Source organism: Electrona antarctica, assembly GCF_951216825.1.
Source record: "Electrona antarctica genome assembly, chromosome: 10".
Lineage (NCBI taxonomy): Eukaryota > Metazoa > Chordata > Actinopteri > Myctophiformes > Myctophidae > Electrona > Electrona antarctica.
In genome coordinates, this window is record NC_136791.1 from 14,594,057 (window position 1) to 14,882,414 (window position 288,358).

The 288,358-nt window shown below is 42.1% G+C and overlaps 9 protein-coding genes and 1 long non-coding RNA gene across 15 annotated transcripts; 9 read left to right on the forward strand and 1 right to left on the reverse strand.

Moving 5' to 3' along the window:
• Positions 1-4,210: 4,210 nt before the first annotated feature.
• Positions 4,211-45,712, reverse strand: col9a1b (collagen, type IX, alpha 1b; the record flags this gene model as incomplete). Its single annotated transcript, XM_079511808.1, has 37 exons — positions 4,211-5,911; positions 6,462-6,539; positions 6,685-6,873; positions 8,738-8,792; positions 9,094-9,240; positions 9,389-9,421; positions 10,886-10,930; positions 11,077-11,112; positions 11,845-11,916; positions 14,635-14,688; positions 14,797-14,850; positions 15,088-15,141; positions 15,658-15,702; positions 17,355-17,408; positions 18,030-18,083; positions 18,181-18,234; positions 20,997-21,050; positions 21,165-21,218; positions 23,055-23,108; positions 23,237-23,290; positions 26,198-26,251; positions 28,085-28,141; positions 28,835-28,867; positions 31,044-31,097; positions 33,650-33,703; positions 33,811-33,834; positions 34,213-34,248; positions 34,828-34,881; positions 37,773-37,835; positions 37,956-37,991; positions 39,129-39,191; positions 39,731-39,829; positions 40,516-40,599; positions 42,237-42,633; positions 43,615-43,747; positions 44,558-44,641; positions 45,658-45,712. 37 exons carry the CDS (start codon positions 45,710-45,712, stop codon positions 5,715-5,717), a joined length of 2,817 nt encoding a protein of 938 aa, XP_079367934.1. The 3' UTR covers positions 4,211-5,714.
• A 19,519-nt stretch (positions 45,713-65,231) lies between these two features.
• fam135a (family with sequence similarity 135 member A) lies at positions 65,232-102,893 on the forward strand. Of its 2 annotated transcripts, XM_079511723.1 has the most exons (24): positions 65,232-65,552; positions 69,446-69,575; positions 73,902-73,981; positions 78,218-78,357; positions 79,176-79,246; positions 80,527-80,700; positions 82,668-82,794; positions 87,181-87,334; positions 88,827-88,904; positions 90,095-90,144; positions 90,606-90,761; positions 91,057-91,130; positions 91,806-91,960; positions 92,683-93,004; positions 93,700-94,248; positions 94,611-95,215; positions 95,569-96,160; positions 96,795-96,958; positions 97,509-97,600; positions 97,723-97,820; positions 98,364-98,515; positions 99,278-99,388; positions 99,486-99,599; positions 100,888-102,893. In XM_079511723.1, exons 2-24 carry the CDS (start codon positions 69,499-69,501, stop codon positions 101,091-101,093), a joined length of 4,341 nt encoding a protein of 1,446 aa, XP_079367849.1. In that variant the 5' UTR covers positions 65,232-65,552; positions 69,446-69,498; the 3' UTR covers positions 101,094-102,893. The 2 variants fall into 2 exon arrangements, with proteins under 2 accessions (XP_079367849.1, XP_079367850.1); XM_079511724.1 differs by lacking the exons at positions 65,232-65,552; positions 69,446-69,575; positions 73,902-73,981; positions 78,218-78,357 and adding an exon at positions 78,534-78,569.
• Positions 102,894-105,521: 2,628 nt separating this feature from the next.
• On the forward strand, positions 105,522-121,772 carry LOC306931766 (uncharacterized protein). 2 transcript variants are annotated; one of them, XM_079513375.1, is made up of 8 exons: positions 105,665-105,686; positions 106,518-107,054; positions 113,474-113,536; positions 113,946-114,036; positions 114,350-114,497; positions 116,689-116,845; positions 119,535-119,655; positions 119,948-121,772. In XM_079513375.1, the coding sequence occupies exons 2-8, from the start codon at positions 106,764-106,766 to the stop codon at positions 120,943-120,945; spliced, it is 1,869 nt and encodes a 622-aa protein (XP_079369501.1). In that variant the 5' UTR covers positions 105,665-105,686; positions 106,518-106,763; the 3' UTR covers positions 120,946-121,772. The 2 variants fall into 2 exon arrangements, with proteins under 2 accessions (XP_079369502.1, XP_079369501.1); XM_079513376.1 differs by lacking the exons at positions 105,665-105,686; positions 106,518-107,054 and adding an exon at positions 105,522-105,546.
• Positions 121,773-124,886: 3,114 nt separating this feature from the next.
• On the forward strand, positions 124,887-128,211 carry LOC306931767 (uncharacterized protein). The gene is made up of 5 exons (XM_079513377.1): positions 124,887-124,967; positions 125,600-125,747; positions 125,891-126,047; positions 126,795-126,921; positions 127,267-128,211. Exons 1-5 carry the CDS (start codon positions 124,958-124,960, stop codon positions 128,160-128,162), a joined length of 1,338 nt encoding a protein of 445 aa, XP_079369503.1. The 5' UTR covers positions 124,887-124,957; the 3' UTR covers positions 128,163-128,211.
• A 186-nt stretch (positions 128,212-128,397) lies between these two features.
• On the forward strand, positions 128,398-141,704 carry LOC306931768. The gene is made up of 2 exons (XR_013791060.1): positions 128,398-128,492; positions 141,378-141,704. It is a non-coding gene; the product is annotated as an uncharacterized lncRNA (long non-coding RNA).
• On the forward strand, positions 131,410-141,143 carry LOC306931765 (uncharacterized protein). Its single transcript, XM_079513374.1, has 7 exons — positions 131,410-131,745; positions 133,437-134,006; positions 135,050-135,332; positions 135,935-136,082; positions 137,618-137,774; positions 139,617-139,746; positions 140,231-141,143. The coding sequence occupies exons 1-7, from the start codon at positions 131,449-131,451 to the stop codon at positions 141,106-141,108; spliced, it is 2,463 nt and encodes an 820-aa protein (XP_079369500.1). The 5' UTR covers positions 131,410-131,448; the 3' UTR covers positions 141,109-141,143.
• A 7,641-nt stretch (positions 141,705-149,345) lies between the features above and the next one.
• Positions 149,346-165,391, forward strand: LOC306931294 (FERM domain-containing protein 6). Its single transcript, XM_079512613.1, is given in 15 exon segments — positions 149,346-149,550; positions 150,915-151,005; positions 154,564-154,643; positions 155,658-155,734; positions 156,385-156,574; positions 157,627-157,782; positions 158,742-158,807; positions 159,735-159,803; positions 159,959-159,962; positions 159,965-160,132; positions 161,049-161,230; positions 161,724-161,853; positions 162,721-162,846; positions 163,324-163,394; positions 163,687-165,391. Coding segments are annotated over 15 exon segments (1,773 nt in total). The 5' UTR covers positions 149,346-149,472; the 3' UTR covers positions 163,972-165,391.
• A 3,142-nt stretch (positions 165,392-168,533) lies between these two features.
• On the forward strand, positions 168,534-222,706 carry tarbp1 (TAR (HIV-1) RNA binding protein 1). 4 transcript variants are annotated; one of them, XR_013790914.1, is made up of 33 exons: positions 168,534-169,028; positions 171,351-171,886; positions 173,946-174,135; positions 174,309-174,406; positions 174,678-174,747; positions 176,489-176,643; positions 177,982-178,034; positions 178,139-178,236; positions 179,591-179,726; positions 180,203-180,299; positions 180,757-180,846; positions 181,059-181,155; positions 182,022-182,273; positions 182,584-182,681; positions 183,285-183,443; positions 183,740-183,972; positions 184,449-184,580; positions 185,246-185,357; positions 207,062-207,244; positions 208,244-208,458; positions 208,970-209,041; positions 209,224-209,344; positions 210,804-210,914; positions 211,297-211,446; positions 212,022-212,108; positions 212,619-212,842; positions 213,243-213,324; positions 213,448-213,619; positions 213,896-214,132; positions 216,225-216,349; positions 217,594-217,730; positions 219,877-221,310; positions 221,387-222,706. XR_013790914.1 is itself a non-coding variant. In XM_079511720.1 (32 exons), exons 1-32 carry the CDS (start codon positions 168,647-168,649, stop codon positions 220,028-220,030), a joined length of 5,058 nt encoding a protein of 1,685 aa, XP_079367846.1. In that variant the 5' UTR covers positions 168,534-168,646; the 3' UTR covers positions 220,031-222,706. The 4 variants fall into 4 exon arrangements, 3 of the variants coding, with proteins under 3 accessions (XP_079367846.1, XP_079367848.1, XP_079367847.1); XM_079511720.1 differs by having other exon boundaries at positions 219,877-222,706; XM_079511722.1 differs by having other exon boundaries at positions 213,935-214,132; positions 219,877-222,706.
• On the forward strand, positions 200,064-201,551 carry LOC306931426 (E3 ubiquitin-protein ligase TRIM35-like; the record flags this gene model as incomplete). Its single annotated transcript, XM_079512828.1, has 1 exon — positions 200,064-201,551. One exon carries the CDS (start codon positions 200,064-200,066, stop codon positions 201,549-201,551), a length of 1,488 nt encoding a protein of 495 aa, XP_079368954.1.
• Positions 222,707-224,294: 1,588 nt separating the features above from the next.
• LOC306930715 (5-hydroxytryptamine receptor 1E) lies at positions 224,295-232,933 on the forward strand (the record flags this gene model as incomplete). Its single annotated transcript, XM_079511809.1, has 9 exons — positions 224,295-224,397; positions 224,828-224,988; positions 226,578-226,828; positions 227,673-227,919; positions 229,180-229,290; positions 230,004-230,110; positions 230,495-230,688; positions 232,063-232,174; positions 232,663-232,933. The coding sequence occupies 9 exons, from the start codon at positions 224,295-224,297 to the stop codon at positions 232,931-232,933; spliced, it is 1,557 nt and encodes a 518-aa protein (XP_079367935.1).
• Between the last annotated feature and the right edge of the window lie 55,425 nt (positions 232,934-288,358).

The following is a 288,358-nucleotide window of genomic DNA, read 5'->3' on the forward strand; positions in this document are numbered from 1 at the left end:
ACTTGAAGATGTTTGAGAGCCACTGTGTTGGTGTTAGACAAGCGACACTGTCGTATTATGGAACGTACTGTATAAATGAGGCTTTGGAATGTGATGATTATGCGATAGTGTGTCTTTTTTTTGTCTCATGGAGCTTCTAATGGGATCTGATGGTGTTTTTACAAAAGCATGTTAGCAATAAGCTTCTGGTTTATACTGTATCTTCAGTCACACTTCATTTTATTTTTTTGTCATCATGTGAATGATTTTGTATTGCTGTTTTTAATTAGTTGCTGTCGTCGGGCAACAATCTCTTATTTCCATATTTTAACTTTTCAAGGTTTTTTCGTAAAGCCCTACAGTATGCCGGGTACTTTGTCACCAGAAATAGACGGATCCAGAAGCTTGTAGATCTGCTATTTCTTGCTATGTTTAAATTCGAATCCTGAAAAGTTCCAGTTTTGGACATAATGAGGTGTCCACCCCGGCAGCGACGATTTACTGTTTACATTGTGTTGTGTATGATGATTCCTCCTCTGGTTTTATTTATCTGTATATGTTTGATTTTTCAGCCACAAAAAGGATATCGGAATACTACACTTTTAAACCACACACCTTTTCTTTTTGGTGGAAAATGTACTTGAAACGTTTTTCTTTTCTCTTTTTTCTCTTTTTTTTGTACAATACTGCTCATACAGCCTTGCTGACCAGCACTGTGTCATTGTATGCATTTATTTTGGGGTGTCTTAAGACTGGATTTTGAGTTATTTATTATTATTATTATTATTATTATTATTATTAATAGTCTCTCCGGATGTTGATGTTGAGATAATGTCCTCAATCAAGTCATAGCTATAATTAAATAAATGTGTATAACATATTGGGTAAACCTTATAGCTAGAAGAACTCCTTATATGGACAATAAGCCGTAACAATTTTTTGGCTCCACTTTAAATTCATTTAAGTTAATTATTGAATGTTTTATTCTTTTTACTTAGTAACCAAAATCATGGTACCTAAACGTGGGAGGATGAAAATAACATTGTAGGATGTCCTGTATACTAAAGGGTTAACCACTTCAACCCCATTGAGCTTTTGCTGAAAATAGCAGATCTAGCGTTCTAGCGTTTGAGCTTGTAGATCTGCTATGTTCAGCAAAAGCTTTCCCCCACAATACGGATGCTGGGGTTTAAGTGGATAAAAGTATCAATAGTGCAATGTAGAAATACTCTGTTACAAGGAAAAGTCCGGAATTAAAAATGTACTTGAGTAAAAGTACAAAAGTATTGGCATCAAAATGTACTTACTGTAAAGTTCCAAACGTACCGGTAAAAGGGCTCATTGTGCAGAATGTCCCGTTTCAAGTTTTCAAAATGTTCAAAATGTTGTAAATACTCCAGTAAAGTGGAAGTACCTATCATAATGTTACTTAAGTACAGAGTACTTGAGTTAGAGTAAATGTACTTTTACTTTGCACCACTGTTAAGAGACCTATTGCCATCGTCCAGGGTTCAATCAGAATGCTGTTTTCAGAGGGTTAGAGACTACATTGCTTTCAGAGACGACATTAAGATACTTTTATTTTCTGTTCTGCTGTGATTAAAGTTTGAAAAGGTTACGTGGGTGTTTCTGTACATTTATGTTAAGAATCTAGCAAAAGAAAAATCATCCTTTAGGCTATATGTATCTTTTTTCTGGCTATCTCTATCCTACACAAACACATTTTCACTTCAACTTTCTAATTATTTTAAATTTCCGAGCATGCTATAGGGTGGTTTTATATGTAATACATGTTAGGTGTTACCACATGTTAGGTGTTACCACATGTTATATGGTGTTAAGTGTACGTGGGTGGAATTGAAAATGAAAGTAATGTACCTACAATAATGGTCCACCACTGGCTCCATTTGTGGGTCGAAAGAGCCCCCTACTGGACGAGATTATTCTTGAAGGTCATTTCTTGTAACTCAAAGTATAGACCTACAACTTCTACAAGCCCTGGCTTCATGAATCATGCAGTAGTATATAGGCTACATAAAAGATATGTGCCATCCATTGACATGTGAATATTCTTCTTTGAAACTATACTATAACTATAATATCGTTCATTCAAACATTGACACTGAGCTAGCTTGACCAAATGAATGAGATTGGACAAGCAAGGTTTTGATTTTGGTTATATCCTCTCTAGATTTGTATGATTAGAGCAACCATTTTATTATTGACAAATTCATTGTTGATCACTTCCTCCTTTAGACAAATTAAACTAATTAGGGTGCTGTTTAAGAGGCCCCTGTAATGTCGCTGATGGAATAATGTGGCTGATGCAATAAATGGAAGTCACACACCATTTCAGGTGACACTGAATTAAGCCACTACTGAACACTTGTATGTTCCACTATCTACTGCAAGTAATGTCTGTTATCAGAATGTTTTAAGAGGAAACAGGGAAAAGCCAAGAAAGCCAAGATAAAAAAAAAAAATCCCACATTTAGCCTAATTATTTTACATTAACACAAGTTCAGTGCTGTTCGGTGTAATGAAATCTAAGCTGTGCTTAATGGTCCTTGGAAATACGTCTGCAATGAGGAGTAGCCTAACATGGATCACTATCTCAGCATGGCGCCCACTCTCAATTATTTTATAAGAATGTGTGCAACTCAATTCCTGTGTTGCTATAGTGGTGGTGGATCATAGCATTTATATTAACTCGAAGATAATTGCGTATATAGGCCTAATTATCTGAAAGTGTTTCTTTTGTTAAATAACTACCTCAATCTTTGGTTACCACATCATGTCTACGTGATTCTTTAGACCAGGGGTTCTCAACGTTTTTGGCCGGGGACCCCCGGAAATGCTTTGGCAATGTCTCGGGACCCCCGCCCCGCCCCCTCCCGACCCCCAATATAAATTGACTGCTACAATAACCTTAAACCATTTTGGGCGGGAACCCCTTTTGGTGTTTTAAGCATTGTTATAATTTAGCTATTGAAAAATAGCAGATCTACAAGCTCATAGCGCGCCACCGAGTGGCGCGCTACGAGCTTGTAGGTCTGCTATTTTTGAAAAAAAGTAATAATTTGGGGACCCCCTAAAATAATTTGGCGACCCGCCGAGGGGTCGCGACCCACGGGTTGAGAACCCCTGCTTTAGACTATACATTTTGTTTCATGACACTTAACCTTCCACTGCAAAAGCTAAACATGTAAACCTCAATCTCTGCAACAAAAAGAAAGATTGACACATTGTCATATTCTTATCATAAGGTCTGAATTGCTGATCTAGGGTAAAAACAACAAGGCTCATTTTTGCCGAAAGCAACCATTTGCAATGTGACATAAATGAGCCATTCTAAATGAGGATCCTCCCCCAGTGTTCTGTGGTTACCAGGAGGCCAGGGGTTATATTAAAAAAAAACTTTAAAACACTTTCTTCACAACATCCTTTATTTTGCACTGATTAATGGAACCTGCCTTTACACCTGTGCAATAAAGTGTTTCATTAATGGCATTCCTGTGGTATGTTCACCTATCTTACTATACAATATATCACTAATTATTGTGTTGATTGCAGTTCTAAGTTGCTAACATCTTTGGAAAATGTACTGTAAAATTACATATGTTACGTGTCTGTGCATAGCCAATTGCTTTAAAGGAGCATTCAGTGATTTGAGTGATTTGGAAAAAACCCCGGTCCGCCCCGATGGCCAGACGTGCACATGCACACGCTCTACAGTGGGGGGAAGTGCAACAGGCCAACAGCACGCACACCAAGGTCCGCCTCTGCTCGATCATGATTGGCGGAAGGCCCCTCTCATCCTGATTGGATGAAGACTTGGCCACCTAGCCAAAAACGAAACCTAAGGTTTTTTTTACCCCAGGGGCTCACTGGGGACAGGGAGGAACTACTTATATGGTCAGCACACTCTATAGTAGGGAGGATTATCACAACAAAACAAAAAAATAAGTGATATTTGAATTAAGTGAAATCACTGAATATACCTTTAACTTGAACACTAGAAACTAACTGACACACTTGACTATAAGGTTACATACTGTAACTTCTTTTAGGGATTTACATTACTGTATTAAGATTCTGAGATGCTCAGCCATTTACAGTAATATGTGAGAATGGATGAATAAACGCCATTCCCTTATAGGAAATGCATTCTAAAAGAACTGTTAAAATCCACATTGACTCTTTATTTTAGGTAAACAAATCAGTTGCGCAAAGGAGAAAACTTCATTTCTACAAAGACATCATAGCGCTAAAATGATACAGAATAAATAAATAAAATACTTGCATTTTATAGGTATTGTATTGGAAGGAGTGTTTGGAAGTATGTTACCGTGATATTCAAAACTAACATGTTAATTCTATGTCTGTACAATGAGGCAAAAATCTCACATTAATGGTGTTTTGTAGGAAATATAATTAACCACAATTCAAACAATTTACAGAGATTTACAGCATACGTTGAAGTCAGTGTGACTTGATGTACAATTTCATCCTCTCTCCTTTTTATTTTGGCCTAGCGAAGCTTAAAAAATAAAAAAGGCAGGCAGGCTCTTTATCGAAATGTGAACATTGAGGTTTCAGGTGGTTTATCTTTGGCACACACAGTATAGCACACACAGTATAGCGCATACAGTACATCACAGAGAAGAATTCAACGGGCACTTAAAGCTAAAGCTATTCGGATCCTGAAGCATTTGTAAATCTATACAGCAAAACTGGAGCAGGTATTATTGATGTTAAGAACGTGGACGGAGAAAGCGAAGCAGAATGTACAAGGAGAGTGGAATAAAAAAAATACCATTAAAAACAAAGCTTTTTTTTCTCCATAACCGTTTCAAAATGTGCGGCGGCGACCACTTTTGAAATGACCAGAACGGTCGCTCTGGCGGTGAACACAGAAGAGAGAATTTTACAACTTTTTTTTGCAACTTTTCGAACCCTTTTTTTCCCGCAGTTGGACTCCTTCCAGGGGAGATTTGCTTGGAGTCAGAAGTCAGAACAAGACATTCTCACAAGACTTACGGGTTTAAACGGAGTTGAAGGTACCTCAAGAGCACAAAGCCCAGAAATAAACTACATTGTATTCTCATGGGCAGTTCTCAAACTTAATTTTTTTATTTCAAGGACCCTCATAACTCTAAGAGCGTACAAAGTTATCCATTTGTACTCTGTCAGAGTTAAGGGCTGTTCACGACAAGCACTATAACTACAACAACTATATCGTTCACCATTGTCTTTGCTATATGTGTAGGGTAACCGCCTCAAAACACCCTCGCCCTGATTTTATTCTGACCGCACACCGACCGCTCGTTGGGACGGTTTTTGTGTTCTTGTTTTACTGAGGATAAGTTTAGGAATACCATGTAGAGACAGTTCAGAGTTTCAGGAATTTCACTCATGGCGACCGTGTTTTGATGCGAGCGTTCTGGTATTCCCAGTTGAGTTTCAATGACCTTTAAAACGATATCTTTATGGTTATGGTTATTATAGTTATTGTTCTTGGTGTGAATGGCCCTTTACAGACCTGTAAGAATCCATTTGGACCCCCCCCCCTCCAAGGAACCCTCTTCAGACCCCACTTTGGAGAACCACTGCTCTCGGGTCAGTCTCTCTGTCTCTTGTCTCAGGTTCCTCAGTGTGTGTGTGTGTGTGTGTGTGTGTGTGTGTGTGTGTGTGTGTGTGTGTGTGTGTGTGTGTGTGTGTGTGTGTGTGGGCCCTCAGTTCCCAGCAGGGCCCTTCGTATCCAGAGACTGGTGGGCAGCGCCCGCTTGGAGGTTGCACGCCGAGGGGTCACAGTAGCCGGTAGGACCGGCGTTGCCGGGAGACCCGGGAACACCCAGCTGTCCCGAGGAGCCTGGAGGTCCCCTCTCGCCGTCCCGCCCATCCGTGCCGTAACCGGGTTTCCCTGGCTCACCTGTGTTTGTGCAGAAATATTATTAGATATTTAGAGCCTGACCGAGGTCCGATGTTTCGTTGGGTTTGGTTGCCGATCCCGATTTAGGAGAGTCCCAGACCACCAATTAGTGATGGCTTTGAGTGAGCAGAATCTTGAAAACCATTTGAAAAACGTATACGCAAACTAATATATAGAAGAAAAAACTTTTTTAAATGCAAACTTTAAATTAAAGTATAGTACATATATTTCTTAACTCCAATATAATTGAAAAGAACATTTGATATAAATCATACAATGAACAAGAAAACAACATATACCTACCTTTATTTTTTTATTTAACCACTTCAAAAATAGCTGATCTACAACCTCACAATGTGAGCTTGTAGATCTGCTATTTTTGAAAGAATCTAAAATGTAAACAATTGTAATTTGGGACACCTCGGCTGCATAATTGCTGATACCAATATTGTCAAGGAATTTAAATAAAAGTAAAATAATGGTTTAGCTGCATAGTGGCTCTATTGGATATGATCCATTGCTATAACAGATTGATATATGAATTACTCACCGGGCAGACCAGGTGGTCCGGGCTGACCCTTTGCACCCCGCGCAGTAGGTCCTCTGCTACCTCTGTCACCCATCTCACCTGTGACAATCACATAGCACAATTTACACGCCATGATGAGGACAAACAAAGATGCCTAACTAACAGAAGCTCATCCAAATTCGCCGGTTTCATTTCATCCGTCATATTTTGTATTTCAGTAAGAATTGACGTGTATATTATTTACCTTTGGGTCCTTTTATACCCAAGAGTCCAGGTGGGCCTTTGAGTCCTGGAAGTCCTCTGGTGCCTGCCTGTCCAGGGAAGCCATTGTCTCCGATAATTCCCTGCGGACCTGGAGGGCCAGGTTTTCCAGGCAGGCCGGCGGCGCCCGACTCTGGCCTCCTCAGACTAGCAGCTAACTGGGCCAGTTGTTCTGTTGGATCACAAGGAAATAGAGCAGTGGTTTTCAAACGTTTTCATTTCAAGGACCCCCAGTTTGTTTCCCCAAACAGTGGGTCGGGACCGTGGGCTATGTGTCGCGGACCCCCGCGGGTCCCCACTTTGAGAACCATGGCCCTACGTGCATTACTACAGCATCACACGAAAGTATCAACAATATAGCACATCTATCTAGCGAACGTGTAGATCTGTTACGTTTGACATTTGAATCCTGATTTTGAATTTGAATCCTGAAAAGTAACAGTTGGACATTTGGACAGGTTTCCACCCGACACAGACGATATCACGTCCAGTGAGTGCCCACTCACTCCATGTTTATTGACGCCCGCAAAGTTTAAACCTATCAGCCTTTTGCTGTGCTCAGATGTCATCTGCACTATTACCACAAATAGACAAGTTGAAACAATGCTATCAACATCAGGCCGTATATATATGAGTGGGTTGTTGTCAGACACAGCCAAGATGGATCGAACGTGAGATTGATGAGCGGCGCTCCTCTCCAAAAGTTAAAATATCAAAGTTCCCAGGGCGGGCGCTCTCGAGACTGGAGAGAGCTGAAGCACGATGCTCGGCCGATGGGAAGAGAAGCACTCCAGCGTGTCTTTACCATAGATATGCATGGCAGAAAGACACTGTCTGGCAGCTGCGGTGGATACGACCCACGTAATAATAACATTAGGTCACCGTCCATCAAGAAAGGAGTGTTGTTTATTTCAATTGATGAGAGGCAGAAAAAATATCGAGAGGATTTTGTAACTCTTTTTTGGCGTTTTATTTGTCACTCTGTATTCCAGTTTTTATCATCCTGATTCATGCAGCAGCTGCTGTTTTTTTTATTTATTATTTTTTTAAATCCTGGCAGACTCTTTGCTTGGAGCAAAGAAGAACAGGTCTTCTGGAGGTGAAATTAATTTTTCAACACTTCGGATATGAAAAAATCATGAGTTTGGGAGATGATTTGCGGAGAAGTAAGGAGAAAGGATTGAGAGAACAGATGGGGATGTGACTTAAATGAAACCATTATAAGGTGTTGAATGGAAATCACGCTATCTTTCATCATGTATCAAGATTTAGATGTTCCTTCTGAACTCGGGATTATGTTGAATTTTGTCAGAACAATGCTACATTTGACGTGTTAATACAGCGGCTGTCAAACATGTATTAGGACGCAGACCACTGCCTGAAAAGATTTTGTGCCAGGGATCCCGAGAAGATGTTTTGAGGGGCGCTAGCCCCTCCTATACACAGGTTTAATGTCTGTTTTTAGTTCAAAGTTTGTTTTCTAAACGCATTGACAATGAAGGGAAAACTTAAGTCATATTGTGTCGTTTTCGTCATATTGTCTCTTTATTGTTAATGGTGTTTAATGTTTGTGTTGGCACCGTTTGTTTTACATCACCATCACATCACCTAATCAACATGAGTTAATCACACAGGTGTGATCTTTTTTTTTTTTTTGCATCAGGTGCAAACAAATCAGTCAACTCCATATGTGAGCACCAAATGTGCATGTCCATATATGGGCATGACATCAGCGATCTCCATATACAGTATGGGCACAGAAATCTCCATATGGGCATATTGGTTGGGTCAGCGGTGGGACATACAGTAGGTGTAAGGGGCCGCTATAAAAATAAATGGCGATCTTCGTAAAAGCTCATTACTTTAAAGCATAAAATAGGGTAAAGTAAACAGATTTTAAAGCTATATTAACCTGGAACCTTCAAGGACCCCTGGGGGTCCCCGGACCCCACTGTGAGAACCACTGGGTTCTATGCAGACTGTGTAACAGAGGTCAGAGGTACAGTACAAGGGATCAAAGCATGATCAGTCCTTACCTTGCATCACTCTCATGCACACTTGTCTGACGTGCGTGTCACTTGGTTCTTTACCCTGGAAACAAAGATAGTAGGATCCTCGTCATCGGCATCATCATCATCACCATCATTATTGTCATCATCTTTGATGTCATCATCATCTTTATAATGCATTGCAACACATACAGTAATATATAGCAATGTGCCGTTACTTTTACATCATGGACCAATTGGGCAGAATCATTGGTTGAATTATGAAATGGATCTTGCTTCAAGTACTGATTCAATTATCCACTATAACCCTGGCTTCCTACCTCAGACATGCGAAAATGTTCACAAATGTTTATATATTTATTAAATCCTTTAGCGCCACCTACCGCCGGACCCTGAGACCCCCTCACTCCAGGGGCCCCTCTGTTTCCTTGCATGCCACGGGGGCCAGCTGAGCCAGGAGGGCCCTCGATACCGGGCTGACCTCGAGGGCCTTCGCCGCCTCTGTTGCCAGGCTCACCGGGGTTGCCAACCTTAACGGAGGGGAAATAAAGCCTCGATTAGTGAGGATTTTCGTATTACTGCTACAGAACTGGCTGTGCAGTAAAGGCAAATCATGCTGTAGGAAATATTATTGAGATGGGAATGAAATGGTAAAAAGGTAAATGAGTTATAACTCACTGCTCCTTTTGGTCCAGATTCTCCCGTGTCACCCTATACGACCAGACAAGAACACATCAGTGTGGTTATTTAGGGAAACATGTTAACGCGTCCGACGTCTGTGGACTACTAGTGGTCCATGGCATAATTACTAGTCTCGTGTGGCCAGACTATTGCCTCTCGCAATTTTCAAATGCGTCCGTCATACAGTCTGGAGAAGCTCTCATGAGTAGGCGATAAAGCGGATGTGACGCACCGTCTCACTTGGTGCAGCGGCAAAAACAAGTCCTACTCAAAGCAAAACAGCATGTAGATTGTTGAAGCTAAGATGGCTATTTCGTTTCCGGCGTTATTTCTTCTTTCATTAGTTTTGTCGTTGTTAACGCTTAGGCCGCCAGCATTTATTGATAAAATGTGTTATAATTCACGCCAGCATTTTTCCCTGTTCAGCTCTTATTTTGAAGAGCCAAAGATCCAGACCGGATGTTACTGCATGAGCTTATGTTGGGGTGTGTGACGATGTTTTAAAAACAGGGAGTGATGATGCATCATGGAGGGCAGCACAGCGTCGGCTCTGGGCCGTGGAATAAACCTTGTCTTGACCAAAAATGCCATCTGGGACAAGAAATAGGAGATACAGGCGATTGAAAGAAACAGATAGATAGGGTATTTATGGGCACGGCGATCAATATGGAGCGATCCAGTGTTATTGACAACACCAGCTAGCAACCCGATGCTAACGTGAGTAGCATTATGACTTGATCAATCAAAAGCACTATAAAAGACCTGTGTTAAACTATCCGCACACAAATAATTTGAATCTCCCAATTGTATGACTATATGATTCCGTCTCGCTTGTGTTTCCAATGGGACTACAGTTCCGTGAGCACTGCATCGTGATTGGTCGAACATCTTTCTGGTCTGAGCAGCAGAGACAGTTTCCGTTACTCGGCTCTTGGTTCCAGACTCTATTATATATATATATATATATATAATAGCATTCAGAGATTGTGGAATTGTTGTCTACATAATTACAGGTGGTACTGTACATGGGACAATCAATCTATCTATCTAAATTCCCTGAATCTGTGCGTGTGTCTGTCACGTGTCTGTCCTGAGCATAACTCAGGTGCCATCCGACCAATTAGCTTCAAAGATTGCCGTGTGTCCCAGTCAGATGACTGAGGGTGTGCAGGGCCAAGTGGCAACTCGGTCGGACCAACGGTTTCCGAGAACCGGAACCCCCTCAACCCCAAATCTGTCTGTCTGTCACAGATTCTATGACTGCACTGTCACAGAATGAATTGTGCACCTTCGTGTGCACCGTCAAATTCCTTTACACCCAAAATATGGGTGTAAACAGCTTAGCTCAAAATGGTGGAAGGACCACCGACAGACAGACTTATAGACCGACAGACAGTCTGTCTGACACACAGGCTGAGAGACAGACAGATAGCGTGCGTGCGTGCGTGCGTGCGTTCATTTGTGTGTGCGTGCGTGGGTATGTGCACAACTTACAACAACTCCTTTGTCTCCAGGAGTCCCCTCATCACCTGGTACTCCCTATAAGTAAAGAATTGTGTAAATTATTGATGTATTCTTGGTACCTGTGATATGTAAGATAATACAAACAAGGCCAGTGATGTTTTTTCTTTTTTTTAATTGCAGTGTGTTTGTTTTTCCAGACAATACGGATTAGCATTTCATACCTGATCTCCTATTGGTCCCGCATCGCCACCCTCTCCCTGGAATATTCAAAAAACAAACTTATCTCAGTTGGAATTAAACAGTAAGTGGATATCATTCATGCAATGTAATTCATCAATTACACCAGGCACCAGCAGAGGCACCAGCAGTGCTCTCTCAAAGGACCCAATAATGTTTTTAATTTACCACACTAGAGGGCACCGAAGAGCTGCTTCTTTCACTGTCAAATGCATTGAATTGCATTTGCAAACAATGCTCATTAGCGAACAGAATCACAATACTTTTTAATCAAGTTTCCTCTACTCATTTAAAACACACCTCAGGGCTGCTTTTGATCCAATAATAGCCTGAGCAGCATCTACAGAATGATGTATTCCCAGTGATGGTACATTTTCTCTACTTTACTTGAGTTGTGTTTCCATTTTTCAATACTTTATACTTCTATTCCACTACATCTCAGAGGCAAATGTAGTTTTGTAAAATGTAAAACACATTTTAGTCGGCCGTTGATTAAGTAGTAAAGTAAGTAAGTAAAATCTTATGGTGTTTCGTCAACTAGACTAAAACTAAAACATTTCAGATGACTAAAACTAATTGGAATTTTATTCAAAAGCCTATATGACTTGACTAAATCTAAATGTGCTGTCAAAGTCAACACCACACACCACTGTGTCTTTGTCATTCCAGTGTTGCATTGTTCCACAGGCAGCACATGTTAACTGGTTTGTGTCGACTTGAGGAGATGAGTGAGACATGCAATGTTTGCTTACCCTCTCTCCCTTCATCCCGGGTAAACCTGAAGGTCCTGGGAGACCTGGGAGCCCCAGATCACCTTTGGGTCCCTGAAATAACACAAACAAACAAACAAAAAGAAAGAAATATTTCATTTACACGACAACTCAAACAAATCTAGCCATCAAAGCAGCAACACCACTTGGAGGAAACCCATAGTCACTTAAAAAAAGGTTTGTCTCAAATCTGTCAACAGTAAACTGTTAGTGAAGTAGCTTTGAAAGGCTCTCATCATGTTGCAAGGAAGACTTTCATATATAGCCTATATATATATATAGCCTATATATATAGCCTATATAAAACGGATTTGTAATGTCTCCCGCAATCTTATTTTAATTCACCCGAAACATACATTTTGTAACCGTGAACATCAATGCTTTAGTTATGGGCGGTGAATAAAGCTTGTTTTGATCAAAAACGCAATCTGGAAAAAGTATCAGAGATTTTAAAAGATCTGTTCTGCTGGATATTAGCTATTTCCACTATTAGAAAATAAAAAAAATAATATAAAGTGGTTAAGTTGGGGAAACATTGCTAGTAGCTACATGTGTTTTTTATTAGATTTTTATTTTTTGTCATGGGTGTGTTTGTGTGTGTTCTTCCTCTTTGATCATTGTCTGTATGCCTGAGGAATGCAGGAAGAACAGAGAGCTCATTCAGTGTGCTGGTCAGTAGACCACAGATTCTACCTACAGTACAGTAGGCTAGGCCTGTTCTCTGGAACGTTAACTTCTAACACAACAGCCAGGTCAGTTTTTTTTTAAATTAAATAATGCAAATCCTGATATCCTGTTACAGTCAGAATCAAGGGTCTATACTATATCCCCTGCTGCCCCTGGTAAGCGTCAAAGCGTCCTTGAACAAGACACTGAGCCCCTGGCTGTCTGCTCCCGATGAACAGGCCTTGCACAGTCTCCTCCGCTGTCATAGGTATATGCGTGAATGTAATGCACATTGTAAAGCACTTTGGATAAAGGCGCTGTGACCATTTACCATTTTTAAGTTAAGGTCTGTTGTACTTGTCATACAGTACCAAAGACTATAACAATGGGACCCAATGCCTCCCTGTTTGGCACTAGGCATCAAGGGTGTGATGGGGGGTAAGTCCCTGCGACATACTAGCGTCATGTCCAGGGGGTGTACTGTACTTGTACATCAAGCTACCTCACACTAAGTAAGCATGAGATAGGCTCCTGCCCTGTGGGCCTCGTGACTCTTTTCCACCGGGACACGCCTCGCTCATCTAGGCTGAGTGGCCCGCAAGCACGGGAGCAGCGAATGTCTAATGCTGCGTCGGAATAACATGCGGATCCCGTTGGAAATCACTCACCGGTCCTGCAGGTGGTACCCTGTTTCTGAAGCGTTATTCATAGTATGGATTTTCGGTGGTGAGGTGACCACCGAACTACTACATGACGTCACAAGCCGCGGTGAAGAGCAAACCACCGCCACCGCCCCAGCCCTTCTCTCTGTTTTTACTCACCACCGCTCAACGTTATTTCAGCTCCGGTGGTCACCTCACCACCGGAGCGGTGGTCACCTCACCACCGAAAATTCTGACTATGAATAGGCCTTAAATGTCACATAATGCAGGAGGCATCAGGACGCAGTGTTCAATGAACGATCGTTCATGAACTCGTTCATATTTTGGGTGAAAGTGAACTGAACGTACTGCATTTCTGCTTGATGAACGTTATTGTGAACTCGTTCATTTCTGGTGTGTGTGAACACGCCTCGCTCATCTAGGCTGAGTAGCCCGCAAGCACGGGAGCAGCGAATGTCTAATGCTGGGTCGGAATAACGTGCGGATCCCGTTGGACGTGTCGCGTCAACACGTTGTGAGCTCTTAGATCGGCTGTTTTCAGCACACGGAAATATGCAGGATGTGAGTCTATCTATAGCTCGCAGCAACATATTGAAAAATAAATAAAATAACTAAACTACCGTTAGTTCATTTTTGGAACCATGAACTTTAGTTCAACATTTTGAATTATGAACTATGAACTAGTTCATTTTGTAATTTGTGAACTGAACTTTGAACTAGTTATTTAATGTAGAAAGTGAACTTTCGGGCACGGTGGCACAGTTGGTAGTGCTGTCGCCTCACAGCTAGAAGGTCCTGGGTTCGATTCCCGCTGGGGACGCTGGGGGCGTGTTCCCTCCTCCGCGTCATCAGTGCCCATACCCGAGGTGGGGTTGGCGAAAGGGCCTTTCTGTGTGGAGCTTGCATGTTCTCGGAGTAAGTGTAGCGCCCAGGATTACATTAGATAATTGGCACTGGGTGAAAATAACTGGGTTGCAAAATCGTGGGATAAAGAAGAAAAAAAAAGAAAGTGAACATTCCCAACACTGTCAGGACGTTGCGTTTTTGAATACGAGCGCTTCCAAACTCCAACAACACAAATCATCACCTGCACAGAATTTTGCTCATAAGGTGGATATGGTGGGTTTTTATGAAACAAAAACTTTGCGGATAGAAAGAGGATAATCAAGCTTTCTGAGTGGTGAGTTTAACGTTGTGTAATACAATCAGATAAGACTTTTTCTGTTTGGATGTACGGGACGTCAAGGCCAGAAAGTTTTGTTTTGTTTTGTTTTTGCTACTCAGTAGGCGTTCCCTCATACGTTCCGGATACGATGATGTTACGCGCATAGCCTCGATAGAGAAAATAAGACGATCTACATTCTACAAGCTCACATTGTGATTTGTTGTGCACTTGTTGCTATTTTCCCTATTTTGGAGATGGCCAGGTTGGAAAACAACTTACCCTGCCACCTAGCTTCCCGGCAGGCCCACCGGGGCCTTGCTGTCCTAAATCGCCCTGTGAAACACAAACGCAAGAACAATTAGACAATATTAGAAGGTTAATTAAAAACAACGAAACCGTTAAAATTAAATGAAAACAAAGACATTCATGAGTGATACTTACGGGCAAACCGATAGGTCCAACGGATCCCAGTTCACCTTGTGCTCCTCGCTCTCCCTAATGTGTGACAATGAAAAAAAAGAAAAATGGCAATGACATCACGTCACGCACAGGACCGAAATGTCACTATAATAAGCCTGATTTATACTGTGTTGCCTGCGGTAAATAGCAGATATACAAGCTTACAACACGTCACATTCGTGACGTGTTGTGAGCTTGTAGATCTGCTATTTACTGAGCACGACAGCGCAACTAAGTATAAAATAGTGCAATTTGTGTGCTGTTCAGACTCACCGATTTGCCTGCAGACCCCATTGTTCCCAGAAAGCCTGCAACACCTGCGTCTCCCTGTGTACAAACAACCACATCTGATGTTAGCCTTTTTTTTTTTTACTAATAAGTAACTTTTATACAGCGTAGGGGTGTCAGAATTACTACAAAATTGTCTAATCACAATTATTTGTGATAATCACAATTATTTTGTCATAATCGTCCTGATCGTTTCCAGGTTGAAAGATGTTCATACAAAGAAAAAATAGCTGATCTACAAGCTTAAGCTTTTTCCTGCGGTTCGGGTTATTTTCATTGTTTAATCCAGATAATATAAACTGACAACTAGTCACAATGTGACGGTGTGACACATTGTGTTTGCTATTTGTATGATGAAGAAGCATTCATTTACAGAAAAGCATAAAAACTTGCGATACTGTATGTACAAATTGTACATAGTACAGCAACGATATGCAAATTGCTTCACATCACTTTGCACTTGAAAAATCGGTTATTTTCATTGAGAGACACTGTCACACACATACAACAAAGTTTAAACAAAGTAAAGAAACAAAAACTAAAATATCGTCCAACCTTAGATCCACCTCCTCCTTTTGGGCCAGGCACACCAGTCAAACCCTACAAAAAACAACAAAGAAAACATATTTAACGATAACAACAGCAACTGTCTGCCCCTGCTGAAACCTTGATCATGTTTTTATTTTGTTATTTCACTGTTCATTTAATTCGGCCTTCAGTTGATTCCTGTCTCCATGCATTGTTTTGTATACACCCGTGGTTCTCAAACTTTTGAATTTGAAGGACCGGCAGGTAGGTAGAGGTACTAGGTATGCATTAGGCCACGGACCGCCATAACTCTGTGAGTTACAGACGTGGCTGTAAGGGGTCCATTTGGTTCCAAACTACTCAATTTTAGCTGTGTTCAGCGACCCTTGGGGGTCCCCAGACACCACTTTGAGAACCACCGGTTTACACCATTGTTGCTCAGTTTCAGGTTTTCTCCCTCCCTCCACAGGGAGTGGCAGTGGCTCAGGGGGTAGAATGGCCGTCTTGAAACCTGGAGGTTTCTGGTTCAGTCCTCCTGTGGCTTGTCTCGAAGTGTCCTTGAGCAAAGCACTGAACCCCTAACTGCTCCCGAGGAGCATGCAGGTTGGTGCCTTGGCTTGCATGATTACATGCCGCCGCTGTCTATGTGTGTGAATAGGTGAAAGTCCTTTCTCAGGACCAAAGCACATTGTAAAGTGTTTTAAACCATTTAATCACCATTTAATCTATGAAATCCAGGAAAGCGTCTGTGTCGTTTTATTACATTTTAGCTATATATCGTCTCTGTCGAGTGGAAACCTCACGTCCAAAACTGTTCAAATTCAAAGGCATCAAAAGTAGCAGATTGGCCTGGGCCGTGGCCTGGGCGGCGCCGTGGCCTGGGCCGTGGCCTGGGCCGTGGTCCAGCGGTCTAGGCACCTAGGCACATAAGCAGCCTGGCAGGCATTGCAGGTTTGAGTCCCGTTCCCGGCGATCTTTCCTGCGTGTCTCTCCCCGTCTCTCTACCCCTGTTTTCCTGTCAGATCAACAAGTTCAAAACGCATCGCTTCATGCTTTTAGAGCTTGCAAATCTGCTACTTTTGATGCTTTTGTGTGATGCTGTGGTATGATCAAGTAGGGCAATAATTTACAAAAAGTTCAAATATGGAGATAAGAGGTTTATGCCCGACAGAAACGATATGTAGCCTAGTAAGCCTACTATAGCAACATACTGTAGGTTTTTCATGAAACTGTTAGGATGTAGAATTGGCCTCAGGACAGTTCTACAGTATATCGGCTCTTTGTTTACACCATGTGACATCCTATCTTGGTCTGCCCCTCTCCTCTATAGCATGTGTTACACCTGCGTTTATTGTGAGGGGGAGAAAACAACTCCAAGTAAGAATTCTATTCTATTCTAGTCATTTTATATGACTAGATTTGAGTGAATGCAAAGCCACATCAACTGGAAAATCCTCCTTCCAAATGCACATCTTTTCTGTAGACAGTAGACAGTAGAGGATGAAAAATGATTTCTTGAACTTTTAACCCAGATGATTTTTATAAAGAAGCAGATTTCTCAGAAGTAAAAAACAATAATAGCAGATCCGCTATCTGCTATTTTCAAGATAGAACATATCATACAGGGCTTAGGTGGTTATATAAATGTATTCAAACGCTTTAATGTACTGCATGTGGTCAGAATATATATGCATTCAGTGTCAGAGGTCAAAGGGCATACTTACAGGAAGTCCCTGAAGCCCCACCTCCCCAGGAGCGCCTGCCTTCCCTGTGGTCCCCTGCAGAGGAAAACATTGGATTGATTGACATCTTTACTGCCAAAAAGCACAACATTCTGCATACACACATATTTATTATTAGGGATGTCCCGATCATGTTTTTTTGCAACCAATCCGATTCCGATCATTTGATTTTGAGCATCTGCCGATACCGATTTTTCCCGATCCGATATTTATATTTATAGAACACGTTGCCATATCATATGGCAACATGTTATGCACGTTTACGTTGTGATATACCATATCACAACAGTAAAATATCCCAAATCACAGACAATATCCAGTCTAATATCATGATATGGATATAATATTGATACTATGTCCCGATCATGTTTTTTGGCTCCCGATCCGTTTCCGATCATTTGAAAATAACGTGATCGGCCCCGATTTCCGATCAACCGATCCGATCGGGACAACCCTATTTATTATACTTCCCGCGTGAGGTCCACTGCAGGGAAAGAGACATGAGAACCCTAACAAGTATAAGAGCAATGTTCTATAACGAACATACACCATCCTTGACAGTGACATCTTTATTTTACAAACTGTAAAACGATGAAAGAAAACAGATGTTTTTTGTTTTGTTTGTTCAAATATTCTTGTGACATATAGCTGTCCTACCTTTCCCCCAGGCATCCCAGGAATGCCCTCACGGGCCTCCACTCCTGGCAAACCCTGTTTGGAACAAGAAGGGTAACAGATGAATAATGGAAGACATACAGTATGTACAGTACATAAAAACAATGTGTGTTATTACTGATAGGACACTTACACCCTCTCCCTTGGGACCTGGAACTCCTGTGATCCCTCTTATTCCTTTAGGACCCTTTGTTAAGAAAAGAGAAAAAATAAACTCAGTTTATTGTATTTCTAGTAAGTATCCTTAATTACTAATTAAATTGACCAAACTGTGCTTTCTGATCCGTTGTTGGGTTAACCACATGATATTAAATTGCACATGCACATAACAGGGAGCAGTGCCGGCCCAGCCATCAGGCTTATATTTTGATATAATTAATTGGAAAAGCTCCTTCAAATTTGAAAGTTTTGACAAATCTAAGTTTGGGGCATCACAAGTTCACAACACCCCTCTGACTTGCACTGCTTTTTTGATTAGCCCAGTAACACTTTCACTTTCACCAGCCACTGATCCTCTTTTTGGCCACAAAAGGGATCCACTCAATACATCTTTATTTGAATCTAATGTTTGTTGTGAAATAAAAATAAAACATCTAGGGTGGTGTAGGGTTGGGATCCTTTTTTTCCCCATTTGAACGATTCCGGCTCCTAAACGATTCCCTCTTAAAGGTCCGATTCCTCAACAGTTTAATTTAATGATTCCTTCCTATACTACAACTCACTGTTTATAAAGTGAGGTACAGGGACCCTCTGTGTTTGAGAGTGAACAAATGGAATCAAATGGACCTATGAGTTATGGTGGTCCTTGAAATGAAAACGTTTGGGACAGGGGCACAGACCTTTACTTGGTCGCACTTTGCCAGTCATGCATGCCTTTTGGTACGAGCAGAAGGCAGTGGGCCCATTCAAAGCATTATCTCATTTATGTCAGGGTGCTACAATGTCTATCTACGTCCTGTATTAAAGTAGACTTAGAAATAAAACTAGTGTTGACTAATCATTACAAGTAGCTCTTATTTTGAAGAGGAAGAGGAAGTCCGTTTCGGTTGTAGCCAAGCTGCCATGACAAGTTATTATGATGCAAGCATCCAAGTAGTAAACACAAACTAAACACAAGCTTTTAGACAAAGTTCATATATTTACGATATGAAAACCATGCATCTGTGACTTAAACAATGTACATACTTTGGAGTCTGGACTATGTTAACCATGGAACCTCCGCAGCATTAGGTGAGTAGTTAATAGTATAAGTCTTCAATGCTGGCTCACACTGGTAAAATCATCATCAACAACAGCTGCCCAAAAAAATCATTAACAGGTAGGCTACAGTACTGTTACTGTCACTGCCTGCAAGAATGTGATGTGAGGTTATTAAATTGAAGTTAACTTAGTCTGCTTATATTACGGCCCTTAAATAGTGCTTGAACTGTTTGGCCGCCGTGCCAATTCTTAAAACATTTTAGTTAATCTCACTACCGGGGGGGGGGGGGGATTCGGGGGGTCCAATCATGCACGCTGCCCCCCCAGCCCGGTATTGACTTGTTCCGCCAGTGGTCTGAGAACCACTGGTATTGTAATTGCATAGCAGACGTGTCCACATAATGCCAGCTCGTGACAGTGTGTTCTAGAAACGGTTCCAAATGTGATGGAACCGATTCTCGTTCCTCAATGTTGGCTCCGGTTTCTCCAATAGAGGGTATGCGCATGTGAATGGGAAATCGAGTGGCAAAGTGACAGGCAAAGTGAGTTTAACATTGTTTAAAGGGTAAGACCACTTTTGTAGAGGTTTGGGTTGTACTTTACCTTGCCATGATGTAACTCCAAATGTGGACAAGAAATTAAAAATAATTTCTCCAGTGATTAGAAATTGATAATTCAAAATATGCTCCTCATTGACTTACATTGTATGCTGAAACAGCTCTCAAAGTCACTCTTTTAGTACGTAAACAAACACAAACAAAGTTGTTTCAGACAATATAGAGCAACACCAAAACTCATGTGGTTTTATTTCTTCATAAAAATGGTAACTTCCTGTTGATTTTACTATATGAAGATCTGGATCCGGATCCATGGATCCAGTCCGGGTTTTCTTCTGAATAAAAATGGACAAATCAACAGGAAGTTAACATTTTTATGAAGAAATAAAACCACATGAGTTTTGGTGTTGCTCTATATTGTCTGAAACAACTTTGTTTGTGTTTGTTTACGTACTAAAAGAGTGACTTTGAGAGCTGTTTCAGCATACAATGTAAGTCAATGAGGAGCATATTTTGAATTATCAATTTCTAATCACTGGAGAAATTATTTTTAATTTCTTGTCCACATTTGGAGTTACATCATGGCAAGGTAAAGTACAACCCAAACCTCTACAAAAGTGGTCTTACCCTTTAATGTCGTTTAATGCAATTAGATATGACTTTTCTGTTTGGATGCATGGGCTGTCAAGGCCAGAAAGTAGTTTTTAGCCACTCAGTAGGCATTCCTGTATAACTTCCTGGTTTGATGATGATGTCACACGCATACCCTCTATTCCTCTGGTTTCCGGTCGGACCACAACCCTTCTTTGGTTTTATACTTTTTTTTCTCTTCTTTTTTTTTAATGGCACAAAGGGCAATGCCAGGGCAGGATGGCCATCAAATAAAATAAATTAAGAGTGGGGTTAATAATGAATTTAATTTTAATTTGTTTAATACACAGTATAACTATCAGTTAAATAAATTAATAATTAAAAACCTTTTCATTTAAGAAGAAAATCAGTAGTAAGTAAAAGTAAAAAATGAGAACCGCCGAGCCAATCAACTTCACACTGGGCACCGCACTCTCTCAGTCCTCTGCAATAATACAGTCGACTAGTTTGAAGTCGATAGGTCAGACAGGCTTCTCCAGATACAGTAAATGAAGGACACAGATTTTTGCGCATTTATAGAAAGATGTTTTATGATACTGACCAGTTCCCCTGTAGGCCCAAATTCGCCCATCACTCCCCTCTGTCCTTGGTCTCCCTGAAAACAGACAGCGGGACATTAGGAATGACCTCCACACGGTGACCTCTCATTGATGATGTCACTGGGGAACAAAGCTAATTACAGCACAGCGGTAATAAAACGGTGGCTTACGGTGGCCCCAGACACGCCTTGCGACCCATACTCTCCATCGTGACCTCTGGCACCCTGCAATGACAAGCATATTTACAGTGTTAACCACAATAACCATTATTTTAGCTATTTAGCTATTAACAAGAATTGATGACAGACAGTCATAATTACCAGCTGTTATTATATCTGCAGAATTGTGGGTGAAATTACTGAAATAACTAGTGGGTTGTTGTTGCAACTTGCTGGCTGCAATGCAATGCTATCCCATTGGCTGAGAAGTCGGCTATAGGCAAAAAGTGTCTGGTTGCCTAGATAGTAGAGACGGCTGTGTTTCGGCTGCCAATCAGAAAGATAGGTGACTATGGCAGCCAATGAAATGATTAGTTGCCACTAGGTGACTAGGGCAGCCAATGAAATGATTGACACTACCAACCTGATAGAAAGTACAGTAGACCAGCCTGCTTTGCACACCTGTGTGAAAATTGCTCCTCACTTTTGTCTTCAATGTTTGTGTTTACACACTTTTGTCTTCAATGTTGGTGTTTACACAGACCCTCAAAGCTGGACATAGGAGGGGCTAGCGCCCAAAAAAATAAAAAGCAAGGCTTTTGCACACCTACAGGCAACAGGTACGTAGGAGAAGGACATCCAAGTGCCTGACATACTGAAAAAGGAAGGATATCCCGCACACTGTCTTCAAATGCAGTGAAATTGTTTATTAAGGAAACAGCAACATACTCTAGCTATTGAAAAATAGCAGATATATGTGCAGATATGATTGATTTTCTTTTTTTTTTCAAATGTGGCGCAAATCTTTCACAATCACATGCACGACACATTCACACTTTGTCCTCTTTTTGGGAATTCAGAATATGGTCACCCTATTGTTTACGGGCCGACAAAAGTGGCTCATAATTCTGAATCTACGGCCCTCTCTCCATGGTTTTGATCAAAGCGCTGATGTTCTGTGATAATTTCTGACTTCAGCGTGCATCTCGTTCGGAATATAAACGCTTCTAGAGAGACTTTAGTTTTGACAGCGTGACGTAATAATGGAAGATTATGTCTCCCGGTTTTGGGGGTAAATGGAAGGCGGGGCATTTCATTTTCATCTGCTTGGCACTCTAGCACCTTTATTATGAAAGACTCTGGCGGCAAAAGAAGTGTTAGCTGTTATTATCTGGCCATATTCTTCTACTTGGCGTCTTTTCATCAACTAATCAAATGATTCCCAAGTGCGGCACTGCTGCGGCTCACCGCCAGGGGTGGACTGGCCACAGGACGTACCGGGCATATTCCCGGTGGGCCACGACCGTAGGGGGCCGGTCAAGTTATGATATGATTAAAAGAAAAAAGAAAAAAAAGGCCCCCATATTAGAATTGTTACGGTAATCATTTCGGCCTACGCTGGGCGCTCGCCACGGCCCACGGGGTGGGGGGGCCTATCACAGCGTTCCAAACGGCCCAGGAGTACCACCCACATGTTTCTACCTCCACCCTCCCGGCCCCCGTTTCTTTGAGGAGAGGAGAATTGCTGCAGGAAGGTGTGTGAGGAGAAGAGTAGAGAAAGAATTCAGAGGAAAACAAAACAAAACAACGGACCGAACGAAAAAATCACTACAACGTACACAACTTCAAAATTGGAGAAGGACAGGTTGTGTAGGTGTCTGTTGGTTTGTATAATTTATGTTGTTCTGTACAAGTGGTGGTATTAGGGCTTGTGTGTTTGTGTGTGCCTCGACGGAGCGGGTGGTAGAGTTTCTGCTATGTCTGCTAACATCTGGGTCAAATACGGTGAACAAATTTCACTGCGGTAACGTGTGTGACAAATCGTACGACTTTGACTTTGACTTTCTGCCATCTTGAATAGCTCATCTTTTTTATCTTGCTTTTAATCACAGAGTCGCTTACCATCTCTCCCTTGGTGCCCATCATCCCCATGGCTCCTCTGATTCCTTGAGTACCCTGAAATCACATGAATTGAGTTACACCCTGAGTTCCAGTGACTATGAGAAAGGACATGCTATCCTTAGACAGGAGAAACTACTAGAACATCATGATGAGGCTTGAATTAATATCTAAAAACAACTCACTCTTGGTCCTTGAGATCCAAGGTCTCCCAGACCTCCCTGCTCTCCCTCCTCACCCTGAAGAGAGAAATAGGACAATGTCACACAAAAAACATGTTCAGGGTGCCCGCTTGTCTAGCGGTCCAGGCGCATACTACACTTCCTGGGACAAGGATAGCTCATACAAGCTCAAAATGAAATGCGAATTTTTGAAAAATCTTGAAAAAGTATGAATATATTTTATTTATTTTCTTCTTTTTTAAAGGTTTTGTCTATAATAGGGACATTAGGTTGATGTTTTTTTTTTAAAACCCTGCAAAATAAGAAATTGGCATGAGATTCATTTGGTTAAAAATTAAAACCCTGCATCACAATCACATTCAAAAGGCCTTTTGTCTGCCTTGATGCTCCTAGAGTCATCACAAAATTAACGACTCAGGGAAAGTTTGTCATCATCGCCCCATCACCACCGCATCCATTACATCAGTGGTGTGTACAGTACGTGAAAAATGGAGACGCAAAAATGCCAGCGTCAGCACGGTACATTATGTTGTGATGTAGCGTACACGCAGGTCGGAGCACCGGAGCGGAGGTGGTGTGTTCCGTTATGTAAATCAACGTGTACGGCTGCGCGCAGCTGTTCATTTCTGACCTCCCTCACATGTATCATATCAGTGCTGTTGGGCAGAAACCTCTTATCTCCATATTTTTTACTTTTTTTGTTGTAAATTTGTGCCCTCCTTGATCATACAACAGCGTCACACAAGGGGAAAAATAATCAAAAGAAGCAATTCCACAAGTTTGTAGATCTGCTGCTTTTGCTACTTTTGAATTTGAGTCCAGAAAAGTAAACCGTTTTGGAAAGGTTTCCACCCCACACACACACACACACACACACACACACACACACACACACACACACACGGTATCCTATACAGTAGTTTCAAATCTACAGCATGTTAATAAATAGCATGTTGTTTAGACAGATGTGAGGTTCATTGATTACCTGGTGTCCTAGTTTTCTTGAAGTACTATACTTTTCTCTCTGCGGTCTACTTGTGTGACGATTTACCTTGTTTATTGTAAGTCGCTCTGTATACAGTAAGTTATTTTCTCTTGCAATTTGCCTTCTGATGTGCCCATGTGTGTTGTGTATGTATGTGTGTATATATATGTGTATATATTTGTAAAACAGTAAAACGTGAGCGCGCGAGCGAGTGCAACAAGGTCCATCGAGGTGTGAGACTTCATTGAAGGGAGGAAATGATTCCCGGGACTGGCAGTAAATCAGCAGGCCAGGCAGGAGGTGATGAAGGCAGATAGGCCCTGGCTCATTTACATTTATATGGTGCATGCATGGGCACATTAGGGATGATTTATACTTCAAGTCACGTGCCGGGGTCGCGCGCACTACACGCTGTGAAAATAGACCACCTGCAAGCTCACAACATGTCACAACAATCTGCGTTCATTTGGTCATGCTATGACAAAAAATGTCCAGTTGAAAAAAAGTCCAATCTTTTTCCACTGATGAAGCCTAATTAAAAACTAAATCGACTAAAACTGAGGCTCCATGTAGAACTAGAAGACAAGACATTTTATGTTTGGTTGTGCACTCTGAAAATAGAAGATCTACAAGCTCAGAACGCGCTGCCTTGTAGATCGTCTATTTTCAGAATGCAACCAAGTGGAAAATCAGCCATCAAGGCCCGCCAAAATATTTTTGTCAACAAAATCATTAAATCAATTGTACATTTAGTCGACTAAAATCTTAAGATATTCATTGGACTAAAACTAGGCTAAAACATTTCAGATGACTAAAATATGACTCAAAAGACGACTAAAACTAAATAAAGATTCGTTGTCAAAATCAACACTGGTCACAATGCAACGTGTTGTGAGCTTGCAGGTCGGCTATTTTCGGTACGCGACACCAGCCGCGCGACCGAATATAACGCGACCCCCCCCCCCCCACACACACACACACACACACACCTTTACGGAGAATGTGTGCTTGTGTTTGAACGCCACTACTTCATATAAATCATATTCCATGCATTACACGCGTACAGGGTCATTACTCATAGGTACTGTACATTCCCCCTCATTGAAATATAGTGGCACAGATATAGTGGCATAAATAAACATGGTTGCATAAATAAATATAGGCCCATAAATAATAATAAGGACAGAGTGCCGTGAATCCCTTGTTTGCATTTAAGTTGTATTATGTCACTGCTGTTGGGTAGAAACCTTGTATGTCCAAAACCTTTTTTATATTATTTTCTTTTGTAAAGAATTTAAAATAGTGAAAATAGCTGATCTGCAAGATCACAACGAGTCACATCCACCGTTGTGTATAGCTTGTAGATCTGCTATTTTCACTACTTTTGGACAACAACACTCTTGTATGGTGAAGAGGGCATCAATTCACACAAAAAACAAGAAAAGATGGAGATAAAAGGTTTCTGACTGTGTGTGTGTGTGTGTGTGTGTGCGCGCGCGTGCGTGTGCGTGCGTGTGTGCGTGCGTGCGAAGGCGAGGCCCTGTTTTTGTTGATTGTTTTTTGGTGGTCATATATTCAATGGCAATTATGTAAATTGAATCCGCTTAAATATCTGCTGTATGAGAATCCACGTTTTCCACACTGGCTATAGAGGTCTCTCTCTCTCTCTCTCTCTCTCTCTCTCTCTCTCTCTCTATCTCTCTCTTTCCAAAGGAAAGTGTTTGGCGACACGATGGATTGACCACTTAAACCGCCTTGTTTTACATGCTTCTTTGTATGGTGGTGTCACATGCACATAACTGATCTACAAGCTCACAACCCATCGTGATGCAGCGCCATTGTGAATTGTAGATTGGCTATTTTCACAATTTCAAGAAAAACCTTGAAAGTTGATGATGTGTATTTAAACATTTCAATTCATTTCATTATATATACAATCAATCAGTCAATCAATCAATCAATCAATCAATGATTCATACCTTGTGCCCTTGTTTCCCTGGCTCGCCAGATTCTCCTTTCACACCTTTGTGGCCCTAGAAGAGTATACAAACACATTGAAGGAGGTTTCATTTGAAGGATCATTTTGTCCATGGCAAACCAATTACTGAATGCCAAGTCCCCAGGTTTTCTTCAGAACATGTACATGACACTGATTTACCCTACTACGACACTATGGCACATTAGGAGTCCATTAGAGGTCCATAGAGGTCCATTAGACTAGAGGTCTGAGAGTGTACAAATGAAGGGTCCATTTGGTTCCAATTGAACAATCACTGAGATACAGACCTGTTATGGTCATTCAGGGCTATAGCTCTTTATGTGCTTCTGGTTATTGTCCATTCATTTTGTATGACAAAAATGTCCACAAGACAGCATGGCGCCCCCTGCTGCACTGTTAGCATAATGCAGTGATTTTCAACCATTATGATAACAAGCACCCCCAGTTTTATATGCATTAGACCAGAGGTTCCCAACCACTGGTACGTGTACCTGTGCTAGTACGCGGGACAAGTCCCGCCACTGGTACGTGTACCTGTGCTAGTACACGGGACAAGTCCCGCCACTGGTACGTGTACCTGTGCTAGTACACGGGACAAGTCCCGCCACTGGTACGTGTACCTGTGCTAGTACGCGGGACAAGTCCCGCCACTGGTACGTGTACCTGTGCTAGTACGCGGGACAAGTCCCGCCACTGGTACATGAGAAGGGAATCCCAAGTTTTCCCGACTGTGAATCTATAACTGTGCGTCAATGACAATGATATAACATTATGTTGTGATATTATAATATAGCAGCGGGTACGCTACTTGTGGCCAGTCAACTGTCTTCCGTGTTTTGGTACGATGATGCGCGACCACTCCGCACCCCCGCCCCCCCACCCTGAACTGTCAGCCGGTCCATGGTAATAGAAAGGTTGGGAACTCCTGCATTAGGCCACAGTCCCCCATTTTATACTATCTGGGACCCCCCAAACTTCACTGTGAAATTCCCTGTTGGAAATGGAACCATTACCAATTACAGAACTGTAAGGGTCTATACTCTATTTGGTTTCAATCATTTAGACTGGGGACACCCTGGAAGCCCCTCAAGGACCCCTGGCGGTCCCCCAAACCCCAGGTTGAGAACCTCTAGCACAGTAGTAGGGGACCCCCAATATAATCATAATTGAAGTGGGGACCCCCAATATAATCATAAGGACCCCCCACCCTGACAAGCACTTGGAATTGTAGGAGTTGATGCATTACATTGTTGTTATAGAATAATTTGTTTTCATGCAATAATGCTCTTTTTCAATTTCATTTATTTTCATTCCCCCTGTGAAAAAGGTCTTAAAAGTCCTTAAATTGTCACTTTACTGTAATCTGGGGACCTCCCCCAAAATCATGTGGGGGACCCCGACCAATAGGTTGAGAACAACTGCTCTAGCATAATAGAGCACAGAAGGCCTGACGTCACTCGTTCATCCCCTGGTTTGCCAACGTTTTTCTCTATGGAGAATAACATCTTAAAATCGTCTCATACAGTATAAGTGTAAGGTCCAAAAATAGACAAGCGGTCTAGGCGATATTGTCGGTGGGGCTGGGCTCTGTATCGTTTATGACAGTCAGTCAGTCTGTTTCTAGCGAAACTTGTAACTAATTCGGCGGCGTTAACATTGGCATGTTCTCGCCGTCAGTTGATTCTTCATATCCACATGAGTCAAACCACCGGGATCATTTGTTAATTTTTAGAGCACAGTTCTTATTTGACGCAATATAAAAAAGGGGTATTCTGAATGGGGGAAAAAAAACGTGAACCAACCAGGTAGGATGTGTAAATTGCATCAGACTTGGGTGATTGTGATTGTGTTTCACCATCCTACTCACCTTCATGCCTGGAAGGCCTGGATGACCTGAGGTCCCCGGAGGACAGGAGCCTGGGCACTATAGAGCACAAGGTCAAAGCATACAGTCAGTTACAGAACAGTGGCGATTTCCTAGACTAAATCTAGGACGAAAAAATGTTTGTCGACTAGCTTTTTTCACTGACGAAAACTAAATAAAAGCTAAGCTATGATGCCTACAACTAAGACTACATATACTGACAATTTTCTCAACAAATAAAAACTTTCCCAGATCAGGACACCAATATTATCCATTCAGGAGAGAGACAGTATACAGGACACACAGGATACACAGGTGCATTTGGAAGTGACGACACAAAGAAATGAGCAGACAAACAGGATCACTGTAAAACTGAAGCTCATAAATCTCTCTGATTGGTTGAAATTGGTGATCAAAATGTATTTTATTATTATTATTATGGAGTGCTGTGATTTTTTTAACTTTTTCTGTTTTGTATGCGTTTATGGAGTTAACATTACTCTAATAGACCCCCAGGTGTGGTTATAATATTAAAATATGAAAGCCAAAACCGGAATGTCTTTAAATAAAAAATAAGGCCCTCATTCATCAACACGGTGTACACCCAAATGTGGGTGTACACCCGGTGTACACCGTGTTGATAAATGAGGGCCTACATCTTTAAAGAGGTGGAGAGATGAGGAGACACCTGTTACTGAACAAGCGCTCTAAATACAGCAATTAAATTACATTTCAGAATGAATTGAGCCTTACCAGTTCAGCACTGCCTTGCATTCCGGCTGCACCCTAAAATTGACACAAAACCCCCAAAAAAGAAGACATTTTTGATTAAAATATCAAAGGTTACATACGGAAATAATGATCTGGTAAAAAAAAACATTTGCACGCAGGTGCTTTCTTTTCTCTGCCGAATATCAGAGCGAAAAAGGACGTACAAAAATAAATCAACCTCACTTCATGTCAATCACGTTTGCACACTGCCGCCGAATATTTCGCCCGTATAAAAAAATCGGACTGGGGTCGATTTTATCAGTTTTCCACAGCTGTCTAGTAGTGAGTTACCAACTAGTGGGGTGTTGTTGGTGACAGGCTGACAGCTAGTGATAGCCTACTACTTTCTACTGTCTAGTGGGGTTTAGTGGGGTGTTGGTGACAGGCTGACAGCTAGTGAAAGCCTTCTACTTTCTACTGTCTAGTGGGGTTTAGTGGGGTGTTGGTGACAGGCTGACAGCTAGTGATAGGCTCCTACTTTCTACTGTCTAGTGGGGTTTAGTGGGGTGTTGGTGACAGGCTGACAGCTAGTGATAGCCTCCTATGTTCTACTGTCTAGTGGGGTTTAGTGGGGTGTTGGTGACAGGCTGACAGCTAGTGAAAGCCTCCTACTTTCTACTGTCTAGTGGGGTTTAGTGGGGTGTTGGTGACAGGCTGACAGCTAGTGAAAGCCTCCTACTTTCTACTGTCTAGTGGGGTTTAGTGGGTTGTTGGTGACAGGCTGACAGCTAGTGATAGCATCCTACTTTCTACTGTCTAGTGGGGTTTAGTGGGGTGTTGGTGACAGGCTGACAGCTAGTGATAGCATCCTACTTTCTACTGTCTAGTGGGGTTTAGTGGGTGTTGGTGACAGGCTGACGGCTAGTGATAGCATCCTACTTTCTACTGTCTAGTGGGGTTTAGTGGGTGTTGGTGACAGGCTGACAGCTAGTGATAGCCAACTACTTTCTACTGTCTAGTAAGGCTGTCCCCAAACATTCAAGGTTCGAATGTTCGCTCGTTAGGGTTGGCACTCGAATCTTAATTAATGGGCTTGAACCATTCGTTTTTTTTATTTTTATTTTTTTATTAAATAAAAAATATTATTATTTTTTCCCTTTTTTTATTAACTCGAAAATATATCTCGGCGAGAATGCGATATGAGCATGTAAAAAAAAAAGTACGTTTCTAGTGCATTCCTGTCAGAAGTTATGATTTTTTAAAGAAATATCTCCTAGTTCTGCTGTCCCATCTCCCGTGCTTGTAATTTGGTGATTGGCCTGCAGCTGAGGTGAATTGAATGGAATGTCTGACGCGTCTCTCTCACACACACACACACACACACACACACACACACACCAGCATGATCGCTGACAGGGGCCATGATATATTAGCATCACAAAAAGCAGGGAACTCTGATCATTGTTAAGCAAAACGGTCACGGAGGATCTGCTTTTGCCCTGTGCCCACTTCACTTCAATGCGCCTCCCAGAATACACAGGTGGAACAAATAACGAGCAATATACGCTGTTTTAGCTGCCTGCCAGCAAGCTCACGTGAGCTTGCAGATCAGCTGTTTTCGCGGACTTGACGGTGTGTGTGTGTGTGTGTGTGTGTGTTGGGAGAGACGAGAGAGATTGATAAAGAGCAGGGGAGACGCGCTGCGCTCTGATCGAGACGGATATCTCAAAGGTTATTTTTTAAATTAATTGGAAACAAATGGTCCGGATGTTCGCTCGGGAATTCCTGCCGAAGTTCGAGTCCAAAAAAAAGGGCTAAGGTACAGCCTTACTGTCTAGTGGGGTTTAGTGGGGTGTTGGTGACAGGCTGACAGCTAGTGATAGGCTCCTACTTTCTACTGTCTAGTGGGGTTTAGTGGGGTGTTGGTGACAGGCTGACAGCTAGTGATAGCCTCATCATTTTGGATCCGCAAAACGCTGCGAAAACAACGCACCAGTGTTCAACCACTTTAAGTCTTAATTGTGAGTAAGCATGTGCATTGGAATCATCACTGTCAGTGTTCATCACCGTTCTGTGTGGATGGTAAACAAAGCAACACATGAATTTGATTGGCTATCGCTGGACGATAGCCAATCAATATTTTCATGTTTTACTACACGGTTCCCCCTGTAGTAACTCTGAGGACCCCCTAGAGCTCCCGGACCCCCTGTTGAAGACCCCTGGTTTAAGAGATAAACCTTGTGATGCTTACTCTGACGCCAGCTGCTCCCCGAGGCCCCTGTGGTCCTCGCACGCCCATGGCACCCTGTAGGAAGAGACATCATATTAGGGCTGGCCAAACCAGGGTAATAATATGTCCACTCCCTTATGTAGAACCAGCAACCGACGCTGTGGTTAATCAAATAACCAAGATGCTTTTTTTCTTCTTCTTAATTTTTTTGTGTGCTATTAAAACCCTGTTAACCCATTCTGGACGGGAACCCCTTTTGGTGTTTTAACTAAGCATTATGTTATGCTTTAGCTATTGAAAAATAGCAGATCTACAAGCTCATAGCGCGCCACCGAGTGGCGCGCTACGAGCTTGAAGGTCTGCTATTTCTAATTTCTGCTATTTCTAAATCATGAAAATGCGGCACAAAGCTTTGAATATATATTCTTTCAGAAGACTTTTTTAAAATGGGTTAATAAATTCAATTTAATTATCCAATAGTCCTATACTGTTTACCATTCTCAGTTTCTGTCAATTCCGCCAATGCTGGGTACGATTCCACCGCTATACAGCAAAGGTGCTTTCATACAGCACCAAACAGAGCATTATCTAGTCTAGTACTATACTTTGTTGTACAATGGTGGCCTACGGAAATTGTGTAAATAGCAGATGTACAAGCTCATAACGTGTTACGATGTGGCATGTGAGCTTGCAGATCTATTTTCACCTTGTAATAACCATTAATCATAATTGAGGCCAAGGTTTGAAAAAAATCTTATTTATTTGAATCACTAAGCCCTACATCTAAAACAAATTAAATGTATTCATTCCTTCGTCATTGTATTGGACACTGCATCTTGGACTTTAATTCCATTATGATTTTATAGATTCGATATTAGACTCAGTATTGAGACATTGAACATTTTGGGCTTGTTTTATACTTCATTGCGAGACGCTGTCACATGCCAAAGAGAGCAGATCTACAAGCTCTGCATCGTGTTGTAGATCAGCTACTTTTGTGCATGACGCTGGCGCACAACTAAGCATCAATCAGGCCTTCCAGTGATGTGGATTAATGTGCACTGTCTCTAGAACGATACAGTCACACATCTGTTGAATCTAATTGGTTGTTGCTGCATCTCAGTGGCTCTCAGGTTTGACTCTACGTTCCTCTGCTGTAGGTTGATGTATATGGTCGTATAAAAAAATGCATCCTTCTGCACTGGTATGCACAGCCGAATTAAACCAGTTATGGGATGTGATGTGACACACCATCAGAGCTACAATGCCCATTTTGGGCGGGAACCCCTTTTGGTGTTTTAAACATTATGTTATAATTTAGCTATTGAAAAATAGCAGATCTACAAGCTCATAGTGCGCCACCGAGTGGCGCGCTACGATCTTGTAGGTCTGCTATTTTTGAAAAATCGTGAAAATATGGCACACATCTTTGAATGTATATTCTTTCAGAGCAAACGTTTTTAACTCAAATCTTTGCTTCGGAGGAACAACATATTTTCAGATGGGAGTCGGTGGCCAATTACATATCATTTTTGGGGTTCTTGACATGAAATATTGAGCACCACTGATACAGAAACATCTTTCAGAAAACTGTCAGAATTTAGAGGACATTTTTAAAATGTCGACGTCAGGCCTAAATGGGTCAACATGTCAGAAACAAATGGACCCCTCCGGAAATAGATCTTTAAGCAACCTTTAAAGATCTACTCAAATGGTGCTGTCACAAAGGCTGAACTGCCCATTTAGACCGGGACCTTTTCGTTGTTATTCCTTATTTCAATACAGGAACCCCTTTTTGTAACATTTAGCTGTTTGCTATCGGCCTATACTGTATTGCAAACATATTTTATTATGAATTGTTTTAATTAAAATCTAAAGTTCTTCGGAAAACTTTTTAGGATTTAGAAGGCATTTTTAGAATACATTACACATTTAACAAACAACAGACGTGGGATAATTTGTATTTGTTTTGCAGCTTTAAAGAGGACAAACGAATATGTTCCATAAAGGTCACTCATGATCAAATGAAATACTAGATCCACTACATCTAGATCTAGTGGATCTAGATCTAGATGTAGCTTCCTATCCTGTATCCGTGAACAGAGACTGAAAACGTATGTTGTTAAAGATGGAGTGCCACAATTTTTGTATTTTTCCAGTTTTTCATGTGTCTATGAGGTGACAGTACTTCATTAGACACCCTGGAGTCGTTTTTATGTGCAATGGAGTATTAACTTTGTATTACCCTGTAGTACCCTTGACAGTCAAACGGGCCAATGAAATAAACAGTAATATAGTGACATCACACTATCAGCCCCTCCCCTAACCCCTCCCCCTTTATAATACAACTACAGCTGTGGGTGCGGCTTCAGTTCAGGTGAATCACCACCCATCACCACCCACCAGGCAAACCAGGCATACTTAATGAACTGGTGGGCGAGTCCACATAAAAGCATGATTTTAACAAATACTGTACACTTTTTGGAAAAAGTTCTTCCTCCTTATATTATAATAATACCTGATGATCATGTTTTAGGGTGGGAAAAAATCGTGGCACTCCATCTTTAAACATACGATTACGGTAATTGAAATCATTGTCTGTCTACGCTATCTGGCAGTATACTCACAGGCGGTCCACCTTTGCCCAATTCCCCTGGAAGTCCGCCCGGCCCTGGTGGTCCCTGTGCAAAGAGACACATTGTTGGTTTGTGTTTTGACACCACAATTATGGTCACATCAAATGTAACACATACTGTATAGCAGCAAGTATCATTGATCATTTACTTACAGGGGGTCCATCGTCCCCAACACCCTGTAGAGGGAGACAAACACAATAAGTCAGTACCACATCGTTGCAGCCTGTTGGGGAGAAACCTCCATATTCTCCATATTAAATGAATGACCTACTGTTTATCACGTACGAAAGCATCAAAAGTAGCAGATCCACAAGCTCAAGACAGGACGCTAAGCGACGTGTTTTGAGCTTGTAGATCTGCTACTTTTGCTGTTTCCACCCAACAGAGACAATATAGAATGTGGTAGACAAATGATGATGAACTCTGTACAAATTGGAACCCAATAATGAACATAACATATCTTTATGTGGCAGGTGCATTCTGTGTATAGTGAATATTATTATTTTGTGTTTTAGGGGTTCCTACTTCAGTGAGAGGATAACAGTGTAACTTACAGTTAATCCACGAGGTCCAACTTTCCCAGGTTCACCCTACAGAGCAAAATGAAAAATGTTTAACAATAATATATGATATATTAAAGTAATTTAATAGTCAAGCCTACTCATTTGAGCATAGTTTAATAGTGAGAAGTTGAAGAAAGAGAAGAAAACAATTATTTATGTGGAATGGTTATTGTGGAAAACTATACCAAATAACTTTTGTTTAATTGAAAAACAGTTATGACTTTAATCCAATTAAGTGTCTCCTCAATAATACATTAAGATACTGTATAACTTCTACGCTGACCCACATATTCATTCAAAAAGAAGCAGACTCGAGACCTCAAAACAGGAGACTTTGCGTTGACATTCCTCTGGTCTTATCGCATGACTGGGCCGGGGCACACTTGACCCGGCAATGTTTAGTTTAATGAGGACCGATGTTCTGACTTCCATTCCCCACAGAGATTACACCAGAACACTTGCAGGATTAAGAGCCATTCATCACGAGGAATCTCTTCACGCCACGGTGACTACCGTCATGGCAGCGGAGTGGACGGCACTTTGGCACGGCTCTCTCCCTGGGAGACGAGCGGAGCTGAAAAGATGAAAGGCCCATTAGTCACTCACCTTCTGTCCGAGGGGACCGTCAGTCCCGGCGTCTCCCACAGGGCCGGTCAAACCCTGCACACACAAAGGTAGATTTGACTTAACTCGCACGTCAGAACAAAGTGAACATCGGCCATGTGTCAAATGGGGCTGAGTAAGTGCTCTTTGACGCTGATACAATCATGGGCTAAAGTCATAGTTTACTTACATTACACATTACATACGACGCTATACTATAGCACTTTGAGATTTGCTTCAAATGTAAAGTGCGTTATAAATAAAATGTATTATTATTATTATTATTATTGCCAAAATGTCACAGTATCTTATATCGTTAACTTGTCTGTCCATATTTGGGAGGAGCAATTTGATGTTAATATTCATGAGTGAGAAACTGCTAGATATAGCTATTGCCCCTCCCCTAACGTGTATATAGTATACTGTAGAACGTCTTAAGTCATACTTAATGCAAAGATGAATTGAAGCCTCATTGTGTCGGTCAGTGCTTATATTTCAATAACAACACAATCAAAGTGGAACTCAAAGTGGAAGTTCTCCATTGTATAATGATGATAGCCCCCTATGCTAGGTTTTGGTTAGCAAGATAACTTTTTGGTTACATTTTTGGTCAAACGTACTGCTAATTATACCGTATGTGACAGGCTGTGTATATAAGACTAAAGAAGCTGTAGCCTTATATAATCACAATACAGTATATCTTGCCCCTCATGTATTTATTTCTTAATTGCTGCATCAGACATCTGACAACTCTAAACTAATGTTTTCTTCTGCAAAATATATGTGGCAGTAATAGTGTAATGAATAGGAAATATTATACATAAATGTGTGTTTATTCACAGTGATTCAGTGTTTTAACCGATTTAAAACCGGGAAAGCATATATCAATTGTGACTTTAGCTATACAGCAACATATGTTTTTCACAAAGCTCTTGTTTGTCATCTGCTTTTTAAAAAAAAATGTGTTTTGAAAAATGTTGAACAATTTGGATGTTTTTTGTTGTTTTTGTTTGTTTGTTTTTGTTTTTACACAAATCTTTTCTTCTGGGGGGGTCCCTGGCACAAAACATTTTCAGATGGTGGTCTGCGGCAGTCAAATACATATGATTTTAGGGATCCTTGGCATGAAAAAGTTTGAAAACTGCCACAAAACTGCTTATTAACACAGTGGTTCTCAACTGTCTTTACTTGGAGTTCCCCCCTTCTTACATCTGACAAAGATTACCTATACACGCATGTACGCGCACGCACACACACACACACACACACACACACACACACACACACACACACAAACAAAGACACACACTTGTGATTTTCAGACATATTAACCACTTATGCCCTATACTCGTGTACAACGAATAGCAGAAATAGCCAATCTACAAGCTGTTTTCACTATTCCTTTGTCCTTTTTGAAAAATGTAGAACATTTTGGACTATTTTGGACAATATGATGACCTAAAAAGGCAGGTTGCTGTATGATTTTGTTGCAACAAGGTCTCACACCCCCCTGTGATCTTTGGCACACCCCAGGGTGCACTGGATTAGCAGAAAGTCAGCAATGTTAGCAGAAGGGGTGCGAAGAGCAGTGTGCCATGTCTGCTTATACTAAGCGACTTTGGGCTTCTTTTTCTGCTAAGTTGCTTATAAATTTCGGTAGTTGCGGGTTGCGTTTTTGTGTGCTTTTGGCTTGTTTCTAATCTAAAGTGTAGTTGCATGTTGTTTAAACCAGTGATTCTCACACATTTCCATGTCAAGGACCCCCAGATGAATGTATTTTGTCCAAGGACCCTGCATCTAAAAATATTTTGTTCCAGGGACCCCATACTAGATTTTAGTTGTCCAATCTACAAGCCCACAGTGAGCTTGTAGATCGGGGTGTGCATGCTTATCCGACACACCAAAAGTCTGGCATGCGCAAATCACCCGTTGCTCCCGACATGCGTTGGTCTGACATGCGTTGTGTCATGCTTGCGGTTAGGGGTATAGGGTGTCGGTCTAATGACTGTCGGATTGTTAGTAAGTCGGAACTAAAGCCTGTACCCTGTAGATCGACTATTTTCAAATAGCCTATAATCACTTATTTTGCGCTTGTTTTCATTGACCTGGCTGCTTATTTCTCTGACACAATCTGGCAACAGTGGCGAGGAGGTGAGAGCTATCCCACACTGCTGGACACCAACATTCCTCGGTCTGTCCTCAAACAAGACCCATTGACAAGACACCATTCCACACCGGGCTGAGGATTCTAGACCCCACACTCCAACAACAAGCAAACCCACACAATACCACTATTGTTTCCTAAATACTGTGTCACGGTAGTGCGGTACACACTTTTAAGTCAGTGATTCTCAACCTTTTTTTTATCGTTTTCAAGGAGTGCCCCGGTTTAATATGTATTATTAGGCCCACAGACTACCCAGAACTATCATTGAGAACCGGTGACTGAATCAAAATGTCATGATTTGATACGAATGCATTAAAGATCAATACTGTTACCTCACATAACTTCAGGATAAAAATAATGAATTACATTCCCTCTTTGTCAGGCTATATCATTTCATCTCACATTAACATCACACAATGTCTGTTTTCTTGACTTTCCCAGAAACTCCGGAGGCATCATACATTAATTACATTCAGGCCTGGGTTGCACAGAATGACCGCAATACCCTCTCACAAAGGAAATTCGAATTTTGTTCACCCTGATTATTAAATTCCTCTCTTTTTGTATACTTTGCAACAAGAGCTCGGGGGCTAACACGGACCTTTCACGGGCCTGGCTGTAGCAAGCCGATAAGACATGCCTGGCAAGGTTCCACCTCCCCCGCGGCCACGAGAGAGTCCTGAATACAGACCTTATTATTCTTGCCAATTTAATATCAACAACAATACAGGGCCCAAAACACAAATTAGTTTCAAATGTTTTGTGTAAAAATACCACTCACATCAGCTCCAGGTATGCCTGGCAATCCAGAAGAGCCTGGTCTACCACCATCGCCGTCGGGTCCCTAAGAATGATTCAAAAGACCCACATAATAATAATATTACAAACGTTTGAAATTATAATAAAGGATAGACCAAAAACAAAGTACTTATAAAAACATCATTAATTTAGAATTCATAATTACAGAAAGGCCGTCCACGCCACCGTCTCCCCTTTCTCCCTGTAACGAGACAAATTGTATTGGTTAAAGTTACAGTCATTGATGTGTTTTGTTAAATGGTTCTATATCCTGATAGTAATCACTGAGTGTTTGTTGAGTATAGGCTGACAGGACACTGACTGACTGAGAGACTGGAAAGTCTCTCCGAAAATGCATTTTCAGGTTAAGATACCAATTCTCAGGAGAGAGAACTCAGGCAGGATATAAGATATAAGGAACATCATATAAGTGACATAAGTGATGACACAAAGAAGTAAGCTGTCGTAACTGGATCAATATCAAATCAAAGCCTAAATGGGAAGCCTGATTGGCTGTAGATCAGTTGATCAATTAATGAATTGAATACACAGGACCACAATGGAAACGAGCCCTATAGGGCTTTTTATGTTACCGGTATCCTTTTAACAACCTTGGGAAACCGAATTCCTCTGTACTGTACTGTACTGTACTGTACTGTACTGTACTGTACTGTACTGTACTGTACTGTACTGTACTGTACTGTACTGTACTGTACTGTACTGTACTGTACTGTAATCAATCAATCAATCAGTTGTTTTTAGGCAAGCAACACTGTGGTAGGCCTACTATGGATCATAAATAGTCTTACTATAACCAGTGGTGGAAAAAGTATCAATACTGCAATGTAACAGTAAATACTGTGTTAAAAGTCCGGAATTCCAACTTTACTTGAGTAAAAGTACAAAAGTATTGGTATCAAAATGTACTGAAAGTACCAAAAGTAAAAGTACTCAATATTCAGAATTTCCCATTTCAAGTTTTCAAATGTATATAAAATGATTTTGAAAAATTGAAAAAAGCAAAAAAAGCTCACAATGCGTGGCATCGCAACACATTGTGAGCTTGTAGATCTTGTAGTACAGCTAGTTCAAATGTTTTGTAATAATATTGAAAATCTACAAAGTAACTATAGTATAGGCTCACCTATAGTTTTAGTGGTGGATTAAAAGTAGGCCTTTTTGCCTCTGAAATGTAGTGGAGTAGAAACGTATAGGCTATATACTGAAAATTGGAAATACTCCAGTAAAGTAAAAGTACCTCGAAATTGTACTTAAGTACATTACTTAAGTAAATGTAATTAGTTACTTTCCACCACTGACTATAACTATGAACACTTACAGCAACGCCATCAATTCCTGGAACACCTGCAGGTCCCGGGGGACCAGCTGCTCCTTGCCCAATCTGAGTAAACAACAATACAAGATTACAAATATATATATGAATTTCACTTTAATTTGCTGACAATTATCCTCACTTTTTCCCCATCTTATAGCTCCTCTAGACCTAAGAAGTATAGGTCTATAGAAAAGGTGGAGCAGGTGCATATTGGTGTAAAATGTATTTGTGTAAGTATAATGAAACAAAACAACGATGTCGCTGAACAAACATGCTCTTATGTAGGCTACATTGATATTCATAATTGATATAATTACCTAATCACTAATGACCGATATAATCAATTCAAAAGCAATAGAACACGCGGACGGGAAGTCGGGAACGACTAGGGCCTATATTATATTAGACTCAAGTCGTTTACCCATTTCTCACACGTTATGCCAAATATATAAATCGCGATGATGGTGAGCCACCTGTCCAAAACCACAGAAATACAAATCGTAGCGGCTCCTCCAATTGCCATTGGAATCATCATACTCACCGGCGGAAACTCCGCTTCGTCGATCTGTAAAGGAGAGAGAAATTGTATTATAGTAAAGTCTTACTTGAGCGGAGCAAAGCAGGACAATCTGAAGCAGGGCCAAGAGAGGTCCCCGAAAGCCCGGGGCCCGAGCCATGGTCTCCCCGGTGTCAGGGAAAAGGGGCTAGATTAGTCCTTGATTCTGGGTCTCAGCTGGGTGGTTGACAGACAGACGGACCCCCTGACACATAAAAACCACCCGACTGAAGCCGCTTCAACTAACCTAATACCGTCCGAGGTACAGTGGCCATCAAAGGTTCATGAATATCCATGATGTCATTTGCTTTTAGGGTAGTGATTGGATGATGGCAAGAGGCGCACGTGTGGCAGGGGAGGAGTTACTTGGACAGATTGCGAGTTGCGGGACTTTTAAAGGGCCTAATTTTTGGGGGGTGGAAGAAGTAGATGTAGGCTAGAAATACTAGGCCCTACAAGTAGCCTACATTTTTAATTCAGGCTCAGGTTTATTTGTCATATGTATAAATACAGAGTATAAATACAATGAAATTCATTGTGCTCAGAGGAGCACTCTCAGTCTTAAAGACATACACCAATACAGGACACAATAGTGCAATTGTAACTAGTAAGTAAACAAACAAGCAAACAAACAAATAAATACAGAGAGAGAGAGAGAGAGAGAGAGAGTTAATTATACCACTGCTATTTTTGACCAACTATCTTTTGCTGCTTTTCAAGTTTTTTTGCATTACATGCATGCACAAATCCCCAATTCATTTAATGTGACTGCATGAGACTGTCAGAGTCAGTCAGCATTAACATGTGGTTGGATTTAGTTTTGTTTGTCCTTACCGATGTGGTGCTTGGGAGATAATTGCACAGTTCTTCCTGGGGTCGCATCACATCACAGTGAACCAACATCGTTTGGAGCTCAAACTGTGAGGGAAAGAAATAAGTTAAATAAGTTAAATAAGTTGAAGTCTATATTCAAGGTTTATCATCCATGTGTCAAATAAAACAAATGTTGATCTCAAAGAATTACACAATTAGTCTACAAGAAAATTAAACTATTTCATATCTCACCTATAGGGATAAGCAAATATTTGTTGTTTGAATGTATTAAGCAATAGCAATGCTTGCTGTTGTGGAGATATAGGCCTACCGTGTGTCTCTGTTTTCCCTGAGTAAATACATTGTGTTAAAATGTAAGCTGTATGTGTTGTAAAATGTAGGGTAGGCCTACCACGAATAGGCTAATGAGCCATTCAGTGAATTTCAGTCAGGGCATACAATATAATATAGTGACTTCCACTGCTTGCTCTGCAGATTGACTTTGATGAGTTTGTGCAGCTATAGTGTCATGTATCCAAGGAGCTGGCATATTAGTAGCCTACCTTATTAATATGTCGCAACTTGCAAGCTGTTGGTAGAAATGGAATGTGAATCTGTGTGTACTCGCTCGTAAATTGCGCAATAATAATAGAAAACATGCCTTGATGTGTGCTCTGAACTGTGGTAAAGGCCTAATGTATTTGATGTGGCCTGTGCTGTGTGTGCAGTGCACAGGGCTGCGTTTCTTCACTGCCACTTGCTACAATTTTCACATATTTGTAGAAATTGTTTGTTAATGCAGGGGTAACAACAGAGATTAGGATTCTGTTAGGGACAAGATAGCCAGGAGCCAGCAGCCCTCTTATGCAAATGTATATCTGTTCAAACACAAGTGCAATCTGAACAATTTAAATTCGTTTTTTATATAATAACAGTAGGCTCATAATACAAAGTTTTTTTTAATAAGTTAAGTAAATAGTTTTGGCATCAAAATATACTTAAAGTACCAAATGTCCCATTTTACAAAGTATTTATGAATATATAAAATGTATTAAAGTATTCAATAGCAGATCTACAAGCTCACAACACTTCACTGATCTGCTATTTTCAAGTTTTAAATAGTTTAAATAGGGATGAAGTGGTATAGTATACTGTATGCTTTGTAATAATAATCCAAATCTACAAAGTTTTCAAGTAATTGTAGTAAAAAGTAGGCTATAAAATATTTGCCTCTGAGATGTAGTTGGGTAGAAGTAGGCCTAAAAGTATTGTAAATTGGGAAACAAGTATAAAGTGTAGCCTTGAAATTGTATCTACAGTAGCCTATACTTGAGTTAATGTAATTACTAATTAGTTAAATTCCCATCCATCCATCCATCCATCCATCCATCCATCCATCCATCCATCCATCCATCCATCCATCCATCCATCCATCTTCAACCGCTTATCCGTAGTCGGGTCACAGCTCCACCAGAGAGCTCCAGACTTCCTTCTCCAGAGCAACATCATAGTAACTTCATTCTGGGGGATCCCGAGACGTTCCAAGACGATTTTGGAGATATAATCCCTCCAACTCATCCTTGGTCTGCCCCGGGGTCTCCTTCCAGTGGGACGTGCATCGAGGACCTCCCTAGGGAGACGCTTGAGAGGCATACTTACCAGATGCCCGAACCACCTATAAGCTAAGTAACATTCCCACCACGGATAATATATAAATAGGCTAGGTCTAAAAAATTGCTTACCGGAACTGCTACCACAGGTCTATCTGCCAGTTTCCCAATGGAAGTGAAGCCGTCCACATTGACCGTATCTCGGGGTGATATCTTCTGAGATTCGATCATGACACAATCCACGAAAAGAGTCACGGAACCCTTATTGACGTTCAGGATGATGTCATGCCACAGAGAATTGAAAAGGAACGTGAGTGAAGCGAAAACAACGCTCTGCCTTTTCTTATCGAGTCCAATGAAGGCGAATTCTAGAGACTGGGATTCTCCATTGAGTCTGACAGCAAGTTGCACCTCGCCTTTGCTATCTTGTATTTGCCAGATATTCCAGTTTTTAGTCACGGTTCTGCCACTCATGCGAAACATTGACACGAATGCAAACTCTTCTGGTAGTCCCCGAGGATATAATGACCTGAAACAAAACAAAACAAAAAACGTGTTAATTCAGTTTGTTTGGCAAGGCCTGAACATCAGCGTGGACTCATGGAAATAGATTTGTATTTAGCCTACATGTTAAAGGTATATTCAGTGATTTGACTTAATTCAAATATCACTTATTTTTCCTTTTTTCTGGATAATCCTCCCTACTATAGAGTGTGCTGACCATATAAGGAGTTCCTCCCTGTCCCCAGTGAGCCCCTGGGGTAAAAAAACCCCTAGTTTCAGTTTTGGTGGCGGGTGGCAAAACCTTCATCCAATCAGGATGAGAGGGGCCTTCCTCCCATCATGATCTAGTGGGGGCGGGCCTTGGTGCACATGCTGTTGGCCTGTTGCACTTCCCCCCACTGTAGAGCGTGCATGTGCACATTTTGTTACCGGGGCGGACTGGGTGGTTTTCCAAATCACCCAAATCACTGAATGCTCCTTTAAGTAAAAGTATCAATACCACAAATACTATATAGGCTTGACTTGAGTGAAAGTACAACATTGGCATCACAATATGCTTACAGTAGGCTACCAAAGTTAAAGTACTAAACCTTTTTGAAAATAGAAAATCTTCAAGCCTACACGCTTGTAGATCGTAGAAGTGTTTTGTAGGCTGTTAATATTCAAACCTTTAAAAATAAAACTAGTAGTAACTAAAGCTGTCACATAATCTGTGGTGTGAAAAGTAGAATATAAGCATCTGCAGATGTAGTGAAGTACAAGTATGAAGTATTTTAAAAATGGAATACTCAAGTAAAGTAAAATTAGGTAGTATCTCATGATTGTACAGAAGTAGCCCACAGTTCTTGAGTAAATGTACTTTGCACCAGTGCTGAATTTTGCTGGTGTCTAGGTCTAGCTTTCATTTTCAGCACCATGGACAACGTAAACTACAGACATTGACCACTAGGTGTCAGTATTCACTTACAAGAATTCAAGCTCGTCTCCACCGATAGCAGCTACTTACTTTGTGTTGATTCTGAAGTTGAATGTCGACCCTATTCTATAAGCTACGTTCTGTGGAGCTGAGCCAACAATCTTCTTTACGATTCCCCTTCTTGCCAGCTCGGCAATGTGGAACTGAGACATGATATAAAATCCTGTCGGAAGGTAGTTTAAAAGTTTAAACGAGTGGAAATCTATTGATTGATTGATTGATTGAAATATTTATTAACAGTTTGCAGAATTACAGTACATTTCAAGCACAAACTCAATACAAAAGACTGTTAACTGTGAGTGGACGACCCAATTAAGCATTACACTTGTTTACAATAGGGTCCACCATGTTCAATTCATCAAAACATTTAGAGACGTACAAATAGACACTTCTATATAGTCAAAGAACAGAACAGGAATTCATCATAGAGGTAAAAAGGGAAAAGAGACATATACAGTGAGGGGAGAAAAAAAAGGGGGGGGGATTCAGATTTTTACGGGGCCCAGTTTCGAATTGCAGCCATCCGTAGGTGCCCTTTGAGAGCGGTTTTGAAGGAGTCAAGGGATTTGCATGTCTTAATGACTGTTGGTAGGGCGTTCCACATTTTGGTGGCATAGGAGCGAAAATAATTTTGTCCCTTGTTTGTGCCGAATCTGGGTTGTACATGGTTCGTTGCACTCCCTCTGGTGTTGTGGGTGTGGACTTCGTTAACATTAAGGAAGTATCTAGACAGGTACATGGGTATCTTGGTGGAGTATCGAATCTTGTGGACCAGACCCATTGCAAGATGCTGTACTCTGTCGTCGACCCTAAGCCATTCCAGTCTGTCAAAGTGGGCAGGGGTGAGGTGGGTTCGGGGGGTGAGGCCAAGTAGGAGCCTGACCAGTTTGTTTTGGGAAGTCTGGAGTCTAGTTTTAAGCCTATAGCCTAGTCTATACAGAAAATGTGTCAAATTTGCTGTCTTATAACTTACCAGGAAAACGATCTTCTCCGACGCTGACCTGAGGGCACACGGATTGCTCGATTTGAAGGCCAAGGCCAGATGAAAATGGCACCCCTGTAAAACGATGATGCGTGAAGATGATATATTAGCAAGTGGTGGAAAGTACATTTACTTGAGTACTGTACTTAAGTATTAGCTCTGATCCATAGCTCTAATGCGTTATGGACCAGAGCTACTTAAGTATATACAATTTTGAGGTAGCCTACTTTAACTTTAGTGGAGTATTTCACATTGTCAGTACTTCTACTCCACTACATTTCAGAGGCAAATATTTTAGGCTACTTTTACTCAACTACAATTATTTTTTAAACTTTAGTTAAGTTACTTTATAGATTTTGATTATTATGAACCACTAGAGTAAGTAAGTAAATTTTATTTATAGAGCACTTTTCAAAACAGTGTTACAAAGTGCTGTACAACAAGGTAAAACAATCATGTTAACAATAGAAGATAAAACAATGAAATGCAAATAAAACAAGTAGAGATACATCAACAATAAGAGGTAAAACATTGAAAAGCAAATAAATCAAGTAAAAATACATCATAAAATAAAGTGCTGACGAAATAAAAACGTTTTTAGTTCTTAAAACCGTCGACAGACTGTGCATTTTTTAGTACAAAGGGCAGGGCATTCCACAAAGTGGGGGCAACCACTGCAAATGCACGGTCACCCTTTGTTTTGAGCCTAGTTGCTGGAATGGACAGAAGGCCTTTATCAGAGGACCTGAGGGAACGTGTATTTGGCTTTGAATGCAGTAGTTCAGAGATGTATAGTGGAGCCAGTCCGTGTAATGCCTTATAAGTTATTAAGAGAATTTTGTAATTGATCCTGGATTTGACTGGCAACCAATGGAGTGCAGCAAGGACGGGAGTGATGTGAGATCTGCGGTGTGTGTTTGTGAGGATCCTGGCAGCTGTATTCTGTACTAGTTGAAGTTTATGGATGGAGGAGGAACTGAGGGTGGTGTAGAGACCGTTACAATAGTCGAGGCGGGAGGAGATGAAAGCATGGATGATTTTTTCTAAGTCTTGCAGGGGAGTGAGGACTGGTTTGATTTTTGAGATATTACGGAGGTGAAAGAAACAGGACTGGGTGACCTTTTTAACATGGGATTCCAGGTTCATGCGGTTGTCGAAGAGGACACCCAGATTTCTAGCGGAATCGCTTATGTTGGATGCCAGAGGGCCTAGGGAGAGCCGTACGGCATTGGAGATGCTTTCAGGGCCTATGATTAAGATCTCGGTTTTATTGGAATTTAGCTGGAGGAAGTTTTGGGCCATCCAATTATTGATTGCTGAGAGACAATCACGTAAGGTAGATAGTTTATCAATGTCTTTTTGCTTGAAAGAAAAATAAAGCTGGGTGTCATCGGCGTAGCAATGATAAGCAACGCCTTCGAAGCTATTTATCAGAGCACCAAGGGGTAGCATATAAAGGGAAAAAATAACTGGACCCAGAATAGAACCCTGGGGTACCCCACATGTCAAGGGGGTGGAGGACGAGACATAACTGTCAACGGCGACAGCGACGCTTCTCCCAGCTAGATAGGAGGAGAACCAGTTTAAGGCCAGACCACTTAACCCCACCCACTGATGGAGCCTCTGGAGGAGGATGGAGTGGTCTATCGTATCGAACGCCGCAGTTAAATCCAGCAATAGTAGTACTGTGCATTCACCGACATCAGACTTCATAATAATGTCATTCGAGACTCTAATCAGTGCAGTTTCAGTACTGTGTTTCTGGCGGAAACCAGACTGAAATTTATCGAAAATGTTATTATGGTTGAGATGATGAACTAGTTGGTTGCAGACAACCTTTTCCATAGAGCCCTATGTAGCCTACATTTCAGCCATTTGAAAATAGACGATCTACAAGCTCACAATTTGATAGATATTTGAAAACTTGTGGAATGGGACATTGTCACAATGAGTACTTTTACTTTTGGTACTTTAAGTACATTTTTAAGCCAATACTTTTGTACTTTTACTGAAGTATAGGCCTACATTTAGAATTCTGGACTTTTACTTGTAAAAGAGTATTTATATATATTGCAGTATAGAAATACTTAGTTTTACTACATTTTAGTAGGCCTACTTTTCCCACCACTGTATATTAGGAGATAGCAGTAGTGGAAACTGGAAAGTAACTATGTACATTTGCTAAAGTTAGACCTTTTGCATAATGAGTGCTTTTACTTTTAGTACATTTTGATGCCGATACTTTTGTACTTTTACTCGAGTACATTTTGAATACCGAACTTTTACTTGTATTTTCTGCATTGCAGTATTGATACTTTTACTTAAGTAAAACATTTGAGTACTTTTTCCACCACTGGTATGAATGTTGTAAGTGTCATGGCCGCCCCAATGCATTTCCAATGGAAGTCACATGGTTTGATACAACATTTTGGACTACAAGCTGTTGTATGGCTTTCGGCTGTGTTTCGACTGCCCCCCTCCCCCTCATACAACACAAATGTTGTGTCAAACCATGTGACTCCCATTGGAAATGCATTGAGAGCTTACAACAAGCATACATCTCATACAACAAGCATACATCAATCTGTTGCGACCGTGTGAGTCGCCCCGTAGACAGCCTGACTGACTGACTGACTGACTGGCTGGCTGGCTGGCTGGTTGCCTGGCTGCCTGCCTGACTGACTGACTGACTGACTGGCTGGCTGACTGGCTGCCTGGCTGCCTGGCTGCCTGCCTGCCTGCCTGCCTGCCTGCCTGCCTGACTGACTGACTGGCTGCCTGACTGACTGACTGACTGACTGACTGGTTGCCTGGCTGCCTGACTGACTGACTGACTGACTGGTCGGCTAGGTCAGACAGACAGACAGGTCGGCTAGGTCGGCGAGGTCGGCGGTCTGTATGTGTTAAGTGTGTGTGTGTTTGCATAGGCTACTCATTGAACTCATCATCACCCTCAAGTGAGTGAGTGATAAAATGAGTTGTTGTTTGAAAAGCTGCACTGGCTGCCTTGAATAAATATTAGGCTGCCTGTCAGGGCCGTGGGTGGTTTCCTGCTTAACACTCCAGCTCTAGACACGCTTGTATTTTTATACATCCGTGCAGAGGTCAAAAGTTATTTATCAAGTTTGAACAGTATAATGTTCCACATAGACTGCTTAGATGCTTAGATAACTCCCTAACCCCCCTATGACTTGAATTATATCTAGGAGGGTTCATTGCCATGCTGGCTTGTGTTGGACTTTTTTTTGGTCAAAATTCTATTTTTGCCATGGACACATGCATGGAGATACAAGAAACAGAGCTAGCCCTAAATGTACACTGCTACTAGTGCAAGTTGAAACCGGTGGTCTGTTACTATGAGAGTGTACATTTGTACACTCTCATAGTAACAGACCACCGGCTTCAATCAAATGGACCCGCACATGTCCATTTGGTTCCATTTGTACACACTCAGAGTTATGGCCCGGGTGTCCATAAAAAGTACCGATGGACTCCTAATGTCTCATAGTAAATCAGTGTCATACCTATTCTGAAGAAAACCTAGAGTAATTGGGTCTTATGATCAAAATAAGGACATTACAATATTATGTCAAAACGAAATCTAAAACTTGCCACTGACGAGGACAAGTCTCGCGAACAGACACTATATGTCTGTGTATGCCTGGACACATTGATAGCCCTAGGACTAATCTAGGACTAATTCCTATTCATTTTCACAGTGTATTTGGTTGATGCTATAAGCTCTTCAGTGCAACGTGCATCATGTTCTTATTATGGATGACGAGCCATTATGCAGAAACAAACCCCTAACCCTTTCATATTACGTCAGTGCTGTTTTTATCCATTTAGCTCAGTGGTTTTAATCCGGGGCAACCCCCAGTGGACCATGAGGAAGTTCCAGGGGCTCCCCAGTTAAATTATTATTTAGGAACCGTAAAGGTGTGTAACTATATACTGTAGGTGTACAACCATCAGAGTATACACTCTCAGTGTTATGCGTGTACATTTAAGACCCCTTTTCTGGTTCCGTTCTAGATTCATGGAACCTTGGTTCCAGTTCCGAATCAACTTTTAGGGTACTGAACCAATACAATTATCTGTGGAAACACTCAATTTATGCACAATATTTGGCGGTAAAAAAATAGCTGGTTCAACCCCTGTGGGAAATGGGCCTTTGAGAACCACTGATTTAGCTAAGATGCTACACACTGTACACTGTACACCATGTTGACCGGTGGTTCTCATCAAAGTGGGGTCTGGGGAACCCCAGGGGTCCTTGAGAGGGTTCCAGGGGGTCCCCAGATAAATGATGGATAGTTAGGAACCAACATAACAACACATAAGGGTCCATCCCTTATGTGTTGCTTTAACTGAGTGTGTACTAACAGGGTCCATCTGGTTCCATTTGTACACTCTCAGAGTTATGGTGGTCTGTGATCTAATGCAGGGGTTCTCAAAGTGGGTTCCCTATAGCTAAAGCCTCTCTCTAGGTCGTCCTCAGACGAGCCTTCCATCGTCGCTTCCAGTCATCCCGGGTTCTCCATACATCCTACTCCATAAATCCTACTGTACTATATTATACTGTTGACAACCCATCTAACCTAATATGGAAACATGGCAGCAGATAAGGGATGCGGGTCGGGTGCCACAGACATCAGCAGAACCTTTCCTTGCTCTTCAGAGTGGATGTAAACACAGTATAGGCCTAATATCTTAACTGTCTGAAAGAGAATACTGGTGTGGAGAACTGGGTTAGGGTCCTTGAAGGTGTTCCACGCGGTCCCCAGCAATATGGCATAAAAATCAATTAATAGCACATCTACTGTACAAGCTCAAAGCACATCATATGATGCATGCAACGCATTGTGAGCTTATGGATCTGCTATTGCAGAAAAGTCCTCTTATGGGGTCCCCTGGGACAAAATCCTTTCAGATTTGGGGTCCGCGTCCTAATACACATCAATTTGGGGGTCCTTGACATGAAAATGTTTGAGAACTTACTGTGACCAAGGAGTCCTGTGCAGAGATATCGTGGGATGACATGGCAGCAGAACAAATAGTAGAGAAGGATTCGCCTGGAATGCGATCAGATATTGCAATCGATTGGGAACACATTCTTTTCTGCAAGAACTAAACATGCATATCAATTGCAGAATATCATAAGTCACATGTCAAATTCTTCACAGATACAGTCAGCATCATGCAGAAACAGTTACCTTTTGATTCCCCCCATTGAACGGCCTGGTCTGGAAAAGGAAGAATGCCCCAGTTTTCAGCTTTTCTTCAGATGATGGGTTTCCGGTTAGAGACCGTAGCTAAGTTGCTCCTCTAACCAGAGTGCTGACCTACAGTTTACTGCACTGAGGTCTCTTTATACTCTGGACTGTTGTTACTGAGATGGGAGTGAGTCAACAGCTTTTGTGTCAACTTTGCATTCCACCGCAACTATCCAACTAATGCAGTGGTTCTCAGTCTTTTTTTTCTTTCTTTTTGTTGTTTTTGTTAACATTTGTACAATTTACAATTTACAATTTAGGCATTTAGCAGACGCTCTTAATCCAGAGCGATTTACATTAGGCAAGAACAAAAGTATGGGAATAGAGGGTATGCACGTGACATCATCATCAAACCAGGAAGTTATGCAGGAATGCCTACTGAGTGGCAAAAAACTACTTTCAGGCCTTGACAGCCCATACGTCCAAACAGAAAAGTCCTATCTGATTGCATTAAACAACATTAAACAATGTTAAACTCACTTTGCATGTTGCTTTGCCACTCGATTTGCCACTCGATGTGCCATTCACTTTAAGCATGCGCATACCCTCTATACATCACATATATAAAATGCATTTATCACTCTCAGAGTGTACAAAAATATGTAGCCTACATTTGAAACCCCCTCAAGTAGCAGGAAGGGTCCCCGCCTGGTCTCCACTTTGAGAACCTCTGAACTAAAGTAAGATGTTAATCATTCAAAGATCAGAATCAATGTAATTAGTACATCATAGAACATGAATTATGTTCACATGCATAATTGCATCATCACATGGTTCATGTTACTGAGAAGTGCCTTGTCACTTCACATACTGTATGAGAAATGATTTCTGGATTGTAGATTCCATGGCACAGCAGAAGCAGCGAACCAAAATATTTTTATTTTTTATACTGGTAATTATATTCTTCTTATAAAGCATTGGGTCTCAAAGTGGGGTCTGGGGAACCCCAGGGGTCCTTGAGAGGGTTCCAGGGGGTCCCCAGATAAATGATGGATAGTTAGGAACCAAATGGACCCTTATGTGTTGCTGTAACTGAGTGTGTACTAGCGGGGTCCATCTGGTTCCATTTGTACACTCTCAGAGTTATGGTGGTCTGTGATCTAATGCAGGGGTTCTCAAAGTGGGTTCCCTATAGCTAAAGCCTCTCTCTCTTCCATCGTCGCTTCCAGTCATCCCGGTTCTCCATACATCCTACTCCATAAATCCTACTGTACTATATTATACTGTTGACAACCCATCTAACCTAATATGGAAACATGGCAGCAGATAAGGGATGCGGGTCGGGTGCCACAGACATCAGCAGAACCTTTCCTTGCTCTTCAGAGTGGATGTAAACACAGTATAGGCCTAATATCTTAACTGTCTGAAAGAGAATACTGGTGTGGAGAACTGGGTTAGGGTCCTTGAAGGTGTTCCACACGGTCCCCAGCAATATGGCATAAAATCAATTAATAACACATCTACTGTACAAGCTCAAAGCACATCATATGATGCATGCAACGCATTGTGAGCTTATGGATCTGCTATTGCAGAAAAGTCGTCTTATGGGGTCCCCTGGGACAAAATCCTTTCAGATTTGGGGTATTTTTTATTTTTTATACTGGTAATTATATTCTTCTTATAAAGCATTGGGTCTCAAAGTGGGGTCCGGGGACCCCCAGGGGTCCTTGAGGGGGTTGCAGCGGGTCCCCAGCTATAGCATCGTTCTAACCACCTTATCCAAAAATATGTTGTCTATGCAAAAATAGCATATCTACGTAAGTAGGGAACTTGTCACACTTAATACATAATCGTCTAATTGCAAATATTTGAGATAATCACAATTGATTTGTCATGATCATCATAATTGGACTACTCCTCCGGCCCAACAATCCCTGCAGACAGGTGCCCTGCAGGATTAACTCAACTGCAGTGACCATTATCATCTTCCCCGTCCATGTTTCCTCCTCCATTTGTGTAGCTGCTCGACAAAACCAGCTGCACCACAGTGGATTCAAACCCACAACCTCCGCGGTGGTGGGCCGGTTCATAACCAGTGTTAATACTAGAAAAAGTGCCCTTCTGGGCACAGGTCTCCACCAGGAGGATAGGAGTGTGTGTGTGTGTGTGTGTGTGTGTGTGTGTGTGTGTGTGTGTGTGTGTGTGTGTGTGTGTGTGTGTGTGTGTGTGTGTGTGTGTGTGTGTGTGTGTGTGTGTGTGTGTGTGTGTGTGTGTGTGTGTGTGTGTCGCGGCTTGGCCTGTTGTAGTGCCACCATGAGGCTGATTTGAAAACTGTCAAGTGGCATTTCTTCCAAAGCCTAGTGGGAATATGCATGCACAGTTTCACCACAATCGGACGCTGCGTTGAGTAGTTGTGGCGATTTGTACAAAACGGGTACAAAGCGGGCTACTCCTGAAAAGTTTAGAAGCCAATCGTAGCCAATGAGGGTGGATTATGAGAAATCAAACAAACCCGTCTTGATCACATGACTATGAAGAGCATGTGTACCGATTTGCGTGACATTTGGATAAAATCTGAAGGAGTAATATTAGAAAATGTGTTTTACATATGTCGGCCTCCTGGTGGCGCTATAAAGAGCAGATGTGAAAAATTCCAGGCAAAGGTTTTTCCTTGGCCTCTAGGGAGTTGACATACAAAGTTATCCACAGATCCGTGCAGTTAGATGTAAAAACACTTTTCGGCCAGTTATAGCGCCACCATGAGGCTGAGTTGAAAATGTTCATTTGGCATTTCTTCCTCTGCCTAGTGGGAATGTGCGTGCACAATTTCACGGAAATCACACGATGTGTTCATGATTTGCAGCATTTTGTTTGAAACTGAGCACTCCTGCGAACTTTGGAAGCCAATCTTAGCCAATCAGGATGGAGTCTGAGAAATCTGAAAGACCCGTTTCGTTGAATGGCTCTAGAGAGACTGTGTACCAATTTGCGTGATGTTTGGACAAAATCTGTAGGTGTACTGTCCAAAAACTTGTTTTGCACAAAGCGGCCTCCTGGTGGCGCTATAACAGGCCGTTCTGGACATTTTGGGGCAGAGGTTCATCGTTGGCATCCAGGGAGTGAGAGTGCAAAATTTGGCATCGACCGGGTTAACGGTGCCAGAGATTAGCTGTTCACAGACGGAAGGACGGACGGACGGACGGACGGACACACACACACACACACACACACGGACGGACGGACGGAGTGCAAAACATACTCTCTCCCCATGCCTTCGGCCTGGTGGAGACAATAAAGGATCAAGGGAACCCTTTTTTTCCCTTTTTTTAAATATTTGTTTTATTTGGAAAAAGCATTACAATAACAGCATTTCTATGCATACATAGGACACAAGTGCAGTTCCCAGGATTTTTTTTCACCCCTCTTCCCTCCCTCCCCCCTCCAAGTGACTCCATCTCCAGTGTCTCTGTAACATTCTTGCTTTCTTCAGGACTACATATGGCATCAAGTCAACACTTAACAGGGGCAAAGGGCAATATCGCTTCAGAGTGTACATTTCAGAAGGAGAAAAAGAAGAAAGAGTGAGCAGACAAAAGAAAAAGACAACAACAACCAAGAAACGAAAGTATTTACAATATTGCTGAGGGGGACAAAAACAAAACAGCTTTGGACTTCGACCATGAGAAGAGGAAGGGTGTCTTAAACATTTTCTACAAAGATCATAAAGCAGGCTATTAGGACCAGTGAGATCACACAAAGTCAGCTCTCAGAGGGGCAATGTGTACTATCCAGTTGTTCCAAATTTGGTAGAAATCTAGTTCTTAGGATGTATGTTAATTTTTCCATTTAGAAAATATCCAGGACTATTCCGTGCCAATCGTCCATTGTGGGTGTGATTGGGGTTAGCCATCTTCTTGTTATTGACTTTTTGCTGGCTGCCAAGAGCACCTGCAGTAGCTTTGTGTACCTCGTCTGGTTAAGACATTCAATGTGGCCCAGGTACAAGGTTGTGAAGTTAAAAGGTATTGGAGTATTAAATACTGAACACAGTGATTTGTGAATATTGTTCCAAAACACCCTCAACTTGGGGCACCCCCAGAAAATGTGAAAGTGGTTGGCTTTCTTTGCCCCACACTGCCTCCAGCACAGCCTATCATCGCCTTTGTATTTTTCCTGATACAGGGTTAAGGGAACCCTTTATAATATAAACCTGGCGTTGGAGGTGAAGATTTTCTGAGATTTTGAAAACTTTTCAAAAATAGTGAAATTAGCCTATCTGCAAGCTAACAAAAGAATGTGTAGGTCAGTTTATGAACGCCCATTTTTGCTATTCGTCAACCGACAATGGAGTTGGGATTTACTGGTTAGCACCTTTCCACTGTCAATACATTCAAAATGTATGGTTTATTCATTTTTATATTTATTATTTCGTTGGTATTTTAATTATGGAAGCGATAATGATTACGGTTATGCACATTGTACAGACTGACAACACATTTAGAATTCTAGGTTTTACAGCTGGTAGAAGTCAGTTTTGCCAGAACAAATCAAAGGGGAGCAAAGATCTCTCTCTATGCCTACATACTGCTGCCTACACACCACTGTGGCAGATTTAAAACAACCCAGATATCCTGCCCAGTGGTGGAGAAAGTAAGTAAGTAGCAATACCACAATATAAAAATACTCTATAGGGCATGGTCACACCGCACTTTTATTCTACCTATATGAGGGCGGATTCTGCCAATGCAATTCAATGGGAATGGAGCGGGTTGCTGCCATTTGCAGATTTCTGCAAGCAAGCAAGCAAACAAACAAAAACATTGAAATGCATTGGCAGAATCCGCCCTCATAGATAGAAGTGTAGTGTGACCGTACCGTGCCCTTATATAAGTATAAGGCCTGTATCATTATTTTTTGAGTGGTGCCCAACTGCTTCCATTAATTGACTTGACTGTGTGTGCGTGCGTGCGTGCGTGCGTGCGTGCGTGCATGCGTGCATGCATACTCAGACAGACACACAAGCAACGCACGCACGTGTCTGTTTGAGTATGACATATATTTACCCCTGTCTGAGTAGAACTGATCCGTGTCTGAGTAGGACCTATTGACCCCTGCAGCTGCATAAGTCAATAACTGTGCTTAACACCGTCATCATCGGCGATCGCTCGAAACGGGTATGATTGCAGGTGGCTGTAGAGGCCGTTCTTTGATCCACAGTCTCTATTGCAGTGGGTGCATATGTGAATGGTTGTCATGAGGGTGGTGTTGGTGGTGTAAGGAGCCGTCTTGGTGGTACAGGTAGGTCTCTCCTTTCTCTGTTGCCTCTATGCTTCTGTGGCACAGTGGAGGTCCTTTTCTAGCTGTGCTATATAAAAAAATAAAGATGCCTCTCTGGAGGGCAGCCTCCTCCCAGGTATTGAGGTTGAAGCGACACTTTCTCAGGTGGGTTTTGATGTGATCTTTGTAGCTCTTTTTCTGCCCTCCTTGGGTGCGTTGTCCTTCCTTCTACTGGCCATACTACATTTGCTTCGGGAGGCGGTAGTTGGGCATGTGGATGACATGGCCTGTCCATCGCAGCTGGTGCCGACTCTGCCGAGTGATGATTGTGGTGATGCTAGGGATGTTGGCTTCCTTCAGAACACTGATGTTGGTTCCCCTATCTTACCAACTGATCCTGAGGTTCTTGTGGAGACATCGCTGTTGGTACTGCTCCAGAGCCTTAAGATGTCTGCTGCTGTAGGTCGTCCAGCTATCAGCCCCGTAGAACACCGTGGGCAGAACTACTAACTTGGTAGACGAGGAGTTTGGTTTTGGTCTGGATGTCCCGATTCTCAAATACTGTATTGTAGGACTAGTAGCATGCCAAAGTTTGTGCTATTGCCATTGAGAATGCATTCTACAAATCATTTCAAAGTAAAAAGTTCCAGCATTTGTCTCCACAGTAAGCTGAATTATAAAATGTGTGAATGGAGTTTCTAGGTGAAAGTGCTTTTTTGACGTGCCAATATCTGCCATTGAGCCCCATTATAAATTTCTCAAATTTGAAAGCACTATATATTTCTAAAACTATGAAACATTTCAAAGATTCCATTTCAGGCAAACATGTCCACCGTAAGATGAACCTAAATAGGTTTGAATGGGGTTTCTAGTATGTAGGACTAGTAGCATGCCAAAGTTTGTGCTATTGCCATTGAGAATGCATTGGGCGTTTAAGTTAAATACGACATATTTTGACAGCAGAAACTGCCTGTCATAATTTCTCCCCCCTCCCTATTCCAAAGCCCCCCCCCCCCCCAGGTACATTATATATTTAAACTATTTTCAGCAATGGTACACTTATTTTTTCAGTGGGTAGATCTTGTTGAAAAGATTTATTTTCAGGCAAACATGTCCACCATAAGATGAACCTAAATAGGTTTGAATGGGGTTTCTAGGTGTAAGTATGTAGTACTATAGTAGCATGCCAAAGTTTGTGCTATTGCCATTGAGAATTCATTTGGCGTTTAAGTTAAATAACTCCGAAACTACAAATCATTTCAAAGTAAAAAGTTCCAGCATGTGTCTCCACAGTAAACTGAAGCTGAATTATAAAATGTGTGAATGGAGTTTCTAGGTGAAAGTGCTTTTTTGACGTGCCAATATCTGCCATTGAGCCCCATTATAAATTTCTCAAATTTGAAAGCACTAAATATTTCTAAAACTATGAAACATTTCAAAGATTCCATTTCAGGCAAACATGTCCACCGTAAGATGAACCTAAATAGGTTTGAATGGGGTTTCTATAGGTGTAAGTATGTAGGACTAGTAGCATGCCAAAGTTTGTGCTATTGCCATTGAGAATGCATTGGGCGTTTAAGTTAAATAACTCAGAAACTACAAATCATTTCAAAGTAAAAAGTTCCAGCATGTGTCTCCACAGTAAGCTGAATTATAAAATGTGTGAATAGAGTTTCTAGGTGAAAGTAATTTTTTGACGTGCCATAGAGCTGCCATTGAGCCCCATTATACATTTATCAAATTTGAAAGCACTATATTTCTAAAACTATGAAACATTTCAAAGATTTATTTTCAGGCCACCGTAAGATGAACCTAAATAGGTTTGAATGGGGTTTCTAGGTGTAAGTATGTAGGACTAGTAGCATGCCAAAGTTTGTGCTATTGCCATTGAGAATGCATTGGGCGTTTAAGTTAAATACGGGGGGGACATATTTTGACAGCAGAAACTGCCTGTCATAATTTCTCCCCCCTCCCTATTCCAAAGCCCCCCCCCCCCCCAGGTACATTATATATTTAAACTATTTTCAGCAATGGTACACTTATTTTTTCAGTGGGTAAATCTTGTTGAGCTGGTCATTTTGAAAGTAGATCTCACGTCATAAATGTGTGGGCACCCCTGCTGTATATGAACTTGACTCCCTCAGGTAGGTTCCCACACACACACACACACACACACACACACACACACACACACACACACACACACACACACACACACACACACACACACACACACACACACACACACACACACACACACACAGTAACTATACCAATAAAAGTATAGTTGCATTGCTCAGTTTAATAGTACAAAAGTATTGGAGTCTACAAAGTATAAAAGTACTCAAATGTTCTAAAACAATCTTTCAAAAATAGCTGATCATGATCCCACAAGCTCAAAAGCTTGTAGATAAAGTATAAAGAAATGGAAATACTCAAAGCGAATTGTACTTAAGTACAGTACCTGAGTAAATGTACTTAGTTAGTTTGCACTACTGCTACTGTAAGTAGTGGGGTGAACTCAACAACAACAATTAGCTCAGTTTGATATAGCCTGTGGATCATGACACCTACGCACACTCACATTTGTGTTTATATGCAATTATGCAGGCCCACACTAATGTCAGGGATAAAAATCTAAATTTTCAAGAACATGCATATTCAAATATCTTTTGAATTCCGTAGAATTTCAATCATGAGATATTTCAGTAATGTTTACTAGCTTGTTTAAGAGGACAATGTTTACTAAAGGCATAGTTGGGCTGAAGCATATTTACAGAAAATCTTTTCAAGGAATTTAGCACAAAATGTGTATTTGCTTGCCACAACTTATACGTAAAGCTTTTCAAGGTTGTTGTGAAGATCGACCACCATATTAATGTAATTATAAAGTTTAAAATGAATAAATAACACCTATAAAAATAAATACGTGTGCCAACGTGTGCCTACTTCTTGCAGCCTAAAGGTGGAATGCAGTGGGCAACTTGTGAGTCATGTTAAGATCATTAAAGCCTTGAATCACCCTGAAGAAGGCAGTATTATCTGTCCTAAACGTTGGTGTCTCTGTGTCCTCATTAAAACTTATGCATTGGCAGCTATGAGTGGGCGGCTATACATTTTTTTCACTCAGTATTAACTTTCCCGTTGGCTGGCACCTCACAAGGACCGGTGGGCTGTGCATCCGTTTGCTTATAAAGATCATTAAAGCAGCAATAAAATTAAATTTTGTCCAATACACTATAACTTATATAATTAGTCTGGTTGTATTTTGCCACCTCGCTCTTGTAGAGACATGTAGATCGTGTCAAAGGTCATGTCCCACCTAGAAGGATCTGACACGAATGTTGACCTACGTACATCTGTATGTCTGTAATCCAGGTAACTCGCCCCAGAACCGTTCGCCCCAACGACTTCAAATCTGACACAGGCGTTCTAGACAGGTGCAATTATGGTTTGACCCTAGAAAAATTGCAACAGAAGGTTTCTCAACTGTTTTGTGTAGTATTAGGTGTCCTTAATAACATACTAAAAGTTTACCAAAGTTTGACCATGCGAAAGGTGTCATTTTCAAGATGGCCGCCGCCAGTTCTTAAAAGACCATTACTCATCCATTATTCATCCTAGACAAGTAATGTTGGTGTCTAACCCTATGTTTTAGTTATCTAGGAATCCAATTAGCTTATATAAATTAGAGTTATGATTATAATAACTAGTGTATTTGAAAAAAGTGGTTATAAGGTGGTTATAAGTGGTTTTAAAGGTATTTATGTTCAAAATGAACGCTTTCCAATATAAATTTACATTTATCCTTTTTCCACGTGCCATAATGCCCATCATTGGTGATTTGTTGGCTCTAAATTCTGAACCAGATGAGCTATAAATACAAACTCATGGTTTCTAACCACGAGAGATATATACTGTAAATATTTTAGCCATAATTTCCCTCTATTAAGTATTATTGTTCTGGGGTGTTTCTTTGCAGAAAGACATCCCTCTGGCTGTATTTTGGTTTTGTTCTACTGTTTCTGTTGGCATTTCCTCTGTTTATGTTGACAATCATCCCTGGCAGGGACGTGCATCGCCAAGCCGGACATCCCTTCACTGAGTATGGATGGTCTCTCAGTGATGGTCCCCTGTCCATCTAGAGCCAGCCTGGCCTATGCCAGAAAATCTGTTCATGTGCCAGGGACTGGAGACAAGATGCAGCAGGAGCTTCACTCCATTCCTGACTGGGGATGCATCACCATTATCTTGGACTCTGGCTGGCATCCTGTCATGAAAGGACGCGATGAGAGAGATCAATGTCCCTGGACAGCCAAACTTGCCAGGGATCTGCCACAGGCCCTCACGATTGACTGTGTGAAAGGCCTTGGTGAGGTCGACAAACACCATATAGAGACCCTTCTGCTCTCTGCACTTTTCTTGCAGCTGGCAAATGGAAAAGTCATGTTACAGGTACCTCTGCCTCCGTGGAAACCACATTGGGATCCAGGGATAACATTCTCAGCATGGCTGATTAGCCGGTTGAGGATGATTCTTGCTAAGATCTTTACTGTGATGTTCAGGACTCAGGAGGGCTATACCATGATGGTTATCGCAGTATGCCCTGTCCCCTTTCCTCTTGTAAACATGCACTATGGATGCGTCCTTGAAGTCTGGAGGGACTTCCCCCTATCCAGATTACCTGGTACAGGTGCCATGCCTCCATTCTTGTAGATGTCTGCAGGCAACCCATCACCTATGGTGCCTTTCCAGAAGTGGGTTGTTGGAGTGCTTTCACTGTCTCTGCACTGGTGGGGGGGTCAGCCAGATCAGCTTTGATTGGCAGCTGGGGTATCGTGGCAATATCCTCTTCGGAAATTGAGGACTCTCTGTTTAAGACCTCACTGAAGTGCTCTTCCCAGTGTGCTAGGATGTCACTCTTGTCAGTGAGCAGGACACTTGTCAGAGGAGCGGACTGGAGTTGAGCCAGTGGTTTTGGGCCCATAAAGAGCACACAGAATGATGCATGCATCTGAGACATTCCCAGTCAGGAATGGAGTTAAGCTCCTGCTGCATCTTGTCTCCAGTCCCTGGCACATGAACAGATTTTCTGGCAGCCTTTGATACAGCTACATGATATTGTCTTGTTCATTGACATAGGCCAGGCTGGCTCTGTAGATGGACAGGGGACTGCATTCCCGTCACTGAGAGACCATCCATACTCAGCGATGCACGATCCTGCCAGGGATGATTGTCAACATAAACAGAGGAAATTCCAACAAACAGTAGAACAAAACCAAAATACAGCCAGAGGGATGTCTTTCTGCAAAGAAACACCCCAGAACAATAATATCTTTCGTGGTTAGAAACCATGAGTTTGTATTTATAGCTCATCTGGTTCAGAAGCCAAACCTATTTTCTGGGTGCTAGTATTGTGGTGGCCATATTGGATATCATGGAAACTTCCAATACAAACCATTATGGTATTCATATCATTGATCAACCTGTGAAGTTTCGTGGAAATATCCCTCAGTTAAAAATGTTGCCCTATTCACCCGCATTATAGGCTAATGGGGGCTAATATTGTGGTGGCCATATTGCATTTCCAGCAAAGAAATTGACCGGTGTGTCCATATAGGTTGTGATTCTATTGGGTCATAGATATTTCTGGTGGTCAACCTTTGATGTTATGGCAAATGCAGGTATCCAAAAAGGGGTGGTTTGCCCCCCTGGGTAATAGGATCTGACAGGAAATGTAATGTCTCTTTTCTTTTTCATGTTTGCAGCCATTTTGACAATATGCAAGCTCAAGAAAATATGTTCCTTCTGTGCCATGAATCTTAGCCAATGGATTAATATTGCTTGTGTTTGCCAAAACAGTCAACAGTCATGGTAGAAATCATGGTAAAGCACTATTTTGGGTAGCCACTATCTTGTAAATATGCACAATAAGGGTCCAGACACACCCAATAATAAAAATAGGTATTCCATTGAGTCTCTCATGGTCAGAAACCATGAAATAGAACGGTGTAGTATGAAAAAAGCAAAAAAAAAATAGGGGTTAGCGGTACTGAGCCTTCACGTGGCGGCCCTGTTTTGACTAATTTCACAGTACCACACAGTAATAATGCATTTATTCCTTAAGTAAATTGTTGAAAGCTTCAACATAATTTGAATTACAAGTAAAATCACCAATGATGGGCATTATGGCACGTGGAAAAAGGATAAATGTAAATTTATATTGGAAAGTGTTCATTTTGAACCTTTAAAACCACTTATAACCACCTTATAACCACTTTTTCAAATACACTAGTTATTATAATCATAACTCTAATTTATATAAGCTAATTGGATTCCTACATAACTAAAACATAGGGTTAGACTTAGACACCAAAATTACTTGTCTAGGATGAATAATGGATGAGTAATGGTCTTTTAAGAACTGGCAGCGGCCATCTTGAAAATGACACCTTTCGCATGGTCAAACTTTGGTAAACTTTTAGTATGTTATTAAGGACACCTAATACTACACAAAACAGTTGAGAAACCTTCTGTTGCAATTTTTCTAGGGTAAGGTGCCTTTTTTTCATATATGCCCTCACCTATTCCACCCCACCACAGGAGTGCAGTGCCTGGTGTCGAGTCGGTCGGACCCACTGTTGTCCAGAACCGCCCCAAAAAGGCCTCTGCCCAGGGTCTGGACAGGGCCTCTGCCCGGGGTCTGGACAGGGCCTCTGCCCGGGGTCTGGACAGGGCCTCTGCCCGGGGTCTGGACAGGGCCCCTGCCCAGTGTCGATTATGGAGCTGGCCTGGTCTGACATCATTCTGACGTCTGCATAGATTCCATATTTGGACAAAGAACTTACTTCCTGGACTACATGTTGTCACAGTAAGACAGCCCTCCCCTTATCCACAAGGAGGAGCAGTGCACCAAAGCATTATGGGAATTGTAGTCCAGGAAGGAAGTGAGCCCAGTGTCCATGACATCATCGACACTTTGAAATACTAAAATATATATCTAAAAACACATATTACCCATACATCATTAAAGGTATATTCAGTGATTTTACTTAATTCAAATATCACTTATTTTTCCTTTTTTTCTGGATAATCCATACTATAGAGTGTGCTGACCATATAAGGAGTTCCTCCCTGTCCCCAGTGAGCCCCTGGGGTCAAAAAACCCTAGTTTCAGTTTTGGTGGCGGGTGGCAAAGCCTTCATCCAATCAGGATGAGAGGGGCCTTCCTCCAATCATGATCGACTGGGGGCGGGCCTTGGTGCACATGCTGTTGGCCTGTTGCACTTCCCCCCACTGTAGAGCGTGCATGTGCACATTTTGTTACCGGGCGGACTGGGTGGTTTTCCAAATCACCCAAATCACTGAATGCTCCTTTAAGTAAGATCTGGTTGCAAAAGGGGTGAAGTGTCCCTTTAAGCAAGAAACAAGGACAAGGTTCAAATCCGGGGCAGAAGAGGAAAGTTAGATAGTGATACTGTTAGATACTTGAATGTTTTTCACTTCATCTCTATTCTTGTTGCCGTCCATCATGTGCTGTACCTGTACTTTTATCTGTTTGCCTCTCTCACCCGGGAGCTAAAACACATGCAGCCACTTGGGATGACATTTAAAGGTAGGCCTACCTTGAATTTTGAAATTGTCCAAGGACATTATGGGGACATCTAATGTTTAATTTATTACTCCATGTGACGGTGTCGCTTGCTGAAAAGAACAGAATTTTGGCAAGCGAAACCAGGCTGGGCCTGAAATAACACAGTGTGGTGGTGCCCCTAGGGCAGTGGTTTTCAACCCTTTTCATATCGAGGCCCATTATTTATTCAGCATTTGAGCCTCGGCCACAGACCGCCATTTGATGAGATTTATCATCAAAATGGTGACAATGGTAGCAATTCTTCTGCATTCTCTAATTGTGTAGACTTCATGTAAATGAAGTAATGCAGATGTTTAACAATAATGCAACTCTTGAGAGTTATATTACACTGAAACACTGAAACCAAATGCCCAAATGTGCATGGGGTGCTAGGTTGACCACATTTTTAAATGCCCCCCATCTCCCACTGAGTTTTAACAATGTAAAGAATCACACCCATGTGAAGTGAGGGGCACCCTTATCATCATACATCACGTCATTCTGGCCAATCACAATTTGTGTCCTCACTTCGTCTTCAATGTTTGTGTTTACACAGACACTCAAAGATGGCCATTCATTGTCAATGGCATTATTATTATTACATGCATATGACGTAATTGTCAATTGGATTCAGAGTATACAGGGACTTAATTCAATTTACTATGTTTTTCCTTTTTAATTAATAAAAAATCACACCCGTGTGAACTGAGTGGTGCAACTCCGTGTGGGGGTCCCCGGGGGGTCCCCGGAACTTCCACATCGACAGGAAGTCGGCCTGGTTCCGGCGAGCTGGCCCGCATCCGAAAAGGTTGAGAAATGACAGAGTTACCGTGTGGGGGTCCCCTATAGCCTGGCTAATAAGCCAGACTAATATCACACTGTCTGGCTTCTTAGCCAGGCTACTGGTCCCCAGGGGGTCCCTCTACTGTACTGTACTGTCACTGTACTGTACTGTACTGTACTGTACTGTACTGTACTGTACTGTACTGTACTGTACTGTACTGTCACACCCAAAATCACGTAATGGCTGCTAAAAACTCAGCTTCCCATCATGCAGTTGTGCAGTATGAAGCTCAACAGCGCCACTTTGTCACCTGTTGCCGGTACTCTAAACATCTGGTACACACATTGCTGTCATTGCTGTCACATTGCTGTCATTGCTCTCTCACACAGATCAGTGATCATCCTCCCCTGGCCTGTGCCAAGATTGCCTACCCCAGACTTGAAATGTGTGTACTGTTACTGTACACTAGGGACAGTTATCCCTGGCTCAAAGCATTGCACATCTCTCTCTCTCTCTCTCTCTCTCTCTCTCTCTCTCTCTCTCTCTCTCTCTCTCTCTCTCTTTCTCTCGCTCTCTCTCTCTCTCTCTCTCTCTCTCTCTCTCTCTCAACCTCCCCTCCTCAAAGTGTGTATAGCCTATATGGCATTTGGCAGACAAGGCCAGACAAAGAGATCACCTCCCTCGGTGTCAGTGGCTCTGTGGCTGACATTAAACTGTGTTATATTTAATCAACCCTTATTTATCTAACATTTCTTGCATGTAGGACTCAGGAGCGAGCGATCCTTGACGGGGATTTCAACTGCGCTCCTCAAGATGCGCAACAACTGCGCAGTTAAACGTTCGTAAAGGTGTAGCAAGTAACGGGGACTGTGCCAAGTTGCCAGATTTTGCGAAAGAAATAAGCAACAAGATCGTTGAAAACAACCCCAAAGAATCTTGAAAACAGAGCTTGTAGATCTGCTATTTTCAAAAACATCAAACACAAATCTGGCACTAGGGTGTTGATGAGAGTCATAATGGCTAGGCACAAATTCCAGATGGGTGTCCACTGTCCACGGATGGAAATACAGATTACGGTAATTTGGGGAGTCCTTGACATGAAAATGGTTGAGCAAGCCCAAATAAGCAATACATTAAGCAATACATTTTTAAAAAAAAACCCACAAAAAAAATACAACCTACCAAAATTTAGCAGCAATATTTGGTAACCGCCAACCGCCGGGAGGTGGACTGTTGGCACCTCGATTTACAATTGGCAATTTTTTTGTCCAAAATGTTAAAAAATAAAATTGGAAAATGTTTTAAAAGTAAAGTAAAGTAAAACCTGTATATCCAGGTCATAATCAGTGTGGTTCCCAAACTTTATAGCTCATGAGAAATTAGACATTTGCCTGGAACACAAGCTACTGAAAATGACAGATCTACAGTGCACCACGTTATTTATAGAATTTCTTAGATTTGTTTAAAAAAAAGAAAAAGAAAAATATAAATAATTGGGAAAACTCTCTCTCTCTCTCTCTCTCTCCCTCTCTCTCTAACACACACACACTGTCACACATGACCCACACAAATGGGTTCTGACCTATACTGTTTGGAGAAACAGTGATATACAGTGTATCTTTATCCTGTTACTGTATATCCATATTTTAACCTTGGCCTTGGGATTTACAAGCAACTTTACAGAAAACAAGCCCAAAGTCGCTTATAATAAGCAGTGATGGCAACACTGGGACTGTGCTGTCAGCCCAGCCTGGCTGCCAACTGAACAGAACAGAGCAGAACAGGGCAGAACACACAATCCCCAGCTCGAGCTCGCAGACAGACAGACAGTATTTAAGACGCCTGGAGTCCCCTTTGAGATGATTTATTGACATTATACTGTCTCTTCTTCCGTAACGTCGGCGTGCCAATACAGAAGTTTATCGGTAAACAAAAGTACTAAAAGCGTTTTTCTCTCAGTGTCTTCCAAGGGAGAAGGACGAAGAGAAGAAGACTGACTGTGGGCTTTAGAAGAGCTAACGTTGGGGTTAGCTATAGCTAATGTTAGTTAGCCAAGTAGCTTCATCCAATGCAATGGTAAGTAACGTTAGCCTGTTAGCTATGTTGTGGCTGTTTCTTTGCCAGCTGTTTGTGGGTGCGCATAGAGACCCAACAGTTAGCATTATTAGCTAGTTCATAGTTTGTACGGATTTGTAATTATTTCTCATTTTCTGTTGATTTGATCTGGGCCGACCCTGGCTGACTTTTTGTGGGCCCTTAAATTAAAAATTATGTTTTGGAAGAGGTCATTCAAATTATGGTTAATTGATCTCCACTTTTATCTTTGATCTGAGAGAGCCCTCGTCTTGGGTTATTAATTACTTATTACATGGACATGAATTTAAATTAAGGGAGGCACCAGCTCAGCTGGAGTTTTTAAAAGGGAGTGTACCCGGCTTATTTCCAAATAGCAATGTTATCTTTACGCAATGGACTACTGTAGTGTACTAGTGTGTGAGTATATGCGGTCTCATGTTTGCATATGTTAAATCGAATTTGTAACCATTTCTATTTTCTGCTGATCAAGACAATAGTGAGGTGTAATGACTGAGAGGTTATTCTTTAAGCACCTTGTAGGTTATGAATAGATCTATCAACTTTCCTTTTCCGAACTGATTACTCAGCCGTGATTGCGGCTTACTTATATTATTGGCTCCCTCTTCAGCCAAATCTCTGACTTTCCACAAGTATATAAGACAGGACAATTATCAATCTCTATGATCAATCCAGACGAGGACATTATCGTGATAGCAATATCAAATATAAAACATAATTTTGGACAAATCTAAATGCAATATGTACAATGAATCCCAATAGAATAACGGTACTAGTCTTGACTCTTAAAATGCTGACAAGCAAAAATTCTGAGGCCCTGGAATTCTATCTAGTTGTTTAAGAGAAGAATACCCAAAAAATGTGCTTTCAATGATGCCTTCAAAGGGATGTTCAGTTTGCCAGTTGTGTTTCTGCAGGTTTGTTCCATACTTTAGGTTGGGGAGTCTTTTCACAATGCCATGAAGCCTGATTCAGGTATACTTCATTTTGTGCTGACCATTGCTGGTGTCTTGCCCCGAAAATAGCAGATCTAACAAGCTCACAACATGTCAAGCTGCAAGCCTGTGTGAAGCACCATTGGCTTGTAGATCGGGTTTTTTTGTGGCAGCGCAAGACTGGTGTGCAAGTACTGTATAAATGAGGCATCAATGTATTGACCTTTGTAGTTGGTCTTATCTGTAGCCTCAATCATAGATCTGGGAGATGGCTGGCTGTTGTGCCCAGCCTGGCGTGCATTTCAGTCGGTAGCTTAGTCTTTATCTCTGTTCTCTTGCTTTCTCTGCTTCTCATGTCCATTTTAAACTGAGAACTTGTGTCACTCACTGCCGGCTTAGGGCTGCAACTATCGATAATTTCCATAGATATAGATTTTTTTATTCTATCAATTACTTATTTGACTAATGAAATAATCGAGAAGCATGTTTTTGTTTTTATTTTGCAATTCTTTCTTACATGTCAACAAATCGATCAATTCATTTTGGAAATAGCAGATCTACAGGCTCAGATCGACAGCAGCTTTGCAACGGATGCATGTGAGCTTGTAGATCTGCTATTTTCAAAATGTTAGATTTTTATATAATTCTTTTGTACCTTTTTGCCTATAATTTATTGATTATTTTGTATAATCAATTATGGATTAGTTTGCTTAACTGTTGCAGCCCTACTTCTCTCAAGTTCATTTTAGACTGATAACTTGTTGCTCTGGCTGTTGCCTTGATAGTCGAAAGCCTAATCTAAATTTAAAATCAAGTCACATATTGACAGATACTGAGCAAATTCTTCTTTAAGTATTTTTTGTCGGTTGTGTGTGTTTTGAACAGAGCCAGTGGCATAACATATGTAATTTATGCTTTTTCCCTCAATGAATGTTATATTTTAATGTAGTTACCCTTTTACTCACACGTTTGTGTAAACTGTAACTAACTACCAGCTCTATCTGTCGCACGTTTGTGTAACATGTAACTAACTACCAGCTCTATCTGTCGATGTGCATTCTGCATTGTGTTGGATACATTCATGTTGACCATTGTCTCCTATGCTGCCCTGCTGGTGCCTTCAGTTCTCTCTCTGTGGATTATTTTATAATTTCTTAGATATTTGAACTTTTATGTTATATAGCCAACAATACCAATTTACCTTTTAGCTTCTGCTGGTTAGTATCTGCTTCGGTATTTAGTATTTGCTCAGTATCTGTCAATATGTGACTTGATTTACAATTTGGATTAGGCCTTCGACTATCAAGGCAACAGCCAGAGCAACAAGTTCTCAGTCTAAAATGAATTTGAGAGAAGTAGTGCTGCAACAGTTAAGCAAACTAATCCATAATTGATTATACAAAATAATCAATTAATTATAGGCAAAAAGATACAAACAAATTATAAAAATTATAAAAACATTTTGAAAATAGCAGATCTACAAGCTCACGTGCATCCGTTGCAAAGCTGTTGTAAAGCTTGTCGATCTGAGCCTGTAGATCTGCTATATGTTCAAAATGAATTGATCGATTTGTTGACATGTAAGAAAGAATTGCAAAATTGGTTGATATAGTCTGTTAATTTTCTTTTTCAATAAATTGAGGCTTTAAAATGGTTTGCATTCAAATAGATGGGATACCCACATGTAACACTCTCAAATGGTACATATTATATTTCAGCCCTATTTGTGTGTCTGGTGATTCATAGCTTTCCTGGCTCCATGCTTACTGGCTCTATAATTGGCCACCCTGCTAACCAATTAGGCCGTACACTACTAGTATTCAACAAAATAGAGAGACCTTCTCAACCCCCCCCAAAACATGTAGCCTCCAGTGTGTTTTGTGTGCGTTATGTGTTCAGACAGGTAGTGTTCAAGAAAGAGATATCGGAAAGAAGAGTGATTTGACACGGTGCAGCCAAGGTTGTTTGCCTTAGGCAAGACTGTTGACAGGAGACATCAATATGATTGCTGTCAGGGTTTGTACTCTGTAGGATGAGGAAGGTTTGTTCCAGAATGATGATGCAACATCAACATGATTGCTGTGTGTCTGTAGAGGACTCCTTCTGTCATCGCTGTGTCACCCAGGTTAAACCCTAACCTTTAGCTTCACAAAAAACGATGCTTTCCTAGCAGTTCCTAACCCCAATCTGGGAACCCATCGGCAATTTGCCTCTGGGGGGGTGCCTCCCAATTCCCCCGCGTGGCCAGACCGGATGTTGGCCCGTTCAATCTCCTTTTGCCCTTCTCTTCCGGTGGTGCTCCTTTGTTTTCATTCCTACTCTACATGTTGTAATGGGAGTTGCCGACATATTCGGAAGCTGTAGCCTGGAATCCAGCCTGATTCGCTACCTTCGTCTTTTTCTCACGTAGCGTGACTCGTATTGTCAGGAAGTGACTTGCCAATCAGAAGACTTCGTTTTCTCCCATTTGTGCAAGGAGATGCTTTCAAGACTGTAAAAAGAAAAAAAAGCTGCATGTAGCAAGCAGGCTGGATACCAGGCTACTGTAACTGTCTTGAGGGATTACCCTAACCATAACCTTGCACTCACAAACACTATGCCTAAGGCCGGGGCTCCACTGAGTGCGTAACGTTGCGACATGTTTGGACAGCGTCAAAAAATCAACCGGGGCAAATGGGTGACGCCGTCCAAACGCAACCGTCGGCAGTGGAGCGCCCTTCATTGAAGGGAACATTCCCTGCGTTGACGTTGACACGATGCTGACGGACGCCCGATGGCTGCAGTGGAGTCCTGGCGTAACCCTAACCTCATAGGAAAAACCCATCCACCTGGGACCTGGGTGAAGCACGGGGAAAAGAGTCTGGTGCATGTAGGCCCGACGACAGGTCTGTCCCAGAATGATGATGATGCAGTGTCTACATGATTGCTGTGTCTGTGTAGGCCAACAGGTCTGTCCCAGATGATGTAAGGCACCTCAGCCTCTAAAGAACAAGATGAGTGAAGTCCAGGCCACGGTGGAGTTCGCTGTGGAGCTCCACAAGTTCTACAACGTGGACCTGTTCCAAAGAGGGTGAGTAGTTGCAGCTTTTGACCCATTTCAGTTTTCTGAAAAATGTATTCTCTGTATTTGGCCGCTGACCACCATCTCATATTATTTTGTGCCAGGGACCCCCAAAAGCAAAGATTTTAGTTAAAAATGTTCACTTTAAAAAGAAAAATGTATCCAGAGATTTGCACACATCTTCAAGATTCTTCAAAAAAATCTACAAACTCTATGAGCTTGTATATCTGCCTGAAATAGCATGAAAACCAGACTAATCTGCCATTACAAAAAAATACAAATGATTATAGCCCTCGCAGATTTGGTCTGGCACTGCTCAGTTGATTGTATTTCACTCCCTCCGAAGTAGTGAGGGACCAATCGGGGCCCAGTATGCAAATATAGGGAGGCTTTTTTTTAAATTTGCCTCTTGGAAATGCAGGTTCCACAAACACAGATTCCAGACTAATATCTACGTCAGTGTCAGTGATATTAGTCTGGCCATGCCAAGCTAACATGTTGATTATGGTAAGTAGACAGACGGACAGACAGACAGACAGGCAGACAGGAAGGTAGACAGACAGTCAGAAGCACAGTGCATTTATTGCCGTGCTGAAGTTGTTGATTGAAAATAGGGTTGCTTAAATATACACCTGCGGAGCAAGTTATTCCTAGGGTGAGCAGCAGCGCGATTAGATGGGGAGCCATTCTGTTGGTGTGTCCCATTGGACCTCTGGCTAGTTCTGTGGGGTTGGAGAGACCTCATTTGAACCCTGAGAACAAGAAGAAGACCCTCCTTTGTCCAGACTGAGAGAAGAAACGCCTGACTAGCGTTGTTGCCCCATCACTGGCACTGCAAGCAATGCCAGATTATTGGTCAAGTTGATAAACACAGGATATACTGCCGTTGTGTGTACTAATTTATGCTACTTGACTTACTTGACTTAATCCTCTTTACCCTGTCGAGGGGCATAGGGCGTCCACCAGAGCTCTCCATCTCACTCTCTTCTGGGCCTGCGCTTTTGCTTCCTGCCAGCTCATTCCAATGTCCAATTTATGCTACAGTCAGTGTGAACCCCATGACAACAAAGTCTCAATTTAGGTTTACAAACCATGCAATATCAAACCTGTAGTTATGGGTTACGTTAGCAGTGGAGAGCTACTAACCATGTTTACATTGCCAGCATTTTCTCTGAAGTGGTCTGACAACTATAGATGGTACACCCATGTTTTGCTGGTGGTGTTACATGAACTTGTGCAATTAATTTAGTTTAACTGAGGTTAGTTGGAATAATATGCAAACTGATGGCTATGTGACCTAAATACGCCTCAGTACGTTTGTATATCATTTACGGACACTGTTGAAGTCATGATTTAAAAATATGGCTATAATGGAAAAGGTTCCCCTATAAAGGGGCATTTTAGGAGGATAGATACTATAGGGGAGCACTTGTTATGTATGTACTGTATATGTTATGGTCATGTTACGGTTTTGTTTGAACAGTACACACTCACTCACTCACTCACTCACTCACTCACTCACACACGCCCGCGCACACAGGCCATGGCGCAGTACAGCACCACTCACTTCAGACGGGTCTGATTTTAACTTATTGTTCTATTTAATGTGAGAGGACCTCGATGGAAATAAGTCTTTCTTTTGTAATCCTCGCATTGCTATTTTTTATAATTTCTTTTCTCAATCAATTAATCATGCCAATCAGTTAGTTGCGAACGCAGTGAGCATTTACTATGAGACCCAGCAGATCACGTCCGTGTGTCTGTGTGTGTGTGTGTCTGTGTGTCACGCTGTAACACCACCCGCCCACCACCAGAGGGCGCAGCTGTATCACACACAAAAACACACACACACACACATGCACGCACACACACGCACGCACGCACGCACGCACGCACACACGCACACACACACACACAAAAAACTTAACTTAAAAAAAAACGTAACTTAAAAAAAAACTTAACTTAAAAAGGAAAAACGCACACACACAAAAAACTTAACTTAAAAAAAAACTTAACTTAAAAAAAAACTTAAAAAGGAAAAACGCACACACAAAAAGCTTAACTTAAAAAAAAACTTAACTTAAAAAAAAACTTAACTTAAAAAAAACGTAAAAAGGAAAAACGCACACACAAAAAACTTACCTTAAAAAAAAACTTAACTTAAAAAAAAAACTTAAAAAGGAAAAACGCACACACAAAAAACTTAACTTAAAAAAAAACTTCACTTAAAAAAAAACTTAACTTAAAAAAAAAACTTAAAAAGGAAAAACGCACACACAAAAAACTTAACTTAAAAAAAAACTTAACTTAAAAAAAAACTTAAAAAAGAAACACGCACGCACGCACACATACACACACTAAAAAAAACTTGAAAAAACATTTAATTTAAAAAAACTTAACTTAAAAAAAACCTTAAAAAGTACGTAATTTATTCTAATTGTTGTTATTGCAATTTACGAGCTGCGTTCGCTTCCCGCGTTTGCGCGTCTTACTTGTTATATTTTACTTTGTATTATCCAAAATGTTAAAGCATCTATTTGGCCTATTAATGGTACATCGCTGTTAACTCCATTGATGGTAATCGCAGCCATTTTGCTCTTACTGTACATCATACTGTACTTGCAGGTTGGAGCAGACCTTGCAGAGATATCTCTAATGAAGCTGGAATCATGTGAATATTTGTACATTTTAACTTGAGCAAGTATGGTACAAACTCACATCTATGGTTGGGATCCTTTAGGAATTTAATGGTTCCCTTTAACGATTCCTACTGTATAAGGGGTTCCCAAATGGACCCTTATCAAGTCTGTAACTCTGAGAGTGTACAATTGGAACCAAATGGAACATTACGGGTCCATTTGTACTCTCAGAGTTATGGTGGTCCTTGAAATGATAAAGTTTTGAGAACCACACTGGTACTGTAATTGTATAGCAGACGTAAAGTCCACATACCAGCTCTGACAATGTGACAAACCCGCCCCAGAAACGGTTCCAAATGTGATGGAGCCGATTCCAGTTCCTCTGATTCTGGATCCTAACCCCAGTCACGTCTCTTGAATCAGTGTAGTCAGTGACTTCACTGTCTTGTGTAACATCATAGCATGCTGTTGTGTCAAATGATCTGTGCCACGGTCCACTGAGGCTCTGCAGTGTACAGTAGGCCGGGGATTCCTCCTCCCCCTTAACGCTGTCATGCTGATCATGTGTCTAAATCACCCCTTTTACAACGCTGTGAGCGCAGTCTATTTTGGCCCGTGTATGTCGGGCATGCTCCTCGCGACGAGAGCGCATGAAGAGTCGCGTCAAGGAAGCGAACACAAACGCAGGACGTACTTGGTCGGCAGCTGGGTGCGAAACAATGTGTCCAACGAGGTGTATTTATGTATTATTCACCACGTTTGAAAGGAAAGGCATGGGACTCAGGAAGTATATTTCGCGTCATTTTGAAACGGCACAGCATTAATCCTTCCTAGTAGCTACCATCGTGAACTTTTCTTCCTAAATGCTGCATAATCATACAGCTCGGTGTGCTGCTGAGCTGAGATGACTTGTCGTCTCCTTGCGCTCTTAGCTCATCAGTGCTTTAAGAGCTCAGGTTTACTACATGAGTGAGTCTGAAAGAGAATTTATCATTATTCATTCATGAGAGGTTGAGGTTCATTTTACACGAACATGAGCTTTTAGCCAACAAGACCAATTTGCACCAAGCTTTCTCTGGGAGGATATTAAAGGGCGGCCTCGTCGGTTTTCAACCTGAATCCTATGGTGACTCGTGAGGAAGGATGTGATCATCTTCAGGTCCTGCTTACAATGGACTTAGTTGGATTTTAACAAGTTCTAAGGCTTCAACGTGAAGGCGGGCGACTGTAAGGGCGACCTGTGAGCTGAGTGTGGTTAGGGCACGTACCACCTGGGCTCTAATGCCTGACTGCGAGTCCCTGGGTCGATTCCATTGGCTAGGCTGCGATTGGGGAATGGGTAGAGAGGCTGTCTGACGAATCACAAGGGTCCCTTTTCAGTTTTCACCAGAGACTGCAGGGCGGTCCGGTCCGCCCAGTCTGTGTCAACCTTTCCCAGAGCAACCCCTAGCTAACCCCTAATTAACACCTAAGTGCTCCTGGGGGCTGTATTAATAACTCTCACTGGCAGTACTGCTGCTATAATAGTTAGGAGGTAAAATGCAGAGGACACATTTCACACAATGTGCAAAATGTACAATGACACAAAATGCCCTAAAGGTGTGTGGGGACTGGAGCAACTAAATTATGTATTAGATTAATACAATTATATCCTTTGAAGTATAACTAACGGTAAGGATTTCGTGCGTTTCCACAGATTCTACCAGCTTCGTGCCAGCATGAAAGTCCCGCCCCGGGTCCCTCATAAGGTGGAAGCCAGTCTGCTCCACCCAGCAGGTGAGTTCAACTGAGGACACCTGCATTCCCCCGGAACGAACTCCCTTATCTTGTGTGTTCTGTACATCAATCTGTGTCATTTCCTAGGCATTACTGTGCACTGGTATAATGGATTGTTTTTGTTTTTGTAATTTGAATTTGTTCTACAAGTGTACATTTTACCTATCATTTTATAATGAACTATTTCCATTTTGGGCAAGTGCACATGACCTTTGGGCGAGTAGAACATGACCTGTACTTGCCTGACAGGCAAGTTCCTCTGAGACCTTAGTTTCAAGTTCAACTCCTGCACACATTTATTCAGAGTCAGACACCTGCATTCCCCCGGAACGAACTCCCTTATCTTGTGTGTTCTATACATCAATCTGTGTCATTTCCTAGGCATTACTGTGCACTGGCATAATGGATTGTTTTTGTAACCGTTAGCCCACATCATAATCACGCAGTTAATGAGTGGTTAGTGTAGCTGAAATACAGTTATGACCTACATACGTGTGTGTGTGTGTGTGTGTGTGTGTGTGTGTGTGTGTGTGTGTGTGTGTGTGTGTGTGTGTGTGTGTGTGTGTGTGTGTGTGTGTGTGTGTGTGTGTGTGTGTGTGTGTGTGTGTGTGTGTGTGTGTGTGTGTGTGTGTGTGTGTGTGTGTGTGTGTGTGTGTGTGTGTGTGTGTGTGTGTGTGTGTGTGTGTGTGTGTGTGTGTGTGTGTGTGCGTGCTCGTGTGCAGCATGAACTTTTATCAGAATGGTGTTTATTTAGGCTCCTTTGAAACTACAGCATTCATCATGACACAAACAATTATTAGGCCTAATAATAATGATAATAGATATTAAATTGTGAAAATGCAGTTAGCCTAGGCAGTTGGATATTCGGGGGAAATAAATATGATGTTGACATACATGAACCATACATGACGCCACAGGAAGTGTGTGAGAGAGAGAGAGAATGTGTGTGTGTGTGCGTGTGTGTGTGAGAGACTGTTCAACCCCATCAAATTTCCAGTGGATTCAACTAACCCAGTCGTGTTGTGGTGTCAATGTACCAAAAAGCTTCCGAGCTTCTTTCCATAAACTGTCCATAGAGATCAGCTGGAGCGCTAGACCCACTGAAAATGTTGGACAAGCTACATGATTGCACCTCCAGGCCCTGGCTGTTTTTTAGCACCTCCAGTCCCTGGCTGTGTTTTAGCACAGGGACTGAACCTCCAGTCCCTGGCTGTGTTTTAGCACAGGGACTGAAACCTCCAGTCCCTGGCTGTGTTTTAGCACAGGGACTGAACCTCCAGCCCTGGCTGTGTTTTAGCACAGGGACTGAACCTCCAGGCCCTGGCTGTGTTTTAGCACAGGGACTGAACCTCCAGGCCCTGGCTGTGTTTTAGCACAGGGACTGAACCTCCAGGCCCTGGCTGTGTTTTAGCACAGGGACTGAACCTCCAGGCCCTGGCTGTGTTTTAGCACAGGGACTGAACCTCCAGGCCCTGGCTGTGTTTTAGCACAGGGACTGAAACCTCCAGCCCCTGGCTGTGTTTTAGCACAGGGACTGAACCTCCAGTCCCTGGCTGTGTTTTAGCACAGGGACTGAAACCTCCAGGCCCTGGCTGTGTTTTAGCACAGGGACTGAACCTCCAGGCCCTGGCTGTGTTTTAGCCCAGTTGTGATTGGATTTCGCCCCCCCCCCCCCCCTAATATTAATAATAATAATTAATTTGAATTTGTTCTACAAGTGTACATTTTACCTATCATTTTATAATGAACTATTTCCATTTTGGGCAAGTGCACATGTAGCCTGGCTAATAAGCCAGACTCAAATCACACTGTTGTGTGGTATTTGAGTCTGGAGATGCTGTGTATGGATCTTGTTTCCCGGGGGGCGGGTTCAAACATTTTCTCTTTGACGCAATTGGTCAGAGCTACTGTCAGTCAAAGGTCTCAAGCATTTAACGTCACTGTACCAAAGCCCGCCCATATTGCATACCGTGTCCCGATTGGCCACACCAGTTCTCTGGTGTAGGAAATGGGCGTACAATTGAGCCTCTCCAGACCGTTTTTTTGCCAGCGGCTGATTCGGTCTGGCTTATTAGCCAGGCTAGTGCACATGACCTTTGGGCGAGTAGAACATGACCTGTACTTGCCTGACGGGCAAGTTCCTCTGAGACCTTAGTTTCAAGTTCAACTCCTGCACACATTTTCTCAGAGTCAGACATTAGGCCAAATGTTTGGCATCTAGTGTGGTGGATTTGTGTGGTGCTGCTGGCAGGGAGCTGGTAGGGCCCGCTGGCTTATCTCACAAATGCCTCCTTGTTCTCTGTGTTTCGTTGAAGGCCTGGTACATATGGCTCATACCCTTTGGTGCTGCTCCGGCCCCTCAAAGAACCCCATTCTTTATCCCCCCCACCAAGGCTGGTCACAATGGGATAAAAAAGAAAACATAAATGTTTTTTCATAAATACTGCATATTTTTGTTTCTGTGATCCTTATGTGCACTGAAATAATTGGACCAGACCTCCTTGGCTATGCAGTGTCTGCCTTTTTTTAAAGCATTTTTAAATGCAAAGATTAGCAATTTCTGTGCTACTTTTGTGCAATATTGTCATCGTGCCAAAGTAAAAATAAATAAATATATAAATTGGGCATTCATTTAAGAAAAAAATAAAAAATATGCAGAATACTGTAACAACAAGGTTTCTGCCTGAGGGCGACTACTGGCTCTCTTCAGCTCTGTACAGTTTGCCCTCATTTGTCTGCAATAGCTCTTGACCCGTTAAGACCTGAGGCCCATTCTACAAATGCCTTCTAAATCCTAACCGTTTTCTGGAAATACTTGCTATATGTTTCTATATATCTGTCGGGTGCAAACCTCATATTTCCAAAACTGTTACTTTTTCGGGATTCAAATTCCAAAATGGCATAAGTAGCAGATCTACAAGCTCAAAACGTGTTGTATCGAGCTTGTGGATCTGCTACTTTCTATGCTTTTGTGTGATGCTGTAGTTATGATCAAGTTAGAATGTAGAGGTAAAATCGGTTTCTGCACGGCAGCATCGATAGATCGCTAAAATCTAAAATGACATTTTTGTAAGATCTTGAGAGTTTGAGAGCTACTGATTGAGAGCTACTGATTTTAGAAGGCATTTGTAGAATGGGCTTTTCCATTTTAATAATACCATGTGATGATGCTAGACGTTGGCCTAGAAGTCCTTCAGTCCCAGCCAGGCATAAAACTATCAGCCATGTGTCAAAAGCAGCACCTGATGCACACACTGCCGTCTGGCCTCAGCCGGACAGAATAGTCCTTGTTCCGTAATCCGTCTTTCTCATGTCTTGTGGTTTCTCTCTAGACCAGACATTTGGGATGGGCATTTTTTGGAGAGTGTTCATTTTCGGTAAACATTTAACCCGTTTTGACCTGAGATCAGATTCTAAAAATGTCTTCTACATCCTGACAGTTTTCTGAAAAAGCTATGTTTCTATGTCAGTCGTTCTTCGATTTTTCAAAAATAGCAGACCTACAAGCTCGTAGCGCGCCACTCGGTGGCGCGCTATGAGCTTGTAGATCTGCTATTTTTCAATAGCTAAAGCATAACCTAATGCTAACACCAAAAGGGGTTCCCGCCCAAAATGGGTTAACCTTTATGACTGTGGCCGGTTTGCCGTGGTTAACAGACAGTCACATGTATTGTAACATGCATTAGGTCTATATCCCCTTTTTGAAAGGTTGTTTTCTATTGTAAAAGATTGCATGAGTAACAATTATAGATTATATTTAAGTGATTTATCTCATTAATATTCGGTTAACATTTATACATTTTAATGAAACATTCTGGTTAAACACATAACCGCTGAACTGTCCCATCCCTACTAGACACATAGGGCTGTGAGCTTGTAGATTTGGTATTTGCAAATAGCTGTTGTGTGTGTGTGTGTGTATAGGGTTAAAGTAGTTAAACATTATTTAAACCTCTATTAACTAATTTTGATGGGGACCCCCTGGAACCCCCTCAAGGCCCACGTGACTGGGGGTCCCCAGTCCTGACTTTGAGAACCACTGCTATCAATTATCTTCTTGGCGATTATTCTATAGATTATTCAAGAACCACTTTTTAAAAAATCAATAAAAAGATGAACCAGTTACAGTAAGCATCTTTGTCGTACACAGGTATCGTGGAAAAAGTAATGAGAATGGCAGATCTAACAGCTCACTGTATGATTATTATTTTTTACATGTCTTCCCTTTTTCTGTAGGTTCAGATCTGGCCTTCCCAGCTTCTGTCCAAGACGACGTCATCTGCAGCAAAACCTTCCAGATCCTGTACAAGAACGAGGAGATCGTTGTCAACGACGTCCTCATCTTCAAAGTGATGATGCTGTTGGATGAGAAGAAGGTAAGATTGTAGTCCTCATCTTCAAAGTGATGATGCTGTTGGATGAGAAGAAGGTAAGATTGTAGTCCTCATCTTCAAAGTGATGATGCTGTTGGATGAGAAGAAGGTAAGATTGTAGTCCTCATCTTCAAAGTGATGATGCTGTTGGATGAGAAGAAGGTAAGATTGTAGTCCTCATCTTCAAAGTGATGATGCTGTTGGATGAGAAGAAGGTAAGATTGTAGTCCTCATCTTCAAAGTGATGATGCTTTTGGATGTATGTATAAAATGGGTACGATTTTTCACCGGTAGAAGGTATAACTCTGTAATTCTAACCATAGCCGATCTACAACAACTTTGTGAGCTTGTAGATCTGCTATCTTTGGCGTTGTTGTTCACCCCATAATAGGCTCACTGCCTCCCTGCTTGGCACTCAGCATCAAGGGTTGGATTGGGGGTAAGTCCCTGTGACATTGCGTCATGTCCAGGGGGTGTACTTGTACATCAAGCTGCCTCACGCTACAGAAACAGGAGATAGGCTCCTGCACTATGAGTATCGAGCCTCATGGCTCAGAAATGCTTACATGCTGGGGTCCTGCACTATGAGCCTCGAGCCTCATGGGTCAGCAATGCTTACATGCTGGGGTCCAAATGGTTAACCCTGGTGTCTCTATATAGACATATATGTATAAGCTCACCATGCGTTGCGTCACAGCACGTTTGAGCTTTGTGACCCGCTATGTTTTTGCTATTTGTTGTAAGACTAATTACAGTGCTTAAGTGGTTAATTGAATGTGTCCCTTGTTGAATACATTTTTGTTGTTATCTCTCTCGCTCAGGTGGAAGACAATCTCAATGACATGGATTTCCAGCTCTTCTTAGATTTGTATTTCACGGATGGCGACTACTCGTAAGTGTTCCGCCGTCTGCATGCGCATGCAGTTGTAACCACCCAATCTGTAAGCAGGCTCACAGCCCGCTCCTTGTGGAGTCAAGGAGCGATTGAATCCTACTGTATAATCCGCGTTCATTGAACCGCATGTTTTGTTGCCACATGTTTTTTATTTATTTCAGTTCCGCATTTAACACAATTGTGCCCATCAAACTATTTGACAAACTCTTGGCTCTGGGTATCAATCTCTCTCTTTGTGTCTGGATTCTAGACTTTCTATCAAACCGGAAGCAATGGTAAAGATAGGCAACATGCTTTCTCAAACCATGACTCTCAACCCTGGGGCCCCCCAGGGTTGTGTTCTCTCAGCCCTCTTTGCCCTTTACACCAACGACTTTATTTCTCATTCTCAATTTTTCTTTTTTTTTAAGTATGCAGATGACACGACAGTCGTCGGTTACATTAAAAACGGTGACGACCGCCTACGCTGAGGTGGCAGCGGCAACTTTCGGAAAAGCGATATTGTTCCCCCGTCCCTGGTTATTAGCGACCAGCCGGTTGACGGGGTTGACAGCTTTAAATTCCTTGGCACCACTATTTGCCGCTCCCTGAAATGGGAAGTTAACACCAGTAACATCCTGAGCAAAGCCCATCAGAGGCTTCACTTTCTGCGTCTGTTGAAGAAGTTTGGTGTGACTGGGGAGGCGTTGGTTCAACTTGGTTCACTTTTATAGAGCCACTGTGGACTCTGTGGAGAGTGTCCTCGTCTTCTCAGTCACAGTGTGGTACGGAAACACCACCGTCTTAGAGAGGAAACAGCTGGTAAGGGTGGTACGCACTGCGTCAAAAATCATCGGCCACGACCTTCCAACTGTCTCCTCTATCTACACCACACGCACCAAGCGTAGGATGCAGAAGGTCATTGCCGACCCCTCCCACCCTGCCAGCTCTCTCTTTGCACCCCTGCCCTCAGGTAAGAGACTTCGGTCTCTAAAGTGCAATACCTCACGCTTCAAAAATGGCACTTCTCCCGAGGCTCCTCGCCTCCTGAACTCCGACCCTCTTTTCACTTTCAGCGTGAAGTAAAAACAAACGATGTCTGCGATGAATTCTTATTTATTCAACATGAATTGTAACGTTTTTCATTCTTATTTATTGGGCCCTCTCATATGTTTGTACTTTTGTATCTTTTTCTACTGTATGAATATGTGATGTATGTCTGGAATTTCAATCAACTCTGTTGACAACTTGACATGGCAATAAAGTATTGAATCTTGAATCTTGTTTTTTCCCCGCAGGTCGGATGACTCCAGCTCCCTCCAGAGCATCAGCAGCCGCACTCTTCGTTTGCACTTTAGCCTCCAGCGAGGCATCCACCAGCACGTCAACGTCATGTTCGACTACTTCCACCTGTCTGTCATCTCCATGGCCATCCACGCCTCCCTGGTGGCCCTGCACCAGCCCCTCATCAGGTCTGTCTGTCTGTCTGTCTGTCTGTCTGTCTGGTGGCTCTGCACCAGCCCCTCATCAGGTCTGTCTGTCTGTCTGTCTGTCTGTCTGTCTGTCTGTCTGTCTGTCTGTCTGTCTGTCTGTCTGTCTGGTGGCTCTGCACCAGCCCCTCATCAGGTCTGTCTGTCTGGTGGCTCTGCACCAGCCCCTCATCAGGTCTGTCTGTCTGTCTGTCTGTCTGTCTGGTGGCCCTGCACCAGCCCCTCATCAGGTCTGTCTGTCTGTCTGTCTGTCTGTCTGGTGGCTCTGCACCAGCCCCTCATCAGGTCTGTCTGTCTGTCTGTCTGGTGGCTCTGCACCAGCCCCTCATCAGGTCTGTCTGTCTGTCTGTCTGGTGGCTCTGCACCAGCCCCTCATCAGGTCTGTCTGTCTGTCTGTCTGTCTGGTGGCTCTGCACCAGCCCCTCATCAGGTCTGTCTGTCTGTCTGGTGGCTCTGCACCAGCCCCTCATCAGGTCTGTCTGGTGGCTCTGCACCAGCCCCTCATAAGGTCTTTCTGTCTGGTGGCTCTGCACCAGCCCCTCATAAGGTCTGTCTGTCTGGTGGCTCTGCACCAGCCCGTCTGTCTGTCTGTCTGTCTGTCTGTCTGCCTCCCTAATGTACCTACTGTACCTCCCTCCCTCTGTTATGTATTTTCTTGAAAGAAATCTTGAAGCATTTGGGAATAGGTGGGCCGCTGCCAGAGAGGCTACCACTATTTTGGGGTCCTTGGCATGGGGACATTTGGGAAGCATTAACTTGGGTTGTATTTTGTTGGAATACAAAAAATGGCAATACATAGTTGAGTCGTTGTTGTTTCAGTTTGAATTCAATGCAGAATCACCATAACACCAAAATATAGAGTAAGTGTACCAAAAAGTAGTACACCAGAATACACCTGTTACATCAATTACAAGTCACCTAAGACAGTTTCTTCTTTCTTTTAGCGGTCAATTAAATCTCCTATTCAATGTCCTAGGTCTAGTCGAGTTGAGTAAATGCCAGTATAGAGCTCATGGATTCTCAGTCGCCATGACTGATTTTTGGATTCCATAGAAGCCGTCTATGGAAGCATGATCTCCCAATCCCAGCAGTGAGTCAGGCAGCCGCATTCTGCACCAACAGCAGGCGCTGTGTGGATCCTGACACCCCTCGCTGAGAGTGGAGCATGGTGCGTTACAGTAGTCCAGGCCAGATTAAATACGGGCGTTGACAACTTTGTGAAGGTTGGCGGTGGAAAGGACTGGTCTGATTCTGTGGATGTTTCTAAGGTGGAAAAAACATGTACTAAACACGTTTTCTTTTTACCTGAGCCTCAAGGCAGAGGTCAGAATCCAGTAGTACACCCACATTTGTTTTGCTAAAGGGGGCTCCTTTCACACTGTTTCACAAATTGCACAATAGGACTTGACCATACAACATTTCTCAGTCGTGAGATTTTCTGTTGCTTAACGAGGAGAGCTCTACAGTGAGCATCATTGTCATGACACATTGCAGTGGTCGTAACAACAAGTCAACAGTAATCAGAGTCGGAATAACAAAGCCCCAAGGCGAGCTGTTTGTGAGCATCCTAAAGGTCATCACAAAGTACTGGTTCGCCTCTCTGGCCTTGCAAGTGTCTCCAATTAATAAGCATGTGTGGGCAGTGCAGTGCTGACCACTAACATGAAGCCATACCCCTGCACACAAATATACTTGCACCAAGGATAGGTGTGGCGGTACAGTGGTTCACAGAGGTTTTCTTGTTGAAGGTCCCCCAAATGTATTTGACTTTGAACCCCCATCTCAAGTGATTTTGTGAGAGGGACCTCCAGAAGAGAAGATTTGTGTAAATAGAAAATAATTATAGTAATTGTGAAAGAATAGTGACAAAATGCTTCTATTCCCTTTTCAAGATTTTTCATTAATTCTAATGTAATTCATGTGCATTGCATTGTGTTTGATTTGTGCAGTTTCCCTCGGCTGGTGAAGAGCACGTGGCTGAACCGCAATGCTCCTGCACAGAGCAAGGACTCGCTCATCCCCCCGCTGGAGAACGTGGTGTTTGGCAGCAGCTACGTCAAGCAGACGTCCGCAGACGTAAGTACACTTCATATCAAGGACCCCAAATTAATATGTATTTTTGGCCACGGATCCCCATCTGAAAATATGTTGTGCCAGGGAGATTTAGTTTTTTTAAATGGCAGATCAACATCGGCCTGTTGTGAGCTTGTAGATTGCCTGTTTTCAAATAGCTGATGTAGGTCTTAAGTTAGTTAAATTATTATACTATAGCATTGAAATATTGTGGAATAGTTCAGAGACGATATAATATCGTCAACTTAAATGTGTAATTGGGACAGCCCTCTAGAGACAAATAAAGCCCTCTTGATTCTCTTGCTCTAGTGGTTGATCTCGATAGAGATCCCACTGTCAGGGGAATGGTTTGTTTGGAGTGTGTGGGTGCATATAGTTGACAACAGCTCGATGAGCACTCGCAGCAAAAAAAGCACTAGCCACAGAGAGGGGGTAGCATGCAGCACTGGGAAGAGGTGGTGTACTCCTAGCATGTCTTTACCACGGAAGGCACTGGAATAAAAAATAAAAAAACGCTTTCTGAATGCCTTGGCGCAAATCAATTTACTAGCTAGGGTATGTCATCGCGGTTTAAAAAAACAATCTAAAACAAAATGTAGGAAACTAAAGGGACCCATACAAATGTGTCCACGACTTTTGGGTTTTCAACCCTTTTCATATTGAGGACCATTATTTATTCTGCATTTGAGCCACGGACCACAGCCTCACAAAACGAAAGAATATTTAGTTATCGTTGGATAAGAGGGTGTTCACAATAGGCCTATCTCACAGAATTCCCCGCCCCCTTAATACCCCCCCTTTCCGAGTTAGTGGTGATAGCGTGACGTCACTCCATAGACACTACATGTTAACAGAGGTAATTTAAGAAGTCTACAACTTTTGTTTTCTCAAGGTAAGGTTTGTTCTATCTGTTCGAGCTGATTTACCATCTTGTTTGCTTCATAATAATATTGGTCTGTCACATTTTTACATTAGGAAATGTACTTAGATTCTCCAGAGAAAGAAAACGTGTAAATGCTAATGTTAAATGACACCACTATCTACCGAAAGGGGGCTGTGAGATAGGCCTATTCCATGCTGTATTGATGCTAGGGTTCATGTGTTCACTCATACTCAGTCAGAATAGAGACGCTAGGGTGCATGTGTTCACTCATACTCAGTCAGAATAGAGACGCTAGGGTGCATGTGTTCACTCATACTCAGTCAGAATAGAGACACTAGGGTTCATGTGTTCACTCATACTCAGTCAGAATAGAGACGCTAGGGTTCATGTGTTCACTCATACTCAGTCAGAACAGAGACGCTAGGGTTCATGTGTTCACTCATACTCAGTCAGAATAGAGACGCTAGGGTGCATGTGTTCACTCATACTCAGTCAGAATAGAGACGCTAGGGTTCATGTGTTCACTCATACTCAGTCAGAACAGAGACGCTAGGGTTCATGTGTTCACTCATACTCAGTCAGAATAGAGACGCTAGGGTTCATGTGTTCACTCATACTCAGTCAGAATAGAGACGCTAGGGTGCATGTGTTCACTCGTACTCAGTCAGAATAGACGCTAGGGCACTTTCTGAAACCAGTCCCTTGACTTGAAGTGCTCTCGGGAGGTTCCCTCGTCAGGAAGTGCCCCTCCAGCTGAATCAAGTTCCCTTGATTAGGGTGCTGGGTATACAAAACTGTTTGGAAATACACTTGCCCTCCTTGTGCATAAACAGGAAACAGACACCATTCGTTGCCATGGTTACCATCATACAATTGTGTTACCTGTTATTTTGTTTGTACAGTTATATTGCATTGCATCGTGTATGTTTGTGTGACATGTGGATTTCATTAATATGGAAAAAGGAAATACAGCGTGACTGTCAAAAATGTCATGTCATATACATTCATGGTCATTGTGTTAAAAGTTGTTTTGTTTGTGTGTTTTCATTTATAGTTTTTCGCGGTGGGGTAAATAAAGAGCCCTTGTGAACATCAGTTGGAGTCTAACTCTATTCTGCATCAGATGAAGATTGTATAGGGGGAGTTTATCATTTATTTGTGGTGGTACTTACATTTGTAGGTCGCGGTTTCCATGCGGACAGAGAGCAGGGCTGCACAAGGCAATCGAGTCTAGATCGGCACAGAATCGCTCTTGAGGGCTTTATAAGCCACTTCCACTCAAGGCTGCTTGGTTTCGGACGACACTTAATATGGCGCAGCCTCGCGTGAACGCGCATATCGAGGGCAAGTGTGTAGGGCGAGTGGCGAGGAGCTGGTTTCAGAAAGGGGGTAGGGTTCATGTGTTCACTCGTGAAGCCGTCTTTGCTTGCCGTTGAACCTGGCCAGTTGCGCCCACGCATTCACCACATTGATCCATTCCAGAGATGACCTCTCGGGAACGGATCGATGGTGCAGTAATGTTGTTTGCAACGGTGCTTGTTGTGTTGGGCTGTTGAAAAAGCCAGGTGATGACTAATTGGGCAGTGGTGGAAAGATGTATTACTTGGGTAAAAGTAGCAATACTACGATGCAGAAATGATCTGTTAATGGTAGAAACACGAAATAATAATCCTGATCTGCAAAAAAGTAATACAGCTGTCTAAGTGATGAGTAAAAAAAAGGCACACTATTAGCCTGTGAGATGTAGTGGAGTAGAATACTGTATGGAGAAATGTAAAAGTGCTTTTTAATCTGCTCTGGAAGGTTGAGTGCCGAAACTTGTGAGCGCCGCTTTTTCCACTTTGGTGGTTTTATGATTTAAAGTAAAAGAACCTCAGAATTGTACAAGTACAGTACTTGAGTAAACGTACTTGGTTACTTTACACCACTGTATGCCTAATTGGTCACACAGGCTACCCCGGGGGAAGGGTTCCAACTAGAGCTGTCCACTGAGGCCTGATTTATACTCGGCTGCGCGGCTGTGTCCCGCACCGAACATAGCCGATCTTCAAGCTCACAACGTGTCGCACCGCAACACATTGTGAGCTTGTAGATCGGCTATGTTCAGTGTACACACGACACCGGCACACAACAAACGATATAAATGGCCTCGCTGAGATGGAGAGGCTGAAAAGTCCCAGAGCCAGCGAGGTGGAACGGTGGAAGTACTAATGGGCACCAAAAAAAACATCCATCGACCGCTTTCTGTTTCATAACACACACAGATAAATAAAGGTGCCTGCCGCCAACTGGAACTGAAACTGGTTCTCCAGAGTGATGCCATACAGTACAATACATTTATTTGGTTCCAGTAAGAACCTTTCAGACGATGGTTCTTTACTTTGAACCATATGCACTCCTTCATCGACCAGTGTCTCTCCCCAGGGGACAACAAATCTTTTAATTGAACATAGTTCATCTACAAGCTTCCAGCGTGGTGTTGTGAGCTTGTAGATAATCTATCTTCGGTGAACATTCACCTACAATTCGGACGCTAGGTTTTGAAGTGGTTAAAGGTGCCTAAAAGAACTTGAACAAGAGATTCTCTACTGCAGTGGTTCTCAAACTCTTTTGGCTCCGGGCACCGTTATGCATATTATGCAAGTATATGAATCTGACAATGCGATCTACAAGCTCACAACACATCACAACGGCACTTGTTTTGACCATATAAAAAAAAACCTGAAGAACCGTTAAACGGTAAACAAAATACCGGTAGTTCTTTACTAGGCGATTGTTCTTTGTGGAGCCATGATTATAGCCTTTTTAAGAACCATTATTTCTCTGTGCACACCGCGTAGCATGCTGCACAGAAGCACAGCTGCAGAGTGATGTTGTGCCAGAGATCTAGCACCAAATTGCAGTGAATAAATAGCAGGGGTTAATTAGCTGTGAGTTAAAGAGCTTATATTAGTTATCACAGTACCACAGCAGCGAGAGAGAGCCTGGCACACTGTCAGACTGTGCACTGACCGCATTTCTGTTCCTTTCCTCGCTCGCATTCGTGTTTTCATTGCCTGGTGAATGTTGCGTACATTTTGTTGCCTGTGTAGTTTAATCTGACCTAAATAGAACGATAGCCATGTGATGTGCATTTTATAAATCTGGTCCAGTATTTTTTCATGGATAAAGATCATGACGGTTATATTTTGTCATAATATTTTCAGCATAAATCTGCCCTATAATATTATCTACCCTAAAAAACACATATCCAACAGAGAGCATTACATACTGGCCTCTGAAACACTTTAATAAATAGCAAGGCTTAGGAATTAGAATTTAGGATAGAATTTGCTATCCTAAAATAAACTAACTATTACAAGGAGTGGATGTACAAATCTTGAAGGATCGTTTAAATACACTTAAATTTCCTCAAGAGTGTTTAAATATTAAACAGCCGCTTCCCGGTTAAAACAAATTATTTCCCCTTTCTTCTTTTCTGCTGCTAACCTTCCGGTGTCTTTCAGGGTAGGACCTTCCTGGTGTCCGACCACTGTCTGCAGCATGCCTTCAGCCTGCACCACAGCCTGTGTGCCAGTCTGCTGCTAGCCTACCAGGGTCTCTTCGGCTACTTCACCTCGGTCACCAGGGACCTTCCCTCCTCCCATCGAATGGAACTAGGTATTTAACTCATTAACCATTATAAGACCTGAGTCTGATTCTACAGTCTTCTAAATCAATTAATTTTTTTTAACGCTAAATGTAAGAAAATAAAATGGGATTTTCACTCTAGTCGTGACCCATACAAATTGGGCCGTGACCCACAAATAGGTCCAGACCCAGTCTTTGGGAACCAGTGTCATAGAGCTTTTCAATTTGAGGGGTAGTGTTTTATGGGTCCCGGTGGCGTATTCCATGTTTCCAATCGAATCTAATGGCTAATCTTTGTGATTAGCCGTAGCTGTATGGCAGGGGTATTCATCTAGATTAGGCTGGGGGCCACAACCGTGTGGGGGGCCGCACAGCGTGTTTTTATGTGTATATATAATACATTTGTGCACAGTAATGAGCAAGATAATATGTCTATATATATGCTACCTTAGAATAGATGTAGACCTACTGTATTTTATTGTGCATAAACATAATTGCCTCGAGTGTCAATGAGCACCATGTGGGCGCACACACGCGCGCGCCTGCCCTCTGCAGTGCTCTAGTGAGTCTAGTAAGTGACTAGAATCTGTCTAATTTCTTTCCAAAAGCCCTTGAAATATTTAAACTGAATTTGAGATATTTGGAAATTCCCATTTTCATTGTCATCCCTAGTTGAGGATGCAGCGCATTGTGAGCTTATAGATCAGCTAGCTTCACTCCACGAGTCCATGGTGGAGCATATGGCACATCACCATGTTCATAATTGTGCAGTGACTGACGGCACAGTTTGAGTCTGTGAGATGAACGTTTTATTCAGTTTGGAGATGGATAATTGACATCGTTACATCGTTAATGTTGTTGTGCACACTTTTTTCATTGGTTTTCTTACACTGAGCATTATGTAGGATCTGTTTATAGAAAACTATCTTATACTGTACTCATAATGGATTTTCTGTTAATTTTGACCATATTGTGATAACTAGTGTTGAATTATCCAGTGTTTTGTGCTTTGTGATTATTTTTTTTTATTTTTTTTGGTGTGTGTGGAAATTTGTGTTCCCATCATGTCACTGTTCCTGATCCCTACCCATGAACACCCCTACCCTCCATAAGCACAGTCATACCTCTCGTTCAGTCTATTCATTAATCAGCAGAGGTCCTCTCTAATCTCCATGATCCATTCAAATAAAATGTATAGTGGCTCTATTTGCATTAAATAGATGAATCATTTAACGAGTGACCTAAACACACCTCGCCCCTTCTTTAACTTCCCTAACATTCCACAAAACCTAATCCATATTGACTGGACAGACATAAACCTGTATTTAAACTTTGTATTTCTTTAACAACAAGGCAAGACAAATCAAGCACATATTTGCAATTGTGGCCTGGCTAAAGGCAAGGCCGTTTGAGGGAAAGGGGAACTAACTAAAGGGAATCAAATCAAGGTTAAAACCCATCCTAGTAGAGGACAGAGTAATAGGCAATGGCTTAAATGTTACTATATGTGCAATCCTACTAGCCAAGCCCAGCATGCAAGTCCTATATGAGCGAGTTCTCAGAAGACCCTATCCTCGAAGCCAAAGGCACGTCTACATAGGTATGTGCGCTACCTTTCACCACCTCCTCCTCAAATCAAACTTACACCTCTCTCTCGTCTTCGTCCTTCCTCCTCTCTCCTCTTCGGTGCGAGCTCCTCTCTTGCGCTGTAGCCGCACCGTTATCTCTGACATGCACCTTACCTTAACTCCCACATGCACGACTTTTCCTATGATGAAATATACATAAGCTGCCACACCGGCCTACACACAATACCAACACACAACCCTTTTCTTTCCGTCTTCCTCCTAGCTTTGGTCCTAGCGCTTCATGACGCAGCATGGCGTCATAGTGCTTTATGACACACAGATGGATGTCATTTGAGGGCGTTGTCTGCCCTGTTTTCTGCTTCTTATAGCATCGCCTCTCCTATTGTAGAAATGTGACTAACCAATGTCCTCTCTGTCAACGCTCTTCTCTTCAGCCTGTTGTGCAGGTTTCACGCTGACAAAAGAAAGAAAACTGTCTCGCACTCTTGGTAGACTCCAGTAAAACGCTCACAAGTAGTACTGTCACGATTACACGTTTAAGTTGACGATTAACTCTTTTTTTTGCCATCTACGTTTTCGTATATATTGCCTATGGACATTATCTGCCAGCTACGTACATATTCGTATTATATTTGCCGTTGGAAATTGGAACATTATGCATAGAAATTACATTTCTGTTTGGCTTTTAGGCTTCGTAATTAAAACGTGCACAGGGCAGTTACGACATAAATATACCAAGAAATTACTGGCATTTTTATAAATTTCGTACTTTTAAAAGGTACAAATAGCGGAAATAGCTGATCTACAAACTACAAGCTTGTAGATCTGGTATTTCTGCTTTTTTTTTTAATGCATGAACATCTTGGACATGGAAACGATTATGACTATTATGACAAAATAATTGCGATTATCTCAATTATTATGTAATAATTGTGAAACCCCTACTCACAAGTTGCACTCGTGGGTGCAATAAAGGAAACATTTTCCACTGGAGCCCAACATCGTGCGAGGTTCTTTCTTTCTTTTGTAAGTCGTCCTGTTTTTCTGCCTAGTGCCGGGCCTAATCCGTGTTTGGACTTTGGATGTGGTGTTCTTCCTCATCAGGTTTCTAGTTTCTACTGACTGACAGGCTTCTCTGCATGAGCATGAACCAAATGTTGAGCCATGGCTTCTCTTAATGCCATTCCTTCTCCCTCTACAGAACAACTGGACCTGGAGGGCCGGCTAGCTGAGCTCTGTGAACAAGTTAAGGTACTGTTGTCTGTACACTGTCCCCACACACCGTTCTATAATGTCATGATTGGTCATCTGAGGGCAGCTGAAACAAACAATTATTTTAGCCCATTAAAACATGAGGCTGATTCTACAAATGCCTTCTGAGTAGTAGTTCTCAAGATGTTAAAAAATAGCAGATGTACAAGCTTGCAGTATGGCACGAAGTGACATGCTGTGACCTTGTAGATCTGAGGACCACTGGGTGTCTCAGACCCCACTTTGAGAACCAGATGGCATAAAGATAGCCTAATGAAGGCCGCATAGGCCGAAACGTTGCTGCTTCCCTAATAAACGATTTTACTGCATTTGAAGACCGTGTGCGGGAGTCCCTTCTTTATAAGAACCAGATGGCTGAAATATTAGGACCGCCGCTGACTACAAAGTCACATGAGCACCACCTGGTGGTGGCTGACTGGAGCTGTTTTTCGTTGCAGCAGAAAGGAGAGAGCCCTGACGAGCTGGCGGAGCTGGTGAACATGAACCTGGCCCAGCTGTGCTCTCTGCTCATGGCCCTGTGGGGACAGTTCCTGGAGGTGGTGGCCCTCCAGGAGAACATCGCCATCATACTGGCTGTGGAGCACCATAGACTCAGAGTGAGCACCCCCCACCCCACCCACTCTCTATTCACTTACACACTTAGTAGTACTCGCAGGGGCGAGGCTTCCCTCCCCCATCCCCTCCCCTCCCATATTTCCCAGAGATATAGCTGAGGGGAGATTTCACCCAACACACCCGTTTCTGGTGACTGATATTGTCCTATTACGTGAGGTGCCCGTGTTTTTGTCAAACATTGATTTGGTCTGCATAACAACTCAAAGCAAAGCACGATCTTGCCGATCTGTAAATTGTACTGAATGAAGTTCTGTGTGTAACATGGTACCTTCACAGGTGAGGCGGTTCGCTGAGGCGTTCTTTTGTCTCGAACATCCACGACCCACTGCACTGGCATATCAAGAGTTACAGTGAGTTGCATTTCTTTTGATCATTGCAACTGGATCATAGAATGAGACATGGTAGAGCAACGAACATTTGAACTGGATCATAGAATGAGACGTGGTAGAGCATCTCAGTCACTGGCATTCTGTCACTGCATTGACATTATTCCCAGTATATATTGTATATATAATGGGAACGTTCTGTAAATGGTGGCCCCACATTAGCCTGGCTAATAAGCCAGACCGAATCAGCTGTTGGCAAAAAAGAATTGCCTGCCAGCGGATTACCGTCTGGAGAGGCTCAATTGTACGCCCATTTCCTACACCAGAGAACTGGTGTGGCCAATCGGGACACGGTATGCAATATGGGCGGGCTTTGGTACAGTGACGTTCAATGCTTGAGACCTTTGACTGACAGTAGCTCTGACCAATTGCGTCAAAGAGAAAATGTTTGAACAGGAAACAAGATCCATACACAGCATCTCCAGACTCAAATACCACACGACAGTGTGATTTGAGTCTGGCTTATTAGCCAGGCTAGCCCCACATACGACTATCGTCATAGTCATAGTTGTGGTGTAGACTCTTTATCATCCACTAACGTTTGGAAGCTTGGTGTGAGCTGCCCTTATCGTGGGACCACACTGGCTGCTTTTACTTGTGCTTTCATGTGGGTCACACTACGTCCATCTTTCCTCACAGCGCTCACAGCCACCAGATGATGACAAATGCTATCAAAAGCTCCAGCTACTTCCTGTCTTTGCCACCACTTCCTGTGGAATGTGCGGATTTGGACGGTGATGTCAGCTCCTTGCCGATCATCTTTGAGGACAGATACCTGGATTCCATCACTGAGGGTGAGTTGGCACAATAAGACCTGGAACACATCTGTGTCACCTTAGCTTTTAACCACTTGAAAAAAAGATCTACTAGATCACAGCGGATGTTTTTACCTCAAATATTTGCTTCTGGGTCGGGTCCCTGGAACAATAGTTTTCAGATGGGGTCCGTGGCCAACTACAGATAATTCTGTGGGTCCTTGACATGAAAAAGTTTGAGCACCACTGGTTTTAACACTGTCAGGATTTAGAAGACATTTTGTAGAATCTGGTCTCGGGTCAGGTCACACAATAAAACAAACTAATAAAATGAACAAACCATATGCTCTAGCCTTTTATTAATAATAAAAATAAAACAAATGCAGGTGTTTTTCACTTTTTCCACAATACAGTAGTTATCAAACTTTTATTCAAGAGTGTACAAATGGGACCAAGTGGTCCATTTGGCCTTTTAGAGCAGAGGCTAATGCATTTTGGCAATGGGCAATAATGAATAATACTGATACAACAAACTAGATTCAATTGAATGATTTAATTAGGCATCATTTATCAGCATTATCCATCCTACCGTAAATAAAAAGTATGATGTTATAGTATGGTTTACATAGATGTCAGTCAATTGTATTTTTCAAGCCTCCAGCCCCCCCTGGAGATCCATCCCTGTTTAGAACCCGGTCAAGGAACCCTGTCATCATAATATTATTTACATGCTGTATTTGTTTGTTGATTTTTGACCGAAGATCGCGACGGACCGTGGCTGGGTATGCCGAGGACAGCCTCCGTGTCCAGCAAGACGGATAAGCCCGGCTCCAAGGAGTGCAGCAGTGCAGCCGCTAACTTACCCAGCCCACCCCCAGACGCCCGGCAAGTGCCCGCCATGGACACCGCCTGGCCAGAAGACAGCTGTGAGCTGCCGCCCAAGTCCAAAGGAAAGGCGCTCAAGCTGAAAAAGAACTCCAAGGCCGAAAACTCCAAGAAGCTAACCAGGCAGGGCTCTAAAGACTCTGTGGTTCTGGTGGGCTACAAGCACCTGAAGGTTCCCCCCGCAGACCCTGGCACCACGTAAGCCTGTCAACAGTTATTCCATAATCGTTTCCATGTTTTTCATACAAGAATAAGCTGAAATAGCAGATCTACAATCTTACAATGTGTCACAAAGTGACGCGTTGTAAGCTTGTAGATCAGCTATTTCCGCTATTTAAAAAAATAATGACTATGCCAGTAATTTATTTATATCTCAGTTATTTGTCATATCAGCTATATGTGTCCCTGAGTACGAAAATGGCGTTATAGCGTTTGTTCACCACCAAGTGTCACTGTTGCACAGCCTAACACACAGACAGACACACACACAGGCGAGGGATGAAGGCTTGTACAGCACAAGTACAGTACAGCACCACTCACTTCAGGCGGGTCTGATTTATTTTTATTACGAAGCCTTAAGGCAATCTGAAATGCAATTTTGATTCATATCAAAGTTCCAATGTTCCAAAAACACATATTTGCATTGGAGCAGATGGGGATAATCAAATTGTTTAATATTCTGTTATTAATTATTGGTACAGTTAAACAACTTGGGAATAATCACAGAGGTACATGTGTATATTAGGAACAATAACATGTAGTTGGTATGTGATAACAATTTGTTTAGATTTTTTTTATTTGATTTGATTATGCCCTTCTTTCTGCTCCATTAAATCAATTGCAATTATTTGTGTGACAATTAATAGTCAACTAAAAATGTGAAATCATGACAGCCCTGGCACCAAGTACAAGGACGGAGAACCGCCTGCGTTGACCCAGGAAGAGGAACGAGATGCCCTGCTGGGGGACCTCGGTAGCAATTTAAGGACTAATGCCAACGTCGCCAACTCTTTATACGACGTCCCCGGTGCCACGAACGTACATGCTGCTGGACACGGTCCAACTGTAGACTTTCTCGCTGAAGACACTATAACCACGACGGCTGCTAGTCAAAAAGGTTACTACAAGAGCCTTATGAGCTTGGACGCACAGAATAGGCCTCAGGCAGGTACTGGGGCCGCAGCCACGCACAGCCAAGCAGCACATGAAGCTGAGCACCACGTCGACCACTGTAGCAAACAGCCTGCGGCGCAGCCCCCCGCAGGGCTTCGACACATCCAGGTGAAACCCAGTAACAAGGACCCGTACCAGGGCGACAAAGTCACAGTCCTCCAACCCTGTCCGAGTGACGCCGCGCCAAGCAGAGAGGTTCCTGAGATCACCCAGACGAACCTCTGTGACTCCGACCAAACTGCTGTGGACTGTGGTGGCGCGTCCAAGAGGTAGGCCTGGTCCGTCGCAATTATTACATAATCGTCTAATCGCGATTGTTTGAGATAATCGCGATTATTTTTGTCATAATCGTCATAATCGTTTCCATGTTGAAAGGTTTTCAACTTTTCATACATAAAAAAGCTGAAATAGCAGATCTACAGCGTAAGCAAGTATAAAAATAATTATGTCAGTAATATCTTTGTATATTTCAGTTATTTGTCGTATCGTCCCTGTGCATTGTTTTGACTACCAGGCGAACAGAAATGTATTCTTTATTCATATGTTCAATGCCAAAAACACAATTAAATCCTTAATCGCAATTATTTGTGTGACAATTAATCGTCGACTTTAAATTTGTAATCGTTGACAGCCCTAGCGAGAGGCCCGGCCGGCCGGCCCACGTCCCGCTGCAAGTGAAGGGAGAGTGCATCAGACTCCCCAGTGCCGCCTCCTCGCGTCTCTCTGACTCGGGGATCGAGAGCGAGCCCAGTTCCTTTGATGCACAGCTGGCCACGGGAGGACCCCACGGCTGCACGGGACTAGGTGGCGCCTGTGAACCGGACGCCGGGGGTCCTCCTGGCGTGCAGCCCGAGAAACCTGGCCAGAGCGCCTCCTCGCTGCGTCCTGTCCAGCCCAGCGCGGCGGCGGCGGCGCAGAAAACCAGCGGGGCGGCGGAGGGACTTTGTCCTGAGAGCACCAGTACGGTCAGCGAGGTACAGTCCTCGCTCACCTCCATCAACTCCCTGCCGTCGGACGACGAGGGAGGAGAGGGCTCGTCCTCGCAGGAGTCCAGCGGAGCTGAACTCCTCCTCCGCAGAAAGTCCAGCATCTTGGTCAAGGAACAGAGCGTGGTCTTCTCCGGGGATGTCCCCGTACCTCCTCCTCGATCTCACCGCTCCTCCGCCCCGTCAGACCGCCACGATCCGCTGCCTCCCAAACCCGCCGCAGACTCGGAACCCGAGCCCAAACCAACGTGTAGGCCTCACACCATTAATTATTACATAATCGTCCAATTGCAATTATTTGAGATAATTGCGATTATTTTCTCATAATCGTCATAACCGTTTCCATGTTGAAAAAGTTTCCTACATAAAACGAGCTGAAATAGCAGATCAGCTATTTATGCTATTTTTTTATGTACAGTATAATAATGATGAATAGGTCAGTAATTTCTTTGTATATTTCAGTTGTCATATCTTCCCTGTGCATTTTTTGATTACCAGGCAAACAAATGTATTCTTTATTATTCATATGTTCCGATGTTCAATGCCCAAAACACAGTTAAATTGTGTGACAATTAATCGTCAACTTATTTGTTATCGTGACAGCCCTACCAACGGGTGTCACGGAAGCCACCACCCTCGACGAGGGAGTGACAACCCGAGGAACCCGCGGCGAAGCCCCCTCCAGCAACTCTGCCACCAGCAGCAGCACGGACCTGGTGAAGCGCGGCATGGTGGAGAACTACTTTGGCTCGCGCTCCAGCACGGACGTATCGGAGATCAGCCCCTTGGAGACGACTGCTGCCGTCGCGCCGGCGACAGAAGCAGGCGGGCCGCCGCTGCCACAGGGGGAGGACGACGAGGACGACGACGAGGGGGAGCACGAGATGATCGAGAACGGCTACTACGAAGAGGGCGACGGCTACGCGTTCGTCAACGGCGTAGCTGATGACGAGGGGGCGGCCGAGGGCGACGCAGCCGCTGTCGCTGCAGTAGACGCCAGTCGCCTGCTGTTTGAACAGCTGGGTCTGGGTTTCTTCCAAGAACCGAGGGAGTTACCCAGAGCCCCCATCTCCTCCGCCCCGACCCCGGGCAGTGGCGCTGGCTACCGGCAGCATAGCAGGCCTTCCTGTGCCTCCGTCCCCATCGAATCGAGCCTGCGCTGGTACGAGAGCGTGCCCACATCGCAGATGAAAGCGTGAGTCTTTCTATAAAACATTTTTATCACACTCTGCATGCTCAACCATACTCCCATTACTTCAGGTCCCCCCATTTAAAATCATGGCACATATCCCAGTTTGCAACAAACTGCCACTGCATCTCACACAGGGATTTAGGGTAATGCACTGGGATCCATTTGGTAATATAAAGAGCCTTCAAATATGCTTGATAGGCTTTCGAACACACATTTGTCAAACATGTGATTTGATACTCGGGCATGTATGTCTAAGCCTGTTTGTCTGTAAGCCTGTAAACCCTGTAAATAATTATTTTTGCATAGCTTATACAGTGGCTTCCATATATATATATATATATACATATATCACATATATATATCACACATACACAAGTAAATGTAATTAGTTACTTTACTGAAACTGTAGTTACTGACTGTTATAAGGACAATTTCGTCCTAATAATTCCGTGGTTCAGTTTCGTCCACTGTTGGCGGACATACATGTGTTGTGACTGTGTTCCCTCCGTGGTGGTTCAGTTTCGGCCACTGTTAGCGGACCTGTGTTGTGACTGTGCTCCCTCCATGGTGTGGTTCAGTTTCGGCCACTGTTAGCGGACCTGTGTTGTGACTGTGCTCCCTCCATGGTTTGGTTCAGTTTCGTCCAGGCCAAAGAGGAGCTGAAGCAGCTGAAGCTGCCTGGCTTCCTGTACAGCGAGGTGGCTGAGCTGGCGTCCACCGTGCCCTACTTCAGCGTGGATGACGACGACGGCTGCTGCGACGAGGGCATCCACCTCATCGTCTGTGTCCACGGCCTGGACGGTAAAGAGACATGAATTTAACCCTAGAACACTAATCCCGGGTGATTTTCACCCGGACAATTATGTTTTTGTGTTCCCTTCCCTGTTCCCTGTTTTTTATTTTCTACAGGCAGGTGCTCGGGTGAATTTCACCCAGTGGGTGAAAGTGGGTGAACCTTTTTTCACTGGACCATTCTCACATGTCCCAGGAATGGGTGGACCAAAGGAGGAGTTCCCAGCTCCATTATTTATTTTAGGAATATTTCTAAAATAATATCCACATATTTCACTGATTTTTTTTTTTTTGGATCTATTTTTCGTTCTTTTGTGGAATTTCATGATGAAATATTAAAGAGGAGTACCTCAGGGTGCCATGTGCTGTTGTACTTTAATATATTTTGATGATACGTTTTTTTTTATGGAATATCGGGTAAACCCGGGTTTTGTGATGGTGTGTCAAAAGTTGGGTTTAATGTTCTAGGCGGGTTAAGTTCTCAGTTGCCATGACTGATTTCCCTCATTTGAATTCCATAAAACGTCACTCCTTGAATTACACTGTTAATTTCTTTCAGGCAACAGTGCAGACCTGAGACTGGTGAAGACATATCTGGAAATGGGACTTCCTGGAGCTCGCATAGACTTCCTCATGTCGGAGAGGAACCAGGTAATGAACTTTGGCCACAAATGACTACAGAGACTCACCACACTGGCTTTGCTAAAAGAAAGAATTTACCCAGTGGAGCAATCCAATAACCTGTATGTTATTTGTCTACATTTCTTTGACAGAACGACACTTTTGCAGACTTTGAGTCAATGACGGACCGGCTATTGGATGAAATAGTCCAGTACATCCAGATATACAACCTCACAGTGTCAAAGATCAGGTAAGATGTCCTATCCATGTGTGTGTGTGTGGTACCACCATGTGTGTAACTGTGTATAGTAATAATACTTGCACAACTAAGTGTGTTATGTGTATATACTGTTACTGTATATACCTAGTGCAAGCTTCAACCCTGAAATGCCAGTATTACAGTAAATGTCGCCCTCTAGTGGACGCCCATCTGTTTGTTCAATCAGAATCACTTGCCTCATAGTTGTTTCCCCTTCTGGCTGAGAAGGGGACTCCTCTTATAATGCCTAAAGACTAACCTCACAGAAAGTATGCCTGGCTGAACCTAACTTCCAAATCACGCCCACCTGGAGGAAACGCTCGTAAAAGAGAGAGTCTAGGCTGAAAAGAGAACCCACTGTCAGTACTGCCATACAGCAAACTTAAATGTCCTGTGGGTCTCAAAGTGCAGTCCCCTCTGTGTTCCTTGAGGCGGTTCCAGATAGACCCTTTACAGCTCTGTAACTAGTCTTTCAGAGTTATGGGGTCCTTTGAAATGAAAAACAGTTTGTACGTCTGGTATGTCCTTCTGCAGTTTTGTAGGTCACTCCTTGGGGAACCTCATAGTTCGATCGGTGCTGACCAGACCCAGATTTAAGTGTTACCTGAGTAGACTGCACACCTTCCTGTCCCTCTCTGGACCTCATCTAGGCACACTGTACAACAGCTCTGCTCTGGTCAACACTGGTAAGTGTCATGAATTATTATTATTGTTGTTATATATTTTTTGCAGTGACCAAAATCTCATGCCAGTTTTGAGTGGGCCGGTTCTGGAGAACCGCTCATCTGATCGAATTCCTTGGATGCTAGAGGCAATACACCCGCAGGGTTGATTTGACAGCAATGTTTGATTTAGTTTTTGTCATATTTTAGTCATAAAGTAGTTGTAGTAGGTTTGATTTTGACATCAAAAATGTATTTTGGCTGGCCTCGTAATGCCTGATTTATACACTTGGTTGCATGCTGAGAACAACCAATCTACAAACTCACAGCGTCGCAGCGTGACGCCGTGCATTTGTAGATCTGTTATTTTTAGAGCACAACACCTGACTGCAACCAAACATAAAATGACTTGTCTCTTACTGGATCTGTTCACCACTCGTTTCTCCCTAACATTTTTGTCTAGTTTTTTTATCTGTAGGCGAAATTGTCAATATATTTTTGTCTTAGATTTAGTCAATGTAGCTTAGTTTTTATTTAGTTTGTGTCAGTGAAAAAAGGCAGTCGACGAACATTTTTCATCATAGTTTTCATCAACAAAATCAACACTGTACAGTGTACACTGAAGTTAATCGGATGAGCGGTTAGCAAGATGCACACATTTGTCATACATGCCCACTGCGAGTGGTCCAGGCCGGTTCCATAGACCAGGAGAGACATGGATGACAGCAACGTTTAATGATTTAAATCCAACCTTGATGAATAATTGTTGTTGTTTTTTGTTCCCAGGCCTGTGGTTCATGCAGAAGTGGAAGAAATCCGGGTCACTCCTACAACTGACGTGCCGGGACCACTCTGATCCTCGCCAAACTTTCCTCTATAAACTCAGCAAGAAATCTGGTCCGTCTTTTTTCTCTCAACAAGAACAACTAATGGACACACATCATGTGCTAAAGTCGGTTGAACTGTTAATATGTATGTTTTCTGTTTTTTTAAGGTCTGCAATTTTTCAAGAACGTGGTGCTGGTGGGTTCGCTGCAGGACCGCTACGTCCCCTATCACTCAGCCCGCATCGAAATGTGCAAAACTGCATTAAAAGACAAACAGTCAGGTGAGTTGAGGCTAGAGTGGAGATTCCTCAGATGACAAACTGAATTATTTGTATTACTTGTATTCAGTGGTGTAATGGTGATTACACCACTTCCCCCGCCATTTTTCCTTTTTTCGCCCACCGCCAGTAAACCTAGACCACTGGGTACTTGGTGCGTCTTGGAAAGTCTGGTGATGCGAGTTAGGTGTGTCTTCTCTTGAATCTAGGCGCGTTCTAGCGTGCATGCACGCGCACTGTTCTGTTCTGTACCTGCGCGTGCACGTCACATTATTTTTTTTAGTACCACGCCGTGGTGCTGCGTTCTACGAGCATGACGCCACTGCTGTAATATAGCTACAAAAAGAGAACATGTGGTGTTTTCCTACTATTTTAGCCTATTAACCACCCGTAAGACGCCCTGAGGCCGAGAAGTGACCTCGCCCTAAAGGTCAAGGTCGCGTGCACGCATCCGCCTGAGTGACGGCGGACGGCAGACTGCTGGGCGAGCGCTGGCACTTTGGCATGCAGGGTCAGATCAACATGGAATGAATTATGTATATGGAGTGTGTCTTGAGTGTACAGGGTTTGATGAGGTCAGATCAAGATATGGAATGTCAGAACAGGAAGGACAGGTGGGGAAGGATAAACATATGGAATGTCAAAACAGGTCAACTCCATATATGGAGATCTAAGGGTTTGAGATTTGAGGTCAGATATAGAGTTGCTTATGCGTTGCATAATGCGACACATTGTGTCATTTTCATGTAATGAAATGGTGTAGCGTGACATATCTGATATTTTGGATATCGTGATATGGCCCAAGTGTTGTCTTTACCTAGTTTAAGGCCTAAACCACACCAATGCATCTAGTCGCAACTCCTTGCAACAAAACCATTTTAAGGACATGTCACACCAATGCAACTCCTTGCAGCTGCCATTGGGGATAATGGTTGCATGCAACTACTCGCAACCGTTTGGTTGCAAGAAGTTGCATGGCAAATTTTTGGTTGTTGTTTGGGCCTTAATTAAGCCCCATTTTATATTTTCAAAAGAAAAGGGGAAAAAAGAAGAAAATTCAAATAGCTTAATCAGCTGATCTACAAGCTGTTATTTAAAAAACAATTAAAGTATATCGCCACAATATCATCACAGTATCAATATCGAGGTATTTGCTTAACAGATATCGTGATGCCAATTTAGATTTTGTCTGTATCGCCCAGTCCTATTTTCTTGCATGACACTGACGCGACTGGTACAAAAGCAACCCCCGCTTTCTTTCTTCACGTTGCACTCATTTGTGCAACGCCAGGTCCCGTATACGCTGAGATGATCGAGAACATCCTGCTGCCCGTGCTCCAGAACAAAGACTGTAACCTGGTGCGCTACGATGTGATCCACGCCCTGCCCAACACGGCCAACTCCCTGATTGGCCGGGCGGCGCACATCGCTGTCCTCGATTCCGAGATCTTCCTGGAGAAGTTCTTTCTAGTGGTGGGCCTTAGGTTCTTTCAATAAGCAGGGCGCGTGTCAAAAAAACAAACTCAAGTAAAGCCTATTTTATGTCCGGTTGTATGATGCCACCACCTCTGCGAAAATAGCAGACCTACAAGCTCACGTTGTGAACTTGTAGGTCGGATATCTTCTACGTGCAACAAGGTATCTTAACGGCTTAAGAATGTGGAGCTATTACCTCACTGCATCTAAACCTGACTGGTTATTGTATCTGTGGGTTATCACTTGTCTATACAGTATATAATTTGCTTCCTAGTGGAAGAAACAACAAAACAGTCAGTCATTTCCTTTTTATTGGTATGTTAGTGAATATGGAGTTCTTCATTTTTATTTTTATACTGCCATTTTTTTCTAAACAATTGTTTGTTGATTTCATATGTTGTGGAAATTGTCCCCCCCCCCCCCCCTCGTCATAAAGGTATATTATTGTCAGTGTTATTTATTAATGTTGAGGGATAGTTCACCGGCAAAATGTATTTTTTTCCTATCGATTACTCACCCCATGGAGAGTTGAATTCATGGATTATCTTTTTGGGTTTTTTATCGTATTCCCGAGCCAATCATTTAATGACCAGCAGTGGTCCCCTATGGAGACACAAAGGAGACTCTTTGAGGAACAACAAAGCAGTCTCTTTGTGTCTCCATTGGGGAACGGTGCTGCTGGTCATAATGTTATTGGCGCGACAAAAACAAAAACATATCCATGAATTTAAGTCTCCATGGGATGAGTAAGTGATTTTTTTCCTTTTTTTCCCCCTTTTTTTTCTTTTGGACTATCCCTTACTTTTGTTTCTCAATCAACATATCCTTTTAAAAGAAAAATACGTTTAGATGCTGAACTGGAACTGTAGCTGCTAAAAATGGGAGATGGGGTTTTCGATGAGCTGGCCCAAGTCAAGTCTGCACATGTCATTGGAGGACAAAAAAGAAATCCACAAAATAGATTGCATTGATTTGTACCACACGACTGCATTTTACAAAGATTTTTGTACGGAGAACGTCGGTCATTTGTACAATTTTACTTTTGTATCAACAAATTTTTCCATTGTTTTTTAAAAAGGCACGGACTGCTGTCAAAACAGGGGTATATAGTATAGTTGTTCAGATTTCATCGCCTTGGCTTTCGGTCTTGATACCAAAAGCCAATGCCGTTTCCCTGCCATCGCAGTGTGTTGTGCACAACCTTTACCCCAGCCTGGTGTTGGGAGAGGAAGGCTCTGCTTCCAGCATGACATTTTATTTTCATGGGGTTTTAACTAAGTTGTGGATCAAGAAGCACATGGTGGTTACATTCTCAAAGTGGGGTGCAAGCCGGGGGCCCTTGCGGGGGTTCCAAATGGACCCCAAAAGGACCCCAAAAATAATGTTTTTGTCACATTCTAAGGCAATATTTTGATGACCAGTGGAGAATCAAAGAGTCCCCTACTGTGTCTCGTACCGACCAATGACCCGGTCATCAAACTATTGGCTCAGGAATTCGACAAAAACAAGGAGGGTGTAGGTAGGGGCTTTTTTGGGGTGAACGACTCCTTTTAACAGGCCTCTAACTCCACGGTCTAGACAAATTGACCTCTACCTATGGGTCCATTTGGTTCCACTTGCAAGCTCTGAGATATGAGGGTCCTGGAAATAACGGTTTGAGAACCACTGGGTTATATTAATATGGAAGTATTTGTTTGGTGTCTGTCATTTGGGGATTATTTATGTGTTTAAACTGGAAAGTATTATTTTGAATTAAAAAAGCTATAATTTCCTGGTCAGTGATTTATACATCATGACACTACCATTAAATATGCATTATTATTACGGTGTTTGATGTTTTTTTTAAAATCCCTTTTAGTTTGCAGCCTATAGTTTCAAAATGTATTGTCATTTATTGTACTGTTGCATTGCATTAACTTTTTTGTTATCACAGCAATGCTTCTACATTTATGCAAAGCAGTGGATGTCATATATTTTTGTTTGTTGTCGCATTCCTATAAGCCAATAATTTGATGACCAGCGGAGTCTCCTACTGACCAGCCACCCAGTCATCAAATTATTGGTTTAGGATTGTGACAAAGTAAAATAAATCCACATGAATTCAAGGCTTCATGGGGTGTGTAATTGATAGAAAATAACCATTGAGGCATCTCTGGTATGCACATTGGGCATGCTTCCCAAGTCCCACCGTAGTTCACCCAAAAAATTACTTGCTATCACACACCCCATGAAGCCTAGAATTGGTGGATTTTGTTGTATTCATGAGCCCATAATTTGATAACCAGCAGGCAGCAGTGGGTTCCCTATGGAGACACAAAGACTCTACTTTGTGTCTCCATAGGGGACCACTGCTGGTCATCAAATTATTGGCTCAGGAATGCGACCAAAACGAAAAACCCATGAATCCAAGCCTTCATGGGTTGTGTAATTGATAGAAAATAACGGTCAGAGCTTGAGGAAGAGCCTTGTTGTGGATCGAAAAACGTTACTAAAAGTAGTGCATTTGGATTTGAGCAGCAATACTGGTGTGCAGATTTTTATTCTATGCATACACTGTTTAGTGTTTAACTTTTTTTTTTTTATACAGCAGCCAGCTTGGTAGGTCTGACTCTGGACGTCTGATACTCTGGGCGTGCCTCTTCTATCTGTTTATCGGCTTCTCTCTGAGATTGATAGAAAATAAGTTAACTAAGTCACTTTTTTATAGGGACAACTTGCAAGTAGGCTATGCCCAAAGTATGTGCATATCCGAGATGCTTCAACCAACAGAAGACCAGATCAACGGTGATATTTCACAAACTGCCTTGTGGAGATCCTGCACTTCTGCGGTTGTGGCTGGCCGCTATGAACATGAACGACGTGGAGTCGCCGGCAGTGAGGAACTGCTTAATTTCACGGGATCTGCGTGTGTGTGGAGACCACTTTTCTCCCGACGACTACCGTACGATCCCGTCCAGAGGACACCGGAGATCAAAGCTTCTGAAGTCGTTCGCTGTTCCGTTGACCTTTGTCGTCCCAGGAAGTGAGCCACATCACTGCGCGGCGGTAAGTTGGAGTAGTGTTTTTCAGGATACAGACTAGGATAGGTGCATTTGGGCACTTAGATGTACAATTGGCTATTTTGTTCAAAATATTTGCCTACAAAATAAAATATTTAAATTATGCAAAGTAGCCATGAGTCAAAGAGTCAATATCACCATAAGGTACATTCGGTGTCCCCATCACATTCACTCAATTATCATGAAAATGTAACAGAATAATGAAACACTGTCTCTAAGGTCTTATTCATTATGAATGGCCAAACATTTACACACATCAGTACAATTGAATGCGTTTCCTTCATTTCATACAGATCTGTTACATTGGATGTATGTGATTTTGGCATGTCACTCCCACACCACTATTATAGATTATAGATTATTCTTTTTACATAGTTTGATTTTCCACAAGTTATTTGATAAAACGAGTCGTATATCATGATATTCTATTTTGTGTCCCTGACATTGCTGTCCACCCTGTCATTTGGGGGTAAACTGCATGGCCCTTTAACATGCCACCTGTTAAACAAGAACACTGCATGTACAGGTGCTACAGATATAGGACAAAATTAATGAAAGAATAAATAACCGTGGGCGCATCCATGTGCACATCAGATTTAAAAAAAATATATATATATTTTTTTTAAATGACGTAACTTTACGTCTTGGCACAGGTAGTACCTGCTGCTTAAAACGTAACCTGATGTTCCTGGCACAGATTGGGTTACGAAGTTTTGTTTGTCTGCTTCCTGTCTTACTTCAATGGAGGCTGAAGCTGTGGCAAGTTGCCAGTTAAAGTATTTACACTTAGGCCTATATTTTCGTAATTTTCATCATTTATGTGTAGTTGGATGTTAATGTGTGCTTCCCCTATAAGCCAGTACGTGGCGCCAGTGCCAAATAAATCTCCGCTATAAGTTACAAGACGGGTCTTGATAGCTGTCCATGTTTGAGCCACATCTTCATTCTAGCCTAGGCTATGCATCGTCACGTGATGGATTCACTTTCTTAGCGTGATCAAAGTTTACACTTTTGTCAAAGATTGCAGTTTGTCTCATTTTGAGGAGAAAAAGTACTATTAAGCGTGCACGCGGCCACGTGGTGCAAAAAATAAAATAAAAAAATGGTCTCCTTTGTGTCTCCATCGATTAGGCTATTCACCCCATGCATGGAGACTTAACTGGATTCATGGATTTTATGTTGATTTTGTCGCATTCCTAACTAAGCTAATAATTTGAAGACCAGCATGGTTCCCTAATGGAGACACAAAGACTCTCCTTTGTGTCTCTTACCGGATGTGAAGCCTGTACACACAGCCTGCCATATAATTGGCTTAGGAATGTGACAAACTAAAAACACTCCATGAATTCGAGGCTTCATGGGGTGTGTAATTGATGTAAAATAAGTCATTTTTTGGGTGCACTACTCCTTAAAGGGTAAGACCACTTTTTTAGAGGTTTGGGTTGTTTTCTTACCTTATTATGGGCAAACGAGTCCAGTCCAGGAGTTATTTCGCTCCATTGTGCCGTTTTATAGAAAATAACTTTATAAAAATACCAGCCCATTGACTTCCATTGTAATTGATTGATTGATTGATTGAAAATTGTATTAACAGTTTGCAGAATTACAGTACATTTCAAGCACAAACTCAATACAAAGGCTGTTAACTGAGTGGACGACCCAATTAAGCATTACACTTGTTTACAACAGGGTCCACCATTTCATCGTTCAATTCATCAAAACATTTAGAGACGTACAAATAGACACTTCTATATAGACAAAGAACAGTACAGGAATTCATCATAATGGAGGTAAAAAGGGAAAAGAAACATGTACAGTGAGGGGAAAAGGGGGGGGGGGGATTCAGATTTTACGGGGGCCAGTTTCGAATAGCAGCCATCCGTAGGTGCCCTTTGAGAGCGGTTTTGAAGGAGTCAAGGGATTTGCATGTCTTAATGACTGTTGGTAGGGCGTTCCACATTTTGGTGGCATAGGAGCGAAAATAATTTAGTCCCTTGTTTGTGCCGAATCTGGGTTGAACATGGTTCGTTGCACTCCCTCTGGTGTTGTGGGTGTGGACTTCGTTAACATTAAGGAAGTATCTACACAGGTACATGGGTATCTTGGTGGAGTATCGAATCTTGTGGACCAGACCCATTGCAAGATGCTGTAATCCACATGAATTCCGACCCTAAGCCATGCCAGTCTGTCAAAGTGGGCAGGGGTGAGGTGGGTTCGGGGGGTGAGGCCAAGTAGGAGCCTGACCAGTTTGTTTTGGGAGGTCTGGAGCCTAGTTTTAAGGGCCTTTGAGGTGCTGTGGTACCAGGAGGTGCATGCATAGTCAAAGAAGCCTTGTACAAGGGCTCCTGTTAAGGTCTTCAAGGTGTTTTTGTCGACCAGTGAGGAGATAACGGGGAAACAGCTCTCAAAGTCACTATTTTAGCACATAAACGAACGCAACAAAAGCTGATTCTGACTATATATCACATCAGGACAACTCATGCGGTGTTATTTTCGTCTTTTAACGTATATTTATAAAGGTACTATTTTGTTTGGAGAGACACTGAAGCTGCAACGCGGTCTTACCAACTCTCGCGGGACATATCGCGATGTTTCGTTTGTAAACAAGTAGCCACTACTTTTAGAACGGAGGATGAAGTGCGCTGTTCCAGGTTGTTGCAGTTATGATGGTGTTTATAGGGACAAATCATTTCACCGTTTTCCGTTCGAAAACAAAGAGCTGTGCGCGTTATGGCTGATAGCTATAAGGAACCCGACGCTCCAGTCCTTTACAGACGCTAGGCAAGCTTACAGCACTTATGTGTGTTCTGCTCATTTCCTGAAGACAGACTTCAAGCCTCTTCAAAAGAGGCGCGTTTTGAAGAATTCAGCTGTACCGTCTGTTTTTCCAGACAGAGAGCATATCTCTGTAACAGCTTCTCAGGTAAGGCTAACACGCTAAGCAGATACTAGTTCAGTAGTTTGAATGCTAATAAATTAACCGTAGTTCCATTGTATTGCACTTAGCTGTGTCCATGGGTGTTCACTTTGTAACCTACCCTCTGTTCATATCAGGACGTTGCCAGCAGTCCACAGGGCCCCATTCTCCTACCACTGCAGATGTTTTTGCTATACAAAGCCAAAATGTTAATTTGGTTTACATAGGCCTACCCTTTTAATGTGGCCAAGGGCCATCCATAGCACTAACTATACAGTAAAAATATAGTTGTAATATCCAAACTCATGTGAATGGCTACAACTATAACAAAATGGTGTAGGCTACAATAGTTTTATTTACAGGGGAATCAAAACAACAATCATTTGTGTAGGGCTGTAGGCTAATCTGTTGTCTTGCTCTCCCTAATTACAGTATGTTTTATAGTTCCATTATTATAGTTCCACAGCCCTCTCCAATTAGGTAAGTTATACGTTTAGACAACTTAATTAATTTGTCAGACTATAGTCTACCAAATTCAGTCAGTAGACTACACTTCAAGTATTTATGAAATTGAATACTTTATTAGCAGTTTGTAGGAAAAAAGCACATCATTTACCCACAGCACCTAGTCCCATGGAGACGGATAGCTGGAATGTAGACGGCACCCAGGCGAGCAATATGGGTTAGCGCCCCAGCCTGTGTCCTCCGTGAGGAGGAAGCCCAACAACCCTCGGTGAGGCCTTTAGGAGGGCCATGCAAGCAGCAAGCGGAGCCACAGCACCATTGCCCTGCGGAACCATTGCACACCACTCCTGAATGAAGTGTCTGCCAGTCTGGTGCTGGGACTCTGGTGCAATGCAGGAGTGGATCTGGACTGGTGAGACGTAGGAGGGGCCCGGACAGGAGACAACCCACATAGCCTAGTCCTTCCATGTGCCAGAAGTGTACCTCCCAGGCAGAGTAGTTATGGAGTAGTTCCAACGGATTGAGGGTAGCTACTGGGACGTAAGTCAGACTTGATCACCCCGGCTGGGTCGCCTGAGTGAGGCGTATGATGTTGGTAGACCCGAAACCCCGTTGACCTCAGGATACATCACTGAGGATACGTCCCAGGTGCATCCATGCAATGTATTTTTTTTTTTTAGATAAACCTTATTATCTTGGCACCTTGTGACCAAAATGTTACAAAATATTTGAAAAATGGTCTTAGACTTTTTGGCACTAGGCTATATCAAGGCCTTTGTCATCTTTTAGTATATCCTTAAATGTACAAATTATAGGCTATACCCACAGTGCATTGCACGACACACATCCACAATCACCCCTATACCCAGGAAGCAGGAAACAAACAACAGTTTTCTGTTGTAGTAGTAGTAGTGATTTTGAAACGTGTGTCGGTAGGAAACAAAATGCCAACATTGTGTGTTGTGCCTGGGTGTGACTCGAGAAAGAAGCTTAACGAAGGAGTCATCTCGGTCATGTCGCATCACCGGTTCCCTAAATTGGATCGATGGGAGCTTTGTAAGCAGTGGCTGAGAGCTATTAAAAACCCCCGGTATGGCGATTAGTACAGATCCAGCTGAACTCGAACGTCTTCGGGTGTGCGGTGAACATTTTAGAGCAGATGACTTCCACCGAAATTTAATGGCAGAATTGATGGACAAAGGCAAAGCTAGGAAAGCAAAGGCACTACTGAAGGAGGACGCTGTTCCCTCTGTATTCCGATTCCCCCAAAAGAGGGAGCCTGGGACATCAACTGTTGTTGTCAAAAGAAGCAGAACAGATGTATGTTTACGTACTGTATCCCTATAGCCTCATGTAACACTGATTGTGTTATCACCTCTTATCTTAGCCTACCGTAACCTGTTACTAGACTAGTAGGCTACTACTCATTCTTGTAATGCTGGTGTACTCTTTTGAGAGGTAAGAGTTTTGTAAGTTTTGTTTTGGAACAAGTCACTGTAACGTGACCCTATTTTGAGACCCACATGCTCTAAATGATGTGTAGAAGGACATTGGCTGATAAGACAGACATTGGCGAATGGCGATTGCATTACACTTACACATGGGTGTTATTATTGTCATTTATTTGACCCTACCAAGAGTCTGATGCTTACAGTGAGTGAGAATTGAGGATGCTAAGACTTTTTGTTTAGTTTGTAGCTGAAACACCCTCCACGAGTCCATGTACGTCTACAGCAGGCACGGCTACTGGCGGCTACATAATGATATACGTCAATCACCGTTTCCCTGTCTCAGTCTGAACTAATTTACATACAGACGCTCTGTAAATGTGGCATCATGGTAGAAGTAGCTAATTGTTTTTGCATTGTAGGCAGTTTGGTTGCATTGTACTTGGTTAAATGGTTGTTATTTTCTATATAAAGCTGCACATTTGGACTACAAGCCGTATCCGCAATGTTTTGGATCGGTCCGCATTAATGAATGTGCACATTGTGCAGAAGCACCAACCCACCACGTCCTCCACCTTCTATGACATGCAAACGTCATACCTCGGTCCTGCCAGGCTAGACTGCATTGAAGATGGAAAGCCATAGGCCTATACGCCAGTCCACCTGTCCGGAGATATTACATATTAATTTTGACTTCGCCACTTTGCAAGAATACGAGACTGGAATCTTGTCTGTATGTTTTTAGTAAAGTGCATTCATGCCAAAATGCGGCTATTTACTTTTATTGTTGCTCTGTAGGCACAGTCCACAGACGCCACACTACAACTATAACAGGAAAGGCAATGCCAAAGTTCGAAAGGACTAACCTAAAGTCAACTAACACGCAGTTCCAAGCTCCAAAATCAGAGGCACCATTTTCTCTCTCTCTCTAGTTCTTGCTTTATTTGCAACCCATGCCTTTTGCTCATCACAGCAGAGTGCAGACTGAACGGAACCTTCTCCCACTATGCCTGATTTGAACATCAAAAATATGTTGAATCATGCAAACAAAGTTGTTTTGCTGTGTATATATTCACAAACACGGTAGTAGTCACTTTACAAGAATCCAATTGAAGAAAAAAAAACTTTATTTATGCTATATGAAATGTTTATAGCCTACATTGTGTTGATAGCCTGCCCTACTGTATATTTGTTCCTAAAACATCCCAAAACTGAAATGCAAATGCCAAGGGGTTGTCTTTTTGGGTCGGAGCCAATATGGTAGAAACAATGTTATACAGTAGGTGGCGCCAGAGGGTGTAACCTTAGAGTATATAAAGAACCCGCCATACCAAAAAGAAGAAAATACGTTTGTTTACAGTAAGTACACCTTAGGTTTACACTGTGACTGGAAGAAGTGTTTCGCTCTGCGCGGGACTTATTCAATTAAATTAAACCCGCGGTCGCTACTGCATCTGCAGCCTCGGTAGGCGAATGGAGGAACTTGACAGCCTCTCAGTTCAGGAGTTTGTCAGTGTTCAGTGTTCTCCAGTCGTGGCCGGGAAATCTCGCAAGGTTGGTTTGTAAAAAGGAACCCTGTTATCATCTGTTATCAGCCCGTTTGAATGGGGCCAAAATGTCCATACTGGCATCCTCACCACATAGCCTGGTCAAGGTTTCCCCCTGGTGGACGTGTCATTTTGGTGCATGATGGAACTAGGAGCTACTAATATATACTATTCTCTGTCTATCAGGACGTAACTCGAACGGCGCTGAGTCGGGTCTGGTGGCCTTCGCAACGCTCGGCACGGCGACTCGCTCGCCTAGCGCCTCGCTCGGCGGTGCCTCACGTAGCTCATGGCCACCAGACACGGCGCGCCTCCGTCAGGACATCAGTGATAATGACAATGCTACAATCGCAGATAATGACATACTGAACGGTGAGGATGCCAGTATGGACATTTTGGCCCCATTCAAACGGGCTGATAACAGATGATTTCGCCGATTATATGGGGTGTCTGCGTTCAAGTTAGTTTGTTGTGACAAAACAAAATGCCAGGCTGTGCTGCTTTTGGTTGCGTTTACAAATTGACTTCAATGAAAATTGCGTGAGTCTTCACTGCTTTCCCAAAGATAAGATCTGGAGAAAGAAATGGGAAAATGCTTGCGGAAGAGTACAACGTCCCAAAGAGCCGCGTCTTTGTTCGAGACATTTTGCTCCAGATGCGTTCGAGTCAAGACTAAAACCAGATGCCGTGCCTACTGTTTTCCCCAACAAGGGGTCAAAACGTAACCTGACTCCGCCAGATGGGGCAGCAGTGCCCGGCCCCGGACAGCGAGCGAGAACAGCGCAAAGGAGCGTCAAATACGAGAGACACTGGATGCGCTCCTGGGTGATACTACTACTTCTAAGCCCGCGGTCGCTACTGCATTCTGCAGCCTCGGTAGACGAACAATTGGTTAATACAGCGATGATGACTAGCCTCCCAGTTCAGTCAGTTCAGGAGTTTGAGTGTTCAGTCAGTGTTCTCCAGTCATGGCCGATGCAGAAACTCAGACGGACATTTACATGTCTGATGCGGCAGTGCGGTTTCCCAATATATGTTCAATATCCAGTGTATATGGCCACTTGGCCAGTGTGAATGTATCAATGTATTTGCCCGAGTATCATGTCATAGATATGCAAATGTAAAATGGATAAAACTACTCAGTCTGAGACACAGACAGACCGAGTAGAACAAAATTGTGGTATTATTGAAAAGTGGTGAAGTCTTATCAGCCAGGGTTCCTTTAAAAAAAATACAGTCACCACGCTGCCTTGAGTGATTGGTAAATGGTGCATTTATATAGCGCCTTTATCCAAGGTGCTTTACATAGATCTGCATTGCATTCACCCATTCACACACACCTTCATTCACACACACACACACACACACACACACACACACACACACACACACACACACACACACACACACACACACACACAAGACACACACACAAGACACACACACACACATGATACACGGATGACAGAGGAAACCATTGCAAGGCACCAACCTGCACATTGGGAGCAATTGAAGGTTCAGTGTCTTGCTCAAGGACAGTTCGACACTCTTGGGGAGCCCGGTTTCAAACTGGGAACCTTGCGGCTCCCATCCGGCCACTCTACCCGAGTCACTGCTGCCGATTGAAAGATTTTATTATTATGCAGAATGGGTACATTTCAAACGCAAGTACAGGTCAATACAACTGTTACTTGAGGATATAACCAGAAAAAGCACAGACTTTTTTACATAAGGGTCCTCCATTTTATTTTTTTCCCCCTTTTTCCCTTAATCTTTATTGATAAAGACAGGGACAACAAAAAGAAAAGGGATAAAACAAAAACAAGGCTGCATTTTTCATATTACAGGATACATTAATTGAAATACTCATACATTATCGCTAGGCTGAAAGAAGAGATCCCACTTTTCCCACTTTTTATAGAACTTATCTTCTTGTAGTCTAAGTATGAATGTTAGTTTTTCCATAACATACAGTTCCTCAGTAATGTCCATCCAATCGTTGGTGGGTCCTGTTGGTGCCAGCGTCGTGTGATCGCTTTCTTACTTGTTGCTAAGAGTATCTTGATTAAATATTTATCATGCATGTATTAGAAACTCTTCAGGGATATTTCCCAGCAATAAAAAGGAACAAGTCTGAGGTATCTTAAAACACAGAATGGTATCTAAGGTGGAGTGGATATCCTGCCAGTATTTCTGAATTTTAGGACAAGTCAAGACAATATGAGCGTGGGGGTCCTCCATTTTCAATTCACCAGAACATTTAATGACGTACAAATATACACTTCTATGAAGTAAATCACACCCGTGTGAAGTGAGGGGAGCTCTTATCGTACAATGACGTAAAATAGACACTATTTGCTCAGACACTGATGTAAAATTCTCCATTCATTGTCAATGGGAATTTAATGTTTGTGTAGGACAAAGTTTGTGGACAGACACAAAAAGCTGAATATAGTGCCCCTCAAAAAAGGGGGAAAAACCACGTACAGTATGGAAAGGTGCTCTTCATCATCGTACATAATCTCATTCCGGCCAATCAGAATTTGCGTCCTCACATTCGTCTTCAATGCTTGTGTTACGCAATGTTTGTTTACACAAACCTCAAAATTGTCCATTATTGTCGATGGCATTTAATGTTTGTTAGGACAAAGTTTGTGTTTACAACACACCAAAAGCTGGACATAGGAGGGGCTATCCTCTTTTTTTTTTTACAGGGGCCAGTTTCGAATTGCAGCTGCCCATTGGTGCTCTTTGAGATTGGTTTTGAAGGAATCTAGGGGTGCACATTTCTTAATGGCGGTTGGTAGGGCGTTCTACATTTTAGTGGCATAGGAGCTAAATGTATTTAAACCCTTGTTGGCTCTGAGGCGGATGTTGCGTTGCTCAACCATAAACTATTGAAAATGTGGCTGTAATGTGACGTCATGTGAAACATTGCTAAATTTGTTTGGTATATCTTTACTAGTTGGAGGAGGATGAGCCTTGGGCTGCAGTGACTGTGAAGGAGGAGGAGATGGAGGAGTTTCAGGTATGGATGGGACAATAATCGTAATTATCGTTTATCGAGATAACAAAATGTATCGTGAAATTGTCCTCCGTCATACACCAGGATGAATTAGCTTTTGTTGAGCTTCAAATTCGGTACCAACTAAACCCCCTGTTAATTATATGTACATTTGGTATGCTCTTATTTCGCTCTACACAAATCGATTTGCCAAAAATAGCAGATATACAAGCTCACACCGTGTTGTGTTGCAATACTTTGCAAGCTTGTAGATTAGCTATCTCTTGGCAAACGTTCCCCTCAGAATAGGGATGCTGCATGGTCAAGTGGTAAACAAAAGTTCCATTTTGATTATCAAGAATAATATCATTAATCGCATTTCTTTTTGCCACAATAATCACAACATGTCATTTCCATATCGTCCCATTCCTAGTCTCATGCTGCAGTGGCGATTCCGGAGGAGGAGGAGTTTCAGGCTGGGGTGGAGCTTTCCGAGGAGGAGTTTCGGGCTGCGGTGGCGCAAGGTTATAATAGTTTTGGATTTTTCATTATAGTTTAGTTTTGTTTGTTTAGATTTTTTTCTTTTTTCTTTCTAATTCAGTTAGTTTCAATTCATTTCTAGAGTGGGTTTGCTAGTTATTTATTTATTTTTGTGACAGTGCTTTGTTTTAGTTTGTATTAGTTTTAGTTTAGTTTTATACTTTGGGTTATTTGTTAGGTTCAAGATTGAAAAGGTAAGTACTATTGTGTAATAACATCTTAACACAAGATGGCATTTGAAAATGTAAATGTTTTTTTCAATTTTAGTTGTTTTCGTTAACTATAATAACCTTGCAGTGGCGGTTCCGGAGGAGGGGGAGGAGTCTCAGGCTGCAGTGACGGTGACAGTGGAAGAAGGGCAGGATTATGTGGTGGAGAAGGTTCTGGATCGACATGAGATGAATGGAACGGTGAAGTACCTCCTCAAGTGGAGAGGTTTCTCAGAGTGAGTCCCAGCCAACTTTCTCCTCGCACGATAAACATTTTAGCGAGGTGCTAGCCCCTCCAACGTCTGGCTTTCAGTTATGACGTCATGTGGCAGCAAAGTCTATGGACTTTTAAAGTTTGTCTTAATTCATGTTCCCCCAAAAATCAGCATTCCCCCTATCTATCAAAAAACCCTAAGGATGTCCAGTTAAAAAAAACGATTTAGAAAAAATAAAATATTTAGGCAGTTGAAGTCCAAAGTAAGTAGATGGTGCCATTTAACCATGTCGATGTAAGAAATATGTGAACACAGCTCCGCTTTCACAACGCGCCTTTGCTATGGACAATGTTCAAGATTGATTGACATTTTTATTCACAAACTACTAAAAACCAGTAAAAGCACTAAGACTACATCAGGGTTCTCCATTTTCATTTTTGGATGAATTATTCTGCTCGGAATTATCTAATTCTGAGCCTACTATAATCAATCCATCCATCCATACAAACACACGTCTGCTTCTGCCTCGAAAGTGTATAAAGCTTGTTTAGGCATATAAATTGATGCGTAATGCTTTGCAAATGTTTTGTTTCTAGGCTATAATAGCTGCGGCTGTGTAGTAGAAGAAATAAAGTCTAAAGCAGGGGGAGGCACGGTCGTTTTTTTTTTTTTTTCCTTTTTTATTCCATACAGCTCCGTATGACTAATGACAGAATCACTGTCAGAACATATCACTCCATTCGCGACTCTATACACTGCATAAAAACTAAACGGTATGCACACAAAACAGGGCAAGTCGTTTCACTTTCATTCTTGACCAGTTGACCCACACCCTCTTCTGCCTCTTCCACAATGATGCGTTCGTTCAACACAACCGGCCGGCCGCGGGGGTGACAGTAGCCCACTTCACACCATCCTCCCCGTTTGGATCATGATGTCACGTCAATAAAACAGTAACAGTCTGCGATACCATTCTGTATTTTATTCTGCTTTTTGTCGAGCAGCAGACTGAAAACAAAAGTCATGTCATCATCACCATCATCCTTGTGCCCCGCTGCCCGACCGTCGCGAATCAGGCTGCCACTGCAGTCTGCGTGCTGCACGGCGTAAAGTTTTTCTTTCGCTAACTCTCATTCCATTAAAAAGGAAATTAAAAACATATATATATATATATAGGCTAATAGTCTACCTCTACCTGTCCTGTCCACTATTAATCGAATATTAGTGTCACTGTTGTTTCAGCCACACACAAACACAAGAATAGAGAGGTCAGATGCGGAGAAAAAAAACCCTCCATAAGACACAGAGCATAGACTGTAAAAGACGCCGAGTCATTTCACTAGTTACACCCAGAGAACAGCACTCATCGTGGGCAAGCTGATCCCCCGTGAGTCCGCTGGCTGGAACAGCCTGGTTGCGATGGACAAGCCAGTACAAGCTCTGTTTCCGTATCGATACGAAGAAAATGGCCGGCGTATTATTTACAAAAAATGTCGAGTGTATAGCAGACATGTCATTGGTCATGGTAATCAAAAAAGTTATTTATTTATTTAATTATGAAGACGCTAAAATAGTGCAATCCCAAGGGGCTTTTAACATGGGATCTAATGGGATGACGTAGGGGAGATACTATCGATGACACACTGTTTTGGCTCGGCCCTCTCCGATTGAAAGGTATAACAATGTATAGGTTACAACAGGTCTAAATGGGCTAATTTCCTGCAGTGCTCAACCCTGGACTAATCAGGGAGTCAGTCTCCTAATTAGGGACAACAGTGGTTAAAATCGGGACTGTATAATAGAGCGCTGAAGTCTGGCATCACTGCCACTAGAGGGCACTATCTTTTGTATTGGATTCTTAGATTAGATCATATTATAATAACTGTGTTCCAAAAACAAACGACCACCCTGGCGATTTAACTCATATGGATATGAAGCATCAACTGACAGTGGAGAAAGTACTGATTTATCCTAAGAGTACATTTCCTTCAAATGTAACTCAATGTCATAAACAACACAGTCACATACCTGACAAAAATCTCTGCGGTTGTTTATTTTTGGAACACAGTTCTTATATAACGCAGTCTACGATTTGCCTATGGGATTTTCCAATACAAAAAAGAATAGCCCAGGGGTAGTGGGGGTGACATCAGGTACATCAGGGACATTGGTACTCTATTGCAGACACCTATAACACCGCCTGTGTGTGTAGGGATGAAAGCACGTGGGAACCAGAAGACAACCTGGAGTGTCCAGACCTGATAGCTGAGTACATGCGGAAGCAGAAGGAGAAAGAAGAGAAGAGGAATGCAGCCAGCGAGACGCCTGCAGACGGAGGAGAGGAGGGAGGAAGAAAGAGGAAGCCTAAGGTAAGAGGAGGAGGAATAGGACTCATCTTATCTTATTGAGTGGCAGAGGAGAGAGAGAAATACCAGCAGTACAAAAAAATAAAATGAAAATAAAATAGTGCCAGACATACAGCTAGGATATAACGGTGGTTCTGAAACATTTTCATGTAAAACCCCCAAATTGATGATGCATTTGGTCGTGGACCCCCATCTGACAATATTTCTTGCTAAGGTCCCCCATAAAGAGAACATTTAAACATTACATTTTTTGGGAAAATAGTACAAGCTCACCTTGCCTTAATTACGATGAAGAATTATTATTTGTAATTGTGACAATTAGCTCTACATGCTCACACCTCACGCTATTTTCACTGTTTGTGTGACACCATTGTACAACAAAGTATAGCCTAATACAGGATTAAGTGGTTAATTAGACTAGAGGTTCCCAACCACTGGTACTAGTACCACTGGTGGTACTTGAGCCCCCCTCTGGTGGTACACAGAGGAGTCGCCCAAAAAAGGAGGAAAAGAAAGACAAAAGTGGAATGAAATATTTATATTACTACAGGTAATTCTTCTGACCAAGCAATTGGTTGAAATAGGCTATCCAGTAGTGCTGAAATTAGACATTAGAAATTGGTTCAGTTGTGCTGATTAGTGATTAGAGTTGTCAGAGCAGCAGCATTAGGCCAAGCAAAAAAAAACATTGGTCTCCACCAGGGCAGGTCAGGTTATGGCCTCCTGGTGGCGCTATAATAGGCCAATGTGAAAAGGGTGCCATTTCTTCATACGCCTTTGATGGCAATTGGATGATTTGAGGCATTTTGTTCCAAAAATGTGTTTTGCAAAAATCAACCTGTTGGTGGCGCTATAACAGGCCAATGTGAAAAGGGTGGGATATATTCCTCAGCCTAGTAAGAAAATGTGTGAAAGATTTCACGTAAATTGCATGCTGCGTTCATGATTTGAGGCTTTTATTCAAAACGGGGCAATCTTGCAAACTGTGAAAGCCAATTATAGCCAATTAGAATGGAATATAAAATATCGGACAGATCCGGCTTGCGGACATGACCATAGAGATACTGTGTAACGATTTGTGAGATTTTTGGACAGAATCTGGAGGAGTAATATCAAAAAATGTGTTTTACAAAAGTCGGCCTCCTGGTGGCGCTATAAAAGGCAGATGCGGAAAATGCAGGTCAAAGGTTTGTCCTTGGCCTCTAGGGAGTGTGCATGCAACGTTTCACGCAGATCGGTGCAGTTTTAGGTAAAACATGTGAAAAGCTGCCTCATGGTGGCGCTATAACAGGCCGCTCTGGAAAATGTGGGGCAGAGGTTCATCGTTGGCATCCAGGGAGTGTGTGTGCAAAGTTTGGCATCGACCGGATTAACGGTGCCGGAGATTAGCTGGTAACAGACGGACGGAAGGACACACACACACACACACACACACACACACGGACGGACGGACGGAGTGCAAAACATACTCTCTCCCCATGCCTTCGGCCTGGTGGAGACAAACATAACACTGTATGCCTACAGCATTTGAAAACTTTGAATAGAATGTCCACACACTGGTTGAATACTTAGTAATACTAAGTAATGCTGATGTTTAACAATAATTCAACTCTTGAGAGTGGAAAATGGAACCAAATGGACCCATAAGGGTCCACTTGGTTTCATTTTACACTCAAGAGTTAAAGATCTACTGGTATAGGGGTTCATTTAAACCAACTCTCCATTATTTAGCTGGGGACCACCTGGAACCCCCTCAAGGACCACTGGTGGTCCCCGGACCACTGGTTGAGAACCACTGAATGAAAGGAATGATAGACAGTATGTAGAGCACAGGCTGGGGCTGAGTCTGGTATTAGCAGAGGGGGGTGAGAGAACTCCCTCAAGGACCACCTGGGTCACTGGTTCAGAACCACTGACTTTTTAAGTTTGTAATACACTGTACAGGCGCGCGCGCGCACACACACTCACCCCCCCCCCCCCCCCCGCACGCACGTCAGTATGTTGTTAGCCTTAGCAGTCAACATTAGCATGAGTGTAGCTTCAAGCTTTCACAGAACTAACTGCTATCTTTGTCAAACAAAACTGTCGGAGCTTTTGTTTTTGACCAATGCCCACTTCAAAGATCATCTGATCTTACACGTGGAGCAAATTAATTAATAATGAGCTACTGACAGTGTTGGGTAAAAGACAACTAGCTCCGCGATGAGTAGACTCAGAGAGCAGGCAGCCCTGCCTGCTTGCTGCACTGCTGGCTGCTGCTGAATGATCTGAACGGAGAGAGAGCATGCACTCTTTCAAACTTCACCGTGCGTTGCATTAATCGCGCGTCAATGAAATTGACACCGTTAAAAAGAACTTTGACAGCCTTATACAAATGTAAAAAAAAAAATCTTCAAGTAATAAAGCTGAAACATGATAGTGTTTTGAAGCAGAGAGCTACTGACTATCTGGTTTGACTCGGTCGGATTTTGACTTTCTTTTTTTTTTTTTTTTTAACAAATGCCAATAAAATAATTTGGGTCCACCAGTTATTATGGTGGTACTTGGAGAGCCACATATTTTCTGAGGTGGTACTTCAGTATAAAAAGGTTGGGAACCAATGAATTAGACTACTTTATTTAGTGTAGTTTAACTTCTGTTATTTGATTAAACTACATGAACAAGATTACATTCTTTAATGTATCCTTTACAGGTAGTGCCTTCAGAATACACCTGGGATGAAGAAGAAAATCAGAAGGTGCCAAAGGACAATTCAGACGAAGATTTCCATCCCCAGGATCTATACGATATCGACAGCGAGTCGAGTGACTCAGGTATAGGGCTGCAACTGTACTCATCAATTATTCTATCGATTTTGTTTTTGGGGTAATTTGTTGGGTTATATTAATGGTTAATTTATATATTAACAAATTGATTTAATTAGTAATTACCACTATTGTATACAGTACTTGCCACACGTGACCTTGTAGAATTGAGTGTCTGTTTTCACTAGCTTTGATTTAATGACAAAATTTGGATTGATTATTAATTGTTTTTTTTTAAAATTAGCATGCTTTTGTATCTGTTAAATTGATTAGTTTGATTAACTGTTGTACCTCTACTCAGATACTGATGAGATTGACGAAGAGGATGGAGGAAAACTGCAGCTCTGTCCCCAATGCGGAAAGTTACTCAACAAGACTCACAGGAAGACTCACAAGTGTGATGAATACGATCCCAAGCCCTATCCTTGTAATTGCTGTAGCAAGTCTTTCGATTCCGAGTCTCGTCTCAAGATTCACGGCAGGATCCACAAGGAAGGCTACATACACAGGTGCACCTTCTGCTTCAAAACCTTCATGTTAAGGGTCGACAAGATTGAACACGAGAAGCTCCATCGGCCCGCAAAGAAACCCTACCAGTGTCCTGACTGTCCGGAGGTGTTTGCCAGGCGCGGAGAGCGCCACGACCACCTGCTGAGTCACAGAGGCACCATAAATTGTGTCTGTCACATATGTGACATGGAGTTTCCTGATCGCTTTAAACTGGAGAGGCACATGGTGGTGCACACAGGGAAAAAGCAGTTTGCGTGCGAGGTGTGTCGACGTTCCTTCGGCCAGGAAAGCCACCTCAAGTCCCACATGCGTGTCCATACGGGAGAGAAACCCTACCAGTGTCGACAGTGTGAAAAGAGCTTTAATCACAACGTTAGCCTGAAGAGTCACGTCCAACGCTACCATGGACAAGACCGTCCTGACCATGGAAAAAACGGGTGTGCGAAGACGAAAAAGAATGGCTCTGAGGCTCAAAGTACATCAGACCCAGAGTACAACCCTGAGGAGGAGATGGGAAAGGAACTAAATAAGCACACAAAGCAAGGGAATAAAAAGCTCAGCGGTAGACCCAGAGGAAGGCCAAAAAAGATTGTCTCTGAGGCTGAATTGGATGCGACACTTGGACTGGAGAACAGTGCTGTTGATGTAGAGGAGGCTGAGCAAAGAATGTCAGACCCAGAGTACAACCCTGAGAACGAGATGGAAAGGGAACTGAATAAGCGTACAAAGCAAGAGAATACAAAGCGCAGTGGTAGACCCAGAGTAAGGCCAAAAAAATATTGTCTCTGAGGCTGAATTGGATGCGACACATACAAAGCAAGGGAATACAAAGCTTAGCAGTAGACCCAGAGGAAAGCCAAAGAGAAATCCAGTGCTCACCTCAGATTAGAGCTGGCAATTAACTGAAAATACTGTATATATTGAAAAAGGGAAAAAAAAGATATTTAGAACTGCCCTAAGGTACTTCATCTCGCTGATGTAGATTCATTGAATAATAATTTTTTCATATCATTCAGTCATACCGCACAGCCCTAAGTGAGATTCAATACGGTTTTGGCACTCAAACTGGACAATGAGAGACGTCTGATTGTCCTGTAAATTACTTGGAGCTGTTGATGAAGACAGAGCGTAGAAATTTGCAGATTTGTTTATCTGTTGTTGCAAAAGAGATTGGAACATGTATTTGTTCTCCCACTGCTTATGTAGTGCTACATGAATCACTACTTGCTTAGAACCAGTTCGCCCACTAGATGGCAGTGTGTCCTTGTACTAATAATATTGGGCATCCAAATGAAACATGATTAATAACAAAGGTTACTTGTTTTAACATTACACTGTGCTCCTTTCATAAAGAGTGTGAATATGCACTACAACAGCATTGGAAGTGTATCGAGAATTTAGGTTACTTTTCATTTCATGGTTTAATTACATTTTCTCAATTGCCAAAAAACACTTGTTGTACTTGTAGCTTTGTGAGCTATTAGATTTGTTATTCTCCCCCAAAGTTTGAGAAATGTTGAAAAAAGTTGAGTACTTTTACTGTGAAACTATCCAGTATATGTTAATACTAAATACTTTTGTAATTGTGTTTTTCTCAAGTACATTTTTGAATACAGGACTTTGAGTATTGTTTTTTTTTATATATTGTGTTGTGTTATTGCTACTTATTTGATTATTATTGCAAATGTTTTACCTCTGACCCCCAATTCTTATTTTACACCTCTCCCAGCGGGCCTAAGAGTAGAAAGCGCCAATACAGGGAGAGGCACGGTGATCACATTTATTAAAGAAACGGGTTTATGGGATAGACTGTAAGAAATTGAGAGTAACAGAAGGGTGCGGTAATGCAACTATTTCGATGCCAACCGCCACAAAACCCCACGAAGAAGAAGAGTAGAAAGCGCCAATTTCCGCCAAAACAAAAACACTGCCCTCAGTGTTTACAAACCTTTACCATATCGATCTTGCGGTAGGCCTACATTACTTTTTTTTAAATCTACCTAGCTATTTCATTTTTAGCACGATGGCGGAATGTGTATATCCTGGCTGCTCAACCCGAAAGACAAAGTCTTCTCAAGCTCGTAAAAGTTTTCATAGAATACCGTTTATGGAGGAGGGAATGAGGATACTTTGGCTAGGGGTTTTACACATGGATCCCAATACTACAGCAGAGCAGACTAAAGGATACTTCGTTTGTAGTGATCATTTCGAGCCTGACGATTTTCACCCAAAAGAAGAACAAACCTCTACCCCATCACTAAAACTAAAACACAAAAAGGCAAGAATCGAACGGACTAGACTGAAGAGACAAGCAGTTCCACGGACTCCAAGAGTACAGGTAACGACAACGTTATACCTCTTGCTGCCGTTGCGACGGCATTAGAGCTATGGACCAGAGCTACGTTATACCCAGGTTATATCAACAGACACATGCGCGTGGCCGGTTAAGACACCCGATGCGTGACCATGTTAAGAAGACTCACCCGTGGTTTCCATGTGAGGTTTGGCCGTTAGGGTTTTGGGGTATTGCAGTGGTGGAAAAAGTACTAAAATATTTTACTTAAGTAAAAGTACAGTTATTCTACTGAAAGTTACTTAAGCAATAGTAACCAATAAGAAAATTACTTACGTAAAAGTATAAAGGTAGCTCACATTAAATGTACTTAAGTATCAAAAGTACATGGTTTTAAAATGTACTTAAAGGGGAAATTCTTCCTAAATGCTTATTTCACCTTTTTAAAGTACTTCTCAGGTCCCATGAAGACTCCTCCAGGTGTTTTCTTTCACATTGGTCCCTTTTTGGTGTATCCCCATGTCACTGTTAGCCCCTCTGCATCGTATCATTGCAGCCTAAGGTTCTACCTGTTTTCCGCCTTTAAAATCCGCGCAAAAGTCATATGGGTTAGCTCTGGTCCATAGCTATGGAGCTATGGTCCATAGCTATGGAGCTCAGAGCTAAATATGCGTATGTATATAGATTAGAATCCGTATGGTGTCTGTCTACTATCATATTCCACCATTTTTGTCCCTCTCACTTTCCGTAGTTATTGTTTACTTCCTATTTGTACCAAGTCCTGTTCAAAGTTTAGTCTCGCGATACTTCCGGGTTCACTGGCAGTGGCTGTAATGGTGGCTGTATCAACCTCGTCGTCCTAACTTTTTCTACGGATAGACCAGTCTTTGTTTTAGCAGTCAAAGTACTCTTGAGTTGTTTATCAACTTTTATTCCGGATCCTGTTGTTCTCCCATTCTTTTGTTGACTATTTCGAGCGTCTTTTTTAATTCCTTTTTCTTGTTGAGTTTGAAGATGAAGCAGTGCGTATTTCCAGGCTGTCTGAACAAACGCACCCCAGCGACTCTAAAACGTAAAAGCTTTCATCGGATACCATATTTGAATGTAGAAACGCGTAAATTATGGCTAACTGCGTTACAACAAGATGTCAAGTTTGTCAACATACCACATGAAACTACCAAAAATTGGACAGTGTGCAGTGATCATTTTGAACCAAAGGATTTTTTTGTCAAGGAACCAGAAACCGTTACCGTTTCGCCAAAGAAGAGAGCTGGGCTTAGACGCTTGAAAAGAAAGTCACATCACACAACAAGGTGTCATACTTCCATCCGTGAAAATGCTGTTCCAAAGAGTGTGCCTTTACAGGTATTAGTGAAGGAGTTAATGCAAAAAAATTAAGCCATGATGCAGAGGTCCAGACGAGCTGCATTACCCTAAAATACATTTCAAGACTAAAAAAAACCCGCTAAAACTAATTTTGTTTTCCCTTTGGCATGGAAGTACCTTAGGGCAATAACAAAGAGTTGCATCACCATTCATTTACGAAATATACAAGTTTTCAAAATGGCCGCCACCATTTACAGCAATACAGCAGATCCAATATCTTCTGTTATTATGCTATAATAATAAAATTGGTGTCAAAGTGTACATTTTTAGGGCCAAGTAATCCAATTCAATAGGTTTCAAGGCTAATTTCATTCAAAAACTTTCCACCCATCACGTCATGTTGTAGCCTTTAACACCTAAAACTGGAGTATATGCAGAGATTCACAACAAACTAATAATGCGTGTGGAGGGTGGAGGGTCATCGTCCGAGGCGCATGTCGAGTTCTATTGCTCAACCATAAACTATTTATAATTTGGCTGTAATGTCATGTGAAACATTGCTACAAATGTTTGGTATCTTTTTACTAGTTGAAGCAGGATGAGCCTTGGGCTGCCGTGACGGTGAAGGAGGAGGTGGAGGAGGTGAAGGAGGAGGAGGTGAAGAAGGAGGAGGAGAAGTTTCAGGTATGGATGGGACAATAATCGTTATTGTTCATCGTGATAAAAAAATGTATCGTGAAATCGTCCTCTGTCATACACCAGGATGAATTCGCTTTTGTTGAGCTTCAAATTCGGTACCACCTAAACCCTATATATACACGGTATATATTCCTTGTTAAGTATATGTACATTTGGTATGCTCTTATTTCACTCTACCACAAATCGATTTGCCAAAATAGCAGATCTACAAGCTCACACCGTGTTGCATTGCAACACGTTGCGAGCTTGTAGGTCTTTGGCGAACGTTCCCCCCAGAATAGGGATGCTGCGTGTCAAGTGGTAAACAAAAGTGCCATTTTGTTTATCAAGAATAATATACTTAATCACATTTTTTTTGACACAATAATCATAACATGTAATTTAATTTTCATATCGTCCCATCCCTAGTCTCATGCTGCAGTGGCGATTCTGGAGGAGGAGGGAAACGTTCAGGCTGAGGTGGAGCTAACGTTTCAGGCTGCTATGGCGCAAGGTGATAATAGTTTGGGATTTTTAAGCGCCTGGCCGCTCCAATACGCAGTGTCTGTCTGTCTCTCTCTCTCTCTCAGCACGGACAGCTACAGTAGCGCTCTGTGACCTGGGGTGACTGTTGGGCGGCTAGCACTGAGTGACTTGAGGTTTGCACTAGAGTTCACTACAGTAGGCTACCTATTACATTAACAACATAGTTGCACTGTTCAGTTCACACAGGTGTGATTTTTCATTATAGTTTAGATTTTGTTTCTTTTGTTTAGATTTTCTTTTAGATTTTTTTCTAATTCAGTTAGTTTCAATTCATTTCTAGAGCAGGTTTGCGGGTTATTATTTATTTATTTTTGTAAAAGTGCTTTGTTTTAGTTTAGTTTTATTAGTTTTAGTGTTAGTTTTAGTTTAGTTTTATACTTTTGGTTATTTGTCAGGTGCAAGATTGAAACGGTAATTATTTTGTAATAACATCTTAACACAAGATGGCATTTAAAAATGTATTCCGTTACAGATGAACCACCAACTGTCCACAAACTAAGGGCATTTTGTCTATGATTTCATTTCTTCACGGAAATGTTATTTTTTTTCTCCAATTTTAGTCGTTAGATTTCGTTTTCGTTAATTATATTAACCTTGCAGTGGTGGTTCCAGAGGAGGGGGAGGAGTCTCAGGCTGCAGTGACGGTGACAGTGGAAGAAGGGCAGGAGTATGTGGTGGAGAAGGTTCTGGATCGACATGAGATGAATGGAACGGTGAAGTACCTCCTCAAGTGGAGAGGTTTCTCAGAGTGAGTCCCAGCCTCCTTTCTACTCAAACTCACAGAGTACAGACAGACAAGACAGACGGACAGACAGACGGAGATGTGGTGCAATTATAGTTAGATTGCAGACATCTATAAGAGTGTGTGTGTCCTTGTCCTTGTGTGTGTAGGGAGGAAAGCACGTGGGAACCAGAAGACAGCCTGGAGTGTCCAGACCAGATCGCTGAGTACATGCAGAAGCAGAAAGAGAAAGAAGAGAAGAGGAATGCAGCCAGCGAGACGCCTGCAGACGGAGGAGAGGAGGGAGGAAGAAAGAGGAAGCCTAAGGTAAGAGGAGGAATAAAGGTCTTATCTTATAGGGTGGCAGAGGAGAGACAGAAATACCAGCAGTACAAAAAAATAAAATGAAAATAAAACTGTGCTAGAGGTACAGCTAGGATATAACAGTGGTTCTGGAACATTTTCACGTTAAAGACCCCCAAATTGATATGCATTTGGTCGTGGACCCCCATCTGACAAGATTTGTTGCTAAGTTCCCCCATAAAATCATGATTTGTTTTTTAAATGTTTGAAATAAATGTTCTCTTTATGGGGGCATAAAGAGAACATTTATTTCAAACATTTAAAATAATTTGACTGTGAGGGGCGCTCTTATCATCATGAGATCATCATGCATCTTCTCATACTGACCAATCAGAATGCCTGTTGCCTGTGATTGGTTAGCTGATTTGCTTGTTTACATATGACGTAAAATTTCCCTTCGATGTCAATGGCGTTTAATGCTTTGCTGTTTAATTGACGTCATATTTAGCAGAATTTTGACCTAATTTCTCTGTTCATTGTCAATGGCAAAACTTGAGACGTATGGGGACAAGATTTAGCGGACATTTGACCTGAATTCCCCTTTCATTGTCAATGGCAAATCTTGAGACGTGTGGGGACAAAAGCTGTATATAGGAGCCTAATACAGGACTAAGTGGTTAATTAGACTACTTGATTTAGTCTAGTTTAACTACTCGGTTATTTAATTAAACTACATGAACAAGATTACATTCTTTAATGTATCTTTTACAGGTAGTGCCTTCAGAATACACCTGGGATGAAGAAGAAAAACAGAAGGTGCCAAAGGACAATTCAGACAAAGATTTCCATCCCCAGGATCTATACGATATCGACAGCGAGTTTACAGGGAGTGACTCAGGTATAGGGCTGCAACTGTACTCTACTATTAACTATTCTATCGATTTCTTTTTGGGTAATTTGTTGGGTTTTAATTATAGGTTAGTATATATTAACAAATTGATTTAAGTAGTGATTACCACTATTGTATACTTCATCGCACAACAATTTTGTGCAAAAATAGTGAAAATAGCACATATACAAGCTCACAGCATGTTGCGATGCCACATGTGACCTGGTAGACTTGAGTGTCTGTTTTCATTAGCTTTGATTGAATGACATTTGGATTGATTATTTTATATTAGCATTTCTTTGTACAGTATATGTTAAATAGATTTTTTTGATTAACTGTTGTACCTCTACTCAGATACTATTACTGATGAGTCTGACGAAGACGATGGACGCCAGCTCTGTCCCCAATGTGGAAAGTTACTCGACGAGACTCAGAACAAGACTCACAAGTGTGATAAATACGATCCCAAGCCGTATCCTTGTAATTGGTGTGGCAAGTCTTTCGATTCCGAGTCTCGTCTCAAGATTCACGGCAGGATCCACAAGGAAGGCTACATACACAGGTGCACCTTCTGCTTCAAAACCTTCATATTAAGGGTTGACAAAATTGCACACGAGAAGCTCCATCAGCCCACAAAGAAAGTTAAGAAACCCTACCAGTGTCCCGACTGTCCGGAGGTGTTTGCCAAAAGCATAGAGCGCCGCAACCACCTGCAGAGTCACAGAGGCACAAGAAATTGCGTCTGTCACATATGTGACATGGAGTTTCCTTATCGCGATAAACTGGAGAGGCACATGGTGGTGCACACGGGGAAAAAACAGTTTGCGTGTGAGGTGTGTCAACATTCGTTTGGCCAGGAAAGTCACCTCAAGTCCCACATGCGCGTCCACACTGGAGAGAAACCCTACCAGTGTCAACAGTGTGAAAAGAGCTTTAATCACAATGTCAGCCTGAAGAGTCACGTCCAGCGCTTCCACGGACAAGACCGTCCTGACCAAGGAAAGAAAGGGCGCAGGAAGAAGACCAAAAAGAATGGATCTGAGGCTGAATTGGATGCAACACTTGGAATGGAGAACAATGCTGTTGATGCTGACTCTGAGGAGGCTGAGCAAAGTATGTCAGACCCAGAGTATAACCCAGAGGAGGAGATGGGAAAGGAACTGAATAAGTGTACAAAGCAAGGGAATAAAAAGCTCACTGGTAGACCCAGAGGAAGGCCAAAAAGAAATCCAGTGCTCACGTCAGATTAGGGTGGGGCAATTAATGAAAATTACTGTATATATCTAAACTGATATTTAGAACCTGTAATCTTAAAACTTCATCCTGCTGATGTACAGTAGATTAATCGAATTATATATCTATATATCTATATATATATCTATATATCTATATATATATATATATATATATATATATATATATATATATATATATATAATTTTTTTCTTCATATAATTCAGTCATATCACACAGCCCTAAGTGAGATCCAAGACAAAGACACTCAAACCTGTAAGGACAGAGAGACATCCATTTGTCTGATTGTCCTGTAAATGACTGAGCTGTTGCTGAAGACAGACAGAGTTTAGCAATTTGTTCTCCCACTGTGTATATATTGTACATGTAGTGCTACATGAATCACTACTTTATCCAAATGAAACGTGAGCATGTGACGATTAACAAAGGGCCAATGGCTACTTGTTTTAAAGTAAATAAGGAGTGTGAATATGCACTACAACAGCATTGTAAGTGTATCAAGAATTTAGTATAGGTTACCTTTCATGGTTTGGATTTAAAATTGCCAAAAAACATTTGGAAAGAAACTAATAGATTTACTCAAGTGTTGCATTGTGAGCTATTAGATATGTTGTTCTCCCCCAAAGTTTGAGAAATGTTGAAAAACGTTGAGTACTTTTACTGTGAAACTATCCAGTATATGTTGATACTAAATACTTTTGTAATTGTGTTTTTCTCAATTACATTTTTGAATACAGTACTTATACTTTTGAGTATTTTTTTAATATTGTTATGTTATTGTACTTACTTTATTTTTATTTTTTTCCAGCAAGTTTTTTTTATTTTTTTTTATCCACCTGCCAAAAAGCAGTTTTGCAACCAGCTGATTTGGGGAATTCAGTATCCCAGGGAAACGGCAGGGCCCCAGGGTCTGGGCACACCTAAGATTCCATGCGCGGACAGAAGAAGCTGTCTTTTGTGTAATTTCCGGGTTTTTAGACAGCTGGTGGATGGAAATGAAGCTCCACCCATGTAGCAGATTCCCGGAAAAGCTTGCCCCAGCGGCATTCTGTGGAGCTTCATTTCCATCCACCAGCTGTCTAAAAACCCAGAAATGACGCAAAAGACAGCTTCCTTTGGCCGCACGTGGAAGTTCAAGTGTGCCCAGGTTGATGGAGAGCAACCAGCCCCTCCCCCACGCCAACTCCTCATCTCAACATACTCTGCACAGGGCATTGTGGGATGACATAAGAGGAGGGACCCTCATGCACAGGGAGGGGACCCTTAATTAGGCTACTGTTTGAGAGAAGGATGAGTGAGTGCTGGTCAAAGGGCAACAAACAACCATGGCAGGGGACGGGACTCACTTGTTCCCAGGTGTTATGCCTTGATTCCATCTAAACCCTAACATTGAACCTCACAAACACTGCCTAACCCTAACACCACGGAAAGAATACCGGAAACTCGCCAGTTTACCAAGTCGCCATGGCGAAAATTCTTCATCAATGTCTTCATCGTTATGCTAAGATGCTGTCTTCATCAGTGTAGTATGTCAAACCCACATATGTTATAGTTAATTTCCAAAATTATCAAATTATTTTGTGCAATTAAATGGTCAGCTAGATGATGATGATAAAAAGGTGAGTATGTGTATACCAATGATAAGTAGGCCTACCATTTCAGGAATTGTTTAATTACATTGTTTCGGTACTTTGATGTTTAAACTTTTAGCATTTCTGCTTTCTCTAGTGTTAACTCTAAACAACTATAGGCCTACTCTCTCTCAATTCAATGCAATCTAAATTAAGGTGAAGTAAAACTAAAATGCACTAAATCGCGGCGAGTCTCCGGATACCCACAGGAATACTGTACTCAAGTACTATTCTGAGGAACTTTGACTTTACTGGAGTATTTCCAATGTAATACTTTTACTTCACTACGTCTCGGAGGCAAATATTGTACTTTTACTCCACTAAATGTATTTTAAATATTTAGTTACTACGTTACTTTGTAGATTTTGAGTTTTATTACAAAACCACCACACACACACAGTCACACACAGCCACAGGTATATATAGCCTACCCTAGGCAATTTGAAAATAGCCGATCTACAAGCTCACAATGTGTTGCAAGGTGACCCTTTGTGAGCTTGTAGATCAAAGAATTGTATACACGAGTACCTTTGTACTTTTACTTAATAAGTAATTATTTCTACAATAGGGTAGGGTATTGATACTTTTAAGTTAAAAAAATGGCAACCTGGTACACATCAGGCAGCACACGACCCACACTGCATCCTACATCCAGTACCACATGACAAAGAAACAGTTGCACCCATCTTAAATGGTTGCAACCAAGGACTACATTGCCAGACATGACTGTCTGGTGGACCTGGTCTCAGACAAGATCAGAGGAGTACAGGACAGGACAGGACAACAAGAATGTATAAACACAGCACTGTAAAACTAGACTGGTTTGATCACAATGACACACGTCAATTCACTACACGATATTCCAATTACCCCAGCTATTGTGTTCATCAATGAAATTAGAAAAAATGTCACTATCTTTGAAATAGGCTTCCCATTTGATTTGTATATGGACACTTGTTTTACATCCAAACTTATGAAATATCAGCTTTTGGTGGAATGTATTATGGCCTTGGGATATAATTGTCAACTTATTGTCCTTGTATTTGGAAGTCTGGGCCATGTCCATAAACTTGTGCTCAGTGGTCTGCAATTGGGTGGATTGCAAAAGACAAATGCAAAAAAGTTGGCTATTACTGTTCTGTCTCAGCTATTATGGGCAGTCTGTCTATATGAAGAAGGCGTTGGTTCATTTATCCTTAGGTGGCTCAAAGGAGAAAAAAAACATCCTGTCTAGTAGTGTCAAGTAATAGTATGTCATCAATGTGCTATCTTTTTTTCCTTCATGTATTTGGTTGGACCATATAATGTAACCTTCTGATCAGTATTGCGCCTCTTGTGCAGATCCAAATGTGTGTGTGTGTGTGTGTGTGTGTGTGTGTGTGTGTGTGTGTGTGTGTGTGTGTGTGTGTGTGTGTGTGTGTGTGTGTGTGTGTGTGTGTGTGTGTGTGTGCCACAGCATGGCTGGACATGGAAATTAAGAGTTTACATACTGTACTATATCATAGTACACAATAGCCTACCAGTGATCATATCGCTCTGCTTTGTATAATCCCGCCCCCTCTTCAGTCCTACATTTGCATATCCTCCTGTGAAAGGGTTTGTGTTGTGTTGACAACCGCCGCCATTACTGATTTTCATTTTCGGTACGGTCATGTCTAATAAAGCTAAGTCTAAATCGTATGTAGGACCCCCATGTGCAGTTATAGACTGTATCAACCAAAGCACTACTATGCATAGAGTCCCTGCTCAAGACGATAGGAGAGCGGAGTGGATTCATTTCATTTTTAACGGCAGGAGTGCTCCTCTAGCAATCAAAACAAACACTCTTTTTGTGTGTCGGAATCACTTTACGGTGGATTGTTATGAAAACTTGGCGATGCATATGGCTGGTTTCGCATTAAGCAGGCGTTTGAAGCGGGGAGCAATACCAACAATCCGTCAGTTAACTGTAAGTACTTCATACTGTTTTTTGTTTGCTGTATTCTAGTGAAAAGTCTGTATGCTGTGTAAATGTCAATAAGAATACAGTATGATTGTTCATCATGCAACGTGAAAGTGCAAATGAATAAATAGCCCATTTATTGTAGAAACAGTATGTGCCACATTGCTTCAAAAATCAAAGCATGACAGTAGCTAGATAGCCTGATGACCAATGGTGGAAAAAGTAGTAAAAGTATCAATAGGCCTATACTGCGCAGTGCGAGGTAGGGGTACTCGGCTGTTACAACTCAGGAATTCAACATTTACTTGAGTAAAAGTAGAAAAGTATGGCTAAGTACCAAAAGTACAATAAACTAGAAAAAGTGCTTTTCTGGTCACAGGTCTCCACCAGGAGGATAGGAGTGTGTGTGTGATGTTTGGCAAAATGTTTAGGAGCAATATGTGTGTGTGTCTCGGCTTGGCCTGTTGTAGCGCCACCATGAGGCTGATTTGAAAACTGTCAAGTGGTATTTCTTCTAAAGCCTAGTGGGAATATGCATGCACAGTTTCACCACAATCGGACGCTGCGTTGAGTAGTTGTGGCGATTTGTACAAAGCGGGCTACTCCTGAAAAGTTTAGAAGCCAATTGTAGCCAATGAGGGTGGATTATGAGAAATCAAACAAACCCGTCTTGATCACATGACTATGGAGAGCATGTGTACCGATTTGCGTGAAATTTGGATAAAATCTGAAGGAGTAATATTAGAAAATGTGTTTTACATATGTCGGCCTCCTGGTGGCGCTATGAAGAGCAGATGTGAAAAATTCCAGGCAAAGGTTGTTCTTTGGCGTCTAGGGAGTTGGCATACAAAGTTATTCACAGATCCGTGCAGTTAGAGGTAAAACACTTTTCGGCCAGTTATAGCGCCACCATGAGGCTGAGTTAAAATGTTCATGTGGCATTTCTTCCTCTGCCTAGTGGGAATGTGCGTGCACAATTTCACGGAAATCACACGATGTGTTCATGATTTGCAGCATTTTGTTTGAAACTGAGCACTCCTGCAAACTTTGGAAGCCAATCTTAGCCAATCAGGATGGAGTCTGAGAAATCTGAAAGACACGTTTCGTTGAATGGCTCTAGAGAGACTGTGTACCAATTTGCGTGATGTTTGGACAAAATATGTAGGTGTACTGTCCAAAAACTTGTTTTGCACAAAGCGGCCTCCTGGTGGCGCTCTAACAGGCCGTTCTGGAAATGTTGGGGCAGAGGTTCATCGTTGGCATCCAGGGAGTGTGTGTGCAAAATTTGGCATCGACCGGGTTAACGGTGCCGGAGATTAGCTGTTCACAGACGGAAGGATGGACGGACACACACACACACAGACGGACGGACGGACGGACGGAGTGCAAAACATACTCTCTCCCCATGTCTTCGGCCTGGTGGAGACAATTATGCAGAATCTCCAATTTCAAGTTTTCAAATGACTAAAAATCTTTAGAAAATAGCAGATCTATTATTGGAAATGTAAAATATTCAAGATAAAAAGTGAAAAGTGAGGACGCCAAAAGTGATTGGCCGAATGGCCGGAATGTGATGGTGTATAATTGATGATAAATCTTTGTATGAAGTGAGCGCCCCTCACTTCTCAAGTGTTTTCCCCCCCATAACTACAGAATTAAAATCTAATTATAGGCTGTTGTATATTTTTATACTACAGGCAACAGCATCACAGCCACAGGAATCTCAGCCAACCACATCATCAGGCCTGTTACTGAGAAGAACGGAGAACTTTGGTTCTCAGACTACAGTTTGTGATAAACGTTTTACTCAGCAGTCTACAAAAGCAGATACGCATATGAGGATTCATACAGGGGAAACTCTCCTCACTTGTGAACTTTGTGGGAAAAACTTTGCTAGTAAAGTAAACGTAAAGAGCCACATAAAGACTCATACAAGGGAAAAACCCTTCCTTTGTACAGTTTGTGACAAAAGATTCAGTCAAAGTGGTACTACCATGTCTAGGCCCCACACTTGTGCAGTTATAGACTGTATCAACCAAAGAAAATGGGACTCTACACATAGAGTCCCTGCTCAAGAAGATATAAAAGCAGAGTGGATTAATTTTATTTTTAACGGCAGTGTTCCTCTAACAATCAAGCCAAATCTTTTTGTGTGTCAGAATCACTTTATGGTGGATTGTTATGAAAACTTGGGGATGCATACAGCTGGTTTCGCAGCAACCAGGCGTTTGAAGCGGGGCGCAATACCAACAATCCGTCAGATAACTGTAAGTACTTCATACTATTTCCTGTGTTAACTTGGTGTCCTGTTTTCTAGTGAAAAGTCAAAACTGTGTTTGTTTAGTATTGACTAATTTAAGGCCTGATTTACACTGGCAGCCAAATCCAACCTGAATCAGATCTGTGCCACATCCAGATTTTGATTAAATTAGTCTAAACACAAACAAATCACGTGGAATCAGATTTTTACGAATGCGACTTCAGCCACATTCAGAGGTGGTTTCAAATCTGATTTCAAGGAGATCCGTCTCAGTCTGAATGCAGTAACCAGATCTAATCACCCAAGTCGCATTTCCTGAACGTAATCAACTAGCACCTATTTCCTGACTCCTACGTCGTTACCACTGTAATCAAAGCAGATATGTCGACGCAGGGTGGTTTAGGTTGACAACGTTAGAATCAGTGAACACTGAACACACAGATGGATCTGTGACAGATCCGATCTGGTCACTTGCAAATGTAGTGTGAACAGTCGGGCCAAAAGATCGGATATGAGAAATAAATCGGATTTGGCTGGATTTTACTTCAGTCTAAACAGGGCCCAAGTCCGCACTGAAGAGTTCAATTAAATTGTATTAAAGTGTCAAATCACAACAAGTTGTCTCAAAACACTTTACAAGTAGTACAATAACTTCAGTTTTATCCGAGTTGAGGAGTAATTCCGGGTCATCCAACTCTTTAATACATGTAATGCCTAAAGTTTTAATATAGTTGATCCGTTTCATCTGGCTTCATCGATAGACATAATCAAGTGTCATCTGCATAACAATGGAAATGTAAGACTGTTCCCTGATGATGTTACCCAAAGGTAGCATATATAAAGAAAAATTACACCCATGTGAAGTGCAAAGGCAAATGTAGTTTATTTGCCTGATGAAGACCTAAACGATCAAAACATTGCATTTTTTAGCCATTACATAAAAATAAGTCTCTTGTGTGTGGAGCCCTAGAAACAAGTGTTCGGCTGTTTCGTCTTCCTCTGTAATGTCATGTGAAACATTGCTAAACATCTTTGGTATCTCTTTACTAGTTGGAGGAAGATAAAACATGGGCTGCAGTGACTTTGAAGGAGGAGGAGTTGGAGGTGGAGATTAGGGAGGAGGAGGAGTTTCAGTCTGCAGTGGAGATTACGGAGGAGGAGGCAGAGTTTAAGTCTGCGGTGGAGGTTGCCGAGGCGGAGGCGGAGTTTCAGACTGCAGTGGAGGTTGCCGAGGCGGAGTTTCAGTCTGCAGTGGAGGTTGCCGAGGAGGAGGCGGAGTTTCAGTCTGTGGTGGAGGTTACGGAGGAGGAGTTTCGAGCTGCGGTGGTGCAAGGTTATACTAGTTTTGGATTTTACATTATAGTTTCGTTTGGACATTTGTTTTCGAATTCAGTTAGTTTTAATTGTTTTTACAGTGGTTTTGCTAAAAAAATGAAAAAAAATCTTGTGACAGCACTTAGTTTTAGATTAGTTTTTTGTGTTAGTTTTCTTTATACTTTGTTATTTGTCAGGTGCAAGATTGAAAAGGTAAGTATTGTGTAATAAAAACGTAACACAAGATAGCATTTAACCCTAGCACTGCACACCAAACGCAACTTTTGTCACAATATCGCTAAACCCAGGTATATTTGACCCGTAATATATTCCATAACAAATATTTCTCATCAAAATATATTTAAGTACAGCAATACATGGCAATTTGAGGTACTCATCTTTAATATTCCAACATGACATTTCTAAAATAAAAAAATAAATAAGTGGATATTACGTGAAAATCTTAGTTTAGTGTTCTAGCCTTCTAGGGTTAAACATTTATTCAGTTACAGATGAACCACCAACTGTCCACAAAAGAAAACTAAGGACATTTTGTCTATGATTTTAGTTCGTTTTGCAGTTCGTTTTCAATTTTAACACTTAACTATAATAACCTTGCAGTGGCGGTTCCGGAGGAGGGGGAGGAGTCTCAGGCTGCAGTGACGGTGACAGTGGAAGAAGGGCAGGAGTATGTGGTGGAGAAGGTTCTGGATCGACATGAGATGAATGGAACTGTGAAGTACCTCCTCAAGTGGAAAGGTTTCTCAGAGTGAGTCCCAGCCTCCTTAACCTTTCTCCTCACATGATACAACATCTTTGAGTGGCGATAGCCCCTACAACGTCTGGCTTTCAGACATGACAGCATGTCAGCCAAGTCTATAGACTTTTAAAGATCGAGTGCCGTGATCCCCCACCATTTTCACCGTAGTACTACCCACCTGAACTTAAGCCTTGCCCACAACTGTGTTTTGTATGATAATGTGGGAGGGGTTAGGGTTATGATGACACAAAAATGGTGTATTGTCGATTGGGCCTTTTGACTCCGCTTTCAGCTTTCAGGAAGAAACCAAAAATACACAGGGAAGACATATATTTGAATATTCTAACCACACCTGGGGTTCTATTAATTAGAGTAATGTTAATTCCATAGACACATACAAAAATCAAAATACAATTAATCTTCTTTTATATCTGCTTGAGCAGGGACTCTGTGTAGACTATAGAGTGCCATTTTCTTGTTTTAGAGTCAGATTTTCTTTGGTTGATACAGTCTATAACTGCACAAGTGTGGGGCCTAGACATGATAGTACCACTTTGACTGAATCTTTTGTCACAAACTGTACAAAGGAAGGGGTTTTCCCTTGTATGAGTCTTTATGTGGCCCTTTACGTTTACTTTACTAGCAAAGTATTTCCCACAAAGTTCACAAGTGAGGAGAGTTTTCCCTGTATGAATCCTAGTTTAGTTTGGGTGATAAGTTGACCACCGCTATCACCGAAAACTACAACATGAGGGCCGTGGTGAAGAGCAAACCATCGCTCTCCCCAGCCCTTCTCTCTTTTTGAGTGGTGCAACCACTCCAAGGAACAGCTTTGTCCCGGTGGGACTATGGGACCATAGATATATATAAGAAAGCTAGATGGCTCAACCGCGCTCTGGCCAATGGAGAGCGACGTTGCTACGTGGCGGCCATCTTACCTCGGGGCAGCATAACATTGTGTCTATGGGACATGTACTTTTAAATAACCACAACTTGCTAAATTTTCAACCGATTTTCAAACGGTTTGGTTTGTTATAAACGTCGGAGACGTCCGCATACATATATGCTTTTATATGACGTTCATATAAAAAAACAAATTTAAGCAGATAAGCGTCCTGAATCATAGTCATGTTGACAACGTTTGTAATAAACCAACCCGTTTGTAAATCCGTCAAGATTTGAGCGAGTTATGACTGTTTTTGTTTGAGCTGCCATTGAACATACTGTACTGAAGCCCCGAAGTAAGATGGCCGCCTGGTGGACTACCATAGAGATTCCGCCTTGAGCCAACTAGCCTTTATATCTATGTATGAGACTATGTTTAGAGTACCAATAGGGGGTGCTGTTGCACCACTCGCTTCAGACTGGTCTGATTTCTTTACTAACAACCGAAACAGTGGTCACCGAGACTCGCTCCGGGCAATGTGATTGGTGTAGAAGTTGTTATGCTGTGCTGGCTATAGTATACTTTATAATAGTTACAATGGTACTCTATAATACAGACACCTATAAGCCTATATGTGTGTCCCCTTGTGTGTGTGCAGGGAGGAAAGCACGTGGGAACCAGAAGACAACCTGGAGTGTCCCGGTCTGATCGTTGAGTACATGCAGAAGCAGAAAGAGAAAGAAGAGAAGAGGAATGCAGCCAGCGAGATGCCTGCAGACGGAGGAGAGGAGGGAGGAAGAAAGAGGAAGCCTAAGGTAAGAGGAGGAGGAGGAACTAGATAAAGTGCCCCTCGGTGCACAGGTCTCCACCAGGGCAGGTCAGGTTGTGGCCTTCTGGTGGCGCTATAATAGGCCAATGTGAAAAGGGTGCCATTTCTTCTGTTTTTATTCCAATTTCTTTTTTTGCAAAAATCCACCTGTTGGTGGCGCTATAACAGGCCAATGTGAAAAGGGTGGGATATATTGCTCAGCCTAGTAGGAAAGTATGTGAAAGATTTCACGTAAATTGCACGCTGCATTCATGATTTGATTTTGTTCAAAACGGGCCAATCCTGCAAACTTTGAAAGCGGGTTAACGGTCCCGGAGATTAGCTGGTAACAGACGGACGGACGGATGCATACACACACTGACGGACGGACACACACACACGGACGGAGTGCAAAACATACTCTCTACCCATGCCTTCTGCCTGGTGGAGACAATAAAGGTCTCATCTTATCTTATAGGATGGCAGCAGAGGAGAGAGAGAAATACCAGCAGTACAAAAAAAACAACAGTGCTAGAGGTACAGCTAGGATATAACAGTGGTTCTGAAACATTATCATGTAAAAGACCCCCAAATTGATGTGTATTTGGCTGTGAACCCCCATCTGACAAGATGTGCTCAGATTTCCTAGCCTGATAAGCCAACAGCCTGACTGGCTATACTGTGTTTGCTGGAGGCTACTGACACATTCTGTGATTGTACAGTTCTTGCTAGTATTACCTGGCTAAACAACTGACTTGAGACTGCTGAGCTGTCTAGTGTTCATCCTGTAGGGCTCACCTTCAGGTCGAGGATGGCCATAACTTGTGTCCAACATGCTTGGGTGTCGGTCATCTCAGGGAAGCCCTGACTGACCCATGTATGGACGTCAGGTCAAAAGTTTAAAATAAATTGTGTTTTTTGCGCTCCCCTATGTGTTTTCTATCCCCACAAATACACAATTTTGAACATTCAGGTCCTCGTCATATAGGAGCTTTTATGGAAATTGCTCTCAGGAACAGCTCAACTGATTTGGTCGTACGCGTGATGTCATCTGTATCACCCTACTTTGTATACAGTAATTCCTCCCCCTCTTCAGTCTTCAGTTCCAAATTTGCATTTCCACTTTGTTTACAATGTCCGCCATTGTTGATTTTCCAAGTTGGCATGGAATGGAATGGATAAAATGATTTGCATATCAGCACCCCCACCACCTCAGGGCATTGTGGTATACTGCAGCTAAAACTGCTTCTGAAGCCAGAAAGAAATTACATGGAATGGATAGTGCTTGTCAGGAGTGGAGATACTTCCCTACTTCGATGACTGGCAGAATAAGTCAGTCCAAGGGGGTATGGTGCTCTCGGTGGAGAGGACGCCATATCAATGTGCTAGAACTCCGGAGTGTTTACTTGGCGATGAAGGACTTCTTGCCCTTTCTCAGCGGGAAGCACGTGCTCATTCGAACAGACAGCACCTCAGTGGTGTTTCATGTCAACCATCAGGGAGGGACCAAGTCTCTGGAGTCCCTGAGGGAAGCTCAGACACTGGACGTGGGCTTATCCTCTACGTAGGCTACGTAGGCTATCACGTGCTTATGTACAGGACGCACAGCTAGCCTACACGTCACATGGCTTTGTTTATATTCATTTTAAGACTCGACCTGCGTGGAGTGCGAGAGCATTATTCACTACTGTTTACTGCCTACTACTGGCAGTCATCCAGGAATGAACAGAACCATAGTTAGATTCGTAACGTACATTAATCAGACTACTCGATTTAGTCGAGTTTAGCTTCTCGGTGATTCGATTAAACTACATGAACAAGATTACATTCTTCAATGTATCTTTTACAGGTAGTGCCCTCAGATGACTTCTGGGATGAAGAAGAAAATCTGATGGTGCCAGAGGAAAGTTCAGAGGACAGTTCAGACAAAGATTTTCATCCTCAGGATATCGTCAGCGAGTTTACAGAGACTGACTCAGGTATAAGGCTGCAACTGTTCTCATCATTTGCTTTTTGAGTATATATTAACAAATTGATTTAATTACCATTATTTTATATTCATCGCACACCGATTTTGTGCAAAAATAGCTTAGATTTTTGAATTTGCCTTTAAAACTGTTTAAGTGCCAGGGGGTGGACACCAGTTTTGGTCCTCGGTGCCACTGAAGCCCATTATAAATAAAAGAAAGAAAATGTAATTCTATTGTGCATGTCATATGCATGTCATCACCTGCACACCAGATTAGAGGAATTTTCTAAATATGGATTCAAAAAAAGAAAAGAATATAATTTGTTTTCTTTTCTTTTTTAACTCGTCTTAACGCCCCTGGCAATCAGTGCATAATTAGATTCAGCTCGTCTTAACGTCCCTGGCACTTAAACAGTTGTAACAAAATTTGGAATGATTATTAATTGATTATTTTATTAAATTGCAGTTTGATTAACTGTTCCACCTCTACTCAGATACTGATGAAGAGGATGGAGAAAAACACCAGCTCTGTCCCCAATGCGGAAAGTTACTCAACAAGACGAAGGCGAAGACTCACAAGTGTGATAAATACGATCCCAAGCCATATCCTTGTCATTTGTGTGGCAAGTCTTTCGATTCCGAGTTTCGTCTCAAAATTCACGGCAGGATCCACATGGAAGGCTACGTGCACAGGTGCACCTTCTGCCTCAAAACCTTCACATTAAGGGTCAACAAAATTGCACACGAGAAGCTCCATCCGCCCGCAGAGAAACCCTGGCAGTGTCCCGACTGTCCGGAGGTGTTTGCCAGGCACAGAGAGCGCCGCGACCATCTGCAGAGTCACAGAGGCTCCAAAAATTACATTTGTCACATATGTGACATAGAGTTTCCTCGTCGCTCTAAATTGGAGAGGCACATGGTGGTGCACACGGGGAAAAAGCGGTTTGTGTGTGAGGTGTGTCGACGTTCCTTCGGCCAGGAAAGCCACCTCAAGTCCCACATGCGTGTCCACACGGGAGAGAAACCCTACCAGTGTCGACAGTGTGAAAAGAGCTTTAATCACAATGTCAGCCTGAAGAGTCACGTCCAGCGCTTCCACGGACAAGACCGTCCTGACCAAGGAAAGAAAGGGCGCAGGAAGAAGACCAAAAAGAATGGCTCTGAGGCTGAATTGGATGCAACACTTGGAATGGAGAACAATGCTGTTGATGCTGACTCTGAGGAGGCTGAGCAAAGTATGTCAGGCATAGACTACAACCCTGAGGAGGAGCTGGGAAAGGAACTGAATAATTGTACAAAGCAAGGGAATAAAAAGCTCAGCGGTAGACCCAGAGGAAGGCCAAAAAGAAACCCAGTGCTCACCTCAGATTAGAGTGGGCAATTAACTGAAAATACTGTATATATCGATTCTCGAAACTGATATTTAGAACCTGTAATCTTAAAACTTCATCTTGCTGATGTAGATTATTCAAGTTTATTTTCTTCATATCATTCAGTCATATCGCACAGCCCTAACTGAGATACAAGACAAAGGGTGGCACTCAAACCTTTAAGGACAGAGAGAGACCATTGGTCTGATTGCCCTGTAAAGTGTAAATCGTAAATGACTTGGAGCTGTTGCTGAAGAGAGGCGGAGCTTAGCAATTTGCTGATTTGTTTGTCTGTTCTTGCAGAAGAGATTGGAACATGTATTTGTTCTCCCACTGCATACAGTATGTAGTGCTACAAGAATCACTACTTGCATAGAACCAGTTCGACCACTAGATGGCAGTGTGTCTTTGTACTAATAATATTGCTGGCCATCCAAATTAAATGAATGAATATGACAATTAATAACATCCAATTCCAAATGAAACATTCATAAAGTGTGTGAATATGCACTACAACAGCATTTTAAGTGTATTGTATTTAATTTTATGTTTTGTATTTAAAATTGCCAAAAATCACTAAAGTAACTAAATACATTTACTCAAGTTTTGTACTTGTTGCATTGTGAGCTATTAGATCTGTTATTCTCCCCCAAAGTTTGAGAAATGTTGAAAAAAGTTGAGTACTTTTACTGTGAAACAGTATCCAGTATATGTTGATACTAAATACTTTTGTAATTGTGTTTTTCTCAAGTATTTTTTTGAATACATGACTTATACTTTGAGTATTGTTTTTAAATATTGTGGTAAGTTATTGCTACTTCCCGCCTCTGCCAAAAAGCTGTTTTGCAACCAGCTGATTTGGGGAATTTTCTATCCCAGGGGGCCCCCCATTGAGACCATCCAGCCCCTCCCCCACGCCAACTCCTCATCTCAATACTCTGCACAGGGCATTGTGGAATGACATAAGAGGAGGGACCCTCATGCACAGCGAGGGGTCCCTAAATTAGTTTACTGTTTGAGAGAAGGATGAGTGAGTGCTGCACTGGTTAAAGGCCAACAAACAACCATGGCAGGGACATGTGGGGACGGGACTCACTTTTTCCCAGGTGTTTTGCTTTGATTCCATTTGATACCCTAGCATTTAACACTTCACTAAAACTATGCCTAACCCTGACCTCACAAACACTATGCCTAACCCTAACACCGCAGAAATAGTAACCTCAAAACCCTGTCTGCCAGGGCGAAACACCTGGGAGTGAGTCCCATGTGGGGACCAGTGATGGAAAGTAACATTTACCCAATTAGCCCTTCACTAAATCCCACCCCAAAAAGCGATTGTCCAATGCCAATCCAAATAGTTTAGCAACGGTTGCTATGCAGGTCAAGCTTTCTTCGCTGCCAACGTGCCTATTGGACAAGGATGGGTTGAGGAGGGACTTGGTGAAGGGCTAATTACGGTACTGAAGTACTATTCTGAAGAACTTAACAAGAAATTCTTGAACGCAAACAATAGCAGATTCACGAACTTGGTGTTTCAGGATACAGATCACGGGAGCAGGAAACATCGCCTCCAGAAATGGAACAGAATTTTGCCAATGCTTTAGCTCTTGGCTTGGGCATTCCTGCAATCTGCATGCCTCTCAACTGATTTACGGACATTACAGAGGCTTCCAAATATGAACACAAGCAGTTTACATTTGTAACCAAGCTTTAATTGGTAGGCCTAGTTTGCTTGTAAATCCATTATAAGAAAGTTAAGTAGGTACTTTATGTCTAAATAATACAGGAAACACCTTAACAACACATACTGTATAACCTTGTACCAAAACTGATAAACAACTTGGTCCGGAGGCTGGCTGATTGATTGCATTATTTTAACAGTGTAGAAAATACTAAATCTGCTACGAGGATAAAAACTGAAAAACCACTAAGACTTGTTTACGTCAGAACATTTAAAGTCATAGCCTACAAAGGCTATACTACAAATATACACTTCTATGCAAAAAAAAAAAAGAACAAAAATCATACACAGTTAAAAGACACTGGTTCATTGTTTTACATAGGCCTATTTGGCAAAAATCACTAAGTGGTCACTGGTAGTCGTCACTCGTGTGTGGTCACATCCTTCGAAACCGCTCTCAAAGGGCACCTACGGACGGCTGCAATTCGAAACTGGCACTCCAAGGAACATCTGTGTCCGACAACCAATAGTCCGACAGCCAATAGTCAGACAACCAATAGTCAGACAACAAATAGTCTGACACCCCAACAGCACCACTCAGTTCAGACAGGTCTGATTTTTTTTAGAAGTGTAGGCCTATGTACATGTAGGCTACGTGTCTCTAAATGTTCTGATGAATTGAAAATGGTGGACCCTATTGTAATCAAGTGTAATGCTTTATAGTGTCGTCCACAGTAACATTTAGTTTAGTTTTTGTATCGAGTTGTGCCTTCGTTTGAAATGTATCCATTCTGCATACTGTTAATAAATACTTAAATCAATCAATCAATCAATCAATCAATCAGTGCACTGTACATGGGTTGGTCTATTTGATGTTGAAATGGAATGTGGCGCAGTTTCTTTTAATATAAAGATCTTATCCATTTTAATTTGATAGAAAAACAATTTATGTTGTTGATGTTTTTGGTCTTGGCCCACTCCTAACCTCCCGTCCCATATAATAACAAAACATTATAAACTGTAAAGAACACAACTACAAAGCTTCTCTTTTGGGGGTGCTAAAAAATATCAATTTGGGTGTCCGACATGAAAGCGTTTGAGAACCACAAAACCTTACCACCCCTCCTCCAGCTATGAAATTGGTACGGTCCAATCCTTGCACGGTGCACCGGTGGGGAAAAAAACTTTTGGAGAATGTGTGTGTTGTGTCAGTGTGTGGGCTGCAGCTCAACAGTACGGTCATCATCATCATTATCAGCACAGTGAGCACACTGACTGTCACTGAACTGAACCAAACTGCCTGTCCAAGTGTCCATGCGCCTCTACTCTACGCAACACAACACAGCCATGACCACAGTCTGTCACAATAATGTAAAGGTGAGTTGTTGTTGACGCGTTCGTTGCCTATTATATTTTATTTATGTATATATTCACACACACACACACACACACACACACACACACACACACACACACACACACACACACACACACACACACACACACACACACACACACACACACAGTTTTAAGAGGTGGTACCTACTACCTATACAAATTAAGTGTATTATTATTATTATTATTATTATTATTATTATTATTATTATTATTATTATTATTAATAATAATAGTTTGGGAAGCCGCCTTCCCAAATATACAAAAAAGCTAAATGGGGTCCATACTACAGCTCTGATGAGGCTTATTTTTGATTGACTTCATTGATTTGGCAGTTCTAATTGCTTTGGTAATTAGTTGGCAATTACAAGTTACTTAAAATTGTATTATATATTTTTTGGAATGAAACCAAGCCGATTGCTTTTACATTGAATTCAAATAAATTTGAAATGGTCCAGATTAGAATTTAACTGTATTTCATCTGTGTATTGTTGATGAAGTGAAGAATTGTTTATTTTGCTCTGCACTCCAAACACCATGAACTGTCTTGTTCATCTCTATGTTCTATATAGTAGACTACATCTCCACCTCTCAAAGGTGGAGAGCACTGGAGACAATGATTTCAGTCTGGTCTTAATCCCAGTGTTCAATGCATTCAGTCAGTGAGCCAGAGCAGGCAGTTGTTGAGGTCTAGTAGCCTGCTACCACCACCATGCAAGCGGGAATGTTTGTATTGAGGAGGAGGGATTAAAACAGTCTTGAGGGGGAATTAAGGCATACAGATGGCTACTCATGTGATGAGTTTCCACTCTGCTAGACACCCCAAGACCTCTGTCTGACTGATTGTGGGCCAGGGGCCAGTGTTGCCATGTCCATTCATTATAAGTGACTTTGGGCTCGTTTTTTATCTGTAAAGTTGCTTGGTAGTTGCTGATTTGGGCTTCTTTCCTAATGTTGTTCAGTGGTTCTCAAATCATTTTCATGTCAACCATTTTTCCATCTAAAATATGTTGTGCCAGACCAGATTTGTCTTGTTAAAATGTTTCAAAACATGTTCAAATTGTTTCACTTTTTTCAAGATTTTATGTTCAAAATGTCACAATACAAGCTCACAATGCGTCGCTTGACTCGCTATTTTCAAATGGCCAATGCTTATGTTTAAAATGCCCATGTAGCCTATACTCGCTTCTTTTCGGCATGTTTTCATAGACCTCATTGCTTATATCACAGAATCTGGCAACAGTGATGTCTGGGCTTGTTTTGAAGATGACACAGTGTCTTGGATAAGTCTGATATGATGGAGCTTCCATCACCTTCTTGTACACGTGAATGTCACTGTAGTCTTAACTGCGTAAGCTCATTCACTTAATTGGCAGACCCATATTGTAGGCTTTTGATCAACTGTTAAATGATGTAAGGTTATGCCAGTGTCAGTACACCTATTATTTTACAGCCTGTATTGGGAAAAGTCTAGTCTACCCTTGTATCTTATTTAAAATAGCATTAGCGTTTCTCATGGAAAACAACGGATACGAACAGTACTGCCTGCCTGCAGGTTGCTGGTCTGTGACTCTTTTCCGGCTCTAAGAAATACTTGTACTTGTACAGTATTCCATCCATCCATCCATCTTCAACAGCTTATCTGTAGTCGGGTCGCAGGGGAAACGGCTCCACCAGAGAGCTCCAGACTTCCCTCTCTACAGCAACATTAGCAACTTCATTCTGGGGGATCCCGAGGCGAGCAGATTTTGGAAATATAATTCCTCCATCTCATCCTTGGTCTGCCTGGATGTATTCTGTATGTTTTATCTTCATGACCACGACCTACTTTTGTGTTCTTGATGATGTGGTTATTAGGAAGGAACGTGTTATAGTTATAAAACTGTTAATGATTTAACCACATCCACATGCTATTAGAGGGACAGTATAGCTGTCCCTACACTTTACATTGGAAGTCCGTCATTTGAAACATTTGATAGGAGGAAAAAACCAAAACAATTGAGAGATCACAAGTGGCTCTAGTCTCTCTCCAATTATATTTTGTTAAAAAACAACAACATTACAGATATATTGTCCAGAGTCAGACCTATTTAGAATTGGTAAAAACATTAACCATGAATGCCAATCCTGCCTCCAGTGTCTCAGTAATCCAAGTACTGGTGTTTTTGTTGAAACACTCCCAGCTCATTCAGACCTCATTTAGGCTGATGTCATTTCAAGACCTGAGGCTGATTCTACAAATGTTTTCTGAAAAACTCATGTTGCTATATCAGTGCTTCTCAAACCTTTTAACGTCAAGGGCCCCCACAATTATATGTAATTGACTGCGGACCCCCCCCCCATCTCAAAATATTGTGTTTCAGGCCAGGGACCCCCAGAAGCAAAGATTTGAGCTAAAAATGTTTGCTTTATCAATATAATTATATAATCAAATATTTGCACACATTTTCTTGATCTTTATTAAAAAAAATAGCAGATCTTTGAGCTTGTAAATGCTATTTTTGAATATCCAAAGTATACAATGACACAGGGATGCTTTCCCGGTTTTATGGGTTAAGAAGCAGCATGTTGTATGAAGCTGCAGCAGATGAGAAATATTGGAATTCAATATAAAATGATATAGTAAACATCAGAACCACTAAAGCTGTATGATGAAACATAGCCCTTTCTGAATTTCATTTTGGCTCTGACTGTGATGAGCTGCTAACATATTTAGGCTACTGGATTTTCAGGTCTGTCTCTTTGCTCTGTTGCATGAGCAGGTGAGAAGAGGCTGTGTTTGAACATGTTCTTCCTCCAGCATATCGTCCTGTGACTCTCTAGAAGAATCAGTCGTATAGTTCCCACACCTTAGGTATTGGGACCATGGTATAATGACAGGTGTGAAGCGGCTTACTATCATTTTTTTTTCTTTTCCTAATCCACCAGAGTGGCATGTCGCATCATGTTGCTTACGAACAAGTATGTTCACATTAGGAGTGCTTAATAGCTTCTGAAACGGCAGAGCTTCCGAGAAACAGACGTTATGCGACATACAAAACAACACTGGTGTAAAAAGTACTAAATTGTTTTACTTAAGTAAAAGTATCAATACCACAACATAGAAATGCTCAGAGTGCAACGCGACGCACTGTGAGCTTGTAGATCAGCTATTTTTGAAAGGCTGAAATGTATAAAGGGTTGAAGTAGTTAATGTATGTTTTGTAATAATAATCAATCTACAAACTAACTAGTAACTTAAGTTTTCAAATAATTGTAGTAGACTAAAAGTATAATATTTGCCTCTGAGATGTAGTGGAGTAAAACTACTGACAATTAGAAATACCCCAGTAAAGTAAAACAAAGAACCTCAAAAGTGTACTTAAGTATAGTACTGTACATAGTTACTTTCCACCACTGCAAAACAATAATCTGGTTGGTTCGCTGGTTCGTTCTTTTTATGCAACGTTTCTTTTACTGGCATCATGAGAGCACACTTCTTTGCTTCACAATCAAACGTGGAATTATTATATTTCCCTCTGCTGTTATTGTACAGGCACGATCCTGGATTTAAAATGGATCAGAGTCAGTGAGTGTGCTGTGGCCATTCATCAGATTAATTGATTTTGAGACGTAAATCAGATGAGGGTTGTACCAGCTGGGACCAGGGGTCAAAACGCTACGGACAAACTTCAGGTCTTTAACTTTGAAGCCACACAGTACAGATTCTTCCATCCTCAACTCAACCTCTCAATGTGGCATAATTCAGTTTTTACTTTTTATATTGTGTGCTGTTGTTGCTTAGCAGGTTGTAATATACAGTGTTTCCCCAAACAGTGGGCCGCAGAGCCATTTTTATGGGTCGTGATTATATATCCTCCTTTTTTACTTTTCCTAAATTATTTTCAAAAACATTATTTACGTAGTTTTGTTTCAGAAAATAAATGAAACATTTTTCCAAAGAATTTCAGATTTGTTTTGTTTTAATTTTTAAACTCATAACTTTTGCAAGTATTTTGCGAGTATTTTTGTAAGTTTGGGTCCTGGGGAGAGACTAGATTTCTCGTTTGGGTCTTGAGCTGAAAAGTTTGGGGATATGTACAGTATGTTGCAATAGTTCAGGTTTGCATAGGATTGAATCAGATAGGTTCATGGTTTCAGTTGGTAGGCATTTATTTCAGTTGGTATTTATAATGGAAGCACCGCCTTTGTATTTTATTTAGCGGTTGCTCCATTACAAAGCCAATAATGTCATCTGTCACATGTCATTTAGTTAGTGACTTTAGAATTAAGGGATTTAGTATACCGGTAGATATTTGTGAACAGGTTTTTAATGTTTTTAAATGTATCGTAGTAGATGCCAATTAATTCCGCCACACACACATTTCTGTGTTGTCACTGCTGTTTTATCCTACTGAGTACTGACTCACCTGCCAGTGAGGAGCCCCCACCGGGAGGAGGTAGGGCCTTCGTACCACCCAACACTCCCCGCTGACAGGTGTCGCCCCAGGCCGTGGGAGTATTTGCTATGACCACCATAACCGCCTGGCTTCCCTCCCTCGAACACGGCCCAATTGTGTTCGGATAGACGCCAGACAAAGCCGGACACAACACGGTGGATTCGAACCCACAACCTCCGTGGTGGTGGGCAGGGACTTTACCACTTCGCCACCCGAGTGCAGTGGCTTCTTAAATTGATACTAAAATGTCTTTAGGATGGGACAGGCCAGCTGAGAGTTAATGAAGGTGGTTGGATCATGGCAGGAATGCAGACTCTCCATGGTGTTTACTTATGTCTGGATATGGGATTTCTTTCCTTGGCTGATCGACTGCATACCAGCATCACGTCAATGCAAAAAGCTAGACTATTACTTATCAAACGTTTAGGGTGGTGAACGCAACAGCATTTCAGAGCTTAAGGGTTATCTTGAAGCTGCCCGCTGTAACATTCCTGTTCTACCCCGGATTTGAACCTGGGTCTCCTGAGTCTAATAGAGCCTGCCTGCTTGCTCAGGGGATAAATAGAATTTGGACTTTCAGGCAGTACCACTTGTCAACTAGTCCTGTCAAACGAGACGCAGGAGCAGGGAAACCAAATACATCCCCCCCGATTGTACAAGTTATGTTGTTTATTACATTTTCTAATAGTTATAGTGCTGACATATTTAACTTCTTTTCAGGACATGGAAGAGGCGCTACCCCAGGACAGATAAAACAGTGATTGCGAGGCACAACTCCAAGCAGGGGAGAGCGGAAGAGGATAATTATAGAAGCGCGACGGAGACAAAACATCTTCATCCTGGACGTCATCATGTCTGTCTCGGCCAAGCAGGAGAGAACCATCTGCGTCTTTCTCCCCAACAAGGAACAGCTGGACATCACTGTAGGGGTGTGTGTGTGTCTGTCATCTTATTTGACCTTACTAAATGTTCATGAACCCATTAAGACCTGAGGCCGATTCCACAAATGCCTTCAATTATACCACAGGTCGTTTCGAGGAAGCAATCTGATTGGTTGAAACAGCCTTCTAGCCGTGGGTTAAACCAGCACCATTCACCACCTAATCAAAACAAATAATTCAGCTGCTCTGTTCTCCCAGAGCGCTAGCAAACTCGTGGCTAGGCTAGCTAGTTTCTTGGAACATTTGTGGTCGTAGTGACTACATCTGTCATTAAAAAACATTTCTTAGTTTTAAGGGTAACTGTTGTATAATTGCAATTTTACACTCGAGGGTGTGGGTTAACGTGATTATTGCCACGACAGGGATGCGGTCAGGAACGAGACGAAGTCGAGTTCCGCAAGCATCACTGAAGTGTAATATTGCTTAAATCGAAATCAGTAGTTCTTCTTCTCACACTTCTCAAGATTTTTCTGAAATGTTCAAAAATGGGAGATGTACAAGCTACAAGTGTGCTTGTATATCTGCTATTTTTTAATAGCCACAGCTAAAATCTAAAATGCCACAGATGCTTTCCCAGTTCTCTTTCCATGCCCATGATGGTATTGACAACCTTTTTCAAAGTGTCAATTTGTGCCCTTAACGATTTCGATGAGTTTTTGACATTTTCTGGGTACAGATGACCCTTTATTATACTAACTGTAGGCAGGTGTTTCCCTAGACAATTTAATTCCGCAATGGTGGGTGATCCAAAAATGTCCCCTCCATTTGCTCCTCCATTTTCTCCACGATCTTTAGCTGCGTTTTTCTCTGAATCGCCTGTATTGGCAATTAGGCGATATTTGGACCTCATTGAAAAATCTTCAATGCCCCACGGCTAGCATATTGGCGCTTCTAGCAGCACCGAAAGAGCTCCAGACTGGCTCAAAGATGGCGGATCGGGATTCTGTTGCGAGCGCCTCGCGTTTCCATGGTGTTTCGAGTGCGCTGGGCACAGATCAGAATTATGTTGTGCGCATGCGTGACATGGAAAGAATTTTAATGTGTTTTTAAAATGTTTTAATGGCAGATCTACAAACTCGCAACGCAATGCGTTTAGAGCTTGTATGTTGGCAGCTATTTTTCTTTAATTGTACTAGTATAAAATGGGGGTTAAAGTGTTCAAACTGACTTGGATATTATCTAATTTTGCTGGGGACCCCCTGGAACCCCCTCAAGGACCTCATGGGGGTCCACGGACCCCACTTTGAGGAACCACTGCACCGTATATTAAGTGCAATTTCCTGTCTCCCTGTTCCACTTTTGATGCATACTTTTGAATTAACGATACTTCCTCTCCGCCTCTCCTGCTCCAGCTCAAGTCTACAGGCCAGGATGTGTTCGACCGCGTGCTGGAGCTGCTTGGAATGAAAGAGCTCCACTTCTTCGGCCTCACAGTAGTGAAGGGTAAGCCCACAAGTTAAAAACAAATTCAAACGTTTTAAAATAATTCCATAAAACAAACAAGGGGGGAAAGCCATTAATTAGAGGGGGGAAATAGCAGATCTGCAAGGTCACAACACGTCGTGCTAGTATTTTCTAGTATTTTCACTAGTTTCGTGTCACAGGGAGACATCAAATTTCGCTTTTGGGAACCACTGCTTTAGCACTTTGAGGTTTTTTAGCACATTGAGGTTTGTTTAAAATATAAAGTGCACTACAACTAAAATGTATTATTATTATTATATAATAGCCTATATACTCACAAGCTTGTAGATTTTCGCTATTTTTGAATATTCCTGAAAATTATGGGAAAGTTTCACTGATAATGTCATGCCCAAAATGGGGATGCCAGGTTTAAAGTTGAGGTCACACAGTAATGACTCGCTTAACATGTTCATCACATTAAAATAAAACACTATGTGCAGTGAATGGCTGCAGTGGGATTATTTTTTATTCGGTGGTTCCATTTACACAATACAATTGGGAATGGTCAGGACAAATGTCTGCGACAACTAATAGGGTAATATCCTTCATTGTTGTGTTCACGCTCTGATTCGGTTTCACTTTTTGTACGAATTAATGTCGCAATGCCTCCGTAATCTTGTATAGGCTCACCTCTTGAACAAGCAGCCTTTTGTTTTTGTGGTGTTGGTCCAGCGACCACTTGGGCCTGGATTCCAACAATATTAACTTCATTAAGCCAGGAATGCACTCCTGCATTCCACTTCTTCAGTGAAGGGAGGGACGGATTGATGACTGGACTCGGGGGTGGGGAGGGAGAGGGGCGTAAGGGATTGAAACTGGACATGACACAGACTCACTCAAAATAATAAAGCCCCAGTGTAAGAGGAGTGTAGAGGGGTAGAGTGAGTCAGAATGAGTCAGAGAGGGGCTGGGGGTGAGATCACAAATGGATGGACGGTTTGGAGGAGTGAGGTTTAAATCCATGGCGTGGTAAATTGGTTACGCAACACAACGGCAGTCTGAGAAAAAAAGGTGAAGAACGATGACGGATCTGCCAAAAATGTGACTCTTAAACTGTGGTACCAGAGGCAGGGTGGTACGCTGGGTTCTGTGAGACGTAATGTGATCCATGTTGCAATAATATGTCCGTTCTCGTGATGGTTAAAAACTGCTATATCAACCCCCCCCCCACTGAGACGGAACGTCTTATCATAGATGGCCAAGCTTTGGTATTTCATTCGATTTGTTCATCTGTTGACGTAAACCACAATGTGCGTGCGCGCGCGCGCGCGTGCGTGCGCGCGTGCGTGCGTGCGTGCGTGCGTGCGTGCGTGCGTGCGTGCGTGCGTGCGTGCGTGCGTGCGTGCGTGCGTGTGCGCACGTGTGAGCGCATTCAAACCACCTGAGCAGCCAGCCAACAGCTGATGGCTGGCTGCTCAGAGTGAAACTAAACACTGATTAACGTAATACAAATTTAAATCAATTCAACTAGGCTATATTTTCCACCAGTGTCATGGTTCTATTCGTTGGTGTGGACGCTGCCATGCACTTAGACATATGCTTGGTGTCGACTGTGGACGGCCTTCAACCCATTGACAACTGAGGCCGATTCTAAAACAGTTTTCTGATATTTGCCATATCAGTGGTTGTCAAACCTCATGTCAAGGACCCCCAAAAGTATATATATATTTAGCCCCTCCCCCCTTCTCAAAATGTAATATACCAGGGACCTCTTCATGTGACCACCGTGCTCTGACTTAAGGTGCGTTACCCGTTCAAATCAAATCATATATAAATAACGGTAATGGGTCGCACACACCAAGACTTCATGCATTTCAGTAATTTATTCTTGCATTTTGGACAGGCGACAAACGTTGCGGCTATCCAGCCTTCATCAGGACACTGATGAAGGCTATATTGAGTATATATATATATATTGGGGACCCCCACACGATTTGAGTTAAAAGAAAATTTGCTTATTTATTTTTTCAAAAATAGCAGATCTACAAGCTAATGGCCAAAGTATAAAATAATGGTTAAAGTGGTTAAAATCGAAGATCGAGATGCTTTCCCTGAATACGTTTACTAAGTATATAAGGGACCGGTAATAAGAGGGTGTACAGGAGCAGCATGCACACATTAACACTTGTACAGCTAGGCATGACTTGCTAAATCAACACTGCTCCTGCCCAAAATGTTTACTCCTGAGCTAACATGCTAACATTAGCATTACGGCCACATTTTTGGCACTACATCGCCACAAGTATGTGGACCCCCGAGCATCACACCCAATTATATGATCTTGTTGAACCATGGACGTGGACCTCCTTTTAAAAAAAACATGGTAATTTCATGTGGAGTTGCCCTCCTTTTGACGCTGTCTTTATTCTGTGAAGGCTTTCTGCAAGATCTTGAAGTGTGTCTTGTGGGTGTTTGTGTGACCATTCGGCCAAAAGAGATTTTGTGAGGTCAGGCACTAATTTTAGATGAGAAGGCTGGCTCGCATTTGGCGCTCCATTTCATTCCAAAACGTGTTGAAGGGGGTTAAGGTCCAGGCTAAGGTACAGGGCACTCGTCCTCCACAACAAATCATCCTACAGTATCTTTATGGTCCTCACTTTGTGCACACGTCTTGCCGGAACAGCAGAGGGTTATCCCCCGCAAACTACTGCCACAAAGTGCACCCAATTATTTAAAATATCTTTCTACGTTTGGGGCGATATTATATAGAAGAAAACGGTCCTTATGCACACCTACAGCGGACGGGTGCGTCGGATAACTGGAACTGGAGAAGTAGAGAAAAAAGGGATCCCACACACTGTCTTCACTTGCAGAATTAGATTTATTCAGGCATGCCCGATGAAGGTCTGAACGACCGAAACGATGCTCAATGAATCTAATTCTGCAAGTGAAGACATTGTGCGGCCGATATTATATAAAAATGAAAGAAATTGCAGAACTGACTACAAAAGTTCACGACACTTGATGATGTGACGCGGTTTATTATTTCAAGAGGTTAAAAAAAAAAAGTTTAAATAAAATGTTACATTTCATCAATTAAAAACAATTACAACATATTTCAAATGTATTTCATGAATAAAATAAAAAATCTTCTAAATTCCATGAAAGAAAAAAAACAGTAGGTCCACATGAAGCTCGCAACCAACGTGGCGCAAAGTGAGGCTTGTAGATATTTTATTTTCACTAGTTTGGGTCTCATTTCTCTTTTGGGTCTTGAGCTAAAACGTTTGGGCACCACTGCTGTAGAGGATTTAGATTAGCCCACACTGGAACTAAGGGGCCTAGTAGCCCAAACCCTGAAAAACAGCCCTCCTCCTCCAACAACTCAATAATTAGTAGGGGTGTCCACATACTTTGGCCGTATAGCATAGCTGTCATTCACCTCCCACTAGCCTCATTCACAAATCGCACAACAAGGTTTTCTTCTTTCTTTTCTTCTAATTAATTCCTTTGTTAAACAAATTTTACGCTCGGTTACATGATGTTTTGTTTGGATACTGAGGGTGGTGTTGTTTTGCTGTCTCTCTTCATCCCCAGACAATGAGCACATATTTTTAGACATGGACGAGAAACTGACCAAGTACTTTCCTAAGGATTGGAAGCAAGATTCAGGAAAGGTAAGATCATGTTTTTTTGTGTGTTTTTATTATATTATGAGGAGAACAGAAATTATCAGAAAATTGTTGTCAGAAGAAATTGGGAGCATTTTGACCCACAGTCTTCATTAGCCTATACCGCCCAGCAACAGTCCGCTGGCCTATTTAAGAGTGGCTCATTATTCTGTAGCATGACAAAAACGTATGCGCGCATCACTAGGCTTAATCCAACATGGCTTTGTTTTCAGTGGTGGAAAGTAACTAAGTACATTTACATAAGTACAATTTTGAGGTATTTGTACTTTATTATATTGTATTTCCACTACTTTTACGTATTACTCCACTACATGTCGAATCCAAATATTGACTTTACTTCGCTACAATTATTTGAAAATATTTGAAAACTTTAGTTACTTTGTAGATTTTGATTATTATTACAAAACATACATAAACCAGTAAAACCACTTCAGCGATATACCGGCTATTTGAAAATAGCCCATCTACATCTGCTATTATCATAAGATTTTTTAAAACATTAAAGGGGAAAACCACCCATTTTCAACATTTTACTATGTCATTAATGTACCTTAGAGCTGTTGTGTGGAAATAATAAAAAAGTCCCCCCATTTTGTATTTCCTAGAACTGTAATTATGAAAAAAATCATTAACATGGTGAAACACATCTTGATGACATCAAGATGTGTTTCACCATGTTAATGATTTTTTTCAGACCTCTAGTTCTAGGAAACACAGAATGGGGGAACTTTTTTATTATTTCCACACAACAGCTCTAAGGTACATTAATGACATAGTAAAATGTTGAAAATGAGTGGAATGCCCCTTTAAATGAGACATTCTGCATAACGAGTAATTTCTACTTTTGGTACTTTTTAAAAACTTTTACTCAAGTAAATTTTAAATTCGGGAATTTTACTTGTAACAGATCTAGAGTATTTCTACATTGCAGTATTGATACTTTTACCTAAGTAAAACATGTGAGTACTTTTTCCCCACCACTGTTTGTTTTCAACACAGGGCTCACTGAAGAGAGCGCTGCCTCTGGTCCTCTTTCTCAAGGTGCAGTACTACGTAGAGAACGGCAGACTCATTTGGTACGTCTCAATGTAGTTTTTCCTCATTCATCTTTTTGGAGTGTGGCAATATTATCGTTTTTTGTTTCATCACGTCCAATTTCACTTGCTTCATCTTGGGTTCTCTCTCCTGTTTGGATGAAATTGTTGTATTTTCTAGCAATGAGTACTATCAGAATATAGCGCAATGTAACACTTGAATAAAGAAAACAACACAAATCACGTAACACCTAGGGCTGTCACGATTACAAATTTAAGCTGACGGTTAATAATGGCTTATCGATTTAATTGTGTTTTTGGCGTTGGACATATGAATAAAGAGTAAAGACTACATTTCTGTAATAAAAAATGCACAGGGCAATATCTGAAATTTACATAGAAATTACTGACATATTCATTATATTTTATAAAATGCAGAAATAGCTGTTCTACAAACTTCCAAGCTCACATTATAAGCTTGTAAATCTGCTATTCCAGCTATTTTAATGTATGGACGTTTTTCAACATGGAAACGCTTATGACAAAATAATTCCGATTTTGTAACACCCCTTTAATTCTATTGCTTTGGTTGTACCGTTTCCATTTCCACATGCCTCTTGTCGCCGCCCTGTAAACTCTTGTAGTCACACATCTCCTCTCATTGCTTCCTCTCCTTCCCCGTGTGGTGCCAGTGAGCGGAAGGCGCGGCATCTGTATTATTCGGACCTGCGGGAGCGGGTGTTGCGCTCCGAATGCCGGCAGCAAGAGGAGGTGTACTTCCAGCTGGCGGGTTACGCCTTGCAGGCTGACCTGGCGGACCACCCGCTGGAGGAGAAGGGGGGAACGCCGTACTTCCAGCCAAAGGATTACTTCCCTCCATGGGTGGGTGTCGTCGTGTGGCGCAGTGGCCTCTCAAATAGACTGTCCAATTAGGGCTGCAGCCAACCGCTGATTATCTTCTTGGCGATTATTCTGTTGATTAGCTTTTTTTTTTTTTTTTACTCGTTGCCTAATTCGAGAAGCGTGTTTTGTACTGGACCGTTTTCCCTGAAGAGACACTTATTCAATCACCCAAACAAACAAGTGTCAATGTTTTTTTTAAAGGCGCTATATAAGTTGAAGTTATTATTATTATTACTTTTATTATTTTAACCACTATTTTTTACGTTGTTCAAAGGCGTCATGCAAAAATAGCCGATCTACGAGTTCGCAATGTGTCTCGATTTGATATTTTGGTATTTGGGGAAAATCTCATACCGTATGTCCAGTTTTGGACATATTATTTTAACCCGACAGAGATGATCTATAGCGAAAATCTAAAATGACATTATGCTTTCCCACTTAAACAGAGATCCCCTGGGGGTCCCCGCACCCCACTTTGAGAACCACTGTATTAAGGGTCCATCACCACCAGTGTGATGGATGTACTGTACCGGCCGAGGGAGATTTTGGGGCTTTCCGGCTTAATTAGGGCCACTCATTGCAACCCTAGACCAGTGGTTCCCAAACCTTTGTGACCCAAAAGAGAAATTAGACATTCTCCTGGGACCCAAACTAGTGAAAATAGCAGATCTACAAGCGCACAACACGTCGCTTTGTGCAGTGTTGTGAACTTGTAGATCGGCTATTTTCACTTCATCTTAAACATTTGTTTTCTAAATTATGGAATTTCTTAGACTTCTCTTTGATTTCTTCATGAAATTACGGAAAAAAATCATTGACTTTTGTTTTTAATTCATGAAATTTTTTGCTCTTTTGGGAATGTTTTTGAAAATATTTTGAAATAATAAATAAAAACAAACTGTAGGAAGCAAAAAATAAAGGGACCCATACAAATGTGTCCGCGACCCACAAATGGGTCTCGACCCAGTGTTTGGGAAACACTGCCCTAGACTATAATAATAGGTTTGTGTTTATTATTATTATTTTTGCAGATTGTGGCCAAGCGTGGTTCAAACTACCTCCTGTGCCACGGTCCCAAGGTGCACCGGGAGCTGTGGGGGATGCCGGCGCGGGACGCCGTCCTGCACTTCATCAGGGAGTCGTGTCGACTGGAGGACGTGCCCGTCACCTTCTACAAACTGCAAAAGGTCAGGGGTCAGGTGCCAGTGTTGATTTCGTTTGACTAAGGTGGCATTGACACCAGTGCGCTTCGTTTGGGCAGGTGTGAAGGCTCAATCGAATTTGGCTGCGCATCAAACAAACAAATTTGAATCCTGCAAAAATGTATGAAAAGGTATATATTACAGTACATAAAACAGACATAGTGAATGCTAATGAAAGTAATTTCAGTGAGTTCACACATCATCTCCACCCGGACTATGGAATTCCACCGTTCCCTCTATTGATCAAGGTGTTTTTAGATTTTTTTTACAGTAGGTTGACAGGAAATGGGGGGGGGGGGGGGGGGGGTGTTGACACGCAGCAAAGGTCCGGGACCGGTAGTGGAACCCGCAATGCACTCTCAGGCTGCAACAGCCTAGGTGCCCTGACGGCTACGCCTGCCGCCCGGGCCCTGATCAAGGTGTTTTCACTTCACTTGAGCTGTGCTGCTGAATAGAGGGATGGCTATGGGCCAGTTGCATAACCTTCATATCATCACATCATATCTATCCTGGTTCATTGTTCCGATATCAATACCAGCATCCGATACGGCCTAAATAAACTGCTGGATCGGGTATCACCATATGCAATACTGTATATAGCGCTCATTTTACAAACAAACAAACAACATGTGCCAATGGAGGGTGTAATGTTAGTCGGAGGAGCCAGCAAAATGGCATTGTCAAAATTGCATTCATTCTCTATGTATTTGTACTACACATGATTTACAAAGTGTAGTGGGAGGGGGGGGGGGGGGGGGAGGCGAAAAATCAAATTTTTTGTATATATTTTTCTTTTTGACCCATAATGTGATTTGAAAATGTTAATAAAGAAACTGCCTGGGAGAGTTCCAATTGAAGTGGAGGAGGGCTGCTGAGCGGTGAAAGGGTTTCTTATCAGAGAGCTCGGATGCCTGTCTTGACGTCTCATCTTTCATTCTGTCCAGGACAAGAAGGCGGAGAGAGGGACGGCGTTGCTGGGCCTGACCCTGAGAGGAATGCAAGTTTATCAGGTGCGTGAGGAGCCGAGTGTTATTAATGTGCACATGTCGGCATACATGTAAGAGTAAAAAAACAACAAAAACAAATGGTGTCTATGATCATGGAATGCTACCCTGTTAGCTATCATTTGGACTAGCAGTATGTTCAGTTCAACAATGCTTCACGATGGGACGCATTGTGAGCTTGTAGATATGCTATTTTCAAAAGATTTTTATACATTTGAAAATTGAAATCTTGAAACTGGACATTCTGCATAATGAATACTTTTGGTACTTTTAAGTTCATTTTGATTCCAAATACTTTTGTACTTTTACTCAAGTAAATTTTGAATTTCCAGACTTTCACTTGTAGTTGTATCAGGCTATTTCTATAGTGGCAGTATTGCTACTTTTACTTAAGTAAACATTGTTAGTACTTTTTTCCACCACTGACGTAGGGAATGTGTGGGGTTGCCACCAGGCAGGCAGCAGTGGTGCATCAGGAGATAGATAGATAGCTAGATGGATAGAGAAGACTGTTGTTTGATGTGCCAGGAGGCCATTTGGGTGGATTAGGCCTCCAAGCATGGCTGATTAGTTACAGCCAGGGTCAACACAGCGTGACATGGCTCAAGGACCCTGTCGGCTCATAAGAACAAAAAGATTGTAATTAATTACTGCTAGATTATTATATCAGATACAAAATCTTGACGAGGAAGATTATTTGTTAAGTCTGTTTTCAATATTTTATAGCCTGACGCTTCCAGGAACTTGAAGTGTGTGTGTGTGTGTGTGTGTGTGTGTGTGTGTGTGTGTGTGTGTGTGTGTGTGTGTGTGTGTGTGTGTGTGTGTGTGTGTGTGTGTGTGTTGTGTGTGTGTGTGTGTGTGTGTGTGTGTGTGTGTGTGTGTGTGTGTGTGTGTGTGTGTGTGTGTGTGTGTGTGTACGCACGACATTCATAGGAGGTGAACAACATACGGCAGCTGTTATACGACTTCCCGTGGTCCAACGTGGGACGTCTCACCTTCCTGGTACATGCGCGCACACACACACACAAGCACTTTCTCTTCATTGCACAGTTAAACAAAGTGGAGCCGTGCTAATTATTTAATGTGCGTGCACTGACACTACAATGGCACACGGTGTGTATTAATGCCCATGTTGTCGGTCCCATTCATTCATTCAGGGCAAGAATTTGAGATCCAGCCAGATGGCCTGCCCTCGGCCAGGAAGCTGGTGTACTACACGGGCTCTCCGTTCCGCTCGCGCCACCTCCTCCTCCACCTGAGCAGCAGCCACCGCCTCCACCTCAGCCTGCAGCCAGTGCTCCGACGCCTCCGTCAGCTGGAGGAGGTCGAAGGTCAGTGGAGAGCAGTGGATTCATGCACACACATTAAGTTCATTTAGACATTCCTCATCTTTTCCATGCCAACGTCGTCCTCCCCCCCCCCCCCCCCCCCCCCCCCCCCCCCCCCCCCTCCAACTACAACCTCAAAGTACTTTATTTTTCCTTTTGGAAACTTCTTTAGTGCAGTGGTTAAAAGACAAGAATTCACAATAAATCCCAAATAGCCATAGCATATGGTGGGCGTGGAATTTGAATGTTTTGATTATTTTCTTTGAATAATTTGTAAACCAAACTGCTAAACCATCTCGGTCATGTGAAATTCACATTATCACGTGTCGGTCTGGCCCAAGAGCTGGGTGGGTTAAACTCGTATGAATTTGAATTGAAAATCTATTTAATTATTATGTACTCATAACCCGCCAAGGACGTATTTTATGCGGTTCTTAAAATTTCTATGAATTCAGAAAGAGATATACTATTAGCGATCAGCGTCTCCATTGCTAGGAGATAAACCGGAAATGGTCGGTCCGTCAATGAAAGTGTTCCCCCTCGTCCACTTGCTTGATGACTGAAATCTCAAAACCCTTATATCTCGGGTTCTTTTCCCAGATTGCGTAAATGTTGATGTTCACGGCTCATAAGAAAAGTGTCGCTGGTCGCGATTACAAAATCCATGCCTCGGGTGGTCTTTTCGCTAACTTCCGCCGGTTTCATGACCCGGGGTAGTTTTTCCCCTTGAATAAGTACACAGTACATTATGGCAGTGACTGGACAGACTGGTATTAATTCTGGCAGTCTTAATAATAATATTACTAAAAAACATTATGAATTCCCTCCCAGTATTTATTAGAACTCGATAGTTTTTCCATTTCACTGTGATTGATTAATGCACAAATGTCGTCTGTCTGTTCCCCTCGGCCGCGTCCAGAGAAGAAGCGCTACAGGGAGTCTTACATCAGTGACGACATGGACCTGGAGCCTCCGGGCAGCGAGGGGGGCAGCCCAGGCCTGTCCAGAGGCAGCTTGGGGGGCAGCCCTGGCCTGTCCAGGCGCTCCACCAGCAGCTCGGGCATCGAGGCGGACGCCCGTCAGCACAGCATCAACATGGAGGTAGGCCTGGAACAATATAATATATTTAAACGCAATTATTTGAGATTACAATTACAATTTAGGCATTTAGCGGACACTCTTAATCCAGAGCGACTTTTCACTTTACAGTAAGCAAGAACAACACATGGTAATACAATAATCAAATACATAAAAGGTAGTGAATAATCATAAGGAAGCTAAGAACCTAGCATATGTCTAACAGTAGAAAAACTGTACAGTAAAACTATGAGTGAGTATACACTTCTTTTTGCATAATAGTCATAATTGTTTTCATGTTGAAAAATGTATTTTAAAACATTTAAAAAAAAAAAAATTGTAGAAGGTTATGTAGTAATCATTTCTGTGTGTATATTATTTATTTGCCCTGTGCAAGTTCAAAGCCTAAAAGCCAAACATGTAATTTTTGTTCCAGTCACTGTTCAGCAATTCAATCATTACTCGCAATTATATGTGTGACAATTAATCGTCATGTAAAATGTCATAATGGTGACAGACGTACATGGAGGGAGAGGAAGAAGCAGAGAAGTGCTTGAGCTCGGCGGCCAGCCACGGCAGCTCCGGCATCGACGTGATGATGGGCTGTAAGGCACGCACGGAGGAAGACGGCTGGCACCAGGAGGAAGGTCAGAAGCCATGTACACTGTAGGGTTCTCAACAGGCCTGGAAATTAAGGCCTGGGCCCCACTGGGCCGGCCCGAGGCTCAGCCTGGCACGAACAATTCCCATACTTTTAGGCCTGAAAATCGGAAAAGATGTAATTAATCAAAAGTCACACATCCAACAAGCTTTGAACTGAGCAGATTGGACAACGGCCACTTTCGCCCATTTTCGATCGCTGATTTTCGATTGAGTTTTGGCCCAAAACTTTTATAACACGGGCTTGGAAGGTCGGACGGCGACAAACTACCTGAGTAAAGTCCAGGTATCTACACTTTGCATGCATGCATCCAACACATTCACTTCCATTTCCGTCGGCCTTACCGTTAGACCGCTAGGGGCAGTTGAATTATTTTTTGGGGGAGTGCTAGATTAAAAGGTTTCCCAGTCTGACTAATTAGCATACATTTTGTAGGGTAGGGTCTAGTGCACTGTATCTAAAGTTGACTTTTAAATTAGTGGTTCTCAAACCAGATGGTACGCAATCTGCTATTTTGAAGAACCCCTGTTCTAAACCAATGTTTTAAATCCTAAGAGGTTTCTGAAAAACACATGTTGCTATACAGGCGTACATATAGCTAAAATGACACAGATGTTTTCCCAGTTTGAATGTTAGTCTGTCTGCTGAAGTGCTACTATGTTGATTGAATGGATGTGGTTGACATCAACTGTGACATGTCCCACTGTGTTGATTGAATGGACGTGGTTGACATCAACTCTGTGAAATGTCCCACTGTGTTGATTGAATGGACGTGGTTGACATCAACTCTGTGAAATGTCCCCACTTCTGTTGTTGTCTGACGCATGCAAATAAAGAAATCTCTCATCCCCAGACATCCAGGCCAGTACCAGCAGCCCGAAAACTTTTGTAGACCCTGTGGAGATGCTTCATCTGGCTGATCTTCTGGACTGTGCGTCAGTGGACTGTCCAATAGGAACTGCACACACTCACTGGCCCGGTGGGAATTACAATTTTACAATAAAATCATGTAATCTATGTTAATTTGTGTTAAATAATTCAGTTTTTTTAAAGTCCGATCTCGGAACCAAATGGAACCTCCAAATCGAAACGTTGAATGAACGCATGCATGTTTCCTTCTCAGTAGTCTGCCATTATTGTAGACAGTTCTGCTAGCAGTGGGGCTCTACGGGTGGTTCCGTTACTATACATCCACGATTAACCACTTGAACACCAGTATCCCTATTCTGGAGGGAACATTCACCAAAGATAGCAGCTCTACAAGCTCACAACACGTCACCACATGTGACATCACAACGTGACGGGTTATGAGCTTGTAAATCTGCTATTTATGGAGAAGAGATTTGGTGTAGATTGTAGTGATCTATTGATAAATTCCAAATATCCCAAGGCACCCCTGGACTTGTATGACGGCACCCTAGAAGGACTTATTTTGTCGTTTTTTTGTGTTCTACAGGAAGCAAAGAGTTTCCCCCAGACAGTGACCATGATCTAGGAGCATTGCATATCCAGGACACTCTAGGACAGGTTTGTCTTTGTTTTTCTTCAATGTTAAATTGCCCTCCCTTTCTACCTGCTGTATCATTTTCACTATCGTTGTAGTTATACGGTAGTCGCGGTGTGGACTCTTATCATCCACTTAGTTAGAACGATTGTTAAAACAATATCGTTATAGTTAAGGTGATGGTTATTGTGCTTTGTGTGAACGGCCCTTTTGGTGGACCTCCTGTAGTTACTCTGAACAACCCCTAGGGCTTCCCGGACCCCCTGTTGAAGACTCCTGGCCTAAATCGTAATCTAACCCTTTTCTTTTCTACAGTTGCAAAAGCCTACGGCTCACACCTGCGTGGATGGAAACAGCCAAAGCCTTCACGACGTGCGTCTCTTCTCCCCTCATGTGCCACTGCGGACCACCGTTCTGCCGGACGCCTCCTACATCTTCACCTTTGGCCTCCCGGACCCCCAGACAATCACCCAGGCCCCCGCTGGGGCCGGGGGGGACCACGGCTACCAGGCTAAACCTTCCTTCTACGGCCGCAGGTCCACCAACTGCCTTTCCTTGGACCTGCTAGGAGACGAACAGCTGCTGGAGTACATACTCTGAACCCCACAAAGCACTTGATTCCCCCCTTGTACATAAATCTATCCTTTTTACCGTGTGTTCCATTTACACTCCATTATAGAGAGGAGTGTCCGCATGTGGAAATTTCTTTGCATGCGTTATTATAGCACTGCTTCTCAAAACGTGTGGCCACTCCAGGGCACTTTCAGGGGGTTCCAGCAAAATGAGGAACAGTTTCAATCACTTAAAGGAATCAAAAATTACTTAATTTCTATCAATTGTACATACCTCATGAAGCCTTGAATTCATATGCCAATATGAGACGCAGTAGGTCTCACCATCAAAATGTAATTATTGGCTGAGGAATGAGACATAAACTAAAACATTTCCATGAATTCAAGGCTTCATTAGCCGATTCGACCGGAAATCAACCGATAATTCCCAGTAGCTTACTTATTACGCCGATCTTATCTAGCCGATTGGCTCGTCTGGAGCCTACTGGCTGCGATTGGCGTTGATGACACGTTAACCGGTCTTATCGGTCTATTCAGGTCTACTAAGCCTACTGAAAATGACAAGCCTCCTCATACCCTCCCCTAAACTTAACCGCAAGCATGTCGCAGCGTGGTCCTAATATTAACGCATGTTCGCCAACCTTAATCCTGTCGTTTTGGTCTACTGCCTACTAAAAACGACAAGCCTCCTCATACCCTCCCCTAAACTTAACCGCAAGCATGTCGCAGCGCGGTCCTAATATTGACGCATGTTCGCCAACCTTAGGCATGCCCATACTCGTCCGAAAAAATCGTACTGATCCTAACTGATAACTGCGGTCTTGTCCATTGATACCAGTCGAAATGGGTGGCTTCATGGGGTTTGTAATTGATACAAAATAAGTAATGGTTTGGGTGAACTACTCCTTATTAGCTCTGGGCTTGTAGATATATTGCCAGGGGGTACCTGCTGGCACTGATCTTTTAAAATGGGGGGGTCTGTCCGCAGCCAAATTCTGTGCATATCAATTTGGGGGTCCTTGACATGAAAATGTTTAGGGGCACTGCATTATAGGACTCATCTTTGTGGTGGCGGTGATGGACGGCATGCTAGTATTTCCAAGTATTGAAGAAGCTGAAAAAGATGACGAGAGGGCCTTCTTGATACCAATCTTGTTTAGTTCTGTGTTTTAATCGGAACCTATTTATTTACCTTTTTTTGAATTGTATATTATGTACATAATTGCACTTTTTTTATTACTCATTTCAAACTTTGGTGAAAAAAAACAAAAAACTGTCTAACTTTTTTTTAAGTTTTGCAAAATTGAAAAACACATTTTATGACTTTTCTGAAGCGGCGTACGCGTACTGTTGAGTGCATGATTATTTTTTGTACTGTCAGACCGTTATACTTGCCATGTGACATGCAAAGAACATAAACTTTGGTCACTAACGTGAGCCTTTCAGCAGATTGTATTTTCACTGATTGTTTTCCCCCCTTAACAACACCGACATCTCTTCACTGAAAATAGCCGACCTACCAGCTCACAACTGCATGTAGATCTATTATTTTCGCTGAATGTTCATCGCAGATTAGAGACGCTAGGGTTTGTGTTGTTCAGCAGAAAACTCATCGAATTACCTGCTTGTATTGTTCACCCTCTGTGTGTGTGTGTGTGTGTGTGTGTGTGTGTGTGTGTGTGTTTTATATCACTGGTTCTCAATGTTGGTTCTGGGGACCACAGGGGTCTAAAATGGACCCTTTCGGGTTTGTAACTCTTGAGTGTACAACTACAAATGGAACCAGATGGACCCTTACATTTTGGTTCCCTTTGTACATTCTCAGAGTTAGAACTAACACCGAGAATTTTACAGTGGTGATTGAGGTCCCATAGGTGAAACGATTGTATCAAATAGGGTTCCATGGCCAATGCCAATCTGAGAACCCATCAGCAAAAAAAAGGAGAATCGGTGCCCTTTTTAGTCAACAGTCTGTCTCGAGAGACGAGGCAAATGCATATTTTTAAAAAAAAGTTGAGAATCACTTTTTATAGTATTTCATGAAAATGAAATGTGTTTTTGTGTAGACTCTATATGGAATCATTGCATATAACTGTATAAAATTACACACATTACTACAAAGTGTGTTTTGGGTGTTTTTATGCTGCAAAAATGGTCCAAAAATATTCAACCTTGTGGAAAATGGAATGTCAAATCTATCTCTGTTTGTCCAGTGTTTAATTGTGCTGTTTCTTACGAATCCACGGCCATTCTATTTGTAAAGGAACTATTTCTGTTGCTGAGGTGTATATAATGGATCTATTTTTGTCCCCAAACAAAGCGCTTCTTTTTCTAGTTTACCCAGACATGTCAATAAGGGCTTTGTAAAAAGTAATTTGTTAAGCATTGCATTCCCTCCACCCGACAACCCAGATAAACTGAGCTTATTGGAAAGTGATTGGGGCGCAAGTGAGTGAGTTATTTCACAAACAGATTTATTTGATGCAAATCATGTTTAAGAAATCAAACAGTGTTATTGACCACTGGTTCGGGGGTCCCCAGGTGACAGTGAAGTTATATTTTAATGACCAACAAACAAAATGGTCAAACACCGATATCATAAGAAAGAGGCAAACATTGTGAAAACCACAGATCTAAAAAGCTCACGCTCAAGCTCAAGTTTGACTTCCTGACGGCAAGGAGCCTGCAGGTATAAGCAATCTTATTGCTCGCTCACACACACACACGCACGCGCACACACACACACACACACACACAGCTGAGTAGTTCAAGCTATATACATAATTTTGATTGATTGATTGAATATTTTATTAACAGTTTGCAGAATTACAGTACATTTCAAGCACAAACTCAATACAAAGGCTGTTAACTGTGAGTGGACGACCCAATTAAGCATTACACTTGTTTACAACAGGGTCCACCATGTTCAATTCATCAAAACATTTAGAGACGTACAAATAGACACTTCTATATAGACAAAGAACAGTACAGGAATTCATCATAATGGAGGTAAAAAGGGAAAAGAAACATACAGTGAGGGGAAAAAGGGGGGGGGGGGGGGTGGGGGGGATTCAGATTTTACGGGGGCCAGTTTCGAATTGCAGCCATCCGTAGGTGCCCTTTGAGAGCGGTTTTGAAGGAGTCAAGGGATTCGCATGTCTTAATGACTGTTGGTAGGGCGTTCCACATTTTGGTGGCATAGGAGCGAAAAGAATTTAGTCCCTTGTTTGTGCCGAATCTGGGTTGAACATGATTCGTTGCACTCTCTCTGGTGTTGTGGGTGTGGACTTCGTTAACATTAAGGAAGTATCTACACAGGTACATGGGTATCTTGGTGGAGTATCGAATCTTGTGGACCAGACCCATTGCAAGATGCTGTACTCTGTCGCCGACCCTAAGCCATGCCAGTCTGTCAAAGTGGGCAGGGGTGAGGTGGGTTCGGGGGGTGAGGCCAAGTAGGAGCCTGACCAGTTTGTTTTGGGAGGTCTGGAGCCTAGTTTTAAGGGCCTTTGAGGTGCTGTGGTACCAGGAGGTGCATGCATAGTCAAAGAAGCCTTGTACAAGGGCTCCTGTTAAGGTCTTCAAGGTGTTTTTGTCGACCAGTGAGGAGATCCTGTAAAGGAATCTTGTTCTTTGGTTGACTTTTTTGATTACGTTGGTGGCCATTTTATCACCGGAAAGATTAGCCTCCAGGATGGAACCTAGGTAGGTAATTTCATCTTTACGTGTGATAACATTGTCACCCACTCTAACCAAGAAGCCATTTGCCTTGCTGAGATTACTATTAGATCCAAAGAGAATGGATTCAGTTTTTCCCAGGTGTAAAGATAGTTTGTTATCAGCGAGCCAGGTGCAGATTCTACCGAGTTCAGAGCTGAGGGCATTTTCAACCTGCAGTTTGTCCCTGTCCGAGACCAGCAGTGCCGAGTCATCTGCGAACAGGAACAAGTTGCAGTCACAAGCTGAAGTCATGTCGTTAACATATATTAGGAACAGTAGAGCCCCTATGCTTCCTTGTGGAACGCCACAGCTCACTGGGAGGGGGGGGGGGACAGTGTTCCGTTCACTTCCACCATCTGTGCTCTCCCCTCCAGGTAGGATTGCATCCAGCTCACTGATGTGCTATCGAAACCAATTGCTTTTAGCTTGTTAACCAGTATGGAGTGGTTCACTGTGTCAAAAGCCTTTTGGAGGTCCAGCATGACCATGCCGCAGTATTTGCCAGCGTCCACCTCTTGTTTGATGTGGTCGCTCAAATAGAGAAGGCATGTGTCAGTGGAGTGGGATGTTCTGAAGCCAGATTGGAACTCGTACAATAATTTATTAGTGGCAAGATACTTTTTTTTTAAATTACATATTGCCTCATAATTTAATTAGTTGATTTATAATTGTCAAGATCTACAAATAAATATAGCGAGTATACAAGTAGTATACAATGATTGTAAGTACATTTGAGTTTACATTGATTTTACAGTACACTTATATTACACCGGTACACCCACAGACAGAGAGAGAGATACTATTACTGTCTCGCGAGAGTATCAGGTGACGTACGCGGAAGTTTACATTCCGCATTGGAAACGCGTGGTGGTGTCGCATCACATCACACCAGACTAGAGCGAGAGAAGAAGCTGAAGAACAACAGAGCGAAAACACCGATCAACTCGCTGCTGTGTGGCAGTTCAGTTCACTCACTGTCCAGGATGTCTTCCTCCTCCACCTCTGTGCTAATCAACGCTCTCCTGTCCAGCGGTCCCGACTACGACGTGCTGTTCGACAGTCTGTGCTGGCACAGTGACCAGTGGCCGGTGCGCACACACCAGATAGACGCACTGACAGCCTTCATAGAGGGACTACATGGACCTCTGCTGCTGTTGACCGATGATGAGACCCCAGTCGAGGAGGACACGACCCCGTGCTCCTCATCATCACCAGCGGGAGAACATGCCAAGAACGCTCGCTGTCGTCTCACGGCCGCTAAAAAACGGCTTATAATAGCAAAGATCGAGTCTGTCGTGTGGTCGCAGTGCATCGCCCTCCTCGCAAGGATCTCTGCAGATGACACAGCGTCGGCGAGCAGAGGAGGTATACTATACTTTACTATACCAGTGGACAGTTGTTGTCAAACTTTTTCATGTCAAGGACCACCAAAGTTGCACTTATTAGCCCACGGACCCCCATTTGAAAAGATATGCCAGTGAGTGACCCCCATAAGAGAAGAGGGTCCATTTGGTTCGAAACTATTATTTAGCTGGGGACCCCCTGGAGCTCCCTCAAGGACCCCTGGGGTCCCTGGACCCCACTTTGAGAACCGTGACTACTATATTATGGCATGACGAGCACTTTTTTAACCAGTGGTGGAAAGTAACTAAGTAGATACACTGTAGTAGACGTAGTACCGTTTTGATGTATTTCTTTCTTTACTGTTTCCAATTGTCAGTAGTCTACATTACTTTTACTTCTACTCCACTCCATCTCAGAGGCAATAACATATTGTACAGTACTTTTACAAATTACTCCACCACAATTATTTGAAAACTTTAGCTACTATTTACTTTGTAAAACATACGTTATTCGGTGATGTAACTAAATAGGTTTTCAATGTAATGGGTCCGTGGTCTTTTAGATGGGTCCCAGGGACATTTTATGAGTCCTACTAGTACTTCTACGATGTTAGAGTACAGTACTGAGTATTGCCGGCTCCGAGTTCCAGGTGGCAGGACCCCCAGAAGGTGACCTGATTTTGTCCTTTCTCAATTTAGTGAGTCTAAGCATGCAGGATACAGGCTATTTGCATCACTGCGTTATAATAACCACTAGGCCATGGCTATTTTCAGAGGATATTTATAAATTTGGAAAGGACATAAATATAAGTGTCCCGAAAGGGTCTATCCCATTCCACATATTATGTGGAATGGGATAGCCCCTTTCAGGACCCTTACCCTTTCTGTATTTGGGAATTTATGCAGAAAAGGTAAACAATATAAGGGGGTATAAAATGGGATATCATGCATAACAAGCACTTTTACTTTTGGTAGCTTAAGTATATTTTGATGCCAATATATTTGTGTACTTTTACTCAAGTACTTTTGCATACTCTTTAATGCTTTGTGTCTTAATTTTTGTATGTTTCATAAAAGCATGCTAATGCCTTGCATTGTGTTGAAATATGCTGCTTCACAAAATTTAAAATTTCCAATTTATTTTTGTAGTACTTCAAGTGTGCTAAGAGGAAGTGTGTGATGTTATTACATTTAATGTAGTATATAAGTTAAAAGAGTTACTGAAATAATCTAACTTAATTGCAAGAGAATCACATGAGTCCCGCACACACACGCACGTGCACACGCACACTGACGCGCGAGCGAACAATCCTGAGTGTTGAATTAACACTGAGGGACGGGTATAATAAAAATGATTTTACTGCATTGAAAGACAAAACTCCCACACTGTCTTCAAATGCAAGAAAAAGATTGAATGGGAATACAATATCCCGTGTATCCAGATTCGGGTCACGGGGGTAGCAACTTCCTCCTGGGGATATATTTAATTTTTCCCAGTGGCACGTGCAGACCTCACGGTCCTCCTAGGGAGACGCTTAGGACGCATCCGTACTAGATGCCCGAACCACTTACGTTGGCGGTTCTACTTTGAGTCCCTCATGTATGACTGATCTTCTCACCCTATCTCTAAGGGAGAGGCCGGCCAGCCGTCTGAGAAAACTCATTTCGGTCACTTTTTTGGGGGCTTTTATTGATAGATTTACAGTAGGTTGACAGGAAATGGGGAGAGAGATGGGAGGGCTGTGACACGCTAGCCTGGCTAATAAGCCAGACTCAAATCACACTGTCGTGTGGTATTTGAGTCTGGAGATGCTGTGTATGGATCTTGTTTCCCGGGGGGCGGATTCAAACATTTTCTCTTTGACGCAATAATTGGTCAGAGCTACTGTCAGTCAAAGGTCTCAAGCATTGAACGTCACTGTACCAAAGCCCGCCCATATTGCATACCGTGTCCCGATTGGCCACACCAGTTCTCTGGTGTAGGAAATGGGCGTACAATTGAGCCTCTCCAGACCGTAATCCGTCGGCAGGCAATTTTCTTTGCCAACGGCTGATTCGGTCTGGCTTATTAGCCAGGCTAGTGACACGCAGCAAAGGTCGTCGGAATCGGGACTCAAACCCGTGACACGCTGTCAGGCTGGATCACCAGCCTAGGTGCCCAGACGGCTACGCCAACCACCTGGGCCTGTATCCGCAATCACACATTTTCTTGTGCGTCCAACATGTGACAGTTTAAACATTTGTCAGATATGTATGTATTCCAGATATACCAGACTTTTCAGAAGATTCACACAATTAATTGACATTGTTCCAATTCCTATCTTTACAACTGTCCATTTCACAGGTATCACCACCGCGCAGGAAAGCACCGGCGCCGCATGCAGGCTGCTGGGTGCGTGCGCCCCCCTGTGCGACGCCTCCGTCCCAGAGAGACTGTGGCACTGCGTCCTGCCCGCCCTGCAGCCGCCAAAGTCTGACGACGAGCACGACCACCACCACTCGTCGGAAGAAGAAGCGGCTCTGGTCCGCCGAATAGCAAACGTGGACGTTGCCGTGGAAGTCATGGCCGTCCTGTTGCCTACCCTTACGTCATCGCCGGACGACAAACATGAACGCCTTGCACACGCGGTGCTGTCGTCCACCTTGTCTTTTGTCAAGCGCACGCCCGACACCGTGGCGGTCTCCAAAGTGGCCGTCAGGATTCTGTTGACCCTCCTCAACTGTTACGGCGGCGGCGGCAGGGGTTCAAAGCTGGGGAGTATGCTGCGGTTCATCGTGGAGGATCTGTGCAGGTGGCACGCCAGCGACCGCACGGCCGCGGTCACGGAACGCACCTTACTGTGTTTGACGGTCCTCTCCGATCATCTGTTTCCTCCCACGGTATAATTGCATTTTTCATTCGTTTTTCTTTATCTTTCAGCTAATAAAGGAACACATAACCCCATTTTCATACAATATAATTGTATGAAAGCCCTTCGCTAAGTCCCTCCCCAACCCGTCCTTGTCCAATAGGCACGTTAGCAGCGAGGAGACAGGACAAGCTGAAGCTGTCCTTCTCCCCCATAGAGATGCATGTTAAATGACGGGATTTATCCATATAAATAATCAATCATTTCAGTAGCAAGAGCATCAAAATGGCTTCTAAATCTAGTCAACCAGGCCTGCAGTAGGCTATGCACTGGACAAATTTGCATGACATTATTTAAATAAACTAGAAACACGAGGAAATGACAGAGGGAGAAATCAACTTTTAACGACCGACAGGATACTATACTAATGACCGGTAAGACTACGGTCATTAGTATTATTGCCATCACCTGAGTGGGTCAGTCGTGTAACTTTCTCTATGTTAAGCAGTGTATTTGTTCAACAACACACTAACACAGCCATGCAAAATAACCCCCTCTAAAACGAGATGATGCATCTCAAGGGGCTTTCCTTTAAATACATTTCAATATAACATTGACAGCTATGAGGTGGCGAAAGCTTGACCTGCATAGCAACCGTTGCTAAACTATTTGGATTGGCATTGGACAATCGCTTTTTAGGGTGGGATTTAGCGAAGGGCTAATTGGTCCTCACTAATGGCACCATTTCCGTCTACGCACTGACAGGGCCCTATTTTCGCCGGTGCCTTACCCCTTATCCCTAAACTTCTTTGAGAAAGGCTGTAGTTTTATTTCTGTGAGCTTGGAATCCCCGTCGACCATGACATCGGTAGACGGGTTTCTAAACTATCCACATTCCACCGATGAGAAAGCAAAGTTAAGCAAAGTTACTATATTTACCCAGGGTATCTGGGCTAAGCTCAAGAACTTGTTTCCAGCCAGGCCCTGCTCATAGAACATTTCATGGTAGTGGTTCAATGCCTTGCTCAAGGGCACTTCAGCGGTGGTAATTTTAACGTGTCGGACCACTGATTCGAACTGGCGACCTTCCGGTATCAAGACCGCTCCGCAATCCGTTCGGCCACTGCTGCCACGAGACAGAGTGAATCGACGGAAATGGTGCCATCTTATAATGCAATCTTAAAACTGAGGTTCCCCAAATTATTTTGGGGTGTTCCCCAGATGATTAGCTTAACCCTTTTAGGACGGGAACCCCTTTTGGGGTAGTTGTTGCTACTGTATGTACAATACTGTATATATGGAAACATAATTATTTTTTATAATTTCTTTATACATTTTTGACGTTTTTTTCAGAAAAAAAGTTACAATTTAATGACTTTTTAAGACCATTACATTTTCCAAATTGTTAAATATTCCGTAAGAAGGCAAACATTGTGAAAAAAGCCGATCTACCAGCTCACAAATTGCCCACAATTCCAAGTGCTTGTCGGGATGAGGTGTCCCCAGTTCAAATATGACTATATGATTATAGTGAGGAGGACCAATTATATGAAGATGTGGTTGAAAATAGATTGTGCTCCTTTAACAGTTGTAATGCCGTGATTAAACAATCGTGTTCCAGATCTCTCTGCCTAGTTTTCACTAAACTTTGAAGTGCCACTGTGCTGAATTGATAGTTGCTTTGTCATGAAAATCCACTTTAAAATGGTGTAATCGCTTGTCGTAGTGTTCAAAAATATTCCAAAGTGGCGATCACACCCGCCTCCATTGTAATGCATTGGGCCTCAATTTCCCAGAAATCTTTGCATGCCGGTGCGACAGATGTTTTTGCAATGACGTCATCCAAACACATCACCTATCCCACTCTGTCTGATGGAAACCCTGTATGACTTAAAACGTATTATAAACGCGGATTAAACAATGAAAACATAACTCGTGTAAGTCGTTATTGGGAGGGAAGCTGTTCTACAGTCAATTAAGTCGTGTTCAGGAGTTTGTTTTTTTGTTTGTTTTTCCCCCACAATTTCTTTCATTATTTGGTTTAGTTTTAGTTTATACTAATAATAACCCTTATTCCTCCTCCGTGTCAGAGCCAGCAGACGCCATCCGGCCACCCTGACCCGCGTCTGTCTGTCCAGTTCTGGCGGATGGTCCAGGACGGACTGACAAACGCGGACAACGTGTCACGCAAGCGCGCACTGTACCTGCTGAAGAGGGCCGTGGCCCGGTCGGAGGAGGAGGAGGAGGCGTGCCACTGTCCCCGTTCTTCATCAGACCAAGGTAAAAAGGTGCTGGTTCCCAGCAAGTAGCTCTGGTCCGTAGGCAGCGCAGTGTTGATTTTGATGGCAAAAATTGTATTTAGTCGACTAAAATGTATTTTGGCGGGCCTTGATGGTGTAGACATGATTAATCCAACGCCATGTGTTCTCAGCAACTCTTTCAATCGTTAACAGATGAGATCTTGTTCAGATGGGATCCTAGTAGAAGCAAGTTGCTCAGAGAGTTCTGGGAGGATTATGCACTGGTGATGGAGACTTTGGAGGAGAACCAGGTAGGTAATCCCGAAAAAAAGGTGATTCCAATGTAGGCTATCACAACCATGTCAGTGATGTCCCCTGTCCCCCAACGCCCCCCAGCAATACCACTTGACCTTTCTATATTGTTGAGAACCTATTATGTAAATATGTCTTTTGCGTTATTAATTTACTACAATGCAGCAACCTCATGTGTACAATGATACCAGGCAACAATACAAACCATTCAGATTCGGATGTCGTCAGCAGCTTTCATTTCTGCTTGTTATTTATTTTTTTCCTGTGCAGATTCATGTCATCCGACCAGTTCTGAACAGAATCGACATGCTGATCCAAACAACAGCATCTGACAGTGAAGGTGGAGTAAGACTTAAAGACGGAGTGCCGTCATTATTGTACTTTTTCTGTTTTGTGTGTCTATGGAGTTAACCAGGTGTGGTTATAATATCGCGACACTTCATCTTTAAGCAACGATGCAACCCAAAGCACATGCCCTTCTACTTTTTACACTTACATGTCTAGGCCTGTCACAGTTGTTACATAATCGTATGATCGCACCTGCAGCGCGTTGTGTGAGCTTGTAGATTGGCTATTTTCAGCATGCAACTAAGTGAAAAATTAACTGTAGATTTAGTCTTATGATACTTTAGTTGACTAAAACGTTGACTACACTATGACCAAAACTAAATCAAACTTTATTCAGAAGACTGACTAAATGGAAATTTGACGCTGGTGAGGTGTGCCCAACCCCAGACGCAAGCACCTGAGCACCTCCCCCCCCCCCCCCCCCCCCCCCCCCCCAACCACCCCCCCACCCCCCAGTGGTTGCACTGTTGACTCGGCACAGTCTACGAAGTTGCATAACGATAGGTTGAGCGGGGGAAGTAATTTATCTTCTTCTTTAATCTGTCAGCTAATTTCCAAAAGAAATGAGTCGCTTCCTATATTCTGGGGGAAATAATCAGTTTAGAGTACAGTAGTCTACAGTAGTACTTCTGCAATGATCCAGTCGACATGGTCAGCATCTAGAAATGTGTTCATAAAATGTATTTATTGTGCGTGAACAAATGTTTTAAAATTGATTTTTTTGTTCATGAACAAATGTTTATAAAATGTTGTTCATAAAAGTAGAGATAAAGCACCGGTGACTAAACTAGGAAAACATCCGTGTCATTTCAGATTTTAGCGTTGCCTATTCAAAGATAGCAGATCCACAAGCTCACAGCCTGTCATCTGCTATTTATTTTTTTAAATGTTTGAAAAATCTTGAAAGTGATTGATTTTTCTTTTTTTTAATAATTTACTAATTAAGGAATTGTTTGAGAGCTACTGATTCATAGAATCAGCCTCAGGTCTTAATGGGTTAATTACAGCACTGGTTCCATTGGAACTGTTAGTTTTTCATTTTCATTTCCATTGAAAAGTATTGGTCTTGGACAGACATCCACATCCAGTGTAATGTAGACCCTCCACAAAGCCATGATGGCTAAAACCTTGATTATGCAGTCTAAAATCCTTGATTATGTGGGCTAGAATCCTTTATTATGCAGGCTAAAACCCTTGATTATGTGGGCTAAAATCCTTGATTATGCAGGCTAAAATCCTTGATTATGTGGGCTAAAATCCTTGATTATGCGGGCTAAAATCCTTGATTATGTGGGCTAAAATCCTTTATTATGTGGGCTAAAATCCTTGATTATGCGGGCTAAAATCCTTTTATTATGCAGGCTAAAATCCTTGATTATGTGATGAAATAGGTGATTTTGTGCAGTGAAATTGCAGGAAGTTGTGAAATATGCGGATGAATGTTAAATGCAAAATAAAAACATGCGGAAAGTTCAAATTGTGAAATATGCAAAAAGTTGCACAATATACGTTTTATTTTGTGTTGTGAAATATGCAGGAATTTGACAAATATGAGGGAAGTTTGCGCGATTATGCAACCTTTTTGTAGAAAACTTTTCATTGAATATGAAAATTTTCGCTGAATATTATAATGGCGTTTTTCTGGAGGTTCTAGTTAATGAACCGACATGTTGTTTGTGGATGGTGGTTTTGATGTTGCTGTGCTGACCAGTGCTCTCGTCTGTGTGTTGCAGTGTCAGGCTGTGGTCTGTTCCATCCGTCGTGGCTGCTATGCGTCTACCAGCGCATGTTTCACAGTGAAAACAAGTCCCTGATGAAGGAGGGAGTGTGGCACCTCCTGGACCTGCAGGCTCTCCGGCAGCCAGCCTTCGCCTCTGCCTTCTCAAAGGTCCACACAAACTTATGTTGTACCTGGTACAAAACATTTTCAGATGGGGTCGGCGGCCAAATACACATGATATTTGGGGTCCTTGACATGAAAACGTTTGAGCACCACTGACATAGCTACAGCAAACTGTAGCTATGTAAAAACTAAATGTGTTAATTTACAATTTACAATTTAGGCATTTAGCAGACGCTCTTAATCCAGAGCGACTTACATTAAGCAATAACAAAAGCATGGCATACATCACATATATAAAAAGTAGTTATCATGAATCATGCGTAGACTAAGAACGTAACAGTGGAGTATCTATGTAAACGATACATACTATACTATATAATATATTATACATGTGTACTATAAAGTGCTATGACTACATAAAGTGCAATTCTAGAGCTGTCTACGTAACAAGCTATAAGTCTGTTTAAAATACTATCTAAGTCTACATAATGTGCTATCTAAGGGGCTAGGCTAGGGCAAGTGCTACGGGCCATGGTGGAGTCTGAAGAGGTGGGTTTTCAGACTACGGCGGAAGATTGGGAGTGAGGCTGCAGTTCTGACTGTGATGGGAAGTGCATTCCATAGTTTTGGAGCCAGAAGGGAGAAGAGTTTGGGACGTGTGGAGCGTTGTCCCGGCGTTTTTAGTGAAGGTACCTCCAGCTTCCCTGCGTTAACCCATTAAGACCCGAATTTCGGTCATTACCCACGCTTCATGAGTCTGACCATAGATGAGAGTAGGAAGGAAGATTGCTCGGTAGACTAGAGCTTTGCCTTCTGGCTCAGCTCTGTTTTTGTCACAACAGTGCGGTACAGTGACTGCAATACCGCTCCTGCCGCTCGGATTCTCCGGCTGATCTCCTTCTCCGTCCTCCCCTCACTTGTTCACTGTGAACAAGACCCCTAGATACTTGAACTATTGTCTCATTCCCTACTTGGACTCACAATCCATCGGTTTCCTGCTGAGAACCATGGCCTTAGATTTGGAGATTTTTCACCCCTGTGTCAATTATCTAATGTGATCCTGGGCTCCACACACCCACACACTATTAATAAACAAAATCCATAAATAAGCTGGTCACCCATGTTGTCAGGTCACCAATATCATTGTAACCCCGTCATGCTGAAAGATGAAGGAGGCTGGCGAAGAGACAGGGATTTGAGTATTGGGATCTGGCTATTGAGATGTGGTACAATTATGCTGCATTTGGTGTTTTCAGCACCCTCTGGTGGATAAATAATATGTGCACTGATAGCCTTATCACAACTAGTTTTGCACTCAACTGAAAATGCTGAGATTTACATCTGAGTTTACATCATTTTTTCTGCTGTACTCTTGCTCTGCAGTTCATTGTTGGCCCCTTCATGGATGTACTCTCTGAAAGCTCCCTCTTTCACAGGTAGGAATCTTAACAAACTGTACAATCATTTTACAGACTGCAAAAAACGGCAGTCTGTTGATTTACTCCCTTTCCTAATTAAACAACTCTATATCTCTTCCCAGGGCTGCTGGTCAGAGCGTTGGGGATTGTCCTGAGTTGGGGGTGAAACTCAAAGCCTTCATGGTTACTTTCTTCACTAGCCTACCGTTGGAGGACAGAGGTACAGATAATATACACAATGATACTTATTATACTGGGAATTATGGGAAAGCATCCGTGTCATTTTAGATTTTTGAGTTGGCTAATAGCACATTTACAAGCTCGCAGAGAGTCACTAACTGCTGAGCTGGCCCGTTTTGAACAAAAAGCCTCAAATCATGTACGCATCGTGCAATTTACGTGAAATCTTTCACAGACTTTCCTACTAGGTTTCACATTGGCCTGTTATAGCGCCACCAACAGGTGGAGTTTTGCAAAACACATTTTTGGAACAAAATGCCTCAAATCATCCAATTGCTATCCAAGGCGTAAGAAGAAATGACACCCTTTTCACATTGGCCTATTATAGCGCCACGCCGCCACCAGGAGGCCACAACCTAACCTGCCCTGGTGGAGACCTGTGCCCCCCAGGGGCACCTTTTCTAGTTGTTATAGTTACTGTACTGTACTGTCATCTGTACCACTTTGCTCTGTGCTGTACTCTACTGGCCACTTTATGTGGTGCAGCTTTCTGTGTTTGGACATACATACAGACACAGGGACAGACATACGGACACACAGCTCCGTAATGGAGCAGAGGCATCGCTCAAAAGTAAAAAGCTGACACGAAGTGGGGTGAGGTGGAGTCTGAAGAGCTCAGTCTTCAAACTATGGCAGAGCATTGAGGAGTGAGTCTGCAGTTCTGAGTTTATTCCACGGCTTGCGAGCCAGGAGGAAGAAGAGTGTAGATGATGTGTGGAGCGGTGTCCTCGATGTTGTAGTGGAAGGTAAAAAATAAACCTTTCTGTATTAGCTGATTATGCCATACATACGTTAATAGTGCGCACATATTTGATTACATACTCTGGTCTGGAAACTTCATATGTCCAAAACTGTTGCTTTTCAGGATTCAAATTTAAAAAAATATCAAAAGTAGCAGATCTATGAGCTCAAAACACGTTGCTTTGTGCCACGCTTTGAGCTTGCAGATCTGCAACTTTTATTTTCAAAGATTAGTTTTTGGGGCTTTTATGCCTTTTATTTATAGGACAGTAGACTTGACAGGAAATAAGGGGAGAGAGATGGGGAGTGACACAGCAAAGGTTGTCGGGACCGGGAGTGGGATTAGCAGCCCCGGTGCCTGGACGCCTACGCCAGCCGTCTGGGCCAGATCTGCTGCTTTTCATGCTTTGTGTGATCAAATAGGGTGTTAATTTATGGAAAAACGTAAATGGAAAAAGTTTAAATATGGAGATAATATCCACGTATATTGGGGTTCAATTGTTTGATGTTTAATGCTTTTAGTTGTGCAGCCCCGCCCGGTTGCAGAATGCCATGCCATCTCTGACTGGTTGTCTGCTGCTCATGCTCTGTAGGGTCGGTGTTGCTGCAGCTGATTCAGAGGCTTGGATCGCAGCACTGGTGTGCAGTACCCATCCTCTTCCTGTCGGAGGCGCTGTCCTGCCTCCCTGACAGCCCTTTGCTGGGCACCGACGGGCTCAATGCTCTCAGGTACGTGTTCAGTTGGAAGACAATAACAAATGAATAAATAAAAATATCAACAATAAAATAATCTAAGATAGTGATGGTACAAATGCTACTAGTGAGAGTAATAATACAATAAGTATAAATTGTATATAAAATGTTTACGTCTGAAAAAATAATCTGGTCTGAAATGTTTTTGAAGCTTCATGATAGTTAATTTTCTTTTGTATACTCTTGTGTTTCTATATGCTCCTGTGATATTTTATTTTTATTATATATTTTTAATGTGGGCAAAATAAGCTTCGACTTCAGCCCATACCTTTTCGGCCAAATAGTCACTTTGTTGACTAAGTTCTACTGTAAATTGCTTGTTTTTCAAAAAAAATGACAAAAATAAATAAACTAAGAATGATACCAGACCATGTCCACATACACACTGTAGGGTCCGTCGTAACTAGAATGGACCGCGTGTGGATGAACTTTGTTTCTGTGGTGTCTTTCAGGGAAGTGATGCGTTGCACTATGATTACCCATCAGGTCCTGCTGAGAGGAGCGGCCCAGTGCTTTCTCCTACGCAGCGCTCTGCGTCTCACCGACGTGGTAAGATGAAGAGATGCATGAAATCAATGGGATATCCATCTACTAAGGCTGGGCAAATATACCCAAAATGTAGAACCTCTTACTGACTAAAGGCCTATTTGTAGTCCAGTTTTCGGTGACGAGATGACCACTGAAAACTACGACATGACGGTCATGCCGCGGTGGTCACCGCTCACATAAACACTCTTCACCGAAGAGCGTCTTCTTTCGCTCTTCACCGAAAACTGGACTATGACGCATTCCTGACTGAGCCATAGATTTGATGACCGGGTCATTTACAGTACAGACCTTTTGTCACATAGCTAAGGCAGTGTAAAGAAAAAAAATAATTCATTCGTTGTAATCGAGGAGAAAGTTTGAAATAATCATGATCATCATGCTCTAATATCTACTTTACTGAAACTTTCAATGTCGCTAGATAACATGGGGATTGTGTATTTCTTTGTTTGTGCTGCAGACCGCAGTCAGCGTTGATGATGTGTTCAGTTTCCTGGTGCATTTCCGCCCAGATGAGTCACTGTGCAGGGGGACGTCACTGTGGATTCAGGTAATGGCTGAACGCAACAGAAAAGCTGACCGTTGCTACCTATACAATGTGCTTAGTACAGCAGAGAAAGTGAGTTTATTCATAGTGGTTCTCAACCTTTTCAGGCCGTGACTCTTGGGAGATCCATTGAACCCCTTGTGGTCCCCGGACCGAGAACCAAAGTTAATAGTACATAATAGATAAAGTGCAAAACCAACCTTCCTCCACTCTAGCTGTGTGCCTGGCTGTCCATCAACGAAGACACCTTCAACGTCAGAGCCTACGTCCAGTCAGAGATGCACACCTTCCTCCAGGTCCCAGCTAGTACAGGTGAGTCCCACACCTTCCTCCAGGTCCCAGCTAGTACGGGTGAGTCTGAAAAGACAGATGTCACATCCATCTGACATTCAGTGCAGATCGGTCGGACGGCGATGAACTAGATACCTGAGTATTCAGTAAGTTCAGTTTAAGCTGCATCCCACAGATCCACGTCCATTTCCGCCTGCCTTACCGGTATGCCGCATGGCACCGTTAAAATGTTTTTTTTTTTTTTCATGGCCTCTAGTCTAGAACTCTAGTCTAAAGTAGGAACATTAGTGACTAAATTTGACTGAGGGACTGCCATTGGATTTTTTTGAATTTTCGTTTTTTCACGTCATATGAAAGCAGGGAATCATAGCTTCAAACTGACATATTGGTTGTTCAGTTTGACCCACCAGTTTTGGAGATATGGCTTATAGAGTAATGTCTTGCAGAAAAATGCGAGTTGAGAAAACCGGCTTGAAAGGTTCACTGCTGTGGTCTCTAACATTACACCTAGCTACATGTTTGGGCATTTATTTCATATTTACATGTCGATTTCAGCTCTGACACTTATTTCAGACATGCTCTAGTATGTGAAGAGTCTGCCTGTGCTATTAACTCATTTTGAAAAAAAAAAGAAAAAAAAGTTTTTCTCCTCTGGTGAAAAGCGGTAATTTGCGCGATGGCAGTCTCTCAGTCAAATCTGGTCACATTAGATCGGACACCTTACCACAGAATGTAGGCCTTGGGATTTTTCTCTCTCTCAATTTTCATGGATTTATTATACTTGTAACTTAATTTAATGTTGATGCTTGTCAAATTGTCCTATGGTTTGTATATTTTATGTATGATATGTTACAAGAAGGCTATCATTTACTGTCGCCATTCTTCAGGTCAAAATGAAAGCTTACCCGATCCCAAAGAGGCCGATAAGCTAGCCAGAGCCGTTCTGCTGTGTGTGGACATGCAGGAAAACACAGACTCTGGCTTGGAAGTGCTACTGTCCCCGTTGTTGGACACGCTGAGCCGGATCAGCACCAACGTCTACCTCCCGCTACGCAAGACAGACAAGTGCCTTCAGCTGCTGCTGCGACTGCTGCAGCTCAAAGCAACACCTCACTGTCGCAAGGCGGAAGACAAGCAAGGTTTGTTTGCAGTAATCTCTCTGACAGCAAACAGTGTTGATTTTGTCTATGACACTAATTGTAGTGTAAAAAGTACAATATTTGCCTCTGAGATGTAGTGGAGTAGAAGTGAATGTATTGAAAATATGAAAATCCATTAAAGTAAAAGAAACGTGAGTTACTTTTACTTGTACAGTACGTGAGTTAATGTACACCACTGGCAAATACTGTCACGCTAAATGCCAAACACTGTTTCAGATGACACTCTGCTCTGTGTGTATCACAGGTGACAATGTTTCAGATGACACTCTCTGCTCCGTGTGTATCACAGGTGACAGAGTGGCGGTGGACATGGAGAAGATCATGCTGCAGGTCTTTGATCCCGTTCAGGAGTTTATCCTGAGACGACTGTGCGGGGAACTTGTAGAGGTACAGTCCCTGCATGCTGTCACCTCAATGCAGCCTAGCATAGATGAGTGGTTCTCAACCCCTCACAGAATCCTATTTGAACAGGGAACGCCCCCCCCCTACCCTGCCCTGACAAGCACTCGGAAGTGTTGGAGTTGTTGAGGCATTTAGGTTTATTTTGACTCTGTTCCACAGATAAACGTTGTCACTTCAGTGTCATCAGTGCCCCCCACAAAAGCATGTGGCCATCCCCCTGTGGGTCCCGACCCACAGGTTGAGAACCACTGGCATACATTACTGTTGTCCATGCAACGTTAGTTGTGCTTTGCAGCTAGGGGTGGAAATCTCTAGGTACCTAACCTGATGATTCCATTCAGATTCAGAGGGCTACAATTCGATGATAAATCAATTTCCAATGCACCACGATGCATCTCCATTCCAATAATACGATTTATTTCCCCCTCACTGTGTGACTAATGATCCATAATGAAAGCAGATGAATTCACTTCCATTATCTTTTATTACATTACAAACAAAAACATTAAGAAATGACGATTCACAATCGTCCATGTCCGCATCGTGATTAATCTATGACTGGGTTTTATTTCCCACGCCTACATGCAGGTATGTGACGTGGAGCGGGCGGAGCTATACCTCGGCGTGTTGAGGCATCTGGTGGCGATGTACGGCGGCGTTCCCCAGTATCGCTCTAAGATACAACAGACCTATTTCCCTAAAGTCATCAGAGGTTGTCTCAGGACCCTGCAGGAACCAACACCACAGGTACCATCACTGTTACCACTGGAGACTGGCAGGTTTAATGCCACTCCAGAGGAAAAGAGATGCCTGTCTGTTTTGTGAAATTGAAAATTAGGTTAACTTTTTGTTTTATTGCCCTAAATATGACGACATGAGAGAGGTACAGTATTTGTTAGTAAGATGTCTTCTGTTTGTGGTGATGTCCTTGAGTTAGATGATTATGAAAAGAACCTCAGGATTCAAATAAAAAAAATAGTAGTATCTATGCACTAGTTGCTGACTTGTATAACAAGGTTAAATCTTGTTCCGTGTGTTGCCAGATCCTCTCCGTACCAGGCCAAGTGTCCAGGGCGGTGGCCATGGCGTCACTGGCCACAGTGTGTGTCCTGGTGGAGCAGCAGCACATGTCTGACCAGCGCTCAGAGACCGCAGCCGCTCTGAGCTCTCTGAATGACTACTTGTACAGCTCGGTGCAATGCGCCTCAAACAGCCAAAGCCCTCTGGGACGGTTCAACCAGAGACTGCTGAAGCCACAGACCATAGACAGCACAAGGTTAGTGTGTTTTGCTTTTACGGAAAAGCATTATCCACTTAAGATTAAAAAAATACTTTTATCCACCACTGGGGAGCGGTGTGATGTTTCTTTCCTGTCAGTTGAGTACCACTGTCTTTCATTACAAATTATTAATTTAATGTTATTTATTTTAAGTGTAAAAATTTTTTGGCGCTTTATCTTCGGAAGCACAGATAAATAAATGAATGGCTAGACTCGGCGTGATCTCATATATATGCCATTTTCACCAATTGTTGCCCCCCTTCCTCCCGCCCAAAGTCGTTGCGATAGGGTTCAAGTGGTTAAAGGCCGTCCGATGTGATTTGAGCGTTATGCCTGATTTTATATGATGACTCGTCGTACGATGGTGTTGCAAACACCGAACACAGCAGACCCACAATGTTTGGCACGTGACAAAAAAAAAAAACGAAAAAGTATCCATTTTTGTGGGGCTTTTATTTATGTTTTGCCTACAGTGATGCAGGACTGCAGGGTCCTGTGCTGAAGAACTGGGGCCGCATGTCGGCTCACTTCATGAGGGACCAGTGGATCTGCCTGAGCTTCCTGATGAGGGCCGGTGTCATGTCTGATACTGAGGAGACTTCCAGGTAGGGCTGGGCCATATTATGGAGAAATATAATATCACGTTATTTTTCAAGCAGTATCACGAAACCACAATATTATCAAAATTATTTTTCATGTTAGTTTGTATGGTTGTTTTTCCAAGATATTTAACAGTACAACCACCTACAAGCTAACACAAACTTAAAAGAAAAAGGAGTAACATGGTTTTGACCTGTAGAACGAAACGTAAAGTATAAATTAAGGTATGGAGCTGCAAATCATACAATGTATTCACTGTGTCACGATGATTCACTGTATCATCATGTCGACGATATTTCATATCACCATATTGCCTCCATGGATTAAAGTTCACAGTCGCCACAACTGATTTCAGTCATTTGGATGCCAGCATTTCTTTCTATTTAAGAATAAGCGAATAAGCCAAAGTAGTCAAACTAATATTATGTGCAGAAGCATCTTCCATAAAACCCTATGGTCTCGGATATTTCATATAAAAGCAAACCTTAAAGCCTTGGTCTGTGATTTCTTCACCTGATTGGCAGTATGTAACGGCAGAAACAATATTACTAAAACATCATCATTTAATTTACATAATTGTATTAATTGTTTAGGAAACGGTGCCAGTAGTGTGGGGGCACACTGTTTCAGTTGTGAGATATTAATCCATATGGCCCACCCCTACCTCCAGGATCCCTGGGGGCCTGGAGGCTGCGCTGGCCTGCTGTGTGGAGGCCCTGTCTCTGCTGCCCAACGACCTGGTGCTGCCCGTACTGGCCTTCATGGAGCAAGTGATGCCAAAGGTTAGTTCTCCAAGCTGTAGCATTAAGTCTGTGTGTTTGACTAGAGTTTGACTGGATTGTTGAATTCCTACAATGACCATAATACTTTGGTGCACTTGTGGAGGGGAGACACCCCATGTGGGCTGTCTTACTGAGACAACATGTAGTCCAGGAAGGACGTGAGACCACATTTTCACGTCAGATTTCCTCCCATGAAGATGGCGTCATGACTAAAATATCTAAAAACGCATATTACACACAAAAACTAAAAAACAGTAAAGTGTTTCTTATGTCCTAAACATCATTCAGATAAGATATGGTTGCAAAATGGGTGAAGTGGCCCTTTATCCCCTGGATTTGGGAATATTGTATGTTGCAATACCGGTATATAATATATTTTTGAGTGGTGCTACTAGCCCCATCCAACGCTTGGCTTTGTGTGTGCCCCCTTGGAAGTCATGTGGAAGCCAAGTCTATGGACTTGTTATGTTTTCTTTATTCATGCCCTCCTGTGACGTCATGTGGCAGCCACAGTGGGTGCCATAACTACACACGAGTCAGTGTGACGTTTTAGGGGAGCTAGAGCTCCTCCAGTGCATGGCTTTCCGAAATTATGTCATTTTGGTACAAAGTCTATGGACTTTTGTTTGTTTAGAGCCTAATTATAAATTCCCTGTCACCACCCAAGTCTATGGACTTTAATGTTTGTTTAGGGTAAAGTATGATTTAATTCGTGCCAGCCAACTCTATGGACTTTAATGTTTGTTTAGGGTAAATTGAGTAAGAAGTCATCTTGCTGATATATTAAATACTGTAAATCTTATAATACATTTGTAATATGCACAGGGGTACCATTATGTCAATATGCACACGGGTACCATTATGTAGGGATTATTAGGCAAGATTATGATGTCAATTAGCCAGAAATCAAATGCAACCCCGACTCGCCAGCGAATCGAATACACATTTAATTCCTATCTACTTGCATCTCATTAACGTCCAATTGAAGACGTGAGTCACTTAGCCTGTCAATATACACATAGTTTCCACTCGGAATGAAGCGCTTTGAAACTATGTACATACTGTGTATCTTATCATAAAAACGTCTATCTGAAGACGTGAGTTACGAATACCTGGTATGAATAAATACTGTGTTACAGTTTCCCCCCAATATAAAACAAATCAAATACACACAGACGGAATCAAAGAATAGTCCAGAGATTTGTTTAGATTGTACCAGCAAAATGAGATATTTATTATATCGAAATACTGTTACAAAATGCTTGCACCTGGTTGTGTGCAATCATTCATTCAAAAATAATACCACATAGCAAATGAACGAGCGCGTCAACAGGTATTTAGTGGAGACATGAGCTTCAGCTAAATAAACTGTTGTGCATTGAAAATATATATTTTGCCAGGCCGGTGTGAGTCCTACCTTTGATAACTCGCGCGGTGAAGCGGAGTTAGTCAATGGTAGTACACAATTAAATTCGATCTGGTCAAAATGATATTACAATTATAGCTTCGTTCTGTTTAAAACACGTAGCAAAGAATATGGATAGTATAGTTTTAGGAAGAAGAAAGAGGAAAGAGGTTCTCGCGAGGAGGGCTCTATGGTTGGCGTCACTTTTAAGATTTAAATGACAAAACTACGTCAAAAGGGTAGCTAATCCTATCCTTAGTTCTGAACACTATTTTGTATTAAAAGAATGTCGTTCTGGGAGCTTGAATGTTATCAAATACATCCTTGACCAACCTTTGTGATGATGGAACCTCAGCGGCGCTCGGAAACTGGATACCAGGGTTAAGTTGACAAAATTAGCTTCCAGCGCGGCACGCGAGTGTAACTTTACTCGTCCTTCTTTGGTTAAAGTATAAAGTATAGAAAAGTCGATCAAATCGTTTCATATGGAAACCCACAAGTGGTTAGCAAAACGGGACTCGCTCTAAGTCCTGATGTACGTGGTTTCCGTGGCGGTGCAGTTCTAAGAGCCCACCGGCTGAGGCAGCCGGCGTCTCGGGGAGAAGAAACACCAAAACTGAGCAACGTGTCTTGGGTGACACACGTTATATTAAAAAGGGGTCTCAAACTAAATTAGGCGTTTTCCTTTGTCTAACTCCAAAACCAGTTTTAACCAGTTTTAGTTGGAGTCAACAGAATTGTTTATACAGCTTTTACGGCCCACAGGAAGAGGGGAAAGACGCTGTCCTGTGCACCTATCACTCTCTCTCCTTATCGCTGGCCTAATCGCTAAGGAATCTTCTCTTTCAGATGTGTGCGCACACACACACACACCCACACACACACACACACACACACACACACACACGTGCGCACCAACGCACACACATTTCCTCTCATTTGACGGACATGTTCACTCTGGTCTCAACGCAGTGGTTAGAACATAGGTAGAACAAAGAGGAGAAACAGTAATAATAACATTTGAGGACAGGTGTCCTACACATTCATTTATAGCGTTGCGTGGGTGTTTAAGGCAGTGTGTATGCGTGTTGTAATCCAATTCCACGCAGGTCTGTTTGCGTGTTGATTTGTGAGTCTGTTTCTTGGTTGAACGGTTTCTTGCGTGCCAGCCGATCTGCTTAAGCACTTAAAAAGGCAAAAGGGGTCGCTGGGAGGTTGAGGCGTCCTGGTTGCTTAGTCAGTGTAAACATCAAACTGGTGTGTGTGTGGTGAACCAGTGATTTAGTGCCAAGAGGGATGTCACCCTCCCCCTGTTGGTTTTGGTCCTCTAAATTATACTCACTCAAGAGGAACCGGTTTGGGGGGGGGTGTTGCATTGGTTCAACTTGCATAATTGTCAATTACAAACCCTCCCAATGTCAGGCTACATATCCCCTCTCTAGGATAAATGAAGAGACAACGTTCGTGGACCTTCGTTTGGCCTAGTTACATATCCTGACCTCCATTCGGGACAAGATGTCAAGTTGAGGCCAATGGGGTGTCTGTCTTGCCCATAGGGCCCCTTTTTCGACAGTGGGGTCGCGTTCCCCTGTAGTGGTGTCAATGTTCGTAGCACTCCCTTGGATGCCCAGGATAGCACCTGTGACACAGGGGAAAGGTAGGAAAGGCAGTGTCTGTACGGTCGTTTCAGGTAGGTGTAGAGTTCTGCTGGGTGCAGAGTAGATTCCATGAGAGAGTGCACAGGCGACAGTGTCTGAATGTCATTCAGGCTTCCCCGAGCACGACATACGCTCCCAGGGGAAACAACACAATGTCAATTCATTCAAAACACTGTCATTCAGGTGGATGCCAGGTTCCGCTAGTCACGGAGCAGCATCCATGAGAGAGAGAAACAGGAGACAGTGTCTGAAGGTCATTCAGGCTTCCCCGAGCACGACATACGCTCCCAGGGGAAACAAAACAATGTCAATTCATTCAAAACACTGTAATTCAGCTGGGTGTAATGCCCTCCAGGCATGGCGTAGCATTCATGTGGGGAAGAAAGAGCGGACAGGAGACAGTGTCTGTAGTGTCATCCAGGCGGATGCAAGGTTCCGCTAGGCGCGGGGTAACATCCATGTGAGGGAGAGAGAGGCAGGAGGCAGTGTCTGTAATGTCATTCAGGTGGGTGTAAGGCTTCCCCGAGCACGACCATACGCTCCCGGGGGAAACACAACAATGTCAAAACATGTCATTGCTGGCAGGTCAAAGTGTTATTGACCACATCATGCACCCAAAACGACATGGTTTCTCCTAAGTCATTTTACACTGAGCTCTCTACTCCTATTGATAAAGTTGTACTGGTCTAACCAGGGTGATAGAGAAGAGAAAAGTGGAACAAGGGCCAGAGTAGAAGAGAGGAAATAATACTTTCGTTTGTTAAAATAAAATTCAAACGATAACAGACTATAAGGAGCAAATGGCTCAACGTCTAGTGGAAATAATTATTTTGTCTGGTAAAAACAAACAAACGAAAAAACTAAGGAGCAATGGCTCACACTCTAATGGTAGAAAACAAAACAGTAACTACATTTTGTGACCACAGGTGGTTTAGCAGGCTAGTGCACCTACAGGTTTGAATTCATTCCGCTAGCGAGGTTGATGTTTGATCATGTCTCACACCGAGTCAGGAAACGGAACAAAAGGTCAACCCTCTATCTTAGGAAGCATTATTCTGCACAGGCACTTTGAGGTCGTTTTTATAATAATAAAACAAGAAAATGTAAACAAAAATTACTAATGGTGTGTGTGTTACACATACCAAGTGATCATCCCGTTTCGGTAGGGGAGGAGGTTTCTTACTGTTTCACGGGAAACAGGGTCCTATGTTGCTTAAACTATCTAGGCGAGAAACTCAATAGGCTAGGCACAACACAGCTAAGAGCTCTACAATGTAGAGCAGCCAACAAGGCGTGCCTGCCGGTGAGTTCTCTCGCCTTGGTTTTGGTCTCAGAGTCTGTCAGTTCGGTGATTGTCTGGGGCGTGTGTAATTTGATTTGGTTTCGGTGTACCCATTTTGTCACTGGCTTGCCTTGGCCTTTCCATTTGGGGAGGGACCTATTGTTCATCCCCTCTTGGTGAGCAAAAGTGGAACACCGAACCAAACCCCTTACTTGGAGCTGGTCCTGCGAGGGCCTTTTGCCATAGTGGGCTTTCTTGACCTCCATGCTCTTTGCCAAGTTCTTCTGAGAAGATCTGGCAAATGGTCCAATCCAATCTATCTGCAGATCTGCCCATGGGAACATAATTCCCCTCTCTTGTAAGGGTGTTCTCGGGGTTGGACTTGAAGGTTGGAACTGACAGCACGTCAAACAACCTTTCACATAATGAACCACGTCTTGGTACATTTTGGGCCAATAGGCCATCTGGCACAACTCATCGCAGGTTGCCTCGACACCTCGGTGTACAGCAGTTGGGGAGTTGTGGCCGAAGCTTAATAGTACCCCCCTGTGGTGCTGGGGTATAACTAGACGCGGAGAAGTATATGAATCAACAGCATACACCAACAGACCATTGCTCAGTGACATGTAGTCGCTTGACACCAGTAGTTGTGTTAAATACTCTGTTGAGTCCCTGTCCGTGTCAGGGATAGGTGTTGGTGTGTCCCCAGCAAGGAGCGCCATCATGTGGGCTAGGGCTGGGTCAGCCGCCTGTAATGACACTAGATCAAAGTCTCTTTTCACAGGGGCCGTCGTCCCATCAGGGGACCGTTGGTCCCGCTGCAGTAACGCAGGGATTTTGCCAATGACCGGAATGGTCAGGCTGGAATCATAGAAGTCAGTGCTTATCAACAAACCCAAGTCTGTTCCTTCGCACAAAGTGACGTCGGTATCCAGCCTGTCTGTAGACCTTCCTTCCACATCCAAAATGGGTGTGCCTTGGAAAGTCAGACTTTGCCGTAACTGGGCATCTCTCCCCCCTAAAGGAGGAGTCCCCGGTGGGGAATTAGTGCCCTGTAAGCAAGTTATTTCCAGCTGTGCCTCCACGAGGTCACTGTTGGTCTGTTGAAACTGGGTAAACTGCGCCTTGAGGTCGGCGATCTCTTGTTTAGCCCTATTCAACTTACTATCTGTGGTGGCTAGCTTGGTGACAATATCAGTCAAGCGAGCCTGTGTCTCTCGTAACTCAAGTTCATCAGTCAAGTCTTTTATCTGCTGCTGAGACCTGGCAATTGCCTCCACGTTAGCTTTGACTGCTAAGCAATCAAGCTCATGTAACCGGACTAAGTTTGCCAATACATGCCCAGTTAATTTCTCGCGTTCTGCCTCAGTGTAAAGTCTTGATTCAGCATGAGCACTAGCTAAAGTTTGGAGATTTGAAAGGACTGTGTCTGCATCTATTTGACCGACGTTAGGAATGTCAGAGTCTGTCAGACTAAGCATCTTTCTTATAGCTACGCAACAATCCATGTTCCCTGTTCGTGTAGCTGGCTAACAGCACAGTATGCTTCTAAGCCGCAACAACTCTGTCAACAGACAGCGGTAGGAAACAATGCAACAACCACGCTCCCTCGCTGCCTCTCAGGCAAAAACAGCACTGTGGTCCTCAATTTGGTTTGAGGACAATTGTGCACAAGTGAAAAGGCTATATCGTTTGTGTTATTATTCCTGCCCCTAACCCCCCTTTTTATTAACACCCTTAGTTCCTTTTGCAAGGAAGAAAGGGAGTGAATAAAAATTAAAAAGGGAATAAACACAAAAAAAAATTAAAATAATTTTGAATTAAAAATCTCAAACTGTAAATGTCCAAAATTAAAATAATTAATTAAACCCAATCAGTCAATTGCCTGATCAACAAAACCTCAAAGGCTTAATCAACCACACATTCAACCAAACGAGAATAACCAATTAAAGCTCAATTTGTAAATGGCTCAAATGAAAATAATTAATTAAACCCAATCAATCAACTGCCTGATCAACAAAACCTCAAAGGCTTAATCAACCACACATTCAACCAAACGGGAATAACCAATTAAAACTCAATTTGTATGTGGCTCAAATGGAAATAATTAATTAAACCCAATCAATCAACCGCCTGATCAACAAAACCTAAAAGGCTTAATCAACCACACATTCGACCAAACGGGAATAACCAATTAAAACTCAATTTGTATGTGGCTCAAATGAAAATAATTAATTAAACCCAATCAATCAACTGCCTGATCAACAAAACCTCAAAGGCTTAATCAACCACACATTCAACCAAACGGGAATAACCAATTAAAACAGCAAGCCAATCGCCTGGTCGATCAAAACCTCAAAAGGTTGTTAGATCCACCACTCACTTAGCCAGAAGGTTATTTCGAGCCTTAAATTTTAAATGCCACCAAGGAATGACTGAATCTCTTGAAATTCACACTCCTAATGACAAAATGGTATTAATTAAGTAAACTCAACAATTTAATTGCCTGGTCAATTAAAACATCAACCACACACTTAAACAGAGTTTATTTTAAAAATCCCAGCGTCCAACGAGAGATCGGAATGAATCATTAAAAATAATTAAGTCAATCCCCATCTCAAAATTGGAACCGTAATCTTCAAAACAAACCCATTTGAGCATAACGGGCCAATGAATCGACTGAAATCCTGAAAGATTTTAAAACGATCAGTCAACCAAAGTCCACCTTATCATTGACCAAGTCAAATGATAATGCCTGAAATAAGCTAGGGCAGGGGTGTGATTAAAACGAATAACAAAAGACCTGTATCCCTTAAACAAAACAAGCCTGAATTTGCACAGAACAAAGGCTATGCAAATTTAAAGAATGCTCCAATTCTGTCCAAGGCACAGGCCGTAAATAGCAGAAACGTTTCACTTTATGTACCACAAAATCAATTATCCACAACCGAATTTGCCTGAAATGAGCGTGAAAGAGGGTTACCACAACACCACGCTATATGTTCACAAACACAAGCAAACAACGCAAAATGTCCCCACAGCAGTGAGGTAATTAATGAGCTACCAGTATATGCGAACTTAATGAGTGTATTTTGACACGCAAAATAAGTCCCCACCAAGTGCAAAGATTAAGAGGTGTTAATCTTCGTCAAGCAGCAAGACACACGACCATGCATGTGCCCTATTACAGCTCACACAGTGAAGCTAATGTTATGACACGTGTGACACCAGCGACGGCCACTAGATGGGGCGGCACGCCTTACTTGTATCACAACAACGTGTCAGTAGGCTGGACACCAAGTGTCACGGCCTGAGATCCCCACCTCTCAGGGCGGAGTTCAGACGGGGGAAATCAAGATGGCGATTTTGCAATCTGGCTGAAGCAGCGTCCCACAAGTACAGCGGAAACGCCCCACGTCACCAATTTCCAAAATGGCGACCTCGCAAAGTCGCAAAACACAATGGCCAGAGTCCCCCGAACATTAGATGGTTTCACACTGTCTTTTGACCAACGTCACACCAAGTATAACGCTGCTTGAACCGTATGGGCCCCGTAAAAGCAATCAAGCCAACGACCAGACAGTCCACTAGATTTATTTCACTCCTGATTTAATGACCGGACACCTCAAAACGACGCACTATGGGGACACTTAAGTCTAAATTCATACTAAACCTTTTAAAATGGTTTTTCTGTAATCCCGTGAGCCGCTATGGGTTCTAGACAATTTCCAGGCTCCAAATTAGCAATAGGCATTACACAATGACCCTATACGAATTAAATCGATCTGCTAAATGGCAAAATAGATTCGTTGCTGAACTATTCACGAGCAGCTTACGCTCGGAGCAATTGGCAACAGGGCGCTAGGAAATAAAATCTGTTAAAAACGATAGCCCTTGGTTTATTAATTTCGCTCCTTATATTAAACACCACAAGCCTCTGCAGAAAGCTGCGGATAAATTGGGAGGGTATTCGAACGTAATGTTGTAGGTTCCAGCCACGGTCACAGCGTGAGACGCGGATCAAACCATTTACTCTAAAAAAGAAACAACCTCGATTCCAATTACATGTACATTAATTTCCCTCACATCGAAGGGTCTTATATAACACAGTAAACCAGTTCCGTTAACGGGACACCATTATGTAATATGCACAGGGGTACCATTATGTCAATATGCACACGGGTACCATTATGTAGGGATTATTAGGCAAGATTATGATGTCAATTAGCCAGAAATCAAATGCAACCCCGACTCGCCAGCGAATCGAATACACATTTAATTCCTATCTACTTGCATCTCATTAACGTCCAATTGAAGACGTGAGTCACTTAGCCTGTCAATATACACATAGTTTCCACTCGGAATGAAGCGCTTTGAAACTATGTACATACTGTGTATCTTATCATAAAAACGTCTATCTGAAGACGTGAGTTACGAATACCTGGTATGAATAAATACTGTGTTACAGTTTCCCCCCAATATAAAACAAATCAAATACACACAGACGGAATCAAAGAATAGTCCAGAGATTTGTTTAGATTGTACCAGCAAAATGAGATATTTATTATATCGAAATACTGTTACAAAATGCTTGCACCTGGTTGTGTGCAATCATTCATTCAAAAATAATACCACATAGCAAATGAACGAGCGCGTCAACAGGTATTTAGTGGAGACATGAGCTTCAGCTAAATAAACTGTTGTGCATTGAAAATATATATTTTGCCAGGCCGGTGTGAGTCCTACCTTTGATAACTCGCGCGGTGAAGCGGAGTTAGTCAATGGTAGTACACAATTAAATTCGATCTGGTCAAAATGATATTACAATTATAGCTTCGTTCTGTTTAAAACACGTAGCAAAGAATATGGATAGTATAGTTTTAGGAAGAAGAAAGAGGAAAGAGGTTCTCGCGAGGAGGGCTCTATGGTTGGCGTCACTTTTAAGATTTAAATGACAAAACTACGTCAAAAGGGTAGCTAATCCTATCCTTAGTTCTGAACACTATTTTGTATTAAAAGAATGTCGTTCTGGGAGCTTGAATGTTATCAAATACATCCTTGACCAACCTTTGTGATGATGGAACCTCAGCGGCGCTCGGAAACTGGATACCAGGGTTAAGTTGACAAAATTAGCTTCCAGCGCGGCACGCGAGTGTAACTTTACTCGTCCTTCTTTGGTTAAAGTATAAAGTATAGAAAAGTCGATCAAATCGTTTCATATGGAAACCCACAAGTGGTTAGCAAAACGGGACTCGCTCTAAGTCCTGATGTACGTGGTTTCCGTGGCGGTGCAGTTCTAAGAGCCCACCGGCTGAGGCAGCCGGCGTCTCGGGGAGAAGAAACACCAAAACTGAGCAACGTGTCTTGGGTGACACACGTTATATTAAAAAGGGGTCTCAAACTAAATTAGGCGTTTTCCTTTGTCTAACTCCAAAACCAGTTTTAACCAGTTTTAGTTGGAGTCAACAGAATTGTTTATACAGCTTTTACGGCCCACAGGAAGAGGGGAAAGACGCTGTCCTGTGCACCTATCACTCTCTCTCCTTATCGCTGGCCTAATCGCTAAGGAATCTTCTCTTTCAGATGTGTGCGCACACACACACACACCCACACACACACACACACACACACACACACACACACGTGCGCACCAACGCACACACATTTCCTCTCATTTGACGGACATGTTCACTCTGGTCTCAACGCAGTGGTTAGAACATAGGTAGAACAAAGAGGAGAAACAGTAATAATAACATTTGAGGACAGGTGTCCTACACATTCATTTATAGCGTTGCGTGGGTGTTTAAGGCAGTGTGTATGCGTGTTGTAATCCAATTCCACGCAGGTCTGTTTGCGTGTTGATTTGTGAGTCTGTTTCTTGGTTGAACGGTTTCTTGCGTGCCAGCCGATCTGCTTAAGCACTTAAAAAGGCAAAAGGGGTCGCTGGGAGGTTGAGGCGTCCTGGTTGCTTAGTCAGTGTAAACATCAAACTGGTGTGTGTGTGGTGAACCAGTGATTTAGTGCCAAGAGGGATGTCACCCTCCCCCTGTTGGTTTTGGTCCTCTAAATTATACTCACTCAAGAGGAACCGGTTTGGGGGGGGGTGTTGCATTGGTTCAACTTGCATAATTGTCAATTACAAACCCTCCCAATGTCAGGCTACACATTTTTCACAGAACATCAACATCCCCCCAAAAATCTTACACGCCTAGTAATTCATTTTCAATTAGAGGGCTGTGTTTTTTTGTACGCGCGGAGAAGTTGGGGGGCGACAACGCGAGCGTGTTTACGTGGGACGCGGCCCCGTGAAATTGTCACGCATGTGCTTGTTTCGTGCACACACCTGCGACTGACTAGACCCAGATGTGTTGAGCTTTTTGAGGGGCGCTAGCCGGGCCTCTCCTATGCACAGCTTTGTCTTTGTGTGTATGAGCACGGAATGTGCTCAGCTGATTGGCTGAGCAAGGAATGTGATAAATGATGTATGATAATAAGAGCGCCTCTCACTTCAGACAAGTGTTTTTTGAGGGGCGCCAGCCCCTCCTATGCCCAGCTTTCCGGGTCTGTGTGAACACAAACATTGGCTGATGACTTGATTGGCTGAGCAAAATACATATTGAAGATAAAGGTTAGGGTAGAAAAGTGAAGACGGCAAAAGTGATTGGCTGGAATGACATTTGTGAGGATTTGATTGGCTGAGCATGGAATGTGATGTATGATGATGATAAGAGCGCCCCTCACTTGACTTCACACCAAGTGTGAAGTGAGGGGTGAATTGAGGACGCAACAAGTGATTAGCCTTGAGGATTAGCCTTGAGGATAAAACGACTTGAGGATAAAATAGTGAGGACAGAAAGGTGAAGACGTAAATTGTGAATGGCCAGAATGAGATGATGTATGATGATAAGAACACCCCTCACTTCACATTGGTATGATTTTTCTAAAAAAAAAAATACGCTTGCGTTGTCACGTCGCTCATGAGCAGACCTGTCGTTGATCCAGGCGACAACGTCTGCATCACACGCTGCCCATCTGAAAGGCCTTAATAATCCTATCATGAGGACTAATGATGCATCTTTTTGAGTGGTGTAAACCACTCCAACAACTGGCTTTGTTAGTTTACGTGTCCACGTGTCCACGTGTTTGTTCGTACCAAAACAATTAGCATGGTTGCTATGGTCACTCAGTTCACACGGGTGTGATTTCATTACGTCAGACATTACGTCAGACCACAGCTGATCAGGCTATATAATACCTTACACCACTCAGTTCACATGTGGACACGTAAACTATTTTTCTTAATAACTCCCTTCCTCACCCACTCCCTCACCCACCCTAACATGATGTAAATGTTGTTCAAATATTTATATTCATTCAGTGATATTTATGTTAGTCAATATCTTTCGATTTGTGTAAGGAAATAAGTCAATGGCTTTACTTTGTTTCATTATCATTGATTGTTAGTAGAAATAATGAAAGTTGTTTATCCTCAAGTAAAGTAAAGGTACATCAAAATTGTACTTAACGCATTTTGGGCGGGAACCCGCAATGAATTCGGGAGTGTGGAGGGTTCACGAGGGGAAGCTCCATACCCTCTTCGAGAATAAGTGCTCCAAGGCCTACGCTGTGGTCGGAGCGATTCCGTCTGCGAACAACTGGATCAACGCAAACAGAGTCAATGTCCCTGATTACCTGTGGAGCGCCTACTGCTGTCTGGACAACAACGACAAGCCCACAGGGAGTGGTGCTGCTTGGGTCGAAAACCAAAAAGGTGTCAAAGTGGTAGAGGGTTCTCTGGATCAGCTGGTGCAGTTCTTAAAGTCACACAAGTTCCCTGCAGTAGGGGACATATTTGACAAAACTGCAAATAAGGAAAGTTGTATGAAAAGCAATAAAGCCCTCAAAAGGGAGCTTTCATGCAAATGTTGTACTAAGAAAATAACGGGATTAGATTTTCAATTTTCTCTTAGTTACAACTGAACAATGTAATAAGGATAGGCATAAAGCTATCAGCTTCCGCCTATACCTTTTCGATCATGTCAAATGAGTTTAAAACATGATTCTTCTTGTAATGTTCTAACGGCATAAGATTGAAATAAACCAAACCATTTATAAATGTTGTCTATGAGAATATGAAATATGTAGGCATCAGGTTTTAGAGAGAACTAGAAAAAGTGCCCTTCTGGGCACAGGTCTCCACCAGGAGGATAGGACTGTGTGAGATGTTTGGCAAAATGTTTAGGAGTAATATAAACATGTTTTTTTGTTTGTTATTTTTTTGCAACAATTTTCTTCATTTTGTTGAGGAAATGCAGAGCCAGATCACTCATAGCATGAGGATAGAATTCTGGATGAGCAGGACATGTGCAGCATTTCGTACAAAACGGGCCACTCCTGAAAACTTTGGAAGGCAATGTTAGCCAATCAGTGTAGAATCTGAGAAATCCAACAGACTCGTCTTGATCACATGACTACAGAGATCATGTGTACCGATTTGCGTGACATTTGGATGAAATCTGTGCGACTAACATAAGCAATGTGTTTTGCAGAAATCGGCCTCATGGTGGCGCTATAACCGGCAGATGTGGAGGGATGCAGGGACAATGTTTTTCCATGGCCTCTAGGGAGTGCGCATACATAAGTTGTATACAGATCGATGCAGTTATAGCTAAAAACAGGAATTGGCCTGTTATAGCGCCACCTTGAGGCTGATTTGGGGAAGAAATGAGTGGCATGTGGTCCTCGGCCTAGTGGAAATGTGCGTGTATAATTTCACGGAAATTGCACACTGTGTTTGTGATTTGTGGCATTTTGTTCGAAACGGACCAATCATGTGAGCTTTGGAAGGCAATCTTAGCCAATCAGGATGGAAGATGGGAAATGGTGCAGATCCGTGTTGATCACATGATACACTAGATAGTGTATACCGAATTGTGTGATGTATGGATAAAATGTGTACGAGTAATCTACAGAAATGTGTTTTGCCTAAATCAGCCTCATGGTGGCGCTATAACAGGCCGTTGAGGAATATTTGGGGCAGACGTTCGTCGTTGGCATCCAGGGAGTGTGTGTGCAAAGTTTGGCATGGATCGGGCCAACGGTGGCAGAGATTAGCTGGTAACAGACGGACGGAAGGAAGGACGGACGGACGCACACACACACACACACACACACGGACGGAGTGCAAAACATACTCTCTCCCCATGCCTTCGGCCTGGTGGAGACAACAATTAAGGCTTCTTTGGTATTTGTGTGTTTTTGAAAGAAAGGCATACTGTATACATTCAAATGCAAAACTACCCCAGGTGGTCTGCCATTGATGATGACATAGATAGGGAATCAACAGAGAGGGAGGCGTGGGCTAACCTGACTCCGCCAGATGGGGCAGCAGAGTGTACTCTCTGCTGCCCCATCTGGCGGAGTCAGGTTAGGCGTGGGCATGGGGTTGCTGATTCAAACTGAACAATTTAGTGAGAGTAAAATAACTGCAGCATACATTAGAAAATATTTGAATGTTATTATTTGTGAAGGGTTTAAATTTCTCCTGGCTACACCATGTTTTGACCACTACATAGTGGTCTAAAAACTGATGTAATCACTCAGTGCTGTATAAGGCATTACCAGCCCCCTTTGAATTTGTAACCTATAGAGCGCCGAAGTCCTGACGTCACTCGCTCATCCCCTCAATTCCCCTGGTTCACGGAATTAATTTCTCTCTGGAGAATAACATGGGGTGATCTTAATATCGTCTACTATAAGCATTGTGGTCCAAAAATAAACAAGCTGTCTCAGCGTTATTGTCAGGGACGTGTCTCTGTATCGTTTGCGACAGTCAAACGATACAGACAGCTCTGTTTCGCTGTAGCCTCGGTCCCAGGCTTACATTTCTGCGAAAAGAAGGGTTTCGCTGTGGTTCTCATCAGTTCGTTCATTCCCACAGCAGCGCAGCGTTGCGGTGCACCGCCTCAGTGGGTGGAGAGATGATTGTGCAACCATTTTATTGTGTCGTCAAGGCTCTGCCCCTCTGACTCACTGACAGGAATTACAGGTAACCGAAACCGTACTCCCCACACTGCAGCTCTCTCTCTCGCTCGCGCTCGCACACACACACACACACACACACACACACACACACACACACACACACACACACACACACACACACACACACAATATGGTTCACCTTCAGATCAAACGCAACTTCCAGTGAGAAAGGACAGACTGTCTTTCCGTCAACAAGTGTGGACTCTATTCTTTTCTCCTTTTTAACAACAACCACAGTGAGAGTAAACGTTGGGGTACATTGTAGAGGGTTGACTGACTTCCTGTATTGAGTGTGTGTAGTGTCACTCAGAGACTAAATGGCTTCCACGTCGTCTCTTCCAGAAGAGGATTATTCCTGTCCTGTGTGTTGTGACATCTTTAAAAATCCTGTTATACTTTTGTGTAGCCACAGCTTCTGTACCGACTGTCTACAGAGATGGTGGAGAGAGAATATTATAAAGCAATGTCCAGTTTGTAAGGAAATACATCCAACGGAGAATCCACCCCGTAACCTGGCTCTGAGGAACCTGTGTGAGGCCTTCACACAGGAGAGACAGAGAGCTTCGAAACGTAAGAGAACTCCTTCATCAGGGTCTGAGGATCTCTGCAGTCTGCACGCTGAGAGACTCAAACTGTTCTGTCTGCGATGTCAACAGCCAGTGTGTGTCGTGTGTCGAGATTCTAAAAAACACACCGACCACAGTTTCAGACCCATCGATGAAGCTGCTCTGGAGCACAAGGAGGAAGTCCAGAAATTACTGAAGACTTTACAGGAGAAACTGAAGATGTTTAATGAGGTTAAAACAAACTGTGACCAAACAGCAAAACATATCAAGGTCCAGGCCCAACACACAGAGAGGAGGATTAAGGAACAGTTTGAGAAGCTTCATCGGTTTCTACGAGAGGAAGAGGAGGCCAGCGTCGCTGCACTGAGGGAGGAAGAGCAGCAGAAGAGTCAGAAGATCGAGGCTCTGAACAGAGACATATTAACCCTTTCAAACAAAATTGAAGCCATAGAGAAGGAGCTGGGAGCCGAACACGTCTCGTTCCTGCGAAACTACAAGACCACCATGGACAGAGTCCAGCTCACACCGCCGGACCCACAGCCGGTCTCGGGACCACTGATAGACGAGGTCAAACACCTGGGCAACCTGGCCTTCAGAGTCTGGGACAAGATGAGGGACATCGTCTCCTACACTCCTGTCCTCCTGAACCCCAACACGGCCCATCTATTGTGCACCCTGTCTGATGATCTGACCAGCGTGAGACGGGGATATCGGGATGTTCTGGACAACCCAGAGAGGTTTGACCTCTTGCCCATGGTCCTGGGTTCTGAGGGCTTTAACTCAGGGACTCACAGCTGGGATGTTGAGGTCGGAGACAATACATACTGGAAAGTGGGTGTGTTAGCAGAGTCTTACCAGAGGCAGGGAAACGGAAGAGGTCCAGAATGGAGAATAGGGTTATCTGAAGGCGAATACACTGCACTCTCCTCAGTGCCGTCATTCACTGTTCTCTCATTGAAGCAGAAACCTCAGAGGATCAGAGTCCAGCTGGACTGGGATGAAGGAAAGCTGTCATTCTCTGATCCTGATACTGACACACACATACACACCTTCACACACACCTTCACCGAACCACTCTTACCATTCGTGCTCAATTTGGACGATACTGTCCCTCTGAAGATGTTACCTGGGAAGATCAGTGTAACTGTGGATAGACATGATGATGATGAATATGATTATGATGATGAGGATGTTCATGACGATGATGATGATGATGGACAGTCAGACATTGAGTCTTAAACCGGGAACCCCTTTTTGCGGCACAGAGTTGCAGTGATACGAGCCTGTAGGTCTGCTATTTTTGGCGCAAATGTTTGAACATATACTTTCAGAGCGAACGTTTTTAACTCAAATCTTTGCTTCTGGGGGTGGTCCCTGGAACAACATATTTTCAGATGAGGGTCGGCAGCCAGTTACATATAATTCTGGGGGTCCTTGACGTGTGTGTGTGTGTGTGTGTGTGTGTGTGTGTGTGTGTGTGTGTGTGTGTGTGTGTGTGTGTGTGTGTGTGTGTGTGTGTGTGTGTGTGTGTGTGTGTGTGTGTGTGTGTGTGTGTGTGTGTGTGTGTGTGTGTTTACACTTTAAATGATGTAAAAGTTATTTGGGATCCTTGTGCCTTTAAATTATGTCAGCAAATTGATGATCATCACAAGCTGTACCTCTTTTCTAATCGGACTCTGTCTATTGTGATTGGTTGATTCCTTTTTCAAATGTTTGTATACTAGAATTTCGCGGGCCTTTGGCCCGCTCATCCTAGCGCCATGCGATACGCAAATGGGAAGAAGGCAATGGCAACCCATGATGTTTTCATTTATGCATTTGCTTGGAAAGCGCAAAGTTGCCAAGCTGGCTGAGTGACCTTGTTTGGTTTTGTGTATTTGTGTATGAAAGCGAGCATGGCAAGGCGCAGGAACAGTATACTGTACTGTACTGTACTGTACTGTGCTGTACTGTAAGTCTTTGTACTGTACTGTACTCATGTGTACTGTACTGTTCTCTGTACTGTTGTTATTAGTGCTGTGTTCTTATTTTTTATTATTATGATTATTATTATTATTATTACATGGATTAATATTCTGATGTACTGTACTGTACTCTGTACTGTTGATATTATAGTTGTTATTAGTGTTGTGTTTATTTTTTAGTATTATTATTATTATTACATGGATTAATATTCTGATGTGAGCTTTCTTTCTGTACTGTAGTCATGTGTACTGTACTGTTCTCTGTACTGTTGATATTATTGTTGTTATTAGTGTAGTGTTCTTATTTTGTATTATTATTATTAGCGTTTTGTGCCATTTGCGCTGCATCGCGAGGCGATCCAAAATCCCCCCCCCCGCGCACGCACGCACGCACACACACACACACACACTGTACGTAGCTGTTTTGTGTTGCAGCGCGTTGTTGCAGCGCGCGCGTGTGTGTGCGTGTAGTGTTGGTGTTGTTGTTCTTATCCATATATGCGCCTCGGTTCGTCCCGCGTGTACCACGCCAGGTGTCGACGCGGTCGTGTTTGCATTATTTTAACTGTGTATGTATGTAATCGCAGCACTCTCCATCCAAGTTAGAATCAGTGTGTGCGGTGTGTTGTTGTTCTTCTTCTTCTACTTTTGGTATGTGTGTGTGGGTCACGTGGTGGGCTTTGAGCAAATGGGAGAGGGAATGTAGTGTTGCCAGGTCCGCGTATTGTAAGCGAGTGGTAGTGTGTGTAAGTAGCGTGTTGAATGGCATTTTTTCTGTGCTTGTTTTCATAGACGTGGCAACAAATTAGGCGGGGGTGTCGGTGCTTGTGGCGTGTTTGTGTTTATTATTGATATTGTTTGTGAGTCTGGACGGGAGCCGGCTTTAGTGGCAGTGCAATGACAAGTTTTACGCGGGTGGTGTTGAGTGTGGGCGTGCTGCGCGACATGAGGAGATAGCCGTGGATCGACGCGGAGGGTAAGTCTGTGACGTGTTAGTGTGTTTAGTGGGTTGTTGCAGTGTGTGTTGCAGTGTGTCAGTGACGTAGTAGCTGGTGCCTGTTTTTCCTGGGTTGCGTACAGCTTTTTGGGTACACCTTTTCAATTGTATAATAGATAAGTAAGGCCAAATCCTGAGTGGCAAAAACTACTTTCCTGGCCTTGACAGCCCATACATCCACACAGAAAAGTCCTATCTGATTGCATTAAACAACGTTAAACAATGTTAAACTCACTTGGCATGTTGCTTTGCCACTCGATGTGCCATTCACTTTAAGCATGAAATGAAATGAAATGAAATGAAATGAAATGAAATCTATATTTACCCAGGGTATCTGGGCTAAGCTCAAGAACTTGTTTCCAGCCAGGCCCTGCTCATAGAACACATTTCATCGTAGTGGTTCAATGCCTTGTTCAAGGGCACTTTCAGCGGTGGTAATTTTAACGTGTCGGACGGCTGATTCGAACTAGGAACCTTCCGGTATCAAGACCGCGCCGCTATCCGTTCGGCCACCGCTGCCACATGCCATGCGCATGCCATGCGCATACCCTCTATAGTGCTTTCTCACTGTTCTCAAAGGGAGACGGAATGGAAGGATAGGCTATATATTTAATAACAATAATAATAATAAGGCCAGGGAAACATGATGAGAAATGACTAATGACTCAGCAAAGTAAAATAATATGGAAATGCAATTTATAATGAATATTATTATATATGAATATTACAACCCATATCACACAGGAAAGTGTATTTATGAAACTAATAATAAAACAATCGGCTTAAATACTAAAATAGACGTGATAGACATGTATAAATAGGCCAAGCACTGTAGATAGGCACTGGCTGTGAATAAGGACAGTTTGTATAAAGTGATGCAAAGTGTCATGAATGGCGGACTCATCTCCAAAGTGCTGTCCCATTCCTTTCACAACAATGTGGAGCCCTTGCAGCCTCTCACCCTCAAGCACTTACAGCTGACGTCACTAAAGTCAATGAGGGTTCAGGGCTCAGGGCTTGAGGGAGGCAATTGGGATTGGGCCAAATGCTGTTATAGGGCCTACCTGAAGAAGGTCCGGAGGGACCGAAACGTTGCCTTTTATTAAAGTAAAACTCATGCAGCCTACCGAGCAGATATATCGGCCTACTCAATGTGCGGCATATTATGTCGTGTGCATACAGTGGCGACACTGGCGACTTATTGGCACATGGGAAACTTTTACAAGTGTGAAATAAAACTAAGACATGCATGTATAGAGCCTTGTATGCCTACAGCTCTGGTCCATAGCCTTACTGCTCTCTAAATGCATTAGAGCTATGGACCAGAGCTGCACCCGATGTAGTACGAGAGCTAACATGCATGTATGAACCCATTTTGGGCGGGAACCCCTTTTGGTGTTAGCATTATGCTATGCTTTAGCTATTGAAAAATAGCAGATCTACAAGCTCGGTGGCGCGCTACGAGCTTGTAGGTCTGCTATTTTTGAAAAGTCGAAGAACCACTGACACAGAAACATAGCTTTTTCAGAAAACTGTCAGGATGTAGAAGACATTTTTAGAATCTGATCTCAGGTCAAAATGGGTTAAGAAGAACAAGTAGAACATTTATAGCCCAGAATCAAATAGGCTTATATGTTGCATTTGCTGTTAAATAATTATATGTAGAATTAAGGAGGGATAACTTGGAAAACAAGTAGCAATTCTTCCACATTATTTAGACTGTATATGTATGTGTACACAATATGTACCAATATCAACACAGGGCAGACAGATTCATAGTTTTTAAGTGTTTTTCGAGTGGTGCAAACCACTCCAATAACCAGCTTTGTTTGTATGTTTGTGTACCTGTGTACGTGTCCGTGCACAGGTGAGCATGGTTACCATGGTCACTGACATTACGTCAGACCACAGCTGATCAGGCTATATAAGACCTTGCACCACTCAGTTCACACGGGTGTGATTTTTTAGTTAAATATTGCTGCAATGTTAATATTAACGGGATGGAATCTGTAGTGGAAAGAAGACACTCAACTCGTCTTCTAGGGTATTGCTGTTTCTAGGGTATCTGAAAGGACCTTAAGGGTGACGAGGCTATATATTCCGTCTCTTTGTTGTTCTTATTTGCCGTTCTTATGTTCTTCTGGACCTGCAGCGTGGCTCCCTCCAGAACGTGAGGTTCTTTATGCAGAGCGTGGTTCAGACTCTCCTCGTTGGAGTAGGAAACCCAACCGTACTGTCTGTGGAACCCTGTGTCCTTGTCCATGGGAAGCAGACATCTCTTCACTGGTCCAAACTGTACAAAGTACTCCCTCATCTCCTTAGTGTATATGGTCCATGGTATTTTAGACACAAACAGCTCAAACACCTTCTTGGAACGGGTCGCCGCCATGTCGAGTGTTGTTGGGGTGAACATGAACAGTTCAGACGACCTCGTAGAATCCCACAGAATCCTCGTAGAGGTATTGGAGGAAGTTAGGTTAGCGTCTTGGATTGGGGGCTCTAGTTCAGATCTTCTGTGAAGGCATCCTATTCTCTCCTAGCTTCAATGAGTTTTAGCACTGACAATTTCTATTGAATTCCATTGTCTGTCGCAGGCTCAGTCTTATATAGAGGTAAATTGGAGGTGTATTATTATACGCCAGTAATAATAATAGTAATTCACCTCACCATATAAGGACGACCGGTAGATTCCTAGTAGGGGGATGTCCATGTAGGGTCATCTCTGTAACATCACGTCTCCAATATGGAGATCTCTTTCTGCCTGTCTGTGTCCCTACTATGGCCATAATATTAAAATCTCTATATCTATATGGCCTACATGCCCTTTATATGGGCATATCGACAGCCGTAACCGTAATGGAGTTCCGAATGCAACCACGCCCAAATATGGAGTGTGTTGTCTAACCTCAATGTGTCATCATGGCAGGGGCACGGTGGCACAGTCGGTAGTGCTGTCACCTCACAGCTAGAAGGTCCTGGATTCGATTCCCACTGGGGACGCTGTGGGCGCTGGGGGAGTGTTCCCTCCTCCGCGTCATCAGTGCCCATACCCGATGTGGGGTTGGCGAAAGGGCCTTTCTGTGTTTGCATGTTCTCCCCATGTCCCCTAGGGTAGGTACCCTCACAAAAACATGTAGTAATCCTGGTCTCTAAACTACCTCCCCCTGGCCAGCCGGGGTTCCTGATGGAGGGGAAAGGAACTGGTTGGAATAACGTGTTCCTTCCACGCGCTACGTCCGGCCAGGGAAATTCCCCCCTGTCAGGTGAAAAGAAGCAGCTTGGACTCCTCAAGCATGGAAGGAGGCATGAGGTCAGTCCGCTGCCCCCCCAGGTTGGCAGAGGAAGTGTAGCGCCCAGGATTACATTAGATAATTGGCACTGGGTGAAAAAAAACTGGGTTGCAAAATCGTGGGATAAAAATTATAGAAAAAAATCAGGCACAATCACTAAGCTCCATATATGGGTACAACAATGGGCCAGGTCCATATACAGTATAGCCATATACTAACCCATTCCAAGCATTCGTTTTGCACGAAAAACATGAATGAAACCTAGTATGACATGTCACATACTACTTAAAGCATAATTCAAATTTGAAGATTTTGCCTATGTATCAACCCCTGAATGTACCATAATCCAAAATGTATATAATAATCAATTTTTAATATGATATTTGGATGACCCTAAGGATCATAAAAAACCTTGAACGATTACTATTGCAATTTATCTTGGGTCAAATGTTAGATTGACTGGCCTTACAAGTGTTACATGTTGTATCTTGCTGCCAGGTGGTGCATGTGGAGGAGGATCTGTGTGCGGAGGCGGTGAGCGTTTCGTGGGAGCTGGTGCAGGGCCTGAGCAACAACCCTCATGACTTCTGGCCCGGTCTGAGATGCTTCGTCTCCATGGCGTACCACCGCGAGCTGCTAGCACTGACGGGCGCGCCCAAGTTCACTGCCATCCTCAAACAGGTGACTAAAGCAGTGTTTCCCAACTTGGACGTAATGGCATGTAATGCTGAAAAATGAGTTTTTGCTAGAAAAAGTTCAGTTGAGAGGTGCGAGGAGGAGCAGCTGTGTTCAGTTGAGAGGAGCGAGGAGGAGCAGCGGGGCGAGGAGGTTCAGTTGAGCGGGGCGAGGAGGAGCAGCTGTGCTCAACTTGATTCATACTTCCAGCTCCACTCCTGCTTTGCCGATGGGATCGCTCAATCGGCAAATTGCCAATAATAATATGGCATTTATTTACCTAAATAAATGCTGTCTCTTGCGATATGTATACCTGGCATGGTGAAGGTAGATTTTCTTTTCACATTGTCACGCATTGTGAGCTTGTAGATTGGCATACATTTAATAAACACACAAAAAGAAAATAAGTCTCAAAATAAACATCGATGACTGCACACAACTGGAATTAAATTAGCCCATAAAGCTTTTAACCCCCATCCCTTGTACTTTATTTCTGATGTATCTTTTATTTTTTTCTTATGTCAAAAATTGAATCTGTGGAAACGGCAACTATTGTACAGTGACTGTTTTCTATATAAAATACTGTACATGCCGGAGGTAAACTTAACTGTTCTCGATAGATAGGAAGTCAATGCAATTCACAATGGTTTACTTTATGGCAGGATTCCAGTAGAACAGGAGAAAAATGAGCACTGCACTCTCCGTCTCGTGGATTAAAGTTCTCAGTCGCCACGGCTTATTTCAGTCATTTGGATGAAGCCAGCGTGTCTTCTATGAAAGCCTGCTGCGCACCGAAAATAGCAGATCTACAAGCGGCCAAATACATACAATCCTGGGGGTCCTTGACATGAAATAGCTTGAGAACCACTGTTATAGAAACATAGGCTTTTCAGAAAACTGTCGGGAATTAGAAGACATTTGTATAATCGGGTCTGAGGTCTCAATGCACGGTGGTGATAGATGTGTTGGTGTGTGTGTGCGTGCGTGCTGCTCTCTCTGCTGCAGGTGGCCAGTGACCTGGTGGAGCTGTCCCAGCTTAAGACGGGCGTGTTCAACGTGCTCATCCAGCACTGCTGTCACACGTGGCTGCCCGGTCTGTGCGCTGGCCCGGGGGGGAGCCGGCGGTGGGACGTCAACGCCACATTTTCCAGCAGCCTCGTCCACATCGACATCCTGACCGAGGCGTGCGTCTACGGCCCAGTGTTCAGGAGAGACCAGCGGTATATAAACCTTCAAAACGTGTCAACAACACCCATTTAAACCGGGAATCTGTGTCATTTTATAATAGCTATATAGTGTGGCAACCCAGGGATGGTGGAGGTAAGTTTCACCATGAAACTGGAGACTCAGAGACCGTTTGCAAAACAGAAAGGGTCTTTATTCAATAACATCGAGGGAAAGGGAGGGTGGATAAAAACAGTAACTGAAGTTCTTCCCGGCTGGGGTCTTTGTCCTTGAGCTTACTACAGGACAGCACTGTTGTGTTCAACATTCAGGAGGGTTTCTTTTGGTGTTTTGTAGTCTAATTCAGGAGGGTTTCTGATGGTGTTTTGTAGTCTAATTCAGGAGGGTTTCTGATGGTGTTTTGTAGTCTAATTCAGGAGGGTTTCTGATGGTGTTTTGTAGTCTAATTCAGGAGGGTTTCTGATGGTGTTTTGTAGTCTAATTCAGGAGGGTTTGTGTCTGTGTTCTGTAGGCTAATTCAGGAGGGTTTGTGTCTGTGTTCTGTAGGCTAATTCAGGAGGTCCAGACGTACGTGGAGCAGCTGGGAGAGCAGTGTTCTGCCAACGCAGTAGTGACTGGGTGAGTTGATCAGCCCTTCCTCTAGAGTCTAGCCAATTTCTTTTTAGCTGTGAATTTAACTTCAGCCACTAGAGGGTGCTCCTGAAGCACGGGCCATTTAGAACAGGAACCCCTTACATATTTGATTGTACTTGTAACTTAGCTGTTTCTCTGCATGTGTCTTATCCTCCTGTTGCTTCCAGTGAGGACAGGGATGAGCAGATGGCTCGTACGTGTGCGCTGGCCTTCCTCAGCCGCCTGGAGGGCTCCGATCCACTGCACGAGAAACTGATGGAGGAGCTGGTTACTCTTCTCCTGAAAAAGGTGCTTTTGACCTGTGAACCCTTCACGTGAGATTGTCAACAGCTCTCTTCCATCTGATCATGTTGATTGTTCCAGTGGGTTGTATAAAGATGTGTTTCTCTCTGTTTTCACATTTAGTCTGCGGAAGAGCAGACTCAATGTGTCACTTATGGTGCAATAAATGCATCTATCGCATTGGAGCCCCTAGCGTTTTCTTTATTACTTGCGCAAGCAGAGCGTGCAAGTAATAGTTTTCGTCCAGGTATGTCGCCGTTTGATGTGTATGCGGCGTGCCAGCGTATGACGTAATGACTACTTGTGCTTGATATGGCAGTGGTGTCAGATTACATACATGTATACATAGGGGCATTACCTTTAATCCTCCCGACACTAAAACATATCGTCATTACGTCACCATCGAAAACCAATTACACCCTGGCATTGGGTCCTTTAATCCACATCTTTATTACGTCATCATTGAGAGCTAGTTGTACCAGTTATACCCTGACGTCATATGCTGCTACGATACATACGCATCAAACGGGGCTTACGCAAAGTAACCACAGTATACCGCTAATCAACTTACAAATTACATATACATATACATAGAGGCATTTCCTTTAATCCACCCGACACTGATCGACATATAGTACTTGCGCGCTCTGCTTGCGCACTAGTAGGCCATTTATGGCCTACTAGTGCAGATCATTATACACATGCGCGCACACTTAACACACAGACGCATTAAGGGTTGCACTAGTGTCTCATATTTTGGTCACATGTTTAGACATTTTGCAAATCTTTCATTGTCTCCACCAGGCCGAAGGCATGGGGAGAGAGTATAGTTTTGCACTCCGTCCGTCCGTCCGTGTGTCCGTCAGTGTGTCCGTCCGTGTGTCCGTCCGTCCGTCTGTGAACAGCTAATCTCCGGCACCGTTAACCCGGTCGATGCCAAATTTTGCACACACACTCCCTGGATGCTAACGATGAACAGGCCGTTTTCAGAACGGCCTGTTATAGCGCCACCAGGAGGCCGCTTTGTGCAAAACAAGTTTTTGGACAGTACACCTACAGATTTTGTCCAAACATCACGCAAATTGGTACACAGTCTCTCTAGAGCCATTCAACGAAACGTGTCTTTCAGATTTCTCAGACTCCATCCTGATTGGCTAAGATTGGCTTCCAAAGTTCGCAGGAGTGCTCAGTTTCAAACAAAATGCTGCAAATCATGAACACATTGTGTGATTTCCGTGAAATTGCGCATGCACATTCCCACTAGGCCGAGGAAGAAATGCCACGTGAACATTTTCACATACAGCCAGCCAACGTTGTTGCGATCTGACACGTTGTGAGCTTGTAGATCTGCTATATGCGCCACCAGGCGTGTTAAGTAAAGTACTTGAGTAAATGTACTTAGTTACTTTACACCACTGGGACCACGTGTAACATCTTGACAATGATCTCTCCCCATTCCCTCCAGGACAAGGAGATATCAAGGTCAAAAGTGCGTTACTATAGCAACTCCTTGCATCATCGTGTGAAGAACCGGGTGTGGCAGACACTGCTGCTGTTGCTGCCCAAACTGAAGGAGGTGATTATTCTGTCTATAGATTACTTATTCAAAAACAAAACAAGAAGCGTGTTTTATATTAATTTCTTAATCAATGAATCAATGAACCTTAAGCGTTATTTTAACTTTGTTTATACTTCATATTATGCAGTGTCATGTTATAATGATCTGCAAAGCGCTGCGACACATTCTGAGCTTGTTTTTCTTGCTAGTCTATTTGAACTATTTGTATTGTTTTAAGCTTTTCAATGATTATTTTGGTGAAATTAATGATTAGCCTGATTAAGTGTTGCACCCCTAAAACTAACAATGAGAAAGTAACTGTGTGCGTGTGTGTGTGCGTGTGTACGTGTGTGCGTGCGTGTGTGCATGCGACTGCGTGTGTGTGTGTGTGTGTGCGCAGGAGTTTGTGGAAACTGTGCTGAACCAGGTATTTGAGGCAGGGTTTTGCAGTAACCAGGCCTCAGTAAAGTACCTGATGGAGTGGATGATGATCCTCATACTGTTCCACTACCCACAACACATAGAGCGGCTGTGGGCCTGCTTCAATGTGGTGAGTTTCCTCAATGCACATCTACAAATGATTTTAAGCAGTTGCAGTGTGCGTGTCACAATTCTTTCAAAGATAGCAGATATACCTGTACAGTACAAGCTCATAGTGCGTCAAATATACTTTTAAAGCAAACATTTTTCAACTCAAATCTTTTCTTCTGGGGGACGGTGGAACAAAATATATTGAGCACTGTTAGGATAGCATTTAGAAGACAAGGCCTCAGTCTAAAACTGATAAAATCTGCAGTTTGCTGATGTTTCTTCTTTTCATGAGGCTCAGATAAAACCCTTTAATCTTTCCCCATCTCCAGTTGTGATGTATTCATGATTTTGCTTTACTTTGCTTTCCTTTGATTTGGTGTTGCAGTATTTTCATCCTGCCTGTTCATCTGGGAGAGCGGCTGGGGTTCATTTGGTGGGAACGATTAGTAGGCTGCCCCGAAGGGAGAGAATTAGAGTTTGGGGTTGAACATGGGTCACAGTCAAAATGACAGTCGGTCATCTCTCATCAACAAAAAACGCTTGTGTTTCATTTTTTTAATGGTCGTGTGCGGTTGGCGTTTTGCTTTTATTCAGGATGTAGAAAAGACCAAGACGAGCATCTGCACCTTCCTGTCAGTCCTCGTCCATCTGAACATCATTCTGCCCTTAACGAAAGATAAGGTACAGTATGGCACTGGTTCGACTGGGGCGACTGTGGCTCAAGAGGTAGAGCAGGTCGTCCAATGATCCATGGGTCGGCGGTTCGAATCCCGGCTCCTCCTGGCTACATGTCGAAGTGTCCTTGGGCAAGACACTGAACCCCAAATTGCTCCTGATGTGCTGGTTGGTACCTTGCATGGCTTCCGCCGCAATCGGTGTATGAATGTGTGTGTGAAATCTATGTAAAGCGCCTTGGATAAAGGCGCTATATAAATGCACCATTTACCATTTTACCAAACCTTTACCAGCCTGTGACCCAAAAGAGACATTTGATGTCTCCCCGGGACCCAAACTAGTGAAAATAGCAGATCTACAAGCTCACAGCGTGTCAGATCGCAACAACGTTGGCTGGCTGTATGTGGAACAGCAGCAACATTATGTTTAGAAAGATACCTAAACATCCTAAAACTTTCAGTCATGAAATTTTGCTCTGCTTTATTCCATGTGTGTGTCTCTCTCTCTCTCTCTCAGGCAGTGCAGTGGCGCAGAGCGCTGGACGTGTGCCTGCAGTGGTGCTTCTGCCACAACTTCAGCGTGCGTCTGTATGCCCTGCTGGCCCTGAAGAGAGTGTGGTCCCTGGGCCCCGGGGTCCGGGAGGAGGCCCAGGCCCAGCAGGGTCCATGCGACGGTCTGGGAGGGTTAGCCTCCGTCGTGGAGACCTGTCTCAACCAGGCCGAGGCCATGCAGAACTCTGGGTGAGCATAGGATAGCAGCGTAGCACTTGCACTAGCCTCGACGACCTAAGAGGCGTATGCAAAGGCTAAACGTATGTAATTTACATAGCATTTTATGTAGACCTCAATTTGGGGGTCCTTGGCGAGAAACAGTTTGAGAACTACTGATTTACAGAAGGCATTTGTAGCATCAGGTCTTAATGGGTTAAAGCAAGTTATTATTTCACATAACCATTTAAACCCTGTTATACTTCACTGACCCGGAGCCCCCCAGGGGTCTATACGAGGCCCATCAAATCTCTTCGGCGAAAACAGCCGATCTATAAACTCGTGACGTGACATGATGTGACGTGTTGGTGATATTATTTCATTTGTTGTGATGCTGTGATAAAAGTGAAGTGTACACCCATGTGCCCTATAGAAATGCCAACAAGAACTGGATCAGAATTCAGGAACATTTCTTCTTCGGTGCCTTCCATCCTATCAGGGACTACAGCATCGAGGTGCCTCTTCATATCACGTCAAATATGTGAAAATGAATCGTTCACCCGTTTTGTAAAAACAGAGCAGTACCAGTAATTATGTTCCCCTCCCCTTATCTCCTACCCCTCGTCCATATATCCTAGACCATATTCCACACGTTTCCCAGTCTGTCCGAGGTATCGGACGACGAGTGGATCCCGCCGTGGAAGTTTGAGAAGCTGTCGGGTTTCTCCGAGAGTCCCACTCTCCCACTCAGGAACCCCGTCCCAGACTTGAGCCGGCTGCCGCCGGGAGACTGGGTCCAGCAGGACAAAGGTAACAGAGCCCCTCTGTGGGATCTGTGGTTAGACTGGCATATTCGCCGATACCGATATGACAAATAAGCGCCGATCCGATACTTTTCCCGATACCGATACAGTATCGGGACATCTCTAATTTTGACAGTAACTTTTTATTTAGTTTTTAGTCGCCCTGCGATGCGTTGTGAGCTTGTAGATCTGCTATTTTCAGAGCGCAACCAAACATAAAATGACTCATCTTTTACTTCTACTGGATCTCTACTCCACTAAATGTCCTGTCCAAACCAACAAGATACCAACACTTGGTATCTGTCCGTGTCCGTCCGAGCAGCAGCAGGTGAACAGGACAGGGAGGAGCGATGGGCGGAGGTGCAGAAGAAGATCACGCCGTGGCGCCTGGGCATCCACGAGCAGGAGCCTGAGCTGCAGCCGCTGGTCCCCCAGCAGAGAGCCTCCCGTCTGGGCATGAAGCTCCACGGAGCCCTGGTGGTGGTCGCCTCGCTCATCGACAAACCCACCAACCTAGGAGGTCAGTACAGTAGCCTCGGACTGGAGACCCAGGCCATTATATTTCAAAAGTAAAAAAAAGCCTGGGCAAACGACCCAGAGGGGACGAATGGGAGAGGGGAGGCAGGTACATAGGTTGGTTGAACCAATAGGGAGCCAGCATCCGTTTCCCTCTATGCCAAGAAAAACTTGGGCACTTTCAGGCTAGGAGGTCAGAGATGAGATCTGTGATTCAGGCCACATTTAGATGACGGTTGTAGTGGGAGACCCAAGACCCATGTTTGAACATGTCGACTGACCACTGACCACACCTCAAATGTATTTGTGCTCCTTCATTGTGTATAAGAGAGACTCATTTCTACAGCTATGGAGGCTTTTGCATACGTGCACCTCCCTGGGCTGGTACAGACCACTCCTTGTAATAAACGTGACATTGTTTCAGTCCACTCTCGACCTGGATTATTTATTAAAGTCTCTGTTATGTCTCTATAGAAACAATCTCCATAATGCTCTCTCACAGTTTATACAGTGATTGAAAGGACGTCCTCATATTGCCCATGTATTGTCCCACTGCTACTGTACCTCTCCTCACACCTTTAACGGCTGCAGGTGATAAGCAGCTGAGTCTATTTGAACGTGTGTGGACAGAGGAAAAGCCCTGTGGTCCAAACCAATATTGATATTTGATGTGCTCTTAAGTGTGCAGGGGCAGGCAAAGCCACCACATGTGTTGTGTAAATATTTAACATTCACTCAATATTACACATTATACTCTTATGGTGTCTATGGCCCTATATTAAGACTCCATACCCGTTTTAACAACAATCAAAAATGATTGATGTCTTTGGTAGGAATTCACACATGATTCACAACTGGACAATATCGTCTCTGTCGGGTGCAAACGTCATATGTCCGACTCCAAAACTGTTACTTCTCAAGATTCAAATTCCAAAAGTATCAGATCTACAAGTTTGAAGCGTGTTGTATGTTTCGAGCTTGTGGATCTGCTGCTTTTGATGCTCATGTGTGATGCTGTAGTGTGAGCGCCGTTCATTAAAGGACCACTTTTCAACATCTTTTCATATAATTGGTCCTCACTAATGTTCATGATAAAACACCACCATTTTTTCCTACTCAGTCTGTGTCTCATAGGAGGGCTTTGGGCAGTTCGGACACCCGTCCACCAGTGACATCATCATTAGGCAGATTTTTTTTTAAACAAGATTTGTTTGTAAATATATTTAGATTTTTATTATCGTGAGAACAATGGCTTAAACTTTTGCATTGCAACATTTCAGGAAAAGAAAGCCTGCCGTTTCTATTAGCTTGGATTCACCATCGATGATGTCACTGGTGGACGGGTTTCTGAACTGCCCACAGCCCTCCTATGAGACACAGACTGAGTAGGAAAAAATGGTGGTATTTTAACATGAACATTAGTTAGGACCAATTATAGGAAGAGAAGTTGAAAAGTGGTGAAGTGGTCCTTTAAGAATTAACACTAAAAGTTAGAATTTGGATATAGGAGAACGTTCTAGTCTCGAATGTTTAACCCACTGAAAACCAAACAGTGGTGTCTGTCTACACACAATGAATAGACCGTTCTGACGTCTTCAGTGTCACGTTGGAAAAACCTTGTTCTGCTAGCTGTTCAGATGTGCATCATCATCATCATCCTCACTGTTGCTTCATACAGGATGTCGAGGAACACAACATGTATGGAGATATCAGCATGACAGGCTTTAACTTTTAAAAATGTTTGTGGTCATTTTAACATCTTCTTTGGCTTTTGTGAGCACCCCAGACGGTTTTTGAACACTTCCAGACCCGTTATGGTCATTCAGCACTATAGCTCTATGTGTTTCTGGTAATATCATTATCCACTCGTTTTGTATGTCCATGGCAAAAAAGGGAAGATTTGATGATGACCCCTGCTGTGGATCACGTGTGTATTAGATTTGATGACCCCTGCTGTGGATCATGATCAGATCAGATTTGATGACCCCTGCTGTGGATCATGATCAGATCAGATTTGATGACCCCTGCTGTGGATCATGATCAGATCAGATGTGATGACCCCTGCTGTGGATCATGTGTGTATTTCTTTCTCCCAGGTCTGTGCAGGACGTGTGAGATCTTTGGTGCCAGTGTGTTGGTGTTGGACAGCCTCCGTCATGTCCTTGACAAACACTTCCAGGCCCTGAGCGTCTCCTCTGAGCTGTGGCTCCCGCTGCAAGAGGTGGAGTAGAACGGCCTGTCCGTGATCACAATTTACAATTTAGCAGACCCTCTTAATCCAGAGCGATTTACAGTAAGCAAGAACAACACATGGTAATACATCAAGTACATCAAAATAGTCAGCAAGAATCATAAGGAAGCTAAGAACCTAGCATTTGTCTAACAGTAGAAAAAACGTACAGTAAAGCTATGCGTATACACTATAGAGTGCTATCTAGATGAATCTAGCCTATGCATACTCCTGTAAAGTCAGATATATATAAGAAAGGCTAGATGGCTCACCCGCGCTGCTGGCCAATGGAGAGTGACGTTGCTATGTGGCGGCCATCTTACTGGGGTGCAGCATAACATTGTGTGCATGTACTTTTTAAATAACCATAACTTGCAAAATTTTCAACCGATTTTCAAACGGTTTGGTTTGTTATAAACGTCAGACGTCCACATGCTTATGCTTTCATATGACGTTCATATCAAAAATAACATTAAGCAGATAACGTTAACAACGTGGCTATGATTCAGGATGCTTAACGTTTGCACCTCAGCAAGATGGCCGCCAGGTGAACTACGTCGGAGACTCCGCCTTGAGCCATCTAGCCTTTATATATGTCTATGTGTAAAGTCGTCGAGGCTAGGGCAAGTGCTACAGGCTAAGCTGGAGTTTGAAGAGGTGAGGTTTCAGACTATGGCGAAAGATTGGGAGTGAGTCTGCAGTTCTGATTGTAATCGGAAGTGCATTCCATAATTTTGGAGCCAGAAAGGAAAAGAGTCTGGGACGTGTAGATCGTTGATTCATCGACTCTAGCTCTCAGAGAATCAATCAACCATTTGCATGGATTCTAATTTCTCTGCCCTAAACATCAGCATGTCTGTAACATTTAAAGGAGGAATTTCGGACTAGGCATTTTCTCACCATAATCCGATGTTGCTATATCCCAGAACGAGTGGTACAGGTGAAAATCTTCATAACTCCATCCCGAGTTCACTGCAGCGCCGAGCATTCGCAAGACGACATTTCACCTGTGATTTCATCCAAGTTCCCTTGTATATACTATGGCGGCCCATTTGGAACACAGCCACTGCGGAGAGATTTTAGTCATTATGAACGACTGATAAAAATACGAGATTTACCGCGAAATCCACCCGCTTATAATATGCTGTCAAATTTATAGGGCTATAGTAGGCATTAATTTACGAAAAACACAAAGTTAGAATGTGGAGATAAGAAATATGTTTTTGTCTGGTCAGGTGAAGCCTGCGGAGCTGCCTGACTTCCTGCTGCTGAAGAAGAGTGAAGGCTATTGCATTGTGGGAGTGGAACAGACTGCCAACAGCCACAGTCTGCAGGACTATCAGTTCCCAGAGAAGACACTGCTGCTTCTGGGGTAAGAGGAGGGCCTTAATCCATGAAGACCATGAGACCAGATTCTACAAATGTATTTCAGCTTTTCTGAAATATCTATGTATGTTTCTATATTGGTGGTGCTCAAACTGTTTCGTGTCAAGGAGCCCCAAAATGATATGTATTCGGCCGCCGACCCCAATCTGAAAATATTTTGTTCCAGGGACCCCACAGAAGCAAATATTTGAGTTAAAAACATTTGCTGCAAAAGAACATAACGGTATATTCAAAGATGTGCACACGTTTTCACGATTTTTCAAAAATAGCTGATCAACAAGCTCATTACATTGGCCATATTGTGTATAGCTAAGCCTACTCGCTTCTAATGAGCACATTGATCAGGTTTTTTCTCAGGTGTGTGTCTGTGTTGTCATAATCCATTTTGTCAATAGGTGTGTGCAGATTCTGAATATTTACGATGATTCATTCAACTCAGTTAAAATGTAACCCATTGCACAAAAACTGCCCCCCCCGCCCCCCTTCCACTGCTTGCCCTGACCTTCTGCATGTGTTGCAGTTACAGTTAACATGCTATTACATGTCTATGTGGCCTCCTGGGAGCATGTTCCCACGGGGCCATTACCAGAGAGAGAACATGCTTCTTGTTGAGGCTCGCCGGGCTGTAATTGGTTCTCCCCCGGGACAGGAGAACAGGATACGGATTACTCACACACCCGTACAGTACAGTACAGCACATACAGTATGATGACTTCACCATCATGCTCTCTGTATAGCTCAGAACTAGCCTGGCTAATAAGCCAGACTCAAATCACACTGTCGTGTGGTATTTGAGTCTGGAGATGCTGTGTATGGATCTTGTTTCCCGGGGGGCGGGTTCAAATATTTTCTCTTTGACGCAATTGGTCAGAGCTACTGTCAGTCAAAGGTCCCAAGCATTGAACGTCACTGTACCAAAGCCCGCCCATATTGCATACCGTGTCCCGATTGGCCACACCAGTTCTCTGGTGTAGGAAATGGGCGTACAATTGAGCCTCTCCAGACCGTAATCCGCCGGCAGGCAATTTTTTTTTGCCAACGGCTGATTCGGTCTGGCTTATTAGCCAGGCTAGCTCAGAACAGCTTCTCAAAAATTTTGGGTTTTTCAGTACGCCTGGGTTTCTCATTTTGTAAGTCCAAAACTGTTCAAATTCAAAAGTAGCTTGAACACAAGTTTCAAGCTTGTGGATCTGCTACTTCTGATGCGTTTGTGTCATGCTGTAGTGTGTGCAAGTAGGACAATGTGAAGATAAGAGGTTTCAGGTTTCTGCCCGACGAAATATGAATCACTTTACAACCCTTTAAGTGTTGCTGTTGAACTGTTTAGAGAGAGAATGTTCCGTGGTGCTTTAACTGAGTAGCTTTTACTCAAATTGTTGAAAAACGTTGACTACCTTTTTTCATAGACTAAATGTTATGGAGGGACCTAGTGGAGAAGAGATCCACTAGAACTAAAAGACAAGTCATTTTAATTTTATGTATGGTTGTGCACCGGGTGTTGCACTCTGAAAATAGCAGATCTACAATTTGTCTATTTTCCGCATGCAACCAAAAATGAAAAATCGGAAAACAGATCAAATATGGCTAAAACTAAATGGAATTTTATTCAAATGACTATGACTAAAACCAAATAAAAATGTACTGTCAAAATCAACATTGGTTTGCAATGCCACTGTTTGTTCTAGCCCACCTCATTCATAAAGGTGTGCGTGTGCACGTGTGCGTGTGCTTCAGTTTATCTGTTAATGAGTCCATGCTGCCTTTGTGTGAGAGCAGTGCTTGGTGTGTGAGCAGCTGTGCTGTCCCCACAGCGCAGAGCATGGTCCTGCTGCCTTAATGGACTATTACATTATTATTACACTTATCTCAGCCCATTTACCTCAGGATTAACCCATGCCCGAGACCAGATTCTAGTACAAATGTCTAGTTTTCTGAAAAACCCATGTTTCTATGTCAGTGGTTCTCAGTACTTTTGGTACTTTAAGTACATTTTGAAGTCAATTCTTTTGTACTTTTTCATTTTTAATTTCTATATTGCAGTATGGATACAAAACATGTGAGTACTTTTCCCGACCACTGTTAATTATCCTTTCCTACCCTGTCTGTGTCTTTCTTCCACGTTCCTTTCATAGCAACGAGCGGGAAGGCATCCCGGCCAACCTACTGCAGCTGCTGGATGTGTGTGTGGAGATTCCCCAGCAAGGTATCATCCGTTCGCTCAACGTGCACGTGAGCGCCGCCCTGCTGATCTGGGAGTACACACGGCAGCACTTCACCTCTGGCTGAGCTGGAGTCACAGTTCTTGTGTTTGGAATATCAGCCCTTCCCCTATTGCCTTAACGAAAGCTATCAACGCACACATTAAAGCCTTATTTATGCTTTAGCGACATAAGTAACGCACTGTATAAGTGATACCTTTTGTGGGGTGACAGCCCGAATTTGATTTGTTTTATCAAGTCTGAACAACAGCATAAAACCACAACAGTACGGATTATTGTGAATCTGATCTGAACCAAATTCCTACAGTAGGTCGCTTGCCCACAAATGGCCGGTCTACAAGCTCACAATGTGTCGCAAATGTGACACGTTGTGAGCTCGTAGCTCTGCAATCTTCGCCGCTGACTCACTTACTAATGACAGCGTGGACGGTCAGTCCTGAAGATCACATTTCAGGGCTGGACTGGGACAAAAATTCGGCCCGGTCATTTTCGCGTGAATTTGGCCCAGACCGGCCCACAACAACCAGCGTGCAGATAGCAGAAACTCTACCGCCCACTCCGTCGAGGCACACACAAACACACAAGCCCTAATACCACCACTTTTACAGAACAACATAAATGATACAAACCAACAGACAACTACACAACCCTTTGTAGAGGGTTTATTTGTCACTCACTGATACAGGTACAGTTAATTTATCATGATGGCACTGGCAGAATGGCAGCACGCCCGGACCTTTCCTGGTGGCCTGCCGCCTATTGGCCTGTTTTTTTTTTTTTTTTTTAATCTTGGCGGCCCCCTACGGTCGCGGCCCACCGGGAATATGCCCGGTACGTCCTGTGGCCAGTCCAGCCCTGTCACATTTGAATTACAAATGTGATTAATTTGCAATGGGAACAAGACCTTTGTCGCAGAGAGATACAACACATTGGGCTTTACTCTGACCTTATGCAGACTTCACTCTCAGCAAGCATGCATCATTATGCATTGTGTTTAGTGAGGAGATTTTACTTCTGGTTTACTGCTTGTATCAAAATGATAACACTATGTACTGGTAACCTATGATAGAGGTGCATTAAGTGATGTTTTGTTAAAATAAGTGTTAAATAGCTCTATGCTCCCATAGCAAGCATTGCTATAGAGTGTTTGTTCTGCCACCGGGGTCTGCCTGTCTCTCCAGCTCTTTAGTAAACTCTTTATGAAATGCATCTTCAGGTTGCGATACCGTTCTGATTCCATCAGGAGGGAGAACTCATACAGGATACGATACCGTATTAACCAATTTAGGCCTGACGTCGAAATAAAAAAAAATCTTCTAAATTCTGACAGTTTTCTGACATGTTTCTGTACTAGTTGTGCTCAATTTAAAAAAAATAGCAGACCTACAAGCTTGTAGCGCGCCACTCGGTGGCGCGCTATGAGCTTGTAGATCTGCTATTTTTCAATAGCTAAATTATAACATAATGTTTAAAACACAAAAAGGGTTGTTGAAATTGGAAGTGATGACACAAAGAAGTGAGCAAACCAAATTGGAAGTGGAACACTTGAAAATTGAAGCTGATGAATGGGAACTCTCTCCTGGTTGGATGAAATTGGCAACCCAAGAGCTACAGAGACGGCAGAGGCTCCTGTAACTGAACATTATATAGCAATGATTCATCATCTGTTTTTACGTCTGGAGACTCCTGTCCAGGACCATGGACATAGAAAGGTAGACGCCTCCTTCGGGCATCTCGAGAGGAGGAAAGCTTCTATAACGCAAGCTTTAACGGAAGCTTGACGTTCGGTATAGGCCAATCAGAGGCAATGTAAACGTTTGTTTTCTCATGTCAATAAACCTCCCGGAATAGATGCGCTGTGCTGTGGCCAGTGGTCCCTTGAGTGGCAGCGACGCAGCGGGCCTTCCGCACTTTCGCTTGACTTCCACCTTACGGTGCGAAACACTGTTGCTCCAATGAACTGCAGGGGTCAATGAGGCCTCTAGGTGTTTCTATCTGTGTCCAGGACAGGCTTCTGCTGGAGACGTCAGAATCTAGAGTGTAGTTCACCAAAAAAATTACTCTTTTTCAACTACACACACACCATGAAGCCTTGAATCCATGGAGATTTTGTTTTTATTTTCATTGCGTTCCTGAGACAATAATTCAAATGATTTGCTGTCTCATCAAATGATTTGCTCAAAAACTAAACAAAATTGCCATGAATTCAAGCCGTCATGGGGTTGATAGAAAATTTATAGAAAATAAGTATTTCTTTTAGGTGGACTATCTTAACCTTAAAAACATCATAACACAAAAAACATCACTTACAGTACACTGCCTTTAAGATTTGGTCACATTATTGATGGGAATACGGTGTACATGGATGGGAGTACAGTGTGATGAATGAGTTGTATCTCTCGGGCCCGATTGGACTTTAATTTCCCCAAGGTTTGTTTCAGTTAATGGCCATTCAACTCTCCTCGTGGCTGTTAATCAGGGAGTGGAGAATAAATACATACTGGATATATTAGTATATTACATTAACATATTCCAGTGGGCTCGTCTAAATGGAAACTATGGATATTCCTTTACCCAAGTTTCTTGTTTGCATCAGTGCCTCTAAAAGACTGCAAAAAATATAAAAAAAATAATAAAAAGTTTTAGCTCTCGTCTTAGTTTAGCCAAACATTTTTTTAAGTTGTACAATAACCTAAGATTTTTTGCAATGTTTCTTAATGCAAATGTAAATTGTGAATTACTTTTTTTTTTTTTTTTACAATAAATACAACTATTATAGCATTGGGTACATGTTTATTCATATCTCTGCATATTTTAACTACTTCCGCCCTATACTTTCTCTATAATGTTGTATGATGAATAGTGAAAACAGCCGATCTAAAATGACAATGCGTCACCATACGACTCGTGAGGTTTTAGATCGGCTACTTCAAGTTCCACTGAGCAGTTCTGCCCTGAATGACCCAAAATAAAGGATGCTAGGTTGAAAGTGGTTAATTTACGTCCCCTGGAAAGCGAGGTGATGTAAGCTAATGTAGCAGAAAAAGTTAACCCATTAAGATTAAGACCACCTGAGGCCGATTCTACATAACATCTCTGTCGGGTAGGAAAACTCATATCTCCAAAACTGTTTATTTTTCAGGATTCTAATTAAAAAGCAGCTAAAGAGTGCCACGGTGGCACAGTTGGTAGTGCTGTCGCCTCACAGCTAGAAGGTCCTGGGTTCAATTCCCGCTCGCGGCGCTGTGGGTGCTGGCGGCGTGTTTCCTCCTCCGTGTCATCAGTGCCCATACCCGAGGCGGGGTTGGTGAAAGGGCCTTTCTGTGTGGAGTTTTCATGTTCTCCCCGTGTCCCCTAGGGTAGGTACCCTCACAAAAAACATGCAGTAATCCTGGTCTCTAAACTGCCTCCCCCTGGCCAGGTGTGAAAAATGGGTTACAAAATCGTGGGATAAAAACTATATATATATTTATTAAAAAAAAAGAAAAGCAGCTAAAGTGGCAACTCTACAAACTGTGCTATACTGTTACTTTGATATTTGAATTGTGTGACGCAGGCTTTTTAGTATGACAAAGTGGGGCATTCATTTACAGGAAAAAACGCAAAAAGTTAGAATATGGAGATGTTTCTACCCGACCGCAACAAAATTCCTTCTAAATCCTAAAGAGTTTTCTGAAAAACGTATGTTGCTATATTATAGCTAAAATGACACAGATGCTTTCCCGGTTTTAATGGGTTAAAGAAGGCATGAGCTGGTAAACCACTCCCCCTCCCCCCTCTATAAGAGAGTGCACTCAGTGCAGGTGCTTTATTGGCACCGAGACTCGCAGGAGGTGGAGATGAACTGGATAACTACCATCCTCCTCGTCTTTTAGGACCACACTGGGACCACCCTGGTGAAAGGATGGCTCGATCCGTTTGGCCTCGCTTACTATGTGGAATTAGAGCAGGGATAATTATAATTAACCCCAAATATATCAAAACCAATTAACCGACTTAATCTGTCTCATGTAGGCTAATCAAATAATTGAGAAGCAGATAGAATTTTTTTATTACATTTTTTGGTCAACAAATCGACACTTTTGTCTTATTATTTATTTTTTTATAGATGATTAGTCAGATTAACCACGGAAGCCCTGTATTATACTTTGTTGTACAATGGTGGCATGCCAAAATAGCGAAAATAGCCGGTCTATTTATTTAGATCTGTTATTTTCACAATTTGTCTTAAAAATAATTGTTCATTTATCGTAATCGAGGCAAAAAGTTGGTGACATAATTGTGATATTGATTTGGGGCCTGCATGTGGAATGTCGTTTCTAAACGATGTGATGCAATCAGTGACCAACACGTCTGCAGCTGGCGCTTTCTCATCCCGGACTCCACTGCTTCTGGAAGCCCTCATGGCATTGATGTGTATCGGCGCTATCACAGGTAGCGTACGGTACATAATACTATATCCTTCTTTTTTTTTTTTGTGGTGCAAACCACTCCAACAACTGGCTTTGTTAGTACCCGTGTGTTTGTGCCTGTACGGGTGAGCATGGTTGCTATGGTTAGTATGTGACGTCACTGACATGGTTCTAATGTACAGTAACTATAACAATAAATGTGTAGTTGCACCACTCAGTTCACACAGGTGTGATTTTTTGTATATATAAATTTAAAAAAGTTGTTATTTTATTGTTTTACAATGACATTTAAGTGTGTGTGTGTGTGTGTGTGTGTGTGTGTGTGTGTGTGTGTGTGTGTGTGTGTGTGTGTGTGTGTGTGTGTGTGTGTGTGTGTGTGTGTGTGTGTGTGTGTGTGTGTGTGTGTGTGTGTGTGTGTGTGTGTGTGTGTGTGTGTGTGTGTGCGTGTGCAGGGAACATCATGGTCATTGTGATCGTGGCTGCCACCAAGACGTTCCACTCGGTGACATCGGTGCTGATCATCAATCTGGCCATCAGTGACCTGCTGGTGGGCGTAGGGGTCATGCCCTTTGTGGCTATGTCCCTCATGTACAACGACTGGGTGGACTGCACTGTACGTCACTACTATAATACATACTACTGTAGTACTGTCCCTCATGTACAGCGACTGGGCGTCACTACTATAATACATACTACTGTAGTACTGTCCCTCATGTACAGTGACTGGGTGGACTGCACTGTACGTCACTACTATAATACATACTACTGTAGTACTGTCCCTCATGTACAGCGACTGGGTGGACTGCACTGTACATCACTACTATAATACATACTACTGTAGTACTGTCCCTCATGTACAGCGACTGGGCGTCACTACTATAATACATACTACTGTAGTACTGTCCCTCATGTACAGCGACTGGGTGGACTGCACTGTACGTCACTACTATAATACATACAACTGTAGTACTGTCCCTCATGTACAGCGACTGGGCGTCACTACTATAATACATACTACTGTAGTACTGTCCCTCATGTACAGCGACTGGGCGTCACTACTATAATACATACTACTGTAGTACTGTCCCTCATGTACAGCGACTGGGTGGACTGCACTGTACGTCACTACTATAATACATACTACTGTAGTACTGTCCCTCATGTACAGCGACTGGGCGTCACTACTATAATACATACTACTGTAGTACTGTCCCTCATGTACAGCGACTGGGTGGACTGCACTGTACGTCACTACTATAATACATACTACTGTAGTACTGTCCCTCGTGTACAGTGACTCGGTGGACTGCACTGTACGTCACTACTATAATACATACTACTGTAGTAATGTCCCTCATGTACAGTGACTGGGTGCACTGCACTGTACGTCACTACTATAATACATACTACTGTAGTACTGTCCCTCATGTACAGCGACTGGGTGCACTGCACTGTACTGTATGTCACTACTATAATACATACTACTGTAGTACTGTCCCTCATGTACAGCGACTGGGCGTCACTACTATAATACATACATACGTACTACCAGTAAGACGCCCTGAGGGCGAGGTCGCACTGAAACTACAGGTCTGGGAATGCCAATATATGTTTAGTTTCTTTTACGTTTTCGGGGCGGGTCGCACTAAAGGGTCAGTACAAAAGTATTGGTATCAAAACGTACTTGAAGTAACAAAAGTAAATGTACTCATTGTGCAGAATGTCTCATTTCAAGTTTTCAAATGTAAGTAATAAGGTACAGCCGCACACTGTGTATTTGCTCGACACTCATGTGCCGAGCAAATACACAGTGTGCAGGTGTACCTTATTGCTTTCACTACGCAAGTTTTCAAATGTATAAAGATCTTTTGAAAATAGCCGATCTACAAGCCGGTCACAATGCGTCACATCGCAACGCATTATGATCTTGTAGATCTGCTATTTTCAAATGGCCTACATTTATATTCAGTAGGGCTGAAGTGGTTATTGTATGTTTTGTAATAATAATCAAAATCAACAAAGTAACTACTAACTTACGTTTTCAAATAATTGTAGCGTGGGTAAAAGTAGGACAATATTTGCCTCTGAAGTAGTGGAGTAGTAAAAGTACTGAACATTGGAAACACACTCATGAAGTAAAAGCAAAATTGTACTTAAGTGCAGTAAATGTAATTAGTTCTACTTTCCCCCCCATCATTACAGGACCTGTGTCTGTACGTGGGCTACACGTCGTCTGTGTACTGCACGGCGTCTGTGCTGACGCTGGCGGCCATCGCCCTGGACCGCTACTACTCCATCGTACACGCGCTGCGCTACGCGTCGCGCTGCACCGTGCGGCGGACGGGCGGCGTGGTGCTGTGGATCTGGACGCAGGCTCTGGCCACCAGCGTGCCCCCCCTGCTGGGCTGGAGCTCCGTCAGCTACGTGTCCCCCATGTACAGCTGTGCCGTCAGGTACCGTACGTGGGCAGTCAGGTACCGTACGTGGGCAGGGTCAGGTACCGTACGTGGGCAGGGTCAGGTACCGTACGTGGGCAGGGTCAGGTACCGTACGTGGGGAGGGTCAGGTACCGTACGTGGGCAGGGTCAGGTACCGTACGTGGGCAGGGTCAGGTACCGTACGTGGGCAGGCAGTGGCACGTGCACAAATAGACATACCTGTATAGACATCAAAGGGGGCTTCACCCCCCTGCCCTTTTACCCATCTGTAAAACAACTGCCCTTTCCAAACCACGAATTCAGCATTTACTGTGATGAAAGACATGCAAATGCCACTCGTTTCCATGCCATACCGGAAGGCAGCATTCAGGAGAATTAGCTTTTTTTCCCTGAACTTGAACGCAGCATTTTGCGCTGAAGAACTAATTTGTTTCTAAATCCATGTCGTACACTGCATCTCCAGTAGATGAAGAGTGTTAGGTTGTGCACCGAAAATAGCTGATCTACCAGCTCTCAACACGTCGTAGCGCGACGCGTTGATAGCTTGCAGATCTGCTATTTTTGCTGTTTTTGTCCAAAATGCCCTCTTACGGGATTTCAGCCCTCCTATAGGCCTACTCCAGTTTTAGGTGATAAAGTGACAACAGGTAAAACGTTGATCAAAGTAAGTAACAATTATTCTACATTGTCTAATTGTGTAAATTAGAATGTTTAACAATAATTTTACTCTTAAGAGCGCAAAAAAAGGTTTGAGAACCACTGACCTATAAAACATCATCACAACATTTTTCAGTCATGAGATTTTTATCAAGCTTTTATTCCACGATTACAGTGTGCAGTTCTGTCCACCCACCAGCAGGTGGTCCAGCAGTGCCAGCTACACGGTTTGCATGGCTGCTCTGTCGTACGCGGTGCCGGCGGCGGTCATCCTCTTCTGCTACGTCCACATCGTCAGGGTGGCGCGCAGCCACGCGCGCAGGATCCACAGCCTGGAGGAGTACGTGCAGCGACGCAGGGGTGCTGACCCCACCACGGTCCACCAGCAGTGGGGGGCAGGACCCTCCTCCACCATGGTCTACCACCTCAGTGGACACTTTGTGTCTGAGGTTTGTAAGCCACACGAGCTCTGGAACACGTCTGTGTCACCTTAGCTTTCAATCACCTTATAACCATTATTTTATGCACATCCTCATCAAACCCGGAAGTTATGCAGGAATGCCTACTGAGTGGCAAAAAACTACTTTCTGGCCTTGACAGCCCATACATCCAAACAGAGTCCTATCTAATTGAATTAAACAACGTTAAACAATGTTAAACTCACTTTGCCTGTCACTTTGCCACTCGATTTGCCATTCCCTTTATCTATGAGCATACCTGCTATTGAAAAATAGATCTACAAGCTCATAGCAGAGCACACTAATGAACGAGCTTGTAGTAGGGTTGCTCCGATCAGGTTTTTTGGGATCGATCACCGATTGTTTTTCTCATGATCGGCCGATACCGATAGGTCTGATACCGATACTGATCTTGTGAAATGTTGCAAATTTTAATATTTCCAAAATGATTATATGTCAAAACCCAGGTCAAAACTGTGCCTTTGTGTGGGGAGGAAGGGGAGAATGTTTAGACCTGTCACAAAAATGGAAAATGATGTTATACTATAAATATATATTTTTACCACTTAAATGGTGTATATAAGATCAGTTTCTCCAGATAGGGTAAATTGCCGATCATAGATAGGGTAAATGCCGATTACCGATCAGAGTGAATATCGGCCGATATGGCCGATCTCCGATCGCTGGCCGATTATCGGACCATCTCTACCTTGTAGATCTGAAAAATCGTGAAAACGTGTTCAAATCTTCGAATATATTGTCTTTCACAGCAAACGTTTTTTAACTAATAATATCTTTGCTTCTGGGGGGTCCCTGGAGCAACAGATTTTCAGATGGGGGTCTGCGGCCAATTACTGTACATACCGGTATCATTTTTGGGGTTCTTGTGATGAAATAGTTTGAGAAGCACCTTGTTTTTATTTTCTAGATAGTCAGAGTGCCATATCAACATTCATTTTAATGACACCACATAAACATTTCCAACATATTTTGATTGTCCACGAATTTAACGTTTTTCCTTCTGTTTAAATATTTTCTTTCACATTGTTATAGGATAATGATCATTAGACTCAGCAATAACCCACCTATCACCTATTAAATCTTAGTATATATTCTGATACCTATTATTTCTACCTATTATTTCTACTAATCTTGAACACATGACATTTTGTTTTTTAGAGTATTTCTACGTTGGTGCTATTGCTATTGGCTACATTTACTTGACTACTTCTTCCACCACTGTGCCCACAGTCTCCATCTAATCCTCCACCCAGACACAATATGCTGTCTTTCCTGGCTCAGGGCGGAGCAGCAGCGCCCTCCCATGGCCAGAACAACCATCACACCCTCCACCACCACCAGGTAGGGATCATGGGACCATAATCGTTATCGTGATTAAAAAAACCTCAGGATTTTAATTCATCATGAAATTGTCCTTCAAAAACTTGGATGAATTATCTTTTGTTGAGCTACATTCAGTACTACCTAAAGTTCCTAAACCCTCTATGCTTGATATAACGGACCTGTAAATAGCACATTGGTATGCTCATATTTCACTCTCCACAAACCGATTTGCAAAAAATAGCAGATATAAGATCACAACGGGTTGCAACGCGTTGTGAGCAGAATAGGAATGCTGGGGGTACAAGTGGGTAAACAAAAGTAGCATTTTAAGTTTTAAGCATATTTCGATTATCGCAATAATATAGTTTTTTGCCACAATAATCATGACAATTTAATATCACTGCGTAGATATTAGTCTGGACCTTCTGTGGAACATTTATATCCAAAGGGTGGTTACAAACGTCACAGCAAAAAGAAAATAATTTCACTTGGAATGGTGGGTTCTTATTGGTCACCCACAGCCCTGGGGTGAGCGAAATGTAATTCAAACTGAGGAGTGCAAGACCAATCTCCCCAGGGATCTTTTTTTTTCCTGTGGCAGGTTTTGAAGAGGAAGGTAAAAGCAAGCACTCGGTTGAGTATTTCCACGTCATAATGTCACGGGTGCACGGTTCTGGAACATACATAGATTGGTCTGGTTTCCAGGCTAATGGTCCCATTCCTACTTCCAGGGCTTGTTGCGACTCTTCCTGGTCATCTCTGCGTTCTTCCTGTGCTGGACGCCCTACATGGGCGTGGCCCTGGTCCAGGCCGCGGAGACGGCCCTCTCTGTGCCAAGGTTACAATAATGTTTAATTTTACTTTAGTTTTAGTTCATTTTGTCTTTTTGTATTATTCTTTTTTGAATCACTTAGTTTTAATTAGTTTCTAGGGTGGATTTGCTAGTTTTTATTGATTTGTTACCGGACCGCAAGGTGCCATACGGTGGTACCAACAGCTGGTGTAAAACTGGTACAGCAAAATGTATAGATTAAGATTTCATATCATGGCAAAAAGCTTATAAATTCACAAAAAAACAACAGTTTGTTTAAGTTTGTTTTGTAATCACACAATACCACTGTTTCAGTTAGTTATCGTTATTGTTTATTGTAGTTCTTATTTAGTTCAGTTAACGACAAGGTTTTCGTTTTCGTTAACTATTATAATAACCTTGGCATTCCAGCCGTGTGCCGCCTGGCGCTGTGACCTTCTCCTATTGGCTGGTGCTGCTCAACTCGGACATCAACCCTCTGCTGTACGCGCTGCTCAGCAAGCAGTTCCAGAACGCCCTGCGCGGCCTGAAGAGGAAGGTCCGAGCCCGTCTGGGGAGCAGCGTGGTGATGGCCGTGCACAGGAGAGACCACGCCACAGATCAAGGTACAATTTAGTTTGCTGTCGTCGGGGCAGAAACGTCTTATATCCGTATTATTTTGTCAATTAACGCCCCTACTTGATCATACTACAGCGTCACACAAAAGCATCAAAGGTGTAGTAGCCCTGGTCCAGAACGTTAACGCGTTCTCTCTAAAGCCCTGCTCTACTGCACATGGACAATTCCGCTGCCATGCAAGGGCTTCGACTTTAGTTACAAAAATCTACTTCTACTCACCAAAACAAAGGCTGTTTTGTGTTGTTGAAAGTTTTTTTCCACGGTGGGAAGCCTCTCAGGACCTCACCTTCTCTGTATAATAATACTTTTTGTGCATAAAATAAAATATTTTATTTAGAGCGCCAGGGCTACAAAAGTAGTACATCTGCTAGCTCAAAACACGGCGCAAAGCCACTCGTTTCAAGCTTGTCGATATGCTACTTTTGCTGTTTTTGGACATAATGAGGTTTCCACCCAACATAGACGATTTACAACCCAGCAAGCCAAATGACGTCATGATGACGTTACGATGATGTACTCCGGTGAGTGACGTTCAGGACTAGGCCAGATCACAGCCCATATGGGGTGATCTTTACATCATTTCCAGGACGTCTTCACCAGTTGAAATAATATAATTAATGTTGGTTGAAAACCGGTTGATATTCTGGCCTGGGCCAGACCTGACTAGTCTTGGTTTGACTTGATCTGGCCCCAACGAGATGTCACTGATTCGTCCAGGTCCTGACCATGCTTGCTGGGAAATGTAGGCATTTAGCAGAAGGGCCTGTTATGTAAAATCGACTGATCGCAAGATTTTGAGATAATCGCAATTATTTGTTTTTGCGTAATCATTTCAAAGTTCAATTCTAAAGATTTTCAGAAATTGATGTTGAAAAAGAGCCTTGAAAAAAGAAAATCTTTTGAAAGAATTAAATTATTTATGGCCTGTTTTAACTATCGTGCTTTATTTATTATAGGCCTAATGTTGTTCCAGTCATTGGCCCGGTTTCCCAAAGGACACCTCTTACACCATGGTGTAAGAAGTGGTGTTGCACATTACATGCTCAGTTGCTCCTCTAGGCCGCACACAGAAGCCTGTGAACATAGACATTCCGTGCATAGATGTGCCACACAATGGTAGGCCTCAGGTCTACCATTCTGAAATTTAATTTAATAATATTTGGACTGCTGGACAGCTGACAGTAGGCTCTCTTTACTCTTACATTTTATATATATATATATACTACACACATACATGTATACAACACCACCTCTTACACCATGGTGTAAGAGGTGTCCTTTGGGAAACTGGGCCAATGTCATTCATTTCTTTGCAAGTTATTCGTCATAATAATTGATTTATATGTCCCATGGTGACCCAGAAGTAGACGAAGGGAGAAGCGGAAGGCGCGGACCCAGCATTGTGACATCATCCAACGTTGACCTGCGCTCCAACTCGACGCTGACCAGTACAAACTGTGACCACGACTCCAGGTACGCCCTGTTGATTTTGTCGACTAAAACTATGACGAAAATTTTCTATGACTAATACCTTTATTCACTCACGAAAAGTAAACCAAAACTAAATATATTCTAAGCTATGCTGACTAAAAACTATGACTAAAGTATACTGATGATTTCGTCAACAAATAAAAACTTGACTTTACTAGGGAGGGACTAGTGGAGAAGAGATCATCTAGTAGGACTAAAAGACAAGTTATTTTAAGTTTGGTTGCCCTCTGAAAATATTTTCAGCAGGCATTATGACGCCATCAAGGCCCGCCGAAATACATTTCAGTCGAAATGTAGATTTAGTTGACTAAAGTCTTACGATATTCAGTCGACCAAGACTGGACTCAAACAAAAATATTTCGGATTACAAAAATATGACCAAAACAAAATGGAATTTTATTCAAAAGAATCTCCATCAAAAAAAGAAAGAAAAAACTAAATCAAAATTTGCTGTCAAATCATCACTGCAGGTACGGCTCCTCCGTGTTCACAGTCGACACAGAGTTCTGGGACCAACAACACCCCAGTGGAGGGGATATGGTCCCTGGCAGCTCCTGCTGGGACCAACAGCACCAGAGTGGGCCGCGGGCCACCACCGCGGAGACACTGGACAGCCTGCAAGTCCCCACCCCTCAGACACAAGAGGGCGGCAGACTGCCGTGCTCTGCCTTGACCCAGGAGGGACAAGCCACGTTCTTCTATGGGCAGATCACAGTGAGGGTGGAGCACGATGTATGCTAAACGCACCAGCAGTTCTTCTATGGGCAGATCACAGTGAGGGTGGAGCACGATGTGTGTTAAACGTACCAGCAGTTCTTCTATGGGCAGATCACAGTGAGGGTGGAGCACGATGTATGCTAAACGTACCAGCAGTTCTTCTATGGGCAGATCACAGTGAGGGTGGAGCACGATGTATGCTAAACGTACCAGCAGTTCTTCTATGGGCAGATCACAGTGAGGGTGGAGCACGATGTATGCTAAACGTACCAGCAGTTCTTCTATGGGCAGATCACAGTGAGGGTGGAGCACGATGTGTGCTAAACGTACCAGCAGTTCTTCTATGGGCAGATCACAGTGAGGGTGGAGCACGATGTGTGCTAAACGTACCAGCAGTTCTTCTATGGGCAGATCACAGTGAGGGTGGAGCACGATGTATGCTAAACGTACCAGCAGTTCTTCTATGGGCAGATCACAGTGAGGGTGGAGCACGATGTATGCTAAACGTACCAGCAGTTCTTCTATGGGCAGATCACAGTGAGGGTGGAGCACGATGTGTGCTAAACGCACCAGCAGTGGTGTGTAAAGTAACCAAGTACGTTTACTGTGCTCAAGTACTGTACTTACTGGTACAATTTAATTTAATGTTTTTTTGTGGCTTTCGCCTTTATTTTTTTATATATTTTTTATGGAGGGACAGACGGTAGACTGACAGGAAATGGGGAGAGAGATGGGGGGAAGACATGCAGTAAAGGCCGTCGGGATCGGGAGTCGAACCCGCGGAACACTGCCAGACTGGATTGCCAGCCAAGCTGCCTGGACCACTGAGCCATGGCCCAGTGGTACAATTTAATTTTGAGGTACTTTTACTCTATTTGAGTATTTCCAGTTTACTACATTTCAGAGGCAAATGTTGTACTTTTTACTCCACTACAATTATTTGAAAACTTTAGTTACTAGTCACTTTGTAGAGTTTGATTATTATTACAAAACATGCATTAACCACAATTTACAACAATTTACATTTGAAAATAGCAGATCTAAAAGGTCATAATGCGACACATTGTGAGCTTGTAAATTGGCTATTTTCTAAAGATTTTTATACATTTTAAAACTTGTGCAATGTCATCCATGTGTGGGTCATTTTTATGGGTCGCAGGTAAATGTACTGTTTTTTATTTTCTGTTTTGTTAATGGTTGTTTTTATTTAAAAAATCACACCCGTGTGAACTGAGTGGTGTAAGGTCTGTCTGACGTAATGAAATCATGTCTGACGTAATGAAATCATGTCTGACGTAATGAAATCACACCCGGGTGTGATTTCATTACCTGGCTTTGTTTGTGCAGAAAAAATGAGCATGGTTGCTATGTTCACCCTGTTCACCCGGGTGTGATTTCATTACGTCATTACAACAGGGTGAACATAGCAACCATGCTCATTTTTTCTGCACAAAAAAGCCAGTTGTAGGAGTGGTTTACACCACTCAAAAAAATAAGGAAAAAATACTATAGGGTATGCGCATGCATGAAGTGAATAGCAAATCCAGTGTCAAAGTGAGAGGCAATGCGAGTTTAACATTGTTTAACGTTGTTTAATGCAATTAGATAGGACTTTTCTGTTTGGATGTAAAGGCCAGAAAGTAGTTTTTTGCCACTACTCAGTAGGGGTTTCTGCATAACTTCTGATGATGATGATGATGATGATGATGTCATGCGCAAAAAAAAAATTAAAAAGATTTTTGAAAAGATTTTCCGAAATAATACTGAAAGTAGCCGATCAACAATTACAATTGAAAAATGACATACTATATAGTATGTCTTTTTTCATGATTTGCATCTTTTTTTATCGTCGAAACCATAAAAAAAGCACACGTACCTGCATACTATAGTATTTGCATGTGCTTCTGCTCATTGATGTTTCTGCAGGTCTGACGGGGCATTAGTTCCTGGCATAGTTTGGTTGTGGTGCATCATTTCTATTCGTTAAAAAATGTCTGTTTCTGAGTTTCTGAGTTATTTTCGTCTTTTTTTTCAAATCCTCAAAAATGATGAAAAAAAGACGAAAATCACTCCAAGACCATGGGCTATAGTCCATGGTCTCTGAGTGATTCTTGTATTTTTCTCAAATCCTCAAAAATTTAGAAAGACAGCATGCTATACTATAGTATGCCGTCCGAGGCCATGGGCTATGGGCTGAACTTGAACCCATGACCTGTGGCTCACATAGCCAGCAGCTTGTCACAGACTGCTACCATGCTCTCTGAGAATCTCCTCATTCCATTGTTCTGGGTGTTATTCTCCAAAATATGTTCTACAGTAAAGAGTAGAAGGATCTCATGCAGCTAGACTTGAACCCACAACCTGTGGCTCACATAGACAGCAGTTTATCACAGAGTGCCACTATGCTCTCTGAGAACTCTCCTCAGCTTTCCATCTCTTTCCAGTGTTCTGATTTGAACTCACAACCTCTGGCTCACATGGATGTCACCTTATCAAGGGTGCCACTGAGCTCTCTGTGATTTAAAGTTTTAAGTTGTTCTTCTTGGTGTCACTTTTCAAATGGGGCCTTGGGGTCATGTACAGAGCATTTGAATGGTGTTTGCTGTGCATCAAACGTGTAGTGCACTGTGCTTTTAAGTGTTATCATGGATGTTAATCAGATAATACAGAGGAGAAACCATGACAGATCACAGACAGCCTGGTAGCTCAATGTGTTAAGTGGCTGTCCACATGATCCAGATGTTGTGGGTTCAAATCCCACTCTGGTCTTGACTCTGAAACTTTGCTTTGAAGAAAAGAAGATAAAGCGCCTGGAAATCTCACTCAGTCAGGCTAAGGTAGTGATGGTGCAGTTGGTAAAGAAAAGGACCTTGAAGTAAAAAAAAATCACTTTCACCTTGAAACTCCATTCACACTTTTTATAATTCAGCTTACATCCATCTTCAACCGCTTATCCGTAGTCGGGTCGCGGGGGCAACAGCTCCACCAGAGTGCTCCAGACTTCCCTCTCCAGAGCAACATTAGTGACTTCCTCCTGGGGGATTCCGAGACGTTCCAACTCCAGTGAGGTGATGTTTTTCCTCCAACAGCGCCTTGGTCTGCCCCGGGATCTCCTCCCAGTGGGACGTGTGTCGAGGACAACCCTAGGGAGGAGACACATGCTGGAACTTTTTACATTAAAATGTTTTGTAGTTTCGGAGTTATTTAACTTAAACGCTCAATGCATTCTCAATGGCAATAGCACAAACTTTGGCACGCTACTAGTCCTACATACTTACACCTAGAAACTCCATTCAAACCTATTTAGGTTCATCTTCCGGTGGACATGTTTGCCTGAAAAGGAATCTTTGAAATGTTTCATAGTTTTAGAAATATATGCTTTCAAATTTGAGAAATGTATAATTGGGCTCAATGGCAGATATTTGCACGGCATGGTCTCGGAGTAAATTTCGTCTTTTTTTCAAATCCTCAGATTTGAACTCACAACCTCTGGCTCACATGGATGTCGTCTTAACAAGGGTGCCACTGAGCTCTCTGTTATTTAATGTTTTAAGTTGTTCTTCTTGGTGTCACTTATTTTTTTTTTTTTTTAAGATATTTTTTTTGCGGCTTTACGCCTTTTAAAATCACTCCGAGACCATGGGCTATAGCCCATTGTCTCGAGTGATTTTCGTCTTTTTTCAAATCCTCAAAAGTGATGAAAAACGGCATGCTATAGTATGCCGTCTGAGATGGGCTATAGCCCATGGTCAAAAATGATGAAAAACAAGGATTTGAAAAAAAGACGAAAATCACTCCGAGACCATTTTCGTCACGTTTTTTCGTCACGCTTTTTCATCACGCTTTTTCATCACGCTTTTTCGTCACGCTTTTTCGTCTTTTTATCAAATCCTCAAAAATTATGAAAAACGGCATGATATAGTATGCTGCCTGAGATGGGCTATAGCCCATGGGCTGTAAATTATGAAAAACGAGGATTTGAAAAAAAGACGAAAATCACTCCGAGACCATGGGCTATAGCCCATTGTCTCGAGTGATTTTCGTCTTTTTTCAAATCCTCAAAAATGATGAAAAACGGCATGCTATAGTAGCCTATGCCGTCTGAGATGGGCTATAGCCCATGGTCAAAAATGATGAAAAACAAGGATTTGAAAAAAATACGAAAATCACTCCGAGACCATTTTCGTCACGTTTTTTCGTCACGCTTTTTCGTCACGCTTTTTCGTCTTTTTATCAAATCCTCAAAAATTATGAAAAACGGCATGCTATAGTATGCTGCCTGAGATGGGCTATAGCCCATGGGTTGTAAATGATGAAAAACGAGGATTTGAAAAAAAGACGAAAATCACTCCGAGACCATGGGCTATAGTCCATTGTCTCGAGTGATTTTCGTCTTTTTTCAAATCCTCAAAAATTATGAAAAACTGCATGCTATAGTATGCTGCCTGAGATGGGCTATAGCCCATGGGCTGTAAATGATGAAAAACGAGGATTTAAAAAAAAGACGAAAATCACTCCGAGACCATGGGCTATAGTCCTTTGTCTCGAGTGATTTTCGTCTTTTTTTCAAATCCTCAAAAATGATGAAAAACGGCATGCTATAGTATGCTGCCTGAGATGGGCTTTAGCCCATGGGCTGTAAATGATGAAAAACGAGGATTTGAAAAAAAGATGAAAATCACTCCGAGACCATGGGCTATAGTCCATTGTCTCGAGTGATTTTCGTCTTTTTTCAAATCCTCAAAAATTATGAAAAACTGCATGCTATAGTATGCTGCCTGAGATGGGCTATAGCCCATGGGCTGTAAATGATGAAAAACGAGGATTTAAAAAAAAGACGAAAATCACTCCGAGACCATGGGCTATAGTCCTTTGTCTCGAGTGATTTTCGTCTTTTTTCAAATCCTCAAAAATGATGAAAAACGGCATGCTATAGTATGCCGTCTGAGATGGGCTATAGCCCATGGTCAAAAATGATGAAAAACAAGGATTTGAAAAAAAGACGAAAATAGCTCCGAGACCATGGGCTATAGTCCTTTGTCTCGAGTGATTTTCGTCTTTTTTCAAATCCTCAAAAATGTCTACAGAAAAAAAAAAAGGTCATCACTAGAAAGGTCAAAAGGTCATCACTAGAAAGGTCACAAAAAAAGGTCATCGCTAGAAAGGTCAAAAGGTCATCGCTAGAAAGGTCACAAAAAAAAGGTCAAAAGGTCATCGCTAGAAAGGTCAAAAGGTCATCGCTAGAAAGGTCACAAAAAAAAGGTTAAAAAAAAAGTCATCGCTAGAAAGGTCAAAAGGTCAAAAGGTCATCGCTAGAAAGGTCAAAACGCGACGATGCGCTTTTTTCATCGCTAGAAAGGTCAAAACGCGACGATGCGCTTTTTTCATCGCTAGAAAGGTCAAAACGCGACGATGCGCTTTTTTCATCGCTAAAAAGGTCAAAACGCGACGATGCGCTTTTTTCATCGCTAGAAAAGGTCAAAACGCGACGATGCGCTTTTTTCATCGCTAGAAAGGTCAAAAGGTTAAAAGGTCATCGCTAGAAAGGTCAAAAGGTCAAAAGGTCATCGCTAGAAAGGTCACAAAAAAAGGTCATTGCTAGAAAGGTCAAAAGGTCAAAACGTCATCGCTAGAAAGGTCAAAAGGTCATCGCTAGAAAGGTCACACAAAAAAGGTAACAAAAAAAGGTCATCGCTAGAAAGGTCAAAAGGTCATCGCTAGAAAGGTAAAAAAAAAAAGGTAAAAAAAAAAGGTCATCGCTAGGAAGGTCACAAAAAAAACGGCATGCTATAGTATGCCGCCTGAGATGGGCTATAGCCAATGGGCTGTAAATGATGAAAAACGAGGATTTGAAAAAAATACGAGAATCACTCCGAGACCATGGGCTATAGTCCATTGTCTCGAGTGATTTTCGTCTTTTTTTCAAATCCTCAAAAATGATGAAAAACGGCATGCTATAGTATGCTGCCTGAGATGGGCTATAGCCCATGGGCTGTAAATGATGAAAAACGATGATTTGAAAAAAAGACGAAAATCACTCCGAGACCATGGGCTATAGTCCATTGTCTCGAGTGATTTTCGTCTTTTTTCAAATCCTCAAAAATGATGAAAAACGGCATGCTATAGTATGCCGTCTGAGATGGGCTATAGCCCATGGTCAAGAATGATGAAAAACAAGGATTTGAAAAAAAGACGAAAACAACTCCGAGACCATGGGCTATAGTCCTTTGTCTCGAGTGATTTTCGTCTTTTTTCAAATCCTCAAAAATGTCTACAGAAAAAGAAAAGGTCATCACTAGAAAGGTCAAAAGGTCATCGCTAGAAAGGTCACAAAAAAAGGTAAAAAAAAAAGGTCATCGCTAGAAAGGTCAAAAGGTCATCGCTAGAAAGGTCACAAAAAAAGGTTTAAAAAAGGTCATCGCTGGAAAGGTCAAAAGGTCATCGCTAGAAAGGTCACAAAAAAAGGTAAAAAAAAGGTCATCGCTAGAAAGGTCAAAAGGTCAAAAGGTCATCGCTAGAAAGGTCACAAAAAAGTTAAAAAAAGGTCATCGCTAGAAAGGTCAAAAGGTCATCGCTAGAAAGGTCACAAAAAAGGTCATCGCTAGAAGGGTCACAAAAAAAAGGTCATCGCTAGAAAGGTCAAAAGGTCAAAAGGTCATCGCTAGAAAGGTCACACAAAAAAGGTTAAAAAAAAAGGTCATCGCTAGAAAGGTCAAAAAGTCATCGCTAGAAAGGTCACAAAAAAAAAGTAAAAAAAAAAGGTCATCGCTAGAAAGGTCAAAAGGTCATCGCTAGAAAGGTCACACAAAAAACGGCATGCTATAGTATGCTGCCTGAGATGGGCTATAGCCCATGGGCTGTAAATGATGAAAAACGAGGATTTGAAAAAAAGACGAAAATCACTCCGAGACCATGGGCTATAGTCCATTGTCTCGAGTGATTTTCGTCTTTTTTCAAATCCTCAAAAATGATGAAAAACGGCATGCTATAGTATGCTGCCTGAGATGGGCTATAGCCCATGGGCTGTAAATGATGAAAAACGAGGATTTGAAAAAAAGACGAAAATCACTCCGAGACAATAGGCTATAGTCCATTGTCTCGAGTGATTTTCGTCTTTTTTCAAATCCTCAAAAATGATGAAAAACGGCATGCTATAGTATGCTGCCTGAGATGGGCTATAGCCCATGGGCTGTAAATGATGAAAAACAAGGATTTGAAAAAAAGACGAAAATCACTCCGAGACCATGGGCTATAGTCCATTGTCTCGAGTGATTTTCGTCTTTTTTCAAATCCTCAAAAATGATGAAAAACGGCATGCTATAGTATGCCGTCTGAGATGGGCTATAGCCCATGGTCAAGAATGATGAAAAACAAGGATTTGAAAAAAAGACGAAAACAACTCCGAGACCATGGGCTATAGTCCTTTGTCTCGAGTGATTTTCGTCTTTTTTCAAATCCTCAAAAATGTCTACAGAAAAAGAAAAGGTCATCACTAGAAAGGTCAAAAGGTCAAAAGGTCATCGCTAGAAAGGTCACAAAAAAAGGTAAAAAAAAAAGGTCATCGCTAGAAAGGTCAAAAGGTCATCGCTAGAAAGGTCACAAAAAAAGGTTTAAAAAAGGTCATCGCTGGAAAGGTCAAAAGGTCATCGCTAGAAAGGTCACAAAAAAAGGTAAAAAAAAGGTCATCGCTAGAAAGGTCAAAAGGTCAAAAGGTCATCGCTAGAAAGGTCACAAAAAAGTTAAAAAAAGGTCATCGCTAGAAAGGTCAAAAGGTCATCGCTAGAAAGGTCACAAAAAAGGTCATCGCTAGAAGGGTCACAAAAAAAAGGTCATCGCTAGAAAGGTCAAAAGGTCAAAAGGTCATCGCTAGAAAGGTCACACAAAAAAGGTTAAAAAAAAAGGTCATCGCTAGAAAGGTCAAAAAGTCATCGCTAGAAAGGTCACAAAAAAAAAGTAAAAAAAAAAGGTCATCGCTAGAAAGGTCAAAAGGTCATCGCTAGAAAGGTCACACAAAAAACGGCATGCTATAGTATGCTGCCTGAGATGGGCTATAGCCCATGGGCTGTAAATGATGAAAAACGAGGATTTGAAAAAAAGACGAAAATCACTCCGAGACCATGGGCTATAGTCCATTGTCTCGAGTGATTTTCGTCTTTTTTCAAATCCTCAAAAATGATGAAAAACGGCATGCTATAGTATGCTGCCTGAGATGGGCTATAGCCCATGGGCTGTAAATGATGAAAAACGAGGATTTGAAAAAAAGACGAAAATCACTCCGAGACAATAGGCTATAGTCCATTGTCTCGAGTGATTTTCGTCTTTTTTCAAATCCTCAAAATGATGAAAAACGGCATGCTATAGTATGCTGCCTGAGATGGGCTATAGCCCATGGGCTGTAAATGATGAAAAACAAGGATTTGAAAAAAAGACGAAAATAATTCCGAGACCATGGGCTATAGTCCTTTGTCTCGAGTGATTTTCGTCTTTTTTCAAATCCTCAAAAATGTCTACAGAAAAAAAAAAAGGTCATCACTAGAAAGGTCAAACGGTCATCACTAGAAAGGTCACAAAAAAAGGTCAAAGCTAGAAAGGTCAAAAGGTCATCGCTAGAAAGGTCAAAACGCGACGATGCGCTTTTTTCATCGCTAGAAAGGTCAAAACGCGACGATGCGCTTTTTTCATTGCTAGAAAGGTCAAAACGCGACGATGCGCTTTTTTCATCGCTAGAAAGGTCAAAAGGTCAAAAGTTCATCGCTAGAAAGGTCAAAAGGTCATCGCTAGAAAGGTCACAAAAAAAAGGTGAAAAAAGGTCATCGCTAGAAAGGTCATCGCTAGAAAGGTCACAAAAAAGGTAAAAAAAGGTCATCGCTAGAAAGGTCAAAAGGTCATCGCTAGAAAGGTCACAAAAAAAGGTAAAAAAAGGTCATCGCTAGAAAGGTCAAAAGGTCAAAAGGTCATCGCTAGAAAGGTCACAAAAAAAGGTCATCGCTAGAAAGGTCAAAAGGTCATCGCTAGAAAGGTCACAAAAAAAAGGTTAAAAAAAAGGTCATCGCTAGAAAGGTCAAAAGGTCATCGCTAGAAAGGTCACAAAAAAACGGCATGCTATAGTATGCTGCCTGAGATGGGCTATAGCCAATGGGCTGTAAATGATGAAAAACGAGGATTTGAAAAAAAGATGAAAATCACTCCGAGACCATGGGCTATATATAGTCCATTGTCTCGAGTGATTTTCGTCTTTTTTTCAAATCCTCAAAAATGATGAAAAACGGCATGCTATAGTATGCCGCCTGAGATGGGCTATAGCCCATGGGCTGTAAATGATGAAAAACGAGGATTTGAAAAAAAGACGAAAATCACTCCGAGACCATGGGCTATAGTCCATTGTCTCGAGGTATTTTCGTCTTTTTTCAAATCCTCAAAAATGATGAAAAACGGCATGCTATAGTATGCCGTCTGAGATGGGCTATAGCCCATGGTCAAAAATGATGAAAAACAAGGATTTGAAAAAAAGACGAAAATAACTCCGAGACCATGGGCTATAGTCCTTTGTCTCGAGTGATTTTCGTCTTTTTTCAAATCCTCAAAAATGTCTACAGAAGGAAAAAAAAAGGTCATCACTAGAAAGGTCAAAAGGTCATCGCTAGAAAGGTCACAAAAAAGGTAAGAAAAGGTCATCGCTAGAAAGGTCAAAAGGTCATCGCTAGAAAGGTCACAAAAAAGGTAAAAAAGGTCATCGCTAGAAAGGTCAAAAGGTCAAAAGGTCATCGCTAGAAAGGTAAAAACGCGACGATGCGCTTTTTTCATCGCTAGAAAGGTCAAAACGCGACGATGCGCTTTTTTCATCGCTAGATAGGTCAAAAGGTCAAAAGGTAATCGCTAGAAAGGTCACAAAAAAGGTAAAAAAAAGGTCATTGCTAGAAAGGTCACAAAAAAAAGGTAAAAAAAAAAAAGGTCATCGCTAGAAAGGTCAAAAGGTCATCGCTAGAAAAGTCACAAAAAAAAGGTCATCGCTAGAAAGGTCAAAAGGTCAAAAGGTCATCGCTAGAAAGGTCACAAAAAAAAGGTAAAAAAAAAAAAAGTTCATCACTAGAAAGGTCAAAAGGTCATCGCTAGAAAGGTCACAAAAAAAAGGTAAAAAAAAAGAGGTCATCGCTAGAAAGGTCAAAAGGTCATCGCTAGAAAGGTCACAAAAAAAACGGCATGCTATAGTATGCTGCCTGAGATGGGCTATAGCCCATGGGCTGTAAATGATGAAAAACGAGGATTTGAAAAAAAGACGAAAATCACTCCGAGACCATGGGCTATAGTCCTTTGTCTCGAGTGATTTTCGTCTTTTTTCAAATCCTCAAAAATGTCTACAGAAAAAAAAAGGTCATCGCTAGAAAGGTCACAAAAAAAGGTAAAAAAAAGGTCATCGCTAGAAAGGTCAAAAGGTCAAAAGGTCATCGCTAGAAAGGTCACAAAAAAGGTAAAAAAAGGTCATCGCTAGAAAGGTCAAAAGGTCAAAAGGTCATCGCTAGAAAGGTCACAAAAAAAGGTAAAACAAAATGTCATCGCTAGAAAGGTCAAAAGGTCAAAAGGTCATCGCTAGAAAGGTCAAAACGCGACGATGCGTTTTTTTCATCGCTAGAAAGGTCAAAACGCGACGATGCGCTTTTTTCATCGCTAGAAAGGTCAAAACGCGACGATGCGCTTTTTTCATCGCTAGAAAGGTCAAAACACGACGATGCGCTTTTTTCATCGCTAGAAAGGTAAAACAAAAAGGTAAAAAAAGAGGTCATCGCTAGAAAGGTCAAAAGGTCAAAAGGTCATCGCTAGAAAGGTCACAAAAAAAGGTTAAAAAAAAGGTCATCGCTAGAAAGGTCAAACGGTCAAAAGGTCATCGCTAGAAAGGTCACAAAAAAAGGTAAAAAAAGGTCATCGCTAGAAAGGTCAAAAGGTCAAAAGGTCATCGCTAGAAAGGTCACACAAAAAAGGTAACAAAAAAAAGGTCATCGCTAGAAAGGTCACAAAAAAACGGCATGCTATAGTATGCTGCCTGAGATGGGCTATAGCCAATGGGCTGTAAATGATGAAAAACGAGGATTTGAAAAAAAGACGAAAATCACTCCGAGACCATGGGCTATATATAGTCCATTGTCTCGAGTGATTTTCGTCTTTTTTTCAAATCCTCAAAAATGATGAAAAACGGCATGCTATAGTATGCCGCCTGAGATGGGCTATAGCCCATGGGCTGTAAATGATGAAAAACGAGGATTTGAAAAAAAGACGAAAATCACTCCGAGACCATGGGCTATAGTCCATTGTCTCGAGGTATTTTCGTCTTTTTTCAAATCCTCAAAAATGATGAAAAACGGCATGCTATAGTATGCCGTCTGAGATGGGCTATAGCCCATGGTCAAAAATGATGAAAAACAAGGATTTGAAAAAAAGACGAAAATAACTCCGAGACCATGGGCTATAGTCCTTTGTCTCGAGTGATTTTCGTCTTTTTTCAAATCCTCAAAAATGTCTACAGAAGAAAAAAAAAGGTCATCACTAGAAAGGTCAAAAGGTCAAAAGGTCATCGCTAGAAAGGTCACAAAAAAAGGTAAGAAAAGGTCATCGCTAGAAAGGTCAAAAGGTCAAAAGGTCATCGCTAGAAAGGTCAAAACGCGACGATGCGTTTTTTTCATCGCTAGAAAGGTCAAAACGTGACGATGCGCTTTTTTCATCGCTAGAAAGGTCAAAACGCGACGATGCGCTTTTTTCATCGCTAGAAAGGTCAAAACACGACGATGCGCTTTTTTCATCGCTAGAAAGGTAAAACAAAAAGGTAAAAAAAGAGGTCATCGCTAGAAAGGTCAAAAGGTCAAAAGGTCATCGCTAGAAAGGTCACAAAAAAAGGTTAAAAAAAAGGTCATCGCTAGAAAGGTCAAACGGTCAAAAGGTCATCGCTAGAAAGGTCACAAAAAAAGGTAAAAAAAGGTCATCGCTAGAAAGGTCAAAAGGTCAAAAGGTCATCGCTAGAAAGGTCACACAAAAAAGGTAACAAAAAAAAGGTCATCGCTAGAAAGGTCACAAAAAAACGGCATGCTATAGTATGCTGCCTGAGATGGGCTATAGCCAATGGGCTGTAAATGATGAAAAACGAGGATTTGAAAAAAAGACGAAAATCACTCCGAGACCATGGGCTATATATAGTCCATTGTCTCGAGTGATTTTCGTCTTTTTTTCAAATCCTCAAAAATGATGAAAAACGGCATGCTATAGTATGCCGCCTGAGATGGGCTATAGCCCATGGGCTGTAAATGATGAAAAACGAGGATTTGAAAAAAAGACGAAAATCACTCCGAGACCATGGGCTATAGTCCATTGTCTCGAGGTATTTTCGTCTTTTTTCAAATCCTCAAAAATGATGAAAAACGGCATGCTATAGTATGCCGTCTGAGATGGGCTATAGCCCATGGTCAAAAATGATGAAAAACAAGGATTTGAAAAAAAGACGAAAATAACTCCGAGACCATGGGCTATAGTCCTTTGTCTCGAGTGATTTTCGTCTTTTTTCAAATCCTCAAAAATGTCTACAGAAGAAAAAAAAAGGTCATCACTAGAAAGGTCAAAAGGTCAAAAGGTCATCGCTAGAAAGGTCACAAAAAAAGGTAAGAAAAGGTCATCGCTAGAAAGGTCAAAAGGTCAAAAGGTCATCGCTAGAAAGGTCACAAAAAAAGGTAAAAAAGGTCATCGCTAGAAAGGTCAAAAGGTCATCGCTAGAAAGGTCACAAAAAAAGGTTAAAAAAAGTCATCGCTAGAAAGGTCAAAAGGTCATCGCTAGAAAGGTCAAAACGCGACGATGCGCTTTTTTCATCGCTAGAAAGGTCAAAACGCGACGATGCGCTTTTTTCATCGCTAGATAGGTCAAAAGGTCAAAAGGTAATCGCTAGAAAGGTCACAAAAAAAGGTAAAAAAAAGGTCATCGCTAGAAAGGTCACAAAAAAAAGGTAAAAAAAAAAAAGGTCATCGCTAGAAAGGTCAAAAGGTCATCGCTAGAAAAGTCACACAAAAAAGGTCATCGCTAGAAAGGTCAAAAGGTCAAAAGGTCATCGCTAGAAAGGTCACAAAAAAGGTTTAAAAAAAAAAGGTCATCACTGGAAAGGTCAAAAGGTCATCGCTAGAAAGGTCACCAAAAAAAGGTAAAAAAAAAAAGGTCATCGCTAGAAAGGTCAAAAAGTCATCGCTAGAAAGGTCACAAAATGGGCTATAACCCATGGGCTGTAAATGATGAAAAACGAGGATTTGAAAAAAAGACGAAAATCACTCCGAGACCATGGGCTATAGTCCTTTGTCTCGAGTGATTTTCGTCTTTTTTCAAATCCTCAAAAATGTCTACAGAGAAAAAAAAAGGTCATCACTAGAAAGGTCAAAAGGTCATCGCTAGAAAGGTCACAAAAAAAGGTAAAAAAAAGGTCATCGCTAGAAAGGTCAAAAGGTCAAAAGGTCATCGCTAGAAAGGTCACAAAAAAGGTTAAAAAAAAGGTCATCGCTAGAAAGGTCAAAAGGTCAAAAGGTCATCGCTAGAAAGGTCACAAAAAAAAGTAAAACAAAATGTCATCGCTAGAAAGGTCAAAAGGTCAAAAGGTCATCGCTAGAAAGGTCAAAACGCGACGATGCGTTTTTTTCATCGCTAGAAAGGTCAAAACGCGACGATGCGCTTTTTTCATCGCTAGAAAGGTCAAAACGCGACGATGCGCTTTTTTCATCGCTAGAAAGGTCAAAACGCGACGATGCGCTTTTTTCATCGCTAGAAAGGTCAAAAGGTCATTGCTAGAAAGGTAAAACAAAAAGGTAAAAAAAGAGGTCATCGCTAGAAAGGTCAAAAGGTCAAAAGGTCATCGCTAGAAAGGTCACAAAAAAAGGTTAAAAAAAGGGTCATCGCTAGAAAGGTCAAACGGTCAAAAGGTCATCGCTAGAAAGGTCACAAAAAAAGGTAAAAAAAAGGTCATCGCTAGAAAGGTCAAAAGGTCAAAAGGTCATCGCTAGAAAGGTCACAAAAAAAGGTAAAAAAAAAAGGTCATCGCTAGAAAGGTCAAAAGGTCATCGCTAGAAAGGTCACAAAAAAAAGGTTAAAAAAAGGTCATCGCTAGAAAGGTCAAAAGGTCATCGCTAGAAAGGTCACAAAAAAGGTTAAAAAAGGTCATCGCTAGAAAGGTCAAAAGGTCATCGCTAGAAAGGTCACAAAAAAAGGTAAACAAAAAAAGGTCATCGCTAGAAAGGTCAAAAGGTCATCGCTAGAAAGGTCACAAAAAAAGGTCACCGCTAGAAAGGTCAAAAGGTCATCGCTGGAAAGGTCACAAAAAAAAGGTAAAAAAAAAGTCCATTGTCTCGAGTGATTTTCGTCTTTTTTCAAATCCTCAAAAATGTCTACAGAAGAAAAAAAAAGGTCATCACTAGAAAGGTCAAAAGGTCATCGCTAGAAAGGTCACAAAAAAAGGTAAAAAAGGTCATCGCTAGAAAGGTCAAAAGGTCAAAAGGTCATCGCTAGAAAGGTCACAAAAAAAGGTTAAAAAAAGTCATCGCTACAAAGGTCAAAAGGTCAAAAGGTCATCGCTAGAAAGGTCAAAACGCGACGATGCGCTTTTTTCATCGCTAGAAAGGTCAAAACGCGACAATGCGCTTTTTTCATCGCTAGAAAGGTCAAAACGCGACGATGCACTTTTTTCATCGCTAGAAAGGTCAAAACGCGACGATGCGCTTTTTTCATCGCTAGATAGGTCAAAAGGTCAAAAGGTCATCGCTAGAAAGGTCAAAAGGTCAAAAGGTCATCGCTAGAAAGGTCAAAAGGTCATCGCTAGAAAGGTCAAAACGCGACGATGCGTTTTTTTCATCGCTAGAAAGGTCAAAACGCGACGATGCGCTTTTTTCATCGCTAGAAAGGTCAAAACGCGACGATGCGCTTTTTTCATCGCTAGAAAAGGTAAAAAGGTCATCGCTAGAAAGGTCACAAAAAAAGGTAAAAAAAAAAGGTCATCGCTAGAAAGGTCAAAAGGTCATCGCTAGAAAGGTCACAAAAAAAAGGTAAAAAAACAAGGTCATCGCTAGAAAGGTCAAAAGGTCATCGCTAGAAAGGTCACCAAAAAACGGCATGCTATAGTATGCTGCCTGAGATGGGCTATAGCCCATGGGCTGTAAATGATGAAAAACGAGACCATGGGCTATAGTCCTTTGTCTCGAGTGATTTTCGTCTTTTTTCAAATCCTCAAAAATGTCTACAGAAAAAAAAAGGTCATCACTAGAAAGGTCAAAAGGTCAAAAGGTCATCGCTAGAAAGGTCACAAAAAAAGGTCATCGCTAGAAAGGTCAAAAGGTCATCGCTAGAAAGGTCACAAAAAAGGTTAAAAAAAGGTCATCGCTAGAAAGGTCAAAAGGTCATCGCTAGAAAGGTCACAAAAAAAGGTAAAAAAAAAAAGGTCATCGCTAGAAAGGTAAAAAGGTCATCGCTAGAAAGGTCAAAAGGTCAAAAGGTCATCGCTAGAAAGGTCACAAAAAAAACGGCATGCTATAGTATGCTGAAAATCACTCCGAGACCATGGGCTATATATAGTCCATTGTCTCGAGTGATTTTCGTCTTTTTTCAAATCCTCAAAAATTATGAAAAACGGCATGCTATAGTATGCTGCCTGAGATGGGCTATAGCCCATGGGCTGTAAATGATGAAAAACGAGGATTTGAAAAAAAGACGAAAATCACTCAGACCATGGGCTAGAGTCCATTGTCTCGAGTGATTTTCGTCTTTTTTCAAATCCTCAAAAATGTCTACAGAAGAAAAAAAAAGGTCATCACTAGAAAGGTCAAAAGGTCATCGCTAGAAAGGTCACAAAAAAAGGTAAAAAAGGTCATCGCTAGAAAGGTCAAAAGGTCAAAAGGTCATCGCTAGAAAGGTCACAAAAAAGGTTAAAAAAAGTCATCGCTACAAAGGTCAAAAGGTCAAAAGGTCATCGCTAGAAAGGTCAAAACGCGACGATGCGCTTTTTTCATCGCTAGAAAGGTCAAAACGCGACAATGCGCTTTTTTCATCGCTAGAAAGGTCAAAACGCGACGATGCGCTTTTTTCATCGCTAGAAAAGGTAAAAAGGTCATCGCTAGAAAGGTCACAAAAAAAGGTAAAAAAAAAGGTCATCGCTAGAAAGGTCAAAAGGTCATCGCTAGAAAGGTCACACAAAAAAGGTAAAAAAAAAAGGTCATCGCTAGAAAGGTCAAAAGGTCAAAAGGTTATCGCTAGAAAGGTCACAAAAAAACGTAAAAAAAAAGGTCATCGCTAGAAAGGTCAAAAGGTCATCGCTAGAAAGGTCACACAAAAAACGGCATGCTATAGTATGCCGTCTGAGATGGGCTATAGCCCATGGGCTGTAAATGATGAAAAACGAGGATTTGAAAAAAAGACGAAAATCAGTCCGAGACCATGGGCTATAGTCCATTGTCTCGAGTGATTTTCGTCTTTTTTCAAATCCTCAAAAATGATGGAAAAAAAAGGTCATCACTAGAAAGGTCAAAAGGTCAAAAGGTCATCGCTAGAAAGGTCAAAACGCGACGATGCGTTTTTTTCATCGCTAGAAAGGTCAAAACGCGACGATGCGCTTTTTTCATCGCTAGAAAGGTCAAAACGCGACGATGCGCTTTTTTCATCGCTATCGTTGCTTCATCGCATGTTTTTTCGTCACGCTTTTTCGTCACGCTTTTTCGTCTTTTTATCAAATCCTCAAAAATGATGAAAAACGGCATGCTATAGTATGCTGCCTGAGATGGGCTATAGCCCATGGGCTGTAAAAAAAGACGAAAATCACTCCGAGACCATGGGCTATAGTCCAATTTCAATGAACAATACATCATATGAAAGCTTACATTATGTAGTTTCATAATATGTAAAAAACTGAAAAATGACCATGGCCCCCTTGTATATCAAACTACTGTGAGCGGTCACATATATAGTCCATTGTCTCGAGTGATTTTCGTCTTTTTTTCAAATCCTCAAAAATGATGAAAAACGGAATGCTATAGTATGCTGCCTGAGATGGGCTATAGCCCATGGGCTGTAAATGATGAAAAACGAGGATTTGAAAAAAAGACGAAAATCACTCCGAGACCATTTTCGTCACGTTTTTTCGTCACGCTTTTTCGTCACGCTTTTTCGTCTTTTTATCAAATCCTCAAAAATGATGAAAAACGGCATGCTATAGTATGCTGCCTGAGATGGGCTATAGCCCATGGGCTGTAAATGATGAAAAACGAGGATTTGAAAAAAAGACGAAAATCACTCCGAGACCATGGGCTATAGTCCATTGTCTCGAGTGATTTTCGTCTTTTTTCAAAACCTCAAAAATGATGAAAAACGGCATGCTATAGTATGCCGTCTGAGATGGGCTATAGCCCATGGTCAGAAATGATGAAAAACGAGGATTTGAAAAAAAGACGAAAATCACTCCGAGACCATGGGCTATAGTCCATTGTCTCGAGTGATTTTAGTCTTTTTTCAAATCCTCAAAAATGATGAAAAACGGCATGCTATAGTATGCCGTCTGAGATGGGCTATAGCCCATGGGCTGTAAATGATGAAAAACGAGGATTTGAAAAAAAGACGAAAATCAGTCCGAGACCATGGGCTATAGTCCATTGTCTCGAGTGATTTTCGTCTTTTTTCAAATCCTCAAAAATGATGGAAAAAAAAGGTCATCACTAGAAAGGTCAAAAGGTCAAAAGGTCATCGCTAGAAAGGTCAAAACGCGACGATGCGTTTTTTTCATCGCTAGAAAGGTCAAAACGCGACGATGCGCTTTTTTCATCGCTAGAAAGGTCAAAACGCGACGATGCGCTTTTTTCATCGCTATCGTCGCTTCATCGCATGTTTTTTCGTCACGCTTTTTCGTCACGCTTTTTCGTCTTTTTATCAAATCCTCAAAAATGATGAAAAACGGCATGCTATAGTATGCTGCCTGAGATGGGCTATAGCCCATGGGCTGTAAATGATGAAAAACGAGGATTTGAAAAAAAGACGAAAATCACTCCGAGACCATGGGCTATAGTCCAATTTCAATGAACAATACATCATATGAAAGCTTACATTATGTAGTTTCATAATATGTAAAAAACTGAAAAATGACCATGGCCCCCTTGTATATCAAACTACTGTGAGCGGTCACATATATAGTCCATTGTCTCGAGTGATTTTCGTCTTTTTTTCAAATCCTCAAAAATGATGAAAAACGGAATGCTATAGTATGCTGCCTGAGATGGGCTATAGCCCATGGGCTGTAAATGATGAAAAACGAGGATTTGAAAAAAAGACGAAAATCACTCCGAGACCATTTTCGTCACGTTTTTTCGTCACGCTTTTTCGTCACGCTTTTTCGTCTTTTTATCAAATCCTCAAAAATGATGAAAAACGGCATGCTATAGTATGCTGCCTGAGATGGGCTATAGCCCATGGGCTGTAAATGATGAAAAACGAGGATTTGAAAAAAAGACGAAAATCACTCCGAGACCATGGGCTATAGTCCATTGTCTCGAGTGATTTTCGTCTTTTTTCAAAACCTCAAAAATGATGAAAAACGGCATGCTATAGTATGCCGTCTGAGATGGGCTATAGCCCATGGTCAGAAATGATGAAAAACGAGGATTTGAAAAAAAGACGAAAATCACTCCGAGACCATGGGCTATAGTCCATTGTCTCGAGTGATTTTCGTCTTTTTTTCAAATCCTCAAAAATGATGAAAAACGGCATGCTATAGTATGCTGCCTGAGATGGGCTATAGCCCATGGGCTGTAAATGATGAAAAACGAGGATTTGAAAAAAAGACGAAAATCACTCAGACCATTTTCGTCACGTTTTTTCGTCACGCTTTTTCGTCACGCTTTTTCGTCTTTTTATCAAATCCTCAAAAATGATGAAAAACGGCATGCTATAGTATGCTGCCTGAGATGGGCTATAGCCCATGGGCTGTAAATGATGAAAAACGAGGATTTGAAAAAAAGACGAAAATCACTCCGAGACCATGGGCTATAGTCCAATTTCAATGAACAATACATCATATGAAAGCTTACATTATGTAGTTTCATAATATGTAAAAAACTGAAAAATGACCATGGCCCCCTTGTATATCAAACTACTGTGAGCGGTCACATATATAGTCCATTGTCTCGAGTGATTTTCGTCTTTTTTTCAAATCCTCAAAAATGATGAAAAACGGAATGCTATAGTATGCTGCCTGAGATGGGCTATAGCCCATGGGCTGTAAATGATGAAAAACGAGGATTTGAAAAAAAGACGAAAATCACTCCGAGACCATTTTCGTCACGTTTTTTCGTCACGCTTTTTCGTCACGCTTTTTCGTCTTTTTATCAAATCCTCAAAAATGATGAAAAACGGCATGCTATAGTATGCTGCCTGAGATGGGCTATAGCCCATGGGCTGTAAATGATGAAAAACGAGGATTTGAAAAAAAGACGAAAATCACTCCGAGACCATGGGCTATAGTCCATTGTCTCGAGTGATTTTCGTCTTTTTTCAAAACCTCAAAAATGATGAAAAACGGCATGCTATAGTATGCCGTCTGAGATGGGCTATAGCCCATGGTCAGAAATGATGAAAAACGAGGATTTGAAAAAAAGACGAAAATCACTCCGAGACCATGGGCTATAGTCCATTGTCTCGAGTGATTTTCGTCTTTTTTTCAAATCCTCAAAAATGATGAAAAACGGCATGCTATAGTATGCTGCCTGAGATGGGCTATAGCCCATGGGCTGTAAATGATGAAAAACGAGGATTTGAAAAAAAGACGAAAATCACTCCGAGACCATGGGCTATAGTCCATTGTCTCGAGTGATTTTCGTCTTTTTTCAAATCCTCAGAAATGATGAAAAACGAGATGCTATAGTATGCTGCCTGAGATGGGCTATAGCCCATGGGCTGTAAATGATGAAAAACGAGGATTTGAAAAAAAGACGAAAATCACTCAGACCATTTTCGTCACGTTTTTTCGTCACGCTTTTTCGTCACGCTTTTTCGTCTTTTTATCAAATCCTCAAAAATGATGAAAAACGGCATGCTATAGTATGCTGCCTGAGATGGGCTATAGCCCATGGGCTGTAAATGATAAAAAACGAGGATTTGAAAAAAAGACGAAAATCACTCCGAGACCATGGGCTATAGTCCATTGTCTCGAGTGATTTTCATCTTTTTTCAAATCCTCAAAAATGATGAAAAACGAGATGCTATAGTATGCTGCCTGAGATTGGCTATAGCCCATGGGCTGTAAATGATGAAAAACGAGGATTTGAAAAAAAGACGAAAATCACTCCGAGACCATTTTCGTCACGTTTTTTCGTCACGCTTTTTCGTCACGCTTTTTATCAAATCCTCAAAAATGATGAAAAACGGCATGCTATAGTATGCTGCCTGAGATGGGCTATAGCCCATGGGCTGTAAATGATGAAAAACGAGGATTTGAAAAAAAGACGAAAATCACTCAGACCATTTTCGTCACGTTTTTTCGTCACGCTTTTTCGTCACGCTTTTTCGTCTTTTTATCAAATCCTCAAAAATGATGAAAAACGGCATGCTATAGTATGCTGCCTGAGATGGGCTATAGCCCATGGGCTGTAAATGATAAAAAACGAGGATTTGAAAAAAAGACGAAAATCACTCCGAGACCATGGGCTATAGTCCATTGTCTCGAGTGATTTTCATCTTTTTTCAAATCCTCAAAAATGATGAAAAACGAGATGCTATAGTATGCTGCCTGAGATGGGCTATAGCCCATGGGCTGTAAATGATGAAAAACGAGGATTTGAAAAAAAGACGAAAATCACTCCGAGACCATTTTCGTCACGCTTTTTCGTCACGCTTTTTCGTCTTTTTATCAAATCCTCAAAAATGATGAAAAACGGCATGCTATAGTATGCTGCCTGAGATGGGCTATAGCCTATGGGCTGTAAATGATAAAAAACGAGGATTTGAAAAAAAGACGAAAATCACTCCGAGACCATGGGCTATAGTCCATTGTCTCGAGTGATTTTCATCTTTTTTCAAATCCTCAAAAATGATGAAAAACGAGATGCTATAGTATGCTGCCTGAGATGGGCTATAGCCCATGGGCTGTAAATGATGAAAAACGAGGATTTGAAAAAAAGACGAAAATCACTCCGAGACCATTTTCGTCACGTTTTTTCGTCACGCTTTTTCGTCACGCTTTTTATCAAATCCTCAAAAATGATGAAAAACGGCATGCTATAGTATGCTGCCTGAGATGGGCTATAGCCCATGGGCTGTAAATGATGAAAAACGAGGATTTGAAAAAAAGACGAAAATCACTCAGACCATTTTCGTCACGTTTTTTCGTCACGCTTTTTCGTCACGCTTTTTCGTCTTTTTATCAAATCCTCAAAAATGATGAAAAACGGCATGCTATAGTATGCTGCCTGAGATGGGCTATAGCCCATGGGCTGTAAATGATAAAAAACGAGGATTTGAAAAAAAGACGAAAATCACTCCGAGACCATGGGCTATAGTCCATTGTCTCGAGTGATTTTCATCTTTTTTCAAATCCTCAAAAATGATGAAAAACGAGATGCTATAGTATGCTGCCTGAGATGGGCTATAGCCCATGGGCTGTAAATGATGAAAAACGAGGATTTGAAAAAAAGACGAAAATCACTCCGAGACCATTTTCGTCACGTTTTTTCGTCACGCTTTTTCGTCACGCTTTTTATCAAATCCTCAAAAATGATGAAAAACGGCATGCTATAGTATGCTGCCTGAGATGGGCTATAGCCCATGGGCTGTAAATGATGAAAAACGAGGATTTGAAAAAAAGACGAAAATCACTCCGAGACCATGGGCTATAGTCCATTGTCTCGAGTGATTTTCGTCTTTTTTTCAAATCCTCAAAAATGATGAAAAACGGCATGCTATAGTATGCTGCCTGAGATGGGCTATAGCCTATGGGCTGTAAATGATGAAAAACGAGGATTTGAAAAAAAGACGAAAATCACTCCGAGACCATGGGCTATAGTCCATTGTCTCGAGTGATTTTCGTCTTTTTTTCAAATCCTCAAAAATGATGAAAAACGGCATGCTATAGTATGCTGCCTGAGATGGGCTATAGCCTATGGGCTGTAAATGATGAAAAACGAGGATTTGAAAAAAAGACGAAAATCACTCCGAGACCATTTTCGTCACGTTTTTTCGTCACACTTTTTCGTCGCGCTTTTTCGTTGCGCTTTTTCGTCTTTTTATCAAATCCTCAAAAATGATGAAAAACGGCATGCTATAGTATGCCGTCTGAGATCGGCTATAGCCCATGGTCAAAAATGATGAAAAACGAGGATTTGAAAAAAAGACGAAAATCACTCCGAGACCATGGGCTATAGTCCATTGTCTCGAGTGATTTTCGTCTTTTTTTCAAATCCTCAAAAATGATGAAAAACGGCATGCTATAGTATGCTGCCTGAGATGGGCTATAGCCTATGGGCTGTAAATGATGAAAAACGAGGATTTGAAAAAAAGACGAAAATCACTCCGAGACCATTTTCGTCACGTTTTTTCGTCACACTTTTTCGTCGCGCTTTTTCGTTGCGCTTTTTCGTCTTTTTATCAAATCCTCAAAAATGATGAAAAACGGCATGCTATAGTATGCCGTCTGAGATGGGCTATAGCCCATGGTCAAAAATGATGAAAAACGAGGATTTGAAAAAAAGATGAAAATCACTCCGAGACCATGGGCTATAGTCCATTGTCTCGAGTGATTTTCGTCTTTTTTTCAAATCCTCAAAAATGATGAAAAACGGCATGCTATAGTATGCTGCCTGAGATGGGCTATAGCCTATGGGCTGTAAATGATGAAAAACGAGGATTTGAAAAAAAGACGAAAATCACTCCGAGACCATTTTCGTCACGTTTTTTCGTCACACTTTTTCGTCGCGCTTTTTCGTTGCGCTTTTTCGTCTTTTTATCAAATCCTCAAAAATGATGAAAAACGGCATGCTATAGTATGCCGTCTGAGATGGGCTATAGCCCATGGTCAAAAATGATGAAAAACGAGGATTTGAAAAAAAGATGAAAATCACTCCGAGACCATGGGCTATAGTCCATTGTCTCGAGTGATTTTCGTCTTTTTTCAAAACCTCAAAAATGATGAAAAACGGCATGCTATAGTATGCCGTCTGAGATGGGCTATAGCCCATGGTCAGAAATGATGAAAAACGAGGATTTGAAAAAAAGACGAAAATCACTCCGAGACCATGGGCTATAGTCCATTGTCTCGAGTGATTTTCGTCTTTTTTTCAAATCCTCAAAAATGATGAAAAACGGCATGCTATAGTATGCTGCCTGAGATGGGCTATAGCCCATGGGCTGTAAATGATGAAAAACGAGGATTTGAAAAAAAGACGAAAATCACTCCGAGACCATGGGCTATAGTCCATTGTCTCGAGTGATTTTCGTCTTTTTTCAAATCCTCAAAAATGATGAAAAACGAGATGCTATAGTATGCTGCCTGAGATGGGCTATAGCCCATGGGCTGTAAATGATGAAAAACGAGGATTTGAAAAAAAGACGAAAATCACTCCGAGACCATGGGCTATAGTCCATTGTCTCGAGTGATTTTCGTCTTTTTTCAAATCCTCAAAAATGATGAAAAACGGCATGCTATAGTATGCCGTCTGAGATGGGCTATAGCCCATGGGCTGTAAATGATGAAAAACGAGGATTTGAAAAAAAGACGAAAATCACTCCGAGACCATGGGCTATAGTCCATTGTCTCGAGTGATTTTCGTCTTTTTTTCAAATCCTCAAAAATGATGAAAAACGGCATGCTATAGTATGCTGCCTGAGATGGGCTATAGCCCATGGGCTGTAAATGATGAAAAACGAGGATTTGAAAAAAAGACGAAAATCACTCCGAGACCATGGGCTATAGTCCATTGTCTCGAGTGATTTTCGTCTTTTTTCAAATCCTCAAAAATGATGAAAAACGGCATGCTATAGTATGCCGTCTGAGATGGGCTATAGCCCATGGTCAAAAATTATGAAAAACGAGGATTTGAAAAAAAGATGAAAATCACTCCGAGACCATGGGCTATAGTCCATTGTCTCGAGTGACTTTCGTCTTTTTTTCAAATCCTTAAAAATGATGAAAAACGGCATGCTATAGTATGCTGCCTGAGATGGGCTTTAGCCCATGGGCTGTAAATGATGAAAAACGAGGATTTAAAAAAAATACGAAAATCACTCCGAGACCATGGGCTATAGTCCATTGTCTCGAGTGATTTTCGTCTTTTTTCAAATCCTCAAAAATGATGAAAAACGAGATGCTATAGTATGCTTCCTGAGATGGGCTATAGCCCATGGGCTGTAAATGATGAAAAACGAGGATTTGAAAAAAAGACGAAAATCACTCCGAGACCATGGGCCATTGTCTCGAGTGATTTTCGTCTTTTTTCAAATCCTCAAAAATGATGAAAAACGAGATGCTATAGTATGCTGCCTGAGATGGGCTATAGCCCATGGGCTGTAAATGATGAAAAACGAGGATTTGAAAAAAAGACGAAAATCACTCCGAGACCATTTTCGTCACGTTTTTTCGTCACGCTTTTTCGTCACGCTTTTTCGTCTTTTTATCAAATCCTCAAAAATGATGAAAAACGGCATGCTATAGTATGCTGCCTGAGATGGGCTATAGCCCATGGGCTGTAAATGATGAAAAACGAGGATTTGAAAAAAAGACGAAAATCACTCCGAGACCATGGGCTATAGTCCATTGTCTAGAGTGATTTTCGTCTTTTTTCAAAACCTCAAAAATGATGAAAAACGGCATGCTATAGTATGCCGTCTGAGATGGGCTATAGCCCATGGTCAGAAATGATGAAAAAAGAGGATTTGAAAAAAAGACGAAAATCACTCCGAGACCATGGGCTATAGTCCATTGTCTCGAGTGATTTTCGTCTTTTTTTCAAATCCTCAAAAATGATGAAAAACGGCATGCTATAGTATGCTGCCTGAGATGGGCTATAGCCCATGGGCTGTAAATGATGAAAAAAGAGGATTTGAAAAAAAGACGAAAATCACTCCGAGACCATGGGCTATAGTCCATTGTCTCGAGTGATTTTCGTCTTTTTTCAAATCCTCAAAAATGATGAAAAACGAGATGCTATAGTATGCTGCCTGAGATGGGCTATAGCCCATGGGCTGTAAATGATGAAAAACGAGGATTTGAAAAAAAGACGAAAATCACTCAGACCATTTTCGTCACGTTTTTTCGTCACGTTTTTTCGTCACGCTTTTTCGTCTTTTTATCAAATCCTCAAAAATGATGAAAAACGGCATGCTATAGTATGCTGCCTGAGATGGGCTATAGCCCATGGGCTGTAAATGATGAAAAACGAGGATTTGAAAAAAAGACGAAAATCACTCCGAGACCATTTTCGTCACGCTTTTTCGTCACGCTTTTTCGTCACGCTTTTTCGTCTTTTTATCAAATCCTCAAAAATGATGAAAAACGGCATGCTATAGTATGCTGCCTGAGATGGGCTATAGCCCATGGGCTGTAAATGATGAAAAACGAGGATTTGAAAAAAAGACGAAAATCACTCCGAGACCATGGGCTATAGTCCATTGTCTAGAGTGATTTTCGTCTTTTTTCAAAACCTCAAAAATGATGAAAAACGGCATGCTATAGTATGCCGTCTGAGATGGGCTATAGCCCATGGTCAGAAATGATGAAAAAAGAGGATTTGAAAAAAAGACGAAAATCACTCCGAGACCATGGGCTATAGTCCATTGTCTCGAGTGATTTTCGTCTTTTTTTCAAATCCTCAAAAATGATGAAAAACGGCATGCTATAGTATGCTGCCTGAGATGGGCTATAGCCCATGGGCTGTAAATGATGAAAAAAGAGGATTTGAAAAAAAGACGAAAATCACTCCGAGACCATGGGCTATAGTCCATTGTCTCGAGTGATTTTCGTCTTTTTTCAAATCCTCAAAAATGATGAAAAACGAGATGCTATAGTATGCTGCCTGAGATGGGCTATAGCCCATGGGCTGTAAATGATGAAAAACGAGGATTTGAAAAAAAGACGAAAATCACTCAGACCATTTTCGTCACGTTTTTTCGTCACGTTTTTTCGTCACGCTTTTTCGTCTTTTTATCAAATCCTCAAAAATGATGAAAAACGGCATGCTATAGTATGCTGCCTGAGATGGGCTATAGCCCATGGGCTGTAAATGATAAAAAACGAGGATTTGAAAAAAAGACGAAAATCACTCCGAGACCATGGGCTATAGTCCATTGTCTCGAGTGATTTTCATCTTTTTTCAAATCCTCAAAAATGATGAAAAACGAGATGCTATAGTATGCTGCCTGAGATGGGCTATAGCCCATGGGCTGTAAATGATGAAAAACGAGGATTTGAAAAAAAGACGAAAATCACTCCGAGACCATTTTCGTCACGTTTTTTCGTCACGCTTTTTCGTCACGCTTTTTATCAAATCCTCAAAAATGATGAAAAACGGCATGCTATAGTATGCTGCCTGAGATGGGCTATAGCCCATGGGCTGTAAATGATGAAAAACGAGGATTTGAAAAAAAGACGAAAATCACTCAGACCATTTTCGTCACGTTTTTTCGTCACGCTTTTTCGTCACGCTTTTTCGTCTTTTTATCAAATCCTCAAAAATGATGAAAAACGGCATGCTATAGTATGCTGCCTGAGATGGGCTATAGCCCATGGGCTGTAAATGATAAAAAACGAGGATTTGAAAAAAAGACGAAAATCACTCCGAGACCATGGGCTATAGTCCATTGTCTCGAGTGATTTTCATCTTTTTTCAAATCCTCAAAAATGATGAAAAACGAGATGCTATAGTATGCTGCCTGAGATGGGCTATAGCCCATGGGCTGTAAATGATGAAAAACGAGGATTTGAAAAAAAGACGAAAATCACTCCGAGACCATTTTCGTCACGTTTTTTCGTCACGCTTTTTCGTCACGCTTTTTATCAAATCCTCAAAAATGATGAAAAACGGCATGCTATAGTATGCTGCCTGAGATGGGCTATAGCCCATGGGCTGTAAATGATGAAAAACGAGGATTTGAAAAAAAGACGAAAATCACTCCGAGACCATGGGCTATAGTCCATTGTCTCGAGTGATTTTCGTCTTTTTTTCAAATCCTCAAAAATTATGAAAAACGGCATGCTATAGTATGCTGCCTGAGATGGGCTATAGCCTATGGGCTGTAAATGATGAAAAACGAGGATTTGAAAAAAAGACGAAAATCACTCCGAGACCATGGGCTATAGTCCATTGTCTCGAGTGATTTTCGTCTTTTTTTCAAATCCTCAAAAATGATGAAAAACGGCATGCTATAGTATGCTGCCTGAGATGGGCTATAGCCTATGGGCTGTAAATGATGAAAAACGAGGATTTGAAAAAAAGACGAAAATCACTCCGAGACCATTTTCGTCACGTTTTTTCGTCACACTTTTTCGTCGCGCTTTTTCGTTGCGCTTTTTCGTCTTTTTATCAAATCCTCAAAAATGATGAAAAACGGCATGCTATAGTATGCCGTCTGAGATGGGCTATAGCCCATGGTCAAAAATGATGAAAAACGAGGATTTGAAAAAAAGACGAAAATCACTCCGAGACCATGGGCTATAGTCCATTGTCTCGAGTGATTTTCGTCTTTTTTTCAAATCCTCAAAAATGATGAAAAACGGCATGCTATAGTATGCTGCCTGAGATGGGCTATAGCCTATGGGCTGTAAATGATGAAAAACGAGGATTTGAAAAAAAGACGAAAATCACTCCGAGACCATTTTCGTCACGTTTTTTCGTCACACTTTTTCGTCGCGCTTTTTCGTTGCGCTTTTTCGTCTTTTTATCAAATCCTCAAAAATGATGAAAAACGGCATGCTATAGTATGCCGTCTGAGATGGGCTATAGCCCATGGTCAAAAATGATGAAAAACGAGGATTTGAAAAAAAGATGAAAATCACTCCGAGACCATGGGCTATAGTCCATTGTCTCGAGTGATTTTCGTCTTTTTTTCAAATCCTCAAAAATGATGAAAAACGGCATGCTATAGTATGCTGCCTGAGATGGGCTATAGCCTATGGGCTGTAAATGATGAAAAACGAGGATTTGAAAAAAAGACGAAAATCACTCCGAGACCATTTTCGTCACGTTTTTTCGTCACACTTTTTCGTCGCGCTTTTTCGTTGCGCTTTTTCGTCTTTTTATCAAATCCTCAAAAATGATGAAAAACGGCATGCTATAGTATGCCGTCTGAGATGGGCTATAGCCCATGGTCAAAAATGATGAAAAACGAGGATTTGAAAAAAAGATGAAAATCACTCCGAGACCATGGGCTATAGTCCATTGTCTCGAGTGATTTTCGTCTTTTTTCAAAACCTCAAAAATGATGAAAAACGGCATGCTATAGTATGCCGTCTGAGATGGGCTATAGCCCATGGTCAGAAATGATGAAAAACGAGGATTTGAAAAAAAGACGAAAATCACTCCGAGACCATGGGCTATAGTCCATTGTCTCGAGTGATTTTCGTCTTTTTTTCAAATCCTCAAAAATGATGAAAAACGGCATGCTATAGTATGCTGCCTGAGATGGGCTATAGCCCATGGGCTGTAAATGATGAAAAACGAGGATTTGAAAAAAAGACGAAAATCACTCCGAGACCATGGGCTATAGTCCATTGTCTCGAGTGATTTTCGTCTTTTTTCAAATCCTCAAAAATGATGAAAAACGAGATGCTATAGTATGCTGCCTGAGATGGGCTATAGCCCATGGGCTGTAAATGATGAAAAACGAGGATTTGAAAAAAAGACGAAAATCACTCCGAGACCATGGGCTATAGTCCATTGTCTCGAGTGATTTTCGTCTTTTTTCAAATCCTCAAAAATGATGAAAAACGGCATGCTATAGTATGCCGTCTGAGATGGGCTATAGCCCATGGGCTGTAAATGATGAAAAACGAGGATTTGAAAAAAAGACGAAAATCACTCCGAGACCATGGGCTATAGTCCATTGTCTCGAGTGATTTTCGTCTTTTTTTCAAATCCTCAAAAATGATGAAAAACGGCATGCTATAGTATGCTGCCTGAGATGGGCTATAGCCCATGGGCTGTAAATGATGAAAAACGAGGATTTGAAAAAAAGACGAAAATCACTCCGAGACCATGGGCTATAGTCCATTGTCTCGAGTGATTTTCGTCTTTTTTCAAATCCTCAAAAATGATGAAAAACGGCATGCTATAGTATGCCGTCTGAGATGGGCTATAGCCCATGGTCAAAAATTATGAAAAACGAGGATTTGAAAAAAAGATGAAAATCACTCCGAGACCATGGGCTATAGTCCATTGTCTCGAGTGACTTTCGTCTTTTTTTCAAATCCTTAAAAATGATGAAAAACGGCATGCTATAGTATGCTGCCTGAGATGGGCTTTAGCCCATGGGCTGTAAATGATGAAAAACGAGGATTTAAAAAAAATACGAAAATCACTCCGAGACCATGGGCTATAGTCCATTGTCTCGAGTGATTTTCGTCTTTTTTCAAATCCTCAAAAATGATGAAAAACGAGATGCTATAGTATGCTTCCTGAGATGGGCTATAGCCCATGGGCTGTAAATGATGAAAAACGAGGATTTGAAAAAAAGACGAAAATCACTCCGAGACCATGGGCCATTGTCTCGAGTGATTTTCGTCTTTTTTCAAATCCTCAAAAATGATGAAAAACGAGATGCTATAGTATGCTGCCTGAGATGGGCTATAGCCCATGGGCTGTAAATGATGAAAAACGAGGATTTGAAAAAAAGACGAAAATCACTCCGAGACCATTTTCGTCACGTTTTTTCGTCACGCTTTTTCGTCACGCTTTTTCGTCTTTTTATCAAATCCTCAAAAATGATGAAAAACGGCATGCTATAGTATGCTGCCTGAGATGGGCTATAGCCCATGGGCTGTAAATGATGAAAAACGAGGATTTGAAAAAAAGACGAAAATCACTCCGAGACCATGGGCTATAGTCCATTGTCTAGAGTGATTTTCGTCTTTTTTCAAAACCTCAAAAATGATGAAAAACGGCATGCTATAGTATGCCGTCTGAGATGGGCTATAGCCCATGGTCAGAAATGATGAAAAAAGAGGATTTGAAAAAAAGACGAAAATCACTCCGAGACCATGGGCTATAGTCCATTGTCTCGAGTGATTTTCGTCTTTTTTTCAAATCCTCAAAAATGATGAAAAACGGCATGCTATAGTATGCTGCCTGAGATGGGCTATAGCCCATGGGCTGTAAATGATGAAAAAAGAGGATTTGAAAAAAAGACGAAAATCACTCCGAGACCATGGGCTATAGTCCATTGTCTCGAGTGATTTTCGTCTTTTTTCAAATCCTCAAAAATGATGAAAAACGAGATGCTATAGTATGCTGCCTGAGATGGGCTACAGCCCATGGGCTGTAAATGATGAAAAACGAGGATTTGAAAAAAAGACGAAAATCACTCAGACCATTTTCGTCACGTTTTTTCGTCACGTTTTTTCGTCACGCTTTTTCGTCTTTTTATCAAATCCTCAAAAATGATGAAAAACGGCATGCTATAGTATGCTGCCTGAGATGGGCTATAGCCCATGGGCTGTAAATGATGAAAAACGAGGATTTGAAAAAAAGACGAAAATCACTCCGAGACCATTTTCGTCACGCTTTTTCGTCACGCTTTTTCGTCACGCTTTTTATCAAATCCTCAAAAATGATGAAAAACGGCATGATATAGTATGCTGCCTGAGATGGGCTATAGCCCATGGGCTGTAAATGATGAAAAACGAGGATTTGAAAAAAAGACGAAAATCACTCCGAGACCATGGGCTATAGTCCATTGTCTCGAGTGATTTTCGTCTTTTTTTCAAATCCTCAAAAATGAGGTAAAACGGCATGCTATAGTATGCTGCCTGAGATGGGCTATAGCCTATGGGCTGTAAATGATGAAAAACGAGGATTTGAAAAAAAGACGAAAATCACTCCGAGACCATGGGCTATAGTCCATTGTCTCGAGTGATTTTCGTCTTTTTTTCAAATCCTCAAAAATTATGAAAAACGGCATGCTATAGTATGCTGCCTGAGATGGGCTATAGCCTATGGGCTGTAAATGATGAAAAACGAGGATTTGAAAAAAAGACGAAAATCACTCCGAGACCATGGGCTATATATAGTCCATTGTCTCGAGTGATTTTTGTCTTTTTTTCAAATCCTCAAAAATTATGAAAAACGGCATGCTATAGTATGCTGCCTGAGATGGGCTATAGCCCATGGGCTGTAAATGATGAAAAACGAGGATTTGAAAAAAAGACGAAAATCACTCCGAGACCATGGGCTATAGTCCATTGTCTCGAGTGATTTTCGTCTTTTTTCAAATCCTCAAAAATGATGAAAAACGAGATGCTATAGTATGCTGCCTGAGATGGGCTATAGCCCATGGGCTGTAAATGATGAAAAACGAGGATTTGAAAAAAAGACGAAAATCACTCCGAGACCATGGGCTATAGTCCATTGTCTCGAGTGATTTTCGTCTTTTTTTCAAATCCTCAAAAATGATGAAAAACGGCATGCTATAGTATGCTGCCTGAGATGGGCTATAGCCCATGGGCTGTAAATGATGAAAAACGAGGATTTGAAAAAAAGACGAAAATCACTCAGACCATTTTCGTCACGTTTTTTCGTCACGTTTTTTCGTCACGCTTTTTCGTCTTTTTATCAAATCCTCAAAAATGATGAAAAACGGCATGCTATAGTATGCTGCCTGAGATGGGCTATAGCCCATGGGCTGTAAATGATGAAAAACGAGGATTTGAAAAAAAGACGAAAATCACTCCGAGACCATTTTCGTCACGCTTTTTCGTCACGCTTTTTCGTCACGCTTTTTATCAAATCCTCAAAAATGATGAAAAACGGCATGATATAGTATGCTGCCTGAGATGGGCTATAGCCCATGGGCTGTAAATGATGAAAAACGAGGATTTGAAAAAAAGACGAAAATCACTCCGAGACCATGGGCTATAGTCCATTGTCTCGAGTGATTTTCGTCTTTTTTTCAAATCCTCAAAAATGAGGTAAAACGGCATGCTATAGTATGCTGCCTGAGATGGGCTATAGCCTATGGGCTGTAAATGATGAAAAACGAGGATTTGAAAAAAAGACGAAAATCACTCCGAGACCATGGGCTATAGTCCATTGTCTCGAGTGATTTTCGTCTTTTTTTCAAATCCTCAAAAATTATGAAAAACGGCATGCTATAGTATGCTGCCTGAGATGGGCTATAGCCTATGGGCTGTAAATGATGAAAAACGAGGATTTGAAAAAAAGACGAAAATCACTCCGAGACCATGGGCTATATATAGTCCATTGTCTCGAGTGATTTTTGTCTTTTTTTCAAATCCTCAAAAATTATGAAAAACGGCATGCTATAGTATGCTGCCTGAGATGGGCTATAGCCCATGGGCTGTAAATGATGAAAAACGAGGATTTGAAAAAAAGACGAAAATCACTCCGAGACCATGGGCTATAGTCCATTGTCTCGAGTGATTTTCGTCTTTTTTCAAATCCTCAAAAATGATGAAAAACGAGATGCTATAGTATGCTGCCTGAGATGGGCTATAGCCCATGGGCTGTAAATGATGAAAAACGAGGATTTGAAAAAAAGACGAAAATCACTCCGAGACCATGGGCTATAGTCCATTGTCTCGAGTGATTTTCGTCTTTTTTTCAAATCCTCAAAAATGATGAAAAACGGCATGCTATAGTATGCTGCCTGAGATGGGCTATAGCCCATGGGCTGTAAATGATGAAAAACGAGGATTTGAAAAAAAGACGAAAATCACTCCGAGACCATGGGCTATAGTCCATTGTCTTGAGTGATTTTCGTCTTTTTTCAAATCCTCAAAAATGATGAAAAACGGCATGCTATAGTATGCTGCCTGAGATGGGCTATAGCCCATGGGCTGTAAATGATGAAAAACGAGGATTTGAAAAAAAGACGAAAATCACTCCGAGACCATGGGCTATAGTCCATTGTCTCGAGTGATTTTCGTCTTTTTTCAAATCCTCAAAAATGATGAAAAACGAGATGCTATAGTATGCCGTCTGAGATGGGCTATAGCCCATGGTCAAAAATGATGAAAAACGAGGATTTGAAAAAAAGATGAAAATCACTCAGAGACCATTTTCATCACGTTTTTTCGTCACGTTTTTTCGTCACGCTTTTTCGTCACGCTTTTTCGTCTTATTATCAAATCCTCAAAAATGATGAAAAACGGCATGCTATAGTATGCTGCCTGAGATGGGCTATAGCCCATGGGCTGTAAATGATGAAAAACGAGGATTTGAAAAAAAGACGAAAATCACTCCGAGACCATGGGCTATAGTCCATTGTCTTGAGTGATTTTCGTCTTTTTTCAAATCCTCAAAAATGATGAAAAACGGCATGCTATAGTATGCTGCCTGAGATGGGCTATAGCCCATGGGCTGTAAATGATGAAAAACGAGGATTTGAAAAAAAGACGAAAATCACTCCGAGACCATGGGCTATAGTCCATTGTCTCGAGTGATTTTCGTCTTTTTTCAAATCCTCAAAAATGATGAAAAACGAGATGCTATAGTATGCCGTCTGAGATGGGCTATAGCCCATGGTCAAAAATGATGAAAAACGAGGATTTGAAAAAAAGATGAAAATCACTCAGAGACCATTTTCATCACGTTTTTTCGTCACGTTTTTTCGTCACGCTTTTTCGTCACGCTTTTTCGTCTTATTATCAAATCCTCAAAAATGATGAAAAACGGCATGCTATAGTATGCTGCCTGAGATGGGCTATAGCCCATGGGCTGTAAATGATGAAAAACGAGGATTTGAAAAAAAGACGAAAATCACTCCGAGACCATGGGCTATAGTCCATTGTCTCGAGTGATTTTCGTCTTTTTTTCAAATCCTCAAAAATGATGAAAAACGGCATGCAATAGTATGCTGCCTGAGATGGGCTATAGCCCATGGGCTGTAAATGATGAAAAACGAGGATTTGAAAAAAAGACGAAAATAGCTCCGAGACCATGGGCTATAGTCCATTGTCTCGAGTGATTTTCGTCTTTTTTTCAAATCCTCAAAAATGATGAAAAACGGCATGCTATAGTATGCTGCCTGAGATGGGCTATAGCCCATGGGCTGTAAATGATGAAAAACGAGGATTTGAAAAAAATACGAAAATCACTCCGAGACCATGGGCTATAGTCCATTGTCTAGAGTGATTTTCGTCTTTTTTCAAAACCTCAAAAATGATGAAAAACGGCATGCTATAGTATGCCGTCTGAGATGGGCTATAGCCCATGGTCAGAAATGATGAAAAAAGAGGATTTGAAAAAAAGACGAAAATCACTCCGAGACCATGGGCTATAGTCCATTGTCTCGAGTGATTTTCGTCTTTTTTTCAAATCCTCAAAAATGATGAAAAACGGCATGCTATAGTATGCTGCCTGAGATGGGCTATAGCCCATGGGCTGTAAATGATGAAAAACGAGGATTTGAAAAAAAGACGAAAATCACTCCGAGACCATGGGCTATAGTCCATTGTCTCGAGTGATTTTCGTCTTTTTTCAAATCCTCAAAAATGATGAAAAACGAGATGCTATAGTATGCTGCCTGAGATGGGCTATAGCCCATGGGCTGTAAATGATGAAAAACGAGGATTTGAAAAAAAGACGAAAATCACTCAGACCATTTTCGTCACGTTTTTTCGTCACGCTTTTTCGTCTTTTTATCAAATCCTCAAAAATGATGAAAAACGGCATGCTATAGTATGCTGCCTGAGATGGGCTATAGCCCATGGGCTGTAAATGATGAAAAACGAGGATTTGAAAAAAAGACGAAAATCACTCCGAGACCATTTTCGTCACGTTTTTTCGTCACGCTTTTTCGTCTTTTTATCAAATCCTCAAAAATGATGAAAAACGGCATGCTATAGTATGCTGCCTGAGATGGGCTATAGCCCATGGCTGTAAATGATGAAAAACGAGGATTTGAAAAAAAGACGAAAATCACTCCGAGACCATGGGCTATAGTCCATTGTCTCGAGTGATTTTCGTCTTTTTTTCAAATCCTCAAAAATGATGAAAAACGGCATGCTATAGTATGCTGCCTGAGATGGGCTATAGCCTATGGGCTGTAAATGATGAAAAACGAGGATTTGAAAAAAAGACGAAAATCACTCCGAGACCATGGGCTATAGTCCATTGTCTCGAGTGATTTTCGTCTTTTTTTCAAATCCTCAAAAATTATGAAAAACGGCATGCTATAGTATGCTGCCTGAGATGGGCTATAGCCCATGGGCTGTAAATGATGAAAAACGAGGATTTGAAAAAAAGACGAAAATCACTCCGAGACCATGGGCTATAGTCCATTGTCTCGAGTGATTTTCGTCTTTTTTTCAAATCCTCAAAAATGATGAAAAACGGCATGCTATAGTATGCTGCCTGAGATGGGCTATAGCCTATGGGCTGTAAATGATGAAAAACGAGGATTTGAAAAAAAGACGAAAATCACTCCGAGACCATGGGCTATAGTCCATTGTCTCGAGTGATTTTCGTCTTTTTTCAAATCCTCAAAAATGATGAAAAACGAGATGCTATAGTATGCTGCCTGAGATGGGCTATAGCCCATGGGCTGTAAATGATGAAAAACGAGGATTTGAAAAAAAGACGAAAATCACTCAGACCATTTTCGTCACGTTTTTTCGTCACGCTTTTTCGTCTTTTTATCAAATCCTCAAAAATGATGAAAAACGGCATGCTATAGTATGCTGCCTGAGATGGGCTATAGCCCATGGGCTGTAAATGATGAAAAACGAGGATTTGAAAAAAAGACGAAAATCACTCCGAGACCATTTTCGTCACGTTTTTTCGTCACGCTTTTTCGTCACGCTTTTTATCAAATCCTCAAAAATGATGAAAAACGGCATGATATAGTATGCTGCCTGAGATGGGCTATAGCCCATGGGCTGTAAATAATGAAAAACGAGGATTTGAAAAAAAGACGAAAATCACTCCGAGACCATGGGCTATAGTCCATTGTCTCGAGTGATTTTCGTCTTTTTTTCAAATCCTCAAAAATGATGAAAAACGGCATGCTATAGTATGCTGCCTGAGATGGGCTATAGCCCATGGGCTGTAAATGATGAAAAACGAGGATTTGAAAAAAAGACGAAAATCACTCCGAGACCATGGGCTATAGTCCATTGTCTCGAGTGATTTTCGTCTTTTTTTCAAATCCTCAAAAATGATGAAAAACGGCATGCTATAGTATGCTGCCTGAGATGGGCTATAGCCTATGGGCTGTAAATTATGAAAAACGAGGATTTGAAAAAAAGACGAAAATCACTCCGAGACCATGGGCTATAGTCCATTGTCTCGAGTGATTTTCGTCTTTTTTTCAAATCCTCAAAAATTATGAAAAACGGCATGCTATAGTATGCTGCCTGAGATGGGCTATAGCCCATGGGCTGTAAATGATGAAAAACGAGGATTTGAAAAAAATACGAAAATCACTCCGAGACCATTTTCGTCACGTTTTTTCGTCACGCTTTTTCGTCTTTTTATCAAATCCTCAAAAATGATGAAAAACGGCATGCTATAGTATGCTGCCTGAGATGGGCTATAGCCCATGGGCTGTAAATGATGAAAAACGAGGATTTGAAAAAAGACGAAAATCACTCCGAGACCATGGGCTATAGTCCATTGTCTCGAGTGATTTTCGTCTTTTTTCAAATCCTCAAAAATGATGAAAAACGAGATGCTATAGTATGCCGTCTGAGATGGGCTATAGCCCATGGTCAAAAATGATGAAAAACGAGGATTTGAAAAAAAGATGAAAATCACTCCGAGACCATGGGCTATAGTCCATTGTCTCGAGTGACTTTCGTCTTTTTTTCAAATCCTCAAAAATGATGAAAAACGGCATGCTATAGTATGCTGCCTGAGATGGGCGATAGCCCATGGGCTGTAAATGATGAAAAACGAGGATTTGAAAAAAAGACGAAAATCACTCCGAGACCATTTTCGTCACGTTTTTTCGTCACGTTTTTTCGTCACGCTTTTTCGTCTTATCAAATCCTCAAAAATGATGAAAAACGGCATGCTATAGTATGCTGCCTGAGATGGGCTATAGCCCATGGGCTGTAAATGATGAAAAACGAGGATTTGAAAAAAAGACGAAAATCACTCCGAGACCATGGGCTATAGTCCATTGTCTCGAGTGATTTTCGTCTTTTTTTCAAATCCTCAAAAATGATGAAAAACGGCATGCAATAGTATGCTGCCTGAGATGGGCTATAGCCCATGGGCTGTAAATGATGAAAAACGAGGATTTGAAAAAAAGACGAAAATAGCTCCGAGACCATGGGCTATAGTCCATTGTCTCGAGTGATTTTCGTCTTTTTTTCAAATCCTCAAAAATGATGAAAAACGGCATGCTATAGTATGCTGCCTGAGATGGGCTATAGCCCATGGGCTGTAAATGATGAAAAACGAGGATTTGAAAAAAAGACGAAAATCACTCCGAGACCATGGGCTATAGTCCATTGTCTCGAGTGATTTTCGTCTTTTTTCAAATCCTCAAAAATGATGAAAAACGGCATGCTATAGTATGCCGTCTGAGATGGGCTATAGCCCATGGTCAAAAATTATGAAAAACGAGGATTTGAAAAAAAGATGAAAATCACTCCGAGACCATGGGCTATAGTCCATTGTCTCGAGTGACTTTCGTCTTTTTTTCAAATCCTTAAAAATGATGAAAAACGGCATGCTATAGTATGCTGCCTGAGATGGGCTATAGCCCATGGGCTGTAAATGATGAAAAACGAGGATTTGAAAAAAAGACGAAAATCACTCCGAGACCATTTTCGTCACGTTTTTTCGTCACGCTTTTTCGTCACGCTTTTTCGTCTTTTTATCAAATCCTCAAAAATGATGAAAAACGGCATGCTATAGTATGCTGCCTGAGATGGGCTATAGCCCATGGGCTGTAAATGATGAAAAACGAGGATTTGAAAAAAAGACGAAAATCACTCCGAGACCATGGGCTATAGTCCATTGTCTAGAGTGTTTTTCGTCTTTTTTCAAAACCTCAAAAATGATGAAAAACGGCATGCTATAGTATGCCGTCTGAGATGGGCTATAGCCCATGGTCAGAAATGATGAAAAAAGAGGATTTGAAAAAAAGACGAAAATCACTCCGAGACCATGGGCTATAGTCCATTGTCTCGAGTGATTTTCGTCTTTTTTTCAAATCCTCAAAAATGATGAAAAACGGCATGCTATAGTATGCTGCCTGAGATGGGCTATAGCCCATGGGCTGTAAATGATGAAAAACGAGGATTTGAAAAAAAGACGAAAATCACTCCGAGACCATGGGCTATAGTCCATTGTCTCGAGTGATTTTCGTCTTTTTTCAAATCCTCAAAAATGATGAAAAACGAGATGCTATAGTATGCTGCCTGAGATGGGCTATAGCCCATGGGCTGTAAATGATGAAAAACGAGGATTTGAAAAAAAGACGAAAATCACTCAGACCATTTTCGTCACGTTTTTTCGTCACGCTTTTTCGTCACGCTTTTTCGTCTTTTTATCAAATCCTCAAAAATGATGAAAAACGGCATGCTATAGTATGCTGCCTGAGATGGGCTATAGCCCATGGGCTGTAAATGATGAAAAACGAGGATTTGAAAAAAAGACGAAAATCACTCCGAGACCATTTTCGTCACGTTTTTTCGTCACGCTTTTTCGTCACGCTTTTTATCAAATCCTCAAAAATGATGAAAAACGGCATGATATAGTATGCTGCCTGAGATGGGCTATAGCCCATGGGATGTAAATGATGAAAAACGAGGATTTGAAAAAAAGACGAAAATCACTCCGAGACCATGGGCTATAGTCCATTGTCTCGAGTGATTTTCGTCTTTTTTTCAAATCCTCAAAAATGATGAAAAACGGCATGCTATAGTATGCTGCCTGAGATGGGCTATAGCCTATAGGCTGTAAATGATGAAAAACGAGGATTTGAAAAAAAGACGAAAATCACTCCGAGACCATGGGCTATAGTCCATTGTCTCGAGTGATTTTCGTCTTTTTTTCAAATCCTCAAAAATTATGAAAAACGGCATGCTATAGTATGCTGCCTGAGATGGGCTATAGCCCATGGGCTGTAAATGATGAAAAACGAGGATTTGAAAAAAAGACGAAAATCACTCCGAGACCATGGGCTATAGTCCATTGTCTCGAGTGATTTTCGTCTTTTTTTCAAATCCTCAAAAATGATGAAAAACGGCATGCTATAGTATGCTGCCTGAGATGGGCTATAGCCCATGGGCTGTAAATGATGAAAAACGAGGATTTGAAAAAAAGACGAAAATCACTCCGAGACCATTTTCGTCACGCTTTTTCGTCACGCTTTTTCGTCTTTTTATCAAATCCTCAAAAATGATGAAAAACTGCATGCTATAGTATGCTGCCTGAGATGGGCTATAGCCCATGGGCTGTAAATGATAAAAAACGAGGATTTGAAAAAAAGACGAAAATCACTCCGAGACCATGGGCTATAGTCCATTGTCTCGAGTGATTTTCATCTTTTTTCAAATCCTCAAAAATGATGAAAAACGAGATGCTATAGTATGCTGCCTGAGATGGGCTATAGCCCATGGGCTGTAAATGATGAAAAACGAGGATTTGAAAAAAAGACGAAAATCACTCCGAGACCATTTTCGTCACGTTTTTTCGTCACGCTTTTTCGTCTTTTTATCAAATCCTCAAAAATGATGAAAAACGGCATGCTATAGTATGCTGCCTGAGATGGGCTATAGCCCATGGGCTGTAAATGATGAAAAACGAGGATTTGAAAAAAGACGAAAATCACTCCGAGACCATGGGCTATAGTCCATTGTCTCGAGTGATTTTCGTCTTTTTTCAAATCCTCAAAAATGATGAAAAACGAGATGCTATAGTATGCCGTCTGAGATGGGCTATAGCCCATGGTCAAAAATGATGAAAAACGAGGATTTGAAAAAAAGATGAAAATCACTCCGAGACCATGGGCTATAGTCCATTGTCTCGAGTGACTTTCGTCTTTTTTTCAAATCCTCAAAAATGATGAAAAACGGCATGCTATAGTATGCTGCCTGAGATGGGCGATAGCCCATGGGCTGTAAATGATGAAAAACGAGGATTTGAGAAAAAGACGAAAATCACTCCGAGACCATTTTCGTCACGTTTTTTCGTCACGTTTTTTCGTCACGCTTTTTCGTCTTATCAAATCCTCAAAAATGATGAAAAACGGCATGCTATAGTATGCTGCCTGAGATGGGCTATAGCCCATGGGCTGTAAATGATGAAAAACGAGGATTTGAAAAAAAGACGAAAATCACTCCGAGACCATGGGCTATAGTCCATTGTCTCGAGTGATTTTCGTCTTTTTTTCAAATCCTCAAAAATGATGAAAAACGGCATGCAATAGTATGCTGCCTGAGATGGGCTATAGCCCATGGGCTGTAAATGATGAAAAACGAGGATTTGAAAAAAAGACGAAAATAGCTCCGAGACCATGGGCTATAGTCCATTGTCTCGAGTGATTTTCGTCTTTTTTTCAAATCCTCAAAAATGATGAAAAACGGCATGCTATAGTATGCTGCCTGAGATGGGCTATAGCCCATGGGCTGTAAATGATGAAAAACGAGGATTTGAAAAAAAGACGAAAATCACTCCGAGACCATGGGCTATAGTCCATTGTCTCGAGTGATTTTCGTCTTTTTTCAAATCCTCAAAAATGATGAAAAACGGCATGCTATAGTATGCCGTCTGAGATGGGCTATAGCCCATGGTCAAAAATTATGAAAAACGAGGATTTGAAAAAAAGATGAAAATCACTCCGAGACCATGGGCTATAGTCCATTGTCTCGAGTGACTTTCGTCTTTTTTTCAAATCCTTAAAAATGATGAAAAACGGCATGCTATAGTATGCTGCCTGAGATGGGCTATAGCCCATGGGCTGTAAATGATGAAAAACGAGGATTTGAAAAAAAGACGAAAATCACTCCGAGACCATTTTCGTCACGTTTTTTCGTCACGCTTTTTCGTCACGCTTTTTCGTCTTTTTATCAAATCCTCAAAAATGATGAAAAACGGCATGCTATAGTATGCTGCCTGAGATGGGCTATAGCCCATGGGCTGTAAATGATGAAAAACGAGGATTTGAAAAAAAGACGAAAATCACTCCGAGACCATGGGCTATAGTCCATTGTCTAGAGTGTTTTTCGTCTTTTTTCAAAACCTCAAAAATGATGAAAAACGGCATGCTATAGTATGCCGTCTGAGATGGGCTATAGCCCATGGTCAGAAATGATGAAAAAAGAGGATTTGAAAAAAAGACGAAAATCACTCCGAGACCATGGGCTATAGTCCATTGTCTCGAGTGATTTTCGTCTTTTTTTCAAATCCTCAAAAATGATGAAAAACGGCATGCTATAGTATGCTGCCTGAGATGGGCTATAGCCCATGGGCTGTAAATGATGAAAAACGAGGATTTGAAAAAAAGACGAAAATCACTCCGAGACCATGGGCTATAGTCCATTGTCTCGAGTGATTTTCGTCTTTTTTCAAATCCTCAAAAATGATGAAAAACGAGATGCTATAGTATGCTGCCTGAGATGGGCTATAGCCCATGGGCTGTAAATGATGAAAAACGAGGATTTGAAAAAAAGACGAAAATCACTCAGACCATTTTCGTCACGTTTTTTCGTCACGCTTTTTCGTCACGCTTTTTCGTCTTTTTATCAAATCCTCAAAAATGATGAAAAACGGCATGCTATAGTATGCTGCCTGAGATGGGCTATAGCCCATGGGCTGTAAATGATGAAAAACGAGGATTTGAAAAAAAGACGAAAATCACTCCGAGACCATTTTCGTCACGTTTTTTCGTCACGCTTTTTCGTCACGCTTTTTATCAAATCCTCAAAAATGATGAAAAACGGCATGATATAGTATGCTGCCTGAGATGGGCTATAGCCCATGGGATGTAAATGATGAAAAACGAGGATTTGAAAAAAAGACGAAAATCACTCCGAGACCATGGGCTATAGTCCATTGTCTCGAGTGATTTTCGTCTTTTTTTCAAATCCTCAAAAATGATGAAAAACGGCATGCTATAGTATGCTGCCTGAGATGGGCTATAGCCTATAGGCTGTAAATGATGAAAAACGAGGATTTGAAAAAAAGACGAAAATCACTCCGAGACCATGGGCTATAGTCCATTGTCTCGAGTGATTTTCGTCTTTTTTTCAAATCCTCAAAAATTATGAAAAACGGCATGCTATAGTATGCTGCCTGAGATGGGCTATAGCCCATGGGCTGTAAATGATGAAAAACGAGGATTTGAAAAAAAGACGAAAATCACTCCGAGACCATGGGCTATAGTCCATTGTCTCGAGTGATTTTCGTCTTTTTTTCAAATCCTCAAAAATGATGAAAAACGGCATGCTATAGTATGCTGCCTGAGATGGGCTATAGCCCATGGGCTGTAAATGATGAAAAACGAGGATTTGAAAAAAAGACGAAAATCACTCCGAGACCATTTTCGTCACGCTTTTTCGTCACGCTTTTTCGTCTTTTTATCAAATCCTCAAAAATGATGAAAAACTGCATGCTATAGTATGCTGCCTGAGATGGGCTATAGCCCATGGGCTGTAAATGATAAAAAACGAGGATTTGAAAAAAAGACGAAAATCACTCCGAGACCATGGGCTATAGTCCATTGTCTCGAGTGATTTTCATCTTTTTTCAAATCCTCAAAAATGATGAAAAACGAGATGCTATAGTATGCTGCCTGAGATGGGCTATAGCCCATGGGCTGTAAATGATGAAAAACGAGGATTTGAAAAAAAGACGAAAATCACTCCGAGACCATTTTCGTCACGTTTTTTCGTCACGCTTTTTCGTCACGCTTTTTATCAAATCCTCAAAAATGATGAAAAACGGCATGCTATAGTATGCTGCCTGAGATGGGCTATAGCCCATGGGCTGTAAATGATGAAAAACGAGGATTTGAAAAAAAGACGAAAATCACTCAGACCATTTTCGTCACGTTTTTTCGTCACGCTTTTTCGTCACGCTTTTTCGTCTTTTTATCAAATCCTCAAAAATGATGAAAAACGGCATGCTATAGTATGCTGCCTGAGATGGGCTATAGCCCATGGGCTGTAAATGATAAAAAACGAGGATTTGAAAAAAAGACGAAAATCACTCCGAGACCATGGGCTATAGTCCATTGTCTCGAGTGATTTTCATCTTTTTTCAAATCCTCAAAAATGATGAAAAACGAGATGCTATAGTATGCTGCCTGAGATGGGCTATAGCCCATGGGCTGTAAATGATGAAAAACGAGGATTTGAAAAAAAGACGAAAATCACTCCGAGACCATTTTCGTCACGTTTTTTCGTCACGCTTTTTCGTCACGCTTTTTATCAAATCCTCAAAAATGATGAAAAACGGCATGCTATAGTATGCTGCCTGAGATGGGCTATAGCCCATGGTCAAAAATGATGAAAAACAAGGATTTGAAAAAAAGACGAAAATCACTCCGAGACCATGGGCTATAGTCCATTGTCTCGAGTGATTTTCGTCTTTTTTTCAAATCCTCAAAAATGATGAAAAACGAGATGCTATAGTATGCTGCCTGAGATGGGCTATAGCCCATGGGCTGTAAATGATGAAAAACGAGGATTTGAAAAAAAGACGAAAATCACTCCGAGACCATTTTCGTCACGTTTTTTCGTCACGCTTTTTCGTCACGCTTTTTATCAAATCCTCAAAAATGATGAAAAACGGCATGCTATAGTATGCTGCCTGAGATGGGCTATAGCCCATGGGCTGTAAATGATGAAAAACGAGGATTTGAAAAAAAGACGAAAATCACTCCGAGACCATGGGCTATAGTCCATTGTCTCGAGTGATTTTCGTCTTTTTTTCAAATCCTCAAAAATGATGAAAAACGGCATGCTATAGTATGCTGCCTGAGATGGGCTATAGCCTATGGGCTGTAAATGATGAAAAACGAGGATTTGAAAAAAAGACGAAAATCACTCCGAGACCATTTTCGTCACGTTTTTTCGTCACACTTTTTCGTCGCGCTTTTTCGTTGCGCTTTTTCGTCTTTTTATCAAATCCTCAAAAATGATGAAAAACGGCATGCTATAGTATGCCGTCTGAGATGGGCTATAGCCCATGGTCAAAAATGATGAAAAACGAGGATTTGAAAAAAAGATGAAAATCACTCCGAGACCATGGGCTATAGTCCATTGTCTCGAGTGATTTTTGTCTTTTTTTCAAATCCTCAAAAATGATGAAAAACGGCATGCTATAGTATGCTGCCTGAGATGGGCTATAGCCTATGGGCTGTAAATGATGAAAAACGAGGATTTGAAAAAAAGACGAAAATCACTCCGAGACCATTTTCGTCACGTTTTTTCGTCACACTTTTTCGTCGCGCTTTTTCGTTGCGCTTTTTCGTCTTTTTATCAAATCCTCAAAAATGATGAAAAACGGCATGCTATAGTATGCCGTCTGAGATGGGCTATAGCCCATGGTCAAAAATTATGAAAAACGAGGATTTGAAAAAAAGATGAAAATCCCTCCGAGACCATGGGCTATAGTCCATTGTCTCGAGTGATTTTCGTCTTTTTTTCAAATCCTCAAAAAATGGAGTTGGAACAACATATGTTCAGGAGGAGGAGAAACGCACATTGGCCCTGCCCTTCATGCCACTCTCCGCCCTCCACGTCAATCTACCTGTCCCCATTTATACCTGCCCAGTACCACCCAGAATCCTCCATGTTTTGCCCGCCTTGCTGCGTCGCACACCAGCCGCCTTCCTACAGGCTTCTCGCAACCCACCCCCACCCCTTCACCTCCATAGCAGCTCCTCTCCCCGCTCCCCCCAAAGGAGTTTTTTCGGCACTAGAACTACTACATTCACCTAGCCAAAAGTGGATAAAACGATTAAAACAAAACTCTCTCCTCTCCTTCTCAGGTTCCTGCGGCGGGATATCGTCCATGCGCACCGTAAGAAAAACGCCTTAGGACGAACGCCACACGACGAGTGCCATTCGACCTCCTCCCCAAAGACTCCAGGGTCGGCGAACCCCCCCCCGGAACCTACACATCTGCATTAATTCATCCTTCCTTCATCCCTCCATTTCTTCACTGTCAATAAATCCCTTGGCCTTAAACCTCTCCAATGGTGTGTTTATTCCTACTAGTGAATGATGAAAAACGGCATGCTATAGTATGCCGTCTGAGATGGGCTATAGCCCATGGGCTGTAAATGATGAAAAACGAGGATTTGAAAAAAAGACGAAAATCACTCCGAGACCATGGGCTATAGTCCATTGTCTCGAGTGATTTTCGTCTTTTTTTCAAATCCTCAAAAATGATGAAAAACGGCATGCTATAGTATGCTGCCTGAGATGGGCTATAGCCCATGGGCTGTAAATGATGAAAAACGAGGATTTGAAAAAAAGACGAAAATCACTCCGAGACCATGGGCTATAGTCCATTGTCTCGAGTGATTTTCGTCTTTTTTCAAATCCTCAAAAATGATGAAAAACGGCATGCTATAGTATGCCGTCTGAGATGGGCTATAGCCCATGGTCAAAAATTATGAAAAACGAGGATTTGAAAAAAAGATGAAAATCACTCCGAGACCATGGGCTATAGTCCATTGTCTCGAGTGACTTTCGTCTTTTTTTCAAATCCTTAAAAATGATGAAAAACGGCATGCTATAGTATGCTGCCTGAGATGGGCTTTAGCCCATGGGCTGTAAATGATGAAAAACGAGGATTTAAAAAAAATACGAAAATCACTCCGAGACCATGGGCTAAAGTCCATTGTCTCGAGTGATTTTCGTCTTTTTTCAAATCCTCAAAAATGATGAAAAACGAGATGCTATAGTATGCTTCCTGAGATGGGCTATAGCCCATGGGCTGTAAATGATGAAAAACGAGGATTTGAAAAAAAGACGAAAATCACTCCGAGACCATTTTCGTCACGTTTTTTCGTCACGCTTTTTCGTCACGCTTTTTATCAAATCCTCAAAAATGATGAAAAACGGCATGATATAGTATGCTGCCTGAGATGGGCTATAGCCCATGGGATGTAAATGATGAAAAACGAGGATTTGAAAAAAAGACGAAAATCACTCCGAGACCATGGGCTATAGTCCATTGTCTCGAGTGATTTTCGTCTTTTTTTCAAATCCTCAAAAATGATGAAAAACGGCATGCTATAGTATGCTGCCTGAGATGGGCTATAGCCTATAGGCTGTAAATGATGAAAAACGAGGATTTGAAAAAAAGACGAAAATCACTCCGAGACCATGGGCTATAGTCCATTGTCTCGAGTGATTTTCGTCTTTTTTTCAAATCCTCAAAAATTATGAAAAACGGCATGCTATAGTATGCTGCCTGAGATGGGCTATAGCCCATGGGCTGTAAATGATGAAAAACGAGGATTTGAAAAAAAGACGAAAATCACTCCGAGACCATGGGCTATAGTCCATTGTCTCGAGTGATTTTCGTCTTTTTTTCAAATCCTCAAAAATGATGAAAAACGGCATGCTATAGTATGCTGCCTGAGATGGGCTATAGCCCATGGGCTGTAAATGATGAAAAACGAGGATTTGAAAAAAAGACGAAAATCACTCCGAGACCATTTTCGTCACGCTTTTTCGTCACGCTTTTTCGTCTTTTTATCAAATCCTCAAAAATGATGAAAAACTGCATGCTATAGTATGCTGCCTGAGATGGGCTATAGCCCATGGGCTGTAAATGATAAAAAACGAGGATTTGAAAAAAAGACGAAAATCACTCCGAGACCATGGGCTATAGTCCATTGTCTCGAGTGATTTTCATCTTTTTTCAAATCCTCAAAAATGATGAAAAACGAGATGCTATAGTATGCTGCCTGAGATGGGCTATAGCCCATGGGCTGTAAATGATGAAAAACGAGGATTTGAAAAAAAGACGAAAATCACTCCGAGACCATTTTCGTCACGTTTTTTCGTCACGCTTTTTCGTCACGCTTTTTATCAAATCCTCAAAAATGATGAAAAACGGCATGCTATAGTATGCTGCCTGAGATGGGCTATAGCCCATGGGCTGTAAATGATGAAAAACGAGGATTTGAAAAAAAGACGAAAATCACTCAGACCATTTTCGTCACGTTTTTTCGTCACGCTTTTTCGTCACGCTTTTTCGTCTTTTTATCAAATCCTCAAAAATGATGAAAAACGGCATGCTATAGTATGCTGCCTGAGATGGGCTATAGCCCATGGGCTGTAAATGATAAAAAACGAGGATTTGAAAAAAAGACGAAAATCACTCCGAGACCATGGGCTATAGTCCATTGTCTCGAGTGATTTTCATCTTTTTTCAAATCCTCAAAAATGATGAAAAACGAGATGCTATAGTATGCTGCCTGAGATGGGCTATAGCCCATGGGCTGTAAATGATGAAAAACGAGGATTTGAAAAAAAGACGAAAATCACTCCGAGACCATTTTCGTCACGTTTTTTCGTCACGCTTTTTCGTCACGCTTTTTATCAAATCCTCAAAAATGATGAAAAACGGCATGCTATAGTATGCTGCCTGAGATGGGCTATAGCCCATGGTCAAAAATGATGAAAAACAAGGATTTGAAAAAAAGACGAAAATCACTCCGAGACCATGGGCTATAGTCCATTGTCTCGAGTGATTTTCGTCTTTTTTTCAAATCCTCAAAAATGATGAAAAACGAGATGCTATAGTATGCTGCCTGAGATGGGCTATAGCCCATGGGCTGTAAATGATGAAAAACGAGGATTTGAAAAAAAGACGAAAATCACTCCGAGACCATTTTCGTCACGTTTTTTCGTCACGCTTTTTCGTCACGCTTTTTATCAAATCCTCAAAAATGATGAAAAACGGCATGCTATAGTATGCTGCCTGAGATGGGCTATAGCCCATGGGCTGTAAATGATGAAAAACGAGGATTTGAAAAAAAGACGAAAATCACTCCGAGACCATGGGCTATAGTCCATTGTCTCGAGTGATTTTCGTCTTTTTTTCAAATCCTCAAAAATGATGAAAAACGGCATGCTATAGTATGCTGCCTGAGATGGGCTATAGCCTATGGGCTGTAAATGATGAAAAACGAGGATTTGAAAAAAAGACGAAAATCACTCCGAGACCATTTTCGTCACGTTTTTTCGTCACACTTTTTCGTCGCGCTTTTTCGTTGCGCTTTTTCGTCTTTTTATCAAATCCTCAAAAATGATGAAAAACGGCATGCTATAGTATGCCGTCTGAGATGGGCTATAGCCCATGGTCAAAAATGATGAAAAACGAGGATTTGAAAAAAAGATGAAAATCACTCCGAGACCATGGGCTATAGTCCATTGTCTCGAGTGATTTTTGTCTTTTTTTCAAATCCTCAAAAATGATGAAAAACGGCATGCTATAGTATGCTGCCTGAGATGGGCTATAGCCTATGGGCTGTAAATGATGAAAAACGAGGATTTGAAAAAAAGACGAAAATCACTCCGAGACCATTTTCGTCACGTTTTTTCGTCACACTTTTTCGTCGCGCTTTTTCGTTGCGCTTTTTCGTCTTTTTATCAAATCCTCAAAAATGATGAAAAACGGCATGCTATAGTATGCCGTCTGAGATGGGCTATAGCCCATGGTCAAAAATTATGAAAAACGAGGATTTGAAAAAAAGATGAAAATCCCTCCGAGACCATGGGCTATAGTCCATTGTCTCGAGTGATTTTCGTCTTTTTTTCAAATCCTCAAAAAATGGAGTTGGAACAACATATGTTCAGGAGGAGGAGAAACGCACATTGGCCCTGCCCTTCATGCCACTCTCCGCCCTCCACGTCAATCTACCTGTCCCCATTTATACCTGCCCAGTACCACCCAGAATCCTCCATGTTTTGCCCGCCTTGCTGCGTCGCACACCAGCCGCCTTCCTACAGGCTTCTCGCAACCCACCCCCACCCCTTCACCTCCATAGCAGCTCCTCTCCCCGCTCCCCCCAAAGGAGTTTTTTCGGCACTAGAACTACTACATTCACCTAGCCAAAAGTGGATAAAACGATTAAAACAAAACTCTCTCCTCTCCTTCTCAGGTTCCTGCGGCGGGATATCGTCCATGCGCACCGTAAGAAAAACGCCTTAGGACGAACGCCACACGACGAGTGCCATTCGACCTCCTCCCCAAAGACTCCAGGGTCGGCGAACCCCCCCCCGGAACCTACACATCTGCATTAATTCATCCTTCCTTCATCCCTCCATTTCTTCACTGTCAATAAATCCCTTGGCCTTAAACCTCTCCAATGGTGTGTTTATTCCTACTAGTGAATGATGAAAAACGGCATGCTATAGTATGCCGTCTGAGATGGGCTATAGCCCATGGGCTGTAAATGATGAAAAACGAGGATTTGAAAAAAAGACGAAAATCACTCCGAGACCATGGGCTATAGTCCATTGTCTCGAGTGATTTTCGTCTTTTTTTCAAATCCTCAAAAATGATGAAAAACGGCATGCTATAGTATGCTGCCTGAGATGGGCTATAGCCCATGGGCTGTAAATGATGAAAAACGAGGATTTGAAAAAAAGACGAAAATCACTCCGAGACCATGGGCTATAGTCCATTGTCTCGAGTGATTTTCGTCTTTTTTCAAATCCTCAAAAATGATGAAAAACGGCATGCTATAGTATGCCGTCTGAGATGGGCTATAGCCCATGGTCAAAAATTATGAAAAACGAGGATTTGAAAAAAAGATGAAAATCACTCCGAGACCATGGGCTATAGTCCATTGTCTCGAGTGACTTTCGTCTTTTTTTCAAATCCTTAAAAATGATGAAAAACGGCATGCTATAGTATGCTGCCTGAGATGGGCTTTAGCCCATGGGCTGTAAATGATGAAAAACGAGGATTTAAAAAAAATACGAAAATCACTCCGAGACCATGGGCTAAAGTCCATTGTCTCGAGTGATTTTCGTCTTTTTTCAAATCCTCAAAAATGATGAAAAACGAGATGCTATAGTATGCTTCCTGAGATGGGCTATAGCCCATGGGCTGTAAATGATGAAAAACGAGGATTTGAAAAAAAGACGAAAATCACTCCGAGACCATGGGCTATAGTCCATTGTCTCGAGTGATTTTCGTCTTTTTTCAAATCCTCAAAAATGATGAAAAACGAGATGCTATAGTATGCTGCCTGAGATGGGCTATAGCCCATGGGCTGTAAATGATGAAAAACGAGGATTTGAAAAAAAGACGAAAATCACTCCGAGACCATTTTCGTCACGCTTTTTCGTCACGCTTTTTCGTCTTTTTATCAAATCCTCAAAAATGATGAAAAACTGCATGCTATAGTATGCTGCCTGAGATGGGCTATAGCCCATGGGCTGTAAATGATAAAAAACGAGGATTTGAAAAAAAGACGAAAATCACTCCGAGACCATGGGCTATATAGTCCATTGTCTCGAGTGATTTTCATCTTTTTTCAAATCCTCAAAAATGATGAAAAACGAGATGCTATAGTATGCTGCCTGAGATGGGCTATAGCCCATGGGCTGTAAATGATGAAAAACGAGGATTTGAAAAAAAGACGAAAATCACTCCGAGACCATTTTCGTCACGTTTTTTCGTCACGCTTTTTCGTCACGCTTTTTATCAAATCCTCAAAAATGATGAAAAACGGCATGCTATAGTATGCTGCCTGAGATGGGCTATAGCCCATGGGCTGTAAATGATGAAAAACGAGGATTTGAAAAAAAGACGAAAATCACTCAGACCATTTTCGTCACGTTTTTTCGTCACGCTTTTTCGTCACGCTTTTTCGTCTTTTTATCAAATCCTCAAAAATGATGAAAAACGGCATGCTATAGTATGCTGCCTGAGATGGGCTATAGCCCATGGGCTGTAAATGATAAAAAACGAGGATTTGAAAAAAAGACGAAAATCACTCCGAGACCATGGGCTATAGTCCATTGTCTCGAGTGATTTTCATCTTTTTTCAAATCCTCAAAAATGATGAAAAACGAGATGCTATAGTATGCTGCCTGAGATGGGCTATAGCCCATGGGCTGTAAATGATGAAAAACGAGGATTTGAAAAAAAGACGAAAATCACTCCGAGACCATTTTCGTCACGTTTTTTCGTCACGCTTTTTCGTCACGCTTTTTATCAAATCCTCAAAAATGATGAAAAACGGCATGCTATAGTATGCTGCCTGAGATGGGCTATAGCCCATGGTCAAAAATGATGAAAAACAAGGATTTGAAAAAAAGACGAAAATCACTCCGAGACCATGGGCTATAGTCCATTGTCTCGAGTGATTTTCGTCTTTTTTTCAAATCCTCAAAAATGATGAAAAACGAGATGCTATAGTATGCTGCCTGAGATGGGCTATAGCCCATGGGCTGTAAATGATGAAAAACGAGGATTTGAAAAAAAGACGAAAATCACTCCGAGACCATTTTCGTCACGTTTTTTCGTCACGCTTTTTCGTCACGCTTTTTATCAAATCCTCAAAAATGATGAAAAACGGCATGCTATAGTATGCTGCCTGAGATGGGCTATAGCCCATGGGCTGTAAATGATGAAAAACGAGGATTTGAAAAAAAGACGAAAATCACTCCGAGACCATGGGCTATAGTCCATTGTCTCGAGTGATTTTCGTCTTTTTTTCAAATCCTCAAAAATGATGAAAAACGGCATGCTATAGTATGCTGCCTGAGATGGGCTATAGCCTATGGGCTGTAAATGATGAAAAACGAGGATTTGAAAAAAAGACGAAAATCACTCCGAGACCATTTTCGTCACGTTTTTTCGTCACACTTTTTCGTCGCGCTTTTTCGTTGCGCTTTTTCGTCTTTTTATCAAATCCTCAAAAATGATGAAAAACGGCATGCTATAGTATGCCGTCTGAGATGGGCTATAGCCCATGGTCAAAAATGATGAAAAACGAGGATTTGAAAAAAAGATGAAAATCACTCCGAGACCATGGGCTATAGTCCATTGTCTCGAGTGATTTTTGTCTTTTTTTCAAATCCTCAAAAATGATGAAAAACGGCATGCTATAGTATGCTGCCTGAGATGGGCTATAGCCTATGGGCTGTAAATGATGAAAAACGAGGATTTGAAAAAAAGACGAAAATCACTCCGAGACCATTTTCGTCACGTTTTTTCGTCACACTTTTTCGTCGCGCTTTTTCGTTGCGCTTTTTCGTCTTTTTATCAAATCCTCAAAAATGATGAAAAACGGCATGCTATAGTATGCCGTCTGAGATGGGCTATAGCCCATGGTCAAAAATTATGAAAAACGAGGATTTGAAAAAAAGATGAAAATCCCTCCGAGACCATGGGCTATAGTCCATTGTCTCGAGTGATTTTCGTCTTTTTTTCAAATCCTCAAAAAATGGAGTTGGAACAACATATGTTCAGGAGGAGGAGAAACGCACATTGGCCCTGCCCTTCATGCCACTCTCCGCCCTCCACGTCAATCTACCTGTCCCCATTTATACCTGCCCAGTACCACCCAGAATCCTCCATGTTTTGCCCGCCTTGCTGCGTCGCACACCAGCCGCCTTCCTACAGGCTTCTCGCAACCCACCCCCACCCCTTCACCTCCATAGCAGCTCCTCTCCCCGCTCCCCCCAAAGGAGTTTTTTCGGCACTAGAACTACTACATTCACCTAGCCAAAAGTGGATAAAACGATTAAAACAAAACTCTCTCCTCTCCTTCTCAGGTTCCTGCGGCGGGATATCGTCCATGCGCACCGTAAGAAAAACGCCTTAGGACGAACGCCACACGACGAGTGCCATTCGACCTCCTCCCCAAAGACTCCAGGGTCGGCGAACCCCCCCCCGGAACCTACACATCTGCATTAATTCATCCTTCCTTCATCCCTCCATTTCTTCACTGTCAATAAATCCCTTGGCCTTAAACCTCTCCAATGGTGTGTTTATTCCTACTAGTGAATGATGAAAAACGGCATGCTATAGTATGCCGTCTGAGATGGGCTATAGCCCATGGGCTGTAAATGATGAAAAACGAGGATTTGAAAAAAATACGAAAATCACTCCGAGACCATGGGCTATAGTCCATTGTCTCGAGTGATTTTCGTCTTTTTTTCAAATCCTCAAAAATGATGAAAAACGGCATGCTATAGTATGCTGCCTGAGATGGGCTATAGCCCATGGGCTGTAAATGATGAAAAACGAGGATTTGAAAAAAAGACGAAAATCACTCCGAGACCATGGGCTATAGTCCATTGTCTCGAGTGATTTTCGTCTTTTTTCAAATCCTCAAAAATGATGAAAAACGGCATGCTATAGTATGCCGTCTGAGATGGGCTATAGCCCATGGTCAAAAATTATGAAAAACGAGGATTTGAAAAAAAGATGAAAATCACTCCGAGACCATGGGCTATAGTCCATTGTCTCGAGTGACTTTCGTCTTTTTTTCAAATCCTTAAAAATGATGAAAAACGGCATGCTATAGTATGCTGCCTGAGATGGGCTTTAGCCCATGGGCTGTAAATGATGAAAAACGAGGATTTAAAAAAAATACGAAAATCACTCCGAGACCATGGGCTATAGTCCATTGTCTCGAGTGATTTTCGTCTTTTTTCAAATCCTCAAAAATGATGAAAAACGAGATGCTATAGTATGCTTCCTGAGATGGGCTATAGCCCATGGGCTGTAAATGATGAAAAACGAGGATTTGAAAAAAAGACGAAAATCACTCCGAGACCATGGGCTATAGTCCATTGTCTCGAGTGATTTTCGTCTTTTTTCAAATCCTCAAAAATGATGAAAAACGAGATGCTATAGTATGCTGCCTGAGATGGGCTATAGCCCATGGGCTGTAAATGATGAAAAACGAGGATTTGAAAAAAAGACGAAAATCACTCCGAGACCATTTTCGTCACATTTTTTCGTCACGCTTTTTCGTCACGCTTTTTCGTCTTTTTATCAAATCCTCAAAAATGATGAAAAACGGCATGCTATAGTATGCTGCCTGAGATGGGCTATAGCCCATGGGCTGTAAATGATGAAAAACGAGGATTTGAAAAAAAGACGAAAATCACTCCGAGACCATGGGCTATAGTCCATTGTCTCGAGTGATTTTCGTCTTTTTTTCAAATCCTCAAAAATGATGAAAAACGGCATGCTATAGTATGCTGCCTGAGATGGGCTATAGCCTATGGGCTGTAAATGATGAAAAACGAGGATTTGAAAAAAAGACGAAAATCACTCCGAGACCATGGGCTATAGTCCATTGTCTCGAGTGATTTTCGTCTTTTTTTCAAATCCTCAAAAATTATGAAAAACGGCATGCTATAGTATGCTGCCTGAGATGGGCTATAGCCCATGGGCTGTAAATGATGAAAAACGAGGATTTGAAAAAAAGACGAAAATCACTCCGAGACCATGGGCTATAGTCCATTGTCTCGAGTGATTTTCGTCTTTTTTTCAAATCCTCAAAAATGATGAAAAACGGCATGCTATAGTATGCTGCCTGAGATGGGCTATAGCCTATGGGCTGTAAATGATGAAAAACGAGGATTTGAAAAAAAGACGAAAATCACTCCGAGACCATGGGCTATAGTCCATTGTCTCGAGTGATTTTTGTCTTTTTTTCAAATCCTCAAAAATTATGAAAAACGGCATGCTATAGTATGCTGCCTGAGATGGGCTATAGCCCATGGGCTGTAAATGATGAAAAACGAGGATTTGAAAAAAAGACGAAAATCACTCCGAGACCATGGGCTATAGTCCATTGTCTCGAGTGATTTTCGTCTTTTTTCAAATCCTCAAAAATGATGAAAAACGAGATGCTATAGTATGCTGCCTGAGATGGGCTATAGCCCATGGGCTGTAAATGATGAAAAACGAGGATTTGAAAAAAAGACGAAAATCACTCCGAGACCATTTTCGTCACGTTTTTTCGTCACGCTTTTTCGTCTTTTTATCAAATCCTCAAAAATGATGAAAAACGGCATGCTATAGTATGCTGCCTGAGATGGGCTATAGCCCATGGGCTGTAAATGATGAAAAACGAGGATTTGAAAAAAAGACGAAAATCACTCCGAGACCATGGGCTATAGTCCATTGTCTCGAGTGATTTTCGTCTTTTTTCAAATCCTCAAAAATGATGAAAAACGGCATGCTATAGTATGCTGCCTGAGATGGGCTATAGCCCATGGTCAAAAATGATGAAAAACAAGGATTTGAAAAAAAGACGAAAATCACTCCGAGACCATGGGCTATAGTCCA

Bases quoted from the DNA above. Each gene is read 5' to 3' on its own strand.
- fam135a (XM_079511723.1), top strand. From the start codon at position 69,499: ATGAGTGAAGTCCAGGCCACGGTGGAGTTCGCTGTGGAGCTCCACAAG. The intron at 88,905-90,094 runs GTATGTGCGCTA...CTCCCTCTACAG, and splicing joins CCAAAGGCACGTCTACATAG to AACAACTGGACCTGGAGGGC. The intron at 91,131-91,805 runs GTGAGTTGCATT...CTTTCCTCACAG, and splicing joins CTGGCATATCAAGAGTTACA to CGCTCACAGCCACCAGATGA.
- LOC306931766 (XM_079513375.1), top strand. From the start codon at position 106,764: ATGAAGTGCGCTGTTCCAGGTTGTTGCAGTTATGATGGTGTTTATAGG. The intron at 114,498-116,688 runs GTGAGTCCCAGC...CTGTGTGTGTAG, and splicing joins AAGTGGAGAGGTTTCTCAGA to GGATGAAAGCACGTGGGAAC. The intron at 116,846-119,534 runs GTAAGAGGAGGA...TATCCTTTACAG, and splicing joins GAAGAAAGAGGAAGCCTAAG to GTAGTGCCTTCAGAATACAC.
- LOC306931767 (XM_079513377.1), top strand. The intron at 125,748-125,890 runs GTGAGTCCCAGC...TTGTGTGTGTAG, and splicing joins AAGTGGAGAGGTTTCTCAGA to GGAGGAAAGCACGTGGGAAC. The intron at 126,048-126,794 runs GTAAGAGGAGGA...TATCTTTTACAG, and splicing joins GAAGAAAGAGGAAGCCTAAG to GTAGTGCCTTCAGAATACAC.
- LOC306931765 (XM_079513374.1), top strand. From the start codon at position 131,449: ATGTCTAATAAAGCTAAGTCTAAATCGTATGTAGGACCCCCATGTGCA. The intron at 131,746-133,436 runs GTAAGTACTTCA...TTTATACTACAG, and splicing joins CAACAATCCGTCAGTTAACT to GCAACAGCATCACAGCCACA. The intron at 134,007-135,049 runs GTAAGTACTTCA...TCTCTTTACTAG, and splicing joins CAACAATCCGTCAGATAACT to TTGGAGGAAGATAAAACATG.
- tarbp1 (XM_079511720.1), top strand. From the start codon at position 168,647: ATGTCTTCCTCCTCCACCTCTGTGCTAATCAACGCTCTCCTGTCCAGC. The intron at 171,887-173,945 runs GTATAATTGCAT...CCTCCGTGTCAG, and splicing joins ATCATCTGTTTCCTCCCACG to AGCCAGCAGACGCCATCCGG. The intron at 182,682-183,284 runs GTACAGTCCCTG...GCCTACATGCAG, and splicing joins TGTGCGGGGAACTTGTAGAG to GTATGTGACGTGGAGCGGGC.